The 236,649-nt window shown below is 41.9% G+C and overlaps 4 protein-coding genes across 14 annotated transcripts in view; 2 read left to right on the top strand and 2 right to left on the bottom strand.

Moving 5' to 3' along the window:
• Positions 1–2,312, bottom strand: part of LOC125452708 (nuclear receptor subfamily 0 group B member 2-like) — a 5,621-nt gene extending 3,309 nt beyond the window's left edge. Inside the window, exon 1 of the mRNA XM_048531421.1 lies at positions 1,669–2,312. Within this exon, the coding sequence (XP_048387378.1) occupies positions 1,669–2,236 (568 nt within the window). The 5' untranslated portion in view covers positions 2,237–2,312. The remainder of the gene's footprint in view (positions 1–1,668) is intronic.
• Positions 2,313–56,616: 54,304 nt separating this feature from the next.
• Positions 56,617–111,207, bottom strand: ttk (ttk protein kinase). The gene is made up of 22 exons (XM_048530337.2): positions 111,134–111,207; positions 107,658–107,786; positions 107,065–107,290; positions 103,981–104,087; positions 103,740–103,883; positions 102,720–102,837; positions 98,221–98,311; positions 88,755–88,840; positions 88,072–88,150; positions 87,488–87,605; positions 82,429–82,610; positions 75,295–75,440; positions 75,006–75,177; positions 74,813–74,905; positions 73,106–73,263; positions 69,578–69,729; positions 68,861–68,985; positions 66,978–67,055; positions 66,270–66,446; positions 64,747–64,837; positions 63,251–63,342; positions 56,617–58,359 (listed from the first exon to the last, which is right to left on the bottom strand). Exons 2-22 carry the CDS (start codon positions 107,782–107,784, stop codon positions 58,282–58,284), a joined length of 2,640 nt encoding a protein of 879 aa, XP_048386294.1. The 5' UTR covers positions 107,785–107,786; positions 111,134–111,207; the 3' UTR covers positions 56,617–58,281.
• A 6,023-nt stretch (positions 111,208–117,230) lies between these two features.
• elovl4a (ELOVL fatty acid elongase 4a) lies at positions 117,231–164,355 on the top strand. Of its 11 annotated transcripts, XM_048531625.2 has the most exons (8): positions 117,231–117,422; positions 118,251–118,315; positions 133,315–133,414; positions 147,966–148,153; positions 149,634–149,714; positions 151,689–151,860; positions 154,460–154,587; positions 156,274–164,355. In XM_048531625.2, the coding sequence occupies exons 3-8, from the start codon at positions 133,348–133,350 to the stop codon at positions 156,553–156,555; spliced, it is 918 nt and encodes a 305-aa protein (XP_048387582.1). In that variant the 5' UTR covers positions 117,231–117,422; positions 118,251–118,315; positions 133,315–133,347; the 3' UTR covers positions 156,556–164,355. The 11 variants fall into 11 exon arrangements, with proteins under 11 accessions (XP_048387582.1, XP_059501252.1, XP_048387581.1 ...); XM_059645269.1 differs by lacking the exon at positions 118,251–118,315 and having other exon boundaries at positions 147,966–148,123; XM_048531624.2 differs by lacking the exon at positions 118,251–118,315.
• Positions 164,356–208,102: 43,747 nt separating this feature from the next.
• Positions 208,103–227,298, top strand: zgc:153284 (uncharacterized protein LOC751696 homolog). Its single transcript, XM_048531675.2, has 3 exons — positions 208,103–208,271; positions 223,939–224,106; positions 226,940–227,298. Exons 1-3 carry the CDS (start codon positions 208,227–208,229, stop codon positions 227,030–227,032), a joined length of 306 nt encoding a protein of 101 aa, XP_048387632.1. The 5' UTR covers positions 208,103–208,226; the 3' UTR covers positions 227,033–227,298.
• The last annotated feature ends 9,351 nt before the right edge of the window (positions 227,299–236,649 follow it).

Here is a 236,649-nt window from a genome sequence, read left to right as displayed (position 1 = left end):
AATCCCTTAGTCAAATGAAGGAGTCAAATAAATCTTTGAACTGCTCTTTAATATATAATGATTTTGTTTTCAAATAAGGAAAGCAAAACTGTATACATTACCTCTGATAAATTCTCACCAAGGCCCTGTCCAGTTGCAGTTAACCTTCTCTACTTTTATGTTCCAGATCCCTTACAACAAACATCAACATTCCATTTGCCTTCCTGGTTACTTGTTGTGCATCCATACTAACCGTTTGTTATTCTTGTACCAGAAGACCTGGATCTCTCTCTACCCACATGTTCTGCAATCTGAATCTATTTGAACAAAATGCTACTTTTTTAATTATCCTGCCAAAGTTCACATTTTCCCACATTATACCCAATATGCCAGCTTTTACGTACTCACTTAATCTAGCTATAGTCCCTTACAGACTCTGTACATTCTTGACAAGTCATTTTCCTGCATACCTTGGTGTCGTTGGTAAGTTTAACTACTACACTTTGGCCCTTTCATCCAACATCAATAGTTAGCACTTGAGAATTTGCATTGATTCCTGTGATGCTTCATTATTTATAGTTTGCCAATCTGCAAGAGACCCATTTATTCCTACTCTCTGCTTTCTATCGGCTAACTGGTCCTTATCCTGACATCATGTGCTGTTAGCTTGTGCAGTAATCTTTGATGTAGCATCTTCTAAAATTTTCAAAACCCAAGTGCACTCCATCTCCAGGTTCCCTTTCATCCTCTCTTCCTCACTTCCCTCGTTTAAGACATTCCTTAAAATGTGAAAATGTAAAACTTTGACCAGTATTTTAATTTGAGCCCTAATACTTCCCTTGGTGACTCAGTGTCAAGTGTTTGCTTCTTTAACCACTTTCAGAAGTTTTACTATGTTAATGGTGCTACATAAATACTGGCCATTATTGTTGTTGTAGCTAAGGAATTAACATATTCCTCTTTTCTGAACCACTACTAGGGCTTGCCTGCTTCTGATGTGGCATGAGCTGTGATCTAATGAGAACACTCCAGAATTAGCAGGATTTCCTCTGACTTTAGCTGTTTTGGTTATATGTCAGAATTTAATTTGTGTTGTTTCAGAGAATCATAAAAGTTATGCACAGAAAGAGTCCATTCAACCTGTTGCACTAATAAGGATCCCATTTCTTGAACTGGAGCTATCTCCTGTACTTTCATTTTCCTGCTCCTTTTCATGCCCTTTATTTTTGACTTGTTGATTTGCATGAGTTTGAATGTCAACCTCTTCTGATATTAAGCCCTTTGATTCCCTTCTGCCTTTCATCAACATTACTCTGAAAGGTTTGCAGCGCATTTCTTTCCACTTCCCCTCATGTTGCCCACACATGAAGGAACCAACATGCCAAATTAAGAGGCTCTCCCGCAAGCGGCTACGTTAAATAGTTGTGAGCATATGGGCCTGATACACTACGGAACTCCTCATGGCTGAACCAGGAATGTTGTCAAGTGTTCAGTAGTAAACCATCAGAAGCGATGCAGTGCTCTACCATGAAAAAGGATTTTCTGAGTGCCGAGGGCTTAATCAAACAAGGAACCACATGAGGGAGAATTACCCAATTACTTTGTGAAAAGTTTAAAATTTATCCATTTTATAAGAAATAATTAGAAAGGCAAGTCAGTATTGTTAACAAAATTCTGTTTCTTTCTTACCTGGGTTGAAAAGTGTAATGCCTTTGAGATATGCATATTCTTTGTTGCTGACATCCATGTTCCAGAGCTTCATAAGAAATACCTTCACTTTTTGAACTTCTGCCAGAGAAGTGGCATTCAACACTGTCTCCGAGTTCTGCCCATCCATCACTTTCTGATTCAAGAGAATCTTTCTCAGCAAGCTGGGTGCCACAGCCTCAGTCACTTCAAAGTCAACTCTTTCCTGAGCTAACCCCAAGACGAAGAGCGGAGCCCAACAATTCTGCACCAGCAGGACCTGATCGCCTTCAGGTAGTTGACAAAACGAGGGCAAATTCTTAATGAAAGTCAAAGTCTTTAGGAGCACCTGTGAGGCTCGTCTGCAAGTGAGTTCAGGCATTTTGAGAACAACTTTCCTTCTAAACTCACAGGAGCATCCAGGAGCTGAGGAATGATGGTGATGTCGATACTGGCAACAGCTTGATTCGCTGGGATGGTCTTTGTTGAGAATGCTGTAGAGTATGCTGCTGTGTGATCTCTGCCCACATTGGCATTTATCAAAACTCACTGACTGGGATACACAAGCCATTGTTAACTGCTTGCAATCTCTGAAGCTTATCTGCCTTTACAGTCACTGAACTCTGCTTTTATAGGCTCAGTGAAACCCCTGCTGTAACTACCTTGAACTTCACCTGCACTCGACTACCATTTAAAGACAAGTGAGGCGTGGCCGATTATTTCACTTCTTTTTCTATGTTGATTGGTTATCCAATTTCTGTGAATGACAGAAATAGTGAGAGCTTTATCTCAACAAGGTTAATAGAGGATATATTATTGGCCATCATGTATGCTGCTGTGAAGGAGACATCCGTACCTTGGTACCAACGACCTCTTCATGCTGCCAACTAAGGTGATGTAATTCTTTTACAGTCATGAGAGTTTTATCAAATTCATGCTGTCCTTGAAAACAGCCAAGCCAAAAATGCAACGTGTAGCTGTCAGTTCCATTTCCTTTGGAAATACTTATATTATCTTGAAGTCAATGTTAAAAGTTAAGATTTAATTGATGTGTTTCTGAAAACCTGGCAGTCAGTAGTGCAACATACTGATACTTTGAATTTTAGAAATGGGTAATGTGGGTTCACACCCACAGCACCGCAAAGTGGAAACTTCGGATTTATTTCAACCAGCAGGGGTCAGCTATGGAGGGAAGGTCAAGAGCTTCCCCAAAAGATTGAAAAATCACAGGGTCAAAAGGCAGGTTTTATCATTCAGCTTGCAAAAATGTTTATATGATGTTGGAAACAAGTCAGCTGCCTGTTGAGACAACATTATCAAGGTTTAACAGGGCAGTCATGCCACTGTGGCTCAGTTTATAAAGCAGATTGATCCACACAGACCATGCGATACCACATTACATTCCAACATAGTTATCTCTAAAATTAAAGTACCACTAGCATAGTGACTCCCTCCTTTAGAATCTTCTTTTAATTAATTCACAGGATATGTATATTGCTGGCTAGGCAGCATTTATTGCCCATGCCTAATTGCACAGTGGATTGTTAACAGTCACAACAGGAATTCATATGAAACCTTCAGAAATACACCCGACCAGAGTTGGTAATCCATTCTGCTTTCCCTCTGAAAAGGTCCTTTTCAGAGGGAAAGCAGTGACAAGAGGGCTATCGAAGCGTTCAGTGGTGGGACCTCAGTTGTTCACAATATACATTAACAATTTGGATGAAGGAATTAGATGCAATATCTCCAAATTTGTAGATGACACTAAGCTGGATGGCAGGATGTACTGGAAGGAGACTGCTAAGAGGCTGCAGGGTGACTTGGACAGACTGGCTGAGTGGGCAAATACTTGGTATATGCAGTATAATGTGGATAAATGTGAAGTTATTCACTTTGATCACAAAAACAGGAATGCAGATTATTATCTGAATGATGGCATTTTAGGAGAAGGTGAGGTGCAATGAGATCTGGGTGTCATGGTGGAACAGTCACTGAAGATTGGCATGCAGGTGCAGCAGGCAATGGGGAAAGCTAATGGTATGTTGGCCTTCATAGTGAGGGGATTTGAGAATCAGAGTAAGGATGTCTTGCTGACGTTATACAGCGCCTTGCTAAGGCCACACTTTGAGTATCGTGTGCAGTTTTCATCTCCGAGTCTGAGGAAGAACATTCTTACTATGGAGGGAGTCCAGTAAATGTTCACCAGACTGATTCGCAGGAAGACAAAACTGACATGAGGAAAAACCTGATTGACTGGGCTTGTGCTTTAGAAGAATGAGGGAGAATCTCATAGAAACATATAAAATCCTGACGGTCCTGGACAGGCTAGATGCGGGAAGAATGTTTCCGATGTTGGGGAAGTCCAGAATTAGGAGTCACAGTGTAAGAATAAGGAGTAAGCTATTCAGGACTGAGATGAGGAAGAATTTCCTCACTCAGAGACTTGTAAACCTGTGGAATTCTCTCCCACAGGAAGCTGCCAGGGCTAGCTCATTAGATATATTCAAGAGGGAATGGACGTGGCCCTTGCAGCTAAAGGAATCAAGGGGTATGGAGAGGAAGCAGGAATGGAATATTGAGATTGCAATATCAGTCATGATCATATTGAATGATGGTGCAGGCTCAAAGGGCCTAATGGCCTACCCCTGCACCTATTTTTAAGTTTCTGTGTAGCACTTGCTTTGAATACCTCACGCCCAATATTCCTAGCATCGTTCCAACTTCCAGGTACACACTGTCTTCCACGCCAGTTGGAGAATAAACAGACTCTGCAGACCTGGCATTTATGTGGAGGCCACAATTTGTCAAAGAAGCCAGCAAAATATGGAACAAGGAGACCTTGCTGATTTCAACACCAGAATTTCTTCCAAGTGCTGGAGACTGTACCTCATAGCTACTGGGGAATTGGCACCGTGACTTAGTGAAGAGTGGGAATGCAAAACAAGGAAAGCTTCAAAAGGCCACAACAGGGATGGTTGGGGCATCGATCTGGCTATAATCCAAAGTGGTGGTGGGGTTTATGTAGCCTGGTTCAAGGGAGGCCCAAGTTCATGTGTGCCTCGGAGAAGCACTGCTGATGATCATGGCCCACAAAACCTGAATTTTTTTGTAAAATTCTCAACTTGCCTGCTAGGCCTTTTCTGGAAATGGATGTGGCTTGTGGCAGGTTTGGCCATCCTAATTCCATTAATTCAGATTGCTGGTTGGTTAGTGAAGATTAGGTATTTATAGAGTAACTGAAGCAATTGTTGACTTCTGACCACATGTCTGTGCCATCACCAGGACCACCTATTTTCATGTCCCTAATATCAGAAAACTTGGTCCCTGACTCAACTCATGTACTACTGAAACCCTCAGTCATGCTTTTGCAGCTTCAAGCCTTGGCTATTCAAAAGCATTCCTGGCTGGCTTCCCATGTTCTACTCTCGGTAAACTTGATGTCATCCATAAGACCGTAAGACAATAAGACATAGGAGCAGGAATAGGCCATTCGGCCCATCGGGTCTGCTCCACCATTCAATCATGGCTGATAAGTTCCTCAACCCCATTCTCTCACTCTCTCCCAGCAACCCTTGATCCCCTTGATAATCAAGAACCTATCTCTCTCAATCTTAAATGTATTCAATGAACTGACCTCCGCAGCCTTCTGTGGCAGTGAATTTCGTTGATTCACCACTTTTTGGCTGAAGAAGTTTCTCCTTATCTCTGTTCAAAAAAGCCTTCCCCTTACTCTAAGGCTGTGCCCTCTGGTCCTAGTCTCTCCTACCAATGGAAGCTTCTTCCCAACATCCACTCTGTCCAGGCCATTCAGTATTCTGTAGGTTTCAATTAGATCCCCCGTCATCCTTCTAAACTCCCATGAGTATAGCCCCAGCATCCTCAAACGTTTCTCATGTGTTAAGCTTTTCATTCCTGGGACCATTCTCATGAACTTCCTCTGAACCCACTCCATCCTTCCTGAGATATGGGGCCCAGAACTGCACACAGTACTCCAAATGTGGCCATTTCCAACTGTCTGCTGTCCATGGCCGGGCCCCAAGAAAATCACCTACATGAAACAGATGTTCACCTGCACATCTGCTAATGTGATATATTGTATCTGCTGTTCCCGATGTGGCCTCCTCTACATCGGGGAAACCAAGCGGAAGTTTGGAGACGGCTTTGTGGAGCAGCAGTTCATCCTGCAGCTCCAGTTCTGTTTACCAAAGTGGCACACTAGGCTCTCGCATTCCACGCCCGGCTCCAAACCAGCGAGTCGGGCTTCTCACGCATTTAAAGTTTGAGAATAGGTTGAGATTGTTTCGGCCCCAAGACCTCTAATCATTCGCTTTACTCAGTTCGTGACAAGCGACTGCACCTCCCAGTTGCAAACCACTTCAACTACACCCTCCCCCGACAACTCCTTGGCTGAAATGCCCATCTTAGGCCTCCTCCAGTGCTACAATGATGCCACTCGAAGGCTGCAGGCACAGCACCTCATATTTCGCTTGGGAACCCGCAGCCCAATGGTCTCAATGTGGACTTCACAAGCTTCAAAATCTCCCCACCCCCCAACCTCATCCTAAAACCAGCCCAGCTCAGCCCCACCTCATTGCCTGTCCATCTTTTCTCCCACCTATCCGCTCCTCCCACCTCACTGACCAACGCCCAACCCCACCCCCTACCTACAGGCCTCATCCCCACCTCCTTGACCTGCCCGTCTTTCTCAACTGACCAATCCCCATTCTAACACCCTACCTACACTCACCTTTACTGGCTCCATCCCCGCTTCCTTGATTTGTCCATCTCCTCTCCACCTATCTGCTCCTTTATCCACCTTCCATCATCACCACTCCCCACCACTATTTATTTCAGAGTCCCCTTCCCCTCCCCCCATTTCTAAAGAAGAGTCCAGACCCAAACATCAACTTTCCTGCTCCTCTGATGCTGCTTGGCCTGCTGTGTTCATCCAGCTCTACACCTTGTAATCTCAAAATCTAATATGAACTGTATTCGGTCAGTTCCAGACCTGCTATTCTAAGAAATCTTATAAACCTTAACCTTAATGTCTTTAATCAGCTCCGTCACATTACACAAGACAAAGTCTAATGTAAATTGTTTTCTGGTGAACTCAAGACCTGGTATTCTAAGAAACTATATTGAGAGCATTCAGTGTTTGCCTGTTAATCTCACTGTTCTTCAAATGTAGACTAAAGTCACTCACGATTATTGCCATCCCTTTATCACAAGCACCTAATAGTTTTCTTGCATATTTTGTCCCGTATCGCGTTACTGGGGGGGGGGGGGGGGGGGTCGGTGCTGCAGATCATTCCCACTAGTGAGTTCCTTCAGCAACTATTCCTCATTTCCATCTAAACCAATTCTACATCCTCTTCTCCTGAACCAAGGTAATCTCCAACTGTTGCACGAATAACATCCTTCATTAATGGTGCTACATTCTCAGCTTTATCTGGTTTCCTATTTTTCTTGAATGCCATCTACCTCTCAATATTCAGGGTCAAATTCTTGTCAACTTGCAGCCATGTCTCTAATAGCTGTTGGACCATATTTATTTACTTCAATGTGTACATTCCAATGAAGAACCTTTAGTTTTTTCCCTTAATTTTATTGTCTTTGTGATGTGATGTGTTGATCGCTGATGTACTCCTAGTTTTTATTCTCTCTGACCCTTCGTGCTAATCTTTGATCCTTATTTCCCATATTACTCTTTCACCTTGTCTGTAACGTTTGATATATGACAAATTTCCATATGTTTCCAGATTGATCCCTTGCTTCCATGATTTAATTTAAAATAAAATATATCACTTAGGGATCAAAAATTGTAGATTGAAGATAAGAACAAAAGAGGTAAGAGCAGGAATAGGCCATTTAGCTCTTCTGACCACCTCAACAATTAAATAATATTGTAGCGAAACTGATTTTGACTTAATTTCACTTTCCATAAGGTCTTAAGTTGAAAAGATGTAGGCCATTCAGCCCATCAAATCTCTTCTGCCATTCAATAAGAATATGGTTGTTCTGAGAATCCTCAACTCCACTTCCCTACCTTTTTTCCATAGCCCAATTCTTTTACTCATGAAAAATATGTCTATCTCAGCCTTGACTGTTCAGGTGCAGCACTCTCTGGTAAAGATTCCACAGATTCACCACCCTCTTGAGGGAAATAATTCCTCTCATTTCTGCCGTTAAACAGTGACTTTTATTCTGAGATTATACCCTCTATTACTACACTCTCCAAAGCAGGGAAGCAACTTCTCTTCATCTAACCTGTCAAGTCCTCTAAGAATCTTGCATGTTTCAGTAAGATTACCTCTTATTCTTCTAAACTTCAATGAGTACAGACCCAACCTACTCAACTTTTCATAAGAAAGTTCCCTCCAAACCCTGGGATCAGACTAGTGACCTTTTCTGGAATGCCTCCACTGGAAATAGGCCTTGCCTTAGGTAAGGTGGACCAGAATTGTGCTCAATGTACCAGTAGTGGTCTGACAAGTGCCTGTATAGTTTTAGCAAGACTTTCCATTACAAATACAAAGAACTGTGAATGCTGGAAATATGAAACAAAAACAGAAAGTGCAAGAAACTCAGCGGGTTTAGTAGTATCTGTAGACAGCAAAGCTGAATTGAGGTTTTGGGTTTGGTGACCCTTCATCAAAACTGAAAATAGTTGGGAGAGGGTGATAATATACTGATGACCGTGTTGGTGAGTAAATAGACTACATTGTGATAGAAAGGACTGCAGACGCTAGAAGCTAGAGTCAAAACATATGGAGCTGGAAAATCACAGCAGGTCAGACAGCATCCAAGAAGCAAGAAGGTCAATGTTTTGGGCCCTAACATGGACATGAGACCCAGGAAAACAGAAAATATGGCTAGGCAAACAAAGAGGTTGCTAACAATAACCCAAGAGGGACATAAATGTTAGACAGGGTGCTAATAGGAAGCGTAAACTGTTGAAACTGGCTTAGCTGTCCTGGGAGTAACCCATATAAAACAGGACCTGGTGTTGGGACGGGCTGGGCCCTGTGGTAACAAATATAGAGGAAGAAGGTATTTGCGTACTGGAATTGGTAAACTCAATGTTGTAGAGTCATGCTGTGTAGAAGCAGGTCCTTTGGCTCAACATGCCTACGCCCACCAACAAACACCAGACTATACTAATCCCATTTACCTGCACTTGGTCCATAGAATTTTATGCCCTGGCACTTTTAGAACTCACCCAGATATTTCTTAAATGTTTCAAGATTCCCTGCTTCCACCACTCTCTTAGACAGCACATTCCATACTTCTACCACTCTCTGGGTGATTTTTTTTCCGCAGGTCTCCTCTAAACTACTTACTCCTCACCTTAAACTTATGCCTTCTGGTCTTAGACATATCTGCCATAGAGAAATGATTCTTATGATCTACTCTGTCCGAGCCTCTAAGAAGTTTGTATATCTCAATCAGATCACCCTTTCCTTCCCCTGCTCCAAGGAAACCAAATCAAGTCCATCCGGTCTCTCCTCATAATTCAGACTTCCCATCCCAGGCAACATCCTGGTGAGTCTCTTCTGCATCATCTCCAGTGTAATCACATCCTTCCAACAATGCAGCAACCAGAAGAGCACACAATATTCATCTGTGGCCCAACCAATGTTTTATAGCATTGTAACAAGACTTCCTTGCACATTTATTCTACTTCCCCAGCTAAAGAAGGCAAACATTCCGTATGCCCTCTTCACCACCCTTTCTACCTGTGCTGACACCTTCATGCATCTATGGGACTTGAACACCAAGGTCCCTTTGTTCCTCAGTACTACCAAGGCACCTACCAATCATTGCATATGTCCTTCCCTCTTATTAGACCTCCCAAAAAAGTTGAGTCCTGAGGCCGTAATACACTGGGCAGAAGATGAGATGTTGTTCCATTAACCTGCATTGAGCCTCTCTGGGGTACTGCAGCAGGCCTGAAACAGAAATATTGGCATGCGTCTGCTATAATATGGGCATGATATTTTGGCATAATGTTTTTGTATCAAAACTCTTTTTTTTCTTGAAAATTACTTGATGTAATAAAGCATGCTCATCTGTGTATGGCCAACATGAACAAAAGAGTAGGACTAAAAGATTAATCAGCAGAAACAAATTAGTGTAAGAGAGGAAGATAGTCAGAAATGTAAAAATGGTTAGCAAGACTTTCTATAGGTATCTTAAAAGGAAAAGAGGAAGTAAAATGAATATTCATCATTTGAGAATGAGAATAGGGAAATAGTAGATGTTAAAGAAATGGCAGACAAAATGAGGAAATAGATTGCTTTTGTTTTCACTGTCAAGGATACAAAAAAAAACCTCAGTAAAAGCTATAAATTAAGAGATGGACGAAGAGATGAATTTGGTGAAAGAACAACTACTAACAAAATGCTAATAAACAAACTAATGGAGTTGCCCAGAGTGACATGTTCCTTAATGTCTTAGAAGAGGTGGTTATTGGGATTGGTTAGCTCAATTTACTAGATGGCTGGTTTGTGATTTAGACTGATTCCAACAGCATTCATTCCCTACAGCAGCTGAGCTTACCTTGAAGAATTCTCCTACTCACACTCTCCCTTGCCTGAGGTTTTGTGACCCAGCTGTCTCTCTGCCTCTGTTTCTGAGAACAGCGCCATGGTCTGGTAGGACTGTGGCAATGTTACTTTTAATGAGCTAATAGACACATTAGTACTAATTTTTTAAAATTCTCAAGATTCGAGAAAGATTCCATTAGATTAGAAAGTAACAAATATAATCACCCTATTTAAGCATGGAGATAGACAGAAAACAGGAAACTACAAGCCAGTTAACTGGTTGTCTACTATGGGGAATGAGTTAGATTCGATCACTAAGGGGTTAGAGCTGGGTACTTAGAAAAACCCATGGTAATCTGGAAGTCAGCATGGTTTCATGAAAGGAAAATCCTTTTTAACCAATTTGAGGAATAATATGCAATGTGGATATTTGTGTGTATGTAGTGGGAATTGACCTACTGTACTTGGATTCCAGAAAACTTGTAACAGTGTCACATCAAAGGCTATCAGTAGAAAAGGAGCTTATGATATCATAGGTTACATTTTAGCATAGAAAGAAGGCTGGCTGGTCAGGAGAAAAGAGAAATAAAAATGGGCTTTTTTCTGAATGGCAGATGTGATGATGGGCAAATTTGTGTCAGTGACTTAGCTGATGAGAACAAGGTATGGTAGCTAACTTTTCAGATGATACAACGTTAGGTAGGAAAGTATGTATGAAGTGGGGATGTTCACTAATGATTGCACATTCACGTCTCCTCAGATACTGAAGCGGTCTATGCTCAAAAGCAACAAGATCTGGACAGTATCCAGTTAGGGGCTGACAAATAACACTTGCACTACACAAATGACACACAATGATTATTTCCAATAATAGTCAATTTATCCACTACCCTTGACTCTCAATGGTGTTACCATCACCAAATCCCCTACTATCAACATCCTGGGAGCTACCATTGGCCAAAACTTCCAGTGGACTCAACACATAAACACTGTGACTACAAGAGCAGGTCAGAGGCTAGGAGTACCACAACAAGTAACTTACCTCCTGACTCCACAAAGCATGTCCACCATCTCCAAGACACAAATCAGGAGTGTGATGAAATATTCCTCACTTATCTGGATAAGCACAGTTCCAACAACACTCAACCAGCTTTTCACCATCAAGGACAAAGCAGCTCACTTGACGGACAACATATCCATAAGCATCCATTCCCTCCACCAAAGATGTTCAGTATCAGCACTGAGTACTGTCTACAAGCTGAACTGCAGAAATTTACTAAAGATCCATAAGACTCTTCAAACCCATGACCAGTACCATTTAGAAATGCAGCAGATAGATGGAAACACCACTATCTGCAAAATGCCCTCCAAGCTACTCATCTTCCTGACTTGGAAATATACTGCTGTTCCTTCACTATAATGGGGTTAAAATCCTGGAGTTCCCTGCCTAAGAGCATTATTGTCTGCCCACAGCACATGGACTGTAGCAGTGCCAGAAGGCAGCTCACCACCTAAGGGCAGCCAGGAATGCTCAATAAATGCTGGCCAGCCAATGACACCCATCTGCCACAAATGGATGAAAAAAGTTTTTTTCTCTCTCAGAGGTTTGTGTGACTTTGGATCCCTCGACCTCAGAAAGGAGTAGTGGCAGTGTCGTTAGATATACATGAGGTTGAAGTAGAGTCATAGATGTCTGCAGCACAGAAAAAGGCCCTTTGGCAAATCAAATCTGCACCAGTCAAAAACAACTACCTAAACTATTCAAATCCCATTTTCCAGCCCTTGGCCCATAGCTTTGTATGCCTTGACATTGCAGTTGAACATCTAAATACTTAAATGTTATGAGCGTTTCTCCCTTTGCTACCCTTAAAATCATTGAGTTTCAGATTCACCTCTGGGTGGAAAGAAAATTCTCGCGTCCCCTATAAAACTCCTCGCATTCTGGATATGTAAAACTGAGCTTTTTTTCCCTCCCGAGGTGGTAGATCTGGTTAAAGACAATATTGAAATTGTCCACTTTTTTAACCTTAAATCATCTGACTTGTTGAACTAAGACATGGCTCAGTTTTCTCTTAAAAGCGGATGATGTGCATTGTTGAAGGGCCACTGAAGTTGGGAAAGGGAACTGTATAGGAGAAAGCTTTTCTTGTTTAAAAAAATACGCATTTAGTTTGTGTGACTCAAAGAAGACTCTGCAATATGGCACTCCACGATATCTGATCATGTGTGCAGTATACAGCCCTCTCCTTTATTTGTCATTTCACCATGGGCAAAGTCCAAGATCAATATATGTTTGGTTTGGCTTCCTATTGGAAGCATTGAACATATTTATTTCCTAAATGGCAAAGCAGGCTCTGGCTAAAGATAAGCTACTGTAACTGACCTGCAGTGCACTTTCGTACGTGCATCCTTGCTCACTGCAAGTAGTTTTTTATCACTGATGTCCATCAGCTAACATTTATAATGATCCCGTAAATGGAAATGCAATCTCCTTTCTGAAGGCTGTTATTTCCTGATAAAACTGTCATATAATATTATAAATTTACATCTACAGGCCAGCATCAGGGAGAAGCATGAATTGCAAAATCTAAGTAAATTAAATTTACAAATTGATTTGCAAATTGTTCAATTTTTTAAATTAACTTCAGATTTTTTAAATTTGGCAATTGGTGGCATTTTAAGCTCAAAATCAATAAACATTCCAAGGGCACAAAATATTTATGTTCTTGGCAGTAGTACAAAAATCATCATAAGTTCCAGAAGGTGGAGGTTGTAGAGAGGGAAGGGCTGCTAAAGGACAGTGTGTAGCAGCCACTAGAAATGATGTGGGGCCAAAACCATCTACATACTCCATGTCCAAAAAAGTGAAGAATTTACATAACGTTTTTGGGGAGTAGTTTGATTCAAGGCTACATTGGCAGGCAGAAAATTAGAGCTAACAAATGCTCTTCAGAAGAATGAGGGGAGATCTTATGGAAGCATATAAGGTTATGAAGGGAATAGATAAAGTGGAGGCAGGGAGGTTGATTCTGCGAGCAGGTGAAACTAGGACTAGAGGGCATCGCCTCAAAATAAAGGGAGGCAGATGTAGGACTGATGTCAGGAGGAACTTCTTCACCCAAAGGGTTGTGAATCTGTGGAATTCCCTGCCCAGTGAAGTGGTTGAAGCTACCTCGCTGAATTTTTTAAGGCAAGGTTAGTTAAATTTTTGAATAGTAAAGGAATTAAGTGTTATGGTGAGTGGGCGGGTAAGTGGATCCGAGTCTCAAAAAGATCAGCCATGATCTTATTAAATGGCGGGGCAGACTCGAGGGGTCAGATGGCTAGATGCTGCTAGTTCTTATGTCCTTATGTTCCCAGAGCAGTTCACGATATCTGAGGAGAGCAATGACAGGCATGATAGCTTCTTTTTAATATGGAGGGGTCTAATGCCAATTTTATGCAACCACAATTGATGGTGGCAAAACACACAAGGAAAATGAGGCATTATATTTTTTAGGTAAATTTGGGGCTCAAGAATCCCCTGAAACAGGTCGGAGTGCTTGTTCTCTTTGTAAAATAAGGGTAGTAATGAGCCGTTTCCACCCAACCATTTCTGCACAAAACCCTATCGGACTCCATAGACACTCCCCACCATCTCACCTACTGCCAGTTTCAATCCCTGCAGCAAGTCCTAGCCTTCACTTTTCACCCTGTGCAGACTACTGCCTTGATGGCCTCAATTTGACTTATCTTGTTCTAAGTATGTTGTCCATGTTCCTTCTTTAGGCTTGATGTCTTCCCAGCAATGGCTTGCACCTGTTGGCTCACTGATTGGCCAGCACCTCCTGGAGATGGGACCTTGCCCTTTAAAGAAAGGGGAGCCCCAGTTACATTTATTGGTTGCCGAGTGGATGTAAAATCAAGTTAGTGGATCCCAGAAATGTTGAAAGCAGGATTGCTGCAGCTTTCAAGCCTGTCACTGGGGTCAGTGCCTTCGGAACAATATCCCAGTCTAAACATTTCACACATCTACCTTGCCGTTCATTCATTCACTAACTTCTCAAGGACCAATATGTCAATTTCCAACACTCAACTGGATTACAAAGTCCATTTTCTCTACTTGTTCTTTTCATAAGTTTTCTTACTTTTTCACTCTTTCTGTCTCTGTCTCAGTCCACTCTCCTTCTTTGAACACTGACATCACTGTGCCATTGATAATGGGAACTGCAGATGCTGGAGAATCCAAGATAATAAAATGTGAGGCTGGATGAACACAGCAGGCCCAGCAGCATCTCAGGAGCACAAAAGCTGACGTTTCGGGCCTAGACCCTTCATCAGAGAGGGGGATGGGGTGAGGGTTCTGGAATAAATAGGGAGAGAGGGGGAGGCAGACCGAAGATGGAGAGAAATGAAGATAGGTGGAGAGGAGAGTATAGGTGGGGAGGTAGGGAGGGGATAGGTCAGTCCAGGGAAGACGGACAGGTCAAGGAGGTGGGATGAGGTTAGTAGGTAGGAGATGGAGGTGCGGCTTGGGGTGAGAGGAAGGGATGGGTGAGAGGAAGAACAGGTTAGGGAGGCAGAGACAGGTTGGACTGGTTTTGGGATGCAGTGGGTGGAGGGGAAGAGCTGGGCTGGTTGTGTGGTGCAGTGGGGGGAGGGGGCGAGCTGGGTTGGTTTTGGGATGCGGTGGGGGAAGGGGAGATTTTGAAGCTGGTGAAGTCCACATTGATACCATTGGGCTGCAGCGTTCCCAAGTGGAAAATGACTTGCTGTTACTCATATTCCGCTTGGGAACCCTGCAGCCCAATGGTATCAATGTGGACTTCACCAGCTTCAAAATCTCCCCATCCCCCACCGCATCCCAAAACCAACCCAGTTCGTCCTCTCCCCCCACTGCACCACACAACCAGCCCAGCTCTTCCCCTCCACCCACTGCATCCCAAAACCAGTCCAACCTGTCTCTGCCTCCCTAACCTGTTCTTCCTCTCACCCATCCCTTCCTCCCACCCCAAGCCGCAACTCCATCTCCTACCTACTAACCTCATCCCACCTCCTTGACCTGTCCGTCTTCCCTGGACTGACCTATCCCCTCCCTACCTCCCCACCTATACTCTCCTCCCCACCTATCTTCTTTTCTCTCCCTCTTTGGTCCGCCTCCCCCTCTCTCCCTATTTATTCCAGAACCCTCACCCCATCCCCCTCTCTGATGAAGGGTCTAGGCCCGAAACGTCAGCTTTTGTGCTCCTGAGATGCTGCTGGGCCTGCTGTGTTCATCCAGCCTCACATTTTATTATCACTGTGCCATTATTGCTTCAACATTCCAGCAACTTTCACAAATGCAATGCAATCTGAAAGGTGAATTAAAAAGGCTAACTAATGTTACTTGCTGCAAGATGCAACATTGAAAGTTTCTGAGCCACATAATATTTCTGTGATGTTGTTACAAGATAATGATCCTAAGAAGAGTTTTGGGAGGTGTCACAAGACATAAAAATGTAGTCTAATTGGTTTACACCTCTCATTTAAATTCTGAGATGAGATTGTTGCCTTGAACTTTTCTTCAGGGCATTCATTTCTTAATCTGTACATTATGCACAGTTCGTGCAAAAGCATTATTTACTTTGTGAACATTATAATGGAAAGTACGGCAAATGCATTGATTGAAAAATCTTTTAAACTGATACATGTTTATCATATTTAATATATTACAAGAATTTCTAAAGAAAAGGATGAAACTCTATATTTTAAAGTACTAGGATTGGTTGCTTGGTTAAATCATTGGTTTGCAAATCTGTTTGCCAGAATAGACAATTTGGACTAGTACATGGACTGTGCTAAGTCTCCTGAACAAATGAGTCACAACCGATTCTTCAATATAAGGAGCAATGGATATGACTTCACATCAGTATTTCTGATAATGATTGAAAACAAAGGCAGAACGAATAAGCAAAGTAATTATAGAATGAAGTTATTTGACCCTAACTCTAACAAAAAAAAATCCAATGCATCTCATTCTCCCACTTTTTCCCAATGCCCCTCTAATTTCTTTTCTCCTTCAATGTTAAATGTCATATTTGTTGCTATAGTATAGACCAGGACAGGAACAATAGGAAGTAAAGACAGGCAACTTGCAAAGGTTGGTCGTAGAGCTGAATAACGAACCATAGCTAGATTTTGGCAACCCTCCAAAAGTGGACTGGGAGGCAGGAGACCTTATAAAACAGGAAGGGTGCTCGCCATATTCTCATCCCTGTGGGAAATTACCAGTGTTGCAAAATACAGTAAAGCTGCTCCAAATAACCAATTAAATGGTCAAGCAATGGCCAATTCCCACCCACACTGGTGTTTTACACGGGGAGACCAATGTGCCAACTGAGAAGAATTCTTGGAGGGAGGAAGAAGGATGAGAGTCCTCCATTAAGGATTCCAAGACAACCAGTTGGCAATGTCTGCCTTTCTAGCTATAGTGTTGCCACTACAGGTTATATATATTTGATTGTCGGGGCATTCCTGCCTGGCCACTTCATGACACCTAAATAAATTTACTTTGCATTCACATGGAATTGCCGTCTCCTCCCTGCAATCTCAGTCGTGGAAATTACTATCAGGGATGCTGCTGAGGTTACCATTTGAATGATCTGACAGCTGTGCAAGATGAACCACTGTCTTAAATTGGTGGCTTCACCCATGTGGGGCCAGATCCACTTTTCTTTCCAGTGGTAAGACTATGTACCTGCTGTGAAAATTCCTTGGAGTGGAAAGGAGGAAAGAACTGAAATAGCGGGCAGCAGGCAATATTTATAATTAATTGGAGGAAGAACGTTCCAGGCCAAATTTTCTGGTAATTTAGATCCCCCGTTTCAAGTAGAATAAGACCAAGCTCTCTAGTTTCTGCATTTTCTGAGAGACTCATCATCTGACATTCAAACAAACTATTCAATATACGTTATAAGCCTCAGTTATGGAAATGAACAAATTAAACTTAGCCAATTACACTAAAATAGATTGACTAAACAAGAAAATTAATACCAGTGTGTACTATCTGCAAGATATACTGCAGAAATGCACCAAAGATCCTCAGACAGCAGTTTCCAAACCCATGATCACTGCCTTCTAGGAGGACAACAGATACATGGGAACACCAGCATCTGCAAGTTCCCTGTCAAGCCATACATCATCCTGACTTGGAAATATATTGCCATTACTTCACAATCTCTGGGTGAAAATCCTGGAATTCTCTCCCTAACAGCATTGTTGATCCGAGATAATGGGAACTGCAGATGCTGGAGAATTCCAAGATAATAAAATGTGAGGCTGGATGAACGCAGCAGGCCAAGCAGCATCTCAGGAGCACAAAAGCTGACGTTTCGGGCCTAGACCCTTCATCAGAGAGGGGGATGGGGAGAGGGAACTGGAATAAATAGGGAGAGAGGGGGAGGCGGACCGAAGATGGAGAGTAAAGAAGATAGGTGGACTAGAGAGTTGCAATGGGAGAGAGATTCCCTGAGGTTGGTCCGGAGGGAGGAGGGTAACTTCTTCAGGTTAGGCATCCCTGGAAGAGGCTTCGCAGTGAGGTTAAAATAGTATCAGAGATAGTGGGAACTGCAGATGCTGGAGAATTCCAAGATAATAAAATGTGAGGCTGGATGAACACAGCAGGCCAAGCAGCATCTCAGGAGCACAAAAGCTGACGTTTCGGGCCTAGACCCTTCATCAGAGAGGGGGATGGGGAGAGGGAACTGGAATAAATAGGGAGAGAGGGGGAGGCGGACCGAAGATGGAAAGTAAAGAAGATAGGTGGACAAGAGAGTTGCAATGGGAGAGAGATTCCCTGAGGTTGGTCCGGAGGGAGGAGGGTAACTTCTTCAGGTTAGGCATCCCTGGAAGAGGCTTCGCAGTGAGGTTAATTAGTATCAGAGATAATGGGAACTGCAGACGCTGGAGAATTCCAAGATAATAAAATGTGAGGCTGGATGAACACAGCAGGCCAAGCAGCATCTCAGGAGCACAAAAGCTGACGTTTCGGGCATAGACCCTTCATCAGAGAGGGGGATGGGGAGAGGGAACTGGAATAAATAGGGAGAGAGGGGGAGGCGGACCGAAGATGGACAGTAAAAAAGATAGATCAGTTCCCATGGGAAGGGTTTAGGCCCGAAACGTCAGCTTTTGTGCCCCTGAGATGCTGCTTGGCCTGCTGTGTTCATCCAGTCTCACATTTTATTAGCATTGTTGATCCACCTACAGCAAATGGACTACAGCAGTTCAAGAAGGCAGCTCACCTTCTTAGGTTCTGAGGAAGGGTCACCGGACTCGAAATGTTAACTCTGTTTTCTCCTCCACAGATGCTGCCAGACCTGCCGAGCTTTTCCGGCATCTTTGTTTTTGTTCCTGAATAACAGCATCTGCAGTTCTTTTGGTTTTTATCACCTTCTTAAGGGCAGCTTTAGATGAGTAATAAATGCTGGCACAGCCAACAAAACCCACATCCCATGACTGATTAATAAAGTAGATAGAGATTAATGCAAATTAATGCTAGGGTCACAATTATTAACAATATGTAGAGACATAGACTCATAGAGTCATACAGCATGGAAGCAGGCTCTTTGACCTAACTCGTCCATACCAACTATGTTTCCTAAACTCATCTAGACCCCATGCCCTCATTTGGCCCCTCTAAACCTTTCCTATCCACACACCTGTCCAAATGTCTTTTAATTGTTTTAATTGTAGCTGCCTCTACCATTTCCTTAAAAAAGTGCAAAAATCATTCACAAGGGGTTATCAGTTTGACTGTAACAGGCTGAGGGGTGATCTTATAGAAGTTTATAAAATCATGAGGGGCATAGGTTCAAGGTGAAAGGGACCAAACCACCCTTTTTTAAAAAGTTGCCCCTCAGGTCCCTTTTAAATCTTTCCTTCTCACCTTAAATCTATACCTTTTAATTTTGGACTCTCCTACCTTGGGGAACAGACACTGGGTATTCACCTTATCTATGTCGCTCATAACTTTCCAAACATCTATAAGGTCAACTCTCAGCAACCTATACTCTAGGGAAAAAAGTCCCAGCCTCTTCCTATAATTGAAACCAATGATATCCTCGTAAATTGTTCCTACATCCTGTCCAGTTTAACAGCACCCTTTCTATAGGAGGGCAACCAGATACAGTACTCCAAATGTGTGACCCTACAAATGTCTTGTACAGCTGTAATATGATGTCTCAACTCCTGTACTCAATGCTCTGACCAATGAAGGTAAGCATGTCTTCTTCACCACCCTATCTACTTGTGACTCTACTTTCAAGGAACTTCACCCCCATGGCTCTCTATTCAACAGTATTCCCCATGGTTCTACCATTTATTATTAAGTCCTGCTCTAGTTTGTTTTACCAAAATACAACATTTCATATTTACCTGAATTAACTCCATCTACCATTCTTCAGCACACTAGCCCACTTTATCAAGATCCCGTTGTACTCTTAGATAACCTGCTTTACTTTCCACTATAACACCAATTTTGGTGTCATCCATAAACGAACTAACCATGCTTCCTTTACTCTCATCCAGATCATTTACATAAATGGCAAACAACAGTGGACTGAGCGCCAATACTTGTAGCACAGGTCACAGGCCACCAGCATAAATAACAAACTTCTAAGACCACCTCCCGTCTCCTACTGTCAAGCCAAGTTTATATCCAATTGGCTAGCTCTCTGGATCCCATGTCATCTAATTTTACGAGCTGATCTACCATGTGGAACCTTGTTGAAGGCCTTGCTAAAGTCCATATAGACAACGTCGACCACTCTGACTTCATCCATCTTTTTGGTTACCTCTTCAAAAAGCTCAATCAAATTTATAAAACACAATTTCCTATGCACAAAGAATGCTGACCAATCAATCCTTGTAGGTACTATCTTTCAGAAATCTTCCCCAACAGCATACCCACCACTGATGTTAGACTCAATAGTATGTAGTTCCCTCACTTATCCTTGCAGCCTTTCTTGAGTAATGACATAACATTAGCTACCCTGCAGTTTGCTGGCACCTCAACTATTCCTCACCAATTCCTAATTTGGATGACAGAAGTGAAAGTACAATTGCCAAGATTACAGATGACACAAAAGTAGGTGCAAAGGCAAGCGGTGAGGATGACAAAAAGAATCTGCAGAGGGATGTACACTGCTCAAGTGAGTGGTCAAAAACTTGGCAGAGGAGTATATTGTGGGAAATTGTGAGGTTATGCACTTTGGCAGGAATATAAATTAGTTGAATATTATTCAAATGGAAAAAGACGGCATAAAATAAAACTAAAATAAATTAAAGATCAAGAATGTCATTGAACAAAAGCAATGGAGTGGGAGCAGTTGTAGAAAAGAAACAAAGCATTGGTCTAGAGTAGGTGTTAATGACAAAATTATGAACAGTTCTATCTGAAATCAAAAACACAAAAACAAGGCAGACTGGCCTTGGCTAATAGAAAACATCCAAATGGAGGACAAAGTTCATGTCTGAAGTTGTTGACTCAACATTGAGTCCAAAAGGCTGTAAAGTACCTAATTGGAAGATGAGGCGCTATACTTGCAGCTTGTGTCAGCAACTGGAGGACAGCAGAGTGATCTTGAGAGCAAGGTGGTGAATTAAAATGACAATAACCCTCGCATTTCTGCCTCCCTTCAGTTGTGAATATGACTCATATTTGATTTAAATTGCTAATTGTTTCTCTTCATTGAGTTGTTCCAGCCCTTCCTATTTTTATTGGCAGTCAAGTTTCCGGGCTGATGCACAATTTATGAAGATGAGTTGGACTAAAACCTACTCATTGTTCTTTACTTCACACTGCTGCAATTCTATGTGATTGTCTAGAATTTAAAGAAATTAATTATTCAAGGAAGGAGACAGAGTGTAATAGAGTACATGGAAGTAAGCAGGTCTAATTTTTAAAATTGTTTATACGTCCCTGTGATAGTGATGGTGCACATACAGTGGTGTTAAATTTGAATTTTCAGAATACTGATCCAACGAACATAGAACATAGAACGTTACAGCACAGTACAGGCTCTTCGGCCCTCGATGTTGTGCCGACCTGTCATACCGATCTCAAGCCCATCTAACCTACACTATTCCATGTACGTCCATATGCTTGTCCAATGACGACTTAAATGTACCTAAAGTTGGCGAATCTACTACCGTTGCAGGCAAAGTGTTCCATTCCCTTACTACTCACTGAGTAAAGAAACTACCTCTGACATCTGTCCTATATCTTTGACCCCTCAATTTAAAGCTATGCCCCCTCGTGCTCGCCGTCACCATCCTAGGAAAAAGGCTCTCCCTATCCACCCTATCTAACCCTCTGATTATTTTACATATTTCAATTAAGTCACCTCTCAACCTTCTTCTCTCTAATGAAAACAGCCTCAAGTCCCTCAGCCTTTCCTCGTAAGACCTTCCCTCCATACCAGGCAACACCCTAGTAAATCTCCTCTGCACCCTTTCCAAAGCTTCCACATCCTTCTTATAATGCGGTGACCAGAACTGTACACAATACTCCAAGTGCGGCCACACCAGAGTTTTGTACAGCTTCACCATAACCTCTTGGCTCCGGAACTCGATCCCTCTATTAATAAAAGCTAAAACACTGTATGCCTTCTTAACAGCCCTGTCAACCTGGGTGGCAACTTTCAAGGATCTGTGTACATGGACACCGAGATCTCTCTGCTCATCTACACTACCAAGAATCTTACAATTAGCCCTGTACTTTGCCTTCCGGTTACTCCTACCAAAGTGCATCACCTCACACTTGTCTGCATTAAACTCCATTAAAAAATTTTTAACATGCTTACATCTGTGCATATTAGTTGTCTGAGACTGAAATAATTGATTGCAGTCATTCAGTCCCAGTTACCTTCTTCCAACTGTTCAAAGATATCACAAGTTTGGCGAGAATTTTCTTTTTATCACATCTCCATCCATCCCTTGCCCTTGATGCACTTATAATTCCACATTCAAATGATAAGGACAGCAATGTATCACAATGCACCTGCATGTTTTATAGCATATCTATTATGCCAACCAACTGCAGCTTAAACACTTACAGTTTTGTTTCTTTGGCATTGTAAATGGACCTTCCTCACAACGTTAGAAAACAAACGAGTTATGTTCATCTTTAATGAAAATGATACGAAAGTGCATTTAAAAACATGTGTGAATCTTCAAAGAGTCCAAACGTCCTGGACTACCATTAATAAACTTTAACGTCAACATAGACTACAGTAGTTCAAGAAGACAGATCACCACAAACCTTCTGAAGGGCAATTAAGAATGGTTGTGAATGGCCAAGCTAGAGATGGTCACATCCCATGCATGAATAAAAAAATCTCCAGAGCTATGTTTATGGCCTGCTATTTATTATATCAGCTGTCTTCTTTGGGTTAATTACTTCACATACTATTATTCGACAATGGGGAGGTTGAATATGCTAACTTCTGTCATAAATATCTGTGAAATGAGCCCTCACTTCAGGGGCAACAGATCATTGACATAATCTTTAATGAAAGTTGGTGAATGGAAAAATCCAAACAATATTTTCTCCACTTACAGAGTCATACAACACAGAAACAGACCCCTCGATCCAATCAGTCCATGCCGAGCATAATCCCAAACTAAACCAGTCCCACTCGTTTGCTCCTGCCCCATATCACTCCAAACGTTCCTTACTCAAGTACTTATCTAAGTGTCTCTTAAATGTTGTAACCATACCCACATGCACCATTTCCTCAGGAAATTCATTCCACACCCAAACCACCCTCTATGTAAAGAATTTGCACGTCATGTCTTTTTATAATCTGTTTCCTCTCACCATAAAAATATGTCCCCGAGTCATGAAATCCCCATCCTAGGGGAAAAAAACACCTGTGTTAACCCTATCTATACACCTCTTGATTTGATAAACCTCAATAAGGCCACCTCTCAACCTCCTATGCTCCAGTGAAAAAAGTCCCAGCCTATCCAGTCTACTTTTATATCTCAAACCCTTCATTCTTGGCAACATCCTGGGAAATCTCTTCTGAACTCTCTCTGGCTTAACAATATCCTTTCTATAACAGGATGACTAGAACTGGACACAGCATTCCAGAAGAGGTCTCACCAATGTCCTGCACAACTTCAAGATGACTTCCAATTCCTTTACTCCAAGGACTGAGTAATGAAGGCAAGCATACTAAACACCTTTTTAACCATCTTGTGTATATGTGACTCAGGCTTCAAAGAATTATGAGCTTGAATTCCTGGGTCCCTTTGTTCAACAACACTACCTAAGGCTCTACCATTAATTGTATAAGTCCTGCCCCTGTTTGTTGTACCAAAATGCAATACCTCACATTTATCCAAATTGAACTCCATCTGCCATTTTTCAGCCAATTGACTCATTTGATCAAGATCCCTTTGTAATCTTAGATAACCTTCTTCACTGCCTACTATGCCAACAATTCTCAAATCTTTCATTGAGAATAGTTGATGAAAACAAGTGGGTGATATCTACAATCATAAGACGTATCATTGAATAAAGTACAATACATTACTTCCAGATGTATTTGTTAATTTACTTTGTGACTTAGGTTTCTGAATACTTTTGGATTTATGTGTTTTGTCTATTACTGACCGTGTATTTATGAAAATTACATGTTCTTTCTGTTACCTGGTGGGAATAGATCGTAACTCAATGGGCTCAACTTTACTAAATTCTTACTTATTACTGCTTTTAATTATGTAGTTGTGGCACCTTAAAAAATAGTTTTAGTTTAAGTATGCTATATGCCTTACTGTGCCAGGGTTTCTCCCCTGACTTGACTGAAGATTACTTCCGTTAGACTTTGCGAAATGGCCATTTCCTCAAAGCATATGCAGTGTGTTTGGTGTGTACACGGCTGGCACGTGGTGCAGGCGAGAGATTGATATAACACGGTGCTGCACAGCAAGATATTCACTCCTTTGAATGATCAGTGCTGACGATTATGTCAAGCTGTTGGTTACGTGTCTACACTAAAAAAGCATGTCAATATTGATACTTAGAAGGTCCAGCTAAGACAGCAATGCCAAAAGCAGGGCAAGGCAGGTAGGTTCTAAGTAAGGGAGTCCTGAGATGCTCCATCATCAAATCCATGAGCTGGGTGTCTGACCCTGTGCACAAAGGAACCTTGCGACAGCATTGCATTTAGAGATGCTCCTGTGCTTCAAGGATCAGCCTTAAGTCCAGAAGCATACTGTAAGTAGCTTGGAAATATGCTAGGATGGTGTGGAGAGGCTGGTACATCTCGGATGTCCATGGATTTTATTCTGAAAGATTGGTGCTGGCTGACCAAGATGGAGGTCCAGAAGAGCAAGGGGCCAGCTTGATTCACCAGTTACCTGCACTGTCAGGAATTCTCAGCATCTAGTTTCAGCCAGAAGGTTGCAAAATGAGAACATGCAAATGACAAGATGAGATGCAGTTGTAAAGAGGATAATAATGAGGGCCATAATCGTTGTTAATAGCCCTCTTGCCAGTCATTCACAGGAATCTCGCCATGATGTCCAGAACTTTGTTTGAAAATACGACTCATTGCTGCCACTATCAAGAAAGGTGTTGCTCGACTTCTCACAAACTCCACCTAAATTTCTCACCACAGCCATATTCCACTCCAAGTATATCTCTGAGGTGAAGCAAGAACAATCCCACAGTGAATCCACAATTGTAAAATGCCTCAAGAAAAATGGAGCGCTGCTTAGCTGAATGTTATAGGCCAAGAAATCTCATGTCTTAGAAGATAGTGGGAACGCTGACAGTGCTGGAGTGCTGTAGCACTGTGGTTTGTTCCCAAGAAGTAGAAGAACCATTCAGGGTTTGATAAGTAAAAGAAAGTCATAAGGAAAAAGAGGCGATCAGTAATCCTGTACACAGGAACTCCATATTCAGATTGCCTGAGAGTTATCACACATGGCCATCATGGGTTGAAGCATTATGTGCGTCTACACAGAAGTTGGGCAAGCAACTCTGTACAATCTCCAAAGTACCATGTTGCAAACTCTGAAAGTTCTCAAAGAACTGCAATAAATACTTTGGCTGATTATAAGCGTAAGCTCTGTATTCCCATAAAGTATAAATCATCAGGCAGGCTCTCTCTCTCTCTCTCTCTCTCTCTCCCTCTCCCTCCCTGGCATTACTTCTAATTCTAGCTCCTTTATGTTAGTACTTCCTAGTTCTCTCTTTCAGAGACTCCCACAATGGTTCAGTGTGAGTTGATGAGGTGTTCTGGAAATTAAGTTGTGACAAAGGAGTATACAGAGGAATATAGATAGGTTAAGTGAGTAGGCAAAGATCTGGCAAATGGAGTATAATGTAAGAAAATGTGAAAATTATCCATTTCTGCAGAAAGAATAAGATGTTATGCAAATGGTGAGAATTTGCAGAGCTCTGAACCGAGGATGTATCTAAGTGTCCTAGTGCATGATTCTCTGCTGAGAGAATGTTATCATTTACAGAAGTAGACTTGAAAACAAAAGTAGGGAGATATGCAGGGCATTGGTGAGGCCACATCTGGAATACTATGGAGAGGATTGATTCCTTATTTAAGGAAGGGTGTAAATGAGTTGGAGGCAGTTGAGAGAAGGTTTATTTGACTGGACTGAGCTGGGTTTCTCATGAGGAGAGATTGAACAGGCTAGCTTTGTATCTGTTGAAGTTTAGATGCATCAGAAGAGACTTGATTGGAATGTATACAATCCTGAGGAGCTTAAGCGGGTGGATGTAAAAGGAATATTTTCACTTGTGGGAGACTCTTGGTCTAGAAGTCACTACTTCAAACTCAAGGGTCACTCATTTAAGACAGTTTTCTTTTAAGCTACAGAGAATTATGAGTCTTTGGAACTCTGTTCTTGAAAAGTTAGTGAAAGCAGAATCTTTGAACGTTTTTTTCTAAGGCAGAGGTAGAGACATTCTTGATAAGCACGAGTGAAAGGTGATTCAGGAAACTTGGCGTAGTCAGAACAACCATAATCTAATTGAATGGTGGTTTGACTTATTTTGTGGCCTACTTCTACTCCTAATTCATACATTTGTATGGCCTGACCTCTTTCTGTGTTATCAGAAAAATTGCCTTGAAAGAAGCATAAACAAAAAAAAGACAGTTGTTAGCACAAAGTGTGCAATTAAAAGCTTTGGTGAAAAGAATAATAGTCCTCCTGCCCAAAAAATCATTTCTAGCCTTACAAATTCACACTGCAAAGGACACTCAGCAAAGGTCTAATAATTGTTTTATATTTCTTGTGTTTGATTATTATTGTATTTCATCAAAACGCAAACTATGAATTACCAGAATTGTTTGCATGTTTAAACACTTTTATATTTACTGCCATGGTTTATAGTCACTTTATCTGTTGCAAGCTGGATTTTACAGCAGGACTGCAGGATTTGGATTATTGCCATTTCACTTTGCTGTGATAGCCGACCCACGTGACACAATTGTTACAACAGCTATAGATTTACTTATGTCATAAACAGAAAGTTCAGGGTCGTGAACAAACAGTCAAAAAGTCCCAGTAATGTGGGTTTTTAGTGAGGAAGGGAAGGAAATTAAAACTTCCAGGCCTTGTGCAGCAGAATCTCATTTTAACCTGAAGTCTGCAAGAACAGTCAAAACCACCTTATTTTCACCACAGCAAGCTGCTACAAGCAGCTGGTTTCCTGCACCAGTTTTATGAGGAAAATAAACTTAAGCAATAAGGTGTTTGTCTCAGTGTTTATTTTATACAGATGGCTGTTCTGTATCTGTTCTGAAGTGTTTCCTTCCCTTATTGCAGGTATAACCTGCACCATGCTAATCTGACTAAGATAATATAAGCCATTTACAAAATGTTATACGGTGATTGTGAGCAAGTAAATTAATTATTGAAGTGTTGACGGAGATGTCGACCTCAGGTAAAATACACAAATTTATTTTGTGCAGAAGTTTTCCCTCCTTGGTAAGGCGAGGCAAGAATGAAAAAATCCAAATTATGATGTTGAGAAAAATTTTTCTGATTTTCCCTCTAGCCTTAAATTGCGACTTCAGAAACCTACCATTGAGTGGCGACTGCCTTATTTGCATACATTTGTATCTTTTTAAAGCCGTGACTTTTGTTTATAAGCCACTCCCAATTCTGCTCACTTCCCTGGGAAATCAAATGACACAAATCCCAGGCAGGTAACTCAAGACAGGGACCTGATGGCTGCAGTTCACTGAATGCTCAGTGTAGTCATCATGCAACTGATTCTGCACAATAATGTGCCTACATATTCCATGACCATCATTTTCTGTAGCCCTTTATCCACACAAGTCAGTCTTGGCAAACCACTGAGCTCACCACATCATCATTCCTGCTCTTTGATCAATTCTCACCAATTTAGCCTTTCAACACTTCATTATGGAGCTCAGGGATACATACAACTTGCATTCTTCTCAGGTTATTTGGAATGCAGGGACACCCATGCACCTCATGCATCTACAAATGATACTTCCTAGCGTGCTTTTGTAGTGCTCGCTTACTTTGAACTTACTTGGATGCTGCCAGTCTCTGTATATTTCACATTGCTTTGTTAGCATACACCCACTGAGCTCAGCACTGACTTATGGCCACAGTCTCAATTGCCTTCTTATTGGTCATGCTCTTTAGTGCACCATTTCAGGCTGCTAACCTTTGTGGTTCCATTGATTTTTAACTCAAAGGGAGAGGCAGATAGCTTCTCATAGTGGGTAATGCTAAACAGTCAAGTGTTGGACATGTCACTGTATGGCATCATGTTGTGCACTTAAATCCCATGTGGACCAGTTGGCAAAGGTATTCACTGATATCTTCAAGGTCTCCTTTTTATAAGTCGAGAACCCCACCTGCTTCAAGAAGACCACTATCATCCCAGTACCTAATAAAGCACATGCAACACGCCTCAATGACTACCACCCAGTGGCTTTGACCTCCATAATCATGAAGTGCTTCAAGAGACTGGTCATGGCCCACATTAGCCTCCCAGCCTGTCTCGATCCCCTGCAATTTGCCTACTGACGGAACAGGTCCACAGCAGATGCAATTTCCCTAGCCTTACTCTCATCTCCAGAATATCCAGATAACAAGGACACCTATGTCAGACACCTACTCATTGACTATAGCTCTGCCTTCAACACCATAATCCCCTCCAGGCTAATCCCAAAATTTTTCAGTCGTAGGTCTCAGCTCCACCATGTGTAACTGGATCCTAAACTTTCTGACCCATAGACCATAGTCAGTGAAGATAGAGAACTTCATGACCTCCACAATAATCCTCAGCACTGGAGCCCCACAAGGATGCGTTCTCAGCCCCCTACTGCAGTCCCTGTGCGCCCACGACTGTGCAGTGTACCATCCAGACAGACTGTGTAGCCAAATTCTGAATAACCGCCATCAACAAGTTTGCTGACAACACTGCCGTGGATATCAAACAGTGATGAATCAGAATACAGGAAAGAGATAGAGGTGTCATGGTACAATGATAACAACCTGCTTCTCAATATTAGCAAAACAAAAGAACTGATCAGCGACTTCAGAAAGAAAAAAGGATAACACACGCCCATCTAGATCAACAGAGTTGAGGTGGAGAGGGTCGAGAGCATCAAGTTCCTAAGAGTGATGATAACCAACAATCTGCCCTGGACTTCTCACATGGATGCAATAGTCAAGAAGGGACAACAACACCTCTTTATTCTCAACAGTTTAGGAAATTTGGTATGTCCATAAGAACCCTCACCAACTTTTATAGATGCATCATAGAAAGCCTACTATCCAGGTTCATAACAGCCTGGTGCAGCAACTGCTGTGCTCACTTAATATTTCGGGTCCAAATGGCCCTTCCTTCGAGCAGTTGAATGTCTGAAGACTGACATCTGTGATGCTGAGGTCCTCCAGAGGAGGTCAAGATAGATCGTCAACTCAGCACTTTTTGAAGATTGTTCCAGATGCTTCAGACTTATTTTTGCACTGATGTGGGGACTCACCTCCTCCAGTAAATTGCTTAATTATTTACGATCATTCATGCCTGGATGTGGAAGAATTGCAGAACCTAGATCTGACTTGTTTGCTGTGGGATTGCTCAGCTCTATCACATGCTGTTTATGCTGTTTGATACACTATAGCACTACATGGCTTCCCAGCAGGTCATATTTTCAGCATTGTACTGGTACCATCCAGACAGAGGACTCCGCCTGATCCCGGGAATCTCAGCTGTGGACAACTACAGGAAGCACTGGGTCTATGAAAGTTTCAGTATTGTGCCGAGGAAGAACATTAAGTCATCTTTCAGATGGAACAGCACCATCAGGATGCTACAGCACAGTAGTGTCAGCCAAAACTACAACAACAGCACTTTCCCGTGAACCTCATTTAATGGGATTGAGTTGTGTGAAGTCATCTTTCACTGACTATAAATGTTATGCTGCTGCTGAGTTCCTTCTTCTGAACTGCTGACATTCCTTTCTACCATGGACACCACACAACCTGGATGGCAAACTCAGGCTGGCTGATCTGCTAAAATGGATTGGGATAATTGTTCATGCACGCACATCTCTGGGATGACACAGCTTGATTTGGTGCATGGCTGTGCTTTTTATATAGTCCTGGCACTGGGAATCCCAGGTAGCTCTGGCAGTTCTGGCATATTACAGTAGAGAAAGTGCTGGAGGAATTAGAAAATGTAAAGGTAGATAAATCTCCAGGACCTGATCTAGTATATCCCAAAACATTATGTGAAGTTTGGTAAGAATTTGCAGGGCCCCTAGTGGAAATATTTGTATAATCTATAAACTTGGATGAAGTACTGGAGGACTGGAGGGTGGCTAATGATGTGCCATGGTTTAAAAAAGGCTGTTGGAAGGAACCTGAAAACTGTAGACTTGTGATTCTGACATTGGTGGTGGGTAAATTGTTGGAAGTGATTCTGAAAGATAGGATTTAAATGCATTTGGAGAGGCAACAATTGTCTATGGATAGTCAGCATAGTTTTATCTAAAGAAATTGTGCTCACAAAATTGATTGAGTTTTTCAATGAATTAACAAAAAAGATTGATGAGGGCAGAGTGGTAGATGTTGTTTATTTGTACCTTAATAAAGCATTTGACACATAGTAAACTAATTTGTACAGTTAGATCACATGGGATTCAGGGTGAGCTTGCTAATTGGATACAAAATTAGCTTGACAGTAAGAAACAAAGGGAGGTGGTGGGGGGTGTTTTCCTGTCTGGAGGCCTGTGACCAGCAGTGTTCCACAGGAATAGTACTGCTCCACTTTTGCTTGTCATTTATATAAATGATTTAGATGAGAACACAGGAGGCATGGTTACTATGCTTACAGATGACCCCAAAATTGGTGGTATAGTGGACAGTGAAGAAAGTTATCTAAGATTACAAAGAGATTGTGTTCAATTGGGTCAATGGGTTGAAGAAACAGATGGAGTTTAATTTAGATAAATGTGAGGTATTGCATTTTGGTAATACGAACAAGAACAGGTTTTATGCAGTTACTGGTAGAGCCCTGAGTAGTGTTGTAGAACAGAGAGATGTAGGAGTTCAGGCACATAATTCTGTGAAATTTGCATCTGAGATAGACAGGGTGGTTAAGAAGTCATTTAGCACACTTGCCTTCATTGCTCAGACCTTTGAGTATAGGAGTTGAGACATTATGTTGAGGTTGTTACAGGATGTTGGTGAGGCCTCTTCTGGAGTAGTGTGTGTACTTCCAGTCACCCTGCAATGGGAAGGATATTACTAAGCTCAAGAAGGTTCAGAGAAGATTTACCAGGATGTTGCCAGGAATGGAGGGTTTGAGATGTAAAAGTAAACTGAAAAGGCGGGAGCGTTTTTTACTGGAGCATAGGAGGTTGAGGAGCGATCTGATTGAGATTTATAATATCTTGAGAGGCAAAGAAAAGATGAATGATAAGGGTCTTTTCCCTAGAGTGGGGGATTTCAGAACTAGGGTGTTTATTTTTAAGGTGAGAGGGCAAACATTTAAAAAAGGACATGAAGAGCAACATTTTTTACACAAAGAGTGGTTCATGTTTGCCAGAAAACATTGTGGGTGCAGGTACAGTTACAATGTTTAGATGACATTTAGATGAGTTCTCCAATAGGAAAGGTGTTGAGGTATACTGGCCATGAGCAGGTAGGTGGGACTAGTTTAGTTTGGGATTATGGTCAGCATGGACTGATTGGACCAAAGTGTCTGTTTCCATATAACTCCATGAGAGAAACCCTTCATGAAACTCCCTGAAATCAAAAATCGACACTTTGCCAATGCTTAGAAAGATTCAGCCCAATGTTTCAGTGAGATGGACCTCCTGCTCATCTACCTGGAGGGTGGATTCCCTTTGAAGTTTTCTGGCTGAAATTGGGAATGTTCTGTGCCCCTATTTATCCCAGGAAAGAAGGATTCTGCTAGCTACATGTTACCTGTATCCGTTACAATCTCTGCTACTCCCATTCAAGCACCGTTGCTTCTTTCTGAATGCACAATTAAGTACCACACTCCAGTTTTGGAAGCCTTAGAGTTATCTGTAGCACTTGCGTTGCCTTTATGGCTTTGGTAAATGTGTTCTGCCTGGGTTAGTGGAGCATTGTGGTGTTATAGTCTGTCTCACATGGCTAGCCAGTTTCTTTTGATGTGCCCTGTAATTCTTCAACTGTGTGAGCTATCTCCTTCACTGTCAGTTCATCTGCATAGGAACTGCCTGGTCACATGGTAATTCAGTAAGAACAAGCAAGCAGACAGTGAAGACATTATTTCGCACGATGGTCAGGGTCCAGCAGGTGAGTGTCCAGTTAGCTAAAAACAGGGTGTTGTAGGCTTTGAAGTTGGTAATGACACCACAGGATGATGTTTGTAGACTGAGAGTTTATATAAAATACCCAATTTTTTTTCCCCAGGGGAACAGTCTTCGATAAGGTTTACTTGGGCTGGGAGGTAGGCTTAGTTATTAGACTGAACTCTGGCTGTTGTCTCAACAGGATGTTAGATTCTTGTAGGGCTGAGGCAAGCATCTGAAATGTATAATTCAAACTTCTTCCCAAGACCATAGAGGTTTTGGTCGCGTCGATGAATGAGTCTGTTTCAATTTATGGACCAGTTTCTCTCCCTCTGACCAAGAATCCACATTCACCATAGAATGTATATGGGACTCCGAGCACCTCCACAACATGGTCTCTATCATCAGCTCCTTGTCAGCAGCCATACTGTGTTCTGTTCCCTTATGTTTGTTCACTGCAATTCCACACAGTGAAGATGTGAGATTGCAAGAATACGGCGTTTATTCTCTGCTGTGGTAATTGTTGGTGCTTTCCAGAATTGAAAGCCATTTGCAACATGTGAGCAGCTGTGACAATATTTTAGTCCAACAAAGCCCATTTTAAACAAAAACTAAACAATTTTTAAAATTAATCAATTTTTTTCTAGAAAAAAATGATGATTTCTTCCAGATCTCGTGCACTTGACAATACAGCTACGTGGACACATCGGGCTTGTCTTAGGCTACCTGTGAGTTACCTTGAGCTTTTTTAGTTGGCTTTCTACCCACAAAGCTCAGTGTGATTTCCCACCATATCATACCCCGCTTCTAATTTCTAGAAGCTTACAACTTCTCAAGCACTTAGCTAAGCATCAAGAAATGACTGAATTTGTGTTTTAAGTTGGAATGAATCTTACCACAGAGCTAGGGCTGTTATTTCATGCAGCAAGCTCTCTACTAATAATATGATTAATGTTTCTGCAAGGTCCAGAAGGTGAAAAATTAAATTATGCAGTTTCACTTCAGCACATTGTAAACTGCAAACTTATTTAAATTATAAGGTATTTTCTCAGTTTACCTTTTCATTCCTTTTCTTCCCCTAAGACAATATTTTTTTCCCTTTACCTTTCTGAATTTAATTTGACCCTACTTCAAATTTAAAATCAACTCAGCTTTCTGTCCACAGATGCTGCCAGGCATGTTAAGTTTCTCCAGCACATCCTGTTTTTATTTCAGATCTCTAGCATTTGCAATTCCTTGTTTTTATTTTAAAGGGGTAGGTTTTCGTGTTTAGTGTCAAGAGCATTGTTTGAATATTGTTTCTTTTGATTCATTCATCGTACGTCTGTGTCGCTTTCAGAGAAAGCATTTATTGCCCGTCCCTAGTTGCCCTTAAGAAGGTGTTGATGAGCTGCCTTCTACGACCACCCCACATGGTGTATGTTTCTCACTGAGTCTGAGGTAGGTTAGCATAAAATTGTTGGCAACATATTGGAATAAAAACAGTACAATTTAAAATAAAAAAATTCTGGAGAAACTCAACAGGTCTGGCAGCATCTGTGGAAAGAGGAACAGAGTTAACATTTCAAGTCCAGTATAACTGTTCATCAGCTCTGGAAGGGGCTGCAACTTGTGAGTATAATGCTGCTGACAGAGGGGCAGGAGTGTTGTGGAGGGGATGGTCCTGCAGGATATTCACAGTTGAGGTGAGGGAAAGTCATGTTTGATGGTAGTGTCCTGCTGAACGTGAAAGAACATAGCAGTGGGTGGTCCTTTGAACATTTTGAAACTGGCGGAGTGGAAAGTGAGGACAAGGGAACCCTAGTGTTGTTCTGGGAGAGTGGTGAAAGGGCAAGGACCTAGGGTGAGGAAAATGAATTGACAGGGCAACCACAGTGGGATTGGGCTGGGGCTGAAGAATTGGAGAACTAGAAGAATGGCTTGAGGCAGTGTAGTCGAGTAGAGGTGCCATTTTGAAGCAGTCTGTCTTATTCCCTCTGGCCACTGTCAAAATGATAACCAGTTCTCCTCTGCACCACCTCTCCTGCTTGCCATTCATTTCAGTGACTCTGCAACTTGAAACAGCTCTCACTGTATAGGTTGCTGCCTGCCACTTGCCACTCATGCACCAGGCTATCACTCATAACAAAAACTCGGGAGGGTCAGCGGCAGCCAAGAGAGTACAGTTGGTGATGTGCAGGAGGGTCAAGATGTGGCAGATGTTTTAGGAGCATCGGAACATAGGAGCACAGAACTAGGAGTGGGAACCGGCAATTCAATCCTTCAGGCAGTTCCACCATTTGACATGATCTTGGCTGATTTTAGTTGATCAACTTTACTTTCCTGACATTAGAAGCATATCAATTTCTTTCTTGAATGAAAGAGGTGAGGAGCAGATGAGGTGCCAAACAGGAGGTAAGTAGAAAGAGTTAATATTTTTGTAAATTTATATTAAAAAGAATTTCTTTTCTAAATATAGTAAACTAACAATGTGCAACTCATAAATCATGATGTTTAAATGTTTTTTTTCTAATGATAAAGAAGCTGCAGATGCTAAGTTAAGCTTTTACATTGGTGGGAGTAGGAAAATGTGGTTTGTGAATGCTGTTTGTTTTACGTTTGCATTTTTCAGGAACGCAATTGCCAATGTTAAGCGAATAAAGCCATACTATGATTTAACAGATAAGTGAAAAAAAGCTCTAGCAAATGGTGTTTGCCGTGAGATCTGCCACTCCAGCAAATTCCAAGCCGTTAATGTGTTTGAGTGTGAATCAGCAGCTTTTACAAACTCAGCTCACCAAGATGGAAGGTCACGTACTAAAGCGTGCACAAAAAAGATCCAAAAGTTAAAGCAGGTTTCTTTGGTGTTTATGCTGACTCTCATCAGATGCCATAAAAATATCCATCAACAAGGAGAAGCCAGACTAAAATAAAGGAAACATTTACAAAACTATTATTGCTACTTCTAGGCTGTTGCTTGAATAAGTCAACTTGAATCAAATTAAGAGTATAATCACTATCACCATCTTGCTCAAACTTTATGGTGCAGAAAGCTATTTAAACTGAAAGGAAACTCATTGCAATAAACCACCTTGATAGATATTTTGCAATATTAATCAGTACAGCAAGCATGATGAAGTCATTGACCTTTCAAGCACAATTCCAATTGCTGCTTTTAAAATGGACGTTGTTTTGTTAAAATTGAGAGGGGAGGATTTAACCGGTGGCAGATTAAAGGGCTGTTACCTGAGTTAATCCCTTACGACCAATATGTACAGACAATGATGCCTTGGAAATCCAAACAGTGCAGCAGATCCTCAACCCCCCACTTCACAGAGCTATAGAAAGGTGAAAGCACGGAAGGAGAAGGCCATTTGGTCCATCATATCTGTGCTAGCTCTCTGCAGCAAATCAGCTTGAACACTCTCCTGCCTTATTTTTCATATACAATCCCACAACATTTCCCTTCAAATAAAGATCTAAACCCATTAAAAAGGCATGATTGAATCTATATTCATTAAACTCTCAGGCCTGCATTCCAGATCCTAACCACTTGCTGTGTACTATAGTTTTTCCTCATGTCACCTTTATATTCTTTTGTCAATTATCTTCAATTACTTTTCTCTGTTCTCAATTGCTTCATCAGGGGAAACGGACCTTCCCTATTTACTCTGTCCAGATCCAACATAATTTTGAAAATCTTTCTCAAATTTCCTCTTGACAAGGCAAATAGGATTTGGGGGACCAGGGTGAGGGGGAAGGAGGGTTAGGGTTTAGGGGCTTCATTGAGCACAGGTGACACTATGATTGCAAGAGTAGTCATAACTGTTTGGGGCTCTGGAATGACCAGAAAATAGGATCCTCCCAACTGGTAGTCATCGCACATGGTACAGGCGAAATACCTACAGAACAGGTAAATGGTCATTGATTGAAGACGTAAGTAATAAATTGGCCTTCCACTGGGTAGCTGATTGTCCAACATTCCTCCTGTTGGCAAGGTGGCATAGTGATAGGAAGATCCTGAGTTGCCCCATTGAACCAAAAATGTTCCACTTCTCAACCTGTTGTCAAAGGACCCATGGGAGTCAATCAGTGGTCATGAGGAAGTTAACTTTTAAGATCCCAACTCCAAAAGCTGCGACCATTCAGAGGCCAACAACTTCTCAGTCACAGCAGTGGCCATGGCTGGGACTGCAGCCAGGCCAGACCAGCGAAGGTGAAGAAGGCCTGGAATGAAGGAAATTTGTGGGGATTGACTGGGCCAGTACATCAGTTCCAGGTGAACGGGAGAGAGGGAGGCTAATGTTGCAGGGGTTAAAACCCAACAGACGTACATGTTTTACCGTTTGAATTCTGGGTGGAAAACATTGATGAAATAGTGAAATAAAAACTGAAAATGCTGCAAAAATGAACTGAGCATGTTATCAGAGATAATGGGAACTGCAGATGCTGGAGAATCCAAGATAACAAAGTGTGAAGCTGGATGAACACAGCAGGCCAAGCAGCATCTTAGGAGTCCAGAAGCTGACGTTTCGGGCCTAGACCCTTCATCAGATAGGGGGATGGGGAGAGGGCTCTGAAATAAATAGGGAGAGCGGGGGAGGTGGACCGAAGATAGATAGAGGAGAAGACAGGTGGAGAGGAGAGTATAGGTGGGGAGGTGGGGAGGGGACAGGTCAAGGAGGCGGGATGAGATTGGTAGGTGGGAAATGGAGGTGCGGCTTGAGGTGGGAGGAGGGGATGGGTGAGAGGAAGAACAGGTTAGGGAGGCAGGGACGAGCTGTGCTGGTTTTGGGAAGCAGTGGGGGAAGGGGAGATTTTGAAGCTTGTGAAGTCCACATTGATACCATTGGGCTGCAGGGTCCCCAAGGGGAATATGAGTTGCTGTTCCTGCAACCTTCGGGTGGCATCATGGGCCCTAGCTATGCCTGCCTCTTTGTAGGTTACGTGGAACAGTCCCGCTTCCGCACCTACACAGGCCCCAAACCTCCTCCTACTCTTCCTCCGTTACATTGGTAACTGATATCGACGCCACCTCTTGCTCCCAAGAGGAGCTCATACAGTTCATCCACTTCACCACCACCTTCCACCCCAACCTCAAGTTCACCTGGGCCATCTCCAACACATCCCTCACCTTCCTGAACCTCTCTGTCTCCATCTCAGGCAACCAGTTAGAAATGGGCGTCCATTTCAAGCCCACCGACTCCCACAGCTACCTAGAATACACCTCCTCCCACCCACCCTCCTGCTAAAATTCCATCCCCTATTCCCAATTCCTCCACCACATCTGCTCCCAGGATGAGGCATTCCACTCCCGCACATCCCAGATGTCCTCGTTCTTCAAGGACCGCAACTTCCCCCCCGCAGTGGTTGAGAACGCCCTCGACCGTGTCTCTTGCATTTCCCGCAACACATCCCTCACACCCCGCCCTCGCCACAACCGTCCCAAGAGGATCCCCCTCATTCTCACAGACCACCCCACCAACCTCCGGATACAACGCATCGTCCTCCAACACTTCCGCCATCTACAATCTGACCCCACCACCCAAGACATTTTTCCATCCCCACCCTTGTCTGCCTTCCGGAGAGACCACTCTCTCTGTGACTCCCTTGTCTGCTCCACACTCCCCGCCAACCCCACCACACCCGGCACCTTCCCCTGCAACCAAAAGAAGTGCTACACTTGTCCCCACACCTCCTCCCTCACCCCCATCCCAGGCCCCAAGATGACTTTCCATATTAAGCAGTTGTTCACCCGCACATCTGCCAATGTGCTATACTGTATCCACTGTACCCGGTATGGCTTCCTCTACACTGGGGAAACCAAGCGAAGGCTTGGGGATCGCTTTGCAGAACACCACTGCTCGGTTCGCAATAAACTACTGCACCTCCCAGTCGCGAATCATTTTAACCCCCCCCCCCATTCCTTAGATGACATGTCCATCCTGGGCCTCCTGCAGTGCCACAATGATGCCACCCGAAGGTTGCAGGAACAGCAACTCATATTCCGCTTGGGAACCCTGCAGCCCAATGTATCAATGTGGACTTCACAAGCTTCAAAATCTCCCCTTCCCCTACTAACGTAATCCCGCCTCCTCGACCTGTCCGTCCTCTCCGGACTGACCTATCCCCTCCCTACCAACCCACCTATACTCACCTCTCCACCTATCTTCTCCTCTACCCATCTTCAGTCTGCGTCCCCCTCGTTCCCTATTTATTTCAGAACCCTCTCCCCATCCCCCTCTCTGATGAAGGGTCTCGGCCCAAAACGTCAGCTTTTGTGCTCCTGAGATGCTGCTTGGCCTGCTGTGTTCATCCAGCCCCATACTTTGTTATCTGAGCATGCTACCATTTGTGGAGAAAGAGAAATAGCATTAACATTTTAGACTTCTGATTATTAATTGGAAAATAAAGTGCACTGAGATACCTGAAAAGACAACTCTTGAAAGGACTAGTTTTCTTTTAGTTTTCAATAAATAATATCATTTCCCTCATGCAGATGGTCTGTTTTGCAACAAAAATTGATTTCAAACATACTTCACTAGCTGTAAAATTCTGAGATATTCAGTTGCCATGGAAAGCACTGCATAAATGAAAGTCCTTTTCTTTTGGATGGTAGCTGTAACATGATTAATGTGCCTGTAATAACGGCAGGATGTGTGCATGTCTACAGGACTGTCTGATGCTTTTTTTTGCATGAATAAACCTGATCTACTTCATATGTTTATAGAGTTCAAATGGTAGTAAAGTCCAAACTAAATGGCCGTGTACCAGATGGTGCAAATTGTCTTATCCATGCATTATGTCAATTAATGAGCCATGGAGACACAGAGCAGTACTGTATTGCTCACGCTTTCGGCGGGCCTTTGTCAAGCTTAGGACTGCCTGATACTGTAAACAAGATCCACGCATTGTACAGGAGACTGTGATTGTAGTATATTTGAAAACCTGATAGCCATTCTAAAGGAAACTGCATTTATTCAGAATGTGTTAACAAAACATCAATTTATGAGAAATAACAATGCAAATAGAATAAAGGAGAATAAGAAAGTAAATTCAGAAAAGGACAGCCAAGCAAAGTGTGATTAGCACAACTGCTTCACAGCACCAGGGACCTGGGTTCGATTCCAGCCTTGGGTGACTGTGTAGAATTTGTATGTTGTCCCCAAGTCTGCTGCTGTTTCCTCCCAAGATCCGAAGATGTGCAGAACAGGTGGATTGGCCACTGTAAACGCAGGGTTACGGAGATGGGTTGGGCGCTGGGGAGGGTAGGTCTGCTGGATGCTGTTCCGAGAGTTGGTGCAGTTTCAGTGGGTCAAACAACCTCTTTCTGGGATTCTAAAAGATATGCAGAACAACTCTAAAACAGCAAAAGGAACAGAAAGTACTTTACAAAATGTATTGTTAAAATTAGGAGAATTGTTTAACATGAGGTAGAGGGCTTTCAGTTTTGAGGGGATAATCAAAACATGATGGAGGTAACTGCTTTTTCTTTACAAAAGAGAAGGATATCACAGCGAGGGATTTAAATGCAAAATAGGTGATAGAGTATTACAGATTTCAGCTATGGGAAAATTAATCCCCACGATCTGACAGGGTATATCCTAAAACCCTAAATGTATTGAGGTAGGAAATGGCAAAGGTTTTAGAAATGATAACCTGTAAATTTAGCCACCTAGTATCCATTTTTCCGACACTGACTGGGCTACCAAGTCGTCAGGCTGGAGCTCAGGAAGTAGATAGGTATATCTGGTTGACATATGGCACTTACCATTTTGGTGAAGGAAAGAAAACAGACACACAGAGCCCATGCCCCGACAGATTTCTAGATCCTTGAGTGTAAAATAGTGAGGGCTCATACCTGTTTGCGGTTCCCACTGCAATATTACTATCCCATAAGGCATCTTACACTAGCATTTAGTAAAGCCAGATAAAAACCCAAAGTACTGCGGATGCTGAAAATCAGGAGCAAAAGCAGAAGTTGCTGGAAAAGCTCAGCAGGTCTGGCAGCATCTGTGAAGAAAAAAAAGCAAAGTTAACATTTCGGGTCTGGTGACCCTTCACAGATGCTGCCAAAACTGCTGAGTTTTTCCAGCAACTTCTGTTTTTGTTTAGTAATCACCTGCAACCTTCAAGGTAGTTTTTCCAACTTTACCAACCTCAATGTTGCTGCGGGTCCTGGCTGTACTGTTACTTTGTGGGCTTTGTGGAACATTCCCCATTTGAGTTTAACTCAGACCACCTTTCCAAATCTACTCCCATTACATGAAAGACTGTCAGTTCCATTCTCTGCTCTGAAACTGAATGGAAAACTTCATCAACTTTGTTCCAATGTTCCCCTTCTTTAGATGATCCATCACTGACTCTTCCTTTCCCTTCCTGGGCTTCTCTATCTTCTTTTCTGGCATAGGTTTTCCATAGATGTTCACTAGAAGCCCACTGGATCATGTATGAATATACAAATTAGGACCAAGAATAGGCCACTCATCCCCTCAAGCTTGTTCCTACATTCAATAAAACCATAGGTTATCTGACTGTGGTCTCAACTCAATGTTCCTGCCTGACCCCAGTAACCTTTGACTTCCTTTTTGGTCCAGAATGTATCTACTTCTGCCTTAAATATATCAAATGACCCTCCTCCACTGTTCTCTGGGGAAGACAGGTTTACAGACTCACGACCTTGTGAGAGAGAACATTTCCCCTCATTCTCTGCTCAAATATTTTTTTAAAAACCCTTATTATAAACTGTTCCCAATTCTAGGCTGTCCCATGATAGGAAACATCTTTTCGGCATCCACCTTAGCAAGTTCCTTCAGAGTCTTATATATTTCAGTAAGATCACCAATCATTCTTCTAAACTCTGAAAGCTATGCCCATGTCCAATCTTTCCCCCAAAAAATCCCCAAAACCCAAAAATCAGTTGAGTGAGCTTTCTCTGACTTGCATCTCATGAATCTATCCCTTGGATTTCTCATTTAGCCTAATACTAATACTGTAAGATTCAGCTCAGTGTCACTTCTAGACTTCAGGTTAGATCTGAGAGGAAGTACAGGTTATTATTCAGCTACATAGAACTTAGCAGGGTGAACCTGCAATCTTGACCAACCAAGAGTAAGTCAGCTCCTATCACGAATGGCCTTATATATGTTGAGGGATGAAACTTAATGCTTGATTTTTGTTAAATCCTTTTGGATACTAACCCCATTATACATTACTCTATATTTCAGAGTTTTGCACCCTTTCACCATTTAACAGTAAACATGTGGTGATCAGTAGTAACATAGCGCGGAGCTGAGGGAACACAACAGGACAGGCAGCATCAGAGGGAGCAAGAAAGTTGACGTTTCAGGTCAGAATCCTCCTGACCCGGAACATCAGCTTTCCTGCTCCTCTGATGCTGCCTGGCCTGCTGTGTTCTTCCAGTTCCACACTGTGTTATCTTAGACTCCAGCATAGGTAGTTCTTACTATCTTTGGTGATCAGTGGTGATGGGCTGCCCAGGATGAGCCGCAAAGAGACAGATCTGGTAGTTTGGCTTGGAAGCAGTTGGGGGTGTGCAGATAATAAAACTGATCCTGATACAATGCCTAATGCACGCTGCATTGCCTTTCATATTCTCTCATTCTGGAATGCACCCTCCAACTGGTTATTGGCTGACATGGTCAGAAGGATGTCACCCAGACTAGGCAGAGTCAGTGCTTTTTATTCCAAACCACAATGTGTTAAATGGTCTGGACATCCTTCAAGGGGCAATAGCATCAATCACACACTCACAGACTACAGGATAAGTCATCTGGATTCATTATGTTGCACATGTGAAACGCATGCAGTGGGGCATGTGGGAGGCAAATGCTGGTCAAGAGTAACCTTGACCATGTCAGCAAATTGAATATGGTCAGCTTTGTGAAGCAGAAGTAATCACAGGTGACCTTAAAACAGGCACCTTCGGGACATGAAGTACGAAGCTAATGCAAGATGTCACAGGCTGCAGAGGGGCATTTGATCTCTACTTGATCTGTAAGAATGAAGTAAGATGTTATTATACGAGAGGATGCCTTTCACGGGTGATGTAGGGCTGGGAGGAGATCCAGTACTCATACAGCACTTGTAATGTCCGAGTGTCTTTTTGTGACAGGACCGTCAGTCCTTTCATTGGAATAAGGTCCAATGTCAAAGTTCCATGTTGTGCCTTTCTGTGGCCCCCCTTGTCAGAGGGCTCCAAGTCTCACAGTATGGAAGACAATGCAGAGTTGTCATTTGTGTGCAATGAGAATGCTAACTTACCCACGTTGCAAAGGACATATTCCATTCCTTATTTTCCCCACAAGGCTCATTGCGGTGTGCCGGATGGATCCAACTACAGTCAGGGTGATCATCACTGTTGCTGCATTGCAGAGAAGTGGAACGTCTAACTGCGGCTAAAGAAACTGCGCAAAGTGAGTGCAGCTGAATGTCCTGTCAGGATGCACAGTACAGCCGGAGTCTATAATCCTCAATGCCATTTCCTCATTTCCACTGAGGTGAGGTATTGGTCAGGCTGAGGTTATCCCAGAACACTGTCACAGTTAACTGCTGTGTCGGTACCTGCAACCTGAAGGGATGGGTAGCCATCCTATCCTGATGGCTATCATGAGCTGCCTTGAACTATTACGCAACAGGCTTCTTCTAAAGAGCCACTATGGGCCTGTGAGTCCTGTCTCACTCCTCAGCCCACAGGTGTATTCAGGCTCAACACAAACAGTTCTGAGGAAGGGTCACCAAAGCCAAAATGTTAACTCTGTTTTCTCCCTCACAGATGCTGCCAGACCTGCTGAGCTTTCCAAGCAACTTTGTTTTTGTTCCTGATATACAGCATCTGCAGTTCTTTCGGTTTTTATAATGGATTTAGGCTGTTACTGATGTAGTTTGAACCTGGTCACTGCACTTCATCTCATTCCCCCATGACAAAGACAGTGCTGCAGCCTGCTGGAGCATTTGGCACAACACAGCTGGCTCCCATCAGGGCAGAGCGTGACAGACTGAATACATTTTGTATAGAGAGGGCTGTATCTGAGCTGATCAGTAAAAAAAAACTACCATTTCATCAAAATGCAAGTGATCTGTAATCATTTGTCCCAGCTTAGAAATTGGTGCACAGTACTCTAGGTACTGCTATGATGCCTTTATCCTTGAGAACTCCTGTGCTTCCTTCTGCATTTGAGGAACCAGGTACATTACTGGAGCAAAAGGAGTACCAACTGCAACTATGGTTGGTGATTCCATTACACAGCCTCCTGACTGAGGCTGCGCATTGAACCAAGGCGGCCCATACTTCCTGGCTGTAAGGTTCTACTGTGTGGCTCAGTCTGGGAGGCATGTGCAATACATTCTGGACAGACTATGCTCTGCACAACCAGAACAGGAGAAAAGGGCCAGTAACAGAGGCTGATGAGATGGGAGCAGTCTTTCAGAGAGGGTAAAGACAAGGGAGTTGAATGGGAATGACATCACCTTCTGCATCAATGGACACTACAAGCCAGACAGGACTTAATAGATACTCAGCTGACTACACTGGTCATTCAATAACTGTAAAATTGTGGGTGTTTGACACCTAGTCGTTAATTTCTGTTCCAAGAAAAAAATGCAACTTCTGATTGTTTATTTTCTTGTTGCTATTGATGTTGGTGAATAAAGGTGAATGCTCCTGAAGTCTTTCCTGCTGGCGATGGTCCCAAATTGCACAAAAGTAAGATATTGAGCTCCAGTAGGTACTGGGGAAATGTTGCAGAGGAGTAGAGAGTTGTAAAAGAGAATGTGACGAAAGACAAATAATCTGCGTGGCCTGGTGCTTACATCACAACAGGTAGTTAATAAAACAAATTTGCAATGATCACATGAGAACACTAATAGGCTGCCACTGCCAAAATGTATGAAGATTCAGTATTCTATTTCTCTTGCCACAGATTCCACCAAACCTGACGATTATTTTTAGTACTTTCTTTGCTTTCAGTAGAGGTTTTACATTTGTCACACCATTACATAATGCAGTCAAATTTAAGCAAAGCTAAACAAGAAAATTAAACCATTCGCTGTATATATAAGCGAATCATTCCACTGGTCTGAAGTCAGTGTGTGGCTGCTGTTAAAGTTGGTGAAAACATGCACCAGTGACATATGTGAGTAATGTTTGAGAATGCGAAGGTTTGGTGACCCTCAGTTTAAACTACCACCAGTCATCTATCCCTAATCGTGGTGACTCTGTCTTTTTTTGCATAAGGTCAGGTCCCACTCAATTTGTTCACAGAGCAAATCTGACTTGGGAATGTTTGATGCTAACCCAAACAGCCTGAAAAAGGGAAAGTGTTCCATTCTTAAAATGATTTGCTTCAATGAAGGCTAAAACATCAAAAATTTCAGATAAATCAGGTGAGCAAATGCTTCACCGTCATGGCTTAATTTTGAGGCTGTTGGAGATAGTGCAATATGGCAGGGCATTGGAACATTAGGGCATGTCAGCCCATTGACTGGCAGGCTTTCACCTGAAATTAGACACATACTCAATTCTTTATATCAATCATTCTGTTACTTGGAGACATTAAATGAAGGTCAATCCTAACTGCCAGGAAAGGAAAAGTGAATTAAGAGTCATTCATTGGCCACATATCTCAATAACCCATTTCAGACAGCAATGCTGGACACCTGTAACAGACAACCTGCCTGCATCTTCAAAACAATGCAGCACACTAAATATTTCTTAACGTCTTGCCATTTTTCTTCAGGATGCTAACATTTGTAAATTGCTGTAGTAGTTTATTATAATTTATGAAATTCCAGATAAAATTAGAGATATATCGCTTACCTCCACTGCAGTCCTGCCCAGAATTTAGCTGAAAATTGGCTCATAATATTAACTTGAAACAATGAAAATATTTAAACCCAGTATTGTGAAGTGTTTAATTCAGTATCAGTTAGATTTTGCCTATTCTAAGGTTTCATGTACTTCCACATGCCAGATGAGGAAATCAGCATATCAATGCATTAAAAAGTGTGTAAAGTGAGGGTCCAAGTTATATATAAAAACTACTCTTGGCTTTACTAATGCAGTTAACTGTAGCTGTGAAATCTGTCCCGTCATTGAAGGGACAAAATGCTAACCTTCAATAAGCAAATCATAAATGTGATCATTTAAAACCAATTAGAAAGTTTAGTCCCAAAGATTATGAATCCACTCAAGGACCAAATTAATGTCATATTTAAAAAAGCATACCTTTTATTATCTAGTTACATGGAATCTTACGGCACACAAACAGGATATTCAGCTCAATTTATTATTTCTAGACCTTGAATTTGATGCAAGCCTCCTGCAAGTCAAAGTTTTTCCTGCTGGCCTAATCCCATATCCCATATTCCCTGCTTCTTCAAGTATGTATTGGGAGTTCCCTTTAATACGTGATGATGATCAATTGCAACCATTCCACATTCTGACCACTGTGTCCGCAAACAAATTTTTCCAAAATTCTATATTTGATCTGTTGGTGCCTTCTTGTTTACTGTTAGATGAAAACAGTTTCCTTTCATAATTTAAGCACTTTCTATTGAGTTTCTTCTTGCGTAAACATGAGTGTAGCATTATCATCTTTTTACTGATGGTTTCACTCTTTTCCACTTATCTCACACTTTCTCCAGAGTTCTAACATAATTTTTGTAAGATACAGACCAGCACTGCACACTATGCTTCAGATGTAATCTAACAGAGGTTCTATCTTCCGACTTTTATAATTCATTCCTACAGAAATGAACCTACTTTGCTTGCATCCTTTATGTCTCTAACAAGTAGAGTTTGCCATTTATCCACTCAGTCTGTAAGCCTGTTTGTGTCTTCTTTGTTTTTGTGTAATTCAACACATTAGATGTACCCACAATTTGCAATAATCTACAAACTTTAACAATACATCATCATTTTCTTAATCAAGACTATTGATGTGTTAACTGAATTTGATGTGAGGGTGCCAGTGTTGGACTGGGGAAGAATTTCTGATCTTAACTGAATTTTTGATAGTAAATAACTGGAATGCATTTCACCATGTACTGACAATACCCACCATTCATCAAGTTTTTAATCTTAATATGGAGAAAAAGTAGAGGCAGTCTTCCTCGTTAACAGTCTTTCAAAATGGGGCTTCGTACATCAGGGCTACATATCCAAAAACTGGAGACAAATTCCCAGGTTTTTCTATCTATTGAAATAAATCAATGGAAAAATAGTGGCAAGTTTGATATTAGCAGGCTAAAGTCAGCAGCAATAACGATGATTCATCCATATATGTTGTTGAAAGTAACTGCAAACAGACATCTGCTTAGGGCTAGAAGGAAGTTACAGTGTCTAAGGGAGAATCTACTCCACATGGGTACCACTGGTAGAGAAAGGACATTAAAAGAGTTTCAACACAGTTAGTACAAGGAGCTAGACACAAAATTTAAGAAGCAGAACCTCAAAGGTAATAACTTCTGGATGATAATCACCTGAACCACCTGCAAATTTGCAGAGACGAGAGAAATGAATACATGGCTCAAAGACTGGTGGGGTAGAAGAAGGTTCCTGTTCTCTGGGGAAAACAGAGTCTATAGCGTTGAGGTGACCTATGTCTGAACCATGCTGGAGCCATTGTTCGAGTGAGCTGTTTAATAAGGGAAGTAGCATGGGTTTTAAACAAAATTGTGGGCATAAGGGATCAAAATTGGGAAGCAGTGAATTATCAAATAGTAGGAGTTAAGAAATAGAGAAAAGTAATCATACATAATAAACAAATTATGATAGGAAGAAATCAACAGTATGAATCTAAAAATAAATTTTAAAAAAGGCTAGAAGTTACAAAAACACTGAAAGAAAGTTGTAGAGGTACACAGCACTGGAACAGGCCCTTAGGCTCAACTCACCCTTGCCAACCAGTTCCTAAGCTGAACTAGTCCCATTTGCCTGCATTTGACCTGTATCTCCTTCAACCTTTCCTATTCATGCGTATGTCCAAATGTCTTCTAAATGTTATAATTGTACCTGACCACCTGTACCGTTTCCTCTGGTAGCTCATTCCATATATGCACCACACTGTGTGAAAATGTTGCCCGTCAGTTCCCCTTTAAATCTTTCCCTTCTCACCTTAAACCTATACCGTGTAGGTTTGGACTCCCATAGCCTGGAGAAAAGGACTTGGCTGTTCACCCTGAACGTATGCTCTCATGATTTTATAAACCTCCACAAGATCACAAAGCCTCCACAATTCTCAAGCCACATACACTGCCTGAAACAAAGTCCCAGCCTATCCAGGCTCTCCTTATAACCCAAACATTTCAGACTTGATAACATCCTTGAAAATCATTTTTGTATCCTTTCTGGTTTAATAACATCCTTCTTGTAGCAGGGCAGACAGAATTGTACTCAGTAGTCCAAATGTGGCCTTACCAGTATTTTTTGTCCAGCTGTAACATGACATCCCAACTTCTGTAATCAATGCTCTGACCGATGAGAACAAACATACCATCTTCACCATTCTTTCTGCCTGTTAAGCCACTTGTAAGGAACTATGTACCTGAATCTGAATAGGCCAGGATGGTGGCTCAGTGATTAGCACTGTTGCCTCACAGTATCAGTGACCTGGGTTTGATTACAGCCTCAGGCGACTGTGTGGAGTTTACACTTTCTCCCTGCGTCTGTGGGAGTTTTGTCAGGGTGCTCTGGTTTCCTCTGACAGTCCAAAAGGTGTGCAGGTTGGGGAATTGGCCATGCTAAATTGTACATTGTGTCCAAAAATATGCAGGCTAGGTGGAAAATACAGGGTTACGGGGAGAGGTTTGGGAGGAGTGGGTCTGGATGGGACACTCTAAGGGTCAGTGTGAACTTGATGGGCCAAATGGCCTGCTTCCACAATGCAGGGATTCTATGAAACTTCTAGGTCTCTCTGTTTGACAACATTCCCCAGGGCCCTACCAATAACTATGTAAGTTCTGCCATGGTCTGTTTTACCAAAAGGCAACAGCTTTCAATTATCTGCATTAGACTCTATCTGCCATCCACTGGCCCAGCTGATCAAGATCTCTTTGTAATCTTAGATAACCTTCTTCATTGTCTGCTATACCACTAATTTTGGTGCCATCCAAACTTACTGACCATACCTCTTAACTTCTCATCCAAATCATTTATATAAATAATGAACAGTGGACCCAGCCAGCAATGATCCTTGCAGCACACCACTGCTCACAGGCCTTCATCTGAAAAACAGCCATCTACCATCACCGTCTGTCTCCTACAGTCAAGCTAATTTTGGACCCAGTTCACTATCTCTCTCTGGATCCCATGGGATCCAACCTTACTAACTGGTCTAACAATTTCTTCCCTAGCTTCCCACAATGTCCTGGGATACACTTGATCAGATTCCAGGGATTTATCTACCTTTATGCACTTTAAGACCTCCTGCACCACCTCTTCTGTAATGTAGACTCTTTTCATAACATCACTATTTATCTCCCCAAGTTTCTGAGCTTCCATGTCTTTCCAAATAGTAAATACTGATGCGAAATATTCATTTAGGATCTCACCCATGTGGTTCTACACATAGGCAAACTTGTTGCTCATTAACTGATCCTATTCTCTCCCTACTCACTGTTTTGCCCTTAATTTACTTGTAGAATCTCTTTGAATTCTCCTTAGCTTTAGCAAACAAGGTTATCTTGAGTCCTTTTTTTTCTCTCCTGATTTCCTTCTTTGTTGCACTCCTACACCCGCTTCTCAAGGAATTCACTTGATCCCAGGTGTCTTTATCTGACATAAGCTTCCTTTTTTCTTGACCAGAGGCTCAATATCTCTAGTCATCAAGTATTCCGTACTGCTGCCAGCCTTACCCTTCACACTAACAGGAACATGCTGCGCCAAACTCTCATTTTCTCTCATTTGAGAACTTGCACTTGCCAAATGTCCTTTACCTGTGAATTGCTTGGTCTTGCCCAATTTAGAGCCTTAATTTATGGATCAGGCTAATCCTTTTCCATAACTATTTTAAAACTAATAGATTATGGTCACTGCTCCCAAAAGATCCCCCACTAACACTTCAGTCACTTGCCTTGCTTCCTAAGAGGAGGTCAAGTTTTGCCCCTTCTCCAGGTTGTCCATCTACATATTGATTGAGAAAGTTCTCTTGAACATACTTAACAAAGTCCTCCCCATTCAAACCCTTAACAGTCTGGCAGTCCAGACTATCTTTGGAAAGTTAAAACACCCTACTCTTAAAATCCTATTATTCTTAGAATCCCTACAGCGTGTAAGTAGACCATTTGGCCCATCGAGTCCACACTGACTCTCTGAAGAGCATCCTACCCAGACCCACACCCTCGCCTATCCCTGCATTTCCCACCCAAGGCACTATGGGCAATTTAGCATGGCCGATCCACCTAACCTGCACATCTTTGGACTGTGGGAGGAAACCCACACAGGCATGGGGAGAATGTGCAAACTCCACATGCCCGAGGGTGGAATTGAACCCTGGGTGGCCAGTGATGCAAGGCAGCAGTGCTAACCACAGAGCCACCGTGCCACCCTTTTTCTTTCACTCACAACCATCTGCAATTTTATAGCTATCTGCAATCTCCCTACATACTTGCTCCTCATTTTCTTGCTGACTATATGGGGACTATAGTACAATCCCATCAAAGTGATCACGCCCTTATTATTTCTCAGTTCCACTCATATAGCCTCACTGAACAATCCCTCAGGAATATCCTTAGTACTGCTGTGATGTTTTCCCCTAATCGAAAACGCCACTCCCACTCCTCTCTTGCCTCCGTTTCTATCCCCCCGTAGCATCCGTACCCAGAACTTTACCCTAAATGTCTTCTTTTGCATGGTTTATCAGCATGCATTGCCATCACACATCAGCGTCCAATGCTGCACTACCTATATCCCAGATCCTCTCTCCTTTTCATTCGGGCTGTGGCACAGGGCACTGTCTGCTTCCCAACCTCATCACCTAGCCTGGCCACAATTCACTTTCCAGCCTCGTCGTCTCCATTGGACTTCAGATCTGGTCTTCCTTTCATTGCTATTGCGATTCCACTCCAGGATCCTTGCTGCCTTCCTGAATTCAATCTGAGGCCACAGTTTCCATCTAGTGGCATAAGTCAATCAGTGCAAGTAGTCTTCAGCATCCAGCTGCATTGATAACACCAGCCACTAGATGGAGCTTGGTCAATTTAACTGATGAAGGATATTATAACTAAAGCTATAAAAATGTATTTTGCATAAACTGTTATTTCATTCACTAATGTAGAGATTTAACAATTTAAACTACAGATAATACTGTATTTCACCTCAGAGGATATTTATTCTTTGTTCTGCGGTTAAAAAAAACGTTGTTTCATTTAATCAAAGCCTTTTTTACTTAAAGTTGCAATTTTTAGGTAAGGAACCCCCAACTTAGAACACCTGTGCATGCAATTCTAATGAGGAATTACCTTATCCCACATTGGTGGAACCTTAATGTTATGGAAGAGTGGTAAATATTTGTTTAACAATGGTTTTAAGGTCTTTTTTTTGTCATGGTCTGAAGAGATTTAAATTACCATCCCCTTTAAAACTAAAAAAAACCAGAAGAACCTGCATCATTTGGACACCTGCAACCAGTGGGCATTGAATGAAAAACCATTCAGTATCACATAAAAAAAAACAAGTCACCCATGTTCCAATTTTAGCAGACTCCATTATTTGTATTCCACTGTAAAAGTTGATGCAAAGCACCTATTCAATTCTTTTGTCATTTCTTTGTTCCTCATTTCTGCTTTTCCAGTGATCCAATATCCACTCTTACCTCACTCTTATCTTCAAGATATCAAAAAACTCTTGCAATCTTCTTTTATATTACTCACTGACTTACTCTCATATTTCATCTTCTCCCTCATTGTTATCTTTTTTAGTTATACTCCACTGATTTCTAAAGGTTTCCACACTCATTTTCACCATATTGTATACTTTTTGGCTTTATGCTGTTGCTGACTTCCTTTGCTAGCTGTTGTTGCCTCATCCTCCCATCAGTATTGTCTTATCTTACTTGGGATGACTTTTTGCTGTGCATCCCAAATTACCCCAAGAAACCCCTGCCATTCCACTGTCTTGCATTCTAGGTTCCCCTTCCAATTAACTCAGGCGAGCTTCTCCCTTGTGCTTTTGTAGCTACCTTCATTCAGTTGTAATGCTGTTACATCTGCTTCAATCTTCTCCCTCACAAACTGCAAAGTGGAGTCTATCATATTATGGTCACTGTCCCCTAGGAGTTCCTTCAAGACTCCCTCATGACATATCACTAAATCTGGAATTGCCTGTTTCCTAGTGGGCTGTACCACAAGTGCTCCAAAAGAAATCCCGTGGATGCTCCACTCATTATTTTTCTTGAGATCCACTACCAACCCAATTTTCCCAGTACACCTGGATTTCAAAGTCCCCCATGACTGTAAGATCATAAGACATAGGAGTGGAAGTAAGGCCATTTGGCCTATCGAATCCACTCCGCGTTTTAAATCATGGCTGATGGGCATTTCAACTCCACTTCCCTGCAATATCCCCATAGCCTTTGATTCCTTGTAAAATCAAGAATTTATCAATCTTTGCCTTGAAGACATTTAATGCCCCGGCCTCCACTGCGCTCCGTGGCAATGAATTCCACAAGCCCACCACTGTCTGGCTGAAGAAATGTCTCCTCATTTCCGTTTTAAACTTACCTCCTCTAGTTCTAAGGCTGTGCCCACGGGTCCTAGTCTCCCCATCTAACGGAAACAACTTCCCAGCATCCACCCTTTCTAAGCCATACATTATCTTGTAAGTTTCTATTAGATCTCCCCTCAATCTTCTAAACTCTAATGAATACAATGCCAGGATCCTCAGCCGTTCGTCGTACGTTAAACCTAGCATTCCAGGGATCATCCGTATGAATCTCCGCTGGACACACTCCAGCGCCAGTATGTCCTTCCTGAGGTGTGGGGCCCAAAATTGGACACAGTACTCTAAATGGGGCCTAACTAGAGCTTTATAAAGTCTCAGAAGCACATCACTGCTTTTATATTCCAACCCTCTTGAGATAAACGACAGCATTACATTCGCTTTCTTAATCACGGACTCTACCTGCAAGTTAACTTTTAGAGAATCATGGACCAACACTCCCAGATCCCTTTGTACTTCTGCTTTATGAATTTTCTCACTGTTTAGAAAATAGTCCATGCCTGTATTCTTTTGTCCAATGTGCAAAACCTTGCATTTGCTCATGTTGAATTTCATCAACCATTTCCTGGACCACTCTCCTAAACTGTCTAAATCTTTCTGCAGCTTCCCCACCTCCTCAGTACTACCTGCCTGTCCACCTATCTTTGTATCATCGAGAAACTTCACCAGAATGCCCCCAGTCCCTTCATCCAGATCATTAATATATAAAGTGAACAGCTGCAGCCCCAACACTGAACACAGTGGGACACCACTTGTCACTCTGAAAAAGAGCGTTTTATCCCAACTCTCTGCCTTCTGTCAGACAGCCAATCCTCAATCCAAGCCAGTAGCTCACCTCGAACACCATGGGCCCTCACCTTACTCAGCAGCCTCCCGTGAGGCACCTTATCAAAGGCTTTTTGGAAGTCTAGATAGATAACATCAACTGGGTTTCCCTGGTCTGACCTACTTGTTACCTCTTCCAAGAATTCTAATAGGTTTGTCAGGCACGACCTCCCCTTACTAAATCCACGCTGACTTGTTCTAACCCGATCCTGCACTTCCAAGAATTTAGAAAACTCATCCTTAACAACGGATTCTAGAATTTTACCGACAACCAAGGTTAGGCTAATCGGCCTATATTTTTCCATCTTTTGTCTTGATCCTTTCTTAAACAAGGGGGTTACAACAGCAATTTTCCAATCACCTGGGACTTTCCCAGACTCCAGTGACTTTTGAAAGATCACAACCAAAGCCTCCGCTATTTTCTCAGCCACCTCCCTCGGAACTCTAGGATGTAGCTCATTGGGGCCAAGAGATTTAACAATTTTTAGAGCTTTTAGCTTTTCTAGCACTTTCTCTTTTGTAATGCCTACCATACTCAACTCTGCCCCCTGATTCTCCTTAATTGTTGGCATACTACTCATATTTTCCACTGTGAAGACTGACACAAAGTACTTATTAAGTTCTTCAGCTATTTCTTATCATAATAGAGCCTGTCCTACAATACCTTATCTATATTTTGATTTATTTTCTTCCGACAGCCTCATCCCTGTTAGGAGGCCAGTACATAATTTCCACCAGGGAATCCTTAACTCTATACACCCAGATTCTACACCTTCCATCTCTATACTACCTTTGGTTATCGATTTTAACTCACTTCTTAATAACAAGGCAATCCTGTCCCCTCTGTCCTCTTTCAATAGGACATGTATCCTTGGATGCTTCATTCCCAGCCCCGATCCCCTTGCAGCCAAGCCTCTGTGATACCCACATCATTACCTGCTAAGTCTGCACTACAAGCTCATTTACCTTGTTTTGTGTACTGTGTGCACTTAATACAATTTAGTTGACCCTTATCTGCCATGTCTGAAATTAGATTCATAGAACATAACAGCACAGTACAGGCCCTTCAGCCCTCGATGTTATGCCGACCTGTCATACTGATCTCAAGCCCATCTAACCTACACTATTCCATGTACATCCAATGCTTGTCCAATGACGACTTAAATGTACCTAAAGTTGGCGAATCTACCACCGTTGCAGGCAAAGCGTTCCATTCCCTTACTACTCTCTGAGTAAAGAAACTACCTCTGACATCTGTCCTATATCTTTCACCCCTCAATTTAAAGCTATACCCCCTCATACTCGCCGTCACCATCCTAGGAAATGACCTATGGACCCTTTCCATACTCTGTCCTGCTGTATATTTTGGAAACTTTAATTTCTGCCAAGTCCTCCCCTCCTTTCCCTTTTTCCATAATTTTCTATGCAACTGAAACCCCCATCCCCCCACTCAATCATTTAGTATAAAGCGCTCACCACATTCCTAGTTATGCAATTCACCAATACTTTGGTCCCATCATGATTCAGGTGATGCCTGTTCCATCGGAATAGCTCCCTCCTTACCCAGTACTGGTGCCAACATCCCATGAATTTGAACCTATTTCTCCCACGTAAATATTTAGCCATGAGTTCACCTATTTAATGTCATTAACCCTATGCCAATTAGTTCATGGCTCAGGTAGTAATCAGAAGATTAGTACTCTTGCAGTTCTGCTTTCTAATTTAGCCAATAACTGTTCATATTCCCTCAGAGCCTCTTTTTACCAATCATCATTAGTAGCTACATGGACCAAGACAACTGGATCTTTCCTCCACACCCCAGATGAGATATCCTGAACCTGTGCACCAGGCATGCAACTCTCGATCCTGGCCAGAGAGAACAGTGTCTATTCCTGTGACTATATTATCCCAGATTACAATGCCATTTCTTTTCCACCCCCCCCCCCCCCCCACACCTTGTGTGGCTCCCTGTACCATGGTGCAATGATCAGTTTGCTCATCCTTTCTACTGCCCACATGCTCATCCACACACTAAGCAAGAATCTCAAACCTGTTAGACAAGCTCAAAGGCTGAGTCTCCTGGATCTCTCTGCCTGCTTCATTCATGGTCACACCCTCCTGTCCTTGAGCACTGACCAAATGAGAGTTAATCTAGGGAATGTGTCCTGCCTCCTGAATTGCATCATCCAGGTAACTCTACCCCTTATTGATATGTCAGAGTTGTTGAAGCTCAGACTCCAGTTCATCAAATCTGAGCCGGAATTCCTCAAGTAACTAACACTTACTGCAGATGTGGTCACAATGAACCACAATGGGGTTTACCTCCTCTCACATCATGCAGGTACAACACACTGCCTGGCCCTGCAGCTCCATTTTAACTACTTAGTACATAATTCAATTTTTAAAAATTACCTTCTGGTCTCTTAGTTTGTAACCTGTAAATATTTCCCCTGGTTTACCTTCAAAGTAATCTATGATGGTGTCCAATTAGTAGCTATCACCATCCATTAAATCTCCAGTTTTCCTGCAGTATCACCCTTTTGTGCTGGGTCCCTGACCTTGGGCTTCAACATAATGTTAAAAATAAAAACTTTGCAAACTGAGTGGAAAGAAGCAGAAAATAATCACGATTTTCCCTCTGCACCAACTTCCCCAATTGCCTTCAAAATTTCCTGTATTTTTCCTCACTTCAGCCATGTCTCACTCTGGAAGGGATTTCTCCTTCCTGTCTGTGAAACTTACTGATTCAGTAGTTTTGTCAGCCTCTACTGCATAGGCAGTGACATGATAGTCACAAAGAAACGTGACTTCTGGACTTTTCTAGTACAAGACACAGTAGCCTACTGATGTCATCTATGCTGCTGTAGACCATAAGGGTGACATAATCTTTACTTCACTTTCCACCGTTACACATTTCATCTTTAACCATAAAGAACTAATCTGGTAAAGGATGGCGAAACAGTCCAGTTTCTTTCATGACAAAAAACATCTGTTGGTGCATACATGTTCAGAATGCAGTAGAGACTGTTTTCTAGCTAAACATCGATCATTATTATCAGTGCACCTCCACATCCTCACTGTTTACCGCATAAAAGACAGCACCATGGCTTAAAATCAATCCAGCTATCCATTGCCAAAGATGAACGCTTAGTGACCCAGCCACTTTGCCAGGGTGAGTTTCATTTCCTACAGTATTGAATGGAGGTCAGAGGATACTTTGCTTAAGCTGTGCTGAAAATGGAGCTTTGCCAACATTGGAGTAGCCAGCTGCTCTCATTTACTTCCTTAGTGGAAGGAATAGCTGCTTGTCAAACTGATCCCAGTTGTGAGTCTTTTATTTCAAAACGGCTCAAACTTGCTGGCAGAATTTTTTTTTCATGGGACGTAGGAGTAGCTAGGTGACCAGAACTTATTGCCCATCCCAAGTTATCCTTGGGTGGTGGTGGTAAGCTGTTATTGAACTACTACAGTCCTCATGCTCTAGTTTGACTCACAATACACTTAGAAAAGGAATTTGAGGATTTTGACCCAGCAGCAGTGAGGGAATGGTGATATAGTTCCAAGTCAGGATGGAGAGTGACTCGAAGGGGAACTTGCAGGTGGTGGTGTTCTCATCTATCTGATATCCATTTCATTCTAGACAGAAATGGCCATGGATTTGGACGTCTCAGGATGTTCGGTAAATTTCTACTGTGAATCTTGTAGACAGTAGACACTGCTGTTACAGAAGATCAGGGGTGGAGGGAGTGAATGTTTGTGGATATGATGCAGTCAAGTGGGCTACTTTATCCTGGATGGTGTCCAGTTTCTTGAGTGATAGCCAAAGGTGTATTGTTCTATGTTTTATATGGGAAGTAGGATGTTTTCCATTACCTCCACCACCTAGAAAGCAGATTGCAGCAAGTGTAAATTCCAAGCTGCGCCATTCTAATTTAGAATAGTGTCATTGCACTTTAAGCATTATGGATGGACTATGATAGTTCAAGCAGATAGCTTGCCAACACTACAAGGACATTTGTGACTAAGTGACAAACCTAAGACATGTAACTAACATTCAATTTACTGAAAAACATCACACACACAGGTAACTGCATAAAAATTCACAACAGATGAATGGCTACTGGCATCAGTTTTAAACATTAAAAATCATTGCTGAACCCCTCTTGAAAAGAAATAGTTGTATTTGTCAGTACTGTAATCATTACATCATGAAGAAAAGCTGATTTGGTGAAAATCCTGAATTGGAATAGGAAGACTACACCAAGTTTTATTCATAATTATTCAGATAACATTTCAAGTGAGCAATAAACAATACATAAAATTACATGGAATCTGTTCAAAAATTATGAGATATATTCTGAAGTTAGTGATATTATGTTTAGAGTGCATGAGCATATTATATTTTTACAATAATACTTTTCACACTATAACATTGCTGTAACTTAAGCCTCAGAATTTCACAAATTATCAGTCAACTTCAACTTTCGCTCAGTTAAAGCAAGACAACAAGATTTACAAGTGAATGCTCTTTTCTCTCCTCTCAATAAGATAGCAATCTGAACTCTAGTTGTCCAACAAACTCTTCATCAAGTTCTCCTATGACCAACTCATGTTTTTAATAGTTTTTGTACACATCTCAAGGAGACTTCAAGGAGAAAATACAATCTGACACATCTATTAGAGAATAGAACAAACATTACAATATACAGAAATTCATGGCAAATTAACCACAGGAAACTATTTGGGGTGAAGAATAATGTATTTTCCTGCAAGTCTTTTTTATTTGCATTTCCAAATTAGTTAGGCCTTGCATGTTAGTGACAATTGCAATCAGATGATTATTGCCTTGAACATACAAGACTATTTGTACATTTAACTTTGAATTGAAGCAGACATAAAACTTGGTCTAAGTGTTTTAACGGATCAAGACAGTGCATATGCAGGTAGCTAGGTGATGCAATACATTGCCCTGTTACTTTAGCATAAAAATTCCCTACAAAAATAGGGAAAGGTTGAGCCTGACACCTCAAATTTTAATTGAATAATCAATTAAATACAAACTTGAGGCTTTAATATTCAAAAAGTAAAAAGGTAGAGGGGGTTAAACTCTACCTTTTGACCTGCGATACCCATGTTTGATTTTAACTTTAAGGGTGGGAGTGAAAAAATCTTTGAATGTGAGCTGTCTGCAAATTACTTACGTGGTCTTCATTCAGTTCGCAAATCCAGATAACGTTGGGTAGGATTGTCAAATATTTTGTTATCTCACACACCCTTAAAATAATAAAGCCAAATGCAGAAAGATCAGACAAGGCAATGTTGGTTGATCTGCCAAGATTGGCGAAATTTGGAGAGGGCCATACTTTGCCCCTAATTTCGAGCCTGACATGTAGAAAAGAAAAAATATTTGTTATCTCACTAAGAGGAAACCTATAATCGCTAAAAATTTTCCTAGTTCTCAGGGTGAACCTCTTTTGGTAAATCAGTAGAACATCACTGCTATTAGTAAGATGTCAAGATAACATGATATTACACAGGCTACATTATAAACACAAACAAGAGCAAAGATAACCATGAGAGAGTTTTTAAAGAATTAGATTAATTTTCCATCACTCTAGTTCAAAGAGACTTTGTCCAACTCCTTTCTTGGCATCTGCGATTCTCTGTCTTGATTCACAGGTTTCAGACGAATGCATCATTATATTTGCTATACATTGTGCTGGGATGACTTCCTAAAAGCAGACACATCGAGATCATGGCCATTGTTGCACTGTTCCCATAATGCCTACAAAAAGTTGAAAAAAGGTTAGAAAGCTATAGCATTGCTATTTCAACACTTAAACCATGAAGTCTTCGTTGTGTTGATACAAGATAAACCTTACTTTTCAACAAATAAGAGAAAATACAATGCAGTATGAGTGTACAGGCAGCCCGAATTGTTTGCTGCACTTCGATAAACATGTGTTAAACTTTAAGTTAAACAAAACATCAGAAAAAGTTTCAGGGAAAATTACTCCATGCAGAAGCATTGATAATTCTAATGTGTTCTACACCACTTAATTACTTTTGCTCAGAACAATACATTTGAAAGAAAGAAACATTATCAGTGTTTAATAAACCATTTCTACCATTCCCCATTAAAGAGCCTTTCTCATGACATTAATTGAGCATTCTAACATGCAATACACTGTATTTCTTGAAACTGTGTGTGGATAGTTCAACTAGAGGAGGGGCCATATTGGACTTTGTATTGGCTATAGAGCCTGGCCAGGTCACTGACCTTTCAGTGGGACAGCATTTTGGTAACATTGATCACAACTCCCTAAATTTTAAGATAGCTATGAACAAGGACAACGACAAGTCAGGATCTCACAGGAAGGTACTAAATTAGGGGAGAGCAAATTAGATCAGCATTACGCTGGAGCTAGGACATGTTAATTGGGAGGAGCTGTTATCAGGCAAGTCCACATTTGACATGTGGGAATTGTTTAAAGACCTGCTGATTAGTGTTCAGGACCAGCATGCTCCAGTAAGCAGGAAGGACAAGACAAGGTAAGTGACCCTTGAATAATGAGAAAGGTCGTGAATTTAGTCAAAAGGTTTTTCTTAAAAAAAAAAGCATATGTAAGGTTTAAGAAGCTAAAATTGAGCAGGACACAAGGAATATAAAGAAAGCAGGAACATACTCAAGCAGGGAATTAGGAAGACAAGAATGGGCCATTAAATTACATTGGCAAGGAGGGCTAAATAGAATCCCAAGGCATTCTACACATACATTAGAAACAGGAGAATAACTAGAGAGAAGGTAGGACCAAAGATAAAGAGGGAACTTGTGCTTGGAGGCAGAGAGCATGGGTGAGGTTCTAAATGAATGCTTTGCATTGGTATTCACCCAGGAAAAGGATATAGAGGATAATGAGATTTGTGTGAAGCACGTTCATAAGCTAGGGCATTTTCAGATCAATAAAGTAGTGGTGATGGATCTCTTGAAGAGCATTAAGGTGGATAAGACCCCAGGGCCCAATGGTATCTACCCGAGGTTTTGAGAAAGGCAAGACAGGAGATTGCTGGAGCCTTGAACAAGAAGATCTTTATATCCTCATTAGCAGGATTCTGAACAGCATTGATGTAGAGAAGGACTTTCGGGTCAAGTCCATAGCTCTCTGAAAGTAGCCATGCAAGTAGATAGGGTGGTAAAGGTGTTGTTTGGCATGTTTGCCTTTATTGGTTGAGGAATTGAGTACAGAAGCAGAATGTCATGTTGTAGCTTTAAAGGACTTTGGTTAGGCCACATTTAGAGCATTGCATTCAATTCTGGTTGCCAGATTACAGGAAGGATGTAGAGGCTTTGGAGAGGGTGCAGAAGGAGCTTACCATGATGTTGCCTGTATTAGAGGGTACAAGTTATAAGGAGAGGCTAGAAAAGCTCAGGTTGTTTTCTCTTGAGCGGCACACGCTGAGGGGCGGCTTGATAAAAAAGAACCTAGCAACCATTAGTTAAATACACTGGTTTGTGCACAGACTCCTGGAACATAAACATTCAAGACTATGATCAAGTAATGTTTCAGTTAGAGGAAATTTAACAGACAAGAATTACAGTACTCCAAAATATCTCTGCTGGCCAAGGCAAATTGTACTAAAATTTCTTTTGGCACAAACAAAAACCAAATAATTTTGAGATACACTAAAAGATCTTTATAAACAGAAATCTGTACAATGGATAACATTAGTTGAACTAAGCTAGGTAATAGCCAAAGAGAAAAGGTTATGAATTGAAACCCTTCTCAGAATTTAAGCATATAATCTGCAGGTAAAGGCACTTGAGATCCAGTAGTAGAGTTCCTATCTCTGAGCCAGGAAGCCTATGTTCAAATCCCATCCACTCCAGAAGTATACAACAACATTTCTAAGAACGTGGATTAGGAAAATACAGGGGATCCCCAATTTAAGAACTTCCAATTTACAAACGACTGTACTTATGAGCACAATCCCACATGGGTGTGATTTAAAGATCCGACATATGAATTCTTCCCGTACTTATGAATGGCACCTTCATATTGACCTGCATGGTGTTCTGACTCTTGTGCAAATTGTTTTGCAAATGGACTCGAGAACAGAACTCATTCACAATACAGGGCCTGCCTGTATCTATAACCTGCAGGCACCTGCTTTTGTGGCACAATGGTAGTGTCTCTACCTCATGGTCAGATGTCTGGGGTTCAAGTCCCACATTTTACAGTTGTGCAAAAATTATACACAATACTCTAGTGTGGTCTTACCAATGCCCTGCAAGGCATCCCTGCTCCTGTACTTAAATTTTCTCATTACGAAGACCAACATACCATTTGCCTTCTTTACCCACCTGCATGCTTACTTTCAGTGACTGGTGTTCAAGGGACACCAAGGTCTCGTTGCACACCACCCTGTTTCCATATCTATCCCCATTTCAGACAATAATCAGCCTGTCTGTTTCTTCTACCAAAATGGATGATCTTATTTATACACATTATACTGCTTCTGCCATGTATTTGCCCACTTACTTAATTCACCCAATGCAAACTGAAGTTGCTCCACATCCTCCTGAGATTATAACCTCCTGCCCAACTTCGTGCCATCTGCAAACTCAGAGATATGACATGTAGTTTCTTCACTTAAATCATTCAAGCACTGATCCCTGCAGTAGCCCACCAGTCACTGCAACCCAGTCAGACAAAGATCCGTTTATTCCTATTCTGAGTTTCTTGACTGTTCTCAATCCATTTCAGAAGCACAGTCTGCAAACTCATGTGCTCTAATTTTGCACACCAATCTTTTACTTGGAACCTTATCAAAAGCCTTGAGTTGAGAGGCAATTTATTTGCCACCGAGTTCCAATTCTGACCTGCTATTGTAGCAATTGTAGCTATGTGTTTCAGGCTTAAGCTTCTGATCAATAGTGGCAGGAGATTCATTCATGGCAATACTGTTAAGGGGAAGATAGAATCTCCACTTTTAAAGGGTCTGTACACCCCTTGTACAAGTGGCTCATCATCCATGGCATTTCAGATCTGTAACAAAGCTACCTTTGCATCTTGGTTTCTGAGCATAAGTTAGCTTCTGCTATATTGTATTAACACAATCATTACTTAACAGAGGCACCCCACTCCCCAACCTTTTCATAGCTTACTGTCCTTCCCGTACCGTTCAATATTCAGGTCCAAATTGATGTCACCTGGTAGCTATGCTTCTGTAGATGCTACCATATTTCTAATTGCACCAATTCATCTGTTTTGTTTGGAATGCTTTGTACATTCCAATAGGGCCTTTCATTTAGTCATGTGTGTGCTGATAAAACGATTTTTTAAATGAACATTTTCTTCTTGCACTTATCAGTTAACAAGAACAGTGGCAGTGACCCTTCTTCAGAACATAGCAAATGTTTGTCATTTGTTGAGTTGAAGCAGGCCATGTGCATGTACATGTTATGTTTACAAAGCACAGGACCGGCATATTAACATACATAGCTTCCAGCAATTCCAAGTGTACCTCACAGCAAGCTCAAATAACAAGCTAACTTGGTTGAGTGTAATTCTTTATACACACTACATATATTATTGTAATATCTAGTCTTGTCTGATGATTTACTCTTAGAATGGTACTCTCTAGCCCATCCTGTCGCAGTTTATATTTGACCATATTAATTCCCTTCGAGATGTCTCTACTCTTTATCGGACCACATCTCCTCCAATTTGATCCCTTGCCCCAGCTTAATGTAAAACTCTCGACTTTCCTGGTTATCTATCTCAAAGCACTGATCGCAACATGGTTTAGGTGTAGATTGAACAGTACAGCCCCCATTATCTTCAGTACGGCACAAAGCTCAAACTGCTTCTACTCCATCAGCCTTTGAACCACATATTTACTGCCTTCATTTTATGTAGGTTGGCTCAAGTAATAATGCAGACGTTGTGGTTCTGTCTCTTAATTTGGCACCCAGCTCCTCAAGTTGATGATGCAGATCCTGTTCCCTCATCCTGCCTATATCTGTGGTACCTACATAGGTAATGGACTGGATACGTCTAGGTTTCTATCCAATCCTCATCTGGTACCCCAAACCCTAGCAGAAGCAGGCAAAGAGTGCCAATTCGCACAATACTATCGCATGCAACCACTACATTATTTTGTTTTCCCTCATTTGAATGGCTTCCTACACTGGGGGATGTTTTCTCGTGAGGAGATTACAATGAAGAAGCAGACCTTTAAAAAGTTTCATTCTTCAGACAGAGTGGAGAGAATTTATTTTCTCACATAGGGCCATTGGAGTGTAGAGTTCTTTGCCACAGCAAGCAGGGTTGTATAGGATTTTTAATAAGGGAATTGGGGCTTTGGTGGTGGGGGGGGGGGGGGGAAATGTAGAACGCTGGGGCATAACAGACAACACCTATCGGAGATTTCTCATCAGACATGGCACTGAAAACAGGGACAACTAGCGAGAAAAGAATACTATCCAAGCTGAATAGATATCCTTGTAAAACATCTGGTGTTTTTATGTAATATGAAACACAGAGAGGATAAAGTATTTTATAAACAAATATATTGATATCTACAGAAAATACATATTTTTCTAATTGAGATAAAGGTAATAAAACTATTGTCTACAATCTCAAAATTGAAACAAAAGTCAGTATATGACTTACTCTAGTTGCCCTTGTGATGCTGTTTGGAGAATTCAGAGCTACCAACTGGCTTAAGATGTGATGCATTTCTTTTCTGGATGTCTTGGGTTCAACTAACACATGAAATAAAGTGCTTTTTATTGTTTTTTCTAACACAAATTTTCAAACAGTTCAACAAGATATAGAAACACGATCTTCAAAAAGCAACCCTCAAACTCAAATTGAACTCAAATCAAAAACCCAATCCTAAATTTTCTCCCCGGTCATCACACAACTTACTATTTCATATCTACACTTAGGTTTGACACAAGGATAGATTATAGTTTTATTTTGCACTCGAATGCCAACTAATCTTTTATTTATATTTTTAATGAATTTTCAGAACCAAATTTAAAATTCTATTTTTCTCTGCAGGGTCCTTTTCCATAAAAAAAATTAGAGGGAGGTGCTGTTGCAGGTGTAATTCTATTTGATGAGCAATCCAGAAGACTTTCAGTAATTTTTGTTATCCAGTTGAAAGTTTATAATATTGTGATTATGGCGACCCAGGCATTCACCCACATGCAACCCAATAATCAAGGAGGCTGGCTGGATTTTCATTTATATTTGTCAGAATCTTCTCCTGAAAATGGTCATACTCACAGTAAGACAACAAAAAAAAAGTTTAGAATCATAGGGACAGCCATTTGGGCCCCATAATTAGCTCACGCCCATGCTCTTTCCCAACACCCTGAAAGACTTTTCAGTTTCAAGGATATATTTAACTCCCTTTTGAAAGTTAGTACTGAATACCGTTTCCTCAATTTTTCAGGTCATGCTTTGCAAATCATAATAAATTTGCTGTACAAAAATAACTTTGAGCTGTATTTTACCAAAAAAAAATTAGAATCAGCTCTAGCATGCTTCTCTTAATGATCTTGAGCAAGTTTTCTTGCACTGCCTTCCAAAACTCCCTTCATTATCTATACACCATGGCTACGTGGCCCTCACTCATCATATTCTCCCACTGTCCACAGGCTGAAATACCAACTCTTACGGGACTGCTGGGAATCTTAGCAGCCCTGCAATATTTAAAGCTCAGCTGTGTACCCAGTCAAGCATGAAGCTGCCCTGCATGGTTTATTTTAATTGCTATGGTCATGTCGATCAGTTGGCATGCAGTTGCTACCCAAGTAACGTGTCCCGAATTTTGATGATGTAATGAAGGAGAAGGCAGCTAACTGGATTGATTACGTTATTTCTCAACTTTCATGTCGGGAATTGTTGCTGAATAGTTCCTATTGCATATGTATGCAAATAGGCTTCTTTACACTCACAAGCACAAATCGCAACTCATCATTTGACAGTTCCAGCTCTTGATGCAGGAAGATCCTCACTGGCCTTCTCAGAGAATTTTCTCAACTTTCTCATCAAAACCCATGTTCTGCAGGGACTGGAATAACTCTACCCATTGTGTCTTTCTTTCTCAATAATCCTGAAAACATGTCCTCAGGTTATTGAAAGATTAAAGGACCTACCTGACTGTTGCCGAACTTGAAGGTGCACATAAGGATGTTCAAGCAGTGCAGTGATTGAAATCCTTTCCTTTGGATTCCTTACCAAGCATCTCTATTGACAGAAAACAAGTTTTGCATCTTGTAGTAGAAGGAACCACACCGCAAGACATTTAATCACATTACATAACTTTTTAGATGGAAAGTTCAGTCATGACATCAAATTCCAACCTCAAAAGACTTAATGCAGTTTCACAACTCATGCAGTAAATTAAAGGATCGCTGCATTGATTTTACTTTCTTTATTGATTAAATTACAATATTAAACATGGGCTTTTATTGCACCATTCAAGAATGTACATATTTTGAAGTACGAAGTCAAGTGTGCTTTTTCCTTTTCACTCCAGCAAACAGATGAGACTCAAACCTAGGCAGTTGTGACTTAGAGCCGCAGATATTTATAGTTCAGAAGCTGGCTAGTTGATCCATGTCTTTAGCGCTGGATCTTCATTAGACAGATTTAAAACTAAACCTACTACCACTTAGAATTTCACTAGACATGGGTCTTCACCTACTTCAAATATTTATCGACTTATCCTGTAAAAGATGCAACTATCTCCGCTTTAACTACTTTGTGCAGTAAATCATCCCATGCTTCAAAAACACATCGCAAGCAGAAATGCTTCCAAATTGCATCTTCACAGTTTGAGAATTTGAAATACAGCATTCTTCACTCTCTCAAAATGGAATTTCCATGTTCATCAGATAAATATCTTCTACTTTAAAAACATTTAAATTTCCTTAGTTTGTTATCGATGAATGGAAACATCGTTGTCTCCTCATTATTATCAACTACTCATTTCTCAGGTCTTTCATGAGAAATCAATGCCGTAAGCTGTCAATAACTTTGAAAGTCCTTGTAAAAAGGAGGAATAAAGTAGTAAACCACTCAACTGCCTTTTGCAGGAAATGGGGAAAGGAATACGGTAATATAGTAGGCACAAGAGGATTGTTGCCATAGGTGAATAAACAATATGGATTCACTGGTCTGAATGCCCTGTTGCCACTTTGTATTTTCTAAGTAACTCATTGAAAATTGGAATGCAAACATTTACAAAAGTACTAAGACTTAGCATTTCAGCTACTGGTCACGAAGTTTCCACCATTTATGAGTAATACAGATTAGCCTCAATTCTGGTTTGCCTGAATATCCAATTCTGGTAGCCATGGTGCTTTTTTTTGACGGGATGACAAGTTTGATTACATTACTCAAGTTTCTCTGCTGTCCGGCTTCGACGCCCAGCACCAGCATCTTCTGCCTTCATTATGCTTACCTTCAGGTCTAGGATTTTACCCCACTGCACCAGATCCAGTATTTTTTCTAAACCACATCAAATTCATTGGCTGTAACCAAAATAACTTAAAAGTTGCCTGCTCTCAAACACAAAGATGTTTACATCAACATTTTCTCCTCTACTCAAGTTTGAATTTTAAGATAATTTAAAATTGTATTGTTTTAAAAAGTTGTTTGACAGAACAATGTGTACCTTCAGTACATCAAGAAGATCTGTTTCTGAAATGACAGGGAATTTTATTTCATAGTTTGGATCTGTAATAGCCTGCAGTTTGCTGATATGGTTTGTAAGGTGCTGAAATGGAGTCTTCCCATAAGTCATGTAATACAAGATACAGCCGAGGGACCATACATCACTCTTTGGACTGATCTGCAATAAGATGTACAATGAAATTTGAAGCGTTATACCATGCACTGGCCAGAAACATGTTAGTACAGTCAGTTAGAGGTGAGATTTCACAATCTAGAAAACAGCCCAACAGCTATTTCTCATGTCGCAAGCTTTTCTATTTCTATCTCTCGTGCTATTTCACCCCTCCCCACCAAATATGTACTCCCTACATACTCCATTAAATTTCTTCCCCACTTAATGTACCCACAGATATCCCAATTATACTAAACTTTGATCTTTGTCTATATACTTGGCTGCAAAAGTCTCAATCATCGTTTTCTCTGCATCCCTGCCACTGACTAGAGTATGCACTCTGCCAGCAATGATCTTCCTACGGTGTATCCTGTGATATTTCTCAAATCTCATTTGGTACTTTTATTTGCGGTAAACCAGCAGTTCAATTTCAAAACGTTTGGAGGACAACAGATTCTTCCAGTTTGGGCAGTAGCAATCAAGCAATATTTTAAATATCCATTTTAATATACATCTTATTCAAGAAACAGTTCTGACCTTGGACTTTGATCTGTTTTCACCATTAGAAAATGTATCCTTAATCGTCTCGGGAGCCATGAAATTTAATGTGCCAACCTGGGAAGCAAGTATATTAGTATTCAGAAATTGTTATTTCAATCAAGTTTAAAAAACATTAATATGTTGCTGTCAAAAAAAATAATTTCCAGATTTTGACTTCAGAATTCCTTCATATAGTACTAAAAGTGACTGTATATGACTTCTCGCTAACTTCCCTCAAATCAGATTAGTTTTGAGCGGAGGTAGAGTTTGTGTTTGTGGCTAAAAGGACATTACCAATACACTAAAACATCCAACCAGATAAAAATTTGTAATGAATTAAAAACTGCACAATTGCTGCTTCTAGCCTCACCAGACCAGTTTGATTTGGAGAGAAGCTCGCACCTGGATTCTATGCTATAAAAAGAGAAAGACCTACCTAGAATACATTATTCTCAATCACCTGATCTAAAGCACAAATATGTGGTAGTCAGTGAAGGCCTGCAACTTTAGATTGACTTCAGACACTGCACGGCAAAATGCTCAAGTCAACAAAGCTTGATGAAAAAGCGCACAGCTAGTGGTACCACACTTACTGATTGCTTCAATATAAATTCAGCTTATTTGGATCTGCGACATGGCTATTATCCAAATATCTGAGCTCCAAGTTGTCCCTCAAAGATTTCTTCCCAGCAAGAGAAAAAGGGAAAAGTACTGCTTTATTGAATCAATTACTGAGTACAAGTGCTGACTTTTCCTAAAAAGGGACTTTTCATTTTCAATGAAAATAAGCAATATTAAAAGAAGTCTCAAAAAATTTTAGTCTCTCCTGCTCTCTCCCTCCCTATACGACTCAAAACCTTAAACACCATATTTACCTTAAAAGGGAAACAAAAAAGCTTAAGGCACTTTCAATGGAAGGACTGCAAGATTTCAGGTACATATGTTAGAAAAAAATATATTAGCCAAATCTGCAATACACATGCTAATAAGCAAGGATGGTGTGCTATGAACTTCTACTTTTGTTTTAACCCTCAGGTTTAAGGTCTATGAAACTATTTTACACAAAGTTTTAATTGGCACTTCTGCACACCCTGAGATTAGTTGAGTTACTTCCAACTGTTTTGCCAGTTCCTATCAGGTATTCAGTAGAAGGGAATACAGTCACTGGTGATGGTAGCAAATAGCATTTTTCCAGCAGCTTTCGGAACACCATGCTAGACACACAAACGTTAAGGTCAATCTCCTTTGATCATAAAATAAGATGTTTTCTTATCAGAGGGGTGGTTTGGGGATTCAATACCAGGAATCTGCTCAGTCAGAATCTTTCCTCGAATATTTCACTTGGGACACAGCAGAATGCACAAGTTTTGTTTTATTAAAATGAAATTTCTCATCGAAAAGCAATTGTTAATGTGCAAAGATATTGTTCATAGATTGCTGCTGCAGCTTAGCCTTCAATCTGAAGTAAGCTGTCTCAGAATGTTCAATTCCACTGTTTAAGAAAGTTGGCAGTTAACATGCAAGATTGGAATTTTAAAGATGGTCTCAAATCTTTATTGCAACAAGATGCAGAAGGCTTGGTTCTCATTTATGACCAAAACAAATATTCCTGTAGCCACTGGATGCAGTTTAACCACTAAAAGTAATTTCTTTTTGCTAATGTAAGCTAGTTGAAGACAGTTTTTCCATCCTCAGTCTGGATTTGATTTTATCCTAATTGTAAGAAAACTAATAGCATTCAGACTGTATTATTTACTCAGTCTGTTTCTCTCAACAAACCAAAAATCGAACTATTAATGAAACTTCTTTCAACACCAGAAGCTTGATCAAACCACAGATCTTTTCTGAAGTCAGCATAACACAACACATCTATAACTCACCAGAGCATCTTTACTAATACTGGTCACATCTGGCTGTATCTCGTTAGCAATACCAAAATCTATCAATTTCAGCATTCCATCAACAACCAGAAAATTGGCTGGTTTCAAGTCACTGTGAATAATGCCTAAAAGAAAAAAAAACATATCCATTAAGATTTCTCATGGAATGGGGAAGAAATTACAAAGCCTACATATTCCTAACATTCAATGCATCTGGAAAATAAGACAAATAAAATGTTTTCTTGACTAAATGCATGATGTTGTTCATATCATTCAGGAGTGTATTTTGTACAATAGAGAAATCTCTTAGAGGTTTTACTTATTGATGGAGATATGCCTCAATTTGAGTTTGAAAGGCTTGGATTTCTTGATGGCTGCAGTCAGGAAAACACTTCTAATTTGTTTCTGAAATAATGGGAACTGCAGATGCTGGAGAATCCAAGATAACAAAGTGTGAAGCTGGATGAACACAGCAGGCCTGGTGTGTTCATCCAGCTTCACACTTTGTTATCTCTAATTTGCAACTGTTTGGTTTCTCACATCTTATTTCATTGGTAATGAAGATTATATAATCAGGCACACTTCACCAGGTTCAATTATCCAAAGAACACTCCTTTCAGCACATACATGAAAAGCAGCCACTTAGATGTGCTAACAGCATTATTGGCATTTGCAACACTTTTCCATTCAATTAAAAAAAGTATTACAAGTACTTACCATGCTGATGAATTGTGTGAACAGCTTCCAACATGTTTTCCCAGTACAGTTTGCGCTCTAGCGGCTTGATGACCTTTTTTCTTCGGAGCAGTGTGTTTAAATCTACATTTCCCAATTCCATTACCATATAGATATAATTTTCTGTGACCTCACTGAAAAAAAAATTAGTGACCCACATTATGTGAAACTAATATACACCAAATATTAAGTGGTGTTAGCTTCACATACATACTGACTGAAATATTTTCAGGTTTTTTAAAAAAAGGACATTTCTGGCATTTGCAGTTTTTAAAAATTATTTTTTAATGAAAGAGAGTTTATCTTTTCCCTAAAGCAAACCTGAAGTGCCAGGCTTTCTAAATAGATAAATAAATACCTCTTAATACAATTAATTTCATTCAGATACAATAGATGTCTATATTAGTCAGATTTAATTGTTTAACTTAACAAAATTAAGCAGCTGGCCATGAATGAGAGAGAGAGAACTTATGGATGGGCAATGAATTCCTCGGCACTATAGTCTAGAATTCTGTTGAAACCCTTCCACCCTATGAGCTTATCAAAGAATAGGGTGCAACAGTAGGAAATTGGGTTGAGGAACATATCAAGCACAATCTAATACTCTACGCCATATAATGCAAGTGGTCAAACCTATCAAAAATCTATAACCCAAAAAGTCAAGGAGAAACCTGAAAAGGAAAGACGATTCTTATCCCATGGAAAAATAGCTACAGCAATATCAGTTATAAAAATGATCAACATCGTTCTCAAGGTGTAAAGGCTGCTTAAATGGAGACTGAACCATTGAGTATGTTGCATTGCTCAGTACATAAGTTGAGGAAAGATGTGCTGGCTAAACAGGATGGAGCTGGGGTTAAAAAAACTGTTGGAAGGAAAAGCATGGAATGCTTCAAATTAGCAGAGGGAAATGGGATATTTGAAACCTTTAAAGCATATTACACCATTGTTTTAGTTCTCAGTTGATATCATTGCTCTATATCCTTTATTTTTGCAAATAAGCGAACGTAAATTGTAATCCCAAAAATCTCAAAGGTCAAGAATCAGGAGGCAGCGATTTAGACCAATTGGTGGGAGGATTAAAAGAGAGTTGAAGAATTATAATTACATCAAGGGGTTGGTGGGAGTCTAAAATTTGCTGTCGGAAAGGATGGAAGAGGTAAAACCCTTATCACATTTTAAAAATCACTTCAATACGCTCTTGAAGTATGGTAACCTTCAAGACTGTGAGCAAGGGCTGGAAAGTGGTATTAGATTGGATACATCATTTTCAGACATAACAAATATTTATGGGGTGAATAGTTTCCTATGGGCTGTAAATTTTTGATAATTTTGATTCCCTTCAGGGATGCCAGAATGAATCCTATTACACTGAGATAAATTAATGCAATACAGATGTGGAAATACTGAGGTTATTTATCAAAAAGCTCAGTAATTTACAAGGCAAGAGGTTATTAACTGATGTTTGCAAACTTCATTGCAGTTTTAATATTAAGAGAATCTCAGAGTACAACGGGACTTTGCTGAGATGAGTCAAGGAGTGGCTGATGGAGTTTAATTTCGACAAATATAAGGAGTCACATTTTGGTAAGGCAAAGCAGGACAGGATTTATACAGTTAATGGTAGGGCCCTCAGGTGTGTTGCTAAACAAAGAGACCTAGGGTGGTAGGCGTATAGTTCCTTGAAAGTGGAGTCACAGGTAAACAGGGTGGCGTGATGATACTATGGTTTTAAGATGCAAATTTTGTCCTGGTTTTTTAAAGAAGAGAGGGTCGAGACAGACGTGTTGAGCAGCTGTTCCCAGCCAATGAAGTAAACAGCTTGAGGTGTCTTGGGAATTTTTTTTTTAAAAAAGGTTGGAACAATAGAAGCAGTATGGAGAGGTGACATTGAACTCCCACAGAGCTGGGATTTTAGTTTAATCTTCAGTAGCTGTTGGGGTTTGGAAGCTGCTATACATTTCTCCATGCTACAACAATACTGTGTTTTCTCTCTGGGTTCTTACTTCCTGGACTATTTACCTTTGTCAAGGGTGTGTTTCTGGAATGTTATTATAGTATAACAGTTGCTGTTTAGTGGTTAAATAATCATTTATTCTGTTAAGTACTTCCAATAGAGTTAAATTATTCCAATTCCTCTTTATTTTGTTTGTATTTTAACTATAGTATAAGGAGGCATATTTTGCTTCAAGACTGGTAGTTTGACCAATCAATTAGCATCTGGAACACAACACCTTACACTTACCTTTAAAAATAAGAAAAATTTGAAGCCTAGGCTATTTTCTTAGCATATCATGAGGGGTTTGGTCTGGTCCATTACAATGTTGAAGACGACACTTGGCACACTTGCTCTCATTGGTCATGGGTTTGGGGTGTCATGTTGTGGCAGTACAGGACATTGGTGAGGCCACTTTTAGAATACTGCGTACAGTTCTGGTTGTCCTTCTTTTGGAAGAATGTTTTTAAACTTGAGAGGATGCAGAAGAAATTGACAAGGGTGCTGCCAGGACTGGAGGGTTTAAGTTTTGGGGAGAAGTTGAATTGGCTGGGACTACTTTCCCTGGAGCAGAGGCTGAGGGTGACCTTATAGAAGTTTTCAAATCATGAAGGCATGCATAGAATGAATAAACAAGGTCTATTTCGTAAGGTGTGGGGAATCCAAAACTAGAGGGCATAGGTTGAAGGTCAGAGGGAAACATTTAAAAAGGTCCTGAGGGTAACTTATTCACAGACGGTAGTGTGTGTATGGGACAAGCTGCCAGAGGAAGTGGTGAAGACAAGTACAAATACAACATTCAAAAGGCCCCTGGATGGATATCTGAATACGAAGAGTTTAGAGGGATAGAGGGGAAATGCTGGCAATTGGGGCTCTGTCAGATTGGGACATCTGGTCGGCATGAATGAGTTGGACTGAAGGGTTTGTGCTGTATGACTAAGTTTTCGTTGTAAAAGTCAAACTGATTTTTAAGAAGCAACTCACAAAAGACTTCAAACAGCAGCCTGCATTTATGCAATACCTTTAACATAGTAAAACCAAGGCGTGTCCTTAGAAATTGAGTGGGTTGCTTAAAAATTAAATCTGTATGATAATCTGTTAACAGCAGTCTAGGAGATGCATCAAAAGGAATTCAAATATCTATCAAAAAGACTACCAATTTCACAGGACAAAGCATCCAAAATAAATCCCAGTTTCATTTACACAGAATACACGGTTTTGCCAGAAACTATCACTGTATGAAAATTTCCATCCACTTTTCCAGTTATCCATCTTCCCATCCCAACGGGCTTGATTCAGCAACAGATCCATCAGTAGTTTGCGTTCTAGCCTACAGAATCACCTCAGTCTCTAAATCTCTTGGCTTTTGTACTTTCCTCCCCTGCTTTACATTATACATTTGGTCAAGCACGCTATTGGCTCTGATATGAAAACTATTGAGATACAACAATATGAATTCAAGTTCATCGAGTAGTTAGTGACTAAGGGAAATAAAATGATTAAAAACAACTCACTAGTCAAAAAGCTTGATTATTTTGTCACTGTGTTGCTGTAGACGTTTCAAGTATTCAATTTCGTCTTTGTAGCCTGCAACTGCAAAATCATCTGCATCCTGCAGATTAACTTGTTTAATAGCATACAGTTGTTTCTTCTGGTCAAGTACTTGGAATACCTAGCGAGAAGACAACAGATTACTCGTGGATACAAATGTTTCTCTTTGTTCTAATTAAACACTTCTCTATTCAGGACCAAATTCAAGAAGAAAAAGAGTACAGGATCTTGTGCTGCAATGGTAATATCTGAACTATTGGTGTGGATTCATGCCCCACCTGCCTCATGTGTCATAACACATCCAAACTGATAAAGATTAAAACATTGAAGAAGTTCACTCCACCTGTCAAATTTCCTTTGCCTTTTCCAATTATGTTCATTACACAGCACAGGCATGGATGTGTCGGATGGAGAGACAGAAAATAATGAAACATCAAATACATTAACTAGGTTTTACTTTTTTGAAAGAATCTCTTACATTACTCAAATGGTACAACCTTGATCCAGGAAAAAGTCATTTTTCCATATTTATTTAAAAAAAGCAGAATAATCAGAAAGGGCTTTTAACTTCATCAAGTTGGCCTTGAGCTGGAATAGTTCAGTGTGGGGTCAGGGAGCAAAGCAATGCGGAGGCAATCTTAAAATAGCTAGCTTCAACAAGAGGCACAGAACAACACCATTGGTGACATTGCTTAATCAGAAACTATTCAGCCATGTTTTCTTGGCTGGTCCATAATATTTTTCAAATGTTTGCTTTATTATGAGTTTTTTGTTGTCACCACATGTTTGACCAAATATTTTGGACTACACTAATTTGAATTTAAATAGTATTTTTGACACAGAATCCAAAGTTTAGCAATGACAAAAATAGCTTGATACAGATTAAGCATTTGACACTGGGCAGAGTGGTCAAGCCAGTGATAAAAGAGTAAAATCAAGACGACTGAGCCGGAGCAGGAGGTTTATGAAGCATTTTCTAGAGCATGGAACAGAGAATGCACAGCTAAAACAATGCTCAGAATACTTGTAGAATCAATGAGCAAGATCTGGCGCCTGGCTTGAAGATCCAAAACCAATAATTTAGGACACATTTTATCCTTGCTAAATGTCTTATTGGTTTTAAGACCTGTGATTATTTAAGTATCTCTCTTTTATGTAATTTTAACCAATTCACTGTTGCTACTACAACATTAATTCCAACATTTGCAAGAAATATTAAAATAGTACCTAAAATAAGCCTACTGTTTAAAGTAATTATGGAAAGAGTGGTGGTACTCAGCCCCCCGCCAATTCCAGCAGTAAATTAGCTCTTCAATTATTCCACAGCTTTTACTGTCCCTGCAGCAAGTGTTTAATCCATGCCGTGGTCATTCTAAAGAGAAACCTTTCCATATTAGCCCTAAATCTGGCTTTTAATCAGTTTGATTTTGAACTACTCTTGGAATTTAACGATTATCCAAGTTTACTTTCTCCCTGCAACTATTTTTAAAAAAACCCATAGAATTTCATTTTCACAACTTTTACAAGATTTAGCTTAACTTCTTACAAGTTCTTTTATACAAGCTTATTGTCCTGTGCTGCTCTAAAAGATTTTCCCTACTTTGTGTTATTCCTATTAATTGGTTTCAAATAACAATTCCTAGCAAAGGAATTAAATGTCACAATATTACCTTACTTGATCCTCCAGTTCCAAGCAATTTTATTACAGAGTAGACTCTCTCCTTAATCACGATTGTTTCACTGGCAGCAAAAGTACCTGGAATCTTAAAAAAAGTGGCAAATGTAAAGTAAGACTTCATATTCAGATTCATAAATACCTAAAACTGACATGCTGTATTGAAAATTCAACTTGCAATCAATTACCCCTAATTGTGGCACAAGCTGAGAAGATCCATATTGTTGGAGCTGACTGTAATGCTGTTGTGGAGTTGCTGGAGTAGGTGGAAAACTGGTGTAAAATTGGGATGCTGGTGTAAAATTGTGTGGAGTTGAACCCTGCGCCAGTTTAGATTTGGTCACAACTGGAGTCTGTGAACTTTATATAAAAAAAATGTAAATAATTTCAACGTTACATTCAAGACAACTATCATGAAATATTTTAAGAAGGGCTAATGTATAACTTAAACGAGTATTCAACAGAAATAATTATTACCTGCATGTGTAATGGTTGGACATCTTGGTACTGGGTGTCTGACAAGTAGATGCTGTTGGAACTGCACTTTTACCAACACCACTAGAGGATGGAATTTTCTTCGGAGCAAGCATTTCACCAGCCTTATTAAAGATTGGTCCATTAGCCTGCATGTACAAAATAACACTATTAAAGAATGAAAAACAGGGAGTCCAGAATTTGTGTAACCTAAATGGGATTTTGACATTCGAATTGCATGCATGTTCATGACACTATTTCTAGCACCAAGAGAACTGGTAAAGAGAAGCTACTGGATAATGAAACCCAACTTTCATTGGTGGTCCAGTTAAGTTTAGATTATGATTATTAACAAACATTTGCATTTGATTGTGATTAATAGGGATGACTCAATCTCAACGGAAAGGATGGAGAAACTATAATTACCAGTGTTTGCTATATCACAGAATTGTTATGTAATGCAGAGAGGGGCCAATGAGCCCTTCATGTCTGCAAGATTCCTAGCATTTTAATTAAGTGGCAATCTCCTAGATTTACATAAGAAGTGGGCATTTCAATCCCTTGAGCCTACCCCACCATTTGATATGATCATGGCTGATCACTTCTTGGCCTCAGTTCCACTTTGCCGCCTGCTGTCAATAGTCTGTCAACCCATTACTTATTAAGAACAGTCTATTTCTTCCTTAAATTTACTCAATGTCCCAGCATACACCACGTCTGGTCTAGATTTCACAACCCTTTAGGAGAAGTAATTTCTACTCATCTGTTTTAAATTTACTACCATATAACCTCTCTTTCTAGATTGCCCCACACGAGGAAACATCCTTTCCAATTTGTCAATTCCTTTAGCTTCTAATATACCTCAATTAGGTACTTTCCTTGTTGTTCTAAACTACAGACAGCATCGGTCTAAATTGCTTAATCTCTTGTCACGACAAAGACCCACATCTCTGAAATCAATCTAGAGGACATCCTATCAACTGCCTCCAACACAACTACATCCCTCACCTCCTCCCACAAGTTAAGGATAGCAGTGGCCCAGTGGTTACAAATGTTGTCTCATAGCACCAGTGAGCCAGGTTTGATTCCATCGTTCAGCAACTGCCTGTGTGGAGTTTGCACGTTCTCCCCATGTCTGTGTGGGTTTCCTCCAGTAATTCAAAGATAGCTATGCTAAATTGCCTGTAGTGTCTAGGGATGTGCATGCTAGCTGGGTAAGCCATGAGAAGTGAAGGGTTGCACGGATAGATTGGGGGAGTGGGCCTGGGTGGGATGCTTTTCGGAGGGTCAGTGTGGACTCAAAGGGCCAAATAGCCTGCTTCCACATTGTAGGGATTCTAAAGGGAGAAACCTTATGTGCAATATTCCAGATGTGGTCTCACTAATGCTTTGTGTAGTTGCAGCAACACATTCCTACTTTTATATCCTATTGTTCATAGAATCTCTACAGTATGGAAACAGGCCCTTCCACCCAAAAAGTCCACCCTTCTTTCATTAATAAATGCCAGGGGTCCTAGGGGCTGCACTGCTGCCTCACAGCACCAGGGACCCAGGTTCAATCTCAGCCTCCGGCAACAGTCTGTGTGGCGTCTGCCTGTGTTTATGTGGGCTTCTGGTGGGTGCTGTTGTTTCCTCGCATTGTCCAAAGCTGTGAAAGGTGGATATATTGGCCATGTTAAATTGCCCATAGCGTTCAGCGATGTGTAAATTAGATGCATCAGCTACCGGAAATGCAGGGATAGGGTAGAGGGATGCTCTTCAGAAGGTCTGTGCGGATTTATTGGGCATACTGCGCTGTTTCCAAGCTGGGGGAATTCTATGAATATGAATTCCATTGGTTGAATCTGTGTACTTTTTTTTGCGATTCATGCACGAGGAAACACAGATCCTTCTGCACCAAAACAACTGAACTTTCTCTACATTTACATAAGTTGTCCTTGCATTCCTCCAATCAAATGGACAACCTCACACTTATCACACCTCACATCATACTTATGCCATACCTTTGCAGGTTATTTCTATTGAAAAAATAAAATCATCCAATATCCTCTTGAAAGGCTCAGTTAAATACGCCTTCGCCATTCTTCCCGGCAGCTCGCAGCTCACATTTACTTCTTTTACAAACCACTTTCAAACAGTGACATTCCAAAGAGTGCAGGAATGATAAAAATACAATTAAATTAGAAGAAACTAGCAGTTCAGAACTCTGGCCAGCAATAACCCAACAAGTATATATTCGGCTCTGGAATAAATAGGGAGAGAGGGGGAGGCGGACCGAAGATGGAGAGTAAAGAAGATAGGTGGAGAGAGTGTAGATGGGGAGGTAGGGAGGTCAGTCCAGGGAAGACGGACAGGTCAAGGAGGTGGGATGAGGTTAGTAGGTAGCTAGGGGTGCGGCTTGGGGTGGGAGGAAGGGATGGGTGAGAGGAAGAACCGGCTAGGGAGGCTGAGACAGGTTGGACTGGTTTTGGGATGCAGTGGGTGGGGGGGGGAAGAGCTGGGCTGGTTGTGTGGTGCAGTAGGGGGAGGGGACGAACTGGGCTGGTTTAGGGATGCAGTAGGGGAAGGGGAGATTTTGAAACTGGTGAAGTCCACATTGATACCATATGGCTGCAGGGTTCCCAGGCGGAATATGAGTTGCTGTTCCTGCAACCTTCGGGTGGCATCATTGTGGCAGTGCAGGAGGCCCATGATGGACATGTCATCTAGAGAATGGGAGGGGGAGTGGAAATGGTTTGCGACTGGGAGGTGCAGTTGTTTGTTGCGAACTGAGCAGAGGTGTTCTGCAAAGCGGTCCCCAAGCCTCCGCTGGTTTCCCCAATGTAGAGGAAGCCGCACCAGGTACAGTGGATGCAGTATACCACATTGGCAGATGTGCAGGTGAACCTCTGCTTAATGTGGAATATCATCTTGGGGCCTGGGATGGGGGTGAGGGAGGAGGTGTGGGGACAAGTGTAGCATTTCCTGCGGTTGCAGGGGAAGGAGCCGGGTGTGGTGGGGTTGGAGGGCAGTGTGGAGCGAACAAGGGAGTCACGGAGAGAGTGGTCTCTCCGGAAAGCAGACAGGGGAGGGGATGGAATGGAAAAATGTCTTGGGTGGTGGGGTCGGATTGTAAATGGCGGAAGTGTTGGAGGATAATGCGTTGTATCCGGAGGTTGGTAGGGTGGTGTGTGAGAACGAGGGGGATCCTCTTGGGGCGGTTGTGGCGGGGGCGGGGTGCGAGGGATGTGTTGCGGGAAATACGGGAGACGCAGTCAAGGGCGTTCTCGATCACTGTGGGGGGAAAGTTGCGGTCCTGAAAGAACTTGGACATCTGGGCCCCTCCCCCCACTGCACCACACAACCAGCCCAGCTCTTCCCCCCCACCCACTGCATCCCAAAACCAGTCCAACCTGTCTCTGCCTCCCTAACCGGTTCTTCCTCTCACCCATCCCTTCCTCCCACCCCAAGCCGCACCTCCATCTCCTACCTACTAACCTCATCCCACCTCCTTGACCTGTCCGTCTTCCCCGGACTGACCTATCCCCTCCCTACCTCCCCACCTACACTCTCTCCACCTATCTTCTTTACTCTCCATCTTCGGACGGCCTCCCCCTCTCTCCCTATTTATTCCAGTTCCCTCTCCCCATCCCCCTCTCTGATGAAGGGTCTAGGCCCGAAACGTCAGCTTTTGTGCTCCTGAGATGCTGCTTGGCCTGCTGTGTTCATCCAGCCTCACATTTTATTATCTTGGAATTCTCCAGCATCTGCAGTTCCCATTATCTCAAGTATATATTCGACTGTGAGGTGAATCTGTGAAGTTACTTCTAGGAAGTGGCTCTGAATACAAAGTATCAATGTACATACAAAGCAAAGTTACCACACTTAAAAAGGTATCCCTGCTCATTTGAATGGGATAACCAACTAATTTAAAATGAAAAATATGGCCATGAAGGAAAACACTAAAGAATCAAGATGGATTTAACACCACCTGTTGATGTTTTCCTCAAAACCATGGACCATCCTTAATCTGATATATATCACCATTCCTTCACTGTTGCTGTGTCAAAATCTTGGAATTGCCTCCCTAAGGGTATTGTGGGTCAACCGATAGCACATGGACAGCAGCAGTTCAAGAAGGTAGCTCACCATCGCCTTCTCAAAGGTAACTGGGGACGGGCAATAAATGCTGGCCAGCCACTGACTCTCATGTCTACAAATGAATTTTTAAAAAAACAGGAATTGTACGGAACTTACCAGTGATAAAAAAAATTTGTAACTGCATTTAGAAAGAAAAATAGAAACAAACCCCAGGATGGGTTTGGAGGGGTATGGAGAAGTATGTCATTTGAGCTTGCTCCACCATTTCAGTTCGAGCATAGCTGACCCTTTATTTCAATGCTATATATGCCTGCTTCCCTGCGCTCCATGCCTCCTACCCAATATCTCCTGATGCCTTTAAAATCTAAAATATCCATTGCTTTCCTGAATATATTCTGTGATTTGGCCTCCACAGCCTTCTGTGGTAGAGAACTGCAAAGGGTTCACTACCCTTTGAGGGAATAAAATTCTGATCTCAGTCCTAAATGGTCTACCCCATATCCCAAGACTTTGTCCTCTGGTTTTAGTTTCCCCAATCAGGGAAAACATCTTCGTACCTATGCTGTCAAGTTGTGGTAGAATGGCATACATTTCAATAAATCATCTTTCACTCTAAAGTGTAGTGAATACAGGGTCAGTCGAACCAAACTCTCAAGATACGACAGGCCTGCCATCCCAGATATCAGCCTCGTAAATCTCCACTAGACTCCCTCCGTGGCAAGTAGATCCTTTCTTAGGTAAGATACCAAAAACTGCACAATATTCCAGGTAGGAAATGAAAAGAAAGTTAGTTGAAAGTTTAGTACACAAAGACAAAGAAAAGTACAAGGAGGAATGGAGCCACTTAGAGCAAGATCACCTTGCAAGACCATGAAAAGAAGTGTTTTGGCTTTTATTAAGGAGACTGATTCAATTCCAAAGAGGATGAAAGAAGAAGTGCAAGAGCATGCCCTTAATGAACTAAGTTAGAAAATAGCAAAAACTCCAAACAAAATTGCAGTAATTAGAAAGTAATGGGTATGCCTGGAGAAAGACAGATTTATAATCATTGCTGTAAGAACGGTAGCTGAAGACTTACAAAACTAGATATTGGCTGTGCTTTTAAGGACCCGATCATTTAAAAAAAAACTTCTCAATAGAAAATTCTGAAATATAGCCAATATTGCTTCATGCAGGGGAGATCATGTCCGCCAAATTAAACAAAGAAATGTAGAAGAAAGGAAGAGTAGGCCAATTGAACCCACTCAAGCTATTATGATCGCGGCTGATCAACAAGCTCAAAACCCCGAAGCCCACCCTCCCCTCATATCCATTGATCTCTTAAGCCACAAGTGCTAAATTTACCTCCCTTTTGAAAACACAATGCTTCGGCCTCAACCACTTCCTACAGTAGTGAGATGTGATAAGGTATAACCTAATAACCCACCCTGAACCCTTCAATTAGATTCCAGTCTGAGACTCCCTCCCAGGTATCTGTTATTCTGTATATAGCCCACCCTGAACCCCCTCGATTAGATTCCAGTCTGTAACTCCCTCCCAGGTATTTGTAATTCCGTATATAACCCACCCTGAGTCCCTCGATTAGATTCCAGGCTTGTGTTCCATTCCGAACCCCACCCTTTCACTCTCTGTAGTCTGGTTGTGACTCAACTAATCCAGAAGTGAAGTAATTTAGATTACATAGATCCTCTCTTCATGAAATCAGCTATAATTGGGAAATGCTATTTAATCAGACAGAGTGAGAGAGTGGCATTGAGGGACGGAGGCAAGCAGTTTGTAAGTTGTGCAGAGGTAGAGTAACAGAGATACAGTGGAAGAGAGGGGGTGAGAGAATGTGATAATGACGAAGAGAGAGGGTGATAGACAGGTATAAAAAGAGCCACTCTTTGGGTGAGAAAATTTCTCTTCATCTCAGTCCTAAAGATTTATCCCTTATCTTCAAACTGTGACCCCTGGTTCTGGACTCACGTACCATCAGGAACATTCTTCCTGCATCTAATTTTATAGAAATCTATGAGATCCCTCCGTATTCTTCTAACCTTAGTAAACACAATGCTAACTAACTCAATCTCTCCTCATACGGTCCTGCCATCCAGCAATTAATTTGGTAAGCCTTCACTTCACTCCTTCTATAGAAAGGAAATCTTTCTACAGATAAGGACACCAAAGCTGCACAAAATATTCCCGATGAGGCCTCACCAATGCCCTGTACATTTCCTGTTTCTGTACTCAAAATGAGGGCCAACATATACTTTGCCTTCTTTACTGCCTGCAGCACATCTATGCCAACTATCAGCAACTGGTGCATCAAGACATCCAGGTCTCATTGAACATTCCGTCTCTCAACTTCAGCCTACCAAAGTAGATAACCTCACACTTATCTACATTATACTGCAAATTACTGCATTTTGTATTCTGTAGAAATCAGCCTGTACAAATCACACTAACATCTCTGCACCCTTCTTATAGCTCACCTTTCAGTCCAGCTGTGTGTCAGCTACAAACTTTGAGATATTACATTTACTTTCCACATTTAAATCATTAATCTATATTATGAATAGCTGGGGTCCTGGTTACTAATTTTCTTTAAGGTTCTGACAAAGGAACTTAACAGATGAGGTAATGACTGCAGAGTGTCTCGACCAGTAGGAGTTTTAAGATACAATTCACCAGGAAAGAAAAATACTGTGCCAAAGGTTGGAACTAGTTGAAATATTTTACAATGAATCCTTTACAAGTTGACTAATAGAACTCAATGGTAATGTTACAGGTATTACCATCTTGGGAGACTGTTGCACAAAATTCCATAGATCAGCTTTGAAAAATCATTTGTTTAAATGATCTCATAAATAGTCTTGGGCTTGGGCTTAGGGTCACAAATGCAGGTGTCTAAATTTCCAGATGACACAAAGCTAATAAAAGCAGTAGATCTGTGCAGGCAGAGTAACAAGAGGAAGTGTATGTATGTGGGTATTGAGTAGAGGTGAAGTATTTAATTAAAACATAGAGGACTACAAAATGCTTCACAAAGTACAACTTTTAAAAAAGGCAGGTCACCTCAGGTGAAATGTGAGCAAAAGCGCAGCCAAATATTTCTTTTCCTTTGACAGCTTCTCCAGCAAAACAACCTTGTTTCTTTATCACTTCAACAGTGTGCATCTTGGATTCCTTTAAGCCGTTTTTCTTCAAGTTAGCAGATTTTAGTTCACAGTTGTCTTGCTTAATATGATCAGGAGCAGCTGCAAGACAAAAAAGGTCAAATTTCTTACCTTTGTTCTTATTCAAAGATTGCTAAATGGGCGAGGAGACCAATGAAAAAGTTCAGTAGAAAGAGAAAAATTAAAGTCTGTCAAATTAACCTTCAAATTTGCTTATAAGCTGATATCAATGTAGCCGGATTCTTAATGAGAACATTTTGATCCCATACCCTGAAATGCTGCCTGTATTGATTTTCCACCAAGCTCATCAAGTCTCCTTACACAACACCTTCAAAACCCATGAACACCAGCTTCTAGAAGGATGACAGTTTTTGGCCGTAACCAAGAAAGGGTAAAAACAGATTTCACTTTAAGCAACTGCTTAAAAATTAAAAACTAAAAATCCTGGTTCTGAGAGAGCTGGACCACATCCATTCAGGCTGCTTCTATTTTTCCAAATGTCAAAAAAAAACAAGCCTTCTCAAGCTGTTTACTCTAGTCGTTCTGACAGACTGCTCATCATCTTGGTCTTAAAATCACCCTTCAAAAAAAAAGGAGAAAATAACTTCGTAGAACCTGAGTATCGTTATATGAGGATACATCGTTACATATGAGTAAGATAGGTATTCAGATAGCGCCTTTCACAATGTTGGGGTGTCCCAGAATGATTTATGCCAATCTCAGTTAAGTATTTTTGAAGTTTAGCCACCGTTGTAACATAAATAGTAGTCATCTCAATGATACAATGCTGTATACTAACCAGAGTACTCAGATAAAATGCAATACACCACAGAAAACTCACAAGGAATCTAGTCATCAGTTTGCAATCTTTGAACTTTCAAATGGATCTTTTATTCTGTATCTAATTAATTGTTTATCTTTGTAAGTACAGCAAGCCAATTCCAGTCATGTTCCCAGAGGTATGATGACGAAGAAACTTTGCTCCAGCAATTGTCAGCTTGAGAATGAATGTTGCCAGTCTAGTTGCATTGCTGATCCACTACAATGTTCAGAGTAGAAAGCCTGCCTTAGGGTGAAGATTACTACATGACTGTTTTTGTTTGTAACTTTTGTCCTTTTGGGGAACGCAAATGTGTAATATTTTTGTCAACATGCCATGGGAGAAACTCAAAATTACTTGAACTTAAGTCTTCAAAACTTGAGTCAGAGTTGTGGCCAATCTAAACAAATGGAAGCTTTCTCTCCACAGATGCCACCAAACCAGCTGAGTTTTTCCAGAAATTTCTGTTTTTGTTGGAGGACAATCGACCATAGCAAGGAAAAACAGAGCTTTTTAAGTTTGAGAAGGTGGTTACCTTGCTGTGCCAGTAGTGGAGAAAAGAAGTTAGAAAGCCAGGTACAAAAAGGTCAGGGTAGGAATGTTCAGAGTAAATAATACTCTTGAGCAAGTTTGAAGCATTGGTTTCCTGTGAGGAGAGTCTGACAAAATTACAATAATAATAAAAGGAGCAACACTGTGGCTCAGCAGTTTGCACTGCTGCCTTACAGCACCAGGGTCGCGTTTCAATTCCAGCCTTAGGCAACTGCGTGTGTACGTTTCCTCCAGGTGCTCTGGGTTTCCTCTCGCAGTCCAAAGATATCCAGGTTAGGTGGACTGGCCATGCTCAATTGCCCAGAGTGTTCAGGGATATGTAAATTAAGTGGATTAGCCATGGGAAATGCAGGGTTACAGGGATATAGTAGGGAGATGGGTCTGTTTGGGACACACTTTGGAGGGTTGGTGTGATTCCACACTGTAGGGATTCTGTGATGACATCAAATAGATACGTGAAATGGGTAAAGGACAATGCAGTTGGCAATGTTATCAGTTATCACAGTGATTGGCACAGATTTTTTGTGCCTATTGGTGATGGCTCCATCTGGTTTTCTTTCTGTGATATTTTCTTTCCAATAAGGGTGTGGAAAAATGTGACTTAAATGTTGGGATTTAGAAATAAATTGTATTCATGAGCATTTTAAGAAGTGATGCTTTAGGGAAAACGATAATGAGCTGAGATCCATCTTTCGCCAACTCCTCCATTACCTCTTTCCTCTAAGGCTGCTTGTCTGATAGCCATCCTAGAAGGAACCTTTCAAAAATAACTTATTTGTCTGAAGTGGTTACAGTCTCCTGAAGGCATGAAAAGCGTTAAATAAATGCAATTTTATTCCTTCTCAAGTGAAGACCAAAGTCATCACCTTCACCCATTGATGGAACTCCACTCTCCAAACCCCATTCCTGCCCAGCCAATCACCCAGACTTAAGTAGACTATTCCCAACCTTGATAAACTCCAAGTTTTTAAGCTTGCATCCTTCCTGATACAAAGACCATCTGTTTCCACCTTCACGACAACCAACACTCCCCCCCCCGCACCCCCCGACTTCCTCAGTACTCCTGCTGCTGCATCCATATCATGCCCGTGTCTTACCGGCTTGATTATTTTAATGCTTCGTTTGCCAATCTCCAGGCTTCCATTTTTCAGGAACTTAAGTTTACCAAATCAAAACTGCTTGTAATCTGTCTGACACAAAATCATACTTATTCTATAAAAGAGCTACAATAACTAAAATACACCTACTACATTCACATCATCCATGGCCTCAGTATCCCTGTCTCTTCTACCTTCCACCAGGAGTACAAACTTGCCCGACTGTTAGCTAGACAGAAAGCTGGTAGGATATCAAGCAGGAAGACCTGCGCTGGAAGTTAGAGCTGCACAGTGAGGTTGCAGCAGAGGCAAATTAGATCATGGGCTGGCCTTGAGGTCAGGTCAGCTGACTGCAGTTCCTCCTATCCATGGACTGTGGAATACAAAGTTGGATCCAGCTGCTTGCACCTCCCTACATCTTAAAAACACTAGCCAGCTGGTAAATTTTAAAAAAGTAATTATACTTGGGCTAACAGCCTCATTAGGTCCTGACTGCCCACTTCACCCCATTTTTCTCAAATTAGGACAGAGGTCTCATCTCCTACTTAGTCATTTTGAAAGTTTAAAATAGAAGGTCACATTATTGAAAATAGTAATTACAGGGAATATGCAGCAATGAATAGAGTGAGAACTGAACAAAGAAACCAAATTTTTCACAGCAGATTAACTGGTGATGGCCAGGAAAGAGGTTAAAACCCCACTATCCCACCTCTGTAGAAGGTATGGACGTATCCCCCAGATTGGAAATGCTTTACTAAATTAAAACTCTTTCAGTGAAAGCTAGATTTGATAGCGAGAAGAAAGTAGAATTTTCTTTGCTTAGTTCTAGCTTCCGGTTGCTTCAAGGGGAGGCAATAGCATGGAGGTAATGTTCCAAGACTAGTAATCCAGAACCCCAAATTAATGTGCTGGGGATGTGGTTTCAAATCATACCATAGTAGATGATGAAATTTAGTGAAAACATGGAAAGTGAAAAAAAAAACCAGCCCAATGGTGACCACTGTTGATTGCAATAAAAAAAAGCACCCATCTAAATTACTAATGCCTTTTGAAGAAATCTGGTGTCCTTACCTGCTTTAGCCTACACGTGGCTTTAGATCCACAGTAGCTGCTCTCCAGGCAAAAAAATGCTGGCACAGCTAGCAATGTCTACATCCCATGAACAAATAAAATATGGCCCCTTTAAAAGGTAATTGGAACAGAATTCTCACTTGTTGTTTATTGAAATATGCTGCACCCTAGGCTTAAAATACAATCATACCACTCATCCCAATGATAGAATTTTAGTTTCCTTGGTGCGTAATTTACAGGGAGTACAAGGAATACAGTAACTCTTGAGGGTTCAAGTACAGATATAGAGATACCTTGCTACAATTGTACGTGGTCTAAGCAAGGCCCATCGGGGGCAGGCAGATTGTAGGGATGGGAAAAGAACTGTAAAATTTTAGCAGGACTAGACAGGATAGTCACAGAAAAGATGCTTCCAATCACTTGAGAGTCCAGCAGTCACAGCCTAACGAGAGAGGGTAGGCCAGTTAGGGCTGAGTTCATAAGAAATTTCTTCACCCAGGCAATGGTAAGCCTGTGGAATTCTGTGTAATAGAAATTGGTAGAAGCCAAAACACAACGTTTTCAAGGTGTAAGAAATATTTCTTACGGTTAAAGGGATCAAAGTGTATGGAGAGAAAGCAGGAACAAGGCACTAAGGTGGATCAACATTTTGACTGTTGGAACAGGTAGAGGGATGAGTGGCTGCTCTGATTTTCTATGTTTCTCCCAGAATGAAAGGAAACAAGTCCCCACATAGCATTATTTTGCTTTCATGTCAGTCAATTAACAGGGCATATATTTGTAGTCATCATGAGATTCACTTTAAAGTAATTTCCTACCAATCGTATAGAGGGCCACATGCCCTATTTTACATCACTTTGGAGTAGCTTGTCCCATGGCCTACTCACCAATTCTTGCTCCTACCAAGCCTCCACTTCCCACTTCACTTCCTATTCAAAGTCCAGGTTTTCATCAGATTCCAAGATAAATCTCTGGAGTTGTGAAAGTGCAGTTCTCAACACCGCAGAAATGCTGAGTTAGGACTGTTCTAACTGATGAGCAGAACATTCAGGAAACAGGATCAGTGGCTAGTGGGAAGCAGTTAGAAAGCTACCATGTTTCTTTTATGTTTTAAAAGTTATTGCATTTACTATTATGACACTTTGGCCAAGCATTTCAATTTACAAGGTCGAAAGTTTAATCCTTTTCTTCTTGGATGAGAAAAGTCTTACAGAACATAACTACAACTTCTACATTGGTTCTAACATGAAAATCTAATGCGCTTAATGTCATTCAAATATCAAAATTTTCAGAAATGCACCTGTACAATAAGTTATCACTTCATTACAATGTTAATTCTACACGCTCATCAATGGACCATCAGGTCAGTTAGTTAAAAGCCAGCTGTTTTTAAGCTGGAGGTTAAATAATAAGCTTACCTCCTTGCTTTTTTAAATCAAATAGCCTGTTGCCTGTGAAGATGGGAGAAGTATTCACATTTTCACTATCTTCATTTGAGTTTTGCAAATCTGGGGAATCAGTAACACTTGAATGGCACTGAAAGTAGAACAGCAAATTTAAGAACTCCATTTGTGATTGAAATTTACTAAAGACATTTCAGTACAGAATAGTGGTCACAATGGATCAAGCCAAATGAACTTAGAGAATGCATTATTTGATGTTAACTAATGTAAAATTTAAATCTTTCAGATTCCCTTGACCGAAGTCAATTCAACGACTTCAGATCACAAATCAAAACCACACAACCACACACACACACACACTCATGATAATTTGAAAAAAATGAACAACAAAGTGGCTTTGCTTGTTGAACAGGGCAAAAGATACACATTTAAACATAAAGCTTACCAAGTGACTGCATTGTTGAAAGAAACCACAGGCATCTGATACTCTCTCACGGGAACAGTTAATCATACAAGCAACAGGTTTGAAATAAGTATTAGCCTCTATTGATAGGTACAGGATGAGCCACAGAAGTGTTTCAGAAGATTAAATAAATTACCTTCAAGTTCTGGGCACATGAATCTGGTTGATGAAGTGCTGAAGCTAATACACTCATTGCTTTTAATGTGCAAGTTTGCCTGGAGATTTAAAAAGAGAAATTGTCCACAGTATTAGATACCTATAACATACTTCATAGCTTGTAGTACTCCTGCAGCATTTTTATTACTGCAACAAGTTAATATTTTATATTACAGTGTTTAACTACCTCCAGCTGCATGCTTCCCACACCCTCAACCTCTGCCATCTAAAAGGGAGAAGGGACAGTAAGCACTGGGATCACACCTGCCAGTAAGTAAACTTTGAAGTCACACCATCGTGATTTGGAATTATATTACTATTCCTTCACTGTCACTGGGTCAAAGTCCAGGAATTCAGCAAAATTGTGAATGTTGCCACATTAGAATGTACTGCAATAGTTCATAGCAGCAGCTCACCACCAGCTTCTCAACAGCAATGGGAAATGGGCAATAACTGGAGCCATGTTCTAACTCCACAAACAAAACGTTTTGTACAGGCCACAAAAGACAAATTCTCTCTGTGACATTTGGCAAATCATAAATAAGGAAAACAGAATGAGGATAATGTCCATAACAGAACTGGTAGGGTCAATTAGTGTCCACCCACTCATCATCCTTTAAAATAAACACAAGTTACACAATTATGAATGTGTTGAATGTTTACATCTTCACAGAGGGAATATCCATCTTCTTTAAGCCACTCACTGCTTCACTCGTTGGCTGAAAGGGAACATTGCCTGTTTGTAAGACCTGTAAAGAAAATGTAAAAGATTTGATTGAGCTTCAACAATCAACAGGGAAGATTTCTTTGGGGAAGTGAAAAAATTATGATTAACTAAAAAAAAACTATTTCTGTGAATAATCTTTTGGGTCACATATCTAAATAGTCAGTCATAGGGCATGGAAGCGGACCCTCCAGTCTAATTTGTTGACTAGAAATCCTAAACTGACCTAGTCCCATTTGCCAGCATTTGTCCCACATCCCTCTAAACCCTTCCTATTCAGATATCCATCCAGGTGCCTTTTAAATGTTGTAATTGTACCCACCTCCACCACTTCCTCTGTCAGCTCATTCCATACATTCACCATTTTCTGTGTGAAAAAGTTATCCTTCAGGACCTTTTTAAATCTCCCCCCCTCTCACCTCAGAACAATACCTTCTGGTTTTGGACTCCCCCACTCCCAGAAAAAGACCCTGGCTATTCACCTAATCCATACCCCTCATGCTTTTACGAACCTCAACAAGGTCACCGCTCAGCTTCTGATGTTCCAGGAAAGAAAGCCCCAGACTATAGCTCAACATCCTCCAGTCCCAGCAACATGCTTGTAAACTTTTTCTGCACCCTGTCAAGTTTAACATCCCACGAGAATACCTTGCATGACTTGAACATTTATCATAATTGGAAAAATTGCAAAATGAGGCTAGAGCAAGAAAGTGAAGTTAACTGGAAAGAACCGGCACAGGACCTGCGGGCTTAGTAGAAAAGTACTGTACAGTAGTAAGCAATGATTCATACTTTCCTAACACTGATAAGAATCGTATGGCTTTGTTAAAGGGGCACAATAACATCCAGACAGACATGCTCCATATCCACAGACTTTCCACAAGTTTCCTCATGTTCCACATCACGTTTAATACACATCTTTTTCATAGGTTTACTCTCCTTAGAATTACTTCAGAGTTTATAAAATAGGCTTTTTATAGGGGATGGCAATTTTCCAGGGATCTCAATGTTTTGTCATCTCTAAATATTTAAGCATATTGCATTCCTTAAATAAAATTCCTGCAAATACTACCAATATTAAATGTAAAAATAATGTTGGAGAAACTAAGGACGATCCATCTGATCCTCTCAGAGGTCCCCAGCATTACAGATATCAACTTTGAACCAGTTCAATTCACTCCAAATGATAAAGAAATAGCAATAGATTGGGAAAAGCCCAATAGATATTGACCCTGGTAACAACACAAAAAGAACTGAAGATGTGCATTCTAGAACTAATTACATCTCTAAGCAAGCTACTCCAGTACAGTTGGAACACTGGTAGCTACCCAGCTATGTGGAAATTTGAGCCAGTACGGCCTGTCCAGAAAAGCAGTACATCTAACCTGGCCAATTATTGCTCCAGAGATAGTAGGAATTGCAGATGCTGAAGAATCTGAGATAACAAAGGTGTAGAGCATTTCGGGCCAAAAATGCCAGCTTTCCTGCTCCTCTGATGCTGCTTGGCCTGCTGTGTTCATCCAGCTCTACATCTTGTATTTTAATTATTGCTCCAATCTAGTTAGTTCCAAATTAACCTGTTCAGAGACATTATAACACACCTCTAGAACAGGTGAGACTTAAACCCAGGTATTCTGGCCCATATGTAGGACACCCAATCTGCTGTCAAACACAAAAGTGATAAAAGATGTCATTGACAATGCTGATATCAAGCAACTTAATCAACAATAAACTGCCCACTGGCACTCAGTTTCTATTCTGCAGGTCCACTCAGCTACTGAATGCATCACAAGTATAAAACGTAGGCAAAAGAGGTTATCACAGGAGAAGGGAGTGTGACTGAGGGCAACAACACTGACAGAATGTGGCAAGTGAGGACTTTTGCTAATGGTTGTGCAATGCTCAGCATCATTCATGACTCCTCAGATACTGAAGAGTCTGTGTTCAAAGACAGCAGGACTTGGACAATATCCAGATTGGGATTGGTGGCAAGTAACATTTGCAGCACACAAGCGCTGGGCAATGACCATTCTCAACAAGTGAAAATCCAGCCATTACGCACTGATATTCAATGGCATTACCACGATTAACATCAATCAGGAACTAAGTTGGACCACCTATATAAATACTGCAGCTGCAAGAACAGGTTAGATGTTCTGAATTCTGTGACAACTAAATCACCTTGTCTCCCTGAAGACTGTCCACCATCTAGAAGGCACAACTCAAATGTGATGAAATACTCTCAATTTCCCCAGATCAGAGCAGCACTAACAAAACAAGCAGCTCAAAATCATTCAGGACAAAGCAGCCCACTTGTATGGCATTCCATTCACCATCTTCAACATACAATACCTTCAGCACCAACCCTGAGTGGTAGCAGTGTATACCAACTAGAAGATGCACCGCAGGACATTTCCAAGGCTCTTCCAACAGCATCTTCCAAGCAAGTAATCCCTACTATTGTAAAGTTGGGTAGAGTGCTTGTGGATTGGGAGGCAGGAAGTTAGAACTTGGGGTTTTTAAAATGCTGGGGTGGGGTGGAAAGAGAAGAGACAGTGTGTGGTCCCTTTAAAAGATGACGTGTTTGTTCTTTGCTGAGAGATTCAAAATGGATGTCCGTGGGCAGCAGCTTGTGGGTTTGCAGGTGCACAGAGAGCACTCAAATTGAAACATTTATATCAAAAGGCCATACAGTCAGCAGGTCAAACAGTAGTTTTGTTTTGTTTTGTTATCAAAACAACAAATTGAACTGCTAATCAATTTAAAGCAGGCACTTAGATACCAAAAACCAATTAAATTTAAATATGATGGTTTTGACAACATAGGACCAATCCTGTTCATAGAACTTGATATGTCATCAAAGGTATAAAAAAGGAGGGGGCATTTGGACAAAGGCAGGAGAACTAGCTGCCATCTGCCAGAGTTAACAACTGTCAGCTCTCGAGAGAATTACTGGCTCTCAGAGTCTCCTCTAGGTCTTAGAGAAAGCACCATCTAAAAATCAAAGATACCAACAGCACAACTAGTTAATATTCATAACAGAAGGGTCGATGGAGAAGATGTTCCTAACACAACATACAATCAAGAAGGCACAGAGCATTCTGGAAGATATGTAACCTGGCAGTAATTTGGAGAGAATAAATTCCATTCTTTGTCATTTTATTTTATACAAGTTGGACTTGTATTTATTGGAACAGCATACCATTAGAATCTTATTCTATTCAAGGGTAGTTAGTTGTTAAAGAGGTTTATTCAGTTTGTTAACAGTTTAGTAATTTGTTCATTGTTAGAGCTAGATAAATACTAGCGAGTTTTGAGAAGATTTGTAACTCAGGTTCAGGTTCTGGATGTGAGATTGCTTGCTGAGCTGGAAGGTCTGTTTTCAGACGTTTCGTCACCATTCTAGGTAACATCAGTGGGCCTCCGACGAAGCGCTGGTGTTATGTCCCGCTTTCTATTTATCTGGTTAGGTTTCCTTGGGTTGGTGATGTCATTTCCTGCATTGGTGATGTCATTTCCAGTTCTTTTTCTCAGGGGATGGTAGATTGGCTCCAAATCAATGTGTTTGTTGATGGAGTTCCGGTTGGAATGCCATGCTTCTAGGAATTCTCGTGCATGTCTCTGTTTGGCTTCTCCTAGGATGGATGTGTTGTCCCAATCAAAGTGGTGTCCTTCCTCATCTGTACGTAAGGATACGAGTGATAGTGGGTCATGTCGTTTTGTGGCTAGTTGACGTTCGCGTATTCTGGTGGCTAGCTTTCTGCCAGTTTGTCCAATTTTTTGTCACAGTTCTTGCAAGGTATTTTGTAGATGACGTTTGTTTTATTTGTTGTCTGTATAGGGTCTTTTAAGTTCATTAGCTGCTGTTTTATTGTGTTGGTGGGTTTGTGGGCTACCCTGATGCCAAGAGGTCCAGGTAGTCTGGCAGTCATTTCGGAAATGTCATTGATGTAGGGGAGAGTGGTTATGGTTTCTGAGCCCGTTTTGTCTGTTTGTTTGGGTTTATTGCTGAGGAATCAGTGGACTGTGTTCATAGGGAACCCATTCTTTTTGAATACACCTATACTCTCCTGCCTCCCTACCCCCGACGGGGGGATGCCACCCGGAAGGCAGCACGGACGGTTTCCTGAGCCCGGAGAGCGTCCAGCAGTTAGCCTGAGCAATGGGCATGAAGGGACAGATAGAGGGGCTGGACCTTGGACTTGGGGAGGGTACTGCGGTCACTGCCCACAATGGGGGTACAAGTTGCGAGCATTAATGTGCGCAGCGTCAAGTCCACCACAAGATGTGTGTCCACATTGGCCTTCCTGACCACCGTCAGGGCAGATCTCCTGTTTATGCAGGAGTGCGGGATACCGCACCTCAGCAGGTACGGGAAATGGTCCGGCGCCTGGACCTGTGGGCCTTCGATCTGGTCGGGAGGTATCGACTGTCGCTCCTCGGGCCTGGCTATTCTGCTGCGGGGGCGGGACTTCACCATCTCTCAAGTTCAGGTGGTGGTGGTGGTGGTTGGGGGGGGGGGTGTGTGTGTGTGTGCGTGCGCCTCCTAGTGGCTGACGTCACCTACAGGAACATTCCCGAGGCTGATCAACGTGTACGCCCCAGCGGTACGGAGTGAGCGGTTGGCCGTCCTGCAGCGGCTTCCACCCCTGCTGGCTACGTCCAGGCCGGTCATCCTAGGCGGAGACTTCAACTGCATCATCGATGCAGATGGAAGATCTGGCGTGGGGACAGCGGGTAGGGAGTCAACTGGACGTCACGTCCAGATTCCTGATGGGCACGGTAAAGGACACCAAGCTGCTCGACGTCTTCAGCACCCCTGCAGACTGAGTGCAGCGGAGGTACACCTGGTCGCGGCCAGACGGGTCTATTCGCTCAAGGATAGACTTCCTGTTTGTGTCACGGGCGTTCTAGGTCAGGTCCACCGGCGTCGAGCTGGTGTTCTTCTCTGACCACTGCCTCCTGCTGGCCGACTGTCACTTTCAGGATGACCAGCCGGCCATCAAGGGGACGTGGAAACTCAACACGACTGTGTCGGGGAAAGCTGTCGCGACTCCAGAAAAGGGTGCAGAACCTGCTCCTTCTGCAGTTGATAGGGGTCGGTGTCACAGAGGACCTCCGTGAGGTGAGGGGCCAGCAAGCCTCGCTCTTCGCCGCAGAGGCATCCAGGATATTCTTCTGGTCCAGGGTCCGCTCCGTGGAGCAGGACGAGACGTGCTCGCGTTTCTTCTTTCAGAAGGTGCACAAAGAGAGCTCTGTGCTTAGCCGGCTGAAGGAGGACGACGGCTCGGTGACGTCGTCTCGGCCCGACATTTTGAGGATCAGCAGATCCTTCTATGCCAGACTGTACGACATGAAGCCCACGGACAGTTTGGCCTCCGAGTCGTTCCTGTCGTCTATCACGGAGGTCTTAGACGACAGCACGAGGGAGTGGCTGGACCGGCCGATATCCCTGGACGAGCTGACCACAGTCCTCAAGTCCTTGGAGAGGACTAGGACTCCCGGGAGCAACGGCTTACCGGTCGAGCTGTATTCCGCTCTGTGGGACCTGGTCGGCCAGGACCTGCTGGAGGTGTACGATAGTGCGCCTCGGGCAGGTGAAATGTGCAAGTCCACGAGGAAGGGCATCATCACCCTCATTTACAAGAGGAAGGGGGAGAGGGAAGAAGTTAAGAATTGGCGTCCCATTTCACAATTGAACGTGGACGACAAAATCCTGGCCAAGGTCATAGCCAACCTGGTCAGGTCTGGCCTGGAGTCGGTGATTCACCCTGACCAAACCTGTGCTGTGCCGGGCAGGAAGATCGCTGAGAGCCTTGCGCTCATCAGGGATACGATCGCCTATGTACAGGACAGGCGGGTGGACACCTGACTCGTCAGCCTGGACCAGGAGAAGGCCTTCAACAGGGTATCTCATGCTTACACGAGGGACGTCCTCTCCAAATTGGGGTTCGGGGAGGGCATCCGCAATTGGATCCGGCTGCTCTACACCAACATCGTTAGTGCGGTCTGGATCAACGGGTGGGAATCGGACAGTTTTCCCGTCAGATCTGGAATCAGGCAGGGCTGCCCGCTCTCTCCTGCCTTGGTCGTGTGCTGCGTGGAGCCCTTCGCCGCATCCATCAGGAAGGACGTGAGCCTGAAGGGCGTGACTATCCCAGGCAGCAGAGGCCTTCAGGTCAAGACCTCCCTGTACAGGGACAATGTCGCCGTCTTCTGCACCGATCGTCGGTCTGTGAGTAGACTGTTGGACATCTGCGGCCAGTTTGAACTGGCCTCGGGTGCCAAAGTCAATAGGCGTAAGAGCGAGGTCATGTTCTTCGGGAACTGGGACGACCGCTCCTTCATCCCCTTCACCGTCAGGACAGACTACCTGAAGGTGCTGGGTGTTTGGTTTGGTGGAGCTGGGGCGTGCACTAAGACTTGGGAGGAGCGTATCACCAAATTGAAGCAGAAGCTGGGCAGGTAGACGCTCCGGTCCCTCTCCATCGCGGGTAAGAACCTGGTTGTCAGGTGCGAGGGGCTTTCGGTACTCTTGTATGTGGTGCAGGCCTGGCCTATTTCCTGGACCTGCACCGCTGCGGTCACCCGGGCCACCTTCCACTTCATTTGGGGGTCGAGGATGGACACCGGGTCCGCAGGGACACCATGTACAAAGACCTGGAAAATGGGGGAAAGGGCGTACCGAACGCCACCCTCGCCCTGACGGCTACCTTTGTGTGCAGCTGCATCATCAAGCTGTGCGTAAATCCTCAGTACGCAAACACCAAGTGTCACCACTTACTGAGGTTCTACCTGTCCCCAGTGTTGCGAAGGATGGGCCTGGCCTCCGTTGCCACGGAACGCTCCGAGTAGTTGGACCGTTCCGTACCACCTGTCCTTCGTGGAGAAATTTTTGAATGGAAACACCTTTGACCACAAGGCCATCAGGCAGCGGTCAGCACGTAGTATCCTCGAGACCCTTCGGGAAAAGGAGAGGGTGGATCCCGTCGTGTGGTTCCCCACGCAGACTGCCAAAGTCGTTTGGCAGAATGCCTCATCGCCAGAACTTTCAAACAAGCACAAGGACATTGGCGGAGCCCCTCTCACCGCCAGCCAAGCAGTGAGATCCTTTATGCATGCCCGGAATCTCTGCTCCACCGCATGCTGCCCTCGAGGTGGCTGTGGCGGGGACGAGACTGTTGATCACCTCCTTCTGGAGTGTGCCTATGTGCAGAAGGTCTGGAGGGGGATGCAGTGGTATTTGTCGAGGTTCATCCCGAGCAGCTCAGTGACGCGGGACTCCGTGCTCTACGGGCTGTTTCCCGGGACGCACACAGAGACCAACATCAACTGCGCCTGGAGGACCATCAATGCGGTGAGAGACGCTCTTTGGTCTGCCCGCAACTTGCTGGTCTGCCAGCTGAAAAAACTGACCCCAACCGAATGTTGCAGACTGGCGCACTCCAAGGTCCAGGACTATGTGCTGAGGGACGCGCTAAAGCTTGGGGCAGCCGCCGCCAAGTTGCGGTTGGGAAAGACCACGGTATGAAACCCCTCGTCCAGAATAGAAAAAGGTCCCTAACTGGTAACTGGGCCCAGCTGGCACCTTCCCCAACTGGTCAGGGAGCCAACTGGGACTGCCGGGGTATTTTCTTTGCTTTGTTTTCTTTTTCTTCTTTGTTTGTTTTTTTCCTTTAGTTGGAGTACGTATCCCCTGGGTAACCCAGAGCGGCTTGCATGACTGGGTAGGTGTATAAATTTTGTTTTTGTACGTCTTATGAATAAAGTATATTTTTTCAAATAAAAAAAGGTGACAAAACGTATGAAAACGAACCTTCACATCTAGATAAATACGTTTTTACTTGTTGATTGTAGAGTATCAGGGGTTTATTTTATTTAACCATTAGAAGTTGTTGAAAGGCAAGTTACACCACTTTCTACACACTCTTAATAGATTATGGGGCGAGACACTCCTCTTGGGTATTGTGGTTTTAGTTCTGGGGGCGTCCAACCCCCACTTTTATAACACTACCATCTAGAAGACAAGGGTAGCAAATACATGGGAATACAATCTGTATGGTCCTTTTCAAGCTACACATGACTTGAACCTTGAATTCACTGGGTCCCTGGTACTTCTTTCCGAACAGGAATGACTACTGCATCAAATGAAGAAAGCAGCTCACCACCATGTTCTCAAAAGCCAACTAAAGGTGGCAATAAATGCTGGCCGAGACAATGAATAAAAACCCTCTTCCTCAGCTCTGTCATGTGTTATTTCAAGGATCCAATACAAGGAGTTACTTAGAGTTGTACTACAACTGTTCTTCTAGTGATGAAATTCATCTGCGTGTTACTGCTGCTCCAATTCTGTGTTCTACTTTCACAGCCAAAGTTGTTTGACATGCCTTTATCCATACCATGTCCATCTTTAATCTTTCCATTGCACCCAATATGTGGATCATTTCATTAATCATTTTTTGACACAGCGTAGTGTCTAATTTCTTCCATCAGACTAAAGGAAATTACTTTCAACAGGACTTTTTTTTTCAGGCTGTAGATGGCTGATCATAAGAAACTCTCCCTCCCCACAATCCAAGCACTAGTTCAAACCAGTATTTTATGCAGATGTATTCAGGAAAGGAAACTGCCATCCTTACCTGGTCTGACCTATATGTGACTCCAGACTGTCAGCAATGTGACTGATACTTAACTGCCCTCTGGGCAGTTAATGCTGTCCTAGCTGGCAACACCCTCATCCCATGAATGATTTAAACAAACAGATATCTAATGCAATCCATCAATTTAACTCTGGTACATTCTGTGCTACCATTAAATTTAAAAGAAGATTGCCTTTAATGGGTTGCATCTTGTCAATGAGATATTCATTAAAGCACTGACTGCCTGCTTTCTGAAATCTATTGAAGTCTGAATCTTCTTCCATATCCATTTGACTACACCATCTCAAAATATTTCTGATTTTGATTCTTGGAGGGAATATCAATGCTATTATCTTGCTTCCTCTTTGGTAGGGCCATAGCCCAAGTCCAAATCACTTAATCTTCCACTGGTTATATGCTTCAGACTTGAAGAATATCATAATGATAAAACTTCCATTTGATTTCTGCCATTCGGATTATAGTTTTGTCTGATCTTGTTCTTAGTTTCCACTCTTCACCAGTATTAATGTTTGCTACATTTTACTCCAGACAGCCATTTGGTAAAAAAATAGAACTGGCATTATTTAAAAAGTTACATATTGCAAGCACACATCTCCTATCCCAAAATCCATTTTCGGATTGTCTATTTTATATAGGGCACAAGAGATTGCCCAACACTTGAATACGATTCAACAATGATTATAGATTAACAGTCAGTCAAACAGATTTGCAATATATTAAAGATTTTTGCTTTGAAATCTCCTACCGGGCTATCAGCACTGCTTTTAAGCTGCTTGACAGTTATCTGCTCCAAGAGTGATCCATCATTCTCTTTAGTCAAGCTGCTCACATCAGCCCTAATAAGATAAAATAATAATTGGTGACTTGAGCAGAGGCAAATGAATGGAAACTTGAATCAGTGCAGAAAATATTAACCTTTTGCAAGAAACAGTAAACTTTATTCAATATTAAGGACTTACTTCAGACTTCAGCAAAAGCTACACATAAGGAAATTATTGCCTAATGAAGGATTGACCTTCACAATATTTTATCAGTCAGTTAAAAGCAAGATGAAAATCAGTGAATTTTTCTTAACATTTTTTGTCAGGAAATAACTAGAGATATTGAGAAGGAAGCAGCGACACAGTGCTCCACAAGAATCAGAGTTGGGACAACTGCTATTCAACATTTATATTAATAATTTGGAATCAGAAACAGCTTCTATATTTGCAATGGTATAAAAATGACACACACCAGAAGTTAGCAAGACATGAAATAAACACTAGGCTTTATCAATAAAGGGATAGAATGTAAAATAGGGAAGCTGTGTTGAACAGACATTGAACGGAATCCAGTGCAATCACGGTTGTCACACACGGTGAAATGGTTCTTATCTCATCTCTGGAATTCAGCTCTTTTGTCTCTACATGGATCTAGGCTGCAAAGTGAGGAGCTAAGTAGTCCTAGCAGAATGCAAACTAAGCAACAGTGAGCAGGTTACTAATAAGCAGGTGTCACATGATAACACTTAAAATATACACCTATATAGTTTAGCTTCTCTCCCCACCTCACCAGCACAGTTCAGGTAAAGACAGTATTAATGGCATAATTCCCACATTCTCCAGTATTGCTGCTATGAATCGAAACCCATTTCAGCTATAGAATCTTGCAACCGCACATTTATCACTCTTCTTATTCATCTAATATTAATTTTACACTTAGTAATCCAGAGATGATTATGTTTACGGTTGTTAGATCATTCAGTTTCAAGTAGCAGATGTGCTTTGTACAAAACTTCTTTCCTCAACATCAGTGTCATTGGAATCTATACATTACCACTACATTCTTATTAACACCACGCTTGAATTGTTTATGGTATTGCATTGCCACAATCAGTTCGCTCATCCACTCTGCAGCCCCTGCTTTCTTCCATACAAGTTTCAAAAACCTTGAACCTGTATGACAATTGACAAAGTGAAGGTCCCTCTTACCTCTACCCTATCAATTGCTACGACAGCCTCACTCACAGTCACACGTTATTAGCGAGTTTTGAGAAGATTTGTAGCTCAGGTTGAGGTTCTGGATGTAAGTTTGCTCGCTGAGCTGGAAGGTTCGTTTTCAGACGTTTTGTCACCATTCTAGGTAACATCATCAGTGAGCCTCCGGTGAAGCTTCACCGGAGGCTCACTGATGATGTTACCGAGAACGGTGACGAAACGTCTGAAAACGAACCTTCCAGCTCAGCGAGCAAACTTACATCCACACCTTCTTATACTTGATCATGGATCAAATCAGAAGACCCTGGTCTACGTTCCTGGACAAAATGCTAAGATAATGTTCCTACTCAGTAGGAGACTGCAATATCTGTTGCTTGGTCTCACGCTTTTCCACTCTGAGCCAAGGTTTTTCAAGGTGCAGACACTTCCTTGACATGTGCCGCACATGCACTAGTATCCACAAGCTCCCACAGAGTGCAGTTGCGAAGCTTCACCTGCACTGACTTTTAGTAAATATAATTAAAACGATGAAAAAATACTAACACCTAAAATCCTGCTTATGCTTCTAATCCAATTTTAATTAACGTTCTATTTACCCCTCTGGAAATTCCCTTGTGCAGATAAGATTACTAAGAAGTACTCACCAAGTACCGACCTGCCTTCTTATGATAACAAAGTGTTGGGCTGGAGGAACACAACAGGCCAGGCAGCAGAGGAACAGGAAAGCTGACGTTTCAGGTTGGGACCCGTCTTCAGAAATGGAGGAGTGTTAAGGGGCGCTGAAATAAAGAGAGAGAGGAGGGGTGGGGCTGGGAAGGTAGGTGGGTTGGTGATAGGTGAGTGCAGATAAGCAATGGTGAGGGTTGGTCAGTGAGGTGAGGTGGGAGGAGCAGATAGATGGAAGAGAAAACGGACAGTCAAGGAGGCAGGATGACAGGGAGGGTTCGCCATGGGATGAGGTCAAGGGTGGGGAGATTTTGAAGGTAGTAAAGTCCACATTGAGACCATTGGGTTGGAGGCTCCTGAGGCGGAATATGATGTGCAACCCCTCTAGTTTCCGGGTGGCATTGTTGTGACACTTGAGGCGGCCCAGGATGGACATGTCATCCAGGGAGCGGGATGGAGAGTTGAAGTGACTCGCGACTGGCAGGTGTTGTCGTTTGTCACAAACCGAGCGCAGATGCTGTACAAAACAGTCTCCGAGCCTCCGCTTGGTCTCAACGACGTAGAGAAGGCCACATCGAGAGCAGTAGATCACATTAGCAGATGCGCAGGTGAACATCTGTCTGATGTGGAATTTTTTCTGGGGCCTGGGATCGAGGTGGTGATGGGGGGGGAGGGGGGGGGGAGGGGAAGGGGAGCGCAGATGTAGCACTTCCTGCTGTTGCAGGGAAAGGTGTGGGGTGGAGGAGCTAGTGGGAAGTGGGGAGCAGATGAGGGAGTTGCGGACAGAGAGTGGTCCTTCTGGAAGGCAGATAGGGGTGGGGAGGGAAATATATCCTTGGTTGTGGGGTCAGATTGTAGGTGGTGGAAGTGGCGGAGAATCGTGTGTTGAAATGGGGTGATATGACAGGTTGACGGACGTTCTGTCTTTGTTTTTATTGCAGAGGGGACCTCTGCATTGCTGGGAGGGTGGGGTGGGGGGGTGTGGAGCTGCGGTCCTGGAAGGACGAGGACATCTGGGACGTTCAGGAGAGGAACATCTCATCTTGGGAGCAGATGCGGCAGAGGCGGAGGAATTGGCACCTTTCCCTGCAACCGCAGGAAGTGCTACACCTGTCCCTAAACCTCGCCCCTCACCTCCATCCCAGGCCTCACAAAAATAAATTCCCCAGACAGATGTTCACCTGCACACACGCTAATGCAGTCTATTGCAACCGCTGCTCCCAATGTGGCCTCCTCTACATTGGTGGGACCAAGCAGAGGCTCAGAGACTGCTTGTTGAGCACCTGTGCTCAACTCACGACAAACAGCAAAATCTTCTGGTCACGAACCACTTCAGCTTCGCACCCCCCACCCACCATTTATTGCAGAGCCCCCAAACTCTCCTTCATTTCTGAAGAGTCCCCACCTAAAACGTCCGCTCTCCTGTTCATCTGATGCTGCCTGGTTTGCTGTGTTCCTCCAGCCCCACACTCTTGTCTCGGGCTCCAGCATCAGCAGTTCTTACTGTCTCTGCTTTTTTGAGAAGTCATTAGTTCCTGGCAGCAGTTAGACTAGATACTAGATATTTCAATCCCCAGAACTCTTCAGAACATTGAATTTGCTTTTTTAAAAAAAGTAACTATAATATTTGGAATGCATTGTCTGCTAGGGAGGAAATTTCAAATTCAACAGAAGCCTTCAAAAAGGAATTGAGTAATTTTTTGAAGAAAAAAGTTGAAGGAAGAATAAAATTAACAAAATCATTGTGGTATAGCTGGTGCAAACTCAATGAATCTAATGATATCTTTTTACACTGGTTTATTCTATGACATTTGATTCCTCATTTTAGACAAGCTCTTCAGCCTAACTGAACCACTGATTATGATGATACTGTGGCTTTAACACATGTATTTTGTCCTTTTCATTTTAAATTGAAGATAGGTTGAGACAAGGGTGCTGACCGGTCTGCTTCATGCCAATGAACAGCTCGGGAGGACCTTGGGTTTTTTTAAAATAACGTTTGAAACAATAGAAGCAGCCAGAATGGATGCAGTCAAGTTCTCATAGAACCAGGATTTTAGTTTAGCTTTCAGTAGTTGTTGGAGTTTGAAAGCTGCAATCCATCTCTCCTAGCTACGACAAAATTCAAGATTTCTCTCTCCCTTGGCTGCTTCTTGATGTTATTTCTTCCTGGACTGGAGAATTGCTCGAGACAATCTATTTTACTGAATTTATCTTTGACAAGATGTTTTTATGGGATGCAACTCTATTGGAATAGATCCTGTTTAGTAGTTAAATAATCTATTATTCTGCCAAATACTGCAATAGAGTTAAGTTATTCCAATCCTTTTTTCTTTTATTTGCATGTTAACGATAATACATGAATAATATGTTTTGCTTCAAGCCTGGTATTTTGACCAAATTGCATCTGGAAGACAACAGGATGGCAATTGCCTTTAAGATAACAAGTTAGGTCAAGGAGATAGCCTAGACCCTGTTTTGAGTGTGTTCAGTCTGGTCCATAACAGATGAAGACAACATGTTAAATCCACAGAACCTTTTATATTATGTAAGCCCAATGTCCCAATCCTCTTGCAGAAACAAAAATGAAATTCTACCTCACCTGAAAGATGAAACAGCATCAATTTGAAATTCTTCAGAACTATCACTGTTTTTTCTGTTCTTGTTCAATGAAACAATATCAGTTGATAACACACTTGGGGTCATTTTACACATTGTCACTAACAGAAGAGGGAAAAAGAAAGTTAAAAATGTACACACATGCTTACATATTTTGGTTAGAGTGGCGAAAGGAGTCACGTTCCATGCTAACTAAGCTATCATATTTTTGGAATGTTAAAAGTCCTAAGTAATTTGCAGAAGTGCTAAGAATAAATTGCTATTCTAGCCTGCAAATATGTGAATTCTTACAAGGAATGTGGGATTTATTGCCAGAACTGAAGACAATAAAGAGTCAACCAGGGTATCTGTTGGTGTGGAATCACATGTAAGCCAGACAAGGTTAGGAGGGCAGATTTCTCTCTCTAAAGAATAGCGAAAGAGATGGATTTTTATGACAGTTGGGATCAATGGCAGTCTCATGGTAACTCTACTGGTTCTAGCTTAAAATTCCAAAGTATGATTAAGATAAAAAATTACCATAAAAAGACAGTGAGCTCCCATTTTATCAAAAGAAAGAAAGAGACACCATCATATGTACACAAAGCCCATTTCCCAAATTGTAGTGCAAATACATTTTCTTTCAGTTTAATCTGCAGCAATGTCCTAAAACTTTTCTTTCTTTCCCCATCTTCTCCAAGTTCATCTACTATTAGCTTCAAGTGGCATTGTAAATGATGCAACTGCAGTATTTAGTCCTCAGGCTTGCAAAGCTCTAGAATTTGAGAATGCATAAATTTGAACTGAACAGCAATGTAATATTTTTAATAAGCAACTGTGGATGATCATATAAAACATTGTTCAAAAAACTTACTATTTATCTCCCATAAAATGCAGTACAGTGTTTAAGTACAAATTAGAAAGTATTTATGTTACACTGTCTCTCAGCTGCTTTTTTCTTAAAACCTCACCCCTCCTAAATTCCTCCTCCCAAAACAACAGGCAGTTCGAAATGCTTACTCACCAGATAGATTTTCTTTATCTTCAGGTAATAAGAGCTGCATATTTCCCTGGTTTAAATTTTGAAAAGCAATTTCCAAGAGCTCTATGGGTTTTGCTTTCATATCCAGAGCTTTCTGAAGAATGGTTCTGCATTTCCTTACAGATCCTGTTCAAAGTTAACAACTTACTTATTTTCCACAAATATAGAATAGCGCTGTATTAAAGGATTTCAATAATAAAGTTGGAATACAAGTCATACAAACCTCGATTAAGCTCAAATTGTGCATATGCTATGTGTACAAAGGCAAATCTCTTGCAGTTCACTCTAGCCAAGTTGAATTGCTCCTGTGCTTCATCTGCATCTACAAAACTAGAGGATGACAAGTCATTACAATTGCTTCACAGGCTTTTTAAAGATATAAACATAAGGAGTTTGAATATTGTGATAAGGAGTCAAAGCGTTGAAGGTTTTTAAACTTACACTCATCCAGTTCAAACAGAAGAACGCCAATTTCAATGGCTACAGCAATTTATACAATTGTGAAAATTCTACCAACTCTTTAGCAAGTCAACTGATTGGCTGAGACATTGCCATGACGGAAGAGAAACACTCAGCTCCCCAAAATCCGAGGTTGTTCAAAACCAAAAAATTGAACACATTCCTTCGTTTTTGTTTTAAAACAGAAAAGGGGCTGTAACAAGCAATGATCCATTTTTTACAAACTTGATTATCTCAAATTTGCTTATTAACATAGCTTTAAGTGTACTCTACCATTAGATGCAATTGTTCTGCAATTATATCCCGCAATCTTGAGTGTGTTATCACCACAACTAACACTAATGCAGAAATGAGCAAGTCAGCATAATTCAGTATTCCTCGGTGAGGAAAATCATTAACTGCATATACAAAAGGAAGTGCAAACAATGATGACCCACTAAAGAATGGCTTGGAATATTCCAAGTTAACAGGCAAAAACAGCTTTTGAAAACATCTGCAAATCTGTGGTATACCATAAGACATAAGAGCAGAATTAGGTAATTTGGCCCATTGAGTCCACTCCGCCATTCAATCATGACTGATAGGTTTCTCAACCCCATTCTCCTGCCTCTCCCTGTAACCCTGATCCCCTTACTAATCGAGAGCGTAAGTAGCTCAATCTTAAAACATACTCAATGAGTTGGCCTCGACCACCTTTTCTAACAATAAGTATGAGAGAGTAAATACCCTCAGGCTGAAGAAATTGCTCCTCATCTCAGTCCTAAAGGATCATCCCTTCACTGGGGCAATGCCTTCACATCCTTGTATCTCAAACTAGTGGAACCACCTTCTCCAAAACCACTCTATCCGGACCTCTCAGTATCCTGTAAGTTTCAATGAGACCTCCTCCTCATCTTCCTAAACGCCACTGAGTATAGACCCAGATATAACCTCATAATAGGCCCTTCATCTCTGGGATCATTCTTGAACGCCTTCTCTGGAGCCCCTCCAAAGCTACATCTCTCCTTAGATACAGGGCCCAAAACTGCTCACAGCATTCCAAACGCGATTTGACTGGAGTATCTGCAGCCTCCGGGATAGAGCTCTGCTCTTGTATTTTAGTCCCCTTGAATGAATGCAAACATTGCATTTGCCTTCCTCACTGCCAACCGAACCTGTACGTTAACCTCAAGGGAATCCTGAACTAGGACTCCCAAGTTTTTGTGTTTCAGATTTATGAAGCCTTTCCCCATTTTGAAAATAATCCATGCCTCTATTATTTTTACCAAAGCACATAACCTTACACTTTCCCATACAGTATTCCATCTGGAACATCTTTGCCCTCCTCCTAGCCTGTTCAAGTCCTTCTGCTGCCACCCTGCTCCCTCAACACTACCTGTCACTCAATTTATCTTTGTGTAAATTTAGCAACAATGCCCTCAGTTCTTACATCAAGATCGTTAAAAGGATGGCATGAAAGGCTGTGGTCCCAACAATGAATTCCACTAGTCACTGGATGTCACTCTGAAAAAGACCCAATTTCCCCAAAACTCTGCCAGTCAGCCAATCTTGCACCCATGCCTGTACCTTGCCCCTAACATCATGGGCTCTGGTCTTATTTAGTAGCTGGGCAGTACCTTGTCAAAGGCCTTCTAGAAATCCAAATAGATCATATCCACTCACACTCGTTTGATTAACTTGGTCATTACAGCCTTGAAGAATTCTAACAAATTTGTCAGGCATGACCTCCCCTTGACAAAACTGTGCCAACTCCACTCTATTTTACCAAGCACTCTGCAATCTCATCCTTAATAATGGACTCTAAAATCTCATTTAACAACCAAATTCAGGCTAACAAGCCTATAGTTTCTTGACTTCTGCCCCACTCCCTTCATTAACAGGAGTGTTATACTAGCCATTTTCCGGTCCTCTGAGACCTTCCCTGACGCCAGCAATTCTTGAAAGATCACTACCAATGCCTCTACAATCTCCTCAGCTATCTCCTTTAGACGACTGAGATGTTGTCCATCTGGTCCACGGGATTAATCCACGTTCAGAATTTTCAGCTTCCTTAGCTCCTTCTCCTCAATAATAGCCACTACATTCACCTCTGCCCCTTGAGGTTCTGATATGCTGTTGGTGTCTTCCATAGCAAAAACTGACATAAAGTTACCTATTCAGTAGCTCCACCATTTCTTCGTTCACCATTACTACTTTTACAATCTCATTTTCCACTGGTCCAATGTCCACTCTTGCCTTTCTCCTACCTTTGAGATATCAAAATATATACAGGGAATATTCTTTCCTGAAGGAGCCCTACACAAATGTCAAAATTTTAAATTTCTCTGATGAAATCATGCATTGGTGCAATTAAATATCAACTTCCATGGTCTACTGACATGCACAATCAATAGTCAGTAAATGTCAAGGCTTACTATTATTTACAGAACCTTTCCATTTCTAAATTGTGATAACAAATTCAGTGATTAATCGATTTTAATCCGAAGGTAATTTGCATCACAACAATATTTGTTGGTCCTGTAGTCCCTCATGTGCAAAGGCAGCAAACTCATCCTACAATACTGAACATAAGGCACGTAACATTTTGGTATACGACTAGAACTTAACTCTACAACTTCGAATGGAAAAAAAGAGTAAACATCTAAGTGCTCTCAACCATAATGTGAATTCAAATTAAAGAACAAACAATTATATCATTCTACATGTGGATTGCTCTTTCTCTGCAAGCATTCTGTTTCTTCAAAGGACAAACTTGAATTTCGTTCATACTAGAAATTATATTCTGTACCAAAGAATACCTGCACCTAAATGCTTTAATTGTAAAACAAGAGCATAAAAATATACATACACCTTAAGTTCTGCAAAACGTATCAAGATGCGAGCGTAGCATTCGTTTGCATAATGCTTCTCAACTGATAGGGCAGCAACTGTGTCATTGTAGAGGTCTATAAGCCTATTCAATAGGGTTTCATTAGTTTGAGGATCACCCATCTTTTCCACTTTTTGAAGGTAGACAAACCAGTCTTCTGGAAAGTTTCCATCAGCCATAATTTGTCTGATTGTGGCAGTGTGATCTATTGCAAAAATAGAATAAGTACAAAATAAGCATTCCTTGCAAAATGCAAAACATGTGGCGAGCAGATATAATCATTTAGGAAAAAGTTTTTGGTCAATTCAATATTTTAAGCTACTCGTACTTTTTGCACCTCAAATAAGTATTCCCTTTACAATGAAGGATGGGATTTTGACTCACTTTCTGAACTGCCTCTTACTTTTAGAAGTACCTCAAACATAACCAGGGCTTAATTTTAGGAATCTAAAACATCTATCATAGGATAGGAATAGGTTGTAAAAAGTAATTACTTTAAATTAACATTTCAATACTTTTCTAATTCTGAATATAAATAAATTCAAAATAATGAAAAATGTACAATAGCATACCCGTAATATCAGAGTTACTTTTCAGCTCCTCAGTTTTATTTGCTTCCTCCTGTTTCGTTCGAAGGTATGCTAGTCGGTTTGAAAGGCGAGCCAATCGCATCCTTGACTCATTCATGTTCTCCTCCATCACTACAAACAAAAAAAAGGGTAGAAGCGTGAAAGTACCTAGTTAGAAGTTCATCACTTTAAAAACATAACATCCCATTAACAACTTTATTCTTTATGGACAGACCGTAACTTGGAGATCTATTGATTTCTGTCTTGAGTATAGCTACTAATTGAGTTTCCACAGCACTCTGGGGTAGAGAATTCCAAGATTCACAACCCTTTGAGTGAAGTTCTAAATGGCCTGCTTTGTATTCAGACCTGTCCCCAATTCCAGGCCCATCTACAGCCAGCGGAAATATGCTTACTGAATTAATCCCATTGAACTGTGCAAAAATTTCACGACTATCCTAATTACGAATGCTCATACTTACAAATGAGTTCCCATTCAGGGGTGTAATAAAAGAACCAACATGCAACGTTTCTTGCACTTATGAGTAGCTATTTGTGTTGTCCTGCACTATGTTCCAACTTGTGTACAAATCAATTTGTGAACAAACTTGATAACGAAACCTGCTCTCAACCCAGCGGACTGCCAATACTTCCAACTCCATGTGCTCCAACATTGATCATTAACCTGTGAGGTACCTTGTTCAAAGACCTCTGCCATTTGAAGTAAATTTCATCCACATTCTGCCAGTTGCATCCTTAAAAAACACAAAGTTTTGACAAATGCAATTTCCCTTCATTAAATCCACATGGAAAAGCAACATAGGATTGGACAGAGTCAAGCTGCCCAGGTGTCACAAACATGATGATGAATTCTGTATTTTTCCTATTACTGATGGCAGATGAACAGGTCTGTTGCTCCACCTTTTCTTCCTCTCTCTCACCTTGCTTAAAACAGGTTTGTACTTGCACAAATTGTTGATTGCAACGTCGATTAGTGAAAGAACATTCAGGGCAAGAGGTGATAGCTCAGCTGAAGGAGAAAGGACGAGGTTTCAGAATCTCCATTGTGCAAAGTAGGAAAATATGCAACTGATGGGTAAGCCCAGAGGAATGCAACATTGAAAGCAGAAACAAGATAGGTCTGGGAAACTTTGGGTTTCGAAAATATGATTGGTTACAAACATCAAAAAACCATCATAGAGAAATCAGGAATCTAAGCCAAGAAATTTAACATGTAAAAGTGAAAGATCAGGACACAGCGAGATTGAGTATATATAACTTCATAGATCAGAAACCAAAGAAACAATATAGCGTAAGTAGCCAATGTAACAAAGCAAACGGGGAGGGAAAATCTACCAACTAATCCACTAGTGTGAAGAGAAGGACAAACATGCAAATCGAACACACTGATTAGGAGCAGGCATGTCTAGCCTGCTGCACTTTAGAGTTCACGGCTGATCTGAGTATGTTCAAATCAGGACAGTGAGTGGCTTGGAGATGATTTGATGTAGTAGTTAGCAGAAGCTTCATTGCTCATATTTGACACCACGTCAATTGATTTTGAGAGAGTCAAACAATTGAAAACTTCAAGAGCAACTCAAAGCTGACTGTATACTACTGTATCATGACAAATTGTAAATAATTAAGGCTAGATCTGCCTTGGCAGTGGGACAGGAATGGGTCGGTGTCATCTGCGGTGTGTAAGGTATGACTGTATCAGCTATTGTTTGATTAGTCCAACATATCTCCCAGACATTGGTTGTGAGGAATTTACAAGATGAGCATGACCAAGTTTGCTATTGTCGTTTCTGATGCCTCGGTCAATGGTTGTGTGCCCAGTTTTATTCATTTTTTGAAACTTTTGTAGCAGTTGATATAACAGAATGGCTTGTTAGGCCATTTTAAAAGGGTGGTTAATAGTCAACTGCATTGCTGTAAGTCAAGAGTCAAGCGAAGGCCAAACCAGGTAAGGATGGTAGTTTTCCTTCTCTAATGTCATAAGTAAACATTTGATGGATCTTTACAACAATTGACAATGGTTTCACAAACATTATTAGTCTTTTAAATCTAGAATTAAAGAGTTTAGATTTCACCAACTGCCATGGCTTATAAGATTATGCCCCTGTGCAGTATCAGTTACTTCTTCAGTAAGGATACCAAGGCTGTACCCCGTATTCCAGATGTGGCCTCAATGATCCCCAATGCCAAAGCAAAACATTTACTTCTTAGATTATGTTCATCTAGCATTGAACAATATCTTTCCAAGTTTGAGGGTCACTGAATCAGAAAGGTTAACTCTGATTTGTTTCCACAGATTCTGCCAGACCTGCTGAGCTTTTCCAGCAATTTGAGTTTTTGTTTGTGAATAACTTTCCATTTGACTTCCTATCACAGGCTATACCCACATACATGTGAAACAGGAAACCCAGAACTTTCTGTACCTCTAAAGTTGTCCATTTAATACACTGTTTTCTTCTGTTTGTCCTGCCCAAGTGAGCAAATTCCCATTTCTCCCATCATTCTCCATCTGCCAAACCTTTGCCATTTATTTAGTCTGGTTGTATCAATTTGCAGACTCATGTCCACTTGGTAACGTTTTTTCCCCTTCTATCTTGGTGTTGACAAAATTTAACCTGCAAATATTCAGTATTTTTATTATTAATCATGACAAATCGTAAATAACTAAGGCTCAACACAGATCCCTATTTAACACCAGCATATCCTGTCAACCCAAACCCAGATTATTTACACCCAATTCTTTTTCTTATTAGACAACCAATACATAGTCCACATAAATATGTTAACCACCGACATCATGAGCACGTTTTGTAATAGCAACAATTTGAAATGGCACTTTGCCAAATGACTTCTAGCGTTTAACTTCCAAGCTTAAGGAATGCTACCAGCACCTGTTGTTTACAGTATCAAACTCAAATCCAGTGCGCAAAACTCAAGGGCATGTGGATCATAGAAGAGGTTACAACACAGGATACCTAAGTATGTACCAGCGATTGGTAAGAACCACTCATCTCAAACAAAAGCAAAACTCAGGCACTAAACGGGGAAGTACAAGACCCAAGGTAGAAGTGCGGGCGGGAAGCAAACGAGATACAGGAGAAAGGGGAGTCACCATTCTGCGCTCGAATTTCAGGATGTTTCATCACTTCACCTGCTTCCAACTAAACCTACACCCTCAACCCAGGTGAAGCATCACCAGGATAATTTATCCTTATGGAGTACATAATTGTAGTAACTGAGCCTTCACAGGATCTCTAAACAACATTATACAGACGGCTTGACCAAAGAGCTGCGTGTTTCAGAGGCGTCTTAGATAAGGGGTGGGGATCGTAAAGTGAAAAGAACTGCACGATTATTTTTATTTTGTTTCTCGGCCCGATACCATTCTTCCCTCTCGGAGGTGGGAATCAATGAGTTAAATCGGCACCTGGGTCTGATCCGCGACGAGCGGCCACACTTACCAAGTCCGGAGCCGCCGCCGCCGCTTTAACAACAAACGTAGCCACCACCAACCGACCCACATTCAAAATTCCCGCACCACCCAACAAACCGTGGCCTCATTGGCTGGAGAGACGGCAAGAGATTTCGATTGGTCACCAGCTGCGTATTCCCACCCCCAAAAGAACGACGTGGGGTGATAGATGGTAGGGCGTGGCCATAGCTCCCGTCAATTAAACATGCCGTTCGCCCGATTGGACATTTGTGAACTAGGGGGCGGCACTTCTGCGCGTTGTCGAGGACGCCACTGAAGCGAATCTAGAGAGTCGTCTTGGTCTGACCGAGTGCTGAAGTCGCGCACCGACACATGTTCCGAGACCTTTCCACGGTTTAGTATTTGGTTTTTGTTTTTATTTCGAGGTCACTTATTTAGTTGCAGTATTAAAGCAGAAAACAAAATACCGGGGGAAGAGTGGAGACGCCTCGGAAAATTTTGCAAATGCAAACACCAAGCTATGCACTATCTGTAAAAAGTACGTTGCGACACCTCATGATCGATTCTATTTCAATGAACTCTCGGAAATGCAAAATCCTCAAATCCAGAATGTACACACATATTCATTGTCTCTATTCAAGCTCCGCTACCTCGCCACCCGAATTAGTCAATTTACATTCTGAAATAAAAGTAGAAACGACAGGAAATATTCGGCAAGAAGTGGCGACCACTGTGGAGAGAGGGAAAAAAAAATTCTTTTCCACTTGTGAGATTTGGGGGTCGCCGGCCAGAGAGCATTTATTGCTTCTACGGAGTTGGCTTTAAGAAAGTGGTGATAAACTGCCTTCTTAATCGCTGCAATCCAGGTGCTGTAGGATGACCCAGAATGCCCTTTGGAGGGAAAATCCAGGATGTTGACCCAGCCACAGGGAGGAAACTGCGATATGTTTCTTAGTCACGATGGTCAGTGGTTTGGAGGGAAAATTGCAACTGAGGTGTTCCCCCCCCCCCCCCCCCCCAACGCCGGCCACCATGCATTAGCAGCTCTTATACTTCGACACTGAAGTGGTCCCGGTTTGAAATATACAGTCTGAGGATTTTTGGTGAATTCCTGCAGTACATCTTCTAGATATTTCACACTGCTGCTATGGAGTATCAGTGGTGAAGGGAGTGGAAGCTTGTGGATCTGGTACGAATCAACCAGGCTGCTTTGTCGTGGATGAAGTCAAGCTTCTTGAGCATTGAGGGAGCTGCACTCATCCAGTCAAGTGCAATACACCCCAGACTTGTGCCTTGTAGACGGTGGTCAAGCTTTGCAGAACCAGGTGAGCTACTCGCTGCAGTACTCCTGGTTATTGACCTGTTTTTGCGGCCACTGTATTTGGATGTTGCTAAACTTGAGAGGCTGCAGAAAAGATTTAAAGGATGTTGCCAGGACTGGAGAGTTTGAGCTATTGGAAGAAGCTGAATAGACTGGGAATGTTTCTTCCTGGAGCATCAGCGACTGAGGGATGGTCTTTTCGTGGTTTGTAAAATCATGAGCGGTGTGGATCAGTGAATAACCAACATCATTTTCCTAGGGTGAATGAGTCCAAAACCAGAGGGCATAGGTTCAAGGTTGGAGGGGAAAGATTTAAAAAGGACCTGAGGGATAACTTTTTTCATGCAGAGAATGGTGCATGCATCGAATGAGCAGCCAGAGGAAGTGGTGGAGGCGACTACAAATTAAAAAGGCATGTGGATGTGTATAAGAATAGGAAGGGTTAAGAGGAATATGGGCCAAATGCTGGCAAATGGGACTAAGTCAGATTGGGATGACTCGTTGGTCTGAACGAGTTGGATCGAAGGGTCTTTTTCTGTGCTGTATGATTCTATGGGGCAAGCTCAGTTGAACCTCTGGTCAATGGAAACCCCAAGGAGGTTCATAGTGAGGTTTTAGGTCTGTACTGTTTTTCTGCAGAACTTATTTTAAATGCTCATTCACTAAACAGTACACCTAACTTCAGTGTTTTGTTATTACTGGAATAAACTTATTGTTTTGTCTTGTGTATATTGAGGGCAACTTTTATACGTGATTTTGCTTTTCACATTCGCTATCCTTATTTTGTTTGGTTCTACATGACTCCATTCCCATACAAAAATGAACACCTCGTAACTGTTCACTGTTGTCATCACTTTAGCCAATGTAGAATTGCTAACCTTGCAGAAATTTTTGATTTTTCTAGGATTTAAAATTTAATCTGGAAATTACTGGAGCAAATGGGCAAATCAGGGGGCAGGATTTATACTCTTAATGGTAAGGTCCTGGGAAGTGTTGCTGAACAAACAGACCTAGAAATTCATAGTTCCTTGAAAGTGAGTCGCAGTTAGATATGTTAGTGAAGAAGGCATTTGATATTCTCACCTTTATTGGTCAGTGCACTGAGTGTAGGAGTTGGGATGTGATATTGCAGCTGTACACAACATTGATTCATCCACTTTTGGAATACTCAGTGCAATTCTGGTCTCCCTCCTATAGGAAGGATGTTGTGAAACTAGAAACAGTTCAGACAAGATGTACAAGGATGCTGCTCTGGTTGGAGCTATAGGGAGAGGCTGAATAGGCTGAGGCTATTTTCCCTGGAGCATCGGAGGCTGAGGGATGACCTTACAGAAATTTATAAAATCATGAGGGGCATGGATAGGGTAAATAGGCAGGGTCTTTTCCCCCTGGGGTGGGTGCATAGTGGGGAGTCTAAAACTAGAGGGCCTAGGTTTAAGGTGAGAGGGGAAAGATATAGAAGGGATCGAAGGGCAACTTTTTCATGCAGAGCATAGCATGTGTATAGAATGGGCTGCCAGATGAAGTGGTGAACACTTACAACATTTAAAAGGCATCTGGATGGAAATATGAATAGGAAGGGTTTAGAGGGATAAGGGCTAATTGCAGGCATACGGGACTAGATTTATACAGGTTATCTGGTCAGCATGGACAAGTTGGACCAAAGGATCTGTTTCTGTGCTGTATATCTCAATGACTTTCAAAATAATGTGGTCATAGAAATCTTAAATTGAATATGGGTTTTATTTTAGAACATAGAACATAGAACAGTACAGCACAGCACAGAACAGGCCCTTCAGCCCACAATGTTGTGCCGACCATTGATCCTCATGTATGCATCCTCAAATTTCTGTGACCATATACATGTCCAGCAGTCTCTTAAATGACCCCAATGACCTTGCTTCCACAAATTATTTCAATGTTTTATTTGAACACTTTTTCATTTATTAGTTAGAAAATTATTAGAGATGAGATCAAAGATTGTTTGACTGGGGAAGGCATTTGTAGGCATTAAATGTCATAGGAAACTATAGAAATATAGATAACTATAGAGTTGCCCATCTTGGTTGCATCAAATCATTTTGATTTAAGTAGAAATTCCACTAACATCTTTGCGGGCAATAATGGATGGTCTTTAGTGCCAGCCTTGCCAGTGATGGCAAAAGAATGAAGTCATCCTACTAGAAGGGAAAAGGAGGAAAGTTACTGATGTCAATATTCAGGCCAAATGACTAAAGTTCCCAACAAAAAGCTGGAGTGTTAGTCATTGATTTGTATAGAACCGTAGTGTAGTTGGAACCAGGGGTGTCCATTAAAATTATTTAACAGCATATGTGATACAAATTGGTAAACCTTGCAATGTTGCGATGAAGAAAAAAAGATGACAGGCTTTAAAATCATGTGTTAGGATTTGAAACGTCATGTTTTTGAAGGGTAGTTTTGTATAAACTTACCTGAAGATATTTTTCTGATGAAGGGTCTAGGTCTGAAATGTCAGCTTTTGTGCTCCTAAGATGCTGCTTGGCCTGCTGTGTTCATCCAGCCCCATGCTTTGTTATCTTGGATTCTCCAGCATCTGCAGTTCCCACTATTTCTGAAGATATTTACTAACATGATAAGAGGTCTGGTTACACAGCAACAGAAATACCCAAACATATAGAGATGCTACTCTGGAAGTGTTGTTTGAATAGCATGGTTATATTTGGAAAGTAGAACTATAATAGGTCTCTCAAAATTATTGCCTGAAATTTCTAAAACGAGGTATCTATCAATGTTGACTTGATTTTAAAAAAGCTGGAAGTCAGAGAGAAAGAATATTAGAAAACTTATGATATCTGAAAGTCAGGAATGACTTCTGTTACAGAATGCTTAACAGTAAATGTTTCAGAGTACTTCGCAGAAGTAAATCAAAAAGCAGATATGGGGTTTTATAACAGTAAATGCAAAATTGTGCTGATACTGGAATTTTTAAACATACACAGAAAATGCTGGAGAAACTCAGGAAACCTAGCAGCATCTTTGGATAGAGAAACAGAGTTAATCTTTTGAGTCTGAAATGGCTGTTCTTCAGAACAGAAACATTTTATACATTAAGTCATAGAATATCAGAATAAATATACAAAGCAATGGATGTACCATGGCTGTGTAGTACTTAGCATGTCCCATTATAGAAATGGCACTGACACCACAGAGAATGCACACATTATACAAAGATGATGCCACTGATGAAAAACAAGAGTTATATTGTTGATTTTCCTTTAAACTGAGAGAGTTTTAATAGGGTGGCTCCAGAAAGTCTGCAGCTTTTCTTCTGATTGAAGAATTAGTAATAAAAGTAATCAAATTGAGGCAACAGATTAGGATAGAGATTGAGACAAAGCTATTTGTTCAATAATTAAAGTGGGCAATGCTTTGCTACAGAAGCAATTGCATCTCCCCAAGGAAATTTGGATAAGGAATTGAACCAATGAGATTAGTTTTGTGTTGGTCTAGCAAAGACTGTTAAACTTTTTAAATTGTTCATGGGATATGGATGTCACTCACTTGGCCATCATTTATTGTCCACCTCTAATTGCCTTGGAGAAGGTGGTTGTGAACTGTCTTCTTGAACAATAAGTTACAGTAAAGTCAGTCAAAATGCTGCTAGAAAGGGAATTCGTGATTTTTGACAATGAAGACAGAAAGCTGCTTAGCTTTGAAGGACATTTGCAGGTGGTGGTGTTCCGAAGCATTTGCTGTCCATGGCTTTCTGGATAGTAGTGATCGTGGGTTTGAAATGTGGTGTCATCGAAGAATGAGTGAGTTTCTGCAGTGTATCTTATGTGATACATACTGTACTTTGTCCTTTGATGTTGAGCTTCTTGAATGTTGTTTGAGCTATTTGCACCCATGTCAGTAGAGAGTATTCTATCACACTTGTGTTGTGCCTTACAGATGGCGATGAGGAGGATAAGCATAATCAAAAAGTAGTGATTTCACATGATGAAAGGTGCGGAGAAAAGTAGCAATTAGACAGTTTATAGGACGTGCCTTTTGAAAATGTTGAAATCCCTGTTTCAGATTGTAGAATGGCAAATGGGACGGTGATATATAGACGCCAGTTTTGAAAGAAATCTAGAGGAGACTTAGGTTATAAAAGTTGTAAAACAATGATTCTGAATTCATTGCGATGCGAGAGGAAACCTGAGAATGAGTACAGAAGTCATAGCAGATTTAATGCAAAACAGTATATGGGCAGCAGTACTGGGCAAGATGGATAAAGAGAGTACGTAAACCATTGAAGTGAGGGACCTAGTATGTTTAGAAGTTATCAAAAAGCACAGATAATAGTTTCAATGGTGAATTGACGTGAATATAACCTGTAGTATTGCTTTAAATTTGCGTTTTAAATTAAAATGGAGTCTGTATCAGGCTGAATGCTAGGAAGACACTTCTCATAATTGAACAACTCATTCCTTATTAGGGTACAGAAATATCTGATTGTTCACCGAGGAAGTCTTAATGAATCACTATATTTATTAACTAGGCTCCATATCTAAACTCGTTGATGGCAGAAAGATATATAGCACTGCAGACTTGAATGAAATCTTTTTAAAAAGCTGATAAATCGAGTGAAAGCGCAAAGCTGTCGCAATTAGACGTCAATGTAGGCAAAAAAAATTCTCTGCTTTCTCCCTGCCGAGCTTGTTGCTGACATAAGTGATAGTGCTGAAAATAACACCTTTACGCCCGTTTGCACTGAAAGGCGGGTCCTGGTGTGCTACACGCACAGGTGGTCTCAGGGTGGTTGAGTGACAGGTGCAGCCGCATGCGCGGTGGAAGTGATGTACGGGCCGGACAGTGGATGGAGAGCGAGTGAGTGACAGGCGCCGACCGGATCAAGCCGGGTCAGCCAACACGTAAGGTGTCAAAGGAAAGATCTCCGATTTTCCAACCCTTTTTCCCCCACCGCAACCTCAGAACACGAAAACAACCTAATACACCGAAAGCTCGTCAGGTACCAGTCGGCGATCACATCGTATATAACCGCTTTTCTCTCGGTTTGGAACGGGTTTGTGCAAGACTCTCGTTGACGCGGAGCTCGAGCACGCGCAGATTTGGGACGGTAGGCGGGGGGGTGGGGGCGCGCGCGGTCGAAGCCGCGTGGAGGCGGGTGCAACCATCGGGGTTGGTGGGGGCGTGATGGAGGCCGCGGCGCGGCGTGCGCGGGTGCGCGCCGACGGGTTTGTGGAGGCGGGGGCGCGCTGGGAGACACTGACCTTGGACTGAATGTGCGGCGAGGTGTTGCAGCTCACAGTCCATCAAGGTAAGAGCGACAACGTTAAATATCGCCCACAAGAGTTATCAGGGAGTCACTCGTTCGCTGGGCTGTAATGACCAGGAGGATCAGTGCCTTGTCAGTTGGTCCGTTATCCACCGCAATGGTGGTATTAAATGTCTGATGGGTTTGGAAGACATGCCATTATTGAGCTTGATCAGACGGAGGAGGATTTGAAGTAAGTGATGGGCTTGGTTTGTCTGCCCGTGGATTTGCTGAACAGTTTGCGGGATTAAATATTCATTTTCTATACGTTTGTATTTTTCATTTATGTTTATGCGCATAGATCATATTTCGAAATTGGTTTTCCCTGTCATGTTCTTTTGATCTTGTGCTTCACAAATTTGATTTATTCATCTAACGGTTTTGGTAGCAATAAAGATGTCTTCAGAAATTTAACGCTCAGACAATGCGGTGGGATGATATGGGACTCACGGTAATTATTTTAGAAAAGATAAGGAATCATCGGGTTGCAGTTTTAAAAAAACAGTTTTTTGTCTGTTTTAGGGCTGCGTTTTGACCTTCTTCATGTGGAGAAACTAAACGGTGACCACAGCCGTTTTTGCCACAAAGTAATTATTTCAGTGATGATTCTGAAGTTTTCGGTTATTATTTCAAACAGCCTGAGAGGATACTGTAAACCATTAATCCTGTTTTGTTTTTACTGAGCTAATTCAATTGTTTGCTTAGATCAGTCTTCAGTTTAATCCAGGTATGCCCCCTCAATATTTGAGGGAAGAAGTCGATAGTTTTCAGTCTCAGCCTGGTAATGACGAAGGGAATTGTATTATGTTGTATTATAATTGTGTTATAACATGCTACTTTCTAAGAGTACACCGATAAAAGAGAAATCAAGTATATCTGTAATATCCCTGTTAGTAAATTTAGTTGAATGTGCAGAGCTCATAACCTTATATTTCAACCTAAATGTGATACATTTGAACTTCCCAGAAAAAAAATAGCATTTATTGTTTCAGATAAATATTGGAAATAGAACATAGAACATTACAACAGTACAGGCCCTTCGGCCTTCGATGTTGTGCCAACCTGTCATACCAATCTGAGCCCCATCTAACCTACACTGTTCCATGTACATCCATATGTTTGTCCAATGACAACTTAAATGTACTTAAAGTTGGCGAATCTAGTACCGTTGCAGAAATGTTTTAGTATAATTGATTTGGAAAGTGAAACAGTGTATAATTCAGAACCAACTCTATTTCTGAACATACGTTCAACAGCTAATGTATCTGATATTTCTAGTTTAAAATAAAAATTATTGCACTAGTCATCTTTTCAATATGTTAGCAGAAATAAAAAACTGATCAATGCAGTATTAATAAAATACCATTATTTTTAATACATAAGCTACAAGTTATGCAGAATTTGTTTTAAGATCACAATATTTAGCATTGTTGTGGGCATTTTTGTCACAAATTATTCTTCAACCCACAGGCTTCTGAATATAGTGACTCATGCTGCTGCACAATTTCACTGCACTGGCAGCCATCCTGGACTTCTTGTTCTTCGTTTCGAGAGTTGAAAACCAGGAACCATAGTTTGCTTTTATATATTTGCATTTATGCTTTTGTAAGGAATCTCCTGGTGCTTTCCTGTGTTAATTGGATAAATGGGTACTGGCCAGAGAAGGAAATATTGGGAGAAATGATGAAGCCTGGTTAAAGGACATTGACTTTCGCTGGCCATTCACCAAGTAAGACTTCACAGCAAGTCTGAGTTAGTATCTAGACTATAAAGGCAGTATCCATACTTTGCTTCAGATGCATCTTGGTTAACAGTTAGAATCGATAATCCTTACAATGAATCCAAAATGTTTGAGGTCAGTTTTAGTACACTACTACCACCCTGTTTTGAGGCCTGCTAAATCAACATGGATGAGGAACCACATTATGATTTATTGCCCATCCCTAATTGCCTCGGAGAAGGTGGTGGTGAACTGTCATCTTGAACCATAAGTTCGAGTTCATGGGGTGAAGGAACATCCACGATGCTGTTAGGAAGGGAATTCATGATTTTGACTGAATGACAGTGAAGACAAAAAGGTACGTAACTTATAGGGGAATTTGCTGGTGGTGGTGTTCCCAAGGATCTGCTGTCTTGGTCTTTCCGGGTGGTAGTAGTCACGGGTTTGAAATGTGGTATTGATGGAGGTTGAATAAGTTTCTGCAGTATATCTTGTAGTTGATGTTCATTATATCATTTCACTTGACAAAGGAGCTGCGGTCTGAGAGCTTGTGATGTTAAATAACTCTTTTGGACTATATGTGGTGTCATGTGACTTCTGACTTTGTCCACCCCAGTCCGACACTGGCATCTCCACATCATTACATTAAAGCTTTGACAGGCAATGTAAGACACTGTAACATGCTATTAGAAACATAGGAACAGGAGTGGGCTATTCAGCCCCGGAACCTTTTTCTATTGATGTCTTAAAGACTTTGACCAGATTGTTTAGTGCCACAACATGAGTGTAATGTGATCAAATTTCAGTCTAAATACTGGAAAACTAAAAACTACTTTTCCTCAGAGTAAAAAATTCACCTGCACTCTGCATCTTCTCTAAAATCGTATGACATTTGCTTTAAAATACAAATTTAATAATGAATTCTAGAAGATGCAATTATTTGTTGTCTTTCTGTTTCTGAGACATGGATTAAAATTCAGTCTCTAATCTTTCTTAGCTACATAAATATTAATATTTAAATTATTCTGCACACTTCCGAATGGATATGACACCATGCTAACGACTTAACTTTCTAAATTCCAGAGAAAACAGGCCTAATTTCTATAAGCTCTCCTCATTACTTAATTCCTGAAATATATCTTTACATGGGCTTCCTACCAGTATCTATCAAACATGAGCAGGAGTCCAGTATCACTTGGCAGAAGAAATTAGTGTGGCGTCATATCCATAAGGAAATCTGCAGAATAATTTGAATTTCAATCTTTATATAGCTGAGAGAGATTAGAGACTGAATTTTAATCCTTTAATACCTTTGCTTAAAGGAGCGTATCTCAGGTTTAAAATTAACGATTGATCCAACATCTACTGTACTGCTGCTTGTAAAAGAGAGTTCCAAACATCTAGTGCCTTTTGTATGTAAAAGTGCTTCTTAACATCTCTCCTGAATGGTCTGCCCCTAATTCTCAGACTAAGCCCCCTAGTTTGAGAATCCCAAATCAGTCAAAATACTTATCTTTATCTACCCTGTCTCTTCTTGAAAATATCATAAAGATTTCAGTTACATTACCGTTTTAACCTTCTAAATTCTAGAGATAACAGGCCTAATTTCTATAGCCTCTTCTCATAACTCCTGAAGTAATTCAAGAAGACATAAGAGGCACCAAAGTTATTTGAATTTTATAAATGATACAAAATTCAAAAATTTTTGAGGGCAAATGGGATTTATTAAAAATTGAAAGTGAGATGCCATTTTAAGATTTTCACTTCTTTGCATTGTCCTCGTTTCAACACCTACCAAAGATAGTCAGGAGCCTGGCATCACACGGCAGAAGTAGTTAGTTTGGAGTCATATCTGTTAGAAAATGTGTACCGTAATTTGAATTTCAACCTTTATATAGCCGAGAGAGATTAGAAACTCAATTTTAATTCATATCTCAGAAACTGAAAGACAACTGTGACTGTATCTTCTCATCATTGTTATTAAATTTGAATGTTAAAGCAAATATCATTGCATAGATTCACCATTCTCCGAAGAAGTTTTTCCTGTTCTCTGTTCTAAGAGGTCTTCCTTTTACTCTAAGACTGCGCCCTCGGGTCCTAGCCGCCCCAACCAATTGAAGCATCTTCCCAACATCCACTCTGTCCAGACCATTCACTATTCTGTAAGTTTCAATTAGAACCCCCACTCCCGCCGCCTTCATTCCTTCTGAACTCCAATGGGTATACCCCCAGAGTCCACAAACATTCCTCATATGTTAAGCTTTCCATTCCCGGGACCATTCTCGTGAACCTCCTCTGAACCTGCTGCAGGGCCAGTACATCCTTCCTGAGATATGGGGCCCAAACCTTCACACAGTACTCCAAATATGGCCTGACCAGAGCCTTACAAAGCCTCAGTAGTATATCCCTGCTTTTATATTCAAGTTCTCTCAAAATAAATGCCAACGTTGCATTTACCTTCCTGACGACTGACTCAACCTGCAAGTTTACCTTGAGAGAACTCTGGACTAGAACTCCCAAGTGTCTTTGCACTTAAGGCTTGTGAATTTTCTCCCTATTTAGAAAATAGGCCATGCCTTTATTCTTCTTTAGCAAAGTGCATGACCTCACACTTTCCCATGTTGTACTCCATCTGCCACTTCTTTGCCGACTCTCTCCTAACCTGTCTAAATCTTTCTGCAGCCTCCCCATCTTCTCAATATTCTCTCTCCCTCCACCTTTCTTTGTATCATCTTCAAACTTAGCCAGAGTGCCCACATTTCCTTCATCTAGATCACTAATGTATAAAGTGAACAGTTGTGGTCCCAACACTGACCGTTGCGGAACACCACCTGTCACTGGCTCCCATCCTCAGAAAGAGCCTCTTATCCCCACTGTCTGCTTGCTGCCAGACAGCCAATCTTTTATCCAGGCTAGCACCTTGTCTAAAACGATGAGCCCTTATCTTACTCAGCAGCCTCCTGTGTGGCAACTTGTCGAAGGTCTTCTTGAAGTCTAGGTAGATAATATCCATTGGCTCTCCTCGGTCTACCCTGCTCATTACTTCCTCAAAGAATTCTAGCACATTTGTCTGGCATGACCTCCCATTGTTGAAACCATACTGACATTGCCCTACTTTACCACACACCTCCAAATATTCTGAAATCTCATCCTTTACAATGGACTCCAGAACCTTACCATGACTGAGGTTAGGCTAATCGACCTGTAATTTTCTGTCTTTTGCCTTACTCCCTTCTTATACAGGACTGTTATGTTAGTGATTTTCCAGTCCTCTGGGACCCTCCCTGACTCTAGCAATTCCTGAAAGATCACCACTGACGCTTCCACTATCTCCTTTTTAATTCTGGGGTGTAGTCCATCTGGCCCAGGGTGATTTATCCACCTTAAGACCAATCAGTTTTACTAGGACCTTTTCGTTGGTGATGGCCACCATACTCAGCTCTGCCCCCTGACTCATAAATTTTTAGGAGATCACTCATGTCTTCCACCATGAAGACTGAGGTGAAGTAATTATTCAGTTCCTCAGCCATTTTCTTGTTCCCCACTACTGTCTCTCCATTGTCATCTTCCAGTGGCCTAATGTCCACTTTCACCTCTCTTTTGTCCTTCTATATATCTAAAGAACCTGTTATAGTCTTCATTTATATTACTGGTTAGCTTACCCTCATATTTAATCTTCTGCCTTCTTATTTTTTTTTTGGTTGCCTTCTATTGACCTTTGTAAACTTCCCAGTCCTCTGGTTTTCCACTGCCCGTTGCCACATTATATGCTTTCTCTTTTGCTTTTATGCTATCCCTGACTTTCTTAGTCAGTTACGGATGCTTCATCCTCCCTGTACCATGCTTCTTTTTCCGAGGGATGAATTTTTGCTGTGCCTCTTGAATTACTCCCAGAAATTCCTGCCATTGCTGTTCCACTGTCTTTCTTGCTCGGCTCCTTTTCCAGTTAGTTCTGCCCAGCTTCTCCCTCATACCTCTGTAGTCACCTTTATTCAGCTGTAATACTGTTATCTTTGATCCTATCTTCTTTCTCTCAAAGTGCAGAGTAAATTCTATCACCTTGTGATCACTGCCTCCTTAGGGCTCCTTGACCTTAAGCTCCCTTATCAAGTCTGCCTCCTTGCACAACACTAAATCCAGTATTGCTTATTTCTTTATGGGCTCCACCACAAGCTGCTCCAAAAAGCCATCCCTTAGACATCCCACAAACTCCTTTTCTTGCAATCTGCTAACAACGTGATTTTCCCAGTCCACCTGCTTATTGAAATCCCCCGTGATCATTGTGATTTTGCCTTTCTTACAGACCTTTTCTGTCTCCTGGAGTATCTTGCGCCCCAGCTCCTGATGACTGTTTGGAGGCTTGTACACCACTCCAGCTATTTTTTTTATCATTGCGGTTCTTCAGTTCTACCCACACAGATTCTATACCATCAGACCCTACTTCATTTCTTCCTATTGATTTAATTTCATCAGTCACTAATAACGCACCCCAGCCCTTCGGCACGCCTGTCTATTTTTTTGATAGGATGTGTATCTGTAGATATTCAGTTCCCAGTCTTGATCCCCTTGCAGCCACATCTCTGTGATGCCTACCGTGTCATACCTGCCAGTTTCAATCTGTGCCACGAGCTCATTTACTTTTTTCCTTATACTATGTGCATTCAGATATAACGCCTTCCCTCTTCTCATTTTAATTCATTTTTCCAGTGTTTGATTGCTAGCCTATTCCAAACACTGCTGTCCTATTTGTGTCTGTGCTGGACACTTTAATAACCTCTCCTGAGTTCTCCTTCCTTGTCATTTCTTTCATATTTGTCCACGAGGTTGAATCCACCACTGCCAATGTTAACCTGCTGCTTTGTTTCCCACTGGGCCAAGTTTCACCATTTCCCCCCACCCACCAACTTGCTAGCTTAAAGCCCTGTTGACCAGCCTATTTACCCTTTTCGCTAGAACATTGGTCCCCGCTCAATACAGGTGGAGACCGTTCCGATGGTACAGATCCCTCCTTTTAGAGACAATGTGGAGTACAGTTGACGTTTTTACTCAATGGGAAAGTAATTCGCCTTCCAGTATTTAAACTGAAATTTAATTACATTATGTTCATGTTTCTGGCTCCAAATGATCCAGTCAATGATTCTAATATTACATGTTTCTTAAAATTGTAGCAGTTTACTGACCATGAGGAAGTTGTTGGTTTGTCATTACAGCTCAAAGGTCAATTTTGAGATCTTCAGTTTTTTTTTGGTTTTTCTTCTAGTATTCTTATTACGCCACCTAATATTTTATCAAGAAAAATCACTCAAGCGTGTTTAGACACCAAAAGACGGCACGGTGGCTTAGTGGTTAGCACAGCAGCCTCGCAGTGCCAGGGACCTGGGTTTAATTCCACCCTCGGGAGACTGACTGTGTGGAGTTTGCACGTTCTCCCTTTGTCTGCGTGGGTTTCCTCTGGGTACTCCAGTTTCCTCCCACAGTCCAGAGATGTGCAGGGTAGTTGGATTGGCCATGCTAATTTGCCCATAGCATTCAGGGATGCGTAGATTGGGTGAGTTTATAGCGAGATGGGTCTGGGTGGGATGCTGTGAGGGTCGGTATGTAATTGTTGGGCCAAAGAACCTGTTTCCACGCTGTAGGGATTCCATGATCTAAGACACTCAGGCTGAATTAAGAACATAGAATGACAGTTACAGATCTCTTTGTTCTTTAGTTTACAGACGTAGGAGCTGCATACAAAGTGGCTCCTTGTCAATGCCCATCTCTGACTAATCTTATGATTGATGAAGAATCATGTTTTTGGGTCGCTGCAATCTGCCTTGTTTAACAACACTGTGATATAGTTATAACTAGTTCCAGGATGTTGATCCAGTGACGAGGAAGAAATTGTGGTTCTATTTCCATCTCCATGGTGTGTGACTTCGATTGGAACTTGTTTCCACACTGTAGGGATTCTATGGAAGATGATATAAAATGGGGGTAACCATTATAAAGGGGGGGTGAGAGGAAGAGGAACCTCGGTGTGTATACACTCAGATCATGGAAGGTGGCAGAACAGATGGAGGGAGAGATTAATAATAAAGGCTTTGAATACAAATGCAGTGAGGTGATGATGAACTTTTATAAGACGTGGGTTAGACCTTATTGGAGTATTTTAATTTTATGTTAATTTGAGGCATTGAGCATGCATTCTTAACATCCCTTTATTTATTTATTTATTCTATCTGTGGCATATGAGCATCGCTGCCAAGGCCAATGTTGTATTGTCCATTCCTAATTGCCTTTGAGAAGGTAAGCTGCCTTCTTGACTGCTGCAGTCCTTGGGATATACTGTCAATGCAGTTTAGAACAGAGTTCCAGGATTTCAGTCCAGTGACAGTGAAGGAACGTTGTGTAGTTCCAAAGTGGAATGGTATGTGTCTTAAGGAAATTTGCAGGTTTTATTATTCCAGTGTAACTCCTGTGCCTGTTGCAGTAGACCCTTCCCAGTGATAGAGATTGCAGTTTTGGAAGGTGATGTCACAGGAGACATTGGGAGTTGTTGCTTTCGATTCCCTTAAAACAAAGAATTGCAAAGTAGATTTTGTGATGCAGTGCAAGAGGAATACTCCTCTACATTACTGTTTAACTATATTAAATCTACAGTCATTCTTTGTCAGTTACATAAAAAGTCACTAAGTGATGGGTGATTTTATTGAAATGCGCCAAAGAGTAACATCCATACAAACGTTGAAAATCTAGAATGTAGCTAGGATTTTTCAGTTTACATGTGACTCAAAGGATATTTACAAATTAATTGTTCGTATCAGTGTTGAAAACATCCTGCCGAGAAAATTTGGGTTGTCCAGCAGAAAATGTTTGCCTTGAAAGTATCTAAAGCTGTGTGAAATGAAATAGGAGGCACAATTTAATGCAATGACATTAGAAATAGAAGAGCCAAACTGCAATTCAATTTTGTGCATGTCGATATCCATACAAGCTGTTGGCGGAGCTGAAAGTGCCCAGAGTATGGGAGGCTTTCAGGGATGTTTGGTTATTTGACCAGTGTGCCACCATGGACCGCATTGTTGGTTTCTGGGGAAACTCTATATTTAAGTTGGACAAAAAAATTAAACTGTAATAAAGACCATCCAATATAATTTTTGTTCTGTAGAATCAAAATATATATTGAGCATTATTTTTCATCGACTACTGTGCCTGGCAGATTATTTCAAATGTGATTCTGTAGCTGATTTAAATTTATATTCAGCTTTTTTTTCATTTATATGCTAGGTTTCTGTGTTGCTGGTTCCCTTACACCATTTCTTACATTTTGAGTTCTGAAATTCCTTTTAATTGCCTTTCGAGACTAAAGCTGAGTTTCTCTTGTCTTTCTTCCTAGCCCGTCCCCTTATATTTGACAGGACCCCTGTCAGCCTTTCTGCTATTAAGAAAACAAGCTGAGCTCATCATGTCTCCCTCATAACTGAACTGTTGCACCCCAGGCAACATCCTCATGGAGCTCTGCTGCACCCTCTCCAGTGCAATCACCTTCTTCCTACAGTGCATTGACCAGAACTCTGACCAAGTCCTAAACAATACCCACATAACGTCCCTACTCTTATTATTTGATTCACAACTGATGAAGGCAAGCATCCTGTATGTCTCCTTAATTACTACTGTATTAACCTGCCCTCCTGCCTCCAGAAATCTTTGGAGAAGCACCTCCAAGATCCCTCTGTTCCTCTGAGCTTCTTAGTGTTCTGCCATTTATTGAGTACCTACTAGTCTTGTTACTGCTTCCAAAGTGCATCATCTCACATTTGTCAAGATTAAATTCCATTTGTCATCTGACCAATCCATCTATATCCTGTAACTTCAGACCTTCTTCCTGACTGTCAACAACCCACCCAATCTTTGTATCAGCCCGCCAGGTTTTCTTCTAAATGATTAGTATATATCACAAACAAAAAGGGACCCAGCACTGACCCCTGTAGTGTGCCTCTGGACACCAGCCTCCAGTCACACAAACAGTCTTCTCCAACCACACTGTGTCTTCTGCCACTAAGCCAGTCTTAGATTCAACTTGTCAAGTTACCTTGGATTCCATGTCCTTTTACCTTCTTTATCAATCTCCCATGTGAGACCTTGACAAAGGCTTTGTCGAAATCCATATAAACTACATCATAAATCTGTACATTCTGGCCTACTCTTCCTAAAATTCAATCAAATTTCCCTTTGACAAAGCTTTGTTGACCATCCCTGATCAAACCTGCATTCTCCAAGTGGAGATTAATTCTTCCCTTTCCTTATCACTGATGTGAGATTAACTAGCCTGCAATCTCCTTGTTTATTTCTACCACCCTTCATGAAAAGTTGAACTACATTAGCTGTCCTCCTGTCCTCTTGCATCTCTGGAATGCACCTAGGCAAAATCACCATTTTGGATCAGTTTTAAGCCTGACCAAACCACCAGTACTACCTCACTCCCTGATCAAACTGCTCAAGAACTTCATGGTGCCTCTTACTGAATTCTTTACTCACGTCATCCTCCAAAGTAAACATGGATGTGAAGTACTCACTAAACACGCTACCAATGTCATCTGGCTCCATGTACAGTTTGCTTCCTTGGTCCTTAATGGGCCTTGCTCTTACCCTGGTTATCCTCTTCCCCTTTGATATGCATATAGAATGCTTTTGGAATTCTCCCTGATCTTACCGTCCAATGATTTTCATGCCCCCTCTTTGATCTCCTAATTTTTTTTTAAGTTTATTTCTGAACTTTCTGTATTCTACTAAAGCCTACATTCATTTTCTCCCTTTATTAAAAGCCTCTCTCTTCCTTCTTATCCAGTCAGAATATTCGTAGAGATCCAGGGTGTTCTGGGGTTGCTGCTTCTACATTTTATCCTGCACACATGCTCTGTTTCCTTTTCAATACACCCCCCTGCCACCCAACACCTGCTATAAATATGCTGTAGATTTACCAGAAGTAGAATAGTGGAGGAGAATAGTAGGAGGAGAATACTGAGATACAGGCTACTAGACTAGGTGGGATTGAGGTTCACAAGGAAGAGGTATTAGAAATCCTCCAGAGGGTGAAGATAGATAAGTCCCCTGGGCCGGATGGGATTTATCCTCAGATCCTCTGGGAAGCCAGGGAGGAGATTGCCGAGCCTTTGGCATTGATCTTTAACTCGTCATTGTCTACAGGAATAGTGCCAGATGACTGGAGGTTAGCAAATGTGGTTCCCCTGTTCAAGAAGGGGAGTAGAGACAACCCTGGTAATTATAGACCAGTGAGCCTTACCTCAGTTGTTGGTAAAGTGTTGGAAAAGGTTATAAGGGATAGGATTTATAATCATCTAGAAAAGAATGAATTGATTAGGGATAGTCAGCACAGTTTTGTGAAGGGAAGGTCGTGCCTCACAAACCTTATTGAGTTCTTTGAGAAGGTGACCAAACAGGTAGATGAGAGTAAACCGGTTGATCTGGTGTATATGGATTTCAGCAAGGCGTTCGATAAGGTTCCCCAAAATAGGCTATTGTACAAAATGCGGAGGAATGGAATTGTGGGAGATATAGCAGTTTGGATTGGAAATTGACTTGCTGAAAGAAGACAGAGGGTGGTAGTTGATGGGAAATGTTCATCCTGGCGACCAGTTATTAGTGGTGTACTGCAAGGGTCGGTGTTGGGTCCACTGCTTGTTTGTCATTTTTATAAATGACCTGGATGAGGGCGTAGAAGGATGGGTTAGTAAATTTGCAGATGACGGTAAAGTCGGTGGAGTTGTGGATAGTGACGAAGGATGCTGTAGGTTGCAGAGAGACATAGCTAAGCTGCAGAGCTGGGCTGAGAGGTGGCAAATGGAGTTTAATGCAGACAAGTGTGAGGTGATGCGCTTTGGTAGGAGTAACCAGAAGGCAAAGTACAGGGCTAATGGTAAGATTCTTAGCAGTGTAGATGAGCAGAGAGATCTCGGTGTCCATGTACACAGATCCTTGAAAGTTGCCACCCAGGTTGACAGGGCTGTTAAGAAGGCATACAGTGTTTTAGCTTTTATTAATCGAGGGATCGAGTTCCGGAACCAAGAGGTTATGGTGAAGCTGTACAAAATTCTGGTGCGGCCGCACTTGGAATATTGTGTACAGTTCTGGTCACCGCATTATAAGAAGGATGTGGAAGCTTTGGAAAGGGTGCGGAGGAGATTTACTGGGATGTTGCCTGGTATGGAGGGAAGGTCTTACGAGGAAAGGCTGAGGGACTTGAGGCTGTTTTCATTAGATAGAAGAAGGTTGCGAGGTGACTTAATTGAAACGTATAAAATAATCAGAGGGTTAGATAGGGTGGATAGGGAGAGCCTTTTTCCTAGGATGGTGACGGCGAGTACGAGGGGGCATAGCTTAAATTGAGGGGTGAAAGATATAGGACAGATGTCAGACGTAGTTTCTTTACTCAGAGTGTAGTAAGGGAATGGAATGCTTTGCCTGCAACGGTAGTAGATTCGCCAACTTTAGGTACATTGAAGTCGTCATTGGATGAGCATATGGACCTACATGGAATAGTGTAGGTTAGATGGGCTTGAGATCGGCATGACAGGTCGGCACAACATGAGGGCCGAAGGGTCTATGCTGTGCTGTTATGTTTTATGTTCTATAAAGTTGTTCCCAGTCTATTTTGGCCGCAACTTGCCTTACGAATAAAATATGCATTCCCCAATCAAAACCTTTTTCTTATTACAGCCCTGCAGTTCTTTGTTTAAAAAAAAACTTGTAACAAATGGTAATAAAATGTGAGGCTGGATGAACACAGCGGGGCAAGCAGCATCTCAGGAGCACAAAAGCTGACATTTCGGGCCTAGACCCTTCTTCAGAGAGGGGGATGGGGTGAGGGTTCTGGAATAAATAGGGAGAGAGGGGGAGGCAAACTGAAGATGGAGAGAAAAGAAGATAGTTGGAGAGGAGAGTATAGGTAGGGAGGGGATAGGTCAGTCCAGGGAAGACGGACAGGCCAAGGAGGTGGGATGAGGTTAGTAGGTAGGAGATAGAGGTGCGGCTTGGGGTGGGAGGGAGGGATGGGTGAGTGGAAGAACAGGTTAGGGAGGCAGAGTCAGGTTGGACTGGTTTTGGGATGCAGTGGGTGGAGGGGAAGAGCTGGGCTGGTTGTGTGGTGCAGTGGGGGGAGGGGGCGAACTGGGCTGGTTTTGGGATGCAGTGGGGGAAGGGGAGATTTTGAAGCTGGTGAAGTCCACATTGATGCCATTGGGCTGCAGGGTTCCCAAGCGGAATATGAGTTGCTGCTCCTGCAACCTTCGGGTGGCATCATTGTGGCACTGCAGGAGGCCCATGATGGACATGTCATCTAAAGAATGGGAGGGGGAGTGGAAATGGTTTGCGACTGGGAGGTGCAGTTGTTTATTGCGAACCGAGCGGAGGTGTTCTGCAAAGCGGTCCCCAAGCCTCTGCTTGGTTTCCCCAATGTAGAGGAAGCCACACTGGGTACAGTGGATGCAGTATACCACATTGGCAAATGGTGTTGGAGTTGCTATCACTAAAATACTCTTCCTATTGCACCTCGAACACTTGTCTGGCTTAGTTCTTCAGAATTAGGTCCAACTCTGCAGTATCTTTGGTTAGACTTTATCCATGTTGATGTAAAAACCTCTCCTGAATGCATTTCCAAAACAAAACTCTGCCCCCTCTGAATCCTTTGTAGTATGACTATTCCAATTAATGTTGGGGAAGTTGAAAACTCCTTATGTAATTGTCCTGTTATTCCTTTTACTCAACTCACTGAACTGTTTACATTATCTGTTATGTTGTCTGCAGACTGTTCCAGAGTATATAGTACAGTCCCAGCAGTGTGTCTGCCGCTTTTTTTGTTTGGTTATCCTCATTTGAAGACACTTTGAGAACATCATCCCTTCCTGTTGCAGTAACTTACTCCATAATTAATGAAGTGACACTACCTCGTTTACACCCTTTCTTGTCCTGCTTCATGATCCTATACCCTATAATGTTGAGTTGCCTGTTCTTCCTGTTCCTGAACCATGTCTCTGACAGCAACAACATCACAATTCCACAACTCAGTCCACATCCTTAGCTCATCTGTCTTACCTCGAATACTCCAAGCATTGAAGTAGAGGCTATCCAGCCTCACCTTACTCTAGACAGATACGTGAATGGGCAGGGAACAGAGGGATACAGATCCTTGGAAAATAGGCAACAGGTTTAGATAGAGGATCTGGATTTGCGCAGTCTTGGAGGGCCGAAGGGCTGTTTCTGTGCTGTAATTTTCTTTGTTCTTTAATCCTTTGAGACGCATCATGGCTGAACTGCCTCTGTCTTTACTAGGTATGTTGTGTCTCTATTTTACTGGCAATCTTGATCTCCTCTTCTACTGAGTAAGTTTAATACCTTCGAACGTCACTCGCAAACATCACCCACAAGAATGTTGGACATAGTCTAGTTCAGGTACCAACTGTCCTGCTTGTGCAAGTGCCACCTTTCCCAATAAGGTCCCAGTGATCGAGGACTGGACTTTCTCCGTTGTGAACTGATTGTGATATTGATCAAATGTTTTAAATCCATCTGCACATTTGCTGCATTTTCTATCTGAGCTGCTGTAATTGTATTAGCTGGCTTTAGTATAAAGTGGTAAATTTGCGTCAGAATTAACACAAATTTGAATCTTACTTCCATCCAACCATCCATCTCTCCTTCACCCCTTCATCACAGAGTTGAACCTCAAATGTCATCTCAGTTATCGTTTGAATTAGTTTCGATTCAAAATTTCTGCTTCTCTGACATTTTTTGTCACTATTATCTTAAAGATTTTTTTAAAAATTCACTCTGCACTGCACTACACTGTAGCCACAGTATTATATGATGACCCCAATTCAGTTTCTGGCCAATAGTAAGCCCCCAGGATGTTGATAGTGGGAATTCAGTGACAGTAATACTATTAAATGTAAGGGGCAATGGTTAGATTCTCTCTTATTAGAAATGGTCGTTGCCTGGCATTTGTATGGTGCAAATGTTATTTTTAATTTGCCAGCTCAAACCTGAATATTTGGTTGTTAACTTGACTTTCTAGCAGAGGTGATAAATTGAGTGAGGCACCTTTCCTTGAGATGAGAAAACTGACAAAATAACTCTCTTAAGATAGCTCCAAAGTCCAAATAGCTGGTGGCATTTACAGAAGCATATTGCTTGTTTATCCTGTCAATGAAAATAATTTAATGAATCGGAAATAACAGAAGAAAATGAAAAACTGTGGTTCCAATAGCTAGAGTGCATTGGTATTGGATAGTGGTGGGCTTGAATTATTCATCTGAATGAAAGAAAAGAGCATGTTTTTTTTAGCAGTGTGCTTAACACATTCCCATAGATGTAGATAGAGAGGTTTCAGGAGAGACGCCAAGTGGCAATGAAATAAATTGAAATAAATGAGCAAATCATTTTGCTTTACATGTTAGTTGGGGCACAAATGTTGACAGTTAATGCCCTGCTTTTCTGCAAATAGTAACATAAAATCTTTACCCTCCGGAAAGATGGCAGACTTTGTTTCACTTTTCTTCCAGAATAGTGTTTCTCCTTCGAGCTAACGTGTCATTGTAGAGTATGTGCTGAAATATTTGTTCTGGGACATTGATCCACAACGTTCTGACTCACGTGAACCAAAGTTTTTACCTAAATTCATAGTTCTACTCTTGAAGTTGATGCTTCAAAATACCTGATGTAGGTAACTTGAATTTTATTGGATTTCGCTAGATTTTATTATATATTATGACATCCTTCTTGTCAATGTGATGAAGTAAGGTATAAAAATATCATGTGATTGAGATAATTTATGAAACATACCAAACTTTATTTTGATATTTTTCATAGGTTTTGTAGAGATAATCATCTTTTGGTGAAATCATGGATGCAGTTGTGCACTTTATTAATGATTCTCTGGAATTCTATCGATGGAGCCTTACCATTGCAGGTACTTGTACAGCATTCTAAACAGAATATGGATTACTGGGCTTTCTGTATTCTCTACAGCATTTCATCTACAGTGTGTTCACATTACTCAATATGTTCTTTTCTTTGTTAAGCCTACGCTTGGGTAAAAAGAACCTAACTTGCAATTTTGTCGTCTTCCAAACAATTATTATATTAAAAGCAACATCTGATTCTGGATGCAGACCAAAACTCCAATGAGCTGTCATACATATGTGAGATGATACAAATGAAAAGGACACCACTTTTAATTTAATAGAATGTGTTAAAGCATTTTGAGATGAAAACAAGAAATGGCAGTGATCTGAAAAGTTAAGAATGGTGACTGAAAGACACAAAGATTTAAGTTGTGTAGACTTGGAAAAGTGAAGTGGCGAAGTAGAACTAATTGGGGCGAGGATTCCAACATGTGGGTTGGAATTGGCTAAACTAATTGTGTGGATTCACCAAAATCCAAATTATAAGAACTCTAATTTGTTAAGGAGATAGATAATGATTGATGATGGCACAGATGATTTACAAGTAGGCTGTATGTGATAGATTGCAGAAGTTTTGGAGGAGTTGCAATTTTTGAAAGGAAACTGCGAGAGGCTGGTAAGAAGAACGCTCCAAGTAATTAAGCCTTGAGGTGATAAAGACAATAAGGCATAGGAGCCGATGTAAGACATTTGTGGCCCATTATGTCTGCTCCACCATTTAGTGAGATCATCACTAATCTGATAATCCTCCACTTCACTTTTCTGCCTTTTCCCTATCTCCCCCGATTCCATAACTGATTAAAAATCTGCCTGTCACAGCCTTGAATATACTTGATGATCCACCTTCTACAGCGCTATATTGTAAAGCATTCCACACATCCACTGTCCTCTAAGAGAAGAAACTCATCCTCATCTCTGTCTTAAATGGACAATCCCTTACTCTTAAATTATGCCTTCCAGTTCTGGACTCTTCTACAAGGGGAAGCAACCTCTCCTCTACCCTGCCAAGTCCCCAAACAATCTTATTTTTCAGTGGAGGTCACATAATTCTTCTCAACTCCAATGAGTGTAGGCCTATCTTACTCAATCTCTCCTGATAAGAAAATTCCTTCCAGAATCAATCAGGTGAACCTTTCCTGGACTGTGTCCAGTGGCAGCACATCTTTCTTTAGATAAGGGGACCAAAACAGTTCAGAGACCCATTCTAGCTGTAGTCTGACTTCCCTGTTTTTCTGCCCCATTCCATTTTACTTCACTTGTATGCTAGCTTTTTGTGATTCATGCACAAGGACCGCAAAGTCCAAATGTTGCAGCTTTCTTTAAGTCATATTTACCTCCTCTATTCTGCTTGCCAAAATGTATCGCTGCACATTTTCCCAAATTATATTCCATCGGCCAAATTTTTGCCTAGTCTTTTAACCTACTATATAAGCCAGTACATACAAGGCTATACAAGGGGTGGACTAGTCCCAGTCTTAATTTTGGGTCAGGAAGCTGGGCAAGTGGTTGAACATGTTGCTGACAGAAATCATAATTCTGTTAGATTCAAGATTGTTAAGTAAGAGGACAAGATGGGCCTGACATCAAAATTCTGAAGTGGGAGAAGGCTGATTTTAATAAGATTGGATATGATTTGACCAGAATCAACTGGGAGTTGATTTTTGTTCAGATAAATCTGAACAGCGTGATGCATTCAGGAAGAGAATACGGAGAGCCTAGGGCCAAAGTGTTCCATTAAAGATAATGGGTGGGACCAACAATTTCAAATGAACCCTGGATATTGAGGAATATGCAACTTTGGGTAAAGAGAAATATTGAGTCTTCTGACAGATACTGAGAACTCCAAACAGCTGAAGGCCTAGACGAGTATAGAGTGCACAAGAGGAACTTACAAGGGAAATTATGAGATTAAAAAGGTGACATGAAAGGATCATGACAAATAAAATAATGTAGGATTTTCCTTTATTTTACAAGTACATTAAGGATGAAAAAAACTCAGGAAAGACCATAAGAAATAGGAACAGGAGTAGCAATACTTTATATTGAATATTACAGGGAGATCAAGGGAAGTTGATTGGAATAGCACACAGGGATCACAGTCATATTGAAATACCTCCAGAAATTTTGAGAAGCTCTAATGCTGTCCATGGGCTGGAAACTAAATTGGACAAATTCACATTGTAAATAATCGGTAGGATGCTGTCCAACTTTATCTTCTCAAGTTGTTGAAATTTTTGGGGTTACAAAATGATAAAGGACTTGTGAAAACAGAAATGAGTCAGTGCTTACAATAAATGAAGAAATTTAGTAGGGTCTTTGAGCAGGGGTAATTTCAGCATCCAGAACCTGTGTTCTGCTTGCAAAAATCCTTGAACTTCCAGTTACCTGCCACTTTGACACACTGCCCTGTTGCCTTGCTAACATCTCTGTCGCTGGCTTATTGCAGTATTCCAGCAAAACTCAATGCAAGCTGTCAGAACAACACCTCATTTTCCACTTGGGAACCCTGCAGTCCTCCGGGCTCAATATCAAGTTCAATAGTTTTAGGGACAAAAAGATGTCCTAGCCCCCTTCCCCACACACCAGGCCTTGTTATCACATAGCCTGCCATTACACACTACCTATCGTTAGTCACTCACAGCCCCCATTAATAGAAATTCACCCTCCTAGCCAAATTGTTATCAACTCCTTTGTCCATCCAACAACTTTTTTCTCTCTTCGGCCTCTATCCTTTATCCTATCATTTATTTCTTACTCCATCCCCCTCCCTATTTTCATCGTATAAATAGACTTTTTCCCAGCTACTACCAGTTCTGAGGAAGGGTCACTAGACCCAAACATTAACTCGATTTTACTTTCACAGATGCTGCCAGACCTGCTGAGCTTTTCCAGCAACTTCTGTTTTTGTTCCTGATTTACAGCATTTGCAATTCTTTCGGTTTTTTAAATCCTGGAACAAAGTTGTTGACTGATAATTATTCTGCTAAAAGGGCACAGCTGATGCACCAAATAGAGACAGGAATTTGGTGATGGCTGAATAGAAAATCTGTAAAATGATACGGGATCAATGTAGAGAGATGGGGATGGAGATGTTCTAGGCAGGTGAAGGGGTGAATTTAATCTTAGAGACATGGAAATAATATCTTGACATCTGGTGTTAGAAGTGAGACGAAAACAGGAAGCTCAGTGAAAGGAAGTTCTAAGTAAAGGACTCCGGATTGTTTGGACATTCCTGGAACAGTGGGAAGACTTGTGGTAAGGAGAGAGAAGTTCACTTTTGCTTTCAGCAATTGGATACAGCTGACAGTGAACATGACAGTGTAACTGCTATGAGCCAAAATATAAGCAAAATACTGAAACTGAACAGGTACGACCGTATTTGTTGAGAGAGAAACAGAGTTAACATTTTGATCTGGTATGACTCTTCATAACTTGTGGAGATGATGGAGTAGTAGTAATGTCATAAGATTAGCAAACCAGATCCCTAGACCAGTGTTCCCACCATGGCAGTTTTGAATTCAATTATAAATTTGGGATCTGAAGAACCTGGTTTAATGGCAATCATGTAATTGCTGTTGATCATTTGTAAAAAAAAGATCTGGTTCATTCATGCCCTTTTGGGAAGAAAATCTACAACCCTTACCTGGCCTGGCCTACATGTGACTGCAGATTCAATGAAGAGTGCAAGAGGGCATGCCAGGAGCAGAACCAGGCATACCTGAAGCTGACGTATCAACCTGATGAAGCCACCAAAGAGGACGACTTGCACACCAAACAGCGAAAGCAGCAAGTGATAGACACAGATAAGTGATCCAACAACCAATTAATCATATCTAAGCTCTGCAGTCCTGCCACATCTGGTCATGAATGGTGGTGGACAATTAAACAACTCATGGAGTAGGAGGCTACACAACTATCCCCATCCTCAAAGATGGAAGAGCCCAGCACATGAGTGCAAAAGATTAAGGCTGAAGGATTCGCAGCAATCTTCAACCAGAAGTGCCAGGTGGATGATTCATCTTGGTCTCCCCCAGTGGTCCCCAGCCTTACAGATACCAGTCTTCAGCCAATTTGATTCACTTCATGTGATATCAAGACACGGTTGGAGACACCTAGATACAGCAAAGGCTCCTGGCCCTGACATCATTCCAGCAATAATACTGAAAACTTGTGCTCCAGAATTAGCTGCTCTCCTGTACTCTCCAGTACAGTTACAGCCCTGGTATCTGCCTGACAATGTGGAAAATTGCCCAAGTATGTCCTGTGCACAAAAAGCAGGACAAATCCAACCCAGCCAAATACTGCCCCATCAGCCTCCCCTCAATCATCAGTAAAGTGATGGAAGATGTTATCAACAGTGTTATCAAGCAGAACCTGCTCAGTGACGCCCAGTTTGGGTTCCACCAGGGCCACTCAGCTCCTGATCTTGTTACAGCCTCGGTTCATACACAGACAAAAGAGCCGAATTCCAGAGGTGAGGTGAGAGTGACAGCCCTTGATATCAAGGCTGCATTTGACCGAGCGTGGCTTCAAGGAGCCCTGGCAAAGCTGGAGTCACACCTGACTCCTAGGAAGATGGTTGTGGTTGTTGGATGTCAGTCATCTCAGCTTCAGGACATCTCTGCAGGAGTTACTCAGGGAGTGTCCTAGGTCCAACCATCTTCTGCTGCTTCATCAATGACCTTCCCTCCATCATAAAGTCAGAGATGGGGATGTTTGCCGATGATTGATTGCACGGTGTTCAGCACCATTCCTGTCTCCTCAGATACTGAAGCAGTCCATGTTCACGTGCAACAAGATCTGGACAAGATCCAGGCTTGGGCTGACAAGTGACATTTGTGCTACACTATGCCAGGCTATGACCATCACCAATAAGAGACAATCTAACCACTGCCCCTTGACATTCAATGGTGTTACCGTCACTGAATTCCCCACTATCTACATCCTGGGGGTTACGATTGACCAGAAATTCAACTGGACTCGCCACATTAACAGAGTGGCTACAAGAGCAGGCCAGAAGCTGGGAATACTGCAGTGAATAATTCGCCTTCTGACTCCTCAAAGCCTATCCACCATCTACAAAGCACGAATCAGGAGTGTGATGGAATACTCACCACTGGATGAGTGCAGCCCCAACAACACTTGAAGGTTTATACCATCCAGGACAAAGCAGCCTGCTTAATTGGCGCTAATCTACAAACATTCACTCCCTGCACCACCAACGCTTAGTGGCAGCAGTATGTACTGTCTACAAGATGCAGAGCAAAAATTCATCAAAGATCCAAACCCATGACCACTTCCATCCAGAAGGACAAGGGTATCAGATATATGGGAACACCACCACATCCAGGTTCCCCTCCAAGTCACTCACCATCCTGACTTGGAAATATATTGCTGTTCCTTCACTGTCACAGGGTCAAAATCCTGGGATTCCCTCCCTAATAGCATTGTGAGTCAACCCACAGCAGGACGACTGCAGTGGTTCAAAAAGGCAGCTCACCACCACCTTCTCAAGGGCAACTAGGGTGGGCAAGAAATGCTGGCCAACCAGCAACGTCCACATCCCACAAATGAATTTTTTTTAAAAAGGCACCTACAGCAGTGTGGTTGACTCAGTTGTCCTCTGGGCTATTAGACATGGCCAACAATCCCCCACATCCTCTCGACGAACACAAAAAAAAGCTTCCTGTCAGTTCTTCTGCCTAATTGGAAAAACTGATTTCTAGAACTGACTTACTGCATCTGCTCACAAGAATTCAGTGTGTTTCTCTTTCGGTCTCTGCCTCCTTTATCTTTACGCCTGCACCTAGATTTTCCTCCTTCCACCCAGCTCCTTCACTTGTACCTCTCCATTGTGTCTGTAGCTCTCTCTTTTATCTGGCACTCACACTGTTACTTCCTCAGTGTCCTTTTGTTGATATGGCTTCTAGGTCACATGGACCTATGTTTCTTATAATCCAAAAAAAAATTTCCCTTAACATTGGTGCAAACTCAAAGTCCTTGCAGATGTTTTTTTTTAAAAACAATACAGATTCTACAAGCCTTTGAAAGAAATTACACATTTTTCTTGATGTACTGCTTCTGTGTCAAAGTTCATCATGATACGTAGTTATGTCCACAAAGAGGAAATCAGTTTCAGCCTATTCCCAATTATGAGCACAGCTATAGAAGAATGAAGAGGAAAACTCATTAAAAATGAAAAGTGTTGATGAAGACTAAATATCTCTGCCTGAAGGCATTGCAGCAGGAGATGATGAACTTGATGCTGTTTGTCAAGAATTATTTTGATTAAAATGTAATTGTTTTATTTTCATAAATAGCTGGAAAACAAAATAAAACTCCTGAAAAGTTTTAAAGATAATTTCAAACAAATCAGTTGACTGATTTTTGGTAGCTTTTAATTGTTTATTTGGCTATTCAGTCAACAACATTTTTGTTGTGAGCTTTTCTCAATTACTCTTGAGGCCTTCACTTTTGCACAAATTAATGACCAATCTTCTGCACATGTTTTCATTCATTCTCTTTTCTACCATTTTCATCCTTTTATTTTCAATGCAGTCCCATTTCATCTTGATTTGAACATGGACTTTGAAACAAATGTTGGTTTCTCTCTTTTTGGGGTTCAAAGTTCTCTACAGCCCATCAATACAAAACTCTTGTGAACCAGCAATACTGACTGAAACAAACTAAGCTAACATTTGAAAGCCTAAATATTATATTATTAAGAGAGTTCAGTTCCAGGGAAGTTTGAAGTATTTGCTATCCTTTTATGTGGTTTTGTGCAGCAAAGTGCAGTGTTTTCATTCGTTTAGTGGATGGGGCTGTTGCTGGCTGGGTCAGAATTATTTATTGCCCATGAGAAGATGGTGGTGATGATAAGCTGCTTTCTTGAACTGCAGGAGTCCATTTGGAATGGGGATATCCACATTGCTGTTTAGGAGGATGTCCTGGGATTTTGACCCAAGGACATTAAATGAATGGTGATATATTTCCAAATCAGGATGGTGAATGGCTTGCATGTGCTTGTCTTTTACTGCCCTTAAGCTTCTAAATGATAGTGGTTGTGCGTTTGGAAGGTGCTAAGGACCCTTAGTAAATTTCTGCAGTCCGTCTATCTTGTAGATGGTATACACAACTGTTGCTGTGACGGTGGAGGGAGTGAATATTTAATGGTGTGGTGTCAGTCAAGCAGGCTGCTTTGTCCTAGATGGTACCAAGCTTCTTGAATGTTGTTGGAGCTGCACTTGAAAAATGGAGAGCATTCCATTAAGTTCTTGACTTGTGCCTTGTAAATGGAGAACAGGCTTCAGGGAATCAGAAGGTTACTGGCTACAGGATTCCCATCATCTGACCTGCTCTTTTAGACATAATATTTATGTTAGCTTTTCCATCCACTTCAATTTCTGGTTAATGGTGTCTCCCAGGATGATGATAGTGGTGATTCAACGATGGTAATGTAATTGAATATCAAGGGCAATTGTTAGACTCTCTCTTGTTGGAGATGGTCATTGTCTGGCACTTGTGTGGTATGAAGATTACTTATCACCTTTCAGCCCAAGCCTGGATATTGTCCAGGTCTTGTTACATTTGGGCATAGAGTGAACTCATTTTGATGGTAGGGCTTGTGGTCTAAGCCATTTATAAAATTGTGTTAGATTTTGAACATAGTGCTTTCAGAGCTAAAATCTACCTATATGATTAGTCTTCAGCATGCTGCGCTTTTTAAAATACCACCAAGATCTCTCTCCCTTTTCATTTATATGTTTTTAGCCCACTATCCTTGCTATCAAAATGTTTATAGCTCTAGCTGCAAATTTTCTGAAAGCACCTATCTTCTTTGTTCCTATTACCCACTCCAGAGTGCTGTTGACACTCAAATTTTTGTGAACTACAGACCATTCAACTTCTGTACCCCTTCTAACCCATATGCCAACCATATCCCCCAAATTCCCACCTGGCTTCAATCATTGCTCTCAGTTTCTCAGTCAGGTACCTGTGTGTCTCTCATCAGTGCCTGCAAAATCTATTCATTTATGTTGCATGATGTTATGCTGCTAACCTTGATTCTTAGAATTCATTGCTAGAGGCCCAGGGAGAAAATTAGTGGTCAAAATGAAATTGAGTAAAACATGTGCCTTTTGGTCTCACGTTGTCTTATCTCGAGCTTGTCATATGGAGCAGTTGAGGACTCTGGATCTGTACTTGGTCAAATTATGAAGGATGAGGAGGGATCTCATTGAAACTTGTGGAATGTTGAGAGGCCTGGATGGAGTAGATGTGGAGAAAATGTCTGCAGTAGGCGAGACTAGGATCTGAGGGTACAGCCTTGGAGTGAAGGGATGACCCTTTAGAACTGAGATGTGAAGGAATTTCTTGACCCTGAGGATGGATATTCTGTGGAACTCATTACTGCAGCAGGCTGTGTAGGCCAAGTTATTGAGTGTATTTAGGACAGAAATAAATAGGCTCTTGATTGGTCAAATTCTTCTACACCTTTATGATCTCTAGTTCATTCCTTGCGCTTTTTAATGTTGTTTGATATAGAAATGACCTAATTTGTAAGACATATCTTAATGTTTATGATAGTTTTAAGATGCATTTCTAGATGTCCTGAAGTGCTTTACAGTCAGTTAAGGAGAAGGTAGTTATTATATAGGCAAGTGTTTGCATGCATGTCCCACAGAAGAAAAACAAGTGAAAATTGGGTGGGATAATTTTAAAAGTGAAAGGTACTTCACCACAAGTGGTTAATTTTGCTACTGGTGTTATCTGAGGACATGTCAGATTACAAACATATTTTGATGGTGCTGTATTCTACCTTTACAGCTCTTCCACAAACTTTCTGAATTGTCCTGTTACCTGAGTAACATCCAGTACTGATGAGTAGAAATTTCTTCAAGCTAAATTTTAACAAGACTGAAACCGTTGACTTCAGCCCAAGCTGAACCTTCGTTCCTTTGTTTGAAGATGAATCAGATGTTAAATAAAAACTGAAAGAACTGTGAATGTTCTTAAATCAGAAACATGAAGAGAAATTACTAAAAAGGCTCAGCAGGCCTGGCAGCATCATGACGAGAAATCAGAGTTGATCACTGTTCTGATGGTCACCGGACCTGAAACATTAACTGATTTCTCTTCACAGAGCTACCAGATCTGCTGAGCTTTACCAGCAACTTCTGTTTTTGTTTATGAATCCGATGTTCTTGGTTTTGTATTTCAGTCCAAGATGAACTTGCATCCACGTATTGATGCTATCACCAAGACCATCTGTTTCCAGCTCCATAACATCTCTTGAGCTCAGCTGACCATCCCGCACCGTCCGTAACCTTGAAGTCATTTAGAATTCAACCCATATCCTAACTCATGCCAAGTCCAGTTCACACACAATCCTGTCCTAACTGACCTACATTTGCTCCCAATCTGGAGACTATCCATTTTAAAATTCCCATTCCTGTGTTCAAGTCGTTCCATGGCTTTGCAACTCCATTCCTCTATAGTCTGTTCCAACCTAAAAGTGCTTTGAAGAACTATAATATTTCTTCACTTTTGACTGGTTGTGTATTTACTGTTCTTTTTTGACTCACCATTTACAGTGACGCTTTCATCTGCCTATCCCCAAACTCTGGGCTCCCTCTATTAACACCCTTTCCTTCATACCCACATCCTTTGTTTAAGAATTGTTTTTTTAAAAAAAAACTCATTGGCTAAACTTTTTTTTACAATATCTCATTGTGTGGCTGTCTGTCAAGTTATTTGATATTACTCTTATCAGACAGTAAGATATAAGAACAGAATTAGGCCATTCAGTCTGCTCTGCCATTTGATCATGGCTGATATGTTTTCAACCCCATTCTGCTGCCTCCTCCCTGTATCACTTGATCCCGTTATTCATCAAGAGCATTTTTTTTCGTTCATGGGAAGAGGGCATCGCTATCTAGGCAGCATTTATTGCCCATTCCTAATTGCCCAGAGCACAGTTAAGAGTCTTCCAAATTGCTCTGGGTCTGGAGTGACATGTAGGCCAGGCCAGGTAGGGCAGTTTCTTTCCCTAGAGGATGCTAGTGAATCTGATGGTTTTTCCAACAATTACCAATAGACTCATAGTCATTGTTAGACTCTTGATTCCAGATCTTCCTTTTACTGAATTCACATTCCACCATCTGCCATGGCGGGATTCAAACCCAAATCCCCAGAACATTATCTGGTCTCTGGATTAACAGCCCAGTGATAATACCATTAGGCCATCATCTCCCCATTTTCTACCTCCGTCTCCAGTAAATTTCCATTACGTATTTTACAACATTCAACTTCCTCTTGGCATTTACCCTGTTAAGCCCCTTTTAAGAATCCTATATATGTCAATGAGATCATCTCTCGTTCTTCCACCTCCAATGTGTAGAGCCCCAACTTGTTTAAGCTTTGTATGTAAGGCACTTCCTCCATGCCGGGGTAATCCTAGTGAACATTCTCTGAACTGCCTCCAATGAAATAATATATTTCCTTTAAAATATAGCAGTGCAAGTTGTTGTTTAATTGAGGAAAGCAAATTTCAAAGTTACCTGTTGGTGAAAATATTTAGTTACAATTTTTAACACACACCCATTTGACATTGCTGCAACTTTGCTTAAATTGCCTATTATTGACCTTGGGGAAGAAAAATAATCAAGTGTGTACTCAGTAACTCTTGGCTTGCATTAAAATTATGAAGGCTATCTGATATTATCCCAAATGAATTGGTTTTATAGTTTTATTCAGCACTAAATCTGGCAACTGAAATCCATTAATCATGTAAGTGATTTGTTGTACTGTCAACCAAAATGACACATCAGCAAGATCTGAGTACAGTAATTAAATACCACATCAATTTGTTGACTGTAAAACAACTTAATCTTGGCCTCTAACAAGTCTGCTTCTGATTGTGAATTCACAATGCTAATTAAGATCCGTTGCAGACTTTTTTATTCATTTGTGGGCTGTGGGCATCTCTAGCTGGCCAGCATTTACTATCTGTTCCTAGTTGCTGGTGATGGTGAGCTGCCTTCTTGAACCATTGCTGCCCATGTGCTATATGTTGACCCTGGGAGATGTAATTCCAGGGTTTTGACCCAGCAACAGTGAAGGAAAGGTGATATATTTCCTCTCCAAGCCACCTAACATCCTGACTTGGAATATGCGGGTGACAGTGTTCCCATATATCTGCTACCCTCATCCTTCTAGATGGCAGTTGTTGTGGGTTTCGAAGGTGCTGTCTAAGAATCTTTGGTCAAATTCTGCAGTTCATCTTATAGATAGTACACACTCCTGCTCCTGAGTGTCAGTGGTGCAGGGAGTGGATTCTTGTGGGTGTTGCACCAATCAAGTGGGCTGCATTATCCTGGATGGTGTCAAGCTTCTTCAGTGTGTTTGGAGCTGCACGCATCCAGGCAAGTGGGGAATATTCCATCACTCTCTTTACATGTGTAATGTATATGGTGAACACTGTTACTAGCCTTAGACCTGTTCTTGTAGCTACAGTGTTTGTAGTCAGTCCACTTGAGTTTCTGGCCAATGGTAACACCAGTCATTGTGTGGGATTCAGTGACGACAACACCATTGAACATCCATGGGCAGGTGTTTGTTTGTTTCTTATTGGAGAAGGTCATTGCTTGGCATTTGTGTGGTGTGAACATTACTTGCTATTTGTCAGTCTAAGCCTGGATAGTGTCCAGATCTTGTAGCAGTTGAATATGGATTGTTTCAGTATCTGAGGAGTTGTGAATTATGCTGAAGATGGTGCAGTCATCAGCGAATATCCCCACTTCTGACGTTATCATGAAGGGAAGACATTGATGAAGCGGCTGAAGATGTTTGGGCAGTTGAAGGTACCCTGAAGAACTCCTGCAGAGATGACCTAGAGGTGAGGTGACTGACCACCAACAACCACAACCATTTCCCTCTCTACCAGGTATGATTCCAATCAGCAGAGATTTTGCCCCTGATCTCCATTGTTTCCAGGTTTGATAGGGCTTTTGTTGCTACACTGTGTCAGGCATGACCTTGATGTCAAGGACTGTCACTTTCACCTCACCGCTGGAATTCGGTTGTTGTATCTGGTTTTAATGAGATCAGGAGTTGAGTGGCCCAGGCAGTATCCAAACCCCAAACCAAAGAATACTTATGAATGTTTTACTTAATTTACCGTGTGTTTTCTTAACAGTTGAAGTTTCTGAAGTGACACAATTTGAAAAATGCCTCTATTGTTAAATACTTAGAAAAATTGCTCTCTGGCTTTTGTTCCCATGATGGCCACATTTCTCTGAATGTTTTACGTAACCCACTAACCTTGCTGATGGGAAGTGCTGAAGAATGTGAATGAAACTTTCCTGTCACCCTTTGGAAAACATTTTTGTCTTGCTGAATACTTCCAAGCTCTAGTAGCAAGAGGTGTGTGTTTAAATTAGTTGTCGGTCTGCTGAGCACTTTTCTATGATGAACTCATGCTTTTGAATGTGATTCTGATGCTCTCATTTATGCTGTTGAAATGTGTTAGGATTTTGGTAGAGATCAAGAATTTTTTTGAAAAGTAGATAAAACTCCAAATTCTAGCTATTTACTGAAAGAACAAAGCCATACAATTCCAAGGTTTGAAACAGAGGATGTTGTCCTGAATAAAAGTCAAACGAAATGCCGAATACCATTTTTATTAATCGCCTAAACTCTAAACCCAGTGTCAACATTAGTTAAGCATGCATTGATAGGCATTTGATTAATTGTAAAGTATAAATTACACTCAATGTCAGATACAATTAAAATTTATTTTTGCAAATTGTCATGGTCTCATTGTCTTTCAAACTCTTACCTTATTCTATCAAAAGTTTTCAGCACCGTTTTTGTGGATCAGGGTATGTCCTAGAACAATCGATTGCAACAGACAGCCAATCAGGGTTTCAAAGAAATAGTCTTCAACAAAAATGTTGTACATAACACAACCTCTTGAATTCAGTCTGCATGGCATAAGTCGACTAATGCAATCTTCAAGTGACTAAGAAACAGCTGCAGTAACTCTGTATTTTACTTTATTCTCAATTAATGGGTGTAGGTTTTTTCTGTCTTGTCTGCTCTGCACCGTTGACACATCAATACCTGAGGCCAAAGGGCCCTGTTTTCTCTTCCACTTGTGCTTTTGTAATGATACTGCTCCACACTAGATAAAAATACGTAACAGAAAAATAATTCTGTGCTGCAGCCAAATCAACATTCTTGACAGACAACTGAAAAGTTATCTCAAGGTTACCAGGGAACAGAATTGTGATTTGGTTGTTGCCACTCATATCTTCCAGAGATAAGAGTGGGGATCTATAGACATATTTTCCTTCATTGATATTTTAGTAATGATGGTTGTTCGATTACTTTGGCTGTCTTGCATCCAGCTAAGAAAATGGAATGGGCTTCATTCTAAGAACAAGATCTCGTGGTGTTAACTGGATAAAAGGTTTTTTTTCAATTGGATTTTCTCTGGGTGTTTGTGTTTGAGAGTTTATGATAATGTAAGAGGGTAAGCCTTTCTCAAACGGAATGTAGAATGGTTGTAATTAAAATGAATTGTCAATATTATTACGTGGCTCATCAGTTTTGCGGCTAGAGGATACTGGATGAGAGGGTATGGAGAGACCACAGGTGTTAGTTGAGGAGTGAGGGCTGGAGATCCGAATAACCACAAAAAGAACTGGACCAGAGGTGGCTGGGCTGGTATTTTGAGGTGTGGTATATATTTGTGTAAATGTAACATGAAATGGACAAACACTAGATAGTTCTGTTGGTTTCAAGTGTCTTGGTATTTGTTCATGGATGGCTTTTAATTTACTGTTTATATAGGTAATAGTATAGGATCAGTGTAAAATATTAGAAATCTTCAGTTTCCCCTTTGGTGTTCCTCCTTACTGTTGATAAGATTCAGTTGTGCTTTTGTAATGATACTTCTTCACACTAGCTAAGAATGTGTCGCAGAAAAATAATTTTGTGCTGCAGCCAAATCAACATTCTCCTCAGACAACTGAAAAGCTATCTCAAGCCCAAGTGCAGTTTCTCGCCCCATTTACCAACATAAAATATGCAGCCCTGTCACAATGCGTAGCTCTAGAGATTAAATATCATCAGCTAGACCTGTTGAAAGGAATTGTTTACAAGCAAGCAAAAAGTATGGCGATGCGGGGAATGAGAGCCGATAGAACAGTTTGGGAGCAGTACTAATATATCAGTTCTGAGGTGGCATAAATGTCAGATGAACTAAATGTTATTCTTGCTAAATGCAGCCCATAAGATGCTTTAGTCATGCTGGAATCTTCTTCAGGAGTCTGCTTTGGCGGCCTCTCCACCAAAGAAGACTCAGTGCTTCCACTTCAGTCTGTTTGCATAATCTACTTTATGTTGATCTGCATACATCTGGATCAAGGAATTAAATATTATAGAAATATATTGTAGTACTAATATAGTATCAGCTTGAATTAGAAGTTGTTTGTTCATGCACTTTTTTTAAATAATAAAAGCACATTTATAATTTGTCCCTTATTTTAACAGACAAGCGGGTGGAAAACTGGACTTTGATGCAGTCACCCCTGCCTACATTGGCATTGAGCAGTCTTTACCTTTTATTTGTGTGGCTGGGTCCAAAATGGATGAATAACAGGGAGCCTTTTCAGCTACGTACGCTGCTTATTTTCTACAACTTTGGAATGGTAATACTAAATTTCTACATCTTTAAGGAGGTTAGTCAGTCATACCTATGTATTCTGCTTCATTCGGCTCTACTGGGTCATGGGATTTATGCTATTTGTATCTGTGAAAGAAACCCTTGTATAACATTTACCAAACTAGAATAAAGCATTCAAATCAATATCTGTTGTTAGTGTGATATATAAACACCATCTTCTCCCACTTCTTTCCCACCCTATAAACATATCCTTTTGTCTTTCCTCTGTTATGTATATCTAGATTCCCCTTACATGCGTTTATGCTATTAACTTAAATTTCTCCTTGCGGTAGCTAACTACGTTCTAGGTAAAGGATTTTCTCTGTTAATTATGGCCCATATTTTGCAATTCACCACTGTGGTAACAGTTACTACGTTTACCTTATTGAAACTCTTCATAATTTTAAAGACCTCTACCAGGTTATCTTTTAGTGTTTTCTTTTATCAAAAGCAAGGTTCAATCTGTTGGAATTCAGAGAATACAGCATTTCGATCTATCGGTAAGATTGATCAATCTTGCCCATAACATCAATGCAGAGAAGCTAAGTGAACGCTGATGAGATTCGAAGGATAGATTCATCGTAAGTCCCTTTAAAATTAGATGAGTACTACAGCCAAAGATGAGAAGCAGGTCACTCAGCTACCCCGCCTCTCATACTTTTGCTCATAAACGAGAGAGAAAAGAAAACAAATTTTCACCAAATTTTCTTGCTTTAAATTGCGTGATTCTTCCTGACACCTGAAGCTAAATTTAGCAGCAGTTGTGTTGCTTGATCGATCATTTCACTCCATGACCGTTGTGATTGCATTTGAAAAATGCATTATTCGGTGTGATGCACTTTGACATTTCCTGAGATTGTGAAACCTATGTAAATGAAAGTTCTTTTCTTCCCATTCATTCCCTTCATTCATATCTCCAGCTCTGTAATTGTGGACATGAAATGGAAGATTCCAGATACTGACCAGACTTAGCCACAAGGTAACAGATCAACCTCAAATTCAAAAATGTGGGATGCCAATATGGACAAAACAAAAATCACTGACATAGGCTCTAGACTGGAGAAATCACCAAATAATGGCTTCTGTTTGCTCAGGGACAAATGAGAAAATGTAAAATTTGCCTGTAAATTTTAGAAATGAGATTTTTTTTAAAATAATGTTTCACCATCCCAGGACATCCTTAAATGCTTAATCAGGTAGTGGTGTACCTTTGCAACATTGATTGTAGTTCAATGTAGAAAATGTAATATAGAAAAACTTGGTGATCTAACAATACCTCTAGTTAATTATTTCTCAGTGTATGTTGTTGAATGTTTACATGTGAAAACCAGATGATCAACTAAATCAAACTAAAGGAAACATCGCCTCACTAACGTAAAGGCATTTTTAACCAAGACCTTTTTAGCTGCTTTTGCTTTCAGGCACAGACTTAAAATATTTAGCAGTCTATCCTTTGTTCTTCATCACTATTGTCACTGGTGTATTGTTCCTTACAGCTCTTCTTCGCTGCAAGAGCAGCAGGATATAGTTATATTTGCCAGACTGTCAAGTACACAGATGATGTCAATGAAGTACGGGTAGGTATTTTCATTCGTTTTGCAGTTGACAAGAATTGATACTGAATAGTTAAACAATGGACAGAAGCATTCTTGTTTTCTAGTTGACATTGAAGATAAGTGCATGTGCACTTTATTCTGGCATTCTGTATTTCCTGCAAGAAGTAAGATGGCAAAAAATACTGAATCTTTTAAGATACGTTTGATATCCATGATGTTCGATACTTCGCCCACATAATTTTGCTTTCCTGCACTATTAAAATGATTATTTATTCAAGTGATGTTCCGTTTCCTTTTCTTGATGCATGGCAGTCAAATTGTATTGAAGGAAATATTTCAAGGCAGGTCAACCTACAGTGCTTAAATGGAGATAGTTGTTACTTACAGGAAACGTGTATTCCAGAGCAAAAATTTGGCCTGAATTTTCATTGTTGGGATGGCTTCCACAAGCATGTTGCCATGTTGGTGAAAATTTGAGCCTTAGCTGCTGCTCTGACAGATGTTTGGGCTATCGTTCGGCAGGAAGGTTGGCCCTTGGTGGTTTGGCTCTTGTTAAGGCTTTGGGGGAATAACATAAAATCCAGCCATCTTTCCTCATTTCCTAACGTGCGTGCCTTCTTCCAGCACTCTTACCATGCCACTTGCTGCCATTTCATCCCCCCCCCCAATTCATCTCCTGTGGCCTTTTATTGCTCTTGTGCCAACTTGATGACAGCCCATGTCCTCATTCACCATTCTTTGCCCGAACAACTTCCATGGCACAGGCAGACCTCAGAATCCATGTTAAAACCAAATAAAGCTCTTGAATGTCTGTTGATTTGATTTTAATTTTATTTAAGCCTTATTAATATAAATCTATCTATCATCTCGAATAAGAATAGCATAGTCCCCTTTCAGGATCTTTATAGACACTTAGAGTTAATCAAAGCAATCATGATTGGTTGTGATCTCATAATGTAGCAGATAACTCTCAGGTTTATTTTAACAAAGATGAATATCACCTGTCCTGAATTTCTTCAAATTGTTTTTGTATGTAAAAAGGTGGGGAACTTAAATAGCTGAACAGCTCCCTCCTGTGATTCCAACTGACTTGGCCATTTTGATGTGTTTCTCCGCGCTCTATTAATGCCAATCACAAGGGGGTCTTTACTTTTCCCAAATGGCACTTGATCTCTCCCAAAGGCTATCAAAAAGGTGCTGTACATCTCCAAGTCACTCTGGTGAGTTTAAACCTTCCACCAGTTATATTTTGGATATCCCCACTTCATATATGCAACTGCCTCTGAGAATCACAGATGTGCGGTTTGCAAGCCAACTTTATTCTCCTCTCACCAAGCTATAAAAACAGTGGGGTCTAGATTTGGGGCTGGAATTTTCAGATTTGTGACTGACACCAAAAGTTAATGCAATTTTCTCTCTTGTTTATGTCGTCTTTCCATCCTTCTGTTCTTTCCTCCTTTCCATTACTTTTGTTGAGAAAAATGTTTAAATGCAACAGTTTGTAGTAATGGAATAATGCATCACTTTTAAATTTATAGTTCCTGGTATATTGGTGTTGCTGGAAGAAATAACAGCATTTATTCTCCATCGTCAGTGCCCTGAGAGTGTGTTTATTGGATTTCTTGCTTGGATATTTTAAAGGTTGTTTTATGTCAACCACTTTGTATGGAACTAGGGTTACAGAGAGGCTAGATCAGGTAAGAACAGTGGCTTTCATTCTGTGAAGGAAGTTAGTGAGCTGATATTTCCAATAATCGAGTAATTTTATGACATTTCAAATTGTAGCAGCTTTTAAGAGTCTGACTCAGTGAACTATTTGCCTCTTTCAGGTCAACCAAATTGTTGAGCATTTCTCGTATTTTCCTGTATTCACGTTCTCAACATTTGCTATTTTGTTTAACACTACAAAAATATCAGTCATGAAATGTTTTAAAATTTACATTTTTCATGTAACTGTTGAAGTGATTCTTGTCAGTTGTGTTTTTTTTGTTATAGATAGCATCGGCCTTGTGGTGGTATTATGTTTCAAAGGGGATTGAATACCTGGACACAGTATTTTTTATATTGAGGAAGAAATTTAACCAGGTCACCTTTCTGCACGTATATCATCACTTCACAATGTTTACCCTCTGGTGGATCGGAATCAAATGGGTAGCAGGAGGGCAATGTGAGTACAAAATGTTAGGCACCTGATTATCAGGGGAACTAAATATGTATTATCATTGTTATAAAATGCAAAGTTGTGTTGAGGAAGAGTGTAGTCTGTGATGGTATATAAATTGTCTATTTTGAAGTCTCACTTAAGTAAATTGAAAATATGATAAAATAGTAACGAGGAAAATAAAGCACTGCATCGAAAACAAAAATAGAAATTGTTGGAAAAACTCAGCAGATCTGGCAGCATCTGTGGAGAGAAAGAGTTAATGCTTTGAATCTAGAGGCGGTTCTTCAGAAGTGAAGAACATTAATTCTGTGTTTCTCCACATGCTCTGCTAGACTTGCTGAGTTTTCTCAGTAATTTTGTTTCTGATTTCCAGCATCTAAAGTTTTTTGGGATTTTTTTCTGTAAACAACTGCATTTTTAATAAATATTTTCATTTATAGTTGGCTATAGAACTTGGTCTCATGAGAATAAACACGAAAATGTTAAGATATGTTATGGTGTTCTCGGCTCTTGTGATGAGGTGTCATTTAGAACATAAGAAAATCTTTGGTTAGCTTTTTGAAAGTGTGGTTTCTGTCTAGTTTATTTGTTTCTAAAGTGCCAATGGAAGAAAAGAAAAATCATTCAAGTTTACCAGGTAGACTAACCCAGATTTTCACAGTTGCTGATAAATCAATCGTGCTCACTACTGACTGCAATGAAAGCTACCAACAAAAATGTAGCAATTGTTATTGCATGGATTTCTCCTTTGCTAATGTTAGTTTGAATTAGGGACTAAGTCAAAAGGATCTTCAGATGTTAAGCAATCATGATGCCATCAAAGTGGTAAGCAGCCAATCACATTGAAGAACTCTCATCGACAACAAATCAAGGAAAACTATTGCAGAGAGAGGGAATAAAATCGGGACCTATCTTATTATATAATCACATTTAATGAATTCTTTCAAAATATTTATTCAAACTTGTGGAGGTTTAGCACATTATTTGGCATATACAAATATAAAATTTGTAAGTCCAGAGAGGTTCTTCAGAGTAGTTATAAGTTTTTATATTAAAAATTCATTTATATTTCAGCACTGTTACAGATACTTCTAATAGTGATATTACAACATAAAATGGAAAGTTCCAGACAGTTCAGTAATCTCGAAAGCTTGCTACCTGCGAGGACCTCAAAAAAAAAACAGCATGTGAAAGAATAGGAAGTCAGTGATTTAGAAGTAGCAACTTCTTCATTTCCAGGTTTAACTGTGTATATAACTACTATTACAGTTGGACAATTGGGGCCAACAATTTATAATCCTATGTGGATATCATTCACTCGCAGCCTTTAATAAAAAAAGAAAAGAATTCACAATGTTGCAATATGTCATTGTTCATGCTTGCCAGTTGGTTTTATTGGTCTTGAGGGGAAATCCCCAGGAAAGGAAAGGTAATTTAAACTTTGTCATCCTTTTAATGTAATACTTTGATACAATTGATTTGCATGAGTTATAGTGGCTTGGATTGCAAGCTGCTGTATGGAAAAATATTTTGCCATCTGTCAAAACAATGCTATGATGCTTGAAAAAGCACACAATAGACTTGGAGATGTATGGGACTTGTTATATTGCAAGGAAATATGCAGTATTAATTTTCAGTCTAACCATAAGGAAGAGAACTGAAATTATAGTCCAATTAGACTCACCTCGAGATACCATAGGAACACTCCCCATTCTTCCATTACAAGACTCCCAACACATCTCACTATGACTTAACAGAGTATCGGCAGCTATTCTCCCAACAATTTTGGAGTGCCTGGTATTCCCTTTTCCATCAACCAGCCACTTGCTATATCCCGTATAGAGGTGAGAGGATTTTATTTGCCTTCCTCAGCCTGTACATGATTATAATTCTGGGTTAAAATCAGGCCTTGTGTTGGAAGCAAATAGGGAATCTTCTAAGAATCTAGAACATGAAATTCTGTGTAGAATTAGTGTCCCTACTGTGAGGATGTAAAAACTGATCTCCATTTTAAATTGTACAGGCAAATAAGCATCCTCTCTAAACAGAACTTCCAGTAGTTGTTTCTCTCCCTTATTCAAAACGCACCCCATTTATAAATGAAGACTGACTGATTCAAGAATAACAAGAGAAAGACTAAAGATAGCTGACACCGAAGTCTGTCTTGTAATGAAATTTAACATTTAAGGCGGGGGGAAATTTAGCTTTAGTAGTTGTGAAAGCGTATTTTTTAAATGATGCCTTTCAAAGCCTAATGTTATAGAAATCTGAATTCTTGTTTGTTTCCTTGAGGCTATTTAGCACTCTGTCCACCTTCGTAGTTATAGATAATGTATTAAACACAGTTTGGACACTGGGAGGGATGCATTGCAGAGCATCATTATTACAAAGTGTCAGACAAGAAAATATCAATATCTCAAGCGGTGTGAGCTATGAACCAGGGTGAGTCAACCTTTGATAAGTGGGATTGCTTTGTAGTAATATTATTGTAAAAAGCCAAATATATGATCTAGATTTTTCACATTTTTAACATTAATTTCCAATTATTAAATTTGAAGAATTGTATTTCTGGGAGATCAGTAACACTTTTTTGCAATTCCAGCTTTTTTTGGAGCTCATATGAATGCCGTTATCCATATCGTTATGTATCTATACTATGGATTAGCAGCTTGTGGCCCACAGTTCCAAAAATATCTCTGGTGGAAACGATATTTGACCATCATGCAATTGGTAAATTTAAAGTTTTGAAACTATTTGAGTTCTATTTTAATAGAAAACTTCAGATTGCATAAGGGATTGAAGCGTATTTGCACATTCTTTTGTGCAACTTGATTCAGATGCAACCCAGGCATATTAACTTTGTTGCTTTATACTGTTTGGTTGATTGACATGAGACTTTTACAATGCCAAGTTGAGCCAGTCTCAACCGTGCACTTCTACGGGACCAAAAATATCTCTCAGTCATGCTGTCTCCATATGCCAATTTCCTTGGTGGACAAAAGTCACTAACAATATTGTGTCAGACTGTAATTGAAAGAAAGATTGAGAAGAAGGACTTACATTTACAGAGCCTTTTTCGGGACCGTGATGTCTCAATGTGCTTGCCAGCCAACAAAGGACATTTGAAGTCACTGTTGTAATGTAGGAAACACAGCAGCTAATTGGCACTTGGAAAACTCGCACACACAGCTTTGTAACAATGGCCAGGTACACTGTTTCTTAAGATGTTAATTGCAGGAAAGGAGAGATGAATTCCCTACACAGAATAGTACCATGGATTATTTTACACACGCTTGAACAGGCAGATGGAGACTTTGTTTAATATCTTTTTTGAGATCTAACACCTCCAATAGCGTAAAGATTCCTCATTACTACACTGGCAACCTTGATTTTTTTTTCACTTGTGCTGAAGCCCTGCAGTGGATCTTGAGCTCAGAAGTTTATGATACAAAGATGAGAGGCGAATTGGCTGACTGTTAGCAGTCAGACATAAAGAAACCTCATTTTAAACAGTGCAATGGTATATATTTGTAGAAATGTCAAATACCAAAACAGAATGCATTCCTAACTAAGATTGATTATTGTCCAAACTGATGCTTGGCATAGTTGAATAATTTTTTTTCAATAATGGGCATTTTTGCTTCCAAACAGGGAATCTTGAAGTAGCAGCCAGCAGGGCATTTAACTTGAGACTTTCACAACAACATGCAAAATTCCTGCAAAGGAGAGCATTTACTTCTTGCTAACCTATAACTCTCCTTGTTGTTTAACTGTATCATAATTTGACAGAGAAAATGGAAACTATTGCACAGAAGAATCAGGAAATAATTTCAAAATTATAGTGCAGTAAAATTTTAAATCATTGCTTAATTTACCTTGTATGGTATAAGATTAATAGATCTTTTAGCGATTTATATTGTGTTACATCCTTCACACATAGATTCACTACTGTTAACAGCTTTTAACTTCGTAGAAATCAATTCCACGATTTGAATGCTGCATCCGTATATTGTGTGGATAGGCTTTTGGCTTCACATTACTGAACAGGATACAGACAATTAATATTAGTTTCTTTGTTTATTTTGACAGGCCCCTCTTTCCTATTGCAATCTTTTGCTCATTAAATATACTGCTTTGTCAGTACTTTGTAAACTGTACCCCTCTAAGTTCTTGTGCTTTCTTTTACTGTCACAGAAACCGTTATAAACTTGACATCCCGTTAGGGTTATTTTCAATATAGGGTAGAAATTCAGGAAGTAATATGTTCCAAAAACAAAGTAGGAGAAAGTAAATATTTGAAGATACTTCATAGGGAGTAAATAAAGAGAAGAAAATGTCAAAATATTCACTTTAACATCTGAACAATGTTTTAAACAATGTTTTCTCTTTTTTAAAAATGTAATTCTTTTAACACAGGTGCAGTTTCATGTTACGATAGGCCACACTGCTTATTCCTTGTACATTGATTGCCCTTTCCCAAGATGGATGCACTGGGCACTGATAGCTTACGCCATTTCCTTCATAATCCTCTTCGCCAACTTTTATTACCAGACATACAGGGAGCCAAAGAAAGAGCTTGTAAGGAATGAAAAAGTAGTTGTGAATAACAGTGGAATGGTCAATGGAATCAAATCAGAAAACAAGCTGATAGTAGAAAATGGGAAAACGAAGAAGAAAGGAAAAGCTAAGCATGAATAAGATACATGGGCAAGGTGAAAAACAAAGGGTTGTGTTTTAAAGCCAAATATCGAGTCAGCAAAAGATGACTGCATGTGTTTCAACTGGCTTTCAACCGATCTGTTGTATCCTTTGCCATCTTTGTAACTTATTGTATTTACTTTGTAAATGTAATTTGTGATCAATACAATAGTATTGACATAATAGACAAGAAAATACATTGTTAAAATAAATTGCACTGAATAGGTTTTATGAAAGAGGAATCTGGTCTTTTACCCTTTTTTTCAAATCCATATTGTAGTTTTTTTTAAATATTTAGTTATGTTTCCTGTTTTTTGTTTCTGTGAATCCTTGCTAAAAAGCTTTTCCTTTACCACTACCTCAGTTTTAATGTTGCTGTTTTTTTAGTTCCATTTTCTACCATATACACATGTTGACAGGCCAGGGGTCTACGAATCCAAAGCTAGTTTTGGTTGCAGGTTATCAGCTCTCTGTAAAGAATTGTGGTAGAAATAGATTGTGTTCTTTCTACTGAAGGTCCTAAGATTAAAAAGTAGATGACAATTCTAATGATTGTCTGAATCCATATAAACAAATCAGTACTTTTAGGGATACATTAAAATTTTATCGAGTCCAGAACAGAGATCAAATCTGCGGTTATGATATGCAACAAGAGTCATAATTCTATTTTTTTTACCTTATGCAATACAAATTTGTATGAATAATGCATGTATTTCAACATGCCCTCCACCCATCCTGACTCACTTTTCTTCCAAGCTTTTAAGTGACTCCTAGTGTACAGTGTTCTGAATGGCAGTCGTATTCTACCCACAGCAGTATTATTTTTGCATGAACCTAGGCAATAAATATGAGTGGCCTATTTGACCTACTGAGGGGATTTGGAATCCACATTAAGGCTTGCTTTGATCTATATACATGCATTCTCCACCAGCCCTAGTTGAAATTGCTCTTTAAAAGGAACCCTGATTGATTTTCCTTCCCTAACATGCCTTAAGCCAAGTGAAATCTTCTGGCTGCAAATGCTGTGGCTGAGCTTAGTCAATTCTGCATAAACCAGGAACTTTTCATATAATGGCTTCGTATCAACTCACATTAAATCACTGAACCACTGGGACAGCCTGTGAATGTAACTATATAATGAGGATAATAAAACCGCACTGCAATTTATATGGCAAATAAGAATTGAATTAGTCCCTTTTAGTGTGTGAGGATCTGCAATGAATTGTGCATTGCTGTTGTGGTATGTACCTGTACACCCAGCAATTTATACCAGACTGGAGTGAATGCTTTAAATGGAGAGTGTTTCAAAAAAAAATTGGAATACTAGAAATGCACACATGTATGACAATGGCAACAAAATGGTTACAAAATCACACCATTAGCATCAGCTTTACAAAACCTAGATTTTTTTTAACATCCGCAGAAAAGCATTTCTTAGTTAGGTTTAAACGTTTTACGCAATTAACTTTCAGTATGTTTGTGCTGCCAGTCATCAAGTTTAGTCACTGACACCAATATACAGAGAAGACAAATAAAAGTTTCACTTTCTGTACACATCTTAGTGTAACAAATTTGCATTATAAAATCTTTCACAGATGGTAAATATTTCGCTTGGCAACCCTGCAGCCCAAGGGTATCAATGTGGACTTCACAAAGTTCAAATTTTCCTCTCCCCCAACCCACATCCCAAAACCAGCCCAGCTGGTCCCTGCCTCCCTAACCATTCCTCCCACCTCCAGCCCCAGCCCCACCCCCATCTCTCACCAACCTCATCCTGCCTCCTTGACCTGTCCATCCTCCCTGGACCAACCTATCCCCTCCCTAACTCCCCACCTACATTCACCTTCACTAGCTCCAACCTCGGTTCTTTGACCTGTCTGTCTCCTCTCCACCTATCTTCTCCTTTATCCATCTAACTGCCTCCCCCTCCCTATTTATTTCAGAATCCCCTTCCCCTCCCCCATTTCTGAAGAAGGGTCTCAACCCAAAACATCAGCTTTCCTGCTCTTCTCATGCTCCTTGGCCTGCTGTGTTCATCCAGCTCTGCGCCGTGTTATCCCAGACTCCCTAGCATCGGCAGTTTCTATTATCTCTGCAACAATGATAAAAGATTTATATGTTTTAAGAGATGTAAAGATATAGCGCAAGTTGGGACAAATTGTAACAAGTCTGAGTCAAGTTGACTGCACAGATTTATTTCTCACAGGTTGAGAGTCGAGTCAGTCTGATCAATCCTTGTTCAGGGAAGAATAACCTCGTTTCAAATAAAGTTGTCCTTTTTTTGGATTGGATTGATTTGCTGCATTGACAGTGCTAGCACATTGATGCTGCAAACCTTCCTTTGTGTACAGCAAAATAATCTCAACAGAAGAGCTTACAAATTCATCGCGTGCAGTACAAAAAAGAACTCCCATTCTTTGCAATGATCACAATGACTAAGTTGTTTGTATATGCTGATCTGGTTTTTAAGTCCCTTTTCTGACTGGGGTTTTTTTTGCCATATATTTATTTGTTCTTCTCTCACATGTTCCAGACTTTTATAAATGAAGTCTATTAAGGTAGTTCTATATACTGATTTCTAATTTGTCTTATATTTGGGGTGACACGGTGTTTCAGTGGTTAGCACTGCTGCCTCACAGTACCAGGGATCTGGGTTCAATTCCACACTCGGGCAACCATCTATGTAGAGTTTGCATATTTTCCCCTTGTCTGCGTGGGTATCCTCTGGGTGCTCTGATATCCTCCCACAGTCCAAAGATGTGTAGGCTGGTTGGATTGGCCATGTTAAATTGCCCATTGTGTTCAGGGATGTGTAGATTAGGTGGGTTATAGGGATGGGTCTGGGTGGGATGCTGAGGGTTGGTGTGGACTTGCTGGGGTGAAGGGCCTGTTTCTACACTGTAGGGATTCTGTGAATTTATAGGCAGTAATGATCCAATCACCACTCTTCCGTGCAATTATAATTGTATATTTGCAACAAATGCCAACGCTTTCTTGCTAGCATAGAAGGTGTCTGCGCCAGGATAAAACTTCAACATAAAATTCGAGCAATATATTTATAAACATGTCCAAGAATAATTCAAAGACTATAGTTTTGGATTTTTTACATCAGAATGTTTCAATTACTGACTTGTAGCAAGGTATATCCTAAATTCATAAAACTCTTTTCCAGTGTAGTTAAAGTTCTTCTCAATACTTGGTATCAGTGAAACAGTAGAAACCACTTTTCATTTTTGAGCTGAGCAGTTTTGTTAATCTGAGTACAGAACATTCTTCCTAATATTTAAATCTGTATTTATGAAAAAACAAATTTGACTAATGAGACAATATCATTCTAGCCATCCAGATTTTTGAAATGGATTTGATTTGTGTGGCATTACAGGACCAATTTATTTTGAAGACTTGCGGTAGTTGGACTTTAGACTGCCTAAATAGGGTAATGCTTAAGTTTCTTAATTCAGTGGCTGCTGATGTTTGAGAAGGCATGGATAAGCTTGAGCAGTGTCTTGCCTTAGTTTAATTTTACTACTGATTAAGTTGATGAAATCCCGAATGACATCTGTGTGTCAATCTCCTGAGTTGCAGAAGACTAGTCTTAATAGCTTTAGACGTTTGTACTTGAGTCACCTTATGAGAGTGTGAACTCTCGTTCAAACTTCTAGTTTTGGAGAAAGAGCTAGATGATAAGTTCAGAAGGGATTTCGTTCACTAAATATAACAGGTTTAAGTTCTTTAAATGTGAGCTACCTCTTAGAATATCAGATATAGAAACATTCTGCTAAATGTTTGTTTTGAATTATGTGTTGTAATTTTAATCCTCAGCAATATTGTGTACACTTGAAATAATTTATTGTGTATTGATTTCATTTGTGTTTAACTGCAATTGATATGACCCTGCTGCTTGTTTTGACTTATTGCTGATGGTTGTATATGTTTTTGGGGGGTTTCAAGGGCAATTCATAATGCATTTAATATTGTACGGAACCTGAGAATTATAAACTGCTGGTTTTAATTTAGAACACTGGATATGACAGTAATATATTCTTTCTTTCTTAGCATAAAGATATTTGAAAACTATGCAGAGGGAGTCCAACTCCTAAAAACACAGTTACATAATTAGTTATTCCAAGGTTTAAACTCTAATATGAAAACTTCTATGGTCAATGAACCAAGTCAGCTTAAAACTTAAAATTATTAAAGCTGACAGTTTGGGGAATAATTTGCATCATATGCTACAATTAAATTTGCAATGATAATTAGACTAAAGGATTTCATGAGTACCAAAGTTTAAGTATGTTGAATCAAGATTTTTAATAATCTTTCAGTACCTGAAAATGGTGGTAGAAATCTGAACTAGTCATTCTAGTTCAACAGTTTTTAAATGTAAAGCAAAATTATCCGTTCCTTGAGTAATTTTCAGGTTATTTAGAATGCTGCTTTTTTTTTTAAACAAAAAAGGGCACAAAAACATGCATACACGAAAAGGTAAATAATTATTCTACCCTTTGTATTTTGAAGGAATTTTTTTTATCCTTGATTCTGCTTTATTTTTGTCTGCTGTACATTTGTATGGCAGTACGGAACTTGAACAGTGGTGAAAAGAGAGACATGTTGCCAAAGTATTTTGTCTCATACGCGTCAGGTCAAAGGAGAGAAAACCAAATTTCAAACAATTGCAACAATTTATTGATTGACTGAGTGGCAAGTTGAGTTTGATTAGCTGAATTGGAGAAAGCAACAAGGTGCTATAAGGCTCCCAAGCTCCTGCTTAACTCCATTTTGAATTATCAGAGGAATATGCTGTTGATTCATTCAGACATTCACTAGCTTCTACATGGCATTGAAGCTTATAACAACATGCTCAATTGTGTGATAGGCAAAGTAGTTGTTCTTAATTGGCACAGTGTAAGCAATACAGAAGCAGCATGTGGTTGTAGAATCAAAAACACAATGATATTTGATGTGATTCTACTATTGGTGAACACTTTTTAAAAATAATCCTGAGTCCACTAAAAGCTACGCTAACCAATTTAAATAATCGGCACGCATGCAACATGATTTATTTATGCTTACTCGAAGCAAAATGCACTCATATGCAGGGATCTGTACCCTGTAAACGAAAGGTAAATGCTCAAGCCTTGCGGGATTTTTGAAATATCAAGGAGCTTGTGAACCAGTTCCCTATTTTATTTTCCATTGCAATGCCTTGTCCACTCAGTGTACACTTTCCAATAAATCTGCATTCTTTTCTCAATGTAATATAAATTATTATGATCATTGGAAACATGTTTGCGAAAACTTTATTGATATGTCACTGTTTTCAGCAGTGTTCAAATGGCACATTATTCATTTTCATATGTGTTAAGAAGTCTAATTCTTCACTTATTAATAATAATACTTTCTTTTCTGGATGTATGAAATGCATATTATCAGAATTGGTTAATCTGCATTAATACAGCAGTCCTTCATCTTCATGTTTCCATCAACAAACTAAATCTTTCATTAGTATCTTTCAATACTCATTAAATTAAAGACCTTTTTAAGATAGAAAACAGTGATGTTTTGGTTGTTCCACTGCATATGTTACCAGATAAAGAGATCTAAAGTAAGCAACAAATATCTATGTCTTAGTTAACACATTGTCAATTGATATGCGTGCATCTCATCTTCAGTGTCTTCAATGAAACTACTTGACAAAATTGTACAGGCTTAATAGCTGAAGTCTTTTAATGCATTAATGTATTTTCTGGATAGAATTGTCAGAATTGATATTCAGATGATAGTTATAAACCAACTTGAGTTTGTTGCTGATCTGACACTGTTATCTAAAATCACTGAAAGTCATTTCCAAGTTGAGTATTAAGAACTATTTCCTTACAGAGGAGATGATAACAGCCAGAATGGGTAATCAGGAATGATTCTGCAGATCAGGAGATAGTAAGATCAAATCAGATTGAAATCGCATGGGTTGACGGGCTTCCTCATTCAGGTCAATCTGTAACATCTTGTCAGCGGCCCATGTTCTCGGGGAAACAACTGACACTATCCATAGTGTAGAAAATTATTCCATTTATATTTGTTAATAGAACACCAGTTAACTCAGTGACTTCCAAGTTGAAACTTAATTTTTTTTTTCTTTGTCTCTGTTGGGTGATAGCAAAATTTGAGTGTGAAATCGACTACGCAGCCTATATTGATTGTACCTGGTACTATTTAATTATAGGATAGTACTGAAAGCGGCCTTTGAGATGTTTCCTGGCCTTATGCAAATTATATAATGGAATACATGCCCATTTTGCTCTAATGTTACATTGCAATACTACATTTTTATCTCTATTGATAAGTATGTATCCAACATGATTCAAATATGTAATACCAGTAAGTAATGTCAATTTGCTCAATTTTCTATGACTTGTTATTTTTAATTGTAATCTTATCTTTGTGGCTTGTGAATATTTTGAAAGTATTGTAATCATTTTTATTTAAGAAGAATTCAGTTTCAGATTGGCCAGGAGTTTCATTGGATTGCTGAATGTTAAATGAAATGGCGCTGCATTGTAGTTATGTTGCACATGTTCGACTCTAAGTGTAAGTAATGCATGATGGGGTCTTTGAGAGTTTTCATACCCTAACTCCAGATGTTGAGAACTAAAGTTGAGAAATGAACAAAAATGACACACAATGTTGAAAACAAGCTTGCCAGGTCAAGGGAGAAGTTGCAAAGGTCATGGGCCTAAAGCATTAAGTCCATTGCTACCTCCACAGATGCTATCTGACCTGCTGAGTACTTTGGGCAGTTTAAGTTTTTGTTTCAGATTTCAGCATCCGCAGTATTTTGCCATTATATTCAGAATCGTACCAACACATTTGTGAATCAGAAATGTTTGTAAGTAATGCAAATGTAACAGTATAACAGCATCTATAAATGTATTATATGAAAAACAGATAGTGATCACTAATGTGTTTCCAATATTTTAAGACTAATATTTTATCTCTCTATTTTGCACAGCTATTACTTTGTCCAGTTCACTGACTTTTTTGTTGTTAGTCAAAGTCTGCGTAATGATCAAACCTGAATGAGTTGAAACATAATCCAAAAGACCTGTTGAGTAAATATTGCATGATTTAATAGAAGTGGAATTGCTGACAGTTTTGTGTTTTTAGTTTACACTATTTGTTTAGTTTACACTTTTTATGCTGCTATTTTAAATTTGCAACTTGGAAAGTATTGCTACTTCGTGGAACATAATGTTTCAGTATATCACGCATGCATTATACGTAAGTTGATTAAGTGTTGTTAGTATATGTAAGCCTTTGATGTTAAGCAATTTGTGCATGGAACTGCCTGTAACCAATGGTCAAAGATAGGTAACTCACCTTATGGCGATTTACTATTTACAACAGAAAAGTACAGGGTTTTCTCATCTCTAAAAATTGAGTGCCCCACCTCTTCTCGTTTCTCCATTTTTTTGAATGAAAATTTATGTAAATGATGTAGAAAAACTTGCACTTGAAAGTGCATAGTAACTAAATGTAAAGAATTTGGGGGAGAATCCGAAGAGTTTCATGAAGATCTAAGTTTGACTTGATGTGTATTGACTTGGTTCTGTTGTGTTGTGCTGTCCCACTATACATCAGTTGTGTAATTGCACTATTGCAAGTTAATAAGCTCACATAAATGTGTAAACTTTCAAGTGTGCAGTATTATAAAGGCCAAGGCCAACAACCAGAGATTTAATATAATAATGTACACAGTTTTTCTGTATATAAACACTTTGCTGCAATTGCTGTGGAAATAAAGTAGAAAAAAGCTACTTGTGGTCTGGCTTCCCCATAATTCATTTATGATTTAAAACATCCACTTGTTATTTGAGACAAAAGGTAGGAATTGTCCTAACGCAGGATATGTTTTGGACAGAGTTTATTGTGGACGATATCAAACACAAAGCATTTCTTAACCCCAAACCAGAAATGTTTCATAAATTTTAACTTCAGCTATTCAAATATATATTTCCAAGACTTTTAGAATAATTTGGAAGAGATGTATTTCATCTTTTGTTTTTAATTGAATAATATCACTAGCAATGACACAGTGTGAGGCTTTTATGATCTATATCAAATGATATACTATATATTCTCCAGAAATCGAAGGTGATAGAGGAATATTATAACAAATACTATTAGTTACTTTAAAATGGGGCCAAGAGCATCATTATGTAAACATTATATTCCATATAATTCCTCTATATCAGTATTAATACTGCCATCAAGATTTAAAGGTTATTGATATAAATTCTAGTCAGTATTAATTTTAGGACTTTGTAGAAATAAAAGGATGGAAGTTGGATGGATTGGCTCTTCTATTTCTCTGCTGTTACAGCTCACTGGAATAACGCACTGGAAATGAGGCCTGCTATTGTTGGAGTTGTCACAAACAATATTCTCTGAATTTCTGAGATAATGGGAACTGCAGATGCTGGAGAATCCAAGGTAATAAAATGTGAGGCTGGATGAACACAGCAGGCCTGCTGTGTTCATCCAGCCTCACATTTTATTCTCTGAATTTCTGTTAGAGTGAGTTTGACAGAAAGCAGTGGCTAAGTTTCTGTATTTAAGAATTATTATTTTTTACAAGTAGATTCTAGGTATGGGGCAAACAATTAAAACTGTTAACATTTGACCCCCTTATAAAATTCACCCTAAACGCACCTGCAGACAGAAACAGAAATGGATGGAGGGGAAGACTGGGAATGCTGATCAATAGTCCCTGTCCATGTGGTTCAGTGAGATGATTCTTCTCGCGAGTCAAGATTGGCTGCTCCTTGATTCTTCTCTAGGTTGTTTCGCTTGCAAGAGGCACAGGCTGCCTGATTCATCCTTGTCATATCTCTGACTTTAACGAGCCACGATTTACAGCAGCTGTTGAAGGGAAATAAATTTGCTTGCTTCAGACTTGAGTTTTTTTTACTGCAAAGAAAAGGACAGGTCCTTTTCTGTTGGACCTTAAATGGTTTCAGCCCAAACGTTTACAGTGACAAGCTGTTCAGTTGCCTGAAAGCCAGTTGCATCATTGTTGGTGGGCAAAAAGCCTTTGTCATAGTTGATTGGTCTATAGTAACCTACAGTCTAATTGCTGCCCACCAAATCTCCCTTCAGGCAAGTCCACTGGCTCCATAAATTGCACTTGTAAGAATTATCAGACAACAAGCTTTTAAAAGGTGCAGCATCCTTTCAACCATTCTGGTTTTGCAAACAGTCTTTCTCTTTCCATCCACAATCAAAAATACAGAAAAATAAAAATATAAGCTTTTGTATTGTGCCTTTGTTGCATCACAGCAATAGCAGTAATGAGCCCAGTGTGACTGGATTCATCAGAAATGCTCACAATGAATCTGTGATGAGCAGAAGGAACAGAATAGATATACTAAACTGCGCACTCAGTATTCTTGTCACTCACAAATTACAATTTAACATACTCCTCCATACAGTGGAACGTGGAATGGCTACTCATAGAATTTTGATGTTGGTACTTAAATGCAATGAGTGCAGCATCAGTCATGCTGCAAAGAAATTGTATGTACTGTATAAGTACTGAGACCTTGTATTCCCAGATCCCTTTCATTCAAGAAAGGCATCATTGTATATATAAGCATGTTGCAGAATGCTTGCAGTTCAAAATGGGAGCTGCAAAATTCCATCTAGTTCACTAATAGATTTCTTTCTCGAAAGACATCATGATTACCCTAACCTATCTGGCCTACGTGTGACTCCAAACGAATAGCAATATGGTTGATTATCAACTGCCCTCTGGGTAATTAGGAATGAGCAATAAATCCTGCCTTTGGCCAGTCATGTCCACAGCCTGTGAGTGAATTTTAAAAATGGGACCTATACTGTGCAAGTGTGTAATTATTTATTTTTAAGTGTCTCACATCACTGATAAGGCGAGCTCGTGTTGAAACAGAAGAAAACAACTAAGTCCACCTACTCCAGCTGTGATTGCAACCATTTCATTCACACTTCTCATTTAGGAATCAATGAATGTGGCAGGAAATACTAGTTGAGCTTAACAAATAAATCACAGTCTCAACTTGGTAATCAAAGATTCAACCCCTTCCAAAAACACTTTTTCCCTTTCTTCGTGGCACTCAGTGGAGAGCCCTTCATTATTGATTTTTCACATGTTCATATACACCACTTGGAAATATCACTACATGCGTCATCTCTACGTCTGAGCCTTCCAGTCTCTACAGTTAAGTCCCACCCACTGAGGAGTAAATAGCCTCTGTCTTGTTATCATCACACCCTCTTTATAAATGAAATTTCTTGCCTTTTGCATCTCATCCTGGCTCAAATTCCCCAATATTGGATTCACCCACTTCCTTATCACAGCCATGTCTGCTGATGATGCCTTTGACTTTCATTCCTCCCATCCCTGACTGTGGCCCACTCGCCTTAGTGAATTGGGTGGGTACCCCTGACTGATGATTCACCAGCCCATTTTCACTTAATCCATGTGACTCCCCAGCTGGTGTTCAGAAAATCTCATTGCACTGGATCTGCAGGACTGACTGCAGCCTAGTCTCCAGATAATATGGACACCCTTCTCCAACCACCCATGCTCAAGCCCCTGGACTACAATTGCAAAATGACATTGACCAACCATACTGCAACCCTTAGTTTGACTTAGGACTACTCCTCTTCAACTTTGAGACACAGCCATTTGGTTGAAACACAGGTGGTGTGTTGGCTGCTGGTGTATGTTGCATGTGTACAATGCGGCATTGCATGGTGCCATACAGCAATGTGTATGTCCTCTTGATTGCTGGCAACCATCTTGGCTTTGTCACCGTGCTAAGCACCAAGACAAGACAGGACAGAAGTACCGTGCACCTTTAAGGTGCAACTGGAAATGGGAGCAATGGAAGTGCAGTGAGCATCAAAGCAGGTGGAAAGTGAATGGGCACGAAGACAGTGAGCCGGCAACCTCTGAGATGCATATGTGCCAATGCGCTCCTAAGTGCAGCATTGAAGTTTGAACTAGTAAGTGTATTGGTGACGTGCCATGATGAACCAATGAAGCTGGTATGTGTCGGATGCTAAGGTCAGTGATTATGTGGTGTATGGCAGTGGCTACTGCCCGTGGAGTGGCTCCTGAGATGTTGGTGCCAGCTTTTCATGATGTAGACTCTAAGGAGCTAGCAGCAAGTTAGATTCACCAGGTAACTGCCCTGAATTCCATTGGGCCATCTAGTTTCTATCTGGCAAGTGAGAGGTTAGAGAACTGCGTATTAATGTAGTGACAATAAGTAATGATGAAATGCTAACATATCCAAACAGGTGCCTCACCGTTCACTAGTGAGAAACTTCTATTGCTGTTCAACACTTGGTTGGAAAATGGAACTTTTTGCACTCAACGGTGAGAAGTTCCTCTAAGGACATCTTGCATGATTTTTGTTATTTTCTTGCCGTGGTCCTTCATCATTCAGAAGCAGGGAATATTTCATCCAGTGCTCCTCAGATGCTGCCTGATCCATTGAATATTTATTATGTTTTGCTTTTCTTTTCTATAAGACTTTGGTTAGACCGCTGCATTCAATTCTGGTTGCTACATTACACAAAGGATGTGACAGCTTTGGAGATGGCTCAGAAGAGGTTTACCAGGATGCTGATATAACAGGGTGTAGAGCTGGATGAACACAGCAGGCCCGGCTCAGCCAGCCGTTATCTCAGGTTCCAGCATTGGCAGTTCCCACTACCCCTTTCCAGGATGCTACCTGGATTTGATGGTATGAACTATAAGGAGATGAGAAAAACTCGAGTTGTTTTTATTTTTGGAGCAGCAAAAGCTGAGGGAAGACTTGATAAAAGTCTATAAAATTATGAGATGCACAGATAGGCTTGACAGTCAGAATCTTTTTTCCGGAGTTGAAATGTCTAAAACTAGAAGGCACGTATTTAAGGTGAGAGGCAGAAAGGTCAAATGAGATGTAAGGGGCAAGTTTGTGACACAGTGTGACTGGAGTCTGGAATGTACTGCCGGGGTGGGGGTGGAGCCAGATATAACAGAGGTGTTTAAGAGACTTTGAGATAGGCACATGAATATGCAAGAAATGGAGGGATATGGGCCAAGGGCAGGCAGTAGGGAATAGTTTAACTTGGCATCATGTTTGGCACAACATTGTGGGCCGAAGGACCCATTCCTGTGCTGTATAGTCCTATGTTCTTTCAACTGTGTAATATTACTTCTTAGATAACAAAGTGTGAAGCTGGATGAACACAACAGGCCAAGCAGCATCTCAGGAGAACAAAAGCTGACATTTCGGGCCTAGACCCTTCATCAGAGAGGGGGATGGGGAGAGGGAACTGGAATAAATAGGGAGAGAGGGGGAGGCGGAATGAAGATGAAGAGAAAAGAAGATAGGTAGAGAGGAGAGTATAGGTGAGGAGGTAGGGAGGGGATAGGTCAGTTCAGGAATGACGGACAGGTCAAGGAGGCGGGATGAGGTGGTAGGTAGGAAATGGAGGTGCGGCTTGAGGTGGAAGGAAGGGATGGGTGAGAGGAAGAACAGGTTAGGGAAGTGGAGACGGGCTGGGCTGGTTTTGGGAAGCAGTGGGGGGAGGGGATGAGCTGGGCTGGTTTTGTGATGCAGTGGGGGGAGGGGAAGAACTGGGCTGGTTTTGGGATGCAGTGGGGGAACTCAGCTAATGAAATATTCATCCATGTTTTTTCTCCTCCACTCTCTGCTCTTTTAGTTCTCCACTGTCTGAGTTGACCTGACTTCCTCCACAGTTTACTAAGAATTAGTCCTGAAGGATTAGGGAATCACTCTTGCCAAAAAAAAATGCATGTAAATCCCAATTGGTTATTTATTACCTCAAGCAGTCTTTGTCGTAATTTTGGAAATCATGACTCACCTTCTGTCATCTATTGTACAGTACTAACTAATGTGCTTCAGAAAAATGACTGCTTAACAATATACCATAGTCAATATCTTAGGAAAAATAACAAATGATGTGTAAAATTAAGAAATTGTACTTATTTTTATCTACTTGATAATTGCCTTCACCAGACAATGATTTTGTCCCACCTATCTGATGAAACAGCCTGTGGTATTATAAGCTAGTGCTCTTTAATATTGTTGCTGTCCCAGCAATCACACACAGCAGACACTCAGTGCTGAATTTACATTTTATCATTTCACAACCTTTCCTCATACTGTTGAAACTGATCACAATGAGCACCAGTGGCAATGGGAGGAGGATCTCAAATGCCACTAATTAGTACTCACCACCCTTCTGCCTGATTAAATGTCTTCTGCCACAAACATTGCCACACAGAGGACATTAAACTGTGCCCTACATGTGTAACTCATGATGATTCATGATGATGACAATGACGATAGGCAATAAATATTGCCTTGCAGCTCCCAAAGATTAATCTCAGCAGGTGGGTGTAATGGAATACATGTGGAATTCAAATTAAAATTTATTTATTTATAACATGACCAATCATAGTAATGAGATCAGAATTTTGTGGGACCCCCGTGCACATGTCTGAAAGTGAGAAGATTGTTCTTCCAACCACACTCCCAACTAGCCCCAGTGTGTCCACAAATACAGATGGGGAGACTGAAGCTTAGGGCAGCCTGCTCACCTTTAATTATTGAGGCCCTTAAGAGTCCTGACTGATGACCCTACTTGGGTCTGCAGTAGGAAGAAGCATCTCCTTAATGTGTCTCCTTTCCAAATGGGTCAAACTGCTCTCCTAAAGCGAACAACCCCCTTCGCTAGTGCTTCCTCCCGATCTGAGTCTATATCAAGACACCCATGCACCCACCCCTCCCCAAGTACCCCTGAGCCTCACCTCCCTGGGTGGCCATGAGACCACACACTCCAGAATGCACTCCCTAAATCCTGGACTCTGGAACTTGGAATCTGGGGAATTGTTTCTCAGCCCAGCCTCAGTTAATACATCACAGTAATAGTCATTAGGAATTAGGTGTGGAAGTAAGCAGGACATCAATCTGAGTGATACCCTTCACTCCAGGCAATTAATGTTAAGTTTTGCAGTAATATTAACATTAAAGTTTTGCAGCGAAACAAATTCTTCAAGCATGCTTCAGTATAAAATTGGGACCCTTTTTAAAAAATGTTCATTTTTGGTGTGTGGGGTCATTGGCTGGGCCTGCATTTATTTTCAATGCGTAATTATCCTGAAGGAGCTGGTAGTGAGCTACCTTTGTGAAATGCAGCAGGCTTTGGGATGTTGGGACACTCATAGTGCAATGAGGAAAGGCATTCCAAATTTTTCACCCAGAGATGCTGAAGGAATGGCAATATAGTTCCAAGTCAGGATGATGAACAGTTTGGAAAAGAGCTTACAGGTGATGGTGGTCTCACATATCTGCTGCTTTTGTGTTTGTAAGTGGTAGGGGTCTCTGACAGGACTGTTCAACAACCATCCTGCCCAGAACATGCAAACCAATGGTCTTCTTCCCAATCGGCAGGAAAATTCATGGCTTCTATTTTGAATCTCATACAATACAACATAGCACAGCAGGACATGAATAAAAATCTTAATAGATTTTGATAAAGCACTGTGTCTCTGCACTCTAGTGCTACAGGTTTTAAACCATACATTTTTGTTTTGTGGTGGGTGTAAATTTAATTTTTATTGCTGCAGTTTATCAACTATTTATTTTTACTTCTTTCATCTGATCTTGCAATTCTTATCCTCAGTATTTCCACAGATAATTTTACATCTCAGTGCACAGCAAAATGATGCATCAATATGACAGGGAAATGATCATGCATATGTGATTTCTAAGTGATCATTTACAGTTTATGAAATAATTGTGGTTCATGAATGAAAGAATTTCATGCTTGTCAGATAAGTCTTTATTCATACACTTTTAATTGTTTCGAAGCATTTGTAAGATTCATTCATAAGATGACAAGGGCAGCAATAATTGCTCACTACTTCCCTTCAGAAGATGAGGGTGAGACACCTTCCTGAATCATTGAAGTCCATGTGATGTAGGGAGACCTGTAGAGTTACCATTGTGGAGTTCTAGGATTTTGCCTCAGGGACAGTGAAAGATTGGTGGCATGGTTCCAACTCAGGAGGCTGTGTGTGAAGAGGAACTTGCAGGTGTTATCATACAACATAACACAATACAGCACAGGAGCACATCCTTCAGTCCACCAAACCTGCGCCAATTCCTAGTCCTTATTTACATCCCCTACTTACTGCCCATGCATGGTTTCTATCCCTCAGTTCAACTCCCATTCATGTGTGTATCAAGATATGTCTTAAATGTTGCTAATGTGCCTGCTTCCACCACCTCCACTGGCAATGTGTTCCAGGTACCCACCACCCTGTGTGAAAAAGTTTCCTTGCATTTCTCCCCTAAACTTTCCCCTCTCACCTTGAACCTGTGCCCTCTTGTAATTGCCCTGGGAAAAACACCTCTGACTATCCACCCTAATTATGAGTCTCATAATTTTGTAGTCCTCTATCAGGTTCCATTTCAGCCTCCATCTTTCCAGTGAAAATGATCCACATTTATCCAACTTATCATAACGAAACTGTCCTGACCAGGCAGCATCCTGATAAACCTTCTCTGTACCCTATCCAAAGCATCCACTTCGTTCTGGTAGCATGGCGACCAGAACTGCATGCAAAATTCCAAATGTGGCCAACCAAAGTTTTTCGCAGCTGTTACACAACTAGCCAACTTTTATATTCAGTGCCCTGGTCAGTGAAGGCAAGTGTGCAAAATGCCTTCTTGACCACCTTATCCATCCAGGTGCTGCAGCAGCAGCAGCGAGGCCTTTCTCCAGGAGTGGTGGAAGCAACAGCGAGGCCTTTCTCCCAGCGTGGTGGAAGCAGCAGCAAGGTCTTTCTCCCAGCGTGGTGGAAGCAGCAGCGAAGTCTTTCTCCCAGCATGGTGGAAGCAGCAGCGAGGTCTTTCTCCCAGTGATAGGAGGTGGTGGCAGTGAGTTCATTCTCCTGCGATTCAGGGCCAGTGGCAGCGAGGTCATTCCCCCAGAGTCCTGGGCCAGCAGCGGCAGCAAAGCTCCTCCAGTGATCAGGGCAGCAGTGCTGACAGCAGCAGACTGTTCAGGCTGGTGGCACCAGCAAGGCAATAGCTGCAGCCGAAGTGGGGTGGTCTCCCTGGAGGCTAGCTGTCTGCATGAACTGGGTCAGAATGACTGATAGTCTGAAGTTCTTAGTACTTTATTTTTCTAATTTATTCCAATGATCTATAATGCTGGACCTTTTTTTCACTTTTCTATTTTTTTCCTGCCAAAGAATTTGATGTTAATAATATGTACGTAGGTACCTTTGTCCTGTAAAATGGAGATGTAAACTTTCATTTGAGTACGTGACAATAATGCTAATTCTAATTTTAATTCATCTGCGTTGCCACTTTCAGGGATCTGTGGGCCTGTATGCCCAGATCCATCTGTATTCAATGCTCCTAAGTGTTCTGCTATTTACTGTATAATTCATAGCTGAATTTGATCTGCCAAAATGCATCAACTTGCGTTTGTCCAGATTAAAGTCCACCTGCCATTTCTCTGCCCAAACCTGTGATCTACCTATATTGCATTCTCCAGTCCTCTAGAACCTCATCTGAAGCCAAAAAGGATGCAAAGCTATCTATTAAGCCCCTAGCTATCTTCTCCCTTGCCTCCCACAGTACCCTGGGATAGATTCTGTCTGGCCTTGGGGACTTGTCGATCTTAATGTAATTCAAGACACCCAGCATTTCCTACTTCATTATGTTGACCTGCCCAAGAGTATTCGCACACCTTATCCAAACGTCAACATCCCTCTTGTCCCTCTCTTTGGTAAATACAGAGTATTTTGGTAAATAAAGTACTCATGAAGGATCTCACTCATTTCCTCTGGCTGTACACATAACCTCCCTCATTTCTCCTTGAGCAGTTAACATGTGCCTGCTGCCCTTCTTATAGATATCACATGCCATTAATTTGGAAAAACTGTGCATTTGGTTAAGATTTACATAAATCAGGACATAAATGAATGGACAACACATTGGTTTCCACATTCAATTAAGCACTGCTTGTCTCTAAAACTACCATCCGTGGAAAGAGGAAATAAGGAAAAACCGTATGCAAGCATATTTTAACATGCCAACATGCAAATTCGAAACTCAAAAGGAATTTGCATTTAAAAATAACAATGACGTACATGTAAAAAATGTAAACAAGTTCCATTTGCGGTGTCCATTAATAAATGTAGCAAGAGTTTTACAGAATCTCCCTAAACACAGGAAGTACAGGGGGTTCTGCTATAACACAATAGATGTGTTCCTGTGAAATGATGTGTAATAGAAAATCATGCTATGAAATAATGGGCCGTCTGGGAAAAGCCGGGTTGGGACAGACCAAAAACGAAATCACTCATAATGACTCAAAAATCACTCAAAGTGTAATGCAATTTTTAAATTCACATGTAATAATGAAATAACAGCAAATTTGTCACCTTACTTGAAAAAGTGTCAAGATGACTTGATAGGTGAAAAGGTTCTGAGGTAGCTCTATTAATGTAGAGGCTGAAAGTCATCATCATCATTATCACCTTCAGGTATAATTTTGTTTGCAGGGTTAGGGTGAAAAGTAGTTAATCCAGAAGTGGATGGCTGTGGTTTATTGTCTTCCGACTCTTTCTTGGGGGTTGGCCTCAAAAAGACATCCAGTTTTGCTGCTTTGCCCTTTCTCTTCATTCATGCTCAGGACAAAGCCCGTAGACCGATCATGTGATGGTGACGTTGGAATCGCATTATAGCGAACACAAAGTTTGCGGTTTTCAAATACCGTTCCCTGATTCGTCAATCATGTTACAGCCAATTCATGTTGCCAGCACATGTTACAGGAAAACCCCATGTACCAACACTTTAGTACATTTTTAATACTTACTATCTTTTAAATCATGTCACTCTTCTTTACTAATGACATTATTATAAAACCACAGAATCATACAATTGGGGGTGCACGGTGGCTAAGTGGTCAGCAATGCTGCCTCACAGCAACAGGAAACCAGGTTCAATTCCACCCTTAGGCAACTATTTGTGTGGAGTTTGCACATTCTTCTCCCCATGTCTGTGTGGGTTTCCTTCAGGTGCTCCAGTTTCCTCCCACAGTCCAAAGATATGCAGACTAGGTGGAATGGCCATGCTAAATTGCCTGTGGTGTTCAGGGATGTATAGATTAGGCAGGTTATAGGGGAAAGGGGTAGGGGGATGGAACTGGGTGGGATGCTCTTCGGAGGGTCAGTGTGGACTGGCTGGGCCCAAGGCCTTGCTTACACCCTATAGGGATTCTATGGTTATAGCACAGAAAGACAGCATTTGACCACTTATATCGGTGTTGGCCATCTCAAGGAACGGTTTACCTTAATGCTACTCTCCCTCCATTTGTGCATTGCCTGACAAATACTTCTTTTTTCAAGTAATGACCCAATTCCTTTTAGAAAATCTCAATTGAACCTACCCCTACACCACCCTCTCAGACAATACATTGTATATCTTGAACACTCATAGAGTGAAAACAATGTTTTTTATTGACTAATGGGATGTGGGTACTGATGACCAGACCAGCATTTATTGTCCATCCCGAGTTGCCTTTGAGGAGGTGGTGGTGAATTGTCTTCTTGAACCATTGCATTCCATGAGCTGTAGATAGACCAGTAATGCCCTTGGGGAGGGAATTCCAGGTGAGTTACTTGCTGCAATATTCCTCATTTCTGACCTGCTCTTGTAGCAACTATATTTATATGAGGAGTTCAGTTTCTGGCCAATGTAATCCACAGGATGTTGATAGTGAGGAATTCAGTGATGGTAATGTCTTTGAGTATCAAGGGACGGCAGCTAGATTATCCTTACTGGAGATGGTTATTGCCTGGAATTTGTGTGGTGCAAATATTACTTGCTGCTTTTCAACCTTAGCCTAGACATTGTCCAGAACTTATTGCATTTCAACATGGAGTGCTTCAGTAAGTGAGGAGTCATGAATGGTGCTGAACATTGTGCAATCATCAGCGAACATCTCCACTTCTGACCTTATGACAGAGGGAAGAACATTGATGAAGCAGCTGGAGATTTTTGGGTCCAGGACACTAACCTGAGCAGCTCCTGCAGAGATGTCCTGGAGCTGAGATAATAAAATGTGAGGCTGGATGAACACAGCAGGCCAAGCAGCATCTCAGGAGCACAAAAGCTGACGTTTCGGGCCTAGACCCTTCTTCAGAGAGGGGGATGGGGGGAGGGAACTGGAATAAATAGGGAGAGAGGGGGAGGAGGACCGAAGATGGAGAGTAAAGAAGATAGGTGGAGAGGGTGTAGGTGGGGAGGTAGGGAGGGGATAGGTCAGTCCAGGGAAGACGGACAGGTCAAGGAGGTGGGATGAGGTTAGTAGGTAGCTGGGGGTGCGGCTTGGGGTGGGAGGAAGGGATGGGTGAGAGGAAGAACCGGTTAGGGAGGCAGAGACAGGTTGGACTGGTTTTGGGATGCAGTGGGTGGGGGGGAAGAGCTGGGCTGGTTGTGTGGTGCAGTGGGGGGAGGGGATGCACTGGGCTGGTTTAGGGATGCAGTAGGGAAAGGGGAGATTTTGAAACTGGTGAAGTCCACATTGATACCATATGGCTGCAGGGTTCCCAGGCGGAATATGAGTTGCTGTTCCTGCAACCTTCGGGTGGCATCATTGTGGCAGTGCAGGAGGCCCATGATGGACATGTCATCAAGAGAATGGGAGGGGGAGTGGAAATGGTTTGCGACTGGGAGGTGCAGTTGTTTGTTGCGAACTGAGCGCAGGTGTTCTGCAAAGCGGTCCCCAAGCCTCCGCTTGGTTTCCCCAATGTAGAGGAAGCCGCACCGGGTACAGTGGATGCAGTATACCACATTGGCAGATGTGCAGGTGAACCTCTGCTTAATGTGGAATGTCATCTTGGGGCCTGGGATGGGGGTGAGGGAGGAGGTGTGGGGACAAGTGTAGCATTTCCTGCGGTTGCAGGGGAAGGTGCTGGGTGTGGTGGGGTTGGAGAACAGTGTGGAGCGAACAAGGGAGTCACGGAGAGAGTGGTCTCTCCGGAAAGCAGACAGGGGAGGGGATGGAAAAATGTCTTGGGTGGTGGGGTCGGATTGTAAATGGCGGAAGTGTCGGACCATGATGCATTGTATCCGGAGGTTGGTAGGGTGGTGTGTGAGAACGAGGGGGATCCTCTTGGGGCGGTTGTGGCGGGGGCGGGGTGTGAGGGATGTGTTGCGGGAAATACGGGAGACGCGGTCAAGGGCGTTCTCGATCACCGTGGGGGGAAAGTTGCGGTCCTGAAAGAACTTGGACATCTGGGATGTGCGGGAGTGGAATGTCTTATCGTGGGAGCAGATGCGGCGGAGGCGGAGGAATTGGGAATAGGGGATGGAATTTTTGCAGGAGGGTGGGTGGGAGGAGGTGTATTCTAGGTAGCTGTGGGAGTCGGTGGGCTTGAAATGGACATCAGTTACAAGCTGGTTGCCTGAGATGGAGACTGAGAGGTCCAGGAAGGTGAGGGATGTGCTGGAGATGGCCCAGGTGAACTGAAGGTTGGGGTGGAAGGTGTTGGTGAAGTGGATGAATTGTTCGAGCTCCTCTGGGGAGCAAGAGGCGGCGCCGATACAGTCATCAATGTACCGGAGGAAGAGGTGGGGTTTGGGGCCTGTGTAGGTGCGGAAGAGGGACTGTTCCACGTAACCTACAAAGAGGCAGGCATAGCTGGGGCCCATGCGGGTGCCCATGGCCACCCCCTTAGTCTGTAGGAAGTGGGAGGAGTCAAAAGAGAAGTTGTTGAGTGTGAGGACGAGTTCAGCTAGGCGGATGAGAGTGTCGGTGGAGGGGGCCTGGTCGGGCCTGCGGGACAGGAAGAAGCGGAGGGCCTTGAGGCCATCTCCATGCGGAATGCAGGTGTACAGGGACTGGACGTCCATGGTGAATATGAGGTGTTGGGGGCCAGGGAATTGGAAGTCCTGGAGGAGGTGGAGGGCGTGGGTGGTGTCACGGACATAGGTGGGGAGTTCCTGGACCAAAGGGGAGAAAACGGAGTCCAGATAGGTGGAGATGAGTTCGGTGGGGCAGGAGCAGGCTGAGACGATGGGTCGACCAGGGCAGGCAGGTTTGTGGATTTTGGGAAGGAGATAGAAACGGGCCGTGCGGGGTTGGGGAACAATGAGGTTGGAGGCTGTGGGTGGGAGGTCCCCTGAGGTGATGAGGTCATGAATGGTGTTGGAGATGGACCTCCTGCACTGCCACAATGATGCCACCCGAAGGTTGCAGGAACAGCAACTCATATTCCGCCTGGGAACCCTGCAGCCATATGGTATCAATGTGGACTTCACCAGTTTCAAAATCTCCCCTTCCCCTACTGCATCCCTAAACCAGCCCAGTGCATCCCCTCCCCCCACTGCACCACACAACCAGCCCAGCTCTTCCCCCCCACCCACTGCATCCCAAAACCAGTCCAACCTGTCTCTGCCTCCCTAACCAGTTCTTCCTCTCACCCATCCCTTCCTCCCACCCCAAGCCGCACCCCCAGCTACCTACTAACCTCATCCCACCTCCTTGACCTGTCCGTCTTCCCTGGACTGACCTATCCACTCCCTACCTCCCCACCTACACCCTCTCCACCTATCTTCTTTACTCTCCATCTTCGGTCCGCCTCCCCCTCTCTCCCTATTTATTCCAGTTCCCTCCCCCCATCCCCCTCTCTGATGAAGGGTCTAGGCCCGAAACGTCAGCTTTTGTGCTCCTGAGATGCTGCTTGGCCTGCTGTGTTCATCCAGCCTCACATTTTATTATCTTGGAATCTCCAGCATCTGCAGTTCCCATTATCTCTGTCCTGGAGCTGAGGTGACTTTATTCCAACAACAATAACCATCTTCCTCTGTACCAGTTTGACTTCAAACAGTGAAGACTTATGTAGGAGCAAGTTATTACTGCTGCTGGAATCTGTATCAAAAACAAAAAATGCTGCAGATCACAATGGGTCAGGCAGCATCCATTGAGAGACAGAAAGCTAATGTTTCGAGTCAAGATGACTCTTCATCAGAGATGCCAGAGTTTATTTATGGAAATATGGGACGGCATATATAGTGCTCTGTCACCCATATTACCAAAGTGCCCTGATGTTCTGACAAAGGGTCTCTAGACTTGAAACGTTAACTCTGTTTCCTCTCTCCAAATGCTGCTAGACCTGCTGTGTTTCTCTCTATTTCTGTTTTTCTTTTAAATGTGGGATTGGTGCCAGGGATGTTGGTCTTTTGACAGATATGGAGTGATTAAAGGCCCGAAACGTCAGCTTTTGTGCTCCTGAGGCTCTGATGAAGGGTCTAGGCCCGAAACATCAGCTCTTGTGCTCCTGAGATGCTGCTGGGCCTGCTGTGTTCATCCAGCCTCACATTTCATTATCTTGGAGTGATTAAAGAGTTGTTCCAGGAATGGCATGTGGCAAGATGGGAAGGTAATCAGACATAAAGGATTCCACGGGGTTGGGTACATAATTACTAGAATATCTTTGGAGAGTGGAAAACATTGCTCCATTTGTTGTGGAGCTGAATGTTGAGATCGCTTGCATGAGATTCAGAATTATAAACATGTCAAAATTTCTAGCTTTGAGAATTACTTTGGGTATGATTCTATCTTGCATAAGCCCACTATTACTACGCACTTAAGCATGCTTGTCATGTGGGAAGGATGGGAATTTAAGCAAGTGTTGCCCTGTTTGTTTGCTGGATTCTGGCATTGTGGTAGATCTCATTCAAAGGATCCAGAGGCACATTTTTTCTGATTGAGGAGCTTGGCATTGGAATGTGGGGTGACACTGAAAGCCTCCGTTTGCCTGGCAGCCCTTGGCAAGCGAGGATCCAGCCCCAGGGCTTCATCCTGCAGGAAGGCCAGTTGCTGCCATGGCACGTGGCTGAACGGTAGAGATGTGGTTGGTCTTCCCAAAAGAGATAATGCAGCGGTCTTACTGCCCTCCTGCTGCTGGTCACCTCTCATTTCATCTTACTTAAGATTAGATTAGATTCCCTACAGTGTGGAAACAGGCCCTTCGGCCCAACAAGTCCACACTGCCCCTTGGAGCATCCCACCCAGACCCATCCCCCTATAACCCACTCACCCCTGAACAGTACGGGAAATTTAGCATGGCCAATCCACCTAGCCTGCACATCTTTGGACTGTGGGAGGAAGCCGGAGCACCTGGGAAGAAACCCACGCAGACATGGGGAGAATGTGCAAACTCACACAGGCAGTTGCCCGAGGCTAGAATTGAACTGGGGTCACTGGCGCTGTGAGGCTGCCGTGCTAACCACTGAGCCACCGTTCCACCCCATCTTACTTAAGATTATTCAGTGAATGAGCTAAAACCCACAGTAGTAGCTGGGGAATTTAAATTAATTAAATTAAATAAATCTGGAATTAAAAGCTCGTTACAATAATAGTGACCCTGATCAGAGTTTTGTAAAAACATATCTGGTTAATTCTAAAACGTTTTGTTGTTATTTGATATTAAGTGATGGTTGCTTACACATAGACATAGAATCCTTACAGTGTGGAAACAGGCCCTTTGGCCCAACAAGTCCACACAGAACCTCAGAGCATCCCACCCAGACCCCATCCCTCTGTAACCCACCTAATGCACATGTCCCTGAATACTACGGGCAATTTGGCATGGCCAATCCACCCAATCTGCACATCTTTGGACTGTGGGAGGAAACTGGAGCACCCAGAGGAAACTCATGCAGACAGGGGGAGAATGTGCAAACCCCACACAGAAAGTTGCCCAAGGGGGAATTGAACTCAGGTCCCTGGTGCTGTGAGACAGCAGTACTAACTGCTGAGCCATTGGTCTACCCATATTTTGCATATAGTGCCGGTGCAAGTTTCTTTACCAAAAGATAGCCTGTAACAAGTCTTTACAATTCTACATTCAACAGATGTCACACAATTTCCAAATTCAATGTTTATTTACAGAAAATTGTCTTGGAAGCCGCACTGAATGAATCTCAATACTACTGCACTAGATCATTTTCCATAAGTTGTCCAACAAATGATCCAACTATTGAGATAAAAATAAAACATTCCTTGTGTACTTTGTCCTTCTATACATCTCGTTCCAATAACAATGAAACACCACTTGTGTACCACTATTTCAAGTGCGTTGTCTTTGTAGCTGTGGGGTGGTAACATGATGTCACAGTGTGAAAGAATATAAAAGCTCAGTGCTGGAGATGGAGATTGACTTTAAGAATATGTTTATACACAAGCTTAAAAACTATGTAGCAAGTTGTCCTGGGAATTCGCACTTGCTGAAAGTCTTTCCATGTAATGTGTATCAACACAGACTTGCATTAATTTATCACTTATGTACAGTAAAGCAAAAATAGTCAATAAAATACAAGAAGTAATTTTCCTCAAATGTTTCTGTTTGTTATGCAAATAGTCTGCTGTACCATGTTTAAATGGAAAACAAATAATAAATCATGATGTTAAGCTTGCTGATGCACCTAGAAGGAAATTAAAATGGGGATTACAAGGCAGCAATCTCATTAATGGGATTTAGGGTGGGCTGTAAACAATGAGAATGCAATGTAAGCATTGTGCAATTATTAAAAAATCGTCATCGAAGGATATAGCCCAGAAGATGGCTGTTCACCCCTTTATGACTGTGATGTGTATTATACCTGCCTCTGCTCTTTGGTAGAGTTATCACATTAACAATTTATCTAGTTTTTTTGATTTTTGTAGTAATTATCCAATTCTCTTTTGAAAGTTAATATCAATTTTGCTTCAGACAGCCTTTCATTCAGTGTCTCCCACACTCCTATACCATATCAATTGACTGCACAAGGAATTTTCAGCTTCCTTCTTTGCTTTTTGCCAAGTACATTGGATTCATGTTCTGTGATATCTGAGCTTTGGGCCAATGGAAACAACTTCTGCTTATTTATTATCAGAAAACCTTTGTGAAATTACTTTAAAATAGAGCATTCACCTATGCTGTACAAGACATCCACCAGCTCATGGGCTCCATTCTGAGGTACCCTCTCAGACTGGAGAATGGCTTTGGATAGGCTGACACTATTGAAAGTACAGCAGCGCTGGCCAATCTGACTGGCAGTCAAGCTTCAAAGGCAAGACTTACTGTTGCTGAGGGATGGCAGTCCCATTGTCAGGTAATTAAGATTATCTCCAGTTGTTATTGCTGGCAAACTGCCAGATTTAAGCTGCTGATTGAATTTTCATGTGGTGGTGGTGGTGGTGGGTGTTGAAGTGTCGAGGAATGTAACCCCTATAAAATTCACCCCAATGTGTAGTTGAAGTCAAGGCAAAGTGATTTGGAAAGTTCTACTTAATTTCTAACATCAGAGCTCCCTCCGAAAGTTTACATTGTGTCTGTGCATGCACAATAAGCAATTCTTGGAGGAGAAGCAATTCACAATTTCTGCATTCGATCCAACACACAAAATTCTTTCATTGTATGCACTTAAAGAATGAGTTATGTCTAACCTCAGGGTAATATTAGCACCTCATCATCCACCCTTCTAACTGAAAGTGAAAGTTGTCATCATCCCAGAGGCAGCTCGCCTGTGGTGATGGTGAACTTAACCCAAGAGTCTCCAGACCTCAGGCAAGGGATAGGGTTGAGGAGGTAGGACCTGTAGGATGATCTCAGCCATACTGGGTTTGAACCAGCAATGTTGGCACCGCTCTGCTTCACAAACCTATCGTCTAACTGAACATACAAAATGTCTTCCCACAAAATCCAGACAAGGTGCGGGGGGCGGGGTGGGGCAGCGATGGTCCAGTGGTATTATTGTTAATCCAGAGACCCAGATAATGTTCTGGGGATCCAAGTTCAAATCCTGCCATGGCAGATAGTAGAATCTGAATTCAGTAAATATCTGGAATTAAGAGCCAAATGAAGATTGTCAATTGTTGGAAAAACCCATCTGGTTCACTAATGTCCATTAGGGAAGGAAACAGTAATTCTTACCTGGTCAGGCCTACATGTGGCTCCTGACCCACAGCAATGTGGTTGACACTTAAGTGCCCTCTGGGCAATTGGGCATGGGCAATAAATGCTGCCTAGCCAGTGACACCCTCATCCTGTGAATGGATAAAGAAAAAGAAATTAAATGAGCAATTAATTCCCATAGTGAATGTTGAATAGGATGACTGATAAACTAATTCCCCAAAACACCTGCTCAGAGCAACGCCAAGCTTATCTACAGAAATATTACTTTTGTTCACATGTCTGCATGAACAAGTTACACCTGAGTCTGAATTGTAGAGGTTTGCTTATGAAATCATCCATCAGAAACAATTAAAAACTAGAAGGTAGTTAATATTTATAAACTGAATAATGCATGGACACAATTTAGTAAATAGGCATCATTAATAAGTAAAACGATATATGAGTCAGTCTTGTGGGTCTAATTCTTTTTACACATTTTGAAGATTGCAAAATTAAAATTCTTTACACCAGAAGATGCCACCAAATGACCTCTGATTAGACTTAACAGTGAAAAATGTACATGCAGCTAGATTCCTTAAAGCAAGAGAGTATTGATTATTGCAGCGCAGTTTTTCTCAATTAGAGAATCTGAATGCCACTTGCTGGACAAGAGTGACATCAACTGTCTGGTAAGAAGATTACCAATAAAAAGTGAGAGATAAAAGCAGAATTTACTCGAGAAGCTCAGCCAGTCTGGCAGCATCTGTAAAGAGAATGAATAGTTAATGTTTTGAATCTGGTGACCCTCTTAAAATTTTGAATTCTGCTCTGACTCTTCAATACTATAACCATTCAACTACTGCCTTAAGGTTAGGGCAGACATTCTCTCTTCACCTCTGGAATTCAGGACGTTTGTCCAAGTTTGGACCAAGGCTGCAATTAAGGCAAAATCAACTGGGTCACGGCAAAATCCAAACAGAGTGTCAGTGAGCAGCTTATTGCTGTGTAAGTGCTACTTGGCAGAATTGGTGATAACTTTTCCATCACTTTACTGCGAATTGAGAATAGGCTGATTGAACAGTAATTGGCCTCATTGGATTGTCCTGACTTTTGTGCCAGAATACACCTGGGCAATTTTACACGACGCTGGGTCAATGTCAGTTTTGTAGCTGAATGTCAGCCAGGAGTGTGGTTAGTTCTGGAGCACAAAGCTTTGGTATTATTGCTGGAATGTTGTCAGAGCCTGGCACTTCCTATGTCCAGTGTTTACAGTCGTTCCTTGCTATCATGTGGAACAATTCTATTTGGCTAACGATTGACACCCGTGACTTCACAAGGATACTGAAATGGATCGTGCAAATTGGGCTTTTTGGCTGAAATCAGTTGTAAATTCTTCAGTCCTCTCCTACGCACTGATATACTTAGGCTCCCTCATCCATGAGGATAGACAACAAAAAAAGAAATTGCTGGAGAAACTCAGTGGTCTGGCAGCATCTGTGGAGAGAAACCAGAGTTAATGTTTCAAGTCCAGTGACCCTTCCTCAGAACTGATAGTAGCTAGGAAAAGGTAGTATTTATGCTGATGACAGGTAGAATCGATGGAGGTAGGGTGGATGGCGGGCGATGAGAAGGAGGAATATAGGGAGAGAAAGACAGTTAGGTAGACAAAGGGATGGCTAATGGTAAGCCAGCCCAGGAAGGAGAAAAGCTCAATGTCTGGAAAATGAGCCAGTGAAAATGGACCCACTGTGCTAAAAGCAAATCAAGCCCATTTCACAACAGGGCCTGGGTGTAGGGGTAGTGCTGGGTAAAGGACATGATAGAAGTTGTTCAGGATCTGAAATTATAACTTTGCTTTCTCTCCACAGATGCTGCCTATCCTGCTGAGTTTCTCCGGCAATGTCTATTTTTGTTTCAGACCTATAGCATCCACAGTTCTTTGTTTTATTGTACTGAGGATGGGGATGTTGAATGAACTACCTTCTCCCGCTGGATGTTTAATGGTCACCAGCATTCCTGACTGGATATGGCAGGGCTGTAGAAGTTAACTATTGGATGTGAGATCAATTATCCCTGTCTATCACATATTGCTTGGTATGCAAGTATAAATGTGTTGTAGCTTCATCTCATTTTAGCAGCATAGTCTGCTCCTAGAATTCTCTCCTGTGTTCTTCATTAAAAGAGGATTGATCTGTTCACTGTTTGCTCTTGGCATTGTCAGCAAATAAGTTTGTGGGAATTTGTGTGCTTGGGATTAGTTGGCTTTCCATTTTTGGTTGGACATATTCTTGGAGACTTGGTCAGAATACTCCCCACTTCCTGTTACTCCATGCAGTCAAACACAGTGAGGCCATGGCTCAGTGGTAATGTCACCAGAAGAACAATCCAGGACCCAGACTAATGCTCCCGAGATGTGAATTTGAAACCCATACTGTCAGATGGTGAACATTTAAATTCAATTAAAATCCTTTGGAATAAAGAACTAGCCTTATAATGACCATGCAACCATTGTCAATTGTTGTAAAAACCAGTCTACTTCACTAATATTTTTTAGGGATTGAAATCTGCCATCCTTAACTGGTCTGGCCGACATGTGACACCAGACCCACAGTGATGTGGTTGACATTTGGGGATGAGCAATAATTGTTGCACCAGTCAGTAAACAAATAAAAAATGCTTTTTCTTACTCTTTTTCAGTGTTTCTGAAATTAGTAAGGGAACTAATTTTAGAAGTGAAAAAGCATGATGCAGAAAGGGGAATGGAAAAAGAAACAGAAGTGGTGTTGAGAAATAATAGATTCAAACATTTTAACCAGTAGGATCATAAAATGGTTACAGCACAACAAAGGCCTTGTGTCTGAAAAAACACAGAAGCCAGTCACCCTTTATTTACATGTGGAAAGTCCTTGACAGTTCCTGCTGAGCCAGGTCTCATGGCGAACCGAACTTCTGACATTCCTGTTCTTATCTGTCAGCTGGGGCTCCCTGTTTGGACCAGGTTAACAATCCCAATCAGGGATCTCATATTCTATGAGGTCCGTCTGGCTGACCTTGTTATATTCATTACAGTGTCCATGATATCTATGTTGACCCATTGAGCACCAATCTGCTGCTGTTTCACTGTAGCCCTACAAGTTTTACCAATTCAGGAATCATGCTAAAAGCTGAATAAATGATTGCTTTAAACTGTTTTACTACCGCAGTGACCATTCTGACCTGTTTTTGATGAATTAGATTCTACCCTGCCCCTGAAATACTTTGAATTTTATCTTGATTTCCTATGTCCATTCAAGCATTTTGCAAACAGCTGATGGAGTCATTTCTTTATAGAATCCACTAATGCTTAATGAATAATCATAACAGCCAAAGTGAAAAGAAAAACCCAGCTGCAGCTGTAAATAAGATAAAATCTATTTAAGAAACTAATAGCTGATTTAGGCAGATGAATGACAAAATATTGCCTTTAAGTATCAGGTATATACAAAATATAATCATCATCTGATTATTGTGCAATTAGAAAGAAAAATGCATGTGTACTGAGTAATATGATCTGGGACAATCTGTGAGAGCTCTTCATGTGCTGAATTCCTGTCTTGGGCAGGTCTAAGCACGTCTTAATAGATGCTCATCCTACTTTTGAAAGAGTAGAAACAGCATTACTACACAATCCTGTCAAAAAATGGCACAGGAATATGCCTGTGACACAGGGCAGAGAATGAAAGCTGGAAATTAAATAACTTCTTTGGAATGATTTCAATGACATGTGTCACACAGGTTCCCCTGGAGATGCGGTGGGGTTTCCAGTCGCAAATAAGTTTATTTTGAAAGCACGGATGATCAGCAGAATATTGACAGATCTAGCAGCTAAAAAAAAGGCTTGCTTTTATACAGCATAAGAATTGACCGTAAGGCCATAAGACATAGAAGCAGAAGCTAATTCAGCCCATCGAGTCTGCTTCAGAATTCAATGAGATCATGGTCTATTAGGGCAGCACAGTGGCTCAGTGGTTACCACAGCTGCCTCAGAGTATGAGGAATCCAGGTTCAATTCCACCCCCAGGCAACTGTCTGCGTGGAATTTGTACATTCTCCCTGTGTCTGTCTGGGTTTCCTCCCACAGTCCCACAGTGCAGGCTAGATGGATTGGTCATGATAAGTTGCCTGTAGCATTCAGAAATGTGTAGATTAGCAGGGATGGGTCTGGGTGGGATGTCTGAGGATTGGTGTGGACTTGTTGGGCTAAAGGGCCTATTTCCACACTGTATAAATTCCATTCTATGATCTTCCGATCTAATCCTCAACACAGCACTCTTGCTTTTTCCCCATGACCCTTGATCCCTTTCCAATCTGGAATATGCTGACTGAAAGGATCCAACAAAATGTATAAAATGGAATTGAATACATGGTTAAACAGGAAAAGCTTGTAAGGTGATAGGGAAAGAAGAGGGAAGTGGAACTAATTGGATAGCACCTTTCCAAGAGCCAAACACCAGCCCACAATTGGTCGAATGGCCTCCTTCTATTCTGTATCAAGCAGAGATTCCAGATACATATCTACCCATGCAATCAAACTATTTGTACCCAACTACGACCTTCAAAGTGTAGGAAATATTCCATGGCCAAAGAAGTTTGAATGGTTCATATATCCTACTGATTAAGAATAGTCTCAATCTACATCTGAATCAGGGCTAACTGAGACAAAAACAAAATTGTAAAGGCAACTAAAGTGGAAGCTTCTATTCACAGAAAAATATGGGAAATGTTCCAATACACAGGGATTGCAACTGACTGCTTAGACAGTGGGGTCAGTAGAAGTAAATATTAGCTTGGGTTTGAGCCAGTATTGAAATGACTTTCCTGCACCCACAAGATTTATGGAATGGAGATGGGGGTAAAGATTCAAAATTGCCAGGTTTATGCCTCTTTTTCAAATGACATGCAATTCAGGCAATCAAATCCTAAAGTAGATGAACAGAAGGCTGGAAGAACACAGCAGGTCAGGCAGCATCAAAAGGAAAGGAGCAGTCAGTGTTTCAGGTATTACACTTCTTTAGGCCCCCACATCCAATCCTGAAGAGGGGTAATACCCAAAATGTTGACTGTTCCTTTTCTCCAGATGCTGTCTGGCTTGCTGTGTTCTTTCAGCTTCTTGTTCATCTACCTTGGATTCCAACATCTGCAGTTTTTTTTGTCTCTAATCAAGTTCAAAGTTGAAACAAATGGGGAGCTCATTAAAACATCTGAATGATGTAGGATTGAAAATAAATCTAGATATTTTGTTCACAAATGGTCAATCAATAAAAAAAATTCAACTCTGTTCATTTTCAAATTCTACTTTTCATAATTATGAAAATCTATCTTTGACGCCTCATTTTAAACCTTTGTACAGCACTGAAAAGAATTCAATTTTTACAGGTCTTCGCGACCGCAATAATTAATTTCTTGGATTATTCCAATATATCTTCATTGCTGGATGTGAGTTTGCTCGCTGAGCTGGAAGGTTCGTTTTCAGACGTTTCGTCACCATTCTAGGTAACATCAGTGAGCCTCCGACAAAGCACTGGTGTTATGTCCAGCTTTCTATTTATCTGGTTAGGTTGCCTTGGGTTGGTGATGTCATTTCCTGCATTGGTGATGTCATTTCCTGTTCTTTTTCTCAGGGGATGGTAGATTGGCTCCAAATCAATGTGTTTGTTGATGGAGTTCCAGTTGGAATGCCATGCTTCTAGGAATTCTTGTGCGTGTCTGTTTGGCTTGTCCTAGGATGGATGTGTTGTCCCAATCAAAGTGGTGTCCTTCCTCATCTGTATGTAAGGATACGAGTGATAGTGGGTCATGTTGTTTTGTGTCTAGTTGATGTTCATGTATCCTGGTGGCTAGTTTTCTGCCAGTTTGTCCAATGTAGTGTTTGTCACAGTTCTTGCAAGGTATTTTGTAGATGACGTTCGTTTTATTTATTATTTTTATTTATTTTTACCGACACTGACCAACAGGTGGCGATAGACCCGACCCCACAACGAGAGAACCGAATCACAGCCTTACTCAAAAAACTTCAAAAATCTGGAGAATTAAACAAGAGAGACTTCCAAAAAATGAAACCAGATGGATCCAACACACCACGTTTCTACGGACTAACAAAAATTCACAAACCAGGAGCCCCCCTCAGACCCATAGTATCGCTACCGGGAACACCAACCTACAGATCAGCCAAGGAACTACACCAAAGACTAAAACACCTAGTAGAAGATTCCCACTACTCCATTCACTCCACCTAAGAATTCCTGAACACCATCAAAGACACCAAGGTAGAAGAGGATGAAATAATGGTCTCCTTTGACGTAACAGCCCTGTTCACATCCATCAACATCAACCTGGCCAAAGAAACACTGACGACACTATTAGAAGAACAGAAGACACACACACCAGACACCACCAACCTCATCAGCAAGGACAACATCATCAAGCTAGTGGGGACCTATGCCTCACCACCCACTTCACTTTCAATAACAAACCTACAGACAAACCAACGGTACACCCATGGGATCTCCGATATCAGGGTTCTTAGCAGAGGCAGTAATGCAGAGACTCGAACAAACAGCTCTGCCAATCATCCAACCCAAACTTTGGGTCCGCTACGTGGAGGACACCTTTGTCATCACTAAATAAAACAAATTGGAGGAAACCTTCAAGACCATCAATAATACCCTTTACTGGCATAACATTCACAAAAGAGGAGGAAAACAACAACAAACTGCCATTCCTAGATGTCACAGTAGAGCGAACAGTCAACGGGGAACTTCAAACCAGCGTCTACAGGAAAACAACACATACGGACCAAATACTGAACTACAGGAGCAACCATCCTAACACCCACAAACGAAGCTGCATTAGAACATTATTTCAATGAGCCACCACACACTGCAACACAGAGGAACTACGCAGAGCAGAGGAAAATCACCTATACAGTGTATTCAAAAAGAACGGGTACCCTATGAACACAGTCCGCCGATTCCTCAGCAACAAACCCAAACAAACAGACAAAACGGGTTCAGAAACCATAACCACTCTCCCCTACATCAAAGACATTTCCAAAATGACTGCCAGACTACTCGGACCTCTTGGCATCAGGGTAGCCCACAAACCCACCAACACAATAAAACAGCAGCTAATGAAGTTAAAAGACCCTCTACAGACAACAAGCAAAACGAATGTCATCTACAAAATACCTTGCAAGAACTGTGACAAACACTACATTGGGCAAACAGGCAGAAAGCTAGCCACCAGGATACATGAACATCAACTAGCCACAAAACGACATGACCCACTATCATTCGTATCCTTACATACAGGTGAGGAAGGACACCACTTTGATTGGGACAACACATCCATCCTAGGACAAGCCAAACAGAGTCACGCACGAGAATTCCTAGAAGCATGGCATTCCAACCGGAACTCCATCAACAAACACATTGATTTGGAGCCAATCTACCATCCCCTGAGAAAAAGAACAGGAAATGACATCACGAACACAGGAAATGACATCACCAACCCAAGGAAACCTAACCAGATAAATAGAAAGCGGGATATAACACCAGCGCTTTGTCGGAGGCTCACTGATGATGTTACCTAGAATGGTGACGAAACGTCTGGGAACAAACCGGCAAGCTCAGTGAACCAGCTTACATCTGGAACACAATAAAGACCCTCTCTCTTGTGGACTGAGAGGAGGAGAGTGCTGTCTTGGAGGTGAAAGGAGGACGTCGGGTTGGCTGTGCACCCTTGCAACCAGTGGATCTTAATGCTGGCTTCGGCCTAACGCTGGTTCAGGGGAGCAGCCAACCTGCAACGATGGCTGCGGCAAGTGCTCGTGCCCCAGGTCAGGGGGTCCGGAACACCATCCGTGTTTCCGTAAAGAAGGTGGATGAAGGTGCACCTGTGGACCGCACCTTCTTCGTGAAGAGGGTCCTTTTGGACTGTTGTGGGTTCGCTGCTGCGGACATTTACTGCCTGCAGGATTTCCCCGGAGGAGGTTTTTACGACGTGACCTTCAGGAGTGCCAAGCTTTGCGAGCGCTTCCTGGAAGTTTTCAAGGAGAAAGGAGGTGAGGGCCACCTCTCTGTATTGACTGCTGTCCCGCTGTTTGTGATGCCAGCGCAGAGGAGCCGTATGGTGACTGTACATATGTACAACCAGCATGTGCCAGCAGTTGATGTCCTGACCTTCCTCGGAAGGTACGTGAAGGTGAAAGGGGACCTAACTGACATCATGGACCCCTTTGGCATCCGGACGAGTAAGAGGCAGGTCAAGGTGACGCTGAGGATGGGCGCGGACGGGAATGTCGCACACCCACCGTCCAGCTTCGCGGTCGGCAGGAGCAAGGGCTACCTAACCTATGCAGCGCAACCTAAAGCCTGCCATGCCTGTGGTAGGTCAGGTCACGTGGCGGCCGACTGCAAAGCCACCAGCTGCAGGGAGGAGGGACACCTTGCAAAGGATTGCCCACAAGAGAAAAGCTGCAACCTTTGCGGGGAAGCGGGCCACCTCTATAGGGCATGCCTGCAGCGGGGGACCACCTATTCCCAGGTCGCCAGCAGGGGCAATGCGGGGCCAGCCCCCCCGGAGGAGAGGAAGGCACCAGGGCCCAGCAAGGACCCCACTAATGTGCAGGAGGGCCAGGCCGTGCAGGAGGGCCCAGCCCTGCAGGATGGGCCCGAGGCCAGCAAAGCACCCCTGCAGGCTCCGATCCCCACCGACAACCCGGAGCCAATGGAGGCGGCGACAGGCGACCCAGGGGAGTGGACAACAGTCCGGAAAGCGAGGAGGAAGGTGCGTCGAAGGGCTCAGGAACCGCAACCATCAGGCGGGAAGAGGCAGCTACAGGGGGGCTATAAGAGCTCCTCTGACGAGAGGGATTCGGAGAGGGCCCACCCGAAGCAGAAGTTAAAGATCTCGAGGGAGAAGGAAAGCAGCACCCCGCTTCCAGGTGACGGGAGCCGTCCTGAGGCTCCCTCCGACACCCAGTCAAGTGCCGCTGGGGCACTGGAGGGCCCCCCGGAACTTCCAGGCAGGAAGGAGGAAACAGCGCGTCCCCAGCCTGACCCGGAGCCGGACCCTCCTGCCTCCGCACCCCTGACGGGGGGATGCCACCCGGAAGGCAGCACGGACGGTTTCCTGAGCCCGGAGAGCGTCCAGCAGTTAGCCCGGGCAATGGGCATGAAGGGACAGATGGAGGGACTGGACCTTGGATTCGGGGAGGGTACTGCGGTCACTGCCCACAATGGGGGTACAAGTTGCGAGCATTAATGTGCACAGTGTCAAGTCCACCACGAGAAGTTATCCACGTTGGCCTACCTGACCACCATTGAGGCGGACCTCCTGTTTCTGCAGGAGTGCGGGATACCGCACCTCAGCAGGTACGGGAAATGGTCCAGCACCTGGACCTGTGAGCCTCCGATCTGGTTGGGGGGTAACGACTGTCGCTCCTCGGGCCTGGCTATTCTGCTGCGGGGGCGCAACTTCACCATCTCTCAAGTTCAGGAGGTGGTGGAGGGGCGCCTCCTAGTGGCTGACATCACCTACAGGAACGCTCCCCTGAGGCTGATCAACGTGTACGCCCCAGCGGTATGGAGTGAGCGGTTGGCTGTCCTGCAGCGGCTTCCACCCCTGCTGGCTACGTCCAGGCCGGTCATCCTAGGCGGAGACTTCAACTGCATCATTGATGCAGATGGAAGATCCGGCGTGGGGACAGCGGGTGGGGGGAGTCAACTGGACGTCACGTCCATATTCCTGATGGGCACGGTGAAGGACGCCAAGCTGCTCGATGTCTTCAGCACCCCTGCAGACGGAGCGCAGCGGAGGTACACCTGGTCACGGCCAGACAGGTCTATCCGCTCAAAGATAGACTTCCTGTTTGTGTCACGGGCGTTCTCGGTCAGGTCCACCGGCGTCGAGCCGGTGTTCTTCTCTGAGCACTGCCTCCTGCTGGCCGACTGTCACTTGCAGGATGACCAGCCGGCCGGCAAGGGGACGTGGAAGCTCAACACGACTCTGTTGACCCCAGAGAACGTCGAGGAGCTTAAGAGGGAGTACGCCGGTTGGAGAACCGTGAAACCCCTCTTTGAGTCTCCAGGCAACTGGTGGGAGACGGTGAAGGAGAACATCAAGAGGTTCTTTGTCCTCAAGGGTGTTCAGAAGGCAAGAGAGAGGCGGGGAAAGCTGTCGCGACTCCAGAAAAGGGTGCAGAACCTGCTCCTTCTGCAGTTGATGGGGGTCGATGTCACGGAGGACCTCCGCGAGGTGAGGGGCCAGCAAGCCTCGCTCTTCACCGCGGACGCCTCCCGGATAATCTTCCGGTCCAGGGTCCGCTCCGTGGAGCAGAGCGAGACGTGCTCGCGTTTCTTCCTTCCGAGGGTGCACAAAGAGAGCTCTGTGCTTAGCCAGCTGAAGGAGGACGACAGCTCGGTGACGTCGTCTCGGCCCGACATTTTGAGGATCAGCAGATCCATCTATGCCGGACTGTACGACACGAAGCCCACGGACAGCACGGCCTCCGAGTCATTCCTGTTGTCTATCACGGAGGTCTTTGACGACGGCACGTGGGAGTCGCTGGACCGGCCGATATCCCTGGACGAGCTGACCAGAGCCCTCAAGTCCTTGGAGAGGAATAGGACTCCCGGAAGCGACGGCTTACCGGTCGAGCTGTATTCCGCTCTGTGGGGCCTGGTCGGCCAGGACCTGCTGGAGGTGTACGATAGTGCGCTTCGGGCAGGGGAAATGTGCAAGTGCATGAGGAAGGGCATCATCACCCTCATTTACAAGAGGAAGGGGGAGAGGGAAGAAATTAAGAATTGGCGTCCCATTTCACTGTTAAACGTGGACTACAAAATCCTGGCCAAGGTCATAGCCAACCTGGTCAGGTCTGGCCTGGAGTCGGTGATTCACCCTGACCAAACCTGTGCTGTGCCGGACAGGAAGATCGCTGAGAGCCTCGCGCTCATCAGGGATATGATCGCCTACGTACAGGACAGGCGGGTGGACACCTGCCTCGTCAGCCTGGACCAGGAGAAGGCCTTCGACAGGGTCTCTCATGCTTGCATGAGGGACATCCTCTCCAAATTGGGGTTCGGGGAGGGCATCCGCAATTGGATCCGGCTGCTCTACGCCAACATTGTTAGCGCAGTTTCGATCAACGGGTGGGAATCAGACAGTTTTCCTGTTAGATCTGGAGTCAGGCAGGGCTGCCCGCTCTCTCCTGCCTTGTTCGTGTGTTGTGTGGAGCCCTTCGTCGCCTCCATCAGGAAGGACGTGAGCCTGAAGGGCATGACTATCCCAGGCAGCGGAGGCCTTCAGGTCAAGACCTCCCTGTACATGGACGATGTCGCCGTCTTCTGCACCGATCGTCGGTCGGTGAGTAGGCTGTTGGACATCTGCGGCCAGTTTGAACTGGCCTCGGGTGCCAAAGTCAATAGGGGTAAGAGCGAGGTCATGTTCTTCGGGAACTGGGATGACCGCTTCTTCATCCCCTTCACCGTCAGGACAGACTACCTGAAGGTGCTGGGTGTTTGGTTTGGTGGAGCTGGGGCGTGCACTAAGACTTGGGAGGAGCGTATCACCAAATTGAAGCAGAAGCTGGGCAGGTGGACGCTCCGGTCCCCCTCCATCGCGGGTAAGAACCTGGTTGTCAGGTGCGAGGGGCTTTCGGTACTGTTGTATGTGGCGCAGGCCTGGCCTATTCCCTGGACCAGCGCCGCTGCAGTCACCCGGGCCATCTTCCACTTCATTTGGGAGTCGAGGATGGACCGGGTCCGCAGGGACACCATGTACAAAGACCTGGGAAATGGGGGAAAGGGCGTACCGAACGCCACCCTAGCCCTGACGGCTACCTTTGTGTGCGGCTGCATCAAGCTGTGCGTAGATCCTCAGTACGCAAACACCAAGTGTCACTACTTACTGAAGTTCTACCTGTCCCCGGTGTTGCGAAGGATGGGCCTGGCCTCGTTGCCGCGGAACGCTCCGAGTAGTTGGACCATTCCGTACCACCTGTCCTTCGTGGAGAAATTTTTGAAAGGAAACACCTTTGACCACAAGGCCGTGAGGCAGTGGTCAGCACGTAGTATCCTCGAGACCCTTCGGGAAAAGGAGAGGGTGGATCCCGTCGTGTGATCCACGCAGACTGCCAAAGTCATTTGGCAGAATGCCTCATCGCCAGAACTTTCAAACAAGCACAAGGACATTGCTTGGCTGGCGGTGAGAGGGGCTCTGCCAGTGAGATCCTTTATGCATGCCCGGAATCTCTGCACCATCTCACGCTGCCCTCGAGGTGGCTGCGGGGGGGATGAGACTGTCGATCACCTCCTTCTGGAGTCTGCCTATGCGCAGGAGGTCTGGAGGGGGATGCAGTGGTATTTGTCGAGGTTCGTCCCGAGCAGCTCCATGACACGGGACTCTGTGCTCTATGGGCTGTTTCCGGGGACGCACACCGAGACCAACATCAACTGCGCCTGGAGGACCATCAATGCGGTGAAGGATGCTCTTTGGTCTGCCCACAACTTGCTGGTCTGCCAGCTGAAAGAACTGACCCCGACCGAGTGTTGCAGACTGGCGCACTCCAAGGTCCAGGACTACGTGCTGAGGGACGCGCTAAAGCTTGGGGCAGCCGCCGCCAAGGCGCGGTGGGGAAAGACCACCGTATGAAACCCCTCGTCCAGAATGGAAAAAAGGGCCCTATCTGGTAACTGGGCCCAGCTGGCGCCTTCCCCAACTGGTCAGGGGGCCAACGGGGACTGTGCGGGGTGACGACTGCCGGGGTATTTTCTTTGCTTTGTTTTTTTTCCTTCTTTGTTTTTTTCCTTTAGTTGGTGTATGTACCCCCTGGGTAACCCGGAGCAGCTTGCATGACTGGGTAGGTGTGTAAATATGTTTTATTTTTTGTACATTCTATGAATAAAGTATATTTTTTCAATTAAAAAAAAGGTGACGAAACGTCTGAAAACGAACCTTCCAGCTCAGCGAGCAAACTCACGTCCAGAACCTCAACCTAAGCTACAAATCTTCTCCAAACTCACTAATATCTTCATTGTGCTGTACCTTGGCTCTATTATTTTTTATTTTTAATTTTTTAAAATTAGTTCATTACTTCCTAAGCCAGCATTTACTGCCCATCCCTAGCCGTTTTTGAGAAGGTAGTGGTGAGCTGCCTTCTTTAATCACAGAAGTCCATTTAGTGTAAAATCAAGCTGCAGAGATCTTACAGACTAAAATTAACTACAGAATATATACAACATGTGAAGAGTGTTGTAGAAGCATAAACATAAGGACAGGATTAGAGAAAATGTACAGACAATTTAAAATAACAATCAACTGAATTAAAACTTTTCAGAGTCCATTACGGGTTAATTCACTCGCTTCAGAGATTTTGTTGCCGCAGCAATTAGTAAGCAGCAGTAAGTTTTTTTTTCCTATTTGAACCACACAGGCTATCTGATGTATGTTATTTCCTGTCATTGAAAATATTTAAATTATGTCATTGTCAGACTAGAAGCCAATGTCAGTCAGTGAGCACAGGAGTGATAGTGAATAGAGCTCAGTGACAGTAATAATAAAAGGAGTAAAGTGGAGGATGTGCTGAAGTATATACAAAATGACAAACCAGTGGATTGAAAAGATTGAGTTAAGAGAATATAAAGATAAGGTAATGGGTTTCAACGAGACATGAGCATTAAACAGTAGCATTCATACAAATTCAGTAAAAATCTCCAGCCCAGAAGTTCCCCTCCCTGTCACTCACCATCTTGGCTTGGAAATATATCACTCTTCACTCAGTGTTCTTGGGTCAAAATCCTACAGCTGTTAAAGAAGTTTGCTCACCATCACCTTCTCAAGGACAACTAGGGAGTGACAATGAAGGCTGGCCCAGCAGGGAGAATGGCCTAGTGGTATTACCACTGGTATTATTGGACTGTTAATCTACAGACCCAGGTAATATTCTGAGGATCTGGGATTGAATCCTGCCAAGGGAGATGGTGGAATTTGAATTCAATACCGATCTGGAAGTAAGAGTCTATTGATGACCATGAATCTATTGTTGATTGTCAGAAAAGCCCATTTAGTTCACAAATGCTCTTTAGGGAAGGAAACGTCCATCCTTAACTGTCTGGTTTACATATGACTCCAGACTGACAGCCATCTGGGCAATTATAGGGATGGGCATTTAATGCTGGCCTAGTCCTCATCCCGTGAATGAATTAAAACAAAACCACAAGCTACAAGTGAGTTAAAATAGACTGAAACAGGGATTTCTCCTGTGCCAAGTCTGTAAAAGGGAGCAATATTTCAAATGTGTACAAATCTGGAATCTACCGCAAAATTAATGACAGTGTGTCCTTTTAATTTTAGCAAGTTTCTTCAGTGGAGCAATGTTATTTTCATTATTGTAGACCAAATTGGACCCGTTACTCATTAGCTTATTCAATGCTGAACTGGTATATATTTAGTTAATGTCAGCAATTTAAATAGGCTTTGTCTTAATAGTTTGGAGAAGCTTTCAAACAGAACTTATAAAGCATTTTATTCACTTTGCTGACTCTCGGAGCATTCTTAAGCATTTTTGCTCTCTCTGTCTCATTCTCGTCATTAAAGGATATCCCATATGAGCAATAAATAAAATAAATTAACCAAAATATAATTGTATATATTTCTGGGTAGCATTTACTGCTATATAGACTCTCAATCTAGGAATATATGAACATGTGTAGGCCATTCAGCCCCTCTTACAGGGTAGAAGGATGAGTCTGCTCTGCCATTCAATATGATCATGGCTGATCTGTGGCCTAACTTCATATGCCTGTCATGTGTCCATATCCCTTGATACCCTTGCTTAATAAAAATTTGACTATCTCAGATTTAAATTTAACCATTGAATTAACATGATCCACCATTTGAGAAGAGAGTTCAAAACCTACATTACTTTTTGCATGTAAGAATGCTTTCTAACATCTCTCCTGAATGGCCTGGCCCTAACTCTTGGACAATGCTCTCTGGTTCTTGAATCTTCAACCAGTGGGAATAGTTTATCTACACTGTCTTTCCCTGTTAATATCCTGAAGACCTTGATTATATCACTCCTTCACATTATAAATTCTGGAGAATAAAGGTCTAATTTGTGTAATTTCTCCTCATAACTTAACCACTGAATTCCAAGTATCTGCCCTGTAAACCCATGTTGAACTCCCTCCAGGGCCCAAACATCCTTCCTAAGCTGTGATGCCCAGATCTGTTCACAGTGTTCCAAGTGGGGTTGAACTTAGGTTTTATATAACAGCAGCATAATGTCTGCAACCCAATACTCCAATTAGCTGTGAGGACCAGCATTCCACTATACCTCTTGGCTATTTTATGCACCTGTTGTGGCATTTTAAATAGCTGTGCACCTGAATCCCCAAATCCTGTTGGCCACCTGCTGCATTTAACTTCATGTCTTCTAATAAATGTACTGTTCTATCCTCACACTTGGTTACATGAAAATCCATCAGGCACAGCATTACATATTCATTTAATCTATCAATATCCTGTTGTACTTTTATGTTGTTATCAACATTATCTACAATGCTACCCAATTTTGTGTCATCGGCAAATTTGGATATTTGACTTTTTAACGCCATATCCAAGTCATTATAGAACATTGTGAATAATCGAGGGCCCAACACAGATCTCTGTGGGACATCACTAGTCATGTCCTCCCAATTTGCATACTTATCCATTATTCCAACTCTCTGTTCCTGCCACTCAATAAATTTCCTATGCATGTCAGTAATTTGTCCATATTTCCATGGGCTTCCACCTTAGGTAACAACTTCTCATGTGAGATTTTATCAAAAGCCCTTTGGAAGTCCATATAAACAACATCCATCACCTTACCTCAGCCTGCTGCCCTTGACGCCTCTACAGAAAACCCGTTGAGCTTTATCAGGTAAGACCTACCCTTTATGAATCCATCTGACTCTACCTAATGGAGGAAAACTTCTTGGGGTGATCAGTTACCCTATCCTTGATTGTAAACTCCAATTGCCCCACCACAGATGGGTAACTGGTCTATAATTCCCCAGTTTCCCTCTGTCAACCTTTTTAATGAGCAGAGTGTCATGAGCAAACTTCCAATCCAGATGTACAACTCTTGAATCCAGTGAACTCTGAATGATTATGATTAGGGCATTGGCAATGTGCTCTCTTACCTCTTATCACACCCATAGATGGAAACCATCAAGTACTGGGGATTCATCACTCTTCAGTTCCATTCATTTCCTCATTATTAATGATTTAGTTAAGCTAATTTTACTTAGGACCTTGTCCCTGAACTTCCCTGAACAGTTAATATCTTTGTACCTGGTGGCAGTTATCCTTTTTTCCTGTGAAAATACCAAAGCAAAATAGTCAGAATATCTGCCATTTTTCAACGGTTAATGAGAATATCCTGAATCTCATACTTCAGTGGATAAATAGTGCTCTTAACCAGCCACTTTCCCTTTATATAACCATAAAATCTCTTCTTATTGCCTTTTGTGTTTCTTTCAATATGTGTTGTTACCTAAGGCAATTTTCTTCAGGGAAGTAATGGCACTTCTGTTTTTGTGTCTGCTCAATTTGGTAGCTAATTGCACAGTTCAGGAAAATGGCACATCCATGCTTGGCTGTGGAATGGTTCTCCTAAATGCACATAATGCAGAGTTAAAAATGTGATAGTAAAGATTACATATAGTCTAATATCACTTCTCAAGAGGTATATTCTGCCTGAACAATCTCCTTGACTTTTGAAGAAATGGAATCCAAGTGGATTATATAAAATATTAATTGCAAATGGACGGAAATTGACAAATGCCATTGTACCAAGGTACGTTCATATCAAATTTCTTTCTCCACCAGTCTATCGCCAACAGTCAAGAATTTACAAACAGTGATGGGAGAAAATCTGTAAGTGTGCAGGACAATAGCTTGTGAAATTCAATAAGGCTAAATGATAGTACTGCAGCTTAAAATAGATGATATACTGTATGCATGGTGTTGAAATGGGATGTGTGCAAACAAAAGAGATTGAAACATAACAGAAGATTATGTTGAATTAAGTGAACTAGGAAGCAGATTGTGTGCAACACAGACAGGAATATGGGCCAACTGTGCTTCTGTTTTTGCCTGGTTGTGTTAACATCACAGGCTATTTTCCCAATTTTTTTAATGGAGAGAGTGAGCTAAACTTGCTGAGATGGCAATGCTGATAATGAAAACTTTTGAGTGGAAATAATCTAGACAGGGCTTTAAACCTATTTAGGGGTGGTGGACATTGTGGTGGGCATTGGGGAAATGTAGACTAACAAAGCAAGTGCATATGGCAGCATTACGGGGCAGCTATTTGGATATACAATGTCCAGAGTGAGACAGGAAGGGTCACATTCTGCAAACATAAAAAAGCAGTAGTAAATAGTCTCAAAACAGGAAAAATATCTGTAAAAAGGCAAAATTAATGGCTCTTTACATGAATGCAGTTAGTATTCAAACAAAATAAATGAATTAGTGGCAAAAATATAAGTTAATGGTTATGATTTCAGAACCATTATGGAAACAGGGTTACCAGGAGATCAAAGCTGGGAGCTAAATATCCTGGGGTATGTATTTAAGAATATGCAGGCAGGAAGGAAAGGGTGGTGGGATAGCATTGTTGGTATCAGATGGCATAAACATGATGGCAATAAGTGACCAAAGATTGGAAGGTGCAAAATCCACATGCATGGGAGGTAAGAAATAAATGCAGAAAGCAGACACTTGTAGGAGCAGTCAATGGGCACCCTAACAGTAACTACTTTGGTTACTGAATAAATCAGGAGATGATGATGGCCTGTAACAAACAGTGTATTGACTATGGGTGACTTTAATCTTCGTGTGGCTTGGGACAGGCAAATTGACAGAGGAGCCATGAGGAAGAATCAATAGGGTGTTTGGGACAGGTTCCCAGAACATCGCTTGTGGATCCAATGAGGGATCAGGCTATTTTGGATCCGGTAATGTGTAATGAAGCAGGTGTAATAAATGACAATGGAGTAAAAGATCCCCTAGGAAACAGTGACCATAAGATGATAGAATTTAGCATTCAATTTGAGAGGGAGCAAGTTGGGTTGTAAAAACTGTGGTGAGCTTAAATAGGGGTAATTACAATGGATAAAGGACGGAATGTGCTGGAGTGGACTGACAAAGGGGTTTTGCAGCAACAAATGAGCGAGGAACAAGCTGATATCTAAGAAAGTAGCACGTGGCTCACAACAAAGATATATTCTAGTGAGGAAGAAAGATTCCAGGAAGGGAAGAATCCAACCATTGTTGATCAGGGAAGTTAAGCATAGCATCAGATTGAAAGAAAAAGTATACAATATGGCAAAGAATAGTAGTAAACCAGTGGATTGGAAAAGCTTAAAAACCATCATAAGATGACCAAAGGACTAATAAAGAGGGAGAAAATGAAGTTTGAGGGTAAACTCACAAGACTTGATAGACAGTGAGTGTTTCTTTAAACAAATAAAAAGGATGAGAGAAGCCAAAGTGAATATGGGCCTCTTAGAGAGTGAGGCTGGGGAAATAATAATGGTGAAATGGCAAAGCAGTTGGCCAAATATTTTGCATCAGTCTTCACAGTAGAAGACATGAATAGCCTTATAAAATTACTAAAAATCAAGGGATATAACGAAGAGAGGTGATAAATACAACAATTGTCACTGAGAGAGGATCAGAAGAGATTTACCAGGATGTTGCAGGGTATGGAAGGTTTGGGTTATAAAGAAAGGCTGGATAGGTTGGGACTTTATTCACTAGAGCTTAGGAGGTTGAGGGATGGCCTTAGAGAGGTTTATAAAATCATGATAGGATTAATGGTAGGTGTCTTTTCCCTAAAATGGGGGATTTCAAGGCCAGAGGGATATTTTTAAGGTGAGAGGAGAGAGGTTTAAAAAAGACATGAGGGACAATGTTTTTTTAACAGAGGATGGAATGAACTTCCTGAGGAAGTGATGTGTGTAGACACAGTTACCATGTTTAGAAGTTACTTAGATAAGGGCATGAAGAGGAAAGGTTTGGAAGGATATGGGCGAGGAGCAGGCAAGTGGGACTAGTTTAGCTTGGGATTATGTTCAGCTTGGACTGGTTTGATCAAAGGGTCTGTAAGAAAAGTGCCAGTCAAAACTGATATTTCAAAGGCCCTTTGGCCTAGTGAGAGTTATTAAAGGAAGCAGCTATAGCGATAGTGAATGCACAGGTGGTAATCTTCCACAATCCTTTGATCCTGGAAGAGTTCCAGACAATATGAAAACTGCCAATGTAACACTTTTATTTTAAAAGGGACAAAGACAAACGATTAACTTTATATCTGTTATTAGGAAAATATTGGCATCTATTATAAAGGATGTTATAACAGAGCATTAATAAATACTCAAGCAGAGTCAACAGGGCATCACAAAGGGGAAATCATCCCTGACAAAATTATGAGATTCTTGGAGGAGGTAACAGTCAGGATAGAGGCAATATAATGGATGGAATGTGTTTGGATTTTCAAAAAGTACTTTACAAGGTACCACATATTAGGCTACCTGCAGAGGTGTACAGTCGTACAGCATGGAAACAAGCCCATCGGTCCAATTTGTCTGCGCTGATCAGATGTCCCACCTGACCTAGTCCCATTTTGCCGGCATTTGCCCCATGTCCCTCCAAACCCTCCCTTTTTTATTCAGATGACTTTAAAAATGTTTTAATTATACCTGCCTCCACCACATCCTCTGGAAGCTCATTCCATGTACATACACACCTTTTGTGTGAAAAAGTTACACCTTAAGTCCCTTTTAAACCTTACCTCTCTCAGCTTAAATTTATGCCCTCTAGTTTTAGACTTCCCTACCCTGGGGAAAAGTCCTTGACTATTCATCCTATCCACACCCCTTATGATTTTCTAAACCTCTACAAGGTCACCCCTCAGCCTCCAATGCTTCAGCGAAAATAGCCCTAGACAATACAGCCTCTCCCTCTAACTCAAACCCTCCAATCTCGGCAACATCTGTTTAAATCCTTTCTGCACCCTACTTAAATAAGCTGACAGACAAGGTGTTGGAGTACAATAGTATGGATTGAGGATTGGCTAATGATAGAAGACAAAGGTGAATGTCCTCCCTATGTGATATGGGTGGAACAGCACATCTGATAGAATAGCATATTTATAGATTGATGCTGTATTTTCCGGTGAAACTGACAGTGTGTGATTGGTTTAACAGTTGATTGAAATCTATTTTCCAGTACATGATGCTGCTCACTGGTGCATCTTCTGGGACTTACAGTTAGACATAGATAAGTGAAAACTATCCACATAGTCTCATTCCTCTGTGTATACATTTTTGTTTTTCAAATCTTTAACCATTTTCCTTTTAAAAGATTAATGAATTCGAATTGCACCTTATTTCTATTTCCTATTAAATCGTTGCATAACAGAAAACAAATTCTCGGTATTTCTATTTGTTCTTTTCATGATTAAATTTTCACGTTTTGGGGACTGACTCACCAGTCAGTGGGGATTATTCTTCTCCCTTTGCATCTTATCAAAAATGTGCATAGTTAGTGGAACTTTAGGGACAAGAATAAATCATTCACCATCAACAAACAACCTCTCCATCCCATGAATAAATAAAAGCTTCAGTTTGAACTGACTGTGCTGCTTTTTTAACTCAGGATCTGCTTGCTGAGCCTCACAGATTTGCTGAACACTTCCTGCAGATTACTGAAACCTCCAAACAAAAGTTTCAGAAAGCCAAATATCTGTGATATCAATTTGACCTCCAAAAATCAACTTTGTTTAGCCATTGCTTGACTCACTCCACACAGAGGGAAACATTCTGGAAACTTTTCTTGTAATTGTCTCCTTGACCTCACTTGACCTTTCTGTTATTACAGGAGAAACTACCGATTTTGCTTCAGCCAAATCAGTTCCTCTGAGTAGGTCAACTGCATCCACAGGCACATTATGGACAATGCTACAGATCCTGTCACAGACATTAGGTCACATTTCATGTGCACCTGAAACAAAGGTACAGGTCGGTATGCTGTGCTAATTCCTTTCACTGAAACTTTGGCATTCATGTAATTCTCTGGTGGGAAAGTCATGCCTTTCACCATCAAAACGGTTTAGGTGGTTCTTGTGTCCCTCAGCATGACTATAGATCACTGGCCTTACTTGGGGGAGAAGGAGTTATGATAAGGATTCCCTGCAACTGTCAGATGTGTTGTTTACATTCCCCAACATTGCAGCAGCATTTGTACTTGCTCTCATAACTGTAGTCAGAACCACAACCTGATCTGTAGTTCTCTCATTCAGAGCTGCTTCCTCTATACTAACTTTGTATAGCCTGGTAATCCTACTCTGAAATGTCCAGTTGTTCACATGAAGATGTCCACTTGGTGGTAATGGAAACATAAGGCCCACAGATACCATATCCACATTTAACATCTTCCAACCTTCCTTTTTGGCCAGCGTGTAAGGTATTGAGGCATTCCAAGTTGTCTCTTCTCATCATTGGGTAATTTAAAAGCAAATAGCCACCCAAATACTAACGCCCTTAGCTTTGTAGGAGAGATGGCAAAGAGTTTGGACCTGTGGACCGGCTAGAATCATATGTTAGGTATAGACAATTGGGTTGAAATGAATCTCTTGAACAGTGTAAAGAGTGCAGGGGCATTCTCAAGAAGGAAGTCAGGAAGGCAAAGAGGGGATATGAGATAACCTCAGCAGATAAGGTTAAGAATAATCCAAAGAAATTCTAAATGCATATTAAGAGTAAGAGAGTGACTGGGGAGTAGGGCCACTTAAGGATCAAAGAGATCATTTTTGTGTTGAGCCTCAAGAGATGGGAGAGATAGTAAATGCATATTTCATGCCAGTTTTTACTGGAGAGAAAGAAATGGAGGCGAGAGAACTCAGAGAAATAAATATTGAAGTTTTGAAAACAGCTCACATTACAGAAGAAGATATGCTGGAGATCTTATAAAATATAAAAATGGATAAATCTCCAGGACCTGATCTAGTGTATCCCAGGACATTGTGGGAAGTTAGGGATGAAATTACAAAACTTTTTGTATCATCTATATCTGCGGGTAAGGTGCTGGATCACTGGAGAGTGGCTAATGTTGTGCCTTTGTTTAAGAAGGGATGTGAGGAGAAACCTGGGAATTACAGATCAGTGATTCTGACTTATGCGGTGGGTAAGTTGTTGAGGTGATTCTGGAAGATAGGATTTATATGCATTTCAAGAGGCAAGGAATAATTAGGGATAGTGAGCATGGTTTTCTGTGAGGGAAATCACGTCTCACAAACTTGATTGAGTTTTTTTCAGGAAGTACCCAAAAGAATGATGAGGACACAGCAGTAGACATTGTTTACATGGACTTTAGTTAAACCTTTGACAAGGTTCCACGTGGTAGACTAATTAGTAAAGTTAGATCATATGGGATTCAGGGTGAGGTTGCCCATTGGATACATAATTGATTTTATGATGGGAGACAGAATATGGTGGTGAAGCATTGTTTTTTGGACTGGAAGCCTGTTACTGGTACAGGGATTGGTGCTGGGTCAATTTTGTTATCATTCATCTAAATTATTTAGATGACAATATAGAAGATGATTACAAAAAAGTCTTGATCGATTGGGTCAAAGGTCTGAAGAGTGGCAGATGGAGTTTAATTTGCATAAACGTGAGGTATAACAAACAAGGGTAGGACTTATCCAATTAAAGTAGAGACGTCAGTAATGTTGTAAAATGGGGAGACCGAGGGGTTCAGGTACAGAATACTTTGACGTTTGCATAATGGGTAGACAGGATGGTTAGTACAACTACCTTCATTGCTCAGACCTTTGAGTATTGTAGTGAGGAAATCATGTCGAAGTTGTATTGGACATTGGTAAGGCCTCTTCTGGAGTACTGTGTCCTGTTTTGGTCGCCCTGTTGTAGGAAGGACATTATCAAGTTGGAGAGGGTTAATTAAAGATTTACTCGGATGTTGCCGGGAATGTAAGGTTTGAGTTATATGGAGAGGCTGGATATGCTGGAACTTTTTTTCATTGGAGGGTAGAAAGTTGAGGGGTAACCTTATAGACATTTTTAAAATCATGAGGGATATAGATAAGGTGAATGACAGGTGACTTTTTCCCTGTAATGAGGGATTTCAAGATTAGGGGGAATATATTTAAGGTGACAGGAGAAATTTATAAGAAGGACGTGAGAGGCAATTGTTTTACACAGAGTGGTTCATGTGTCGAATGGACTTCCAGAAGAAGTGGTGAATATAGGAGCAGTTACAATATTTCAAAGACAAGCACAAGCAGTCTAGTTTAGTTTGGGATGATGACTCTGTATGACTAGCTGAGCTGCTTGTCTTGCTGTTGCAACCTTCTAGTTTTCAATGTGAGTTCATGCTAATGGAAAAGTAAATATCAAAATTCTTCCACAACAGTTATTTCCCCAAGTGTCTGATAGGCAGACTCAATCTTTAATACCCACATTCAATTGGCAAAGTTATTTTGCTTTAGCTTCTCAAGTTCTATAGAGGTCTGCTCAGGCTGCATCTGAATATTCTGTAATTTCTTGCATGTAAACTCATAAACATCTTGTAATCTATTGATGTGTTTTCTGAAAGTAAGGCATACATTCCAAGCAGCATTTTAGGAGCAGGAAAGCTGACGTTTCGGGCCTAGAGATGCTGCTTGGCCTGCTGTGTTCATCCAGCTCCACACCTTGTTAACTCGGATTCTCCAGCACCTGCAGTTCATATTACCTTTTGCATGAGGAGTGTCCAGTTTTCTTTTAGTCACCTGCTATCTATAGCTACCTTTTCATCTTTTTAAAAAATGGTTTGTCGTCCCTTTTATCAAATTTTGGGACTGCCTGCATAAATTTAAGCAGCTCTTCACTAGGTCTTAGATTGGACTCAGATTTTTCCTTGTCAGAATGTCCTCTGGGGTCAGAGGCCTCCTAGTTTAATTCCAGCCTTTTAAATTGGTGTTTTCTCTCTCATTCCCTTTCTTCCTTCTGCCTCTCTTCCTTTTCCATTTTGCTTTCTGTAAGCAAATCTACTTTCAGTTACCTAACTATTCTTTCTTTTTCCTTCTTCTCCGTCTCTCTTTCAGTGAGGTCTTCTATTTCTTTTACCTGTCTCCAAAGTTCAAATGTTTCAAATTAAAATTCCATCATCGCAACTGAATTATAGCTAATTGAATCATCATCTAGTTTGCTTTGTCTTTCCTTCAATTTTCAAAAGTGTGTTATTACCTCAATTACGCCTGCTTTTCTAGCCTCCTACTTTAACTTCAGCTTCAATTTATCCACAAATTCTATTAACATTTTCTTTCCAAATCAACAATACACCTTTCATTTCACAGTCAGAATCAGAGTCATACAGCACAGAAACAGACCCTTCTGTGTATCTCTTTTCCCAAGTAGGGAGGAATTTCAAGACGAGGGGGCACATTTTTAAGATGAGAAGAGAGTGATTTCAAACAAAAAGACATGAGGAGCAACTTTTTTCACACAGAGGATGGTTCGTTGTGGAATGAACTTCCTGAGGAAGTGGTGGATATGGGTACAATATACAATATTTAAAAGACATTAGAATAGCAAAGCTTTGAGGAAAGTTCTTTACAACCACCAAAGCCATTTTTGTTTAATAATACACATTTTTAAAAAAACCTTGTTAAACAAAATTTCGCTATCCTTTCATGGATCTCTTTACAATAAAACCATTCATAACCCTTCAAACATGTTACCACAAAGTTTAAATACGTGAGACCATAAGATATAGGGGCACAATTAGGCCAATTGGACTATTGAATCTACTCTGCCACTTGATCATAGCTGATATATTTCTCAATCCTATTCTCCTGCCTTTTCCATGTAATGCTTAATCCCCTCATTAATCAAGAACCTCGCTACCTCTGTCTTAAATGCACTCAATGGCTTGGCCTCCACAGCCTTCTGTGGCAATGAGAGCCACAGATTAACCACCCTCTGGCTGCAGAAATTCCCCCTATTGTCAGTTCTAAAGGGTTAAGTCCCATCATTCTGAGACTTGCTGATTAAAGACAAGCAGATGTGTATTATGTAAATCCAGGCCACTCTGTCCCTCAGTGATCTGAGACTGGGACAAGGTAAAGTCTATAATGTGGCCATTACTGGGATTCTGATACATTATTTTTATTCACAGGATCGTTTATTGCTGAAAGCAATAGCCTCACTAACCCAAGAAATCTATTAATTTGAAGCCCTAAATATTTGCATTGTTGTTTTAAAAGCTGAGTTTGGCTTCTTAACTTTGTTTCTGTTTTAAAATCCACGGCCCTGTATCCCTGGCACTTCAGCAAAGACTCAGTTAAGGGAAACGTAATTATTCCCTCAAGGATGTACTTGTGAACCCCACCCCTCTGCGTTGAGCATTGCAAATGACTTGCTTACGTTGTATTTAACGCTGGAAAAGCCGGAAGAACTGCAAAGCTGGAGTTTAGTTGCGACAAAGTGATTGGGCGTTAAAGTGTAGCAAATTTTATGCAGTTCGCTCGGGTCTGATTAAGTTGAACTAACTCTTCATCATGGTCATCACCATTTATTACACTAGCATCACTGCAACATCGGCGGTAAAAATTGAGTTCAATGCTTAACTATCTTTTTTTTCTACCCTTATTTAGTGGAATGTCAGCCTTGTATTTGCTACATGATCGTACCTGTATATACTGTGTGGGGTGTGGGCGCGTTCGACCAGTGTTTAACTGAATGTTCTCACTGCTAGGGAAAGTGAACATTTAACAAAGGGGACAATAAATCGTGTTGGTACAATGAGGAAAAGGAAAGAATATGTCTTGCGAAATGCAAAATTACGGAAGGTTTTTTACTGTGACGAAAGTTATTGGAATTCTGAACACAGTTGTCAAGTTAGCATTGGAAATGATTTGCCTTCAGAAAATTTAAGTGAATAGTCAAATCAGACGCTGACTAGCTCACGCCATAATTTCAATCTCAATAGGTATTTTATGGAAAGTGAGGTGAGAATATTTACCTAAAATGACTGGGGCACTCCTTACCTGTTAGGTGAGATTTGTTGTGATGTATATTTGCACTTGTGTGAAATACAGCAAAAAGGAGCAATTGTGTGTTTCCCAAAGAACTCGTTGGGCTCCAATTGTGGGTGTTGGAACCGAATTCAAAAAATGAGGTGAGGCTGACAACCTGGAATATTAAAACACTTAACTTAATCTGGCATTAAGTAACCCTTGTGAAACCCGTGTCAATGGGAATGGAGAAAGCTTCCCCAATAACGGGTGAGGCCATTTGTTTGTTGAAGCTGGGTAATCTCAACATTAGGAAACCAAAACATCTCCGTACGTATGAACAAGTGAATTAGGAACAGAAGTAGAGTCTAAGCCTAAAACGTCAGCTTTCCTGCTCCTCAGTGGTGAGTGGTGTTCCACAGGGCTCTGTCCTTGGGCCTCTACTGTTTGTAATTTTTATTAATGACTTGGATGAGGGGATGGAGGATGGGTCAGCAAGTTTGCAGACGACACAAAGGTCGGAGGTGTCGTTGACAGTATAGAGGGCTGTTGTAGGCTGCAGCGGGACATTGACAGGATGCAGAGATGGGCTGAGAGGTGGCAGATGGAGTTCAACCTGGATAAATGCGAGGTGATGCATTTTGGAAGGTCGAATTTGAAAGCTGAGTACAGGATTAAGGATAGGATTCTTGGCAGCGTGGAGGAACAGAGGGATCTTGGTGTGCAGATACATAGATCCCTTAAAATGGCCACCCAAGTGGACAGGGTTGTTAAGAAAGCATATGGTGTTTTGGCTTTCATTAACAGGGGGATTGAGTTTAAGAGTCGTGAGATCTTGTTGCAGCTCTATAAAACTTTGGTTAGACCGCACTTGGAATACTGCGTCCAGTTCTGGGTGCCCTATTATAGGAAAGATGTGGATGCTTTGGAGAGGGTTCAGAGGAGGTTTACCAGGATGCTGCCTGGACTGGAGGGCTTATCTTATGAAGAGAGGTTGTCTGAGCTCGGTCTCTTTTCATTGGAGAAAAGGAGGAGGAGAGGGGACCTAATTGAGGTATACAAGATAATGAGAGGCATAGATAGAGTTGATAGCCAGAGACTATTTCCCAGGGCAGAAATGGCTAGCACGAGGGGTCATAGTTTTAAGCTGGTTGGTGGAAAGTATAGAGGGGATGTCAGAGGCAGGTTCTTTACGCAGAGAGTTGTGAGAGCATGGAATGCGTTGCCAGCAGCAGTTGTGGAAGCAAGGTCATTGGGGTCATTTAAGAGATTGCTGGACATGTATGTGGTCACAGAAATTTGAGGGTGCATACATGAGGATCAATGGTCGGCGCAACATTGTGGGCTGAAGGGCCTGTTCTGTGCTGTACTATTCTATGTTCTAAGCTGCTGCTTGGCCTGCTGTGTTCATCCAGCTGTACACCTTGTTATCTAGGAACAGAAGTAGGTCGTTATTTGGCCTTTTGAGCCTGCTCCACCATTCAGTACAACCATGGCTGATTAGTTTTGTGTTCTGAATTTCACCTTCCTGTCTTCCCCTGGGTGCCTGTGATTGCCTTGCTGAACATGAATCTACCCACCTCTGTTGTACAAATATTCAATGACTGCACCTTCCGTGGCAGAGTTCCAAAGTTACACAAACCTCCGAGAGGAAATGAATTCTTCTCACCTCTGTCCCAAATTGGTATTCTGAATTTTAAAATAGTGGCCCGTAGTTCTGGATTCACCCAGGGAGGAATATCCTATCCACATCCACCTTCAGAAAACTATTCAGGATCTTAAAGGTCAATCTAATCACCCCTTGATCTTCTAAACTCCAATGAAAACAAGCCTAACTTGTCCAATGCTTGCTTGTAAGACAATAGCTCATTCCAAATATCAAATGAGTAAACTAACTCTGAACAGCTTTGAATATACTTACATCCTTCCTTAAATAAAGAGACCAAAACTACACACAGTATTGGAGATGTAGTCTCATTAATACCCTGTATGACTGAAGCATTACATCCTTACTTTTATGTTCTGTCATAATGGAGAGTGGCATTCCAATAGCCTTATTCAGGCACTGCAATGAATACTAACTTTTTGTAACTTATGCAGTAGAACACCTAGATCCTTTCCAAACAGACTGAAACTGCCATTGAATTAAGGGATCAGACGCAGAGGAATTTGTGTGTACAAGAGTTTTTTTAAATTCAGTATTGAATGTACCTTCTGGAGAAAGAGCAGAATGTGACCTACTCTTGGAAAATAAGACAGGGCAAGTGACTGAGGTGTCAGTGGGGGGAAAAACTTTGGCGCCAGTGATCATAACTACTTTAAAACTAATAGAATATGAAAATGGATAGACTTGATCTAAAAGTCAGCGTTCTAAATTGGAAGAAGGCCAATTTAGACAGTATTTGGCAAGAACTTTCAAAAGTTGGTTGGGGTAGGTATTCACAGAAGGGATGGCTAGAAAGTAAGAAGCCTTCAAAAATGAGATAACCAGAGTCCAGGTACATAGCACCTTGTTAGGGTGAAGGGCAAGTTTATGGGTATGTGTGGGGAATGCTGGAAGACTAGAGAAACAGAGGTTCTAGTGGGGGGAAAAGAAAGGAAGCATATGTCAGGTACAGACAGCAGGATTGAGTGAATCCCTTGAGGGCAGTAGGCATGTACTTAAGAGGGAAATCAGGAGGGCAAAAAGGGACATGATATAGCTTTGGAAAATAGGGTTGAGGAGAATCCAAAGGGTTTCTACTAATACATTAAGGACAAAAGAGTAGTTAGGCAGAGAACAGGGCCACTTAAAGATCAGCAGGGCTGGCTAAATGATTATTTTGTCTCCATGTTTACTGTAGAGAAGGATATGGAAGCTAGTGAATTTGGGGGAAATAGACAGTGATACCTTAAAACACAGAAAAGTGGATAATTCCCCAGGATGGGATCATGTGTCCCCTAAACTTTGTTGGAAGCTAGGAAAGTGATTGCTGGCCCCTTGCTGACAGCCCCAGGTGAGGTGCTAGAAATCTGGAGATTGGCTAACGTGGTGCCATTATCTAAGAAACATGGTAAGAAAAAGCTAGGGAACTATAGACCATTGAGTCTGACATCAATGGTAGGCAAGTTGTTGTGGGGGATTTTGAGGGACAACATTTACATGTATTTTGAAAGGCAAGCACTGATTAGGGATTGTCAGCATGGCTTTGTGCATGGGAAATCATGTCTCATTAACTAGAGTTCTTTTTTGAAGATGTGACAAAGAGGTTGATGAAGGTAGGGTGGTGGATGCTGTTGATACGGAGATTTGACCAGGCTTTGCAGGGTAGACTCATTAACAAGGTTAAATCACATGCAATGCAATGCAAGGCAATGTAGCCATTTGGATAGAAAATTAGTAATAGTGGTGGTGCAGGAATGCTTTTTGAACTGGAGGCTTGTGACCAGCAGTGTGCCACAGGGAATGATGCTGGGTCCACTGTTTTTTGTCACCTATGTAAATGATTCCAAGGATGTTGCCAGGGTTGGAGGGTTTGAGCTATAGGGAGAGGCTGAATAGGCTGGGGCTATTTTCTCTGGAGGCTGAGGGGTGATCTTTATAGAAGTTTATATAATCATGATGGGGCATGGATAGGGTGACTAGTCAAGCTCTTTTCCCCAGGGTAGGGGAATCCAAAACTAGAGGGCATAGGTTTAATGTGAGAGGGGAAAGATTTAAAAGGGACCTGAGGGCCAACACTTTCACAGAAGGTGGTGCATGTAGGGAATGAACTGCCAGAGGAAGTGGTGGAGCTTGGTACAATTACAACACTTAAAAGGCATGTGAATAGATATGTGAACCAGAAGGGTTCAGAAAGAGATGGGCTGAATGCTGACAAATGGGACTAGATTAATTTAGGATATCTGGTCGGCATGGATGAGTTGACCAAAGGATCTGTTTCCATGCTGTACACCTCTGACTCTGAACCTCGGGCAATATTTTGGCTGTCTGTCTTCGGCTATTTCATTATAACTTTTATCATAAGGTCAGAATATGTTGTTTACTGTGTTTGTTTAGTTCCGTTCTTAATGCCTCAGATAATGAAGTAGTCCTTGTTTTGCATACAGCAAGATTTGAGCAACATTTCAGGCTTGGACTGATAAGTGGCTCTTGCACTCCACACATTACATCAGTGACCATCTCTATCACGAAGGGATCTAACTATCTTTCCCGATATTCATCCATGTCAATGGCAGGGAGCATATTAAAAATAATCTCACTTGAACATAAAAATATGTTTGGTACAAGAGCAAGTCAGAGGTTCTGTGACTTTCAATCTGACTTTCCAAATTCTTTACTGCCATCGGGAATGTGCTGGAACATGTTTGATACGTGCAATTCCAACAAGAAGTTGAGTGGCTGGACAACATTCAGGACAAAGCATTCCACTTTGCACCTGTACACCCTCCCCTCCCCCACAGCACATTCAACTACTTTCAACATTCTTCTTCTCCACCACTGGTACATATTGACTGCTATGTGTCCTATCTGCAAGATGCACTGCAGTAACTCACCAATGCTTCTAAGGCTGAGCCCCTCAAAACCACCTCTTGTAGAGGGATAAGGGGGGCCAGGAGCATGGGAAACCTTAAGCTGCAAGTTCCTCTTCAAGCCACACAGCATCCTGACTTGAACGGGAATGGGATTGGGATGATGTAGTGAGGTGGACAGAAAATTAGCTAACAGACAGGAAACAGAGTAAGAATAAATCAGTCTCTTTCTGAACGGCAGGCAGTGACCAGTGGTCTTCCACAGGGGCTGGTATTGAGACTCCAGCTAATCACAAAATATATTTGATTTAGATGAGGGATTTAAATGTTATATATCTCAATTTGCAGAAAACACAAAGCTGGGTGAAGGGTGAGCATTAAGGAGGATGTGATTTGGACAGGGGTTGAGTGAGTGGGCTAATACGTGGCAGATGCAGTAAAATGTGGATACATGTGAGATTATCCACAAATAGGAAGGGATATTATTATTGGAACACTGTAAATTGAGACAGGGAAATGTGCACTGAGACCTATGTGGTCTCATGCACCACCTGTCACTGAAACTAAGACTTCGGGTGCAGCAGGTAGTGAATTATGTTGGCCTTCATAGTGAGAGGTTTCAAATACAGGAATGAGGATGCCTTGTTGCATTTATGCAGGGCCTTGGTAAAGCCACACCTGGAACATTGTGTGCAGTTTTAGTCTCCTTATCTGAGGATGTTTTTGCTGTTGAGGGAGCACAGGAAAGGTTTACTGGGATGGCAGGACTGATGTATGAGCAGAGATTCAGTTGGTTAGAATTGTATTCACTGGTGCTTAGAAGAATGATGGGGGTGTGGGAGGAGATGACATAGAAACCTATAAAATTCTACTAGGATGGACAGGTTACATGCACGAAGGATGTTCCCAATGGTGCTCGAGTGCAGAAACATGGGTCATAGTTTAAGAAATTTAAACTTTTGGGACTAAGGTGAGGAGAAATTTCTTCAACCAGAGTGTTGAGCCTGTGGAATTCATTGCTACAGAATGTGTTTGAGGTCAAAAACATTGTGTTTTCAAGAGATGGTACTGACGGGATGTGGGGGGAGGGGGGGATTAGCATACTGAGCTTGATAATCAGCCATGATCATAAAATATGGCGGGAGTAGGCTCAAGGGGCCAATGGCCTACCCCCTGCTCTTATCTTCTTTATTTTTATAAAACTATATCACTGTTCTTTCATTGTTGGAAATCGTGGAACTCCTTCCCACCGTGGATGCAGCAGCTCCAGTAGTCTCCAGTAAAGTTTGAGAAGGACTAGAAATATTGGCCTAGCCAGAGATAATCATGTTCTATGAATGAATGAATGAATTTTTAAAACAAAAAAATACGAAAATGATATCAGAGATAATGGGAACTGCAGATGCTGGAGATTCCAAGATAATAAAATGTGAGGCTGGATGAACACAGCAGGCCAAGCAGCATCTCAGGAGCACAAAAGCTGACGTTTCGGGCCTAGTCCCTTCATCAGAGAGGGGGATGGGGGGAGGGAACTGGAATAAATAGGGAGAGAGGGGGAGGCGGACCGAAGATGGAGAGTAAAGAAGATAGGTGGAGAAGGTGTGGGTGGGGAGGTAGGGAGGGGATAGGTCAGTCCAGGGAAGACGGACAGGTCAAGCAGGTGGGATGAGGTTAGTAGGTAGCTGGGGGTGCGGCTTGGGGTGGGAGGAAGGGATGGGTGAGAGGAAGAACCGGTTAGGGAGGCAGAGACAGGTTGGACTGGTTTTGGGATGCAGTGGGTGGGGGGGAAGAGCTGGGCTGGTTGTGTGGTGCAGTGGGGGGAGGGGATGAACTGGGCTGGTTTAGGGATGCAGTGGGGGAAGGGGAGATTTTGAAACTGGTGAAGTCCACATTGATACCATATGGCTGCAGGGTTCCCAGGCGGAATATGAGTTGCTGTTCCTGCAACCTTCGGGTGGCATCATTGTGGCAGTGCAGGAGGCCCATGATGGACATGTCATCAAGAGAATGGGAGGGGGAGTGGAAATGGTTTGCGACTGGGAGGTGCAGTTGTTTGTTGCGAACTGAGCGGAGGTGTTCTGCAAAGCGGTCCCCAAGCCTCCGCTTGGTTTCCCCAATGTAGAGAAAGCCGCACCGGGTACAGTGGATGCAGTATACCACATTGGCAGATGTGCAGGTGAACCTCTGCTTAATGTGGAATGTCATCTTGGGGCCTGGGATGGGGGTGAGGGAGGAGGTGTGGGGACAAGTGTAGCATTTCCTGCGGTTGCAGGGGAAGGTGCCGGGTGTGGTGGGGTTGGGGGGCAGTGTGGAGCGAACAAGGGAGTCACGGAGAGAGTGGTCTCTCCGGAAAGCAGACAGGGGTGGGGATGGAAAAATGTCTTGGGTGGTGGGGTCGGATTGTAAATGGCGGAAGTGTCGGAGGATAATGCGTTGTATCCGGAGGTTGGTAGGGTGGTGTGTGAGAACGAGGGGCGGTTGTGGCGGGGGCGGGGTGTGAGGGATGTGTCGCGGGAAATGCGGGAGACGCGGTCAAGGGCGTTCTCAATCACCGTGGGGGGGAAGTTGCGGTCCTTAAAGAACTTGGACATCTGGGATGTGCGGGAGTGGAATGTCTTATCGTGGGAGCAGATGCGGCGGAGGCGGAGGAATTGCGAATAGGGGATGGAATTTTTGCAGGAGGGTGGGTGGGAGGAGGTGTATTCTAGGTAGCTGTGGGAGTCGGTGGGCTTGAAATGGACATCAGTTACAAGCTGGTTGCCTGAGATGGAGACTGAGAGGTCCAGGAAGGTGAGGGATGTGCTGGAGATGGCCCAGGTGAACTGAAGGTTGGGGTGGAAGGTGTTGGTGAAGTGGATGAACTGTTCGAGCTCCTCTGGGGAGCAAGAGGCGGCGCCGATACAGTCATCAATGTACCGGAGGAAGAGGTGGGGTTTGGGGCCTGTGTAGGTGCGGAAGATGGACTGTTCCACGTAACCTACAAAGAGGCAGGCATAGCTGGGGCCCATGCGGGTGCCCATGGCCACCCCCTTAGTCTGTAGGAAGTGGGAGGAGTCAAAAGAGAAGTTGTTGAGTGTGAGGACGAGTTCCGCTAGGCGGATGAGAGTGTCGGTGGAGGGGGCCTGGTCGGGCCTGCGGGACAGGAAGAAGCGGAGGGCCTTGAGGCCATCTCCATGCGGAATGCAGGTGTACAGGGACTGGACGTCCATGGTGAATATGAGGTGTTGGGGGCCAGGGAATTGGAAGTCCTGGAGGAGGTGGAGGGCGTGGGTGGTGTCACGGACATAGGTGGGGAGTTCCTGGACCAAAGGGGAGAAAATGGAGTCCAGATAGGTGGAGATGAGTTCGGTGGGGCAGGAGCAGGCTGAGACGATGGGTCGACCAGGGCAGGCAGGTTTGTGGATTTTGGGAAGGAGATAGAAACGGGCCGTGCGGGGTTGGGGAACAATGAGGTTGGAGGCTGTGGGTGGGAGGTCCCCTGAGGTGATGAGGTCATGAATGGTGTTGGAGATGATGGTTTGGTGCTCGGGTGTGGGGTCATGATCGAGGAGGTGGTAGGAGGTGGTGTCGGAGAGTTGGCGTCTGGCCTCGGCGATGTAGAGGTCAGTACACCATACTACCACTGCGCCACCCTTGTCTGCGGGTTTGATGGTGAGGTTGGGGTTGGAGCGGAGGGAGCGGAGGGCTGCCCGTTCTGCGGGGGAGAGGTTGGAGTGGGTGAGAGGGGTGGAGAGGTTGAGGCGGTTAATGTCTCGACGGCAGTTGGAGATGAAGAGGTCGAGGGAGGGTAGGAGGCCTGGGGGTGGTGTCCAGGAGGAGGACTTGTGTTGGAAGCGGGTGAAGGGGTCAGTGGAAGGAGGGTTGGGTTTTGTATCGGCGCCGCCTCTTGCTCCCCAGAGGAGCTCGAACAGTTCATCCACTTCACCAACACCTTCCACCCCAACCTTCAGTTCACCTGGGCCATCTCCAGCACATCCCTCACCTTCCTGGACCTCTCAGTCTCCATCTCAGGCAACCAGCTTGTAACTGATGTCCATTTCAAGCCCACCGACTCCCACAGCTACCTAGAATACACCTCCTCCCACCCACCCTCCTGCAAAAATTCCATCCCCTATTCCCAATTCCTCCGCCTCCGCCGCATCTGCTCCCACGATAAGACATTCCACTCCCGCACATCCCAGATGTCCAAGTTCTTTAAGGACCGCAACTTCCCCCCCCACGGTGATTGAGAACGCCCTTGACCGCGTCTCCCGCATTTCCCGCGACACATCCCTCACACCCCGCCCCCGCCACAACCGCCCCAAGAGGATCCCCCTCGTTCTCACACACCACCCTACCAACCTCCGGATACAACGCATTATCCTCCGACACTTCCGCCATTTACAATCCGACCCCACCACCCAAGACATTTTTCCATCCCCACCCCTGTCTGCTTTCCGGAGAGACCACTCTCTCCGTGACTCCCTTGTTCGCTCCACACTGCCCTCCAACCCCACCACACCCGGCACCTTCCCCTGCAACCGCAGGAAATGCTACACTTGTCCCCACACCTCCTCCCTCACCCCCATCCCAGGCCCCAAGATGACATTCCACATTAAGCAGAGGTTCACCTGCACATCTGCCAATGTGGTATACTGCATCCACTGTACCCGGTGCGGCTTTCTCTACATTGGGGAAACCAAGCGGAGGCTTGGGGACCGCTTTGCAGAACACCTCCGCTCAGTTCGCAACAAACAACTGCACCTCCCAGTCGCAAACCATTTCCACTCCCCCTCCCATTCTCTTGATGACATGTCCATCACGGGCCTCCTGCACTGCCACAATGATGCCACCCGAAGGTTGCAGGAACAGCAACTCATATTCCGCCTGGGAACCCTGCAGCCATATGGTATCAATGTGGACTTCACCAGTTTCAAAATCTCCCCTTCCCCCACTGCATCCCTAAACCAGCCCAGTTCATCCCCACCCCCCACTGCACCACACAACCAGCCCAGCTCTTCCCCCCCACCCACTGCATCCCAAAACCAGTCCAACCTGTCTCTGCCTCCCTAACCGGTTCTTCCTCTCACCCATCCCTTCCTCCCACCCCAAGCCGCACCCCCAGCTACCTACTAACCTCATCCCACCTGCTTGACCTGTCCGTCTTCCCTGGACTGACCTATCCCCTCCCTACCTCCCCACCCACACCTTCTCCACCTATCTTCTTTACTCTCCATCTTCGGTCCGCCTCCCCCTCTCTCCCTATTTATTCCAGTTCCCTCTCCCCATCCCCCTCTCTGATGAAGGGTCTAGGCCCGAAACGTCAGGTTTTGTGCTCCTGAGATGCTGCTTGGCCTGCTGTGTTCATCCAGCCTCACATTTTATTAATACGAAAATGATATTTGGAGGCTAAGTTTCACTTACTTTCTGTTCAATTGGCTGGACCAGGAAATAATTTAATGTTTAAGATTGACTGTAATAACTCACTTCATTAGTGTCTAAATAACTATTGCACAAGTTAGCACCTGACATCCTTGAATATTGATGCTATTAGAATTTACACAGTAGCCTCTGGAAATGAGAACAAAATCTTGGCATGTGAGATAAAGAAGTACTTTTTGTGAATGAACAAGTTTCAGAAGATTGCTATAGGTGCTTGCATGTGCTGTCCCCTCAGCGCTACATTTCTCCTCACATTTGCCCCCACCACAACCCTTCTACCCTCAACACCTCGGTTCCTCTGCTACCTATCTCTCTGCCTGCCCATCTTAATATCCCTCCCCCTTTTCACCCCAGCTTCCTCCAATTCTGCCTCCAGGTATCAGTCTGCTCTCAGCAGCCTAGGCTCTAACTTTTGGAGTTTACTGCCTAAACGCCCCTACCTTACGTATAAGATTTTAGTTTCCTGCACTAATATCTTTGGAGCAGTGCCAGTTATGTTGAGTACCCTGGAGATCCTTTAGTAAATGGATTAGTCAGTACATTACAATTCTATCAGTACACTTGGAAAAAACAAAAGGGATATTAGTAAAATAGTTACTTGTAAACATCACTAAGGGGACACTAAGAAATGCATTTTTATATTTGTACCACTTTCTCCGTAAAGTGACTTAAGGAGCTACTACACCATTTACTGTCATTTATTGACTGCTCAGCTTGGAAGTTTAATTTTTATTAAAGATCAGCCTTAAAATTAGTAACATCAGAACAGGAAGAGGCTATTTAGCTCCTTGAGCTGGTTCTGCCTTTCAGTCTCTGATCTGTGTCTCAGTAACATTTGGGTTAGGAAAACTGTCAATCTGATTGTTCTGTCACAATTGCCATTTGAGGATGAGAGTTTCATACTTTTACAATCCATTTCTCCTATAAAATAATGAAGGGTATAGATAGAGTTAATGATAGTTGTCTTTTCCCTAGGATGGGAATGAACATCCTAAGGAGGTGGAGGATGTTGATACAATTACAACATTTAAAAGACATTTGGATAGGCACATGAATAGGAAAGGTTTGGCAGGATATGGGCCAGAAGCAGGCAGTTGGGACTAGATTAGAGATAACAAGGTGTACAGCTGGATGAACACAGCAGGCCGAGCAGCGTCAGAGGAGCAGGAAGGCTGATGTTTCGGGCCTAGACCCTTCTTCAGAAATGGGGGAAGGGAAGGGAAGGGTGTTCTGAAATAAATAAGGAGAGAGGGGGAGGTGGATAGAGGAGAAGATAGATGGAGAGCAGACAGACAGGTCAAAGAGGTGGGGATGGAGCCAGTAAAGGTGAGTATGGGTGGGGAGGTAGGGAGGAGATAGGTCAGTCCAGGGAGGATGAACAGGTCAAGGGGGTGGGATGAGGTTAGTAGGTAGGAGATGGGGGTGGATCTTGAGGTGGGAGGACAGGTTAGGGAGTTGGGGACGAGCTGAGCTGGTTTTGGGAAGCGGTAGGGGCAGGGGAGATTTTGAAACTTGTGAAGTCCACGTTGATACCATTGGGCTGCAGGGTTCCCAAGCGGAATATGAGTTGCTGTTCCTGCAACCTTTGGGTGGCATCATTGTGGCACTGCAGGAGGCTCATGATGGACATGTCATCTAAAGAATGGGAGGGGGAGTGGAAATGGTTTGCGACTGGGAGGTGCAGATGTTTATTGCGAACCGAGCGGAGGTGTTCTGCAAAGCGATCCCCAAACCTCCGCTTGGTTTCCCCAGTGTAGAGGAAGCCACACCGGGTACAGTGGATGCAGTATACCACATTGGCAGAACGGGCAGCCCTCCGCTCACTCGGCTCCAACCCCAACCTCACCATCAAACCCGCAGACAAGGGTGGCGCAGTGGTAGTATGGCGCACTGACCTCTACATCGCCGTGGCCAGACGCCAACTCTCCGACACCACCACCTACCGCCCCCTCGATCATGACCCCACACCTGAGCACCAAACCATCATCTCCAACACGATTCATGACCTCATCACCTCAGGGGACCTCCCACCCACAGCCTCCAACCTCATTGTTCCCCAACCCCGCACGGCCCGTTTCTATCTCCTTCCCAAAATCCACAAACCTGCCTGCCCTGGTCAACCCATCGTTTCAGCCTGCTCCTGCCCCACCGAACTCATCTCCACCTATTCTGGACTCCATTTTCTCCCCTTTGGTCCAGGAACTCCCCACCTACGTCCGTGACACCACCCATGCCCTCCACCTCCTCCAGGACTTCCAATTCCCTGGCCCCCAACACCTCATTTTCACCATGGACGTCCAGTCCCTATACACCTGCATTCCGCATGCAGATGGCCTCAAGGCCCTCCACTTCTTCCTGTCCCGCAGGCCCGACCAGTCCCCCTCCACCGACACCCTCATCCGCCTAGCCGAACTCGTCCTCACCCTCAACAACTTCTCTTTCAATTCCTCCCACTTCCTACAGACTAAGGGGGTGGCCATGGGCACCCGCATGGGCCCCAGCTATGCCTGCCTCTTTGTAGGTTACGTGGAACAGTCCCTCTTCCGCACCTACACAGGCCCCAAACCCCACCTCTTCCTCCGTTACATTGATGACTGTATCGCCGCCGCCTCTTGCTCCCCAGAGGAGCATGAACAGTTCATGCACTTCACCAACACCTTCCACCCCAACCTTCAGTTCACCTGGGCCAACTTCAGCACATCCCTCACCTTCCTGGATCTCTGTCTCCATCTCAGGCAACCAGCTTGTAACTGATGTCCATTTCAAGCCCACCGACTCCCACAGCTACCTAGAATACACCTCCTCCCACCCACCCTCCTGCAAAAATTCCATTCCCTATTCCCAATTCCTCCGCCTCTGCCACATCTGCTCCCACGATGAGGCATTCCACTCCCGCAGATCCCAGATGCCCAAGTTCTTCAAGGACCGCAACTTTCCCCCCACAGTGGTCGAGAACGCCCTTGACCGCGTCTCCCGCATTTCCCGCAACACATCCCTCACACCCCGCCCCCGCCACAACCGCCCAAAGAGGATCCCCCTCGTTCTCACACACCACCCCACCAACCTCCGGATACAACGCATCATCCTCCGACACTTCCGCCATCTACAATCCGACCCCACCACCCAAGACATTTTTTCCATCCCCACCCCTGTCTGCTTTCTGGAGAGACCAATCTCTCCGTGACTCCCTTGTTCGCTCCACACTGCCCTCCAACCCCACCACACCCGGCACCTTCCCCTGCAACTGCAGGAAATGCTACGCTTGCCCCCACACCACCTCCCTCACCCCTATCCCAGGGCCCAGATGACTTTCCACATTAAGCAGAGGTTCACCTGCACATCTGCCAATGTGGTATACTGCATCCGCTGTACCTGGTGTGGCTTCCTCTACATTGGGGAAACCAAGTGGAGGCTTGGAGACCGCTTTGCAGAACACCTCCGCTCGGTTCGCAATAAACAACTGCACCTCCCAGTCGCAAACCATTTCCACGCCCCCTCCCATTCTTTAGATGACATGTCCATCATGAGCCTCCTGCAGTGCCACAATGATGCCACCCGAAGGTTGCAGGAACAGCAACTCATATTCCACTTGGGAACCCTGCAGCCCAATGGCATCAATGTGGACTTCACCAGCTTCAAAATCTCCCCTTCCCCCACCTCATTCCCAAAACCAGCCCAGTTCGTCCCCTCCCCCCACTGCACCACACAACCAGCCCAGCTCTTCCCCTCCACCCACTGCATCCCAAAACCAGTCCAACCTGTCTCTGCCGCCCTAACCTGTTCTTCCTCTCACCCATCCCGTCCTCCCACCCCAAGCCGCACCTCCATCTCCTACCTACTAACCTCATTCCACCTCCTTGACCTGTCCGTCTTCCCTGGACTGACCTATCCCCTCCCTACCTCCCCACCTATACTCTCCTCTCCACCTATCTTCTTTTCTCTCCATCATCGGTCTGCCTCCCCCTCTCTCCCTATTTATTCCAGAACCCTCACCCCATCCCCCTCTCTGATGAAGGGTCTAGGCACGAAACATCAGCTTTTGTGCTCCTGAGATGCTGCTGGGCCTGCTGTGTTCATCCAGCCTCACATTTTATTATCTTACTTTTGAGTTAATGCTGCATTCTCTCCAAGGCTAGTATAAGTATAACCTTCCTGAAGTCTAGCACTTACAACTGAACACATTACTCCAGCTGTGGTCTGTTGCACATCTGTCGTACAACTTCTCCTCCCTTGCTTTCTAGGTCCCTTAATATAAAGGTCCGCATTCCACTAGAATTTGAATTTTCTTGTATCTGCCCATGATCATTAAAATGGTAATGTACATGGACTTCTAAGTTGTCTCCAATTCCATTGGATGAGGTAGACACAAATCATCCTCAATCCCAAGGGACTGCTTAAAAAGAAGAATGAACCATTTGCAAGGAACCCCCGAGTTTCTTTGGGTCTCCATGGAGTTTGAGTTGGATTTATTGTTGGTACGTGTACTGAGATACAGAGAAAAGTGTTGTTTTGCATGCTAAACAGGCAGATGGTATCATACAAAAGTGCATCAGGTTAGCAAAAACAGAATGCAGAATACAATGTTACAGCAGCAGAGAAGGTGCGGAGAGAGAAATCATAATTAACTTTTGAGAGGTCAGTTCAAAAGTCTGGTGGGGAAGAAGCTGTTCTTGAATCTATTCATACATGTATTCAAACTTTTGCATCTTCTGCCTAACAGAAGAGGTTGGAAGAGAGTATAGTCAGGGTGGGAGGGGTCATTGATTTGTGTTGGTTGCTTTCCCGAGGCAGCAGGAAGTATGGATGGAGCCAGTGGATGGAAGGCTGGTTTGTGCAGTGGTCTAGGGCTGTGTTCACTACTGTCTGTAGTTTCTTGTGGACTTGGGGAAGAGCAGTTTCCATACCACACTGATGCATCCAGAATAAGATGCTTTCTGTGGTGCATCTATAAAAATTGGTAAGGGTCCTCGTGGACATGCTGAATGTCCTTTGCCCCCTGAAAAAGCAGAGACATTGTTGTGCTAACGTAATCATTGTAATTTTTTGGCTCTAAAGTAAATGACTTCACATTTGCTTATATTTAAAAGTATTTATTACCACTTTCCCACTTACTTTAATTATTAATCTCATTGTAATTTTACACTTTCACCTACAGTGTTCACAATGTTGCCATCTTAATGTGGCTTTCTCGACATTCAAGTTGTTAAACACAATGAACAGTTGAGTTTTTTACATACAGTTTTGCCAGACACTACAATCTGAACTCTATTATAATCCTACAACTAAAATGATCAACAATTATTATTTTTTTAACTCATTACAGTTAGAAAGTCACCAGTCAAGAATTATTAACTGCTTGGTGAGCTTGAATATACACTACGAGTTGATTGATCTATCAACAGGTCAAGGTTTGCTGGATGAAATGAGACAAAAGGTGGGGGATCCGAAAGCTATGGCCCCCCAAATATTTAATGGAGACCAGTACTGTGGGGTAAGTTGGAACTGTGCTTTAGTTTTCTTCTAATTGGTGCAAATAAAACAAATTTATCCTTGTTTATACTATGCTTTTTAGTATCTTCTAGCGTAGGCAATGAAATACGTGTACATCATAAAGACATTTTCCCACAAAACTTGCTGCCATTTACACTAGGTCTGTGGTATTCAGAAGCACTTTTTTTCTTTGTACAATATGAAACTATCCTTCTTCCCTTTATAGAACCCAACTAACATTTGACATAGTTTTGAAGCTTGCCATTACAGCAGTCTTATGGAGAGAAAAGCACAGATAATAGAGGCCATCAAGAGACACAAATGCTTTTTTTTAAAATGAAAACTAAGCCTTTGATCTCAATAAAATGCAGTACAGTGTTCCAACAAAATCCATTTAATCTTTCAGAAATAAAATGTTTATTAGGGGCTTCATCTCATGGAAAAGCAAAAGAAACATGGACAGTTTTCTGAATGAATTCAAATCATGATTTTAGATAAGGAATGAAGAATATAATTAAGGATGTTGTTTTTAAAAGAAGTTTCATGGAATGCTGTGGCCTTTCAATATAGTACAGTAAACGCCATCCTCTGAAAAAGGTATAAAAGGTGAACATATGAGGTCTTTGCTGGGTGACAGCAGAAGAGGCAATTGTCAATTCAGATGACAATATTAATTGAAAACAACATAATTAAGCATTCTAATGCCAGATATATATCAAGCCTGACATTATTGAAGCATTTGCTCGCTAGGAGTTATGACACATTGTTTAATGACTTATTCTCTAGGCATAAAAGAATAAAGTAGCTTTTATTAACAAGTTCCTTTCTCAACTGTTTAAATCTTTATTCATTGGTCTGAATTTTTTTTAAAGTTTTCCTGTATTCGTTTCATAGATGCTATAGAATCCTGATTAGTGCAGGGAGAGGCCATCTGACTAGACAAGTCTGTACGACCCTCTAAAGAGCAACTTACCCAAAGCTAGCCCCCAACCTATTCCCATACCCTGCAATTACCATGGCTAATTCATCCTGCTCATCCCTAGACACTATGGGCAATTTAGCATGGCCAGTTCACCTAATCTTCATCTTTGGACAGTGGGAAGAAACTGGAGCACTTGGCAGAAACCACAAAGAAATGGGGAGAATGTGCAAACTCCACACAGTCACCCAAGCCTGGAATCAAACCAGGGCCACTGGTGTTGTGAGGCAGTGGTGCTAATCACTGATCTACGCTACTGCCAACTGGTACCTATTTTAAATCTGCAATTGCAGCTACAAATAAACTAACTCCATTGAGCATTGCAATGTTTTGAGTGAGTTATAAATTATACATTTGGATGAATACTTTGATTGCTCCTGGCCAGTCCCAGAAAATGATCAGTGGTGGCCAATTGCACAACTGAATGGCTCTTCTGAGCCAGTTGTTGGTGGGATCATTTTCACCCCCAGGACCTCTTTGCCATTGATCTTATTATGGTGAATCCTCCAACTAACTCTTACAAAGCCAATAATAAAATGCGAGAAGCATTTTAAAAAGTCTGTTTCTTTTGTGGAAACTTGAGAAACTTGGGGCCAGTGCATGTGTTAAATCCTGCTGGAGTCAGTCCTAACGTAACCTGTAGCAAAGAACCCAATGTGTTTATTCTGAGATTCTTAAGTGATCATTTATATATAGCATTATTTCTTGAAGCTTAAGTTTGTCCATCCATTTTCTCCCTAGCTCAAGAAATGCTGCATTGCACAAGTGGAACTCCACAGTGAAGATTTTTGTTTTTTAAAAATTTGTTAGTTAAATGAGAATAAGATGCGATCAATAGAGACAGAACAGAGATAGATGTGGATCACAGAAAATGGATTGAAGGAATATGAGGACAGGATAGGTCAATGTAATTAGAACAATGTACAAATTAGCCTGGATAGCAGGAAATATTTCATCAGTGGTCAATGTGTGTGGTGAACTCCCAGATCAAGTAGTGGATGCAAAAGCTGTTGAATTATTTCAGAAAAACTTGCATGTTGCATTGGGTGGGGAGGATAGTGGGGGGGAGCCATTGGTTTCTTAGTAGTTAGATATACAGTCCCGTCTGTGCAGAATTAGGGGACAACAGTTAGGATTAAGGTAAGGGCCGTTCTTTATCAGAGATGCATTTATTGACCGTTGCTAGATGGTGCATTGCCTTTGCACGTGAGGAAATATAGCATCTGCCAGGAGCAAAGGTGGCACTGCCCATATGATCACATTGTGGGGGAAGCATGTACAGTGAGGGTACTTCTACTCAAGGTGAAGCCTCATCTTAAATAGATACACCTATTGATGTTGTTAGAAACTAACCCTTCATTGTCTTTGCCCCTCAATAATAAGATGCATTCATGCCTCTGTCATGATTGTGATGTGCAGACAGTGACAATGGCTATGTTCGCATTGCCAACACAGATTTCATTTTATAATAGAAGAAAGTTAGAATTCCCTCTATTCTCTGTCTGACCACCCCCATTGGAGTGCCACTGAGTAAATGTTGTTTGAAAACATAAGGCACTTGCATTTAAATAACACATTTCACAACCGCCCAATGTCTCAAAATGCTTTACAGCTGAAGTACTTTTTTGAAGCTTAGTCGTCATTGTGAGGTAGGACGTGAAGCAACTAATTTGCTATCATCAAACTCCTACAGACAGTAAAGTGTTAAAACTAAACCATCTGAATTTATTTTTGCATCAAGTCAACGGGGGCATGAATATTAGCCAAGACACTGGGGATAATTATTCTGCCAAATAGTGGGGAAGAAAATGGGGAACAAGAATTAATATGTTGACATTTTGCAATTTATTTTCAGGGTTTTGAAGACTTTGAAAAGGCTGTGGAAGAAAAGAAGATAAAAGAGTTCTTCAAGCTGGAAACCTGTCAAAATCAATCACAAAAGGATTAATCCACGGAAACCAAGATGCACATACAAGTTTAATGTTTTAATTCTTGTATATGGAGTGCTTTTAATCATAGTTACTAATTTTCCTGAGGTATAACATGAGCTCCTACAGCACCAGAAGAAATTTTCTCTTATGCAAATTGTGAGCATTCCTCTTGTTAATTTTGTTGAAACTTTCCTGCATGTATTGCTCATTGAACACAGCAGCGTATCTTTTATAAAATTATAAAATGTATGAAATCCAAATAAAAAATAAATTCTGCTTCAAATTACACTTCTCAATTGATTTATGATGTTACTTGATTGCTATGATAGATAGTTATTAAGGATAAAATCCCTATGGTCCTACTGGATCATAGGGCTGCTCTCACGAGAGCGGGAGATGGCTGGTGGTGGTTTAAAGAGGGTCACCACCCCTTGGATGAGAAGACGGGTTGAGAAGGAGAACCCTTTTATGGGGAAACTTAGCCAGTGTAGGACTGAACCCACACTGTTGGTATTACTCTGCATCACAAGGCAGCCATTCTGCCAAGTGTGATAACTGGCATATGAAAACAATACATCAATTATCTTTTCCTTTACTTACTAAAAAACAAGAGAAGGCTTTGTTGGCAAGTTATAACTAAAGACTAACAATGTGGTTTTCCAAAAGTCTACTTCCTGAGGTAGGAGAGATGAGAAACACTGCTAACGCAGTAATTATTGTCCATCACCAAGACAATAAGAATGAGTGATGTTTGCCTCTGATGTATTATTTTGTGAGTAGTGAAGCTCAGTTAAGCATAGTGTAGAAATGGCACAAATCTAGCAATAGGAAGTGTGAATTGTGCATTCATTTTCATCTTTGTTTTTGGGATATCAGGGTATCTTTGGAATAGCAAAATGGTAGAACAAAACCTCTCAGAAATGCTACCAAAGCATTACCTTCCAATCCTTCCGCCATTTACGTTTTCATTACTGAACTAAACAACTGCCTTTTAATCCTGATTGTCTGCAGTATTGTGATGTAGAGGTGACTCCAAACCAAGAGCAAACTAGTGTGAACTGCCAGGGACATTGACCTCCAACTTGGACTGGCATGTTGCCTTCTTAAAGGAGAACTGCAAGCCTCCAGTCTCAAAGTTCAGAAAGCTCTAGGATAAGCAAAATACTTGGATGTTGGAGATCTGAAACAAACACAGAATGCTGAAGAAACTCAGCAGGTTTGGCAGCATCTGTAGAGAGAGAGAGAGAGAGAGAGAGAGAGAAAGAAACAGCACCAACATTTTGAGACCAGTGTGACTCTTCAGGACTTGAAGATGCTCTGAAGAAGAGTCTTTTTAGATGGTTGTTTTTATTTTGACTGGTGTAAACTTGATGGGCTGAAGGGTCTTTTTCTGTACTGTAGACATATTTGACTATGATTCTATGACATTGAATATAGGCTGTTAGATTTGTGATCTCCAAAGAAGCTGAGGGGTATTAGGGACAGATAGGAAAGTGGAGTTGAGATGACAATCAGATGAGCTGTCATCTTGTTTGATTAGCTGGCTCAATGGGGTAAGTGACCAACTCCTGTCTCTTAACCAAATTTCTCTGAGTAGTTCTAGATCAGTCATTAAGCATCTCACTAGTGCATACAAAGTGCAAAAGTAGATTTTTTAAAAATTAAAGATAACAAATTGTGGGGCTGGATGAACACAGCAGCCAAGCAGCATCTTAGGAGCACAAAAGCTGACATTTCGGGCCCAGACCCCCCTCCAGAAAAGGGGGATGGGGAGAGGATTCTGAAATAAATAGGGAGAGAGGGGGAGGCGGACTGAAGATGGATGTCACTGGCTGGCCAGCATTTATTGCATATCCCTTGATCATTTTTCAGAATTTGCCTCCTAGTTTATGGGTTGTTGGGATTGGCAACCCTGTATCAAATAGCAGCATGCACATTATCAAGGCTTCCTTCACGTTAACATCATGTTTGTATCCATCAGGCTTTTATCATTAGACAGACAAGTGATGGTGATGGTGATGATTTTCCTTGAATTGCTGCAATCACTGATGACACTGATATTGAGTCAGGAATTCCAGGATTCCCAGTGCAGCAATGAGGAAGGTTAAATATGCTGCCATTGAGTAGTATGGGTATTGTTGGTTGCAGATTTGGTGATTGAAATCAGTAGGTATTGTGTGCTATATCTTCTTTGATTGTAACAGCTACAGGGCAATGTAAATCACATCGTACTGTACGCTTAGTTTTTTGGGTGTGATTGGCTTGCTAGGCTATGATTTGTTTCCACCTTTTGTCTGTTTGCTCTGTATCCTCTTGTCTTGAACACTAATTGGGCAGGCTAAATGATCTGGTTCACCTCCAGCATCGAGTAGTGAAGTAGTTTCGGCTCGACTGTATGAACATGTATGTTGCTGAGCTATTGATTCACTGTGAATACCTAGGAAAGTGGATCCTATTCTCAGTTCAGATTCAGTCAGCGCAACATCGAGGGCCAAAGGGCCTGTTCTGCGCTGTATTGTTCTATGTTCTATACATAGAACTTGGGAGCAGAAATAGGCCTTTCGGCCCTTTGAGCCTGCTCCACCACTCAAAATGATCAGGATGGATCATTCAACTCAATCTGTTCTTGCTTTCCCTCATACCCTTTGATCCCAGGAACCCAGGGTTTGATTCCAGACTTGGGTGACTGACAGTGTGGAGTTTGCACATTCTCCATATGTCTGCATGGGTTTCTTCCAGGTGCTGCAGTTTACTCCTACAATTCAAAGATGTACAATTTAGATGGATTGGCCATGCTAAGCTTCCCACAGTGTCCAGACTTACATAGGCTAGGTGGATTAACTATGGTAAATATGGGGATGGGGTGGTGGTGTCAGATGCTCTTTGGAGAGTCTATGCAGAACCTCTGAGTGATTTCTATTTGCACTGTAGGGATTTTATGAACTATACCACAGCATCATGCAGTACAGAAGAGGCCCTTTGGTCCATTGAGTCTGTACCACCAAAATTACACTAAATCTCCACTAGTCATACTTACCAGCCCATAGGCTTGAAGATTATGATGTTTCAGATGCTCACCTAAATACTTTTTAAAGGTTCTGAGGTTATCTGCCTCACCTAACGTCCCAAGTAGTGCATTCCAAAATCCCGCCACCCTCCAGTTTAACAACAACTTCCTCAAATCCCCTATAAGCCTCCTGTCATCCACTTTAAAAGTGTTCCCCTTTATTATTGACTCTTCAACTAAGGGAAACAGCTGCTTTCTATTCATACTGTCCATGTCCCTCATAATCTTATACACCACAATCAGGTCCTCCTGTATATGATGTGGGGCCAGAGGTTAGGAAATACCTGAGGGCAAGGCGTAAGGGAGTGCAGGCCTGGGGTGGGAGAGGCCATGAAAGAGGAGCTGATGGAGGAGGCTGTCCCAAATTTCTTGCCTGAGCAGGTGAGCCAGCTAGACAGCCACAACCCCTCCTTGCCTCAACCTTATTGCCAATCTCTTCGTACCATCTGAATAATGACATATGATGATTAGGTCACTTTAGGACCTTGGGCATGCATTTGTACAGGTAAATTACAGTGATACCAAGTACACATGGCTGGAAAGGTGGTGAAAGTGTCCCTGGCAGAATTTTAGATGTTCCCCTAACAGGAGATTCTTAAATTCTTCCATGCCATCGAATAACAGGTGTTAGAATCAATTCCTCTTTTCATTTTTGGTATTGGCAGGTACTTGAGAAAAATAGATTCCCTTCCTTTAACAGTAGATAGTTGAATACAGCAGTGGATGGTGCAGGTAGCGTAGATGTCGGTAACTGAACAGTCAATTTTGAAATACTTAGCATTGATTGAAATGCCTTGTCCTGATTTCTTGCAGCAGTGGCTGGCTGGCAATACACATAGCGAGCGACAGGTTTTTTTCCCCTTTCTTCACCTGGGGCACAGGGGTGTTAAAATGGCAAACAGATGGGTCAAAATGGACCCTTCTGAGGCCACAAATCAAATATGAGTCCTAATTGTATTGTATTGCTTGTCTTTAATGAGTTTTGATAAAGTATAGTGTAGTGTTACCTTCAGTTATATAACTTATTTTAAGAAAATTTAGAATCTTGTATTCACATGTCTATTTTAAAATGTACATATGTCTAAAAAATGTGGTAATATAAAGATCATAGTCATTATCTAAATGTAGTCAAAACTTCTCGAAGGCTGCAAACACTACTATATAGGTTCTGGAAGAAATGACAAGGAGTGAATCACTGGGCACCATGCTGTGCTGGAAGACTTGGTGTGGGCAGTTGCATTGAGAAAAGTGATCTTTTCACTAAATGAGTTTTTTGCTTCTGTCTTTACGAAAGAAACGAACTTTGTAGTGAATGAAACCTTTGAAGAGCAGGTGTGCATGCTGGAATGGATAGAGATAGACGAAGCTGATGTGCTGAAAATTTTGTCAAACATTAAGATTGACAAGTCACCAGGCCCGGATCAGATTTGTCCTCGACTGCTTTGGGAAGCGAGAAATGCAATTGCTTCACCACTTGCGAAGATCTTTGCATCCTCGCTCTCCACTGGAGTCGTACCTGAGGACTGGAGAGAGGCAAATGTAATTCCTCTCTTCAAGAACGGAAATAGGGAAATCCCCGGCAATTATAGACCAGTAAGTCTCACGTCTGTCGTCTGCAAGGTGTTAGAAAGGATTCTGAGGGATAAGATTTATGACCATCTGGAAGAGCATGGCTTGATCAAATACAGTCAACACGGCTTTGTGAGGGGTAGGTCATGCCTTACAAACCTTATCGAGTTTTTTGAGGATGTGACTAGAAAGGTTGATGAGGGTCGAGCTGTGGATGTGGTGTATATGGACTTCAGTAAGGCATTTGATAAGGTTCCCCATGGTAGGCTCATTCAGAAGGTCAGGAGGAATGGGATACAGGGGAACTTAGCTGCTTGGATACAGAATTGGCTGGCCAATAGAAGACAGCGAGTGGTAGTAGAAGGAAAATATTCTGCCTGGAAGTCAGTGGTGAGTGGAGTTCCACAGGGCTCTGTCCTTGGGCCTCTACTGTTTGTAATTTTTATTAATGACTTGGACGAAGGAATTGAAGGATGGGTCAGCAAGTTTGCAGACGACACAAAGGTCGGAGGTGTCGTTGACAGTGTAGAGGGCTGTTGTAGGCTGCAGCGGGACATTGACAGGATGCAGAGATGGGCTGAGAGGTGGCAGATGGAGTTCAACCTGGATAAATGCGAGGTGATGCATTTTGGAAGGTCGAATTTGAAAGCTGAGTACAGGATTAAGGATAGGATTCTTGGCAGCGTGGAGGAACAGAGGGATCTTGGTGTGCAGATACATAGATCCCTTAAAATGGCAACCCAAGTGGACAGGGTTGTTAAGAAAGCATATGGTGTTTTGGCTTTCATTAACAGGGGGATTGAGTTTAAGAGTCGTGAGATCTTGTTGCAGCTCTATAAAACTTTGGTTAGACCGCACTTGGAATACTGCGTCCAGTTCTGGGCGCCCTATTATAGGAAAGATGTGGATGCTTTGGAGAGGGTTCAGAGGAGGTTTACCAGGATGTTGCCTGGACTGGAGGGCTTATCTTATGAAGAGAGGTTGACTGAGCTCGGTCTCTTTTCATTGGAGAAAAGGAGGAGGAGAGGGGACCTAATTGAGGTATACAAGATAATGAGAGGCATAGATAGAGTTGATAGCCAGAGACTATTTCCCAGGGCAGAAATGGCTAGCACGAGGGGTCATAGTTTTAAGCTGGTTGGTGGAAAGTATAGAGGGGATGTCAGAGGCAGGTCCTTTACGCAGAGAGTTGTGAGAGCATGGAATGCGTTGCCAGCAGCAGTTGTGGAAGCAAGGTCATTGGGGTCATTTAAGAGACTGCTGGACATGTATATGGTCACAGAAATTTGAGGGTGCATACATGAGGATCAATGGTCGGCACAACATTGTGGGCTGAAGGGCCTGTTCTGTGCTGTACTGTTCTATGTTCTATTCTATGTTCTACTTCAAGTGATTCTTTCCCTCATAGGATGCAGGAAGCAGCTTGAGCATCTGTTCAAGAAACGTTGGGAAGCAATGACTGCAGATGTTAGTCAGAAGGATTACCTCAAGAATATGGCTACAATGTAAGGATTTTTAAAAATCTAGAACTATTAAGAGCACAATTAAAATACACTGGGATTTGTGCGTCAGCTGCAGGCCAGTTGATGCACTGTCAGAGGTGCTTTCTTTTGAACAAGACATTAAACTGATGCCACATTTGTTCTGCCCCACAATTGGATGGAGAAGATCCTTTGCTTGGTGCACTATGCAGCCTGCCAGAGAGTTTGTATGCAATGTCACATAGCATAGGGAAGTTCAGCTACAATGATTTTAAAGCTTTGTGCTGGGTACAATGTTGTCCAACATTGTCAATTCAATCAGTGCCATGGTGGAGCCAAGTGTGAAGAATCTTCATGACAGCTTTGGTGGTTCCATGATAGTACAAACTGATGCCATACAAATTCAGACAGTTGCCACCTTGGCTTTGAAGCCATGATTGAAATAGGCTTCCAGACTGTGGCATCATTCCTGCACTTCCTTTCTGAACAGAACTGGAAAAATGCTGAACTGCTGCCCATGGAAGCAACTGTTTCCCCACAGAAAGAAAGCACTGTTGCCACCAGTCCCTGTTGTGTAAGGATTTTAGAACCATAAGCAACCTTGCAATGATGTCATGCAGTTGTTCACTAGGTATAAATAGCAGTGTGAGTGTTGTTGAGAAAACGTGCAAAGAAGAATATGGAGAAGACCAACTAGCATTAGGTAACAGATTTTATGGAATTGTCTTTCAAAAATGCAACAGTCTGGCATACTGCATCTTATCCCATAGAAATTAATTTCATTATGTAATAAAGAATGTTATAAAGAAGACCAAAGCTTGCCTTCTCATTGATGAGTTCTACTTTAACACAAACTCATGGTTATGGTCATTAAGCCACACAACAAAAGACCCCATATCAGTCATTTTACTAATGCCCTTGCAGGTTCCATTCAGCCACCTGGGCTTGACACACCAACTTTTTACTTGGAGACTGGTTCTTGGAAAGCAGTCAAATGGTAGCCACCGTGCTTAATCAGAGTGTTTTCGTTATTCAACCACACGTTACAATTTTCTCAGTGCAGCCAGATCTCTGGGTTAAGTGGATTGGAATTTCTCTTCTCACCCTTGAACTCTTGGAAAGGCACAAGGATGATAGTATAATGTAGGGTATGCAGGGTAGTTTGATTTTAGTAGGATAATAGGTCAGCACAATATCGTGGGCTGAAGGGCCCGTATTGTGCTGTACTGTGCTATGTTCTACGTTTGAACTAAAAGCCATGATGACATTTTGGGAAATATTCAATATGTGAATGCTCTTTCAATTTATGGAGTGGCGTGAAATGAACATGTGGCAGTCATTGGTTGAAAAAGCCTACTAAATGAGTTAATTGTATACATCATAATTATCCACAATCAGACAAAAGGAAAATCTGTTAATAATTAGTTTAACCTTGCTTTTACTGTCTGCAGGGTCACAGATCAAAACTATCAATACTTGAATGCAAAGCTGTTGCAAAGACATTTGATTTGGAAACCAGAAACACTTGCATTGCAACATAGCAGCTGTTCTTTCCAGATTTGACCTAGACTATTTTCTTCCAGCAGAATAAAGGGAGTGTCTTATGCTACATCTGATCTGGGAACACACATTGTTGGCATTAAGTGCCAAATATTAAAAATTTCCACACCCCAACACAATCACTTTCAACTTGAAATAAGAACTTTTGATTGTCTTTCTGGTCATAGTGTCAGGCCTGCTGAGTATTTCCAACACATTCCATTTTTATTCCTGATTTTTCGCAGTTGATTACTTTCCACTTCTCCTTCCACCCAAACATCTGACTCACTTATGAGTAATACCAAAGCAGCCTTGAATACAGTACAGAGCACTATGTTTATTTCAACAATACATTACACAGCGACTGTGCCAACAGTTTCATAATCACATATATTAGCTTGTCAGTACAATGTAATGGTAATGTGAAGACATTGGAAAGTACACATAAAATTCAGACTCTTGCATTCAATATCTGTAACAAGCAACTAGATAAATACAACGGTAGGACACTTGAGCACACAAACAGGCATTGTTTTCAACCTTACTAAATGCATGAATGTTTTCAGTAACCCAGCTGAAGCTGAATTGTGATTAGTTACCACACAGGAACTTCAGTGAAATAATTAAACACAGATTGCAGCACCAGGATTTTAACTTAGTTTCAATAAGTTTCAATTATATAGATTCATCTTTTTTCAGTTTTTTTCCACCTTTTTGATTTAGAATACAGCCTTGAAATAAATGGAAGAACTCTAAAAATATTAGGTGGATGTGCACAGATTAGCCTAAAAATTCCTGAGGGGACACATCAAAGTTCTGTCCATTTACGCACTCATTCTGTCAGTGCTAAATTACATTCAGCTTTCCTACCCACTTCAATATCATATACCCAATGTAAACATTGGCATGATTATGTGTAAATCAACAAGAAAGCAACATTAACAATGGAGGCTGAAGGAAATCTCTAAACCCGCATCTTATACTCTCTCTTTGTATATAAAAAGCAATGTTTCAAAAACTCATAGCCATCGTATGTGCTTATTAGGCTTCATCATATTTCAGAAACTGCTAAAGGAGAGGATTTTTAAAAGTTTCAATTTGACTGATATTGGTACCATGAAAGGCACAGAAACAGACACCAGGTATAGAAGATCTCTTTTCAAAAACATTAATGAGAATTATAAAAAAAATTAAGTTCCTCCTGCACTTTCCACTTCAGTCATAATTTGATGAGGTCAATCCTCAGTCCATACCTTACCGGGTTTGGTGCTTTACTCAGCAACCATATCAGGAACCATAACAAATGATAACTTCAAATGATTCTAAAACCACTGTGCCCTGCTATGTGCTGATCATCCTGGCTCATAACTCGAGACCAGGACTACAGAATCTGATTTCTTTGTAAGTCAGAGTCACAGCTATTTCTTCGTCAGGAAAGCACTGCTTATTTCGATGTGTAACTTTTAAAAACAACTGGCTCATTATGAATGATTGACAACATGAGTATAGGTGATTGTATAGCATCCAACTGACAAAGTTGTGCAATATCTTTGTATAATGTGAATAGACATTAGGATAAATAATGTGAATGTTTGTTCTTAAAGGTCCAGTAAAAGGAGTGAAAAAATTAAAAATACAAACCGAAAGCTGTAAACATTAAAAACTCAGTTGATCAAATACTTTGTGGAATAATATTTAATTCTGAAGGAAGGTCACATAATTCAGAGATATGTAAAAGGTGCAAGTTCTGGACATGAGCCCTCACTTACAATTCTAACCTCTTATATTCCACAAGTGATTTATCCAGGGATTAGTAGTACATGAACCATTTTGTTCCAACAGAGAATTTGTTCACTTCTGGTTTCCTTTATCCTTAGAATCTTTATTCCATTGCTGGGACAAATATTTATCTTGTTTCTTTGAAGAGAGTCAACAGTGTGTGTAGTCCACAGGAGATCATACCCTGTGCACGAAATGA

Source organism: Stegostoma tigrinum, chromosome 4, assembly GCF_030684315.1.
Source record: "Stegostoma tigrinum isolate sSteTig4 chromosome 4, sSteTig4.hap1, whole genome shotgun sequence".
NCBI lineage: Eukaryota > Metazoa > Chordata > Chondrichthyes > Orectolobiformes > Stegostomatidae > Stegostoma > Stegostoma tigrinum.
Note: the sequence above shows the minus strand (reverse complement) of the source record. Positions and strands in the feature narration are given on the sequence as shown.

Excerpts from the sequence above, each read along its gene's own strand:
- ttk (XM_048530337.2), bottom strand. The coding sequence starts at position 107,784 with ATGGAGGAGAACATGAATGAGTCAAGGATGCGATTGGCTCGCCTTTCA. Across the intron at positions 87,606-88,071 it reads CATGTGCCCAGAACTTGAAG|TGCCATTCAAGTGTTACTGA; the intron begins GTAATTTATTTA and ends TTCTACTTTCAG. Across the intron at positions 74,906-75,005 it reads AGCTTGTGCCACAATTAGGG|ATTCCAGGTACTTTTGCTGC; the intron begins GTAATTGATTGC and ends ACTTTTTTTAAG.
- elovl4a (XM_048531624.2), top strand. The coding sequence starts at position 133,348 with ATGGATGCAGTTGTGCACTTTATTAATGATTCTCTGGAATTCTATCGA. Across the intron at positions 148,154-149,633 it reads ATTTCTACATCTTTAAGGAG|CTCTTCTTCGCTGCAAGAGC; the intron begins GTTAGTCAGTCA and ends TGTTCCTTACAG. Across the intron at positions 154,588-156,273 it reads ATTTGACCATCATGCAATTG|GTGCAGTTTCATGTTACGAT; the intron begins GTAAATTTAAAG and ends CTTTTAACACAG.
- zgc:153284 (XM_048531675.2), top strand. The coding sequence starts at position 208,227 with ATGGTCATCACCATTTATTACACTAGCATCACTGCAACATCGGCG. Across the intron at positions 208,272-223,938 it reads GCATCACTGCAACATCGGCG|TTAGAAAGTCACCAGTCAAG; the intron begins GTAAAAATTGAG and ends AACTCATTACAG. Across the intron at positions 224,107-226,939 it reads ATGGAGACCAGTACTGTGGG|GGTTTTGAAGACTTTGAAAA; the intron begins GTAAGTTGGAAC and ends ATTTATTTTCAG.